Source organism: Xenopus laevis, chromosome 6S (assembly GCF_017654675.1).
Source record: "Xenopus laevis strain J_2021 chromosome 6S, Xenopus_laevis_v10.1, whole genome shotgun sequence".
Lineage (NCBI taxonomy): Eukaryota > Metazoa > Chordata > Amphibia > Anura > Pipidae > Xenopus > Xenopus laevis.
In genome coordinates, this window is record NC_054382.1 from 70071188 (window position 1) to 70359545 (window position 288358).

Here is a 288358-nt window from a genome sequence, read left to right on the forward strand (position 1 = left end):
TAGAATACTGCCTTGGGTTAAGCTGGCAAGGTCCTATTTATTTGATAAAATGTGATTAGATGCTGTGCCCATTTTACACCCAGCTTTGTCTTCTGGTTTCATTAAGGTATGTAATAATGGGGACCAGTGGAATAACTCAAGGTGAAGGGTCAAATTGAGGAGTCCACTTGTCATGGATCTTTCTGTAATTTAGATCTTCATACTTTAAAGGGCCCATTTACTTAGCTTGAGTGAAGGAATAGAAGAAAAAAAACTTCGAATTTCGAATGGTTTTTTTGGCTACTTCGACCATCGAATGGGCTACTTCGTTAGTTTGGATCAAGTACAAGTTACTGTTCAGCCCTGCGAAATATTTTAGCGCTCTATAAATACATGTTAATAATAATAAAATACCTTTCCTACCTTCCTAAGTTTGGCAGTAGCTTCAGTAATGCCTGCAGTGATTCCATGCATACTTAAAGAAACAATAACACCAAAAAATTTAAACATAATGTACTTCCTCCCTGCACTGGTAAATGTTTTGTGTTTGCTTCAGAAAGACTACTGTAGTTTATATAAACAAGCTGTTGTGTAGCCAGGGGGTAGCCATTCATGCTGGAAAAGGAGAAAAGGTACAGGTTACACAGATAGTAATATAATGGCATTTTACCATTTTAATTACTTTGATACAATTTAATTTCTTGGTGTTACTTTAAGCATTGCAGGCATTACTGGAACTTCAGTTCAGATGCAGCTAATCACAGAAATACATTCAGTTAGCTGAGCATATATATATATATATATATATATATATATATATATATATATATATATATATATATATATATATATATATATATATATAAATCACTGCACAGTTCAGTGAAACAGTATGTTACATTGACGCTTTTATGTGCATATTGCATGGATCATAAAGCATGCAGTTTGACTACAGTTGAAAGCATACATACTGGCAGAAGAAGTATGTGTCTGGAGCCCCTCAACCTACCATTAGTTTTGACCCTGGTTAATTTAACCACCTACCTTCACATCAGTATGAATACAATGGTGAGAATATAGCAATTGTTAATCTAAATATATATTAAAACAAAATAGCAGGCTGATCCAGTTAAAATAAGTGACTAAAAAATTACTCAAATATGGCAATACTGCAGGATATCCACATGGAATAATATTGAAGGGAACTGTTGTATAGAAAGGAAATGGTGCAGGCTCGTAGATCACAGAATCCAACAGTTAACAGTATTGTCCTACTGTTTTCATCAGAAAAACACTGAGGATCTTTAAGGATCAGTGATGGGCGAATTTATTCGCCAGGCGCGAATTCGCTGCAAATTTACGCGATTCGCCGCCAGCGAAAAAACGGCTGCCGGCGTCAATAATGAGACGCCGGCGCCGTTTTGTGAATTCGCCCATCACTATTAAGGATATTAGATAATGTGGGGAAAAGGGGAAAGATATGAAAAATTGCTTCCTGTGGAACAAAGGGAAAGCAGAAGATTGAATGAGTTGGGTCATAAAGCTTTGTTGTGTGTCATTCTGTTAAAGCTTGTTCACAATTTTGTTCATGTTACTTACCAAGCAAATTACTTCTGCCCAGTCAGTTATTATGAGGGATGGAAAACGTGGATGCTAGTTGGGTTGCAAACAGGTTCGGACAGAGAATTAAAATAGGCCCTGGCATTTCAGGTACACAGAGGCCCAATCAGCCCACATAGAGGCCCAAACAGCCCCCACCAGCCTACTAAATACTGACTTTCCATGGCACCTTATAGCAGCCCCTCTGGCATTTGCCAGAACCAACAGATTGCCAGTCTGGGCCTGGTTGCATCCATGTAATGGGTGTCAAGTCTTCAGAACAATTTAAGAGTCGCTCTAAATCCACGACTGCATTTCACATACATCTATTCACATAAATATTTGTCCTATGTAATTATTGTTGACCCCTGTTCCGAACCTGGCTGTCATCAGCTGGGATCTCCTAATGTTTGCTGGATACATATGGATATCACTGTTAATTAGAAAAAGGGTTTCTAATAAATACAAATGCTTCATCTTTAATTAAAGAGTCTATTTCCTAAAGGTCGATAAGATATAACTCACGTGGTATTGGCTAATATGTGAGGTAGTTTTATATTGCAGTTATTTAATGCAAATACCATCATTTATTACAGTAAATCCTAGAATTTTTTTTCTTATTTATGCAATTTTTTTCCCATTTTTAAAATTATGTATATAAATTGTTAAAAATGCCTTTGCTTTGTCTCTTTTAAACTGGGTATACATGGGCAGATGCTTACCACAAATCTGGATAATGTTGGACCAAGCTGTTCAATAACGAAGCCTATGTACAGGCCCAATTAACTTAAATTCCATTTGGAATCTGCATCAACATATTATTTTGCCAGATGGATTTAACATGCCCTGCTCAAGTAGTTATTGATCTGCTCATTTGGAAGAGGTTGAATGAATAGATCACCTATATGCACCCAATTTCTCTTTTTATCTAATAGTGGTTTCAAGGATTGTTAACATTTTTATAATTCTATAATATGACAACAAACGTTTATTGAAAAATTTTAATATAAAACAACACAAACATTGGGTAAATCAAATAGAGCTTCTCTTACAAAGGAAATTACACTTATTCTAGATTGTGATAGGCACACTAAATTATTAATTACAACTTTTCTCCAACTCTCTGGAACAGGTTTCTCTCCACTAAATAATACCTTGTGCCTTAAATTTACACAACTATGTGTTTTTTGTTCTAGTAGTTGTTGCAAGCAATTTATTTATAGTGTAATATTGGCAAGCATAAACTGTACTGTAATCATATGTTTACTGTGCATAGTTACTGTAGATGGTTTTATGGAAGGTTAACATCTTTAACAATGCAGGAACCGGCAAAATATGTCAAGATTTTAGGGGTCTACTTATCAAGCTTCAAATATTTGTGGTCGAGTTTTAAAGGGAAAAAATCCAAAGCTGCTAAAAATACTCCAGCTAAAACCTGTCGAAATCATGTAGAAGTCAGTTAAAAATTCAAATTTTTTTTTGCCTTCTAGATTCTTGATAGTTTTGGGTTCTTTGTGCTGGTTTTCGTTCAATAATCCGATAAATTTTATATTTTTGGGTGACAACTCGATAAATTTGTAATTATTTTTAAAAAGTCATACGATTTGAAACTATGCTCAATTTTGTCCAAACTTTTTCTTGCACTGCACATAGAGAAAAATTATTGGTGAATTAAGGGCATTCATGTTTGGGAGTTTGGTCTAGAAGTCGAGTCTTGGTAAATATGCTCCTTAGTGTTAATTTTAGTGTAATGAAAAGTTAACAGAAAAAGTGTACTATATAGTCTCAGTTTAAACACTTTGGCCCTCATATGACTGTAGGATAGCTATTGCAAATGTTTTTTTTTGTGCGCAGTGTATGTAATAAATCTTCTTAATGAAAAGTTGTAACGTCACCTTCAAGCAAGTCTTAAAGGTTCACAATGAGCAATTATGATTCACATTGCAATGACCGCCTAATGAAATTTGTTCTCTTTGTGAATTTTATTAAATTTCCCCCATAGTATTTTCATCTTGAAACCAAATTTTTACTGATATTTGCCATGAAACTCAGCCAAAGGTGTTCGTTTTGTATCATGGCCCTTTAATGAGATGAGAATTTGCCCATATTCTAACAATGAACTCGGATTCATTATTTCATGGACTGGCACTAGAGGATGCAATAGATGAATATCTTTGAACATCTAATTTGCTCCTTAGTCAGATCACAAGGTTTCATACTGTGGTTCTAAAGATATTATAGATAAGTATCATATTATAGATAAGTATCAAACCTGTACCAAGTTGGGTGGGTTGATAATTTGGACACAAAAATAGATTGTTTCACTTCTTGCACTGTAGACTCTTCATCATCATATTACAATTACTCATTTAATTCTGGAGGACTTTCGTATTTTACACCCACACATAGATGACCCCTCCCATATTTCATAAAGGAAAATGTGGTGTGGGGCTTACTGAATAACGCACCCCTGTGCTTGTATCTGGGCCAACTACTGAAATCACTATTTGAATGCAAAGGTCCATTCTTTGTAATTTTGCGCTCTTTAGGAGTGCATAGAATGTAATTAAGCTTTTCACTCCCTTTTATTCCAAATACAACAAATGTATTATACATGCACTTTCAAATTATGAACTAAGGCAAAGTTTTGTTGTTCTCCAGGTGCCAGTCAACATGTAGTTTCCATATGCAAAATGCTGAATTACTAATTTCTAAGTGTAGCAGAAGGTTAGGTTTTAAATTGTAAAAATCTGTGAAAAAAAGTGATTTATGTGATACTGAATATTTCCTTCCATGTCCTATTTGCATGTTCTACCTCTTTACGATTGTACATTCATTTGATTTAATTTGATGGTTTATTTATTCTTAATGTAAATATCACCTATATCTTAATGCTATAAAGATGGTCCTTCAGAATTGAACTTCTCTATCTTTTTTTCTCAAATTAGCGCTTTAAAAAGGCCCCTAAGTCTATTTCACAACATTTTTTACAGTGGTGTAAAGATGTCAGGCTTCATTACTCTGGTGAGCAAACTATGCAGAAATTGAAGAAACTAGGAGCTAGAAATGTATGAAAATTCTCATATGAATATGAAATAGGGGATTTTTATCCCTATCGTAAAGCTGTTGAATATTCCATCTTCCTCTTTTTATTTTTAAAGGTAGCTTCCTGTTGCCCGACCACTGTTCAAAATATTCTTTATTGGTGAAACAATGACTTGGAGTTTTGCAAAATGCAAGACACTAAGCTGTAGTTTATGAGGATTCTGTTCAGCTTGTGTAAATGATTATAAAAGTTACCTAACTTCATTGACCCAAATTAAGGAAAAAAGTCCTAGAAATCCCTCAATTTTGCAATAAGTTCAGTGTATATACTTCTATGAAGTGCTTTGCATAACATGTGTTTCCAGTGTGTCATTTACATATACGGTAAATAAGCTACAGTCCACTCAGTTGGAATAGTGCAAGTGATGTGCAGAAGCTCTCACAAGCTGGAATCTCACTTGCTCACAGCGCTTGTTTCAGTATGTTGTCACTGAATGCAATTTTGTTTGCTATACTATTGCGCAGCTCTGTCTAAATTGTTGGTGCTTTGTTAACAAATGATAATTTAATGAGAAGCACTGATGAGAAAACATGAACCACTGTTTTTAGGATGCTTTTTCACTGTGCATTTTTTCACTTGTATGTAACTAAACATAAAAGGGAGACATTTATCATTACAAAGTTTGAGTTCAAGGCACAAAGTTGCTTCGGAGACATTGTATTATTAATCAAAGCAGCTTTGCTTTTCAATTAAAGAAATCAGGTAGCTAAAGGCAAACTGTAATGGTAAATTGATGGTCAGTACAGCAATCATCCCTTCAGCAACAGCAGGTGTCTTTAAACTCAGCCATATTTTATGACTCTTTGTGTGCTGAGACTACAGATATATAGATGTATTAATTTCTGGCAAATGTTTTTTTCTGAAAGTAATTTTTTTGATTTAGGACTATAAAGATGCTACAGTATAAAGTTAGCTCCAATTAGGGGGAATACTGGGAATTAAGCTCTCCCCTAAAATGCCTTTACTGACATTATAAGTAGTCTTGCGACTGTCACTGCTAATTATTTTTGTGCTGCTATTCTCCTAGTATGTTTGATATTCTATGCAGAGTCGGACTGGGCCAGCGGCACACCAGGAAAAACCTCGGTGGGCCCTGGCTCTTTTGGTCCCCGTGGGCCCAGACCTGCTCCCTGCACTCCCTCTCCAATACCTCCCTCCCTGACTCCCTGTACAATCGCAAATGCTCCTGGGGGAAATGGGGAAATTCAGAGAGGACTTTGTGGCTGGGGGTCAGGGGGATGGTGTGGGTGGCCCCTGAGGCTGCAGTCCCAGTGGGTCCTGGGCACCCCAGTCCGATGCTGGTTCTATGGATCTTCAGGTTGGTGGAGGAATTGCATAATGACAGGTGCAATATCTTAAGAACAAGGAAAAGTAACTGGGGGTACAAATATTGGCATTACAAATTCAATTGATAAATACTTCATTTATGAAAAAAAAGGCACTGGCTTGGAGAAAAAGCCAACAAACGAATTATCAGCGTATCTCCAATCCTTATGATAATAGGCTCTCCTTCCAAAGGTCACACCGAATAGACCTCAAATAACATCAAATGAAAATAGTGAAGGAAGCCATAGACTGCAGAGCTCTGCTGCTTAGTGCTTTATTATACACACTGTGGGGCACATTTACTTAGCTCGAGTGAAGGATTAGAATGAAAAATACTTTGAATTTCAAAGTTTTTTTTTTGGCTACTTCGACCATCGAATTGGCTACTTCGACTACGACTTCGAATCGAACGATTCGAACTAAAAATCGTTTGACTATTCGACCATTCGATAGTCGAAGTACTGTCTCTTTAAAAAATACTTCGACCACCTACTTCGCCACCTAAAACCTACCGAGCACCAATGTTAGCCTATGGGGAAGGTCCCCATAGGCTTTCTAAGTAATTTCTGATCGAAGGAAAATCATTCAATCGTTGGATTAAAATCCTTGAATCATTTGATTCGAAGGATTTAATCGTTCGATTGAACAAAATTCGGTAAATCCTTCGACTTCGCTATTCGAAGTCGAAGGATTTTACTTTGATGGTCGAATATAGAGGGTTAATCAACCCAACCAGTTAATGTGCCCCTGTGTGTATAATAAAGCACTAAGCAGCAGAGCTCTGCAGTCTATGGCTTCCTTCACTATTTTCATTGGAGTAAAAGCCATGCTGCCACCTCAGTTACTTTACTCAGATATCCCTAGCTCAGATTAAATGTGTCTATATGCAGTATTGTAAAATGTAAGACTGACCCTTCTGCCTGTTACTAGCTGCACTGTTTCACTGCCTTTCCTGACCTTCTTGTCTGGATAACAACCTTGATCTGCTTATTGGACTATTTCTCATCAGCCTTTAGTACCAACTCCAACCTACTTGAACCGCTACCCTGCACTAATTATACAAGTCTGGAGTATTTTCAAACTCTAGGTAAGCTCAATAGGCTCTCTTATTTGCCTGCTTCAATATAATTTTCACTAATCGTCCTGGTCCTAAAACCAAAAAGGCTGATGCCTTATGTAGAGCTTTTGAGCCCAATGACTCTTCCATGGAGGAAAAGGGGCCAATTACTTTATCTCCAAATGAAAGATTTTTGACTCTCTGCAGATCCTGCTCACCCACTACTCATCTATATACTGTACCCTCATTGATATTGTCAATATCCCTCCTGCCCTATTGCTTTCCATTTTGCTGCAGACCCATAGTTTTAAACATACCGTCTGCTATCAAATTGGCACTGCAGGAATAAACTGCCTGTGTGAGACTTATGAGCTGCTTACCTAGCTTATGGGAACCTTGTAGGCCAGTCAGAACACATCATAGGTTTCCTTTGTTCCCAGTACTTACTGTAGGTTATCTACTTAGCTTTGCAACTGAAATTGTGTCTGATTATATTCAAATTTTCTCTAAATATTGGTGCTTATTTTGTAAGCCACTCAGCATCAACCTTCATTGTATTTTTGCAAAGTCCTCAGACTAGTGGGACTGTGACGTGAGTTACTAAAACCCTGGAACAGTTTTTGAGTTGCCAAATTTTCCTCTGTCAGCTTAACTGGTCAAAGATTTTTCCTTAGGCATACTAAGGGTTTCTATGTCTGATTGTAGGTGATGTGATAGTAAAAAATAAAATTAGCATTAAAAATGGTATGCAGCATATAGATGTGAGCTTATTGATTGGTCAGTATAAGTATGTGTATATTTGTGCACTGGGTTTTGTTTGGAGGGGTTGAACTTGATGGACTTTTTTCAACTAATCTGCCCAGAAATAATGCCGCTCTAACCGTAACAGGAAGAAATGTAGAAGCAAAAGACAGAACTTTGTTAATTGGCTCATGTGACCTTATGGGGCAGGTTTATTAATGTTCAAATTGTAAATTCAAAACACACAAATTTGAGTTGGGAATAATTTAAACTTGAATTTGAGATTTATCATACCTGAACCCTGGGAACAACTCGAATTTGACTATTTGCCACCTGAAACCTGCCTAGTTCATGTGGAAGTCAAAAGCAGAGGTTCAGTGACCCATTTGAAGATGTTAGTAGCCTTCCTGACAGTCTAATTTTTTTCAGAGAAAAAACTTGACTCGAGTTTAGTTAAATTCAATTCGAGTTTTTGGGGCTGTAATATTTGTTTAAGTTTTAGACTTTCGAGTTTTTTCTTCAATAATACACTATTCAAGTTGATTCAAGGAAGAAAAACTAACATTCGACCTTTGATAAATCTGCCCCTACATGTTGGTTTGTTTGTGTGCAACATGGATTACAGGGGGTGGCCTTTATTTCTTAAAATGGCAATTTTCTATTTAGGTTTTGTTTTATGCAATATGTTTTTATAGAGACCCACGTTACTAGAGTTTTCCTTTAAGACATTTATTGTAACCCATGTTAAAGAAATTACTGTTTTCAGTCAGTGAATTGCTTATAAATGCAGAAAACAGCATTTTAAATGGTTGTCTTTGCCATATTGGTGAGGTAAATGTGTTATACCAGCCTTTGCAATAGTAGAAATAAGCCCAAGAAGACTCTAAGTGATCCCTTGGCATGAATAGTTCCTATTGCATTTAGTTTTTACCTTTGCTGGCTAAAGACATTGGGTAATATTGCTCATCCTTAATATTTCCCTGCCGTAGAAATAATTCTTCTCTAGCTGCCCTCCTCTGATAATGTCAAGGAGTAACAGAAAGAAGCCTGCGCATATTGTATCATAGACCCATATTTGTAAATCCATTGAAATATAACTTATTCTGTGTTGACAGACATATGTGTTTTGACACAAAGAGAGCTTGGGTGCTTTGTATGTTAGACCCCTATTTGTAAATCTGTTAAAACAGAACTTATGTGATTTTTTTTATTTTTATGAAACAAAATTGCTTGCTATAAAACGATCAAAAAGTGTTCTATTATAAACTAAAGCAAGGGAAATTGTTTCATTATCAATATGAAAATAGAAATAACATTGAAATAGTCAAATGTTACTAAAACCCTATTACCTTTATATAATTTCATTTACTTTAATACAGTTTTGATAAGCAAAATACTGTATGTGCATGAGAATACTTAGTAACATAGTAAGTTAGGTTGAAAAAAGACACACGTTCATCAAGTTCAATCTTTTAACTCTATTTTAACCTGCCTAACTGCTAGTTCACACAGAGGAAGGCAAACAATTAAATTTGAAGCCTCTTAAATTTACCTCAGAGTGGAAAAAATTCCTTGCTGACTCAAAAATGGCAATTGTACTAGTCCCTGGATCAACTTGTACTATGAGCTATCTTCCATAACCCTGTATTCCCTCACTTGCTAAAAAGCTAGTTATCTAATGTATCAGCCTGTACAACTGATTCAGGGAGAGAATTCCACATCTTCACAGCTCTCACTGTAAAACATCCCTTACAAATATTTAGGCGAAACCTCTTTATGAATCATATCCTGATTCAGCCACTGACTAGGTTGAGCTGAGCCATCAGTGCAGCTATGAAGTGATTCTGGGAACTCAGACTCCTCAATTGTATACACTGAAGAAAAGAACTGATTTAGCAAATTTGCCTTTTCTGTATCTGTTACAACCATACTGGTACCATTATTTAAAGGAACAACACTTTCGACCTGCATCTTTTTACTATTAGTCTCAGTCGCAATGCACTCCTCATTTCCTTTCTTTGCCTTTGTTTATTTTGCAACATTTATTATAGTGTTTATATTCATTAAATGCAGTTTCTGTCCCAACAGACTTGTCATTTTAAAATGCCTTTTTTCTTCTTTCCTATTAACTTTTTACTTCTATATTAAGTCACATAGGGAGATTATTAGTGATTCTACATTTACAGCAATCCTTAAAGGAAAACTATAACCCCAAACAAATGTAGGTATATAAAAAAGATATTGCATAAAACAGCTCATATGTAAAACCCTGCTTCATGTAAATAAACCATTTTCATAATAATATACTTTTTTAATAGTATGTGTGATTGGATAATCATAAATTGAAAATTGGCATTTTAAAAAATAAGGGCCGCCCCCTGGGATTGTACAATTCACTGTGCACACAAACCATACAAACTATACTTCTTAGGTCACATGAGCCAATTAACAAACAGAATTGTGTCTTTTGCTTCAACAATTCTTCCTGTTACAGTTAGAGCTGCAGTATTTCTGGTCAAGTGATCTCTGAGGCAGCACACAGAACATCACAAAATGGTGGTTCAAGGCAAGAGATGTAAAAGGACAATATTTACTTAAATACATATTCCAGTTTGGTAAGATTCTTAAATATGCCACTTAATTTGATATAAACTATCTGTTGCTTAAGTATTATTTTTGGGGGTATCGTTTTCTTTAAGGGAATAGTTGAGAACAGTAACAATTTAAAATTTTAAATGACAACCATTTCTGTTCTGTGTTTTTAGCTGAAAACATAATACCCCAATCTATGCTTTGAAGGGCAGCTCTCAAAGCCCTAGAATTAGCTCTTCTGAAATTCATGTTTTTTTGTTGCCCCAGTGTGTATATGTTTTTTGCACCAGACATTTGGAGGGTTTACTAAACTCTGAATGCCAAAAACCCAAAAAATTTGTGGGTTTTTTTGGTATAAAATCTGAATTTTTAGTAGAAAAAAAACCCACACATTTTTCAGGATTTAGTATAGAACAAGCATGGAGAAAGTCAGAATCTGAAAATCCGGCATCTCAGACCTCTCAATGATGCATAAATTTAATGGGAGAAGTCCCGAAGATTCATTGATTTACGATGGGTTTCATGCAATAACCTGAAGATTTCTGAGTTTTCAGGCAAAAATCAGAAAAAAATCTTAGTTTTCTTGTGGAAATCAGAAAAATTTGTAGGATTCGTATTTTTCATGATTCTTTCAGCTTTTTTCCTGGAAACAAAATTTTCGGGAACATGTATTAATAAGGCAAAAAAAAAAAACCTGTGCGGATTTGGTCAGAGTTTTCTTCAGAAAATATTGAAATGAATTTGGACTTTGATAAATACCCGCCTTATGTTCACAATTACCCAGGGGTGCAATTACTTGCACATTTGCTTTACATTCTGGGTCATTAGAGATAATTAGTTCCAGAATAGCATTTTTTCTGGTTGGCTCCTCAACAACCTGTGCCATAAAATTGTCATGCAACAAGTTTATAAACTTGTTCTCATTAACTGATGAGGCAGTACTGTTGCTCCAGTCAATAATAAGTAATTAAAATCCCCCATTATCATTACTTTTCCCAAACTAGCAGCCTTTTCTAACTGCATCAGGTGCTTAGCCTCCTCCTCCTCACTTACATTAGGGGATCTATAGCATACTCCTACAATTAATTTGCTGGACTCTTTACAATTGGTGGAGACTTCTGTCCCCTCATTTTCTAACAACACCTCTTCCTTTATAAACTGTAAGCTTTTAAATCCTGCCTAACAAACAGACATACCCCACCTCCCTTTCTATTGCCTCTGTCCCTCCAAAACAAAGTATAGCCACTGATATTAACTGCATAGTCATGTGACTCATTCAGCCATTTTTCAGCCACATCAATCACATCATATTTTCCCTCCAGCACCTCCAGATTTCTCATTTTACCAGTCAGACTCCTTGCATTTGCAAGCATATATTTAGTACTGGTTCCATATTGAACAAATGACATGTGGTCCTCCCTATCTTTAACAGTAACCCTAACCAAATCCCCTCCCCCAGGGGCGTAACTATAGAGGAAGCAGACCCTGCAGCTGCAGGGGGGCCCAGGAGGTATAGGGGCCCCATGAGGCCCACATTTATATACAGTTTCAATAAATATTGGTAAAACAAGTCAACCTCTAAACATTTTGGGGGCCTGAAAAATAATTTGCTGTGGGGCCAAGTAATATGTAGTTACTCCACTGCCTCCCCCATTTTATCTTCCTTCGCCCACTACCTCATCTAACCTGTCATCCACTGAATCCTTTACTGAACCCTCTCTCCCCACATTGTACCAACAATCTATTTAGGATTTCGGTGACTGTAGGGCAATGGGCACCAAGTTTAACAAAATCCATTATTTTTTTTATTAAAGAAGCCAACAGCAATCACAAAAAATGTCAGCTGAGTAAGTTTAGTGTAATAATAATAACAATAAAGCATTAGGTGCAAATATGAGGATACTAGTATAGCTTACACAGGTCCAAAAATGTATGTAGCCTTGTACAATACACAGGAGGAAAGGTCTCCAATAAATGTTTAATCTAATTTCTGTGGGGAACAAGATAAAAAGTAATTGCATATATGTTCTGTTCAAAAATAATTATAGTCACCAACAGTTTAGAGAGGCTATTTTGTAGGAGTGATTGTGGATAGCAAGCATAAAAGAGTATTGACACTACTATGTTATCCTCTGTCTTCATGGCTTTTGTCTATGGGAGCATGCAGCAGCTCAACTAAATTGTTTGTGTGGGTCTTAGAAAGATTTTCATGCTGTGACAGCTGGAAACCTAAGGATATATAAGGGGCCTGGGGATGATATAGAAGCATTTTTTTTCAAAAATATCTGTATCCTTCTGATTTGGACACATACAGGACAACTGATATGTGACTGCACAGAATTCACATGCATTCAGAATGAAGCCTTAACTTGCCAAGGAAAGTGTGTTAAGTAATTTTAACCTCCCTGAATTTCTGATGACATGTGTGGGTAGAGAGGAGTCCCCAGTTTTCTATTCTAGGTAACCCAATATTGATTTAGCAAGGTACCCAACCCCCAACTTCAATTTCATGGTCAATGAATAATACATTAACTAGTTATAAGCAATTAGCAGCAGCGAGAATGAGCTAAATATATATTTTTTATACTATACAATAATCTCCATCTCCTTCACATGAAAAGTTACATCAAAACCCAATCTTACTTAGCAAGGCCGTTTTAACATAACATCAGTTAAAAATCATTTTGCATGACCAATTCTTAAAAAATAGGTAATTATTTATTGAACAAACACTACATTGAACATACAATATTTGCAGTAGGTTATACAGTTCCTTTCTGCTCTAGGAAGTCTTTAAATAAGATACTCAGCCTACTCTTTGCACTCCCAATGGCGTCCTATCCACACTGCATTAAATGCACTATATTGCACCTGTGGAGGTTTTGGCTGTTGGGCTTTCTAAAATATCAAACTATTGGTGTTCTAGCACCTCTTTTTAAAAATTGAATCCACAAGCTGTCTATATTTGATGTGGTTCTTACCCCAACTTCAACTTCACTGCAATCATTATAGATAATCTACTACAATGTGTACAGTATATATAACCGAAATATTTTGGTTATGCAGAATGCCAATTCATATGTCATTCCACAATGTATTTGTGAAGCGTAATGTTAAATATCTGTAAAAAAACATGGTACACAAATCTCCTCTTAGCTTCAGGTGCATACCTGTTTGAAACTTTTTAACCATTTCTCACTTATTGATCAGTGTTTGCTAAATGACCTGTTGGTACATCATTGATTGGTTGAGAATAATGAAAGGGTTTAGGAATTAATGACTTTGTATAGGTTATACCTACACGTAGGGGCCCATTCACTAAGTTCGAGTGAAGGAATAGAGGAAAAATAGTTCGAATTTCGAATGTTTTTTTTGGCTACTTCAACCATCGAATTGGCTACTTCGACCTTCGACTACGACCTTGACTTTGAATCGAACGATTCAAACTAAAAATCTTTCGACTATTCGATAGTCGAAGTACTGTCTCTTTAAAAATTTCTTCGACCCCCTAGTTCGCCACCTAAAACCTACCGAGGCCAATGTTAGCCTATGGGGAAGGTCCCGATAGGCTTGCTAACAATCTTATGATCGAAGGATAATCCTTTGATCGAACGATTATTCCTTCCATCGTTCGATCGAACGAATTGCGCAAAATCCTTCGATATTCAAAGTCGAAGGATTTTAATTAATTAACCCTTGATATTCGACCCTTGATACATCTGCCCCAATGTGTTATGTCTTTCAAGTAAACTGACATAAATCCCAAAACTAAGCCCTTGAACATATTTTAATCAATTGAAGAGAATTCATAAACACTTTAGTAAAGGCCCTCATTATAAAAAAATGTACAAATGAATAGCTGTAATGAATGATATAGACATACTGCATTATAACATTCCCCTGTGGCAAATACCCATGTTTCTCTTTTGAGTTTACATTTTTTCATAAAAATGGTTATATACACTGTTATGTAATTATTTTCACCGCATAGTGTTTCATTTATAATTTGCATTCATTTATCAATTCTTCTCAGTAATATATGCTTTTATTCTTATTTTTTATTCACAATGTTAGCATTCTTACAAGTCACTTCAGCAAAACATTTTCTTGGCAAAATAGCAATCAACTACAATTTTTATCTTTCTGCTTTCAAAAACGAATATATGTGAAATGTTATATACAGTGTTATTAGAAATTTGCATTCCACATAATTAGCTTTTAATGTGCTGTGATATAGCTTTACAGTACATTGAATTCTACAAATGCTTTTCAAAGTTTCAAAAATCACACTCAGAAATCACAAGAGCTCAGCGACTTGGAATAAAGTGTGGGATTATGAAAAGCTCAGTTTAGCTATAAGAGAGTGAATGCTTTTAAAGCAAAATTCTGACTTACAGTATTTTAAAACAGGGATGTTACTTCATATCATGGGCATCCACATATAAGGATAAGGGGGGACACTTTCGGCGTCCACATATAGGAGCAAGGGGGTACACCCCCCAGAATTTTACTTCATAATAAAGGATATTCTCTTGCCATATAAATATATATTTATCATTATTTTTTTCATATTATTTTTTTTATATGAATACATTTTTTAAAATTACCATTTAGAACCTGCAATAAGCTTATAAAAGGCTTACATCTTATGGCCAGCAGGCCTTCAAAATATGGACCATCCCAATGCCTATTCTACTACTCAGAGCAGCAGTCCAGTTTGTGAGACGCTTGCTGCTTCTCAACTGTGTGGGGAATGAGGGAATCAGAAGAGAGAATCAGAGTAGAGAATCATGTCCTGATGGCAGCTTCTTTCCCAAGGCAGATGAGGGTGAATTTATGATGTTTAGCTTAGAGTGTGAATGCCAGTTTGAGGTTGGCTGTGGGTTTTGCCTATAACCATTCTCTCAGTGTACTTGCCACAAAGCAAACCCCAACAGTTTCTTGCCCCACTGCTCCATCGAATCTCCCACCTATCCAAGGCCTCACTCTATTTACTGTCCTATTCACCCTTTTCCTTCTCATTCTGCTGAGTTACCACCACACTCACCCAACACAACTCTCTGTCTTATTCTGTAAATCTGTATGGATGGAAATATCTATAATATTATCCCTCCTGCCACTCTGGGAACAGAGTAGCTTTTCCGCAGACTGAAAAAGACTGTATAAACATAAATTCTATAATAGTGACATTTTGTTGCTGTTGTTACTCTACTTTATTTGTAGCAGAACCCCCATTTTAAATTTTTCAGGGGGCCAGAAAAAAGGGTGAAAAGTCAGGGAAAGTTATTATGCATTATATATTGGTGGGACTACAAAAAATGGTATAACATATGAAAAAATTAGGGTATGTGAAATGAAGGTGTCACTGTATGTATCCAGATGTAAATAGAACTCAAGAGGGAATAACATTCTACAAACTTCTGGCTAGTAATTGTGCTAATAAATAGAAAATACAAAGTGGTGTTCTGGCAAACAAGGAGTTGGTGTCACTAACAGAATGGCAATGCTATACATGTGCAATAGTTACTACTTTATATATTATATATATAGAAAATCTGTTGTTAGGTTTGTGTGGAAACCAAAATATGGGTACAAGTAATTTGTGTAATATGTTTTCTTCCTTGCCCCCCCCCCTGGAATTTTTTCTGCGGACACCCATGCTTCATATGATTATTATCAAGATTGTTTTGTTGAATGTTTCTGGGTGATTTAAATTTGTAATTTGCCACCTTTAGAAGATGATTTTTTTGAGATATAATTCCACTTCTGAAATTTACACATTAGATTTTGTGCCACTATTCAATTACTGTTCTAAAAAGTATAAAAACCATTGACCAGTATATATGTCCAAATTACAGGTATTGGTTAAAATCAACTGAAAAGGCTTTATAACAAGTTTAATTACACAATTTAGAATAGTTGACCCATATGTAAATGGACAGCAACAAAGCAACAGAATCTATATTTTCCAGAGCCTGTATTTCTGTATTTGTCCTTGGGATTGTGGCAATGCAGAACAATACAGAAAGGTAAAATTATGTTTTTCTATATCTGTCTATCATAACAGGCATTTCTACATGATTACCCATCATTGTTGAAAGCCACATTTTTGAAGCAAAGCTTTGCTACTTCTTTCAATACTTCTACAGTCTGGAAGTGTATTTTCTGAGATTTTTGTCGCCACTCATTCAACATTACTCTTGATTTTTATTTCACCCTATTTTTTGTTTCCCATTTTCTCTATTTTCATAATTTATCTGCCTACCAGTGTAATAATCAACACCTGCCCCATGTGTAAGAGTAATTTTATCACTGAAGTTTGGTGTTGGCAACAACAAGACATATTGTATTTACATATGCAGCATTTCCTGGGTTTATTGCTGCCTACTTGAGTGCTTACAACTAGAGTGGTAGCTTTAAAGAAATTGTTTAGTGTAAAAATAAAAACTCTCTTCAGTAACCAATCAGTGTCTTGAGGGGGGCCCAATGGATCAAACCTGTTTGCTTGTGAACCTGACCTGCATGCTGAGGATCAGAAGCAAACTCACTGAACATTTATGTCCCACGTGCAGGGGCAATCCGCCAATGAGGCGAGCTGAGTTGCTCGCCTCAGGCGGCAGCGCCAGCTAGGTTTCCATGGGCAGCACAAAGCCGCTCCTGGTGCCTTTAAGAGCCGAATTTCCATTTTTTAAACAGGAAATTCGGCTTTAATGGGGCGAGAGAGTGCAATTGTGCTCTCCGCACTAGCGTTGCATTACTGGAACCGCCTCAAGCAACAATGTACACAGGAACGGCGCTGCCCACTTGGCCCCCCTGGCTAACTCTGCATTTATTTTGCACATCCTATTTATTTACCCAGTTTTTATTTTTACTGTACTGTTCCTCTAAAATATTTTAAAACTTTTTTGAATTATATGTGTATTTGTCATTGTTTTTTATTTTAGCAATCTTGCCTTGTCAGGGTAATTTATACAGATATGGACCATATTTTCTTTCAACTTATATTATCCGCTTAAGAAAAATGTTGGCATAAAAATAATGCTATTTTACTTGATTACATAACTTATCTCCATGCAGTAGAGACTAAAGGGTAATACAATATGAAAACTGGAATTAGTAAGCTCAGATTCTAATAAGGGCAATTCTGAAAAGTGGTGTAAGTAAGGACAGAGGTTCTCAGGTTCCTTCTAACTACTGTACCCCTTCTAACATAATAATTTAAAAGATCAGTAGCAGGACAGTCTCTACTGATGTCATCTTATGATGTCAGAAGATGGCATCAGTAGAGCATGCCCAGTTGATGCCATTCAGTGCTGATGCTTATAAAAAGATAGAAACCACTTAAAGTATAGTACAAATATATTTTTTTATCAAAGCATGTCAAGCAAAGTTTACAATTTAAATCTTGTATCCTCAAAGGATTTCAAGGTTATTATCAAGAAAAAAATATAATATAAGAAAACATCTGTGACAACTTTTGTTGAAAGAATAAAGATATTGAAATTTAAATTAATTGTGATAGATTTCATTAAGAACAAGCTAATTACTAGAATGGCAGAGAAAGATGAATTATTAGAGATCCTTTAGTACATACAAAAGCTGAAAGTCATGTACCGAACATAGTCCAGAAGTGACATATGATTACAAGCATTATCAATAATGTTGGTGTAGTATTGGTGCTAATCATAGCTCATGGGATCACTAGTTATGGTTTCCAACTGTAACCCATAATGCAACGTAATCTAAGGATTTTTGTGGATAACAAGCTGTGTAATTTGAATATCTAACAAGGCAAATAAACGATTGTATTGTATAAAAGGGCATTTACTCAAGGGATGAAATATAATTTTACCTCTTTATAGGTCCCTGGTAAGGCCTCACCTGGAGTATGCAGTGCAGTTTTGGGCTCCAGTCCTTAAAGGAGAACTAAACCCCTTATTCATAAAAACCCTACCCCCCTACCCTACATAGTCCCCCCTGCTGGCCCCCAGCCTAGGTGTAATTGTCCCTAAGTATTTGCTTACCTCTCTTTGAAGGTTCATTGCAGCAGAGCTCATGGAGGCCATCTTCAGCACCTCTGCAATCTTCAGTAAGTAAGTGCATGTGCAGTTGTAGCAATATTCCGATCCCATAGTAACGGAAATAGCTGAAGGGAAGAAAGAAGACCCAAAGATTACCGAAGCACAGATTGCCCCCAGGATTGATTTAGGGGCAATTACCAGAGTTTACATCTAGGCTGGGGGCCAGCAGGGGGGACTTTGTAGGGGACTTTGTCAGGGGTTTGATTCTCCTTTAAGAAGGATGTTAATAAGATGGAAAGAGTGCAAAGAGGTGCAACTAAACAGATAAAAGGTGTGAGGGATTTAAATTGTCAGGATAGCTAGTCAAGGATGGGACTCTAGAGAAAATATGAGAGCACATGGTTTCTCTTTACAAGTACATTAGAGGACATTATATATACAGATAATGGGAATCTTTTTTCCATAGAAAAGAGCAACACGCAAGACTTCACCACTTTAGACTTGATCAACATGAACTTTCATTTGAAGCAGCATAGGTAGTTCTTCTTGGTGATGACAGTGAGGTTGTGAAATGCCCTGCAGGGTGATGTTTTGTGGCATATTCTATTTTTGCCTTTAAAGTGTGGTTCACTTTTGAAGGAACAGTAACAGCAAAAAAATATATAATATACAAAAAAAAGTGTGTGTGTGTATATATATATATATATATATATATATATATATATATATATATATATATATATATATATATACAGATAACAAGCAAATGTGTAAACATGGGGGAAGCCATTCAAGCACTGGATACACAGTAGATAACAGATAACTTCTAAAGAATCCCATTGTATACTACAGAGCTTATCTGTTATCTACTGTGTATACTGTGCCTTTTCTCCTTTTTCAGCTTTGAATGGCTGCCCCCATGGCTACACAGCAGCTTGTTTATATAAACTACAGTACAGTTCCTGAAGCAAAACACCAGTTTCACCAGTGCAACACAGCAGCACCTTATATTTTCTTTACTAAGATGTTTTTATTTTTTTAAGTTACTGTTCCTTTAAGTTATTTTTTTAGTATGTTATAGAATGGCTAATTCTAAGCAACTTTTCAATTGGTCTTCATTTTTTTTTTTTTTTTTTTTTTTTTTAAGTCTTAGAAATGCCTTCTTCTCTGACTCTTTCCTGCTTTCACTAACCCCATCTAAAAACCAATGCTCTGTTTGGCTATAAATTTATTTTTACTGCTACATTTATTAATTGCCTTTCTATTAAATTCATCTCCTGTTCATAATCCAGTATTTAATTCAAATCAATGCATGATTGTTAGATTAATTTGAATGCTAGTAACCATATTGATGACATTACAAATGGGAAAGCAGCTGAATAAACATCTAAATTACTCCAAACCGAACTGAAAAACAAATTCAAATTGCCTCAAAATAGCACTCTCTATATCATACTAAAAGTTAATTTAAATTGAAGAGCCCCTTAAAGAGAGGCTTGTATGATTTCCTGAGCAAGCATACTATCCAACCCTGTATAAGTATGAGTATATATGTGCATTGGGTTAATTTTAAGGGGTTGAACTAAATAGACTTTGGGTTTTTTTTTCAACCCAACATGTAACTACTGTATGTAACTATGTACCCCCCTAAGTACACAACCATCTTATACAAGAAATGTTTGTAACAGTAGGTAGGAGTAAACATTGTTATTTTTTTCCAATTATTTCCCTGCAGTATTGTAAACATGCTTTGCTTAAAATGTATTTTGTAGCCATTAAAAGGGTGCAACCATACAAATATTTTGATTAGGTATCAAGTGAACGACAAAGATGTGTAAATCAAATATTACAAAGTGTGTCTTTCAAACCTTCAACAAAGGGATAGGGTTAAGTGAACATATCTGCAGGATTTTTATGGGATTTCCCACGAGACTTTCAGAAATGTCTATGTGAAGTGTAATTTGCATAATGAAATCATACATATTTTTAATGTTGTTTGTTCAGTCTGACCTTTACTAAATCTTGACTTTATTAGGGGTTAGAATCCTGTTGCTATCACATGACCTTATTCTGTAGCCTATTCATTTTCCCAGAAAACCTTTCCCTGAATATCTAGCTTCATTCAATCACATGACTAGAATCCCTTATTTCCTCCAGGCTATGCTGAACATGTGAAGATATCTTGCTCTTGATAAGAATTATCATGATTAATCTTTTTTACAGCAATTAGTTGCTCAGTTGTTTTGAAAATGTAGATTTTCTTTTTTGTTGACTAGCTAAGTTTAAATAATGTAGTTTTCTGTTTTATGTGGGCTCTATTTTGCATACTCTGTACATCCTGCACAGTCTCAAGGGGATGAATTGCTGAGAATAAGAATCTTGGAACATTATTAGAGCCTACTAGTCCTTCTTGCTTACTAACTGCATGGGGGCAAACTCAGACTACATTAAGGAATGAGCTGATTTATTTATTTCAGTTCTATATGTATCCCATCCTAAAATTCTACAGCTCGTTTTCCTTTCTAGATTAACATAATAACATCTATATACTGTAGAAAGAAAACAAGTTAAGCTCTGATGCACAATAGTATTACTGTATTTGATACAGGAGGTTCAACAATGTTGAAGCAAGAATGAAACAAAAAAGTGACTGGCTTGGAAAAACTTTATAAAGAATGCCATGCTGCTGTGTTGAAAGAACACAGTGTTCTACAGGTTTCTGTGCAAAAAGTGGACTTCATGGGGAGCTTGTAAGCAACAGCATAAGCAAAAAAAAAAAAAAAAAAGGTTTTCTAGCAAAAGTTAAGAAGTTCTACACTGAGTGATTGAAAAGATCTAAATTAATATATAACATACGGAATAAAATATTCACAGACTGTGTGATTACGATTATGGTCCCACTATGGTACCATTATTATGTGGCAGGAAGAAGAAGCTGATTTTTTGGCTCTTTTCTAACTTCTCTTTCTGCCTGAATCATAGATCAAAATAGGAGATGAACCATTAGCCTGGGGTAATACACTAACCTCCATATGTCATATAAGGCAATAAGTTTGTAGGAGCAGTAGCAGACTTCAGTGGTGGGTCCGCTAGTAATAGCCTCCCCTATGCCTCTCACTTTGAACTCAATAAACAGGTTAGAATAGGAATGAGCCCAGGTAAATAGTAACAGTGTTGCCTAAATAAAAACAAGTTTGTAGACACTTAACTGGTTAGCCAAATTGGAGAATCAGGAAAGGATGAGACAAAGCCATAAACAAAGCCAGACAGAATCAGGATCAGAATCAGCAGTAGTCAAGGGAGAATCCTAAGAGTCAGGAACAGGCCAATAATCAGAACCAAAAAGCTCAGTGTCAATCAAAAGACGATCACCTTGTATTGGATTGAGGGCATTGAAGTCTATTTACATGCTGTGTGAATGCATCAGGATGTGTGCGTGAATGTGTCAAAGCATTGACATGAGTGTGACGAATCAAGCAAGCTGGAAAGCGAGTAAGGACTTGAATTGACGCACATGCACAGACGGCCCTTAGCAGCGGGAGTAATGAGAGAAAGCTGACAAGCAGTAACCCATGGCAGCCTTCAAGATGCTTGTATTTAAACAGGTGAGTAGTAAATTCTACCTGCTGATTGGTTGCTTAGTTGGGCAAACATAGTGCCTTTTATTACACAACCCCTTAAAAATTGTTTCACTGCTGACACCCTTCCTTCAGCCCCTATTTGTTAGGTACTAAAAATAAAATGTGTCTAAGAAACAGATTATCCCTGACCCCTACTTGACCATGGTGGAACCTTTTTTACATTGTTTATAATTTACATGTTTAACAATGTACTTGTTGCCCACGGTATACTAAGTCAGAGCCCCCCTCCTTTTTATTGCAAAATAGCAGGTGCAGATCTCTGGGAATCTTAGTTCTAATAATAAGAGAAGAAAACTCTGGGAATCTTAGTTCTAATAATAAGAGAAGAAAAAAGGTTAGAAGCTGTGCTTAAAATGCAATGGAGGAAATTAAAGGTGTATACAATTACAATGAATATGAAGTTTACAATTTTAAAAAATAATCTGGACACAAATAATTAGTCAAACGTTTTTCACAGAGCACAATAGATAAATTGATACATTGGATAATCCTTTAAAGTAAAGAAAGGATTCAGACTGGAATACCAGCTGCAGTAAATTGTTGCGTATGGCAAAGAAGTGGATAGAAAAGATGTAATTTGCAAATGGAGTTGAGCTTAAATTGATGCAAATGTTGTTCTTACTGAAGCCATTTATTAAAGATAATTGCATCCAAACACACCCTTGCACTTCTGTATAGTTGCATCAAGTGCTATTGTGTCTGTCCTGCTTGATGACGGGGAACCCTGAAGCTGCGACCTGAACTTCCAGGATTCCCACAGTGGGTTGTATTTGCACCAGAATAGGGCACATGATGTCCATGATCATGCACTGGCTACACAATTAGATGGTGAGGAGCTGGAGTGTTTATAATAGGTAAGGATTTTTTAATAGAAAAAAAAATTGGGTTTCATCTTTTATTTGAAAAGGACTTTTAATATACAACTTTTTATATTTAGGTGACAGGCCCCCTATAACTTGATGGTGGTTCCAGGGTACCCACTGCAGGCTGCATCAATAGGCATAGCAAACTTGAGTATCATCAGAGAACATAATTTTAACGCAGAACCCCAAACATCTTTCTGGTTTTAAAATGTCATTTTTGAACTATGTATTCTAGATTGGGCATTATCTATGCTTTATTTTAATGTGAAGATTACATCTAGATTTATTATAGCTCATTGCTTCTTTTATGAGTGGTAACAACCGTTATTGAGCATAAAAAATAATGAGTGGCTAAAAGCAGTTGCATACATTCTGACAAAATGTCACTTTAAAAAAAGCTAAAAAAAAGAGGTACTTTATTGATAAATGTACAAAGTCATAAAACACAGTCACGGAAGTCATATCAAACTGCTCAGAACTGCTCTGGATTCCCCTGTTCGATACAAAGTGGATTTACCCTTATAGGTTCCTTCCATTTGTCTCTAGTAGTTTCAATACAGGATAATATCTTACACAGACCTGTGGATTCAAGAGTTGAGCAGGGATAGGGTCAAAGGATCAGAGTGTGTGTGTAAAAATGCATGTACTTACTTGATTTAAAATCACCAGACTACAGGACTGATGTACATGCTGACTGAAGCATCAGGTGTGATGTGGTGTAAAAAAAAGAGAACAGCCAAAGATAACCAATATACAGCAAGCTGGGGTTTCAAGGGAATGGGGACAAGGAAGGGCCTGTTACATTTCTCTTTTTTTATACACATCTCAATTTTAGAGCTTTTTGGATTTTATTCTTGCAAGTAATTATCCAAAAAACTCAAATTTCTAGAGGTTTTCATATTTTTAGTGCATTGTTCAGAGCTTTTCTTTCGATCGTACTTTTTATATTTTGATTATTAATAACTTTTATGGCATGCGTGGTTTTAGAGAAATAGAATTTAATTATGGTTTCAAAAACCTTTAAAAGCACTATAATTCTCCCTTCAATTAAAGGAAAACTATACCCCCAAAATGAATACTTAAGCAACAGATAGTTTATATCAAATGGAATGACATATTAAAGAATCTTACCAAACTGGAATATATATTTACATAAATATTGCCCTTTTACATCTCTTGCCTTGAACCACCATTTCGTGACTCTATCTGTGCTGCCTCAGAGATCACCTGACCAGAAATACTACAACACTAACTGTAACAGGAAGAAGTGAGGAAGCAAAAGGCAGAACGCTGTCTGTTAATTGGCTCATGTGACCTTACATGTGGTTTGTATGTGTGCACAGTGAATAGTACGATCTCAGGGGTCGGCCCTTATTTTTTAAAATGGCAATTTTCTATTTATGATTACCCAATGGCACATACAACTAAAAAAGTATATTATTATGATAATGGTTCATTTACATGAAGCAGGGTTTTACACATGAGCTGTTTTACTCAGTATCTTTTAATAGAGACCTACTTTGTTTGGGGGGTATAGTTTTCCTTTAATAGGTCTCCTCATGAGTATCAGATAGTGAGTAGGCATTAAAGTCTATCGGCGTCATAATTGTTTTTGACGCATGATGCAATACAAGTCTATGGGCATCATTTCCGCTGCGAAAAATAGGTGAAAAAATTCGCCCATCCCTAATAGTGAGTGTGAAACAACAAATTTTTACCAAGGACAGGGCAGAACTTATACATTAGGCAAAAAATAAATGCAGGTCTGCAGGACAAGGGATGTAAAAGACCAGCAGCCAGATTACACTGGTTTATGTTTAATGATTGACAGAATCCGATGTAGCTGTGATTGGGTGAGAAGGGATGAGTTAAGGCAGGGAAAAGCCAGGCTGGGGGTGGAGAAAGAGAGAGATGTGATGTCAGGGGAAAAAGCAGTTCACTTCCTTATTGTCACGATGAGTGCTCGGCGCTCCCTACCTTCCTCCCGGCGCGGCGGCGGATCCAAGATGGCGGCACCCAGGACTACACGTAGGCGCAAAAGGCGCGGTGACGTCACGCGCTATGGCGCCAAATTCAAACATAAAAGGACACCGGAGACCCGGGTTCGATGCCCGAGTATAGCTCAATATTATATTGTGTTCCTGGGTCTCCCTGCTTGCCTGTTATACCTGTTTTTGATCATCTGCCTGTTTCCTGACCTTGAACCTTGCTGCCTGCCATGAACCCTTGCCTGGACTAGACCTCTCTATTGGATTTCCCTTGAATTGTACTTTGCCTGGACTCACTGGAAAAGGACTTCCTCCTTGATCCTTATTACACCTCCCTGTGGGTGCCGCAGGCCCCCGCTGACACTTATCTTCTGAGTAGGGATGTAGCGAACGTCGGAAAAAAAGTTCGCGAACATATTCGCGAACTTGCGCAAAAATGCGAGCGGTTCGCGAACGGTTCGCGAACCCCATAGACTTCAATGGGAAGGCGAACTTTAACATCTAGAAAAGACATTTCTGGCCAGAAAAATGATTTTAAAGTTGTTTAAAGGGTGCAACGACCTGGACAGTGGCATGCCAGAGGGGGATCAAGGGCAAAAATGTATCTGAAAAATCTGCCTGTGTGTGCTTGGAAGAGATAGTGTAGGGGGAGAGCTGTTAGTGATTTCAGGGACAGATGATAGTAAGCTTGCTGGCTAGTAATCTGCTTGATACTGCTCTGTATTGGAGGGACAGAAGTCTGCAGGGATTTGAGGGACATTTTAGCTTAGGTAGCTTTGCTGGCTAGTAATCTACTGTTCTCTTTAAACAACTGCCATACGTTGACCTTGTAGGCATTGTTTGCCCAGTTTTTTTGGACGCAGCCACTGAAGCACAGTTGCCAGAAAAAATATGCCATATAAATGCTGAAAATAGTAATTTTTCGCCATACGTTGACCTTGTAGACATTGTTTGCCCAGTTTTTTTGGACGCAGCCACTGAAGCACAGTTGCCAGAAAAATTATGCCATATAAATGCTGAAAAATATAAATTTTTTGGTTGCAGCCACTGAAGCACAGAGGCCAGAAAAATTATGCCATATAAATGCAGAAAATATGCATTTTTTTGGTCGCAGCCACTGAAGCACAGTTGCCAGAATAATTATGCCATATAAATGCTGAAAATATAAATTTTTTTGGTTGCAGCCACTGAAGCACAGAGGCCAGAAAAATTATGCCATATAAATGCAGAAAATATGCATTTTTTTGGTCGCAGCCACTGAAGCACAGTTGCCAGAAAAAATATGCCATATAAATGCTGAAAATAGTCATTTTTTGCCATATACGTTGAGTCAACGTATGGCAAAAAATTACTATTTTCAGCATTTATATGGCATATTTTTTCTGGCCTCTGTGCTTCAGTGGCTGCGGCCAAAAAAACTGGGCAAACAATGCCTACAAGGTCAACGTCGTTGACCTTGTAGGCATTGTTTGCCCAGTTTTTTTTGGCCGCAGCCACTGAAGCACAGAGGCCAGAAAAATATGCCATATAAATGCTGAAAATAGTAATTTTTTTGGTCGCAGCCACTGAAGCACAGTTGCCAGAAAAATTATGCCATATAAATGCTGAAAATATAAATTTTTTTGGTTGCAGCCACTGAAGCACAGAGGCCAGAAAATTATGCCATATAAATGCTGAAAATATAAATTTTTTTGGTTGCAGCCACTGAAGCACAGAGGCCAGAAAAATTATGCCATATAAATGCAGAAAATATGCATTTTTTTGGTCGCAGCCACTGAAGCACAGTTGCCAGAAAAATTATGCCATATAAATGCAGAAAATATGCATTTTTTTGGACGCAGCCACTGAAGCACAGTTGCCAGAAAAAATATGCCATATAAATGCTGAAAATAGTCATTTTTTGCCATACGTTGACCTTGTAGACATTGTTTGCCCAGTTTTTTTGGTTGCAGCCACTGAAGCACAGAGGCCAGAAAAAATTAAACCAGTAGGGTTTGCACCCTAGTTTGTAACGGTGGCGGAGGGAGGAGGAGGACGCTAAAGGACAGCTGTGTGTGGAGTCATGAGGCTTGAAGAGAAGGACAGCTGCATAGAAGTCAGAACAAGTCTTCCGGCGTGCAGTAACCCTCCGAGATCCACCCCTCATTCATTTTAATAAAGGTCAGGTAATCGACACTTTTGTGACCTAGGCGAGTTCTCTTCTCAGTTACAATCCCTCCTGCTGCACTGAAGGTCCTTTCTGAGAGCACACTTGAGGCTGGGCAAGACAAGAGGTTCATGGCAAATTGTGACAGCTCTGGCCACAGATCAAGCCTGCGCACCCAGTAGTCCAGGGGTTCATCGCTCCTCAGAGTGTCGATATCTGCAGTTAATGCCAGGTAGTCCGCTACCTGCCGGTCGAGGCGTTCTTTGAGGGTGGATCCAGAAGGGTTGTGGCGCTGCCTTGGACAGAAAAACATTTGCATGTCTGACGTTACAGACTGGCCAAAGGGCTTTGTCCTTGCAGGTGTGCTCGTGGCAGGATTACTGGCACCTCTGCCCCTGGAATGTTGATGAGTTCCTGAAGTGACATCACCCTTAAAAGCATTGTACAACATGTTTTGCAGGCTGGTTTGTAAATGCCGCATCTTTTCGGACTTGTGGTATGTTGGTAACATTTCTGACACTTTATGCTTGTACCGAGGGTCTAGTAGCGTTGCGACCCAGTACAGGTCCTTCTCCTTAAGCCTCTTGATACGGGGGTCCTTCAACAGGCATGACAGCATGAAAGACCCCATTCTCACAAGGTTGGATGCAGAGCTATCCATCTCCGCTTCCTCATTATCAAGGACTGCATCATCCACGGTCTCCTCCCCCCAGCCACGTACAAGACCAGGGGTCCCCAAAAGGTCACCACTAGCCCCCTGGGAAGCCTGCTCCTGTTGGTCCTCCTCCTCCTCCTCCACAAAGCCACCTTCCTCCTCTGACTCCACTTCTGGCACCTCTCCCTGCGTTGCAGCAGGTGCCTGGGTTCGTTCTGGTGATTCCGACCAGAAATCGTGCGCTTCCAGCTCCTCGTCACGCTGGTCTACAGCCTCATCTGTCACTCGTCGCACGGCACGCTCCAGGAAGAAAGCGAAGGGTATTAGGTCGCTGATGGTGCCTTCGGTGCGACTGACCATATTTGTCACCTCTTCAAAAGGTCGCATGAGCCTGCAGGCATCGCGCATAAGCACCCAGTAACGGGGGAAAAAAATCCCCAGCTGTGCAGATCCAGTCCTACCACCCAGTTCAAAAAGGTACTCGTTGACGGCCCTTTGTTGTTGCAGCAGACGTTCCAACATAAGGAGCGTTGAATTCCAGCGAGTCTGGCTGTCAGAAATCAAACGCCTGACTGGCATGTTGTAGCGCTGCTGAATGTCAGCAAGGCGTGCCATGGCTGTGTAGGAACGTCTGAAATGGGCCGACACCTTTCTGGACTGGGTGAGAACGTCCTGGAATCCTGGGTACTTGGAGACAAAACGTTGGACTATTAAATTTAACACATGTGCCATGCAGGGCACATGTGTTAAATTGCCTAGTCTCAACGCTGCCAACAGATTGCTTCCATTGTCACACACCACTTTTCCGATCTGCAGTTGGTGTGGGGTCAGCCACCGATCGGCCTGTGACTGCAGAGATGACAGGAGTACAGATCCGGTATGGTTTTTGCTTTCCAGGCACGTCATCCCCAAGACAGCGTGACAACGGCGTACCTGGCACGTCGAATAGCCTAGGGGGAGCTGGGGGTGCACAGGTGTGGAGGAGGAGAAGGAGGACCCAGCAGCAGAGTAAGAAGAAGAAGAAGACGAGGTAGAGAGCGATGGAGGAGTAGAGGTGGTGGCAGAACCGCGTGCAATCCGTGGCGGTGACACCAACTCCACTGTTGTTGTTGAGCTACCCATTCCCTGCTTCCCAGCCATTACCAAGTTCACCCAGTGGGCAGTGTAGGTGACATACCTGCCCTGACCATGCTTGGAGGACCATGCGTCAGTAGTCATATGGACCTTTGGCCCAACACTAAGTGACAGAGATGCGGTAACTTGGCTCTGCACATGTTGGTACAGGTGTGGTATTCCCTTTTTAGAAAAAAAATTGCGGCTGGGTACCTTCCACTGCGGTGTCCCAATTGCTACAAATTTGCGGAAGGCCTCAGAGTCCACCAGCTGGTATGGTAAAAGCTGGCGGGCTAAGAGTGCAGACAAGCCAGCTGTCAGACGCCGGGCAAGGGGGTGACAGTCAGACATTGGCTTCTTACGCTCAAACATGGCCTTCACAGAAACTTGGCTGGTGGCAGATGACTGGGAATGGGAACAGGTGGTCAAGGTGGAAGGCGGAGTGGAGGGTGGTTCAGACGGGTCAAGGAGAGCAGAGGTAGAGCAGTAAGATGCTGGACCAGAAGGAGTGTGGCTTTTAGTTTGCCTGTTGCCTTTGAGGTGTTGCTCCCAAAGTGCTTTGTGCTTGCCGCTCATGTGCCTTCGCATAGAAGTTGTACCTATGTGGCTGTTGGGCTTACCAAGGCTCAGTTTCTGACTGCACTCATTGCAAATTACAATGCTTTTGTCAGAGGCACACACATTAAAAAAATCCCACACTGCTGACTTTTGGAAGTGTGCGATCTGGCGGTAACAGTAGAAGTTGGCGGAGTTGGCGGTATTGGCGGCAATGGCGGGTGCGTTGGCCGGCTGAACACAGGTGCCGATACATGTTGTTGCCCTGCTGATCCCTGCGGGCTGTCCTCCCTGCTTCTTCTAAGTCTTATTCTCCTACTGCCTCTCTGACTCTCCGTCTCTCCATCTGAACTACCCTCCTCTTGCTCTCTTCTACTAGGCACCCACAAAACATCAATCTCCTCATCATCATTCTCCTCAGATGCATCAATTTCTTCTGACACATCACAGAAGGAAGCAGCAGCGGGGACCTCCTCCTCATCACTCATTATGTCCATCTCTATCGTGTTCTCTGCCAGAATTAAATCTGGTGTAAGGTCCTCATCTCCTTCATCTTCTTCTGGCAATAATGGTTGCGCATTACTCAGTTCAAGAAACTCATTGGAAAATAACTCCTCTGACCCCAGTGAAGAAGGGGCACCGGTGGTGGAGGAAGTGTTACGTGGGGTGGCCATAGCAGTGGAGGATGAGGAGGATGTTGTGGTAAAGTTAGAAACGGTAGAGGATGGGGTGTGCTGTGTAAGCCAGTCAACTACCTCTTCAGCATTTTGGGAGTTCAGGGTCATTGGCTTTTTAAAACTGGGAAATTTGCTAGGGCCACAGGATTGCATAGCAGCACGGCCCCTAGCACGGCCTCTGCGTGGCGGCCTGCCTTTGCCTGGCATTATTTTTAAAAAAACAACAACAACAACAAAAACTCAGTTGGTTTTTCTGGAAACGATAATACACACAGCTAGATGGCGGGTTGAAGAAAACAGTGTGTAAATAATGCCTACAAGGTCAACGTATACACTACTACAGCGGTGGATACGGATTACGTAAAATATATGAATGCTGCTTGAAAAAAAGTAACTCAAGTGGTTTTTCTAGAGACGATAATATTATCAATATTTAGACAAAATGTGAACAAGCTCACACAGCTCGATGGCGGGTTGAAGAAAACACTGTGCAAATAATGCCTACAAGGTCAACGTATACACTACTACAGCGGTGGATACGGATTACGTAAAATATATGAATGCTGCTTGAAAAAAAGTAACTCAAGTGGTTTTTCTAGAGACGATAATATTATCAATATTTAGACAAAATGTGAACAAGCTCACACAGCTCGATGGCGGGTTGAAGAAAACAGTGTGCAAATAATGCCTACAAGGTCAACGTATACACTACTACAGCGGTGGATACGGATTACGTAAAATATATGAATGCTGCTTGAAAAAAAGTAACTCAAGTGGTTTTTCTAGAGACGATAATATTATCAATATTTAGACAAAATGTGAACAAGCTCACACAGCTCGATGGCGGGTTGAAGAAAACAGTGTGCAAATAATGCCTACAAGGTCAACGTATACACTACTACAGCGGTGGATACGGATTACGTAAAATATATGAATGCTGCTTGAAAAAAAGTAACTCAAGTGGTTTTTCTAGAGACGATAATATTATCAATATTTAGACAAAATGTGAACAAGCTCACACAGCTCGATGGCGGGTTGAAGAAAACAGTGTGCAAATAATGCCTACAAGGTCAACGTATACACTACTACAGCGGTGGATACGGATTACGTAAAATATATGAATGCTGCTTGAAAAAAAGTAACTCAAGTGGTTTTTCTAGAGACGATAATATTATCAATATTTAGACAAAATGTGAACAAGCTCACACAGCTCGATGGCGGGTTGAAGAAAACACTGTGCAAATAATGCCTACAAGGCCAACGTATACACTACTACAGCGGTGGATACGGATTACGTAAAATATATGAATGCTGCTTGAAAAAAGTGACTCCGGTGTTTTTTCTGGAGACGGTAATATTATGGATATTTAGACAGAATGGGAACAAGGTCACACAGCTCGATGGCGGGTTGAAGAAAACAGTGTGCAAATAATGCCTACAAGGCCAACGTATACACTACTACAGCGGTGGATACGGATTACGTAAAATATATGAATGCTGCTTGAAAAAAGTGACTCCGGTGTTTTTTCTGGAGACGGTAATATTATGGATATTTAGACAGAATGGGAACAAGGTCACACAGCTCGATGGCGGGTTGAAGAAAACAGTGTGCAAATAATGCCTACAAGGCCAACGTATACACTACTACAGCGGTGGATACGGATTACGTAAAATATATGAATGCTGCTTGAAAAAAGTGACTCCGGTGTTTTTTCTGGAGACGGTAATATTATGGATATTTAGACAGAATGGGAACAAGGTCACACAGCTCGATGGCGGGTTGAAGAAAACAGTGTGCAAATAATGCCTACAAGGCCAACGTATACACTACTACAGCGGTGGATACGGATTACGTAAAATATATTATGGCTGCTTGAAAAAAGTGACTCCGGTGTTTTTTCTGGAGACGGTAATATTATGGATATTTAGACAGAATGTGAACAAGGTCACACAGCTCGATGGCGGGTTGAAGAAAACAGTGTGCAAATAATGCCTACAGGGCAAATAATGCCTAAAAGGTCAACTTATACACTACTACAGCGGTAGTAAAATAAAAAAAAGTAAAATAAAAAAAAATGAATATTAAAAAAAAAAATTAAAGTTGGTGCTGCTGAACTACTAGGAGCAGCAGATTAGCACACCAGTCCCACTCCCCAACACTGCTAGACTAATAGCACTGGGCTCTTATAGTAGTAGTAGTAGTAGTAGTAGTAAAACAACAAAAAAATAAATAAAAGCAGTCCTTACAAGGACTACTGTTATTGCAGCAGTCAGCAGATGAGATCAGAAGCAGGACAGCTGCCCACTGCAGCTACATACAGAGCACTGCAGTAGAAGGTAGATTACTAGCCAGCAAAGCTACCTAAGCTTAAATGTCCCTCAAACCCCTGCAGACTTCTGTCCCTCCAATAACAGAGCAGTATCAAAACGATTACTAGCCAGCAAACTTTCAACTGTCCCTGAAATCACTAACAGGCAGCAGCTCTCTCCCTACACTATCTCTTCAGCACACACAGGCAGAGTGAAAAAACGCTGCAGGGCTTCGGTTTTTATAGGGAAGGGGAGTGGTCCAGGGGAGAGCTTCCTGATTGGCTGCCATGTACCTGCTGGTCTGGGGTGAGAGGGCAAAAAAAAGCGCCAACAATGGCGAACCCAAAATGGCGAACGTCGCGCGACGTTCGCGAACTTCCGGCGAGCGCGAACACCCGATGTTCGCGCGAACAAGTTCGCCGGCGAACAGTTCGCGACATCTCTACTTCTGAGCAGGTAAAAATATGACACCCACCCTCTTTTTGCATATTTTGCAGAAATGTCAAGAGTTTTTTCTTTGTGTTTTTAATTGATCTATTAATAACTGAATGTGGATGTTTACCTGAATGTTATATTGTGGTTTCTGTATCTTTATACAGTATAAATATGAGAGTCAGCATTGTATTAATTCATGTTATTCTAAATGCTTGATCCATGGGAATGTTTCTGATCTCAGGAAGTTCAGGAAGGAATTTTTCCCTCTTGAGGCAAAATTGGCACTGGGTTCTTTGCCTTAGTCTGGATCAAAACAGTGGATATATGATAATGTATTTTAAGGGGCAGATTTATCAAGGGTCGAATTTCGAAGTGATAAATACTTCGAAATTCGACCCTCAAATTGAAATACTTTGAATATCGAAGTTTTTCACCGAATTTGGCCATTGAACGATCGAAGTAAAATCGTTCAATCAAACGATTTTAGCGTACGATCAACCGATTTTACTTCGATGTGTGAAGACTTAGAAAAATGGTCTAGAAGGTCCCCATAGGCTAACATAGCACTTTGGCAGGTTTAATTTGGTGAAGTATTGAAGTCGAAGTTTTTTTAAAGAGATAGAACTTTGATAATCGTAAATTTGAAGTCGTAGCATCCTATTTGATGGTCAAAGTATCCAAAAAATTACTTTGAATTTCGAATTTTTTTACTTCGAATATTCCCTCAAATTCACTTCGACCCTTGATAAATCTGCCCCTAAGCGTTATTTGTCAGCAACTGTAGGACCTTGTCGGAGTACTGCACAGAAAATTTTAGAAGAGGGAGAAAGGAGGGTTGCTGTGGGTTGATTGATACGGACGCTACTACTGCTTGTGCTAGGTGACAGCCTGCTTGGATTTCCTATCATAGAGACACAGTACATTTGGGTTTCCACCTGTCCGCTTTTGAACTGGGCAGTCCAGTTATCAGAAGGGCTGCCTAGGTCAATACAGTCTGCCTGGTTTTCCTTATTTGGAAAATAAGATACCCCTTGATTGACATGACGATCAACTGCTGATTGCCACATCATAGCCCTGCCTCCCTGTGACATCACCACCCCTACCCAGATCGTGGGCAACAGAAAGGTGGCAACCCTACAGTAGATACAGGGCTGCCAGCAGGGCTGCTGAACTTCTCTTATGAGAAGATGCCGCTCCAACTGGTAGCAGATTTGGAGGCCAGCTGGATTTGGGGGCCACCTATCTCTGTAGGTAGAGGCAACCTAATACACAATGCTGAATATAATCACATAGTGCGATCTTCAGTGAGAAGCAGCAGAGCGTAGTAGTTATCTCTTATGGAATTCTGGCTTTAGAATATTGCATTGGGTTGGGCTGACAAGGTTCCATTTATTTGATAAAATATGAATAAATCATGTGGCCATTTTAACCTATTTCTGTCTCCTGATGTATGTTGAGGTATGTAACAATGGAGTTCAGTGGGGTGGCTCGAAGTGAAGGGTCAGTTGAGGAGTCCCCTTATCAGGTATTTTCAGATGTTTTTTAAATGATTTTGCTATGAAATTTCAATACCAACTTAATTAGATAATTTTAATGGAGTTGCTGACACATTTGGCACCCTAAATCCAGAACCAGTGCTAGGCTCCCTGGTCTTGGCTCTTGCTTCTGCCTTTAACAGCCGCCTTTCACCTCGGGAGGAGTCCTCGGCTAATTGGATGCCGCCAGGTCTTAATAAGAGAGGAGCAAAGCTACAGGTTCTGGACGAGCAATGGGGCACGATTGTTTCACCAAGGATACTGGATGGAAGAACACAACTTGGAAGGCAGGCCAGACAACACAGCGTGGAACATGCAGGCCGGGCCAGCACAAGCAGAGTTGGTATAGTCAGACAGGCCGGAATCAGGATTGGAGAGCGTAGAATAGTCAGACAGGTCGGTATCAGGATTGGAGAACCTAGAGTAATCAGTCAGGCAAGGGTCAGATTGGAGAGTTCAGAATAAACAGCCAGGCAAGTGTCAGGATACAGAGTTCAGAATAGTCAGGCAAGGCAAGTTTCAATAACCAGAAGATAAACAGGATTCACGTAGGAATAGCACCAGGAAAAAACTAAAAACTAACAACGGGCAATGTGTTTTATTACAAAGCCCCTTTAAATACTTTGAATTTCGCGCCATTGCGCAATGACATCATCATGCCGGTGCTTAAACCAGGAAGCACAGGCTGAGCGACATAGGAGAACAGGCGCTGAAGGAGATAGGCAGCATGCGGCGGGCGTCCTCGCTGGAGACGAGGCAGACGACCCCGCCGCCCACTAGACCACCTGGGTAACGTATCGTTACCCTGTACAGTTGTACAGTTGCCCATTGAAGCAGAATTTTAACTTGGTAGAATATAACAAGCAGGGCTGGATTTACATAGCAGGCTCCCCTAGGCCCACTGTCGTTCCTCGTCCCTGTCCCCTACCCTTTATTTATGCATGGGGATTGATGCATGGGAAATTTATAAAAAAAACCAATTGTATGTCCTGTGCATCCCCAGTGTTTCTGAACCAATGTGGATGTGGTTGGGCAGCATGCTGCCCCCTAAAATCCTGCCGCCCTAGGCCCGGGCCTTGGTGGCCTCTCTACAAATCCGGGTCTGATTACAAGAACTGCACTGAGCACAAAATGTTGGCCCCAGTGATATAAACAACAGTGATATTTTAATGGAAAAGGAAGAACATTTTAGACTGCCTTCCTGAGTATGCATTTACATTTGTTTAAATTATGCTGTTTTCATTGCAGAATGAACTAGGAAGCACACAACAATTTAATGCTGTGGTTACCCAGAGATTATGCACTTTTGTTTATTGTTTTGTAGCAAGAGGTTTTACTATGTTAAAGGTTATTGTGTACAGCTGCCCTAAACACCATGCAGGCCCATTGTTGGCTCTTAAAATTATACTGAAACTAAAAATGTCAATCTACATTAAAAGTTACCTATAGGTCATGTTGATATTTTTTTCGCTGATAGCTCTGCTTTTGTAATTGTTACGTGAAGTTCCTAAATCAGACTCTTTTGCCAACCTGATTGTCTCTTTTTAACCTGTCAGAGATTATATTGCTAACAGACTACGGCTGGACAAATATAGAAGCCTCCTCATAGAGGAACATGGGGATAAGAAAGGTAATATAAAAGCATCAGCCAAATACTTTTATGGCAAAATTATAAATAGCATTCAAAGACAATGTTATGCGAGATATACTGAAAGGTAATTTTCTGTATTGTCAGTATCTCTTTAAATCACAGGTTAAGTAAATTTGGTTTCAGATACAGTAGTAGATCAGTTAAAAGGTGTAAAAAGAGCACTTGACCTTGAACACTGGTAGATAATACATTATTAGTTTTCCATGAAGAAAGACTACTCATGTGGGACTGATTGTGAAACAACTACACCAAACCAGTTAATAATGTGTTTTTCAGTTAGAGGTAAGAAGAAAGAAACTAAAAAATGCAAGTGTTAATTTATCTTTTACATCTTCAGGTTTAATTGTACATGCAGCAGAGCCAGGATGCAGCAATTGAGAGATAACAATAATGTAGTTCAAAATAAATTGCTTATGCTGGAGCATTTGTAATAGGCATGATAGCCAATTAGAGAAATACCTGGAATAACACTCTAATTCAGAAGCCGAACCCACATCAGAGGCTTCCTAATCAATTTGAAGAAAGCAGACAGTGCTGCTGAAAATAAGCAAGATCACAGCATCTGCTAATGAGTCTCAAAAATGAATGTCACTGTGTAAAAATGCTCATTGTCTGGGAAAAAAAATGTCTGTTCCTGCAATCTGAAGGGTCACTTTAATTTGCATTTGATTGGACAAAAGTCTTTTTCTGTTCCTTATCCCCCTTGGCATATTCCTTACAGTTTCTTTCCTTTTTTTATTGATTTAGCACTATTATATCAAATTTACTCAGTGTTAAAAATATAAGCCTTCAAATGGGAGGCTTTTGTGCTGAAGCAGTCTGTATCCAATTCAGTTATGATTTAATTTGACTCTCCTGCTCCAGTTTTCTGTGTTCAGATTTTCAGCCGTCTGATTTTTCAGGAATGTTTGATAGATGACTGTGTATTGCCTGGATAAGAAAGCTCTATATAAAGAAGCAGGTACTGTGCTCTGTCACATCATTAAGTCATGTTTTGAAATGTAAAAATTTCTGTTCAGCAATTAATTTATATGTGTCTTTTTTTCTAACACAGTTGAAGCAAAGCCAACCAATAATTATTAATAGAATCTGAAAACATCCATAGAATCTATTCCTTTGTGCAACTTGGAGCAGGCCTATAGTCTTTCTGACCTGGACATTTCTGTGGGATTTGTTTAAAGTGCACTGAAAATAAATGTGTGCAATGACATTTTCATTAATGAACCTGCTTTTTTGCCCAGATACTAAGTTATGGATCCAGTAGATATGGATTCTCACAATGCAACATATATTCAGATCAATAAATTACATTAAGGTAAGTGTTATGCATGCAGAATGTGTACAGTAAAGCACAGGCAAATAGTGGATGCACCCCAGTACTCGTTTTGGAGCACTTTACTGCCTCTTTGCTGCAGGAAACCGATATAAGTAAAATGAAAATTGCTGATTAGGCAATTTAAATATTCTGACTTTTAACTGTTTTAATATGGGAATGTGATAAAGTTGTGAACAGAAAAACACTGCAATATTTAATTGAGCATAGCACATTTTTAAGCACTGCATAAGGTTGCTTATTTCTTGGCACAAATATAAAAAAAAATTATTCAAAAGTTGTGTTGTGCATTGACGCAAACAATAACATTTGCAACCTTTTTCCACTGGCAGATGGGTCATAAAAGACCTATATTACGTTTGCGCAAAGAAATCATTTTTTTGCATTGGGCATATATTTCCATTAATGACTTTTACAACATTCCACCAATAGTAATTTATTGAAAAGCTGCATGAAAGTGTGTGGTTTTCACCCTGCAAAATAATATGACTCATTTACTTTGGCAAGTACAGTGAGTAAAGTGCAATTTCAAGTGCATTTGCCAATGCCATGTGTTTTTCCCACAATGCATGCGTAATTTTGGGTGCAATGCAAGCATTTAATCAGACATAACTGTACCATGCCTGACACACTTGTGCTGTGCCTGGTGCAACTGTTGCAGATTTTTCAAAAACAATGCAACCACACATGCACTTCGTCATAAATTGGGTGCACTTGTCGCAAACAATTTCTATGTCTGTCAGGGGTCAGTTGCCATGGTCATTCACATCATTTCCAGAGTTTAAATGTAAGTGACTGGGAACAATTCTTTAGTGGCAAGTGTGCTACCTATTGACACAGAGGGGCACATTTACCATTGGTTGAATATCGAGGGTTAATTAACCCTCGATATTCGACCGTCAAAGTAAAATCCTTCGACATTGAATATCGAAGTCGAAGGATTTACCGCATTTCGAACGATTCGAAGGATTTGAATCCATCGATCGAACGATTTTCCTTCGATCAAAAAAAGCTAGGAAAGCCTATGGGGACCTTCCCAATAGGCTAACATTGGTGCTCGGTAGGTTTTAGGTGGCGAAGTAGGTGGTCAAAGTTTTTTTTTAAGAGACAGTACTTCGACTATCGAATGGTCGAATAGTCGAACGATTTTTAGTTCAAAACGTTCGATTCAAAGTCGAAGTCGTAGTGGAAGGTCGTAGTTTCGCTAGTGTTACTTCGCACCCTTACGCCTTTCGAATTTTCGGTAGCGACGTAACTACGCAAATTCACTAATGCGCGCAGTGTACTGAACGCTACCTTTTACGCTAGACTTCCTTCGCCACCTCAGACCTGGCGAAGCGCAATAGAGTAGATAGGGATTGTTTCAAAAAAAGGCAAAATATTTTCTAAGTCCCAAAACACGCTGGCGTGTTTTCTACATTATGGGTGATAGGCTGAAAAAGATCTAAACATTTTTTGGGGCTCCCCTCCTTCCCCCCTACATTTCCTGACTCATGGCAACTTACCTAGACAGTGGGCACATGTGTAGGGCAAAATAAACATTTTATTTGATGAATTGAAGGTTTTCTAGGCATTTGTAGTGCTGATACGTATTCCTCCATTGAAATTTGAATTTGGCGCCCTATACAAATTAGCCTTCGCTAGCGTAACTTCGCTTTACTTAGCGAATCAACGCTAGCGCAACTTCGCAACCTTACACTACCCCTGTGCGCAACTTCGGATTTTAGTGAATTTGCAAAGCGCTGGCGAAACTACGCCTGGCGAAGTGTGGCGAAGTGCGGCGAAGCGCGGCGAAGATGCGCCTGGCGAAACTACGATTGTTAGTGAATTTGCCCCTATGGGAATTGCAACTCTTTTAATAAATAATATCGTTCAACAATTCAATTTGAAAAATGCTAGCATTAATTGCAATAAAAACTGAATTGGTACACTCCAGTACTCTCAAAAGCAAAATCTTTTCATTTTACCAAAATCAACAGGTAGGCACAAACATCTTCAAAGTCAAAAGTCAAAGTAAACTTTATTGTCATCTCAGCAGTATCCGAATACATAGTGAGACGAGACAACGTGGCTCCAGCTAGTACATATCACAAAAAGGCACTTAGAATACACAATAAACATTTAAAATGTGCAATATATTGGCAGAAATTGTATATATTCATGTGTAAACCTTTAAAATTGTGCAAATAAATTAACAGTTCACAAAGTTAAGTTCACAGTTCAGGTGTGTCTGGAATGTAGAGGGAGGGCAGGCAGTGAGTTGAGGAGTCTGATCGCTTGTGAAAAAAAGCTTTTGCGCAGCCTGGTTGTTCGGGTTTTAATGTTGCGAAATCATCTGCCAGATGGGAGCAGCGTGAACAGTCTGTGTGAGGGGTGTGTGGAGTCCAGTGCAATGCAGTGCTTGTGGAAGATGTCCTGCAGTGATGGAAGAGCCGCTCCAATGATGTTGCCAGCTGCTTTGACAGTCCGCTGTAGACTTTTCCGGTCAGCAGCGCTGGGACTAATGCACCTCATCAGGATGCTCTATGGTGCCCCTGTAGAACACTGTGAGGGTGGAAGGAGGAAGGCTGGCCCATTTCAGTTGTCTTAGGAAGTGAAGATGCTGCTGAGCCTTTTTGGTGATGGTGGCGGTGTTGGTGGTCCAGGTGAGGTCATCAGAGATGTGGAATCCCAGGAATTTGGTGTTCTTTACTGTCTCTATCATATCCATTGATGTTGAGTGGTGTGTGAGCAGGGTGAGTTCTCCTGAAGTCGATGATCCTCTCTTTCATTTTATCCACATTCAGTGACAGGTTGTTCTCACTGCACCAGAACGCCAGCTGCTGCACCTCATCTCTGCATGCCGACTCGTCGTTGTGGCTGATGAGCCCCACCACAGTGGTGTCATCGGCGAACTTGATGATCTGGTTTGAGCTGTGTCTAGCTATGTGTACAACAACGGGCTGAGAACACATCCTTGAGGAGCTCCTGTGCTCAATCTGATGGTGCTGGAAACTTTGTCGCAGATACGAACAGATTGAGGCCTCTCTGACAGAAAGTCCAAGATCCAATTGCACTAAGAGGTGCTTGCTTAGTTTCCCGCTCTGCATTGGTATTGGTATTGAATGCTGAGCTAAAGTCTATAAACAGCATTCTCACATAACTGTCTTTCTTGTCCAGATGAGTTAGTGAGAGGTGGAGAGCAGAAAATATGGCATCCTCAGTTGACCTGTTTGGCCGATGCAAATTGTAGTGGGTCCAGCGAGCGGGGAAGGGTGTTCTTGATGTGTGCCATCACAAGTCTCTCGAAGCATTTCATGATGACCGGGGTTAGTGCAACAGGGCGATAGTCATTCTTTATCCAAGCATAGCCCCAGATTAACAATACCTTTACTAACCGAACAGCAGCTAAGGTCCCTGTTACTGTATATTCAATCTTGAATGTTTTTGAGTCATGGGAGGAAACCAGAGAAAAGTCACACAAGCACAAATAGAACACATCGGGGCACATTTATAAACTCTGTGCAGGGCAGAATGGTTCGCACAATGAACGTATTTGCCTTGCGCATGGTTATATTTATAAAACTGGATAAGAATGTGCAAACAGAATTGCAATTTTTTTTCACACTGCAATTGTCCGTAAAAGCTTTTTTATATATATAGCAAAAATGACCATATTGCGAATATTTATGCACACACTCTGCACTAGAATTAGCCCAAAAATCGGGCTTTTCAGGCAAAAAAAAATAATTTGGTTTTTTTAGGAAAAAGCCCAAGAAAAATTTAGTGATTCGGGGAAAAACCTCCAAAAAATTGTGCAATTCGTGTTTTGGCTCGATTTAATAAAGTTTTTCTAAATCATGCTTTTTTAATAATAAATAAGGTCAAATTGTGGATTCTAGTTCGGTTGGACTTTATTTTAAAAGATCTTAAAAATTCAGATTGTGATAAATAAAATTCTTTATTTAGTAAAGTAATGGATGCGTCAGACCAATTGCTGCACCTAAACTGCTTTATCCAGATAGAACTAGTACTATCACAGTACCAACCAACTTTTTTATTTCAAGAAGTCACTCGAACACTTGGACACAAATAAAAATGATATTCTTTCTTCAAAGAGTCCATCATTGATATCAATTAACATTTAAAGAGAACATAAATGTTCAATGTAAATGCTCCTATTGCGCTCATCTACATTCCAAAGTAAGGTTCTAATAAAGGGGATATATACCTTCTATGGCATTGCTCCACCCAAATATGGCTGAACTACAAATCACTGAATTTTGTATTATATTATCAAAAGTTAAAGCATAAAAGAAATTACAGTGTATTCTAGCTACCATTGTGATGGATGTTTTCAAGCCACACTCACAATAAAAACTATACTTTGCCCTTCACAGCCTGAGGGTCAACAGTTGAAAGAATCTCTTACAAAGAGAATCATCCCTGCTCTGTTTACAACTAACTCAATGCTCTATGTTTTATACAATAATTGTCAACAGCTTTAAATACAATTTTTCTGCATTGAACAGCTGAAAATCACAATATCTGATCTTCTGAAGTTTGATGCCACTGGAATATTGTCAAGCAGATGAAGGTAAATTGTCTGTAACATTGAGAATGCTGCTTACCTGGGCTTCATTGGAACTCTTGTTTGTTTTTTGCTTGCTGATATTGCTTTGAAACCAAACATCAAGACAATAGTAATAGCACCCAGGGCCCTTTGATTCCATTTTAATTTTGTAACCCTTGTGTGTCATATTATTGTATGACACATGTTTGTTAGAAATTGAAGTAAAACGTTGTGTTATTTTCTGGCACTATATAAATACATGATTAAGAGGATACAGAGGATTCTAGTATTCACTAGAATACATACTTCAGTTATAATACTGGTTGTACATTGATACTAATTACCCTATAAAGTATATTAATATTTAACGTCAGGATTTATTGTTTAATGGACAAAGGAATGCTTTTATGTAACTACATTGGATGTATCTGTCTGATTTGAGAGTTATTCTCATGGTACTATGTCCTTTCTTAAGGGAAAAAAAATGAAATAAATAATTCAGAATCAAAGCATTTCCCAGCAGAGCTTTGTTTCCTACTCTCATTTGCCTAATTCATATCGACATAGAGACCTGGTCCTAAATTCCATAGCATTATTTTCTGGCAAGATATCATCAATAAGACGTTGTAACTTTTATGAATATGACATTTTACTCTCACATTAACTATGCTGCTTTGTAGAAAAAATGAGATTTTTAATGCTTGGTGCTGGCTGTAGTCCAGTTAAACTCAATACTGGGCTTTGTCTGATATACAATGATGAAGAATTATATGCCCTGAGCATCCTTGTGCAATATACCAGGCTGAATGAATGACTACCCTCATAATATAATCAGGTGTTATTTAATTTTAGAAAAATGGGTTATTTCCTTAAAGGGCAAATAAAGCCCATTGTGATTAAATCTTTTATTTGTCCTATGCCAAGCCTGCATGTAAAACAGCACTAGGACTCTTATAATTTTTCCACAACTTAACTCCATGCATCTGTACAAATGCTTCCCCTGTGTTATCCTGGTTTTGGAATTGAAGGGCAAGGCAATTGTCTGCAGAGCCCCATGTCTATGAGATACGTTTAAGTACAAAAATTTATAGAGTAATAACATGAGGTCTCATGCTATCTAGAGTAATAGCATGAATCTCAGTCTAAGGATTGTCAATAATTGGAAAAATCAGGTATGGACCAACAGAAAGTGAAAACAGTAGTAGTAATAGTTAATTAAAAAAGTATTTATTAGGACATAAATAGCCTAATGTGTCTTGTGCCTAGTGCCTATAATTGGCCACTTGGCACAAAGCATGTTAGGCTATGTGTGTCCTAATAAATACGTTTTCATATATATATATATATATATATATATATATATATATATATATATATATATATATATATATATATATATATTTATAACTTTCACAACTACAGGTATAGGACCCATTATCCATAATGTTCGGGTCTTGCGGCTTTCAGGATAACGGATCGTTCTGTAATTTGGATCTTCATACCTTTATTCTACTAGAAAATTATGTAAAAATGAAAGAAACCCAATAGGCTGGTTTTGCTTCCAATAAGGATTAATTAGATCAATTAATATTAATTTGGAATACTGTTTTATTATTACAGAGAAAAAGAAAATCATTTTTAAAAATGTGGATTATTTGGATGAAATATAAGAGATGGCTTTTCCTTAATTCTGAGCTTTCTGGATAAAGGGTTTCTGGATAACAGATCCTATACGTGATCTGTACTGTTTTCAATTTCTGTTGGTCTCCAGAATACAGATTTTTCTGCATTTCTGAAATCGAGTACAGACAAGCATATTCATATTATTTTTCGTGAGCACCACAAATATTACACTGAAAGATGTTACTGGGATTAGCTGCTTTATAATATGTGCGGGGGAATATAATAGAAGTCTAATTTAGCTAATGTTTAGAGCCCCATGTGCACATTACCAGGATGATGCTACATCTGTGCACACACAAGAAGGGTCGGACAGGAGTGGATTGGCCTTTCATATACTGGTGTATCTATACCAGGAAAAAACGTGTGTGTCCAATTCTACTTCCCTAAGGTAACCCAAAGCTTGTCTTAAAACCTATTCATGTATGTACCACATACTTAAATACAAAATAATACAATCTAATACAATTATTTTAGAACTAATTTATAAATATTATTATATTATTATTTTATTTCTGTTTCCACACATGTTAAATAGTTGTGCATCATTGGTTTTAATGTGAAGTAACTTAATGTATTCATTAAAGATATTTTAATACCATTGTCCGAAAGGGAAGAACCGGAAGGGAAGAATTTTGTTTTTTGTTAGGTACAAAATGAAAACACTGAAAAAACTCTACGTCAGTGTATTTTCTTATAATGATGAAATCTGCCAAAGATTTTTGGTTTGCCAGCATACTTTAATAAACTTTGTCAAGCAATAATAATGCATTAAGGAAAATAGGGCAAACAATGTTTATAAATTAGGTCTCTGGATTACTAAGTCGTAGGGGCACATTTACTAAGCTCGAGTGAAGGATTCGAAGTAAAAAAACTTCGAATTTCGAAGGTTTTTTTTTGGTACTTCGACTTTGATTCGAACGATTTGAAATAAAAATCGTTCCACTATTCGACCATTTGATAGTCGAAGTACTGTCTCTTTAATAAAAACTTTGACTACCTACTTCGCCACTTTAAACCTATGTATATGGTCAAAGTTATTTAGTTACCTACATTTGTAATTGCAGTTTCACATGCCCCAATACACACATAATTTAATTTAACTTTAGTAAACTAAAAAAGAGAATATGAACCTTGGCCATGAGTATTTTCCATTTTGTCTCTATAACTGCAATGGCACTTGGAAGAGGTGTACAGATTAGCCTCCTTTGAATATTATGCCTTCGTGATCTGATGGCTGGCCTAGGGGAGGAAGATTCTGGTCAGGCAAAAATGTGGGTGCAGGGAACTTATCCACTTGTTTAGAAGCTTGGCCAAAAAGGATTTGACGCATATTGACAACCTTAATAATATGTTGTTGCTGTGATGGAAGGAGTTATTTGCTTGACAAGAATATGGACTGCAGGAATGTCAAGCAAAGTCAAAGTATTTGGTTGATTCAAGATCAAAGTGGTTTGTGTCCTCCTGTATATTATCTTCTTTTACCTAAAGGAAAATAAATCTTTTATGCATAGAACTAGCTGTCTATGGGATGTAACCATTTACTTGTTTACTGTAATGTCACAGAGATACTGAATATACAATAAGTATATTGCGCACACAGTAATGAATGTATGAAAGTAAATGTATGAAAGCACAAATATGTCAATGTTTTTCACTTATCTATGGTTAATTTAGTAACTAGTCGAGACTATGCCCAATAAAGTAATCTTTCAAAAAGTTATATTGCAAGTCAGTAAATATCTTGAAAATACAGTGAAATATTCCTTTAAAATGTGGATATGAATGGATATGAAATGTCAGTTTTACAAAGGAAATAGCAGTCAAACCTAAGGGTATTTCTCTTTCTAAAGCAATGCTATTGATAGCACTTCAAGCAGGGAAGATAATTTGTAAAAATGGCAAAACATGGGCTGTACATAACAAAGCTTGAGCTAGCTGAGGTGTGGGGGTTACTGCAACTACAGTAAATAAGTAATGCAATGCTGCTATAATAACACAGAGAGACAAAGGTAGTTTGCATAATAAATTTTACATTGCTTGAACTAACCTACCGTACATAGGGTATATGAAATATGAAACATAAGTATCCCCTTATGTAATGATAGGTTTACATTAAAGAAAATTGTATCTCTAGAAAAAAACAACTTTGATTTGTTATATATAAACAGTGTTTTACCTAGGATGTGCCCCCCAAATAGCAGCCAGGGATACCGTATCCCTAGCATCTGCAATTCTTTACTTTTATCTTTTCATACTTTTATCTTTTCTGCAAACCCTGGCCTTACTTACTACTTGGTTTTAGGTACAGAGATTTGAAAATGTTATATTTCTTTTCACACATACTTTTTCCACATTCCATCTTTATTTGACTTGAATGTACACAGCAGACAAAGGTTTGAAAGCTGCTGCATATAACATTAGAAGCTGGAAAATCTCAAGGCTACTGGAAGGGAACTGCAAATTCTGCAATAAGCTTGATAGAAGAGACATCAACCGACCCCATGTAACAAGGAAGATAAAAATCTTTTACAAAATGTATTTATTGTTAACATTAAGGGGCAGATTTATCAAGGGTTGAGTTGAAAAATTAAATTTTTAAATTCAAATTTGAGTTGATTTTAGTGTAATTCGACTAGGGAATAGTCCAAATTCGATTTAAATTCGAAATTAAAAAAAATTTGAAATTAGAATTTTGAAATTTTGAAATTTATCATGTACTATTCTTTTAATAATTTGAATTAGACTATTCACCCAGGGGCTCTCCACCAATGAGGCGAGTTGATCCACTCACCTCAGGCGGCAGCGCCCCCTGGTTACCAGGGGCGGCAAAAGTGCCAATATTTTTTTTAATTTTACTTTTTTTTCCCAATAAAGGCGTGGTTCGGCGCTGTATTCACCATCTAAAACCTGCCAGTCATTTGGTGAATTTTTTTTCCAATTTTTTTTGTGTGAAAAAACTCGCATCAAATTTGATTTGAATTTGCAGCCAATAAATTTTGGTATTTTTTTTTTCGAATTTTGAGTTGATGGGAGTTTTTTGAACTCTCATAAACCGGAAATTTGACCCTTGATAATCAAGGGTCGTATTGAAAATTTTAATTTTCAAGTTTTTTATGGTCAAATTCAACGAGGGAGTTGTTCAAATTCAATTTAAATTTTTCAAAAAATGTGAATTCGATTTTCAAGATTTATTATACTCTGGCCCTTTAAGAACTCAAATTCAAATATTTGCTACTTAAAACCTGCCAAATTGCTGTTTAAGTCAATGTGAGATGTTCAGGGTTCAATTTGGAGTTGTTTACAGCCTTCCCGATATTCAAGTTTTTTTTGGAGAAAAAACTCAAATTGAGTTTTTAAAATTCAAATCAAATTCGGTTGAATTTGATTTGAGTTTTCAGGTTGATTCCATTCATCAGAGTTTAAAAAATTCAATCAAATCCAGGGCAGGGTTATTTCCTTCATAACATGAGGTTGGTTCACACCTCTGTGATAGGAATTAGTCAAAGAAACTAGTATTTGGACATTTTAATATTTATGTTCCTCAGAGGACAGTTAAATGGAAGCCATTTGTCACAATAGTGCAGAGGACCTAAGGGACAGCAGACACAGCAGATGCATTGCAACTTTGGAATATAGCAGTTCTATTTAGGTTCTGACTTGCAATGTATTGTAACCTGTATAAAGAGGGCCCTAGCATAGTGATGGAGAAAGGGTTTACTCTCAACCAGTATATGTATAAAAAGAAATTAGGTGCTATTGATTAATAAATGTAGTTCCTTAAGGAACACAAACAAATTAGGTTTTTCATGCCGATTATATGTAGGAAATTGTGAAAGAGTAGTCTCACTACTCAGTAACAACTCATTGAAATGTATTCCCTCAAGTCTCTTAGAGATGAAAGTTGTGTTAATTTGTAGATGTTGTCCCTATTAGTGATGGGCGAATTTATTCGCCAGGCGCGAATTCGCGGCGAATTTGCGCGATTCGCCTCCAGCGAATAAATTCGAGAAACACCCATGAAAATTCGCGGCAAAAATTCGCCGGCGTCAAAAACGAGACGCCGGTGCCGTTTCGCCAACTTTTCGTTGTTTCGCGAAATTCGTGAATTTTTCGGCGAAACTAAACGGCGCAAATTCGCCCATCACTAGTCCCTATACAACAATGTTTCACACAACTTCTTCTTTGTAAATTAAATTACGGTTATTTCTAAACTGATCTATCCTTCTCACAACAAGGGATGTAGCGAACGTCGGAAAAACAAGTTCGCGAACATATTCGCGAACTTGCGTCAAAAATGCGAACGGTTCGCGAACGTCGCGAACCCCATAGACTTCAATGGGAAGGCGAATTTTAAAAGCTAGAAAAGACATTTCTGGCCAGAAAAATGATTTTAAAGTTGTTTAAAGGGTGCAACGACCTGGACAGTGGCATGCCAGAGGGGGATCAAGGGCAAAAATGTATCGGAAAAATACATTGTTGACACAGCGCTGCGTTTTGTGCTGTAAAGGGCAGAAATCACACTACATTTCTAAACCTGTGTAATAAAATGCTTTAAAACGTCCGGCGTCTACATGTAAAGGTTACAGCCTGTTCACACGCAAAGACGAAACGCGGCGCTTACTGCAACGCAAAAAAACGCAAAGAGCTTTAATGAATGATACCGTCAAGTGAGCAAATGATAGTTGTTAATTACTAGTTGAGCTTGTCACCTCCAGGATGTTCGTCCTGTTGGTGGCAATATTTCTGTAGTGGTGTGTTTAGCAGTCACCGTGCTTGTGCGCACGTGCACGGTCAGGCAGAGGTAATTCAATGTACAGTGAAGTGAACCAAAAAACACTGATTCTGCAGTGTGGGCCCAGTTTTGGTCTACTTTATTGATCACCTGCGGTGACCATAAAAGATGCGATTTTGCCACTGTTGCAGAACCCTGAAAAATTAGGCATGTGTACTTTCCTGAAAAATTATGTTTTTTTTGTCGCAGCCACTGAACCAGAAGGCCAGAAACAATATGCCATATAAATGCTGAAAATATTCATTTTTTTTTGTCACAGCCACTGAAGCACAGAGGCCAGAAAAAATATGCCATATAAATGCTGAAAATATTCATTTATTTTTGTCGCAGCCACTGAAGCACAGAGGCCAGAAACAATATGCCATATAAATGCTGAAAATATTCATTTTTTTTTTGTCGCAGCCACTGCAGCACAGAGGCCAGAAAAAATATGCCATACAAATGATGAAAATATTCATTTATTTTTGTCGCAGCCACTGAAGCACAGAGGCCAGAAACAATATGCCATATAAATGCTGAAAATATTCATTTTTTTTTGTCGCAGCCACTGAAGCACAGAGGCCAGAAAAACTCAGGATTTACCTGGATTCAAATTAAACCAGTAGGGTTTGCACCCTAGTTTGTAACGGTGGTGGAGGGAGGAGGACGCTAAAGGACAGCTGTGTGTGGAGTCATGAGGCGTGCAGAGAAGGACAGCTGCATGGGGAGTCAGAAACTCAGAACAAGTCTTCCGGCGTGCAGTAACCCTCCGAGATCCACCCCTCATTCATTTTAATAAAGGTCAGGTAATCCACACTTTTGTGACCTAGGCGAGTTCTCTTCTCAGTTACAATCCCTCCTGCTGCACTGAAGGTCCTTTCTGAGAGGACACTTGAGGCGGGGCAAGACAAGAGGTTCATGGCAAATTGTGACAGCTCTGGCCACAGATCAAGCCTGCGCACCCAGTAGTCCAGGGGTTCATCGCTCCTCAGAGTGTCGATATCTGCAGTTAATGCCAGGTAGTCCGCTACCTGCCGGTTGAGGCGTTCTTTGAGGGTGGATCCAGAAGGGTTCTGGCGCTGCCTTGGACAAAAAAACATTTGCATGTCTGACGTTACAGAGTGGCCAAAGTGCTTTGTCCTTGCAGGTGCGCTCGTGGCAGGATTACTGGCACCTCTGCCCCTGGAATGTTGATGAGTTCCTGAAGTGACATCACCCTTAAAAGCATTGTACAACATGTTTTGCAGGCTGGTTTGTAAATGCAGCATCCTTTCAGACTTGTGGTATGTTGGTAACATTTCTGCCACTTTATGCTTGTACCGAGGGTCTAGTAGAGTCGCGACCCAGTACAGGTCCTTCTCCTTAAGCCTCTTGATACGGGGGTCCTTCAACAGGCATGACAGCATGAAAGACCCCATTCTCACAAGGTTGGATGCAGAGGTATCCATCTCCGCTTCCTCGTTATCAAGGACTGCATCATCCACGGTCTCCTCCCCCCAGCCACGTACAAGACCAGGGGTCCCCAAAAGGTCACCACTAGCCCCCTGTGAAGCCTGCTCCTGTTGGTCCTCCTCCTCCACAAAGCCACCTTCCTCCTCTGACTCCACTTCTGACACCTCTCCCTGCGTTGCAGCAGGTGCCTGGGTTCGTTCTGGTGATTCCGACCAGAAATCGTGCGCTTCCTGCTCCTCGTCACGCTGGTCTACAGCCTCATCTGTCACTCGTCGCACGGCACGCTCCAGGAAGAAAGCAAAGGGTATTAGGTCGCTGATGGTGCCTTCGGTGCGACTGACCATGTTTGTAACCTCTTCAAAAGGGCGCATGAGCCTGCAGGCATCGCGCATAAGCACCCAGTAACGGGGGAAAAAAATCCCCAGCTCTGCAGATCCAGTCCTACCACCCAGTTCAAACAGGTATTCGTTGACGGCTCTTTGTTGTTGCAGCAGACGTTCCAACATGAGGAGCGTTGAATTCCAGCGAGTCTGTCTGTCGCAAATCAAACGCCTGACTGGCATGTTGTACCGCTGCTGAATGTCAGCAAGGCGTGCCATGGCTGTATAGGAACGTCTGAAATGGGCCGACACCTTCCTGGACTGCCTGAGAACGTCCTGGAATCCTGGGTACTTTGAGACAAAACGTTGGACTATTAAATTCAGAACATGTGCCATGCAGGGCACATGTGTTAAATTGCCCAGTCTCAGTGCTGCCAACAGATTGCTTCCATTGTCACACACCACTTTTCCGATCTTCAGTTGGTGTGGGGTCAGCCACCGATCGGCCTGTGACTGCAGAGATGACAGGAGTACAGATCCGGTATGGTTTCTGCTTTCCAGGCACGTCATCCCCAAGACAGCATGACAACGGCGTACCTGGCACGTAGCATAGCCTAGGGGGAGCTGGGGGTGCACAGGTGTGGAGGAGGAGGACCCAGCAGCAGAGGAGGAAGAAGAGGAAGAAGACGAGGTAGAGAGCGAAGGAGGAGTAGAGGTGGTGGCAGAATCGCGTGCAATCCGTGGCGGTGACACCAACTCCACTGTCGTTGTTGAGCCACACATTCCCTGCTTCCCAGCCATTACCAAGTTCACCCAGTGGGCAGTGTAGGTGACATACCTGCCCTGACCATGCTTGGAGGACCATGCGTCAGTAGTCATATGGACCTTTGGCCCAACACTAAGTGACAGAGATGCGGTGACTTGGCTCTGCACATGGTGGTACAGGTGTGGTATTCCCTTTTTTGAAAAAAAATTGCGGCTGGGTACCTTCCACTGCGGTGTCCCAATTGCTACAAATTTGCGGAAGGCCTCAGAGTCCACCAGCTGGTATGGTAAAAGCTGGCGGGCTAAGAGTGCAGACAAGCCAGCTGTCAGACGCCGGGCAAGGGGGTGACTCGCAGACATTGGCTTCTTACGCTCAAACATGGCCCTCACAGAAACTTGGCTGGGGGCAGATGACTGGAAATGGGAACTGGTGGTCAAGGTGGAAGGCGGAGTGGAGGGTGGTTCAGACGGGTCAAGGCCTCAGAGGTAGAGCAGTAAGATGCTGGACCAGAAGGAGGGTGGCTTTTAGTTTGCCTGTTGCCTTTGAGGTGTTGCTCCCAAAGTGCTTTGTGCTTGCCGTTCATGTGCCTTCGCATAGAAGTTGTACCTATGTGGCTGTTGGGCTTCCCAAGACTCAGTTTCTGACTGCACTCATTGCAAATTACAACGCTTTTGTCAGAGGCACACACATTAAAAAATCCCACACTGCTGACCTTTTTGAAGCTGGCAATCTGGCGGTAACAGTAGAAGTTGGCGGCGTTGGCGGCAATGGCGGGTGCGTTGGCCGGCTGACCACAGGTGCCGATACATGTTGTTGCCCTACTGTTCCCTGCGAGCTGTCCTCCCTGCTTCTTCCAAGTCTTATTCTCCTCCTGCCTCTCTGACTCTCCGTCTCTCCATCTGAACTATCCTCCTCTTGCTCTCTTCTACTGGGCAACCACAAAACATCAATCTCCTCATCATCATTCTCCTCAGATGCATCAATTTCTTCTGACAGCTCACAGAAGGAAGCAGCAGCGGGGACCTCCTCATCACTCATTATGTCCATCTCTGTTGTGTTCTCTGCCAGAATTAAATCTGGTGTAACGTCCTCATCTCCTTCATCTTCTTCTGCCAATAATGGTTGCGCATCACTCAGTTCAAGAAACTCATGTGAAAATAACTCCTCTGACTCCAGTGAAGAAGGGGCGCCGGTGGTGGAGGAAGTGTTACGTGGGGTGGCCATAGCAGTGGAGGATGAGGATGTTGTGGTAAAGTTAGAAACGGTAGAGGATGGGGTGTGCTGTGTAAGCCAGTCAACTACCTCTTCAGCATTTTGGGAGTTCAGGGTCATTGCCTTTTTAAAACGGGGCAATTTCCTAGGGCCACAGGATAGCATAGCAGCACGGCCCCTAGTGCCTCTGCGTGGCGGCCTGCCTTTGCCTGGCATTATTTTTAAAACAAAAACAACAACAACAACTCAGGTGCTGTTTCTGGAGACGGTATTATTATTGATATTTAGACAGAATGTGAACAAGCTCACACAGCTAAGTGGCAGTGGTTTGAAGAACACACTGGGCAAATAATGCCTGCAAGGTCAACGTATACACTACAGCAGTGGTGGATACGGAATATATTATTGCTGCTTGAAAAACGTCACTCAGGTGCTGTTTCTGGAGACGGTATTATTATTGATATTTAGACAGAATGTGAACAAGCTCACACAGCTAAGTGGCAGTGGTTTGAAGAACACACTGGGCAAATAATGCCTGCAAGGTCAACGTATACACTACAGCAGTGGTGGATACGGAATATATTATTGCTGCTTGAAAAACGTCACTCAGGTGCTGTTTCTGGAGATGGTATTATTATTGATATTTAGACAGAATGTGAACAAGCTCACACAGCTAAGTGGCAGTGGTTTGAAGAACACACTGGGCAAATAATGCCTGCAAGGTCAACGTATACACTACAGCAGTGGTGGATACGGAATATATTATTGCTTCTTGAAAAACGTCACTCAGGTGCTGTTTCTGGAGACGGTATTATTATTGATATTTAGACAGAATGTGAACAAGCTCACACAGCTAAGTGGCAGTGGTTTGAAGAACACACTGGGCAAATAATGCCTGCAAGGTCAACGTATACACTACAGCAGTGGTGGATACGGAATATATTATTGCTGCTTGAAAAACGTCACTCAGGTGCTGTTTCTGGAGACGGTATTATTATTGATATTTAGACAGAATGTGAACAAGCTTACACAGCTAGATGGCAGTTGTTTGAAAATGAAGAACACACTGGGCAAATAATGCCTACAAGTGCACTACTATTGGTGCACTACTATGAAGAACAGCAAACAGCACTGTACACGTTAAAGAACAGTAAGATAAGTAAAATAAAAAAAAAATTATATGTATATTAAAAAAAAAAAAATTCTCGGGTTGGTGCTGCTGAACTACTAGGAGCAGCACAGTAGCACACCAGTCCCACTCCCCAACACTGCTAGACTAATAGCACTGGGCTCTTATAGTAGCAACTAGCAAAGTAAAAAAACAAAAAGAAAATAAAAGCAGTCCTTGCAAGGACTATTGGGTTATTACAGCAGTCAGCAGATGAGATCAGAAGAGATCAGTGCCCACAGCAGGCAGCTACATACAGAGCACTGCAGTAGAAGGTAGATTACTAGCCAGCAAAGCTACCTAACCTAAAATGTCCCTCAAATCCCTGCAGACTTCTGTCCCTCCAATACAGAGCAGTATCAAGTAGATTACTAGCCAGCAAACTTACTATCAACTGTCCCTCAAATCAGTGAAATCACTAACAGCTCTCTCCCTACACTAGCTCTTCCAAGCACACACAGGCAGAATGAAAAAACGCTGCAGGGCTTCAGTTTATATATGGAAGGGGAGTGGTCCAGGGGGTGTGGGGGTGGTCCAGGAGGGAGAGCTTCCTGATTGGCTGCCATGTATCTGCTGGTCTGGGGTGAGAGGGCAAAAAAAAGTGCCAGGTAAGGCGAACCCAAAATGGCGAACGTCGCGCGACGTTCGCGAACATTCGGCGAGCGCGAACAGTCGATGTTCGCGCGAACAAGTTCGCCGGCGAACAGTCCGCGACATCCCTACTCACAACCTCTTAGGAGTCGCTATAAATGAACTGACTACCACTACCTGTAGCCCATGCAAGGGGTCACTGCTTCTATGGATCAAAACGCGTCACACTACCCCTGGAAAACCTCCCTCCCTTAGGTTACAGACTGGGGACTTCCTCTGTCAAAGGGTCCCCTACAAAATCTTTGCTAACAAGTCCTTTTGGAAACAGATGTCTTTTTGATCTCCCTTGTCTTTCTGGGTGTTTACATTAACATTTATTAGAAAAGCATGTAGGGGAAATAGATTTTGCTGAGAGAGGCAGATTTATTATGCGGTGTGAAAAACAGTGAAATAATTTTCCAGGCATTGCCATGTAAGAAAAGCTGTCAAAATTGTTTTATTTTTTAATGCACTTTTTCTTTGAGCAAAGGTCTATATATAACAAAGGTCTATATATAACAAAGGTCTATATATAACAAAGGTCTATATATAACAAGGTAAAATCTGGTGTTCACATGATGTAAAATAAAACACACCTTGATTCTTCTCTGCTTTTTACACAATTTTTTCGACAAATTTTGTTTTACACAGCATAATAAACAGGCCCCCAAGTGTCCAATACGTGTCTGGTAAACATTGATTTAAAAAATGTAACTACACACCAGCAAATAATTTGCCCCCTAAAGCAATGCATTATTCTGTATTCCAGCAAATCTTTTCTTCAGAAAGATATTTACATTTAAAATTCAACCCAAGCATATAAGCCATGTTCAATTGTTTCCAATGTAATACATTTGAGAAGCATAGAGGCGTTTAAAAAAAATTGCTTTCCTTTGGAATCGAGAAAAAACAGACCTGCTTGATATCTGATTTAAAAATGTGATGTTCATTAAAAAAAAAAATCTTTTTTTTTCTCTATGGGGCATGTTTACAAAAGAATTTTCTCTTCACCTTACTTCTCCAGAGTTTGCCTCACTTCGCCAGGTGCATTTTCACAACATATCACCATATTTACTAAAAATCGTAAGTTCACTTTTTCTCCTGGCGAAAATTCTCTGCGAAAAATTCAACAGTATATTTCCCCATACAAAAATAGTGGGTAAAATTCTCTAGAGAATGTTCACTAGAGAATTTTCAACATGGAGAAAAGTAGCATGGAAAGGGCAATGTTACAAAAGTAGTGGGGACAATTCTCTAGAGAATTTTCACTAGAGATTTTTCAGCATGGAGAAAAGTTGCATGGAAAGGGCAATGTTGCTGCACGTCAAGGAGCAGGCAAGGTAATTTACACTTGGGGGTGCCAAAAGTTAGGCAACCCCAAGTGATTGTATTTACTTTTCTGACACCCTGACATTTTTTTTTTACATATTTCATTCATAATATTCAAGTTGCAGTGTCACAAGAGCATCATTTAGATTAAGGGTTCTTTATATTCAACTATCCAAATATGTGTCTGATATACTTCCACTTTATTATTTTGTTCTAGGAATATTTGGTTTTAGATTTGGACTGGCCTGGTTATTTTTTGTTAAAGTGTCTGACTGAATCATGGACAGCTTTAGTTATAGGTAGTGATGGGCGAATTTGCGCCGTTTCGCTTTGCCGGAAAATGTGCGAATTTCACGCGAAATTCGTGAAACAGCGAAAAAAATTTTGACGCCGGCGCCCATTTTAGACGCCGGCACCCGTTTTTCCGAAATTTTTTTTGACGCCGGCGAATTTTTGCCGCGAATTTGCGCCAAGCGCATAAATTCGCCCATCACTAGTTATAGGATTCCCTTTAAAAAGCATACATGTAGACTGTGTTGCCAATGTCTACTTTTTCTAAGTTTGGATATGGGGAAATGATTTAAATAACCAGCACAGAAAGGGAGAAATAACTAGATTATTGTGTTAACGCTTATTACATGGGCAACTCATCTTGGCAGGAGTGGCCAAATGAAGAATGCTGAAGATTTAGGTTCAAGCATTCTGCTACTAAAAAAATTTGAAAGTTCCTAAACTCTTGCATGGTTTCTTTGTTCAAATACCTCTTTGTTCCCCATAGACGCTACGATTCTTCTTGCCGAATGACTGATTTTAGGGAAGCCCGACCAATCCTTCGAAATTATTGTGCGGTTAGTGGTATTCGAACGATCGTACATCTTACGATTTTACATCTGTCGGTAAATTGATCGGCCAGGTCAAAAAATCTTTGTCGGCCCCAGTGCAATCTATCTATGTTTGCAGTGCCAAGCAGGCAGCTCCCCTTTGTTTTCCTGGCAAATTGGTCTTTTTAGTTGATGGTCAATTCGTACGCTTGTGAGAAGATCGTGGTCTCACGATCAGGATCTGATCTTTTAAAAAAAATCAACATCTATGGCCAGCTTTAGCTTCCTGATGATCTCCCCCCCCCAAACAAATAAAGTAGATAAATGCTTGGCAGGTTTTAGGTGCTGATCTTTTTATTTTTTTTAAAAAAAAATGCTCAGGACAAAAAAGATTGTCAGGAAGAAGAAATATTCAAATGAAGAACCTACACAAAAGGAACTCTCACTTGTTTTTAGTAGCTGAATGCTCAAGCCTGAAGGGCCAAGCATTCTTAAATTGACTCCTTAGACTTTGGAGATGATTTATTATTAAAGGGATACTGTCATGGGAAAAAAATTTTTTTCAAAATGAATCAGTTAATAGTGCTGCTCCAGCAGAATTCTGCACTGAAATCCATTTCTCAAAAGAGCAAACAGATGTTTTTATATTCAATTTTGAAATCTGACATGGGGCTAGACATATTGTCAATTTCCCAGCTGCCCCAAGTCATGTGACTTGTGCTCTGCTAAACTTCAATCACTCTTTACTGCTGTACTGCAAGTTGGAGTGATATCAACCCCCTCCCTTTTTCCCCCCAGCAGCCAAACAAAAGAACAATGGGAAGGTAACCAGATAACAGCTCCCTAACACAAGATAACAGCTGCCTGGTAGATCTAAGAACAACACTCAATAGTAAAAACCCATGTCTCACTGAGACACATTCAGTTACATTGAAAAGGAAAAACAGCAGCCTGCCAGAAAGCATTTCTCTCCTAAAGTGCAGGTACAAGTCACATGACCAGGGGCAGCTGGGAAATTGACAAAATGTCTAGCCCCATGTCAGATTTCAAAATTGAATATAAAAAAATCTGTTTGCTCTTTTGAGAAATGGATTTCAATGCAGAATTCTGCTGGGGTAGCACTATTAATTGATGTGTTTTGAAAAAAACATGTTTTCCGATGACCGGTTCCCTTTAACTGTCCTAATGCACCAAAGGGGACCCCTAACTAATGGTCTCAATGACAGATATCACTTCAAACATTCCCAAAACTACCCTGCCTAAAAAAGTTTCTCTCTATTTTTCTACCTTGAACATCGGTCTTAGACCCATATTGTCACCTCCTGCTCCCCATGTCACATATTTTCCATTCCTAAAGCCCCTGGATTACTTTTGAGAGGCTCACCAGCTCCATGGTCAAAAAGCACTCTACAATGTCCAATGCTCCTCTTAATGGAAAAGGAAAGGTATAATCATAGGGGGTATCAAATGTTAGGCACCCCCCCATTGATTAGAAAATTAGAAACGCTTACCTGAGAGTCTGAACCATTTCTCTGGAGACTTTCCCCTCCAGAAGGGTTCCAACCCCTATTGGTGAGCAAGGAAAGTTCTTGTTCTTTATAGAAATGGCAATCAAACACTTTCAGAAATCAGGCCCAAATATTCAGATCATGCCAGACTTCATTGCTAAAAGGCACATATCAAAGCAGCTCCCTGGCACCTGTTATTGATAGGTCTAGCATTCAATTTTTCTCCCCAATTGAATCACCCTGCAAGCAAAGGTAAAATTCAGCAGCACTGTCTTTTACTTTTTAATTTCTACCTTCCAGCTCCTTACCCTACAATCACTGCTTCTTGTCTCACCCCTTTACTTGGATTCAGTGCTTACTCCTAAGGCCCTTATTAATCTACCTTCTACAGGGCCTGTTCCTTCCATCTTTCCAAAAATATCCTACATTCCTGGCAATAAATTTTTCTTTACCGCTACCCTTATTTCCCCTGCTCACCTCTAACGGTCATACTAGCTGCTGATACACACTGGATCATCCAAAATGCTGTTCTTAGGTGCCGGAGACTGTGTCCAACTGCTTTCTGCATTGCTGCAGTAGATTGCATGGGGCTGTCTGCAGCACTTTAGCTCCGCAACATTCCTCGACTAGATCCTCCTCATTGAATTGTCTGTTTCCCTTTAAGCTTAAGATCAATAACAGCATCCCTTGACTTATCCCTTACCATATCACTTTGCTATTCTCTCCTTCTGACCAAAGCTGTGCCTTGAGCAACTCATTCTGTAGTCCCAGATCCCACTATGTGATCTGTGAGGGAACCTCTTTAAACCCTGGTTGTCTCTACTAGTGACCTTGTGGGGCTTCCAAATGACTCTTGTCTCCAAGAGTCTGAAATTAGAGTTTGAAATTATATATAAGTGTATATATATATATATATATATATATATATATATATATATATATATATATATATATGTCTTAAATATATTGATAATGGGTTGAGTGCAGAGGACCTATTGTAGTTGACTATATGTATTTTGTGGTCACACCCTCATTGCACCCCCGCCTAATGGTTTTAAAAAATAGTGGTGAGCACAACTTTCCCTTGTTTGTTATAATTATACAGGAGCAGTGACCAGCTCCATGTTGTAGCTCCCACCCTTCCCAGCTATAGTCAGGTGATCCCACTGGTGTCTAATAAAAGGGCAGCCAAGTTTGGGAGTTTTACTATGAAAGCAGCTAGTAAGTTGCAGGTAAAACTTAGTCCCTTTGTAAAATGTATAATTAAGCAATTGAATTCTTAATGAATCAGATGAAAATTGAGCATAGGACTGGCCAGATATGGGATGACTTTGACGTAGTTGGCCAGCTTAAATATATTGCAATATATGGACAAACAATCCCTGTGTTGTTTAAAGGGTAAGGCATTTTTTAGTAGCAGTATGCACAAAATGTCTCTGTCAATATATTGATAATGGGTTGAGTGCAGAGGACCTCTTGTAGTTGACTATATGTATTTTGTGGTCACACCCTCATTGCACCTCCGCCTAATGGTTTTAAAAAATAGTGGTGAGCACAACTTTCCCTTGTTTTATATATATATATATATATATATATATATATATATATATATATATATATATATATATATATATATATATATATCGGGCCCGGGCCAAGGTAGTTTGGCAAGGGCTTTAATTGGCACCCCCCCTTCTTGTATGACCATTTCCCACCTAACCACTTACGTTTTTTAAATAAAGAAACCTTACAACTATGCCAGCCAGCAGCCAAAATATTGCCACCAAATTTGTACCTGTGCCAGCACCAGCCACAATATTGCCCCCAAATCTGCACCTGTACCAACCAGAAAACAAAATATAGCCCCCTAAGTCTTTGCCAGGCCAGCAGCAGCAAAAATATTGCCCCAGATCTGTACCTCACAGCTTCAGAAAATGCAGGACCAGTTTTCTTCAATGGGCGCCACACCAATGCACCAGGTCAGCCCACCAATCTGCCCCACTCACTCACAACACGGAGTGACGTCAATGTCACCACGCACCACTTCTGACATTGCATGCGCATCCCTTTTTGCATCGCGTTAAGAAGAACAGAAGAGAGGCACCAATACCAGCAAGTAAGAGGGAGGTGGGTAGCGGAGCAGAACGGAACGCTGCCAGATCAGCACCTTACAAGAAACCAAACAATGCAGGGTTTATAAAGAGCAAAATAAAAGTAAATGGACAAAACAAAAAGAAAAACAAATTCCCTTTAAAAGTGCGCCCCCCCTATGATTGCGCCTAGGTGGGCGCCTACTCTGCCTACCCCTAGTTCCAGCCCTGATATATATATATATTACTAAGGTGTGTATATATATCTATCTATCTATCTATATATATATATATATATATATATATATATATATATATATATATATATATATATATATATATATATATATATATATATATATACGATACTAATGTATTTATGTATTTTAACAGGTTATCTCATATTGAGTAATTTGGGTAACTAATGTCAAATATGTTGACAAGTGAATCTATATTTATGTATTTGGCATCACTCCTAATTAATTTTATAAGAGTAATTAATTATCAGAATGTCATCTGTGTTATGTCAGATGAGACATTTTGAGTATTTCGTTTTATAAAAATTACATTACATTACAAAATTACAAGTGTGGTGGTCATTTTCAATTTTATACATTTTTAACGCTTTTAAAAAGCTATCCTCCTTTCATTCATATTTCTGGGGAGGAGGCAGGCGGCAAATAGCTCTTAGCATTTTTTTATTACATTAACCAGTTGAGCTGACACTCTGGTTCTTAAGATAATTATTTAATGATTATTTAAAAAAAGAGCTTGCAACTAAAGTCTTTAATGACATTTGCAAAGCAGGTCTCAGCTGGCACATGGCTAACATAAATATGTGTATGGCTCAATGACCTTTTCCAGATGTCCTTGTTATCAATGCACAAAACTGGAGTGACATATTTCAGAACCACTATGTTTTCAACATTTTTAATAAGAGAAGCATGAGCTGATATACTCCATAGTTAAAGTACAAGCATAATCCATTCCATTTAGCAACTGCCGTCTAAATTATATTCCAGCCAATTAGTAGGGGATTTACATAGGGCACTTCCACTGGTTGGCCACTGGTTGGCCACTGGTCAAAAGGGACCCAGAGCCAGGGTGGATTAGAGGCAGGGCCTGGGTTTATTGGGGTGGAGCCAGGGAGATCTGTATTAAAACATTATACTGAAAAACTTGGCATAAAGTGCTAACTCATTTAAATATTTGCCTAATGAAAAATATTGCATTGCATTGCAAAAATGTATTTTTCTTTGCTGAGATTTTTGTTTCTGATGTTTTATGGCATTCCTCCTTAAATATGTTTTCTTTTTAGCTTGCTCAGGTGCTTGATTGTGCAAATAGACTTGCAAATAAGTTTAATGCAACAGGTTCCTGTGGCGTCACTGCTGTTTTCATTGTACAGGGAAATATATGATAAAAGCAGCTCTGTGGTCAGTGGCCACTGTTTGATGCGATTAGGCTGTGTCACTAGACTGTACTGTACATTGTTATGCAGACGATGACATGTTCCATAAACAAGAAAAACAGAAGGAGCTAGAAAGAGAGGACACTGCAAAAATTGCCGCAAAAATTAAATATAAGCTTCGGACTGATCACTGATTTGAAAAACAAATATAAGTTTGAATTAGATAGCAGCAGCTAACTGATAAAGATATAGAATATCCTATGGCTAGCCAAAACACACATATCATTTCATGGCCATTTTGCAAGTCTGACAACCATAGCCATCATATTATCTCGATAGCTAGAGAAAGAAAAAAAGGAATCACAGTTTTACAGAGGAGAATCCAGCATATCATAATTGCTCATATCTTAATACATATTCTTCAAGCTATATCATTTACAGTATGAAACTCAATAGGGTTTTAAAGGAGTAATTATGTGAATATTTCATTAAGAGACTTTTGTAGCTTATTTTTAAAGGAACACTGAACCATCCTTATAGTTTTAATTTCTCTTGCCACATAAATAATAAATAACAAATCAATGTATAATAATATTTTTGATCCCTACATTGTTTTTACTGATATTACTTGCAGATTGTGCCTAAGATTACTGATATTTGGATAAGCTTGGATAAGCTTTTCTGGGTGCAAGAGCCCTAAAGTTCACAAAATTGCAAACCTTAGGACACATCCAATGAGAACTTTATACTTTAAGAATACAGCCTGATGTTGCTGGAAAACAGATCGACTTAGTCAGCATGATAGACTGGATTGCAATGTTAATTAATGCATTAAAGCATGCAGGAATGTAGAAATGACTGATTTATCCAAATCTCAGTAATCTTAATCCACCTATATTCATGCAATAGGGAAATGTTTGCTAATTTACTCATTATAAGAACTAGCACAACTAGAAAAGTAAGCATCAGGAGCCCTTAGGCTGGGAACAGACAAGAGACTGACAGGCAGGTTTCAATGTAGAAGAACTGCCACTATTAAGTAAATACAGGTATAGGACCTGTTATCCAGAATGCTTGGGACCTGGGGTTTTCTCCATAATGGATCTTTCTGTAATTTAGATTGTCATACCTAAAAGGGATTCTGTCATAATTTTTTATGATTTTGGTTTTATTTCTAAATTACACTGTTTACACTGTAAATAATTCACTCTACAATATAAAATTTCATTCCTGAACCAGCAAGTTTATATTTTTCAAGTTGTAATATTGGTGTGTAGGCAACCATCTTAAGTGAGTTTGCCTGGTCAAGTACTTTCAGAAAGAGTCAGCACTTTAGGATAGAACTGCTTTCTGGCAGGCTATTGTTTCACCTACTCAGTGTAACAGAGTGTCACAGTGGGACCTGGATTTTACTATTGAGTGCTGTTCTTAAGGTGGCCATAGACGTAAAATTACGATCTCTCTTTTGGAAAAGATCTTTCCAAGAAAAATTGTTTGTTTGAATACACACATGTAGAGCTGAATTGTCAGATATACAGGTAGAAACAATAGAATTCTCCCTGTTTTTGACGATTCAGCACTAACAATGGGCGAGGTTCGGATGCCTTCAACAGCACCCAATCCCTATTTTCCATCCAGCCCGATCGACAAGCCAACCGATATCCAAGTCTTCTGTCGATATTGATCGGCTCATTTCCCACCATATCATACGAAAATTCCTTTCATACAATATTATCTGTGCGTCTATGTCCACCATTAGATCTACCAGGCAGCTGGTATCTTGTGTCAGGGAGCTGCTATCTGGTTACCTTCCCATTGTTCTGTTGATAGGCTGCCGGGAGGGAAAGGGAGGGGGGTGATATCACTACAACTTGCAGTACAGCAGTAAAGAGTGAAGTTTTTCAGAGCACAAGTCACATGACTGGAAGCAGCTGGGAAACTGACAACATGTCTAGCCCATTGTCAGATATAAAAAAATTTGTTTGATCCCACTACAAATTCTTAATACTTATTCAGATGACGAGGGAAGATAGGTGCTAGTTACAGTTTTGATTGAAGGGTCTAAACTAACTTTACTTTCATATTATGCACCTAATACTAATCAACACCAATTTTTTAACAACTATCTGCTATAATGTTAGATAAAGGACAGGGTAGATATGTGGTATGTGGTGATTCTAATGTACCCCTGGGCAGCTATTGGGATAAACAGGTACACCCGACTTATATTTCAACTAAATCCCTACATAACAACAAAATAGCTAATAAAGTCAAAACATGTACTGTATGACTAGGATGGGACTAGTGGATGTCTGGCGAGAGGATCATATGGGAATAAGGAATTACACTCATTATTCCCATCCACACCATCTATATACGAGGATAGACCACATTTGGATTTCTCAGGATCTGGCCGGTCTTCCTCAGCTTTCTAAGATACAGATGACACCTTGGTCTGATCATGATCCAGTAGAGTTAATATTTTCAAAATGGTCTTGTAGCACTTCTAAATGTTGGTGGCATCTAAACGAATCGTTATTAACTATTCCTAAAATAGAGGAAGTAGAATCCTATAATAAAAAATTATTTTGCAGATAACCTAGGCTCTGTTCCCTCTAAAACATTGGTTTGGGAAGCCCATAAACCCGTTATTAGGGGCAAATTAATTCAAATTGGTTTGGGTAGGAAGAAAGCTAGGGAAGCTGAAATACATTGTCTTTAGCCTTTAGCATTTCAGTCCAGAACAGGCATTTGCCCCCCATAAGGATCTCAGATCAAAGATTCAAAGATTTAGGTCAGAACTAGATTTACTTCTTAGGGTTAGTCCACACGAGGAGATTCAGGAGATTACCTCCGTGAGGCAACTTTGGACGACTATTGAAAACGCATTGCAGCGTGTGGTGACTTTTTATTGTAGCCTATGGGAGAACACGCTGAGAAAGTTCTCCCCGAATCTCATCGTGTGAACTAACCCTTACATATAATGTGGAGAAATCCTTTAAATAAAAGTTTTTATACACAAGCTAATAAGCCCACTAAATTAAAAAAGATTAAATTGAAAAAAGATTAAATTACACTCCCATAACCTCAATAAAACAGCCCGCGGGGCAAACATCAATGGTCCTTGACACTATAGTTAGAGAATTTGCCACCTATTATAAGAATCTCTGTGCAGCACCCTTTAACCCCTCAGACATGTTAACAGATATGGGTTATCTGCAATCTATTACAAAACATTTTCTTATGTGTTGATACCACATAAGAAAATGTGGTATCAACACAGTGAAAATGGCTTTGAACTTCCAATTTCATTGGAAAGAACAGTCTCTCCCTATTATAGAAATTAAGCTAACAAGACATCATGAAACTCTATATCAGGTTAATTATACCCCCTTGTACCGTAAATTAAGTAAACGTTTGGAGAATTGGGGAAAATACCATATTTCATGGATTAGCCGCATTTGGGCTATAAAAATGAATTTGCTCCTAAAACTTCTGTATTTTTTCAGAGTATTGACGGTCCCAATCTTACGTCAAGATCTGGTCAAATTAGAAAACAAAATGTTCAAGTTTGTTTGGAATAATAAGTATTCCAGGGGTTAGCAAATCGGTTCTCTATCGCTCCACAGTACAAGGTGGGTTGAGCTTTCCCAATTGTTGGAATTATCATAGAGCCACACAATTATCACATCTTCAAGTATTACATGACGTAAAACTACCCCCAATGTGGGTTGATTTGGAAATTTTTTATACTTCCCCATTTGTAGCATCTTCCTATCTTTGGGTTCCCAAGGGAATGCAAAATAAAAATTGCAGTCAGTGTCTAACCAACTCCCTTAAGATCTGGGATACAGTGGCTTCCAAAAACCACTTGTATACAGCATACTCACCAGCAGCTCCAATATTGGGAAACCCCAAATTCCCTCTGGGAAACTCGCAGTTACAGTTTCAATGGTGGGTAAATAATGGGTTCATTTTGGTATTTTTACTGTTGACACCTAGGGGAGCTTACTCATTGGACACCTTAGTAGACCTCCTCAAATTCACAGAAGGACCAGAGATGGTGATCGAATATATAATTAAATTTTTTCTATATTACATATTAATTTAAAACGAGATCCATTTGTAGCCCTTTTGGGAGCCATTCCAGATTCAATATCGAAGAATCAAGGAAAATTGCTAGTCTTTTTTTGGCTGCGCGTCAAGTGATAGCAAAATCATGGAAATTTTGATTTGGTAAAAATCAAAATGGACTGGTTTTCTGTAATGAGAAATTAACCAGTGCATTAAATGGTCAACATCAAAATTTTCTAAAAGTTTGGCAGCCATTGCTTGAATATCGATATCAGGGGGCCCTCCCGCAAAGCCTTTTGTCCCTATGAGTAAGGGTTTGAAATCCTATCTTGATAATTCTATTATGCAAATGAAAACGAAAGAATTAAACAGAACGAAAGCAATAACTGAGAGAGAGGCATAAGGAGTTTATAAGTTAGATTTTATTTACTTAAATGTAAAACATATCAGTGATATTACATTATTGTACGCAAGTCTGTTTTTATAATTGGAAAGGTTTTACATATGTCTAGACATGGACTTTGATATATGTAACCTGTGTGAACAATGTATAGCATAGTCAGTGTAATGTACATATATTGCATCATAAGGAAAATATGTTGTGAACATAACATGGAAAATAATAAAATGTATTGATTGATTATTGATCTTTTCAGAAATAGATTTTAGTGCAGAATTCTGCTGGAGCAGCACTATTAACTGATGCATTTTGAAACTTTCTTCCCAAAACAGTTTCCCTTTAAGCCTACTAGAAAATCATGTAAACATTAAAATAACCCAATAGGCCGGTTTTGCTACAAAAATTATTAATTCTAAGTTAGTTGGGATCAAGTACAAGCTAATATTTTATTATTACCGAGAAAAGGGAAATCATATTCAAAAATATGGATTATTTAATTATAACCTGTTATCCAAAAAGCTACAGAATGGTGATCACCATTAGACTCCAAATAATCCACATTTTTAAAATGATTTTCTTTGTCTCTGTAATGATAAAACCATATCTTGTACTCGATTCTTACTAAGATATAATTAATCCTCATTGGAACCAAAACCAGCCTCTTGGGCTTATTTAATGTTTACATGATATTCTAGTAGATTTAAGGTAGGAAGATCTAAATTATGGAAATATCCATTATCCAGAAAAACCCAGGTCCTGAACATTCTGGATAAAAGTTCCCATACCTGTATAGGATTGGTTTGTGGCTCATTCTTTGAGTGTCCTTAGAGACATGAAGATGCCGAAGCAATAATAAGTATTTTCAAATGAGCTGCATTGTATGTAAAATCGTTTGCTGATTTTTGCCTGTCTTTGAACTCTGCAGTTCAGTAAGAAAATTATGGTATTGCTAAATATTAGTTTAAAGTACTAATGTGTGTGTGTGTGTGTGTTTGTGTGTCCTCATTAGTAAACATTACTGTAATAAAATAGTATGAGCTTCAGGCAAGAGTCTTGGTCTCCTCTGAATTCATTAAAGGACTCAAGTGAATGTGCCAGTTAAATTAGCAAAGGTAGATGACAGTGTATGATTCTGCTGTCATAGACTGGGACTGGACTGTTGGCAGTAACTATGAAAGGATACTGTAAATTGCAAACCACAAACAAAGGCTAATGGTAAGTCTGAAACTTGCAGGTTAGCTCTGCTCCCTAATTGGTAGCTTTACATGATTACAGATCACACTGCTGCCATGCTAGTCACTTACTGATAAGATACTGCAAATGCTACAGTGCTGTCAGTAGACCCTCTATAGTGAGCTAACCACTGCTGAAAATTAATACTGCGACACTGGTTGTAGATTTAAGATGGAATGCTTACGTGCCTACATTGGGCTATTGCTTTATCAGCCTTTACTGTAGAATACTTAAATTAATTTTCAGTGTTTAGCAACTCTGCTTTGCCTTTGCATAATAGGGGTTCTGAGCAAGGTTGCAAGGAGTTTGCATGCCTGGGTTTCCTCCCAAAATCCAAAATGTATAGGCGGGTTAATTTGCTCCTGATGGAATTGAAACCAGTGTGTGTTGTGTGTCAATGCGATAGGGAACTTAGATTATAAACTCTACTTGGACAGGGACTGATGCGAATAATGAAGAATCTATGTGCTTTGTAAATTTTTCAGCACCATAAAACTAAGGGATAATAATAAATGGATATTTTAGTGTCCAACTATAGATTTACCATATACCATTGCGAGGCTTCTACTGCTGAGTGAACATTGTTCAAAAGTTATTGTCACGTAAGCAAAATTCACATCAATTATGTCACTCATAGAAATAAATACAAATATGCTAAAAAAAAACGCAATTGTCGGTGTGCATTAATCTATCCTGATATGTTTTACAAAAACACATCAAATAATAAAGTGAATGTAAAGCAGGATATATTTTTCATTTAAGACGTAAATCTTTCATGTACATTGTGTTCACTTTGAAGAGATGGCGATCAGAGGCAAAACTGGGCCATGTGAGATAGACTTTAAGCCAAGCAAAACAAAAATGATGCTAATGCATTCAGATATGGAATAGGCAGATTGATCCATATATTTTTGGCATCATTTCTGAGCCTTTGTTTTTAATCCGACCTATTAATATTGTGGGATATGAGCCAATGTAAATTTGATTCAGGCATTTTCAATCACTGTGACAGGTGAAACCTAGTTTTTTTTGTCAGGGTCACAGCCCTTGTAACTTGCTGTGCATGCACAAATTAGGTCAAGCAGTTCTGACAGACCATTCTGCATTGCTATGGGATCATAAATAATCAGTCCAAACTGATAATTAAATTTTCAGATACATTTGTCAGCAGATGTATGGATTAGCAACAGATGAAGAAGAGATGAAGTGAGAGGGACTTCTCTTCTTCTTTTCCTACTTCATCATATTCATGTTATGTGTGCAGACCTAAGGTGGCCAAACTTAAATGTATCCAAAAGATCAGCTGTGGGCCAAGCTGAAGAATATTCTTTGATGTGGCCATGGATGAAGAAAGCCAGACTTTGTTGTTCTTGTCATTCTGGTTGGATCAGATTAAAAAATTTAATTTTCAATTTGGACAGATAAAGTATGGCCCTATAGCAATTGTCAAAACTGCTTGACCTAATTTGTGCATGCATGGCAAGCTTCAGTTCACGGGCAGAAATGCAAATGGTCCTAATGAATGATCTATGATAGTAGGCTCTAGCCGTCGTGCACTCTTTGTGTCTGTGTGGTACAGATATCATCGGTGTAATATAGTCCTTGCAAGTAATGCATACATTTCTGTCTAGCAGAGCTATTAAATATATTTAATGATGTAATGAATATGTATAGACATATTGACAACCCAAACAAGCTCAGTTTACAGACTTGGTCATTTCAAATAGTTTTCCATTTATATTTATGAATGATAACCATACAATGGCTTGTGTGTGTTTTGCTTTCTAATTTAGCCATTGAAAATAACACTTTCTAGGCAACAGGGAGTTCAATATAGTGAGTTTCTGTACATGATAAAATATTGGCTTCTTTGCCAGCCTCACTGGATATTTTTAAGATAATTATCTGTCCGTACAATTGTTATTGATCAAGAGTCACTGAGCCATATAATTCAAAATTCTGCAGAAAAGTACTCTGTTCACAAAGCTTTTGATATCATAATCCTTCACACATGTTGTCACCGAGACGCATTTACTAGAATGCAGGAAAAAAATATTTATTTAAGTTTACCCCCATTGTAGACAAAGTTTAAAGAATAAGATTATAGAAATGAAAAGATCTAACATCAGGCCTTTCTATTGATAAGATAACGTAAATCACTTACACACCATACAGCACTTGCAATACACTTGACTCGAGTTTTAGTCTGGTAGGGTTTTTACAAATACAGACATTTTGCAGGATACATCAGTCTTTTGACTTGGTTTCCAAAAGATAAAAAAGGTTTTATTCAAACCTAGATGTTGAGCAAATTCAAAACATTGAAAATATGAAATAGGTTCCAATGCTATGATTTATACATGCAAGTGAATGTTTTCCTCTTTGAAAAAACTTATATAAAGTGTCTAAAAATCAATATTTAAGACTTCCATAACAGAAGTTGATAGCTTTGCTCAGAAGGATATTCTTAATCCAAGATCTCCAAATCAATAAGGTCATAGCATGGCCGATATAGGGTATAAACTCTAAATAACCAAGTCTCATATGCGGAAAAAGTAAGTTTTGTTATTTTTACTATTTATGTTGTGTTAAGAATGAAGGGATTTGTAATTTTTTTATGCATTTTTTAACCACTTAACAGTCACAGATTTGAGTATAAAATGTTCTGACAAAGAATAAACATTTTGCAGCACTTTAGGTTTGAGGAGCAGTGTACTAGTTTTTAAAATGGCTATTGTGATTCTTTCTGGTTCATTCACTAACATTCAGGTACATACTGTATGATAGGGTTTGTGAATTTAGCTTCTCTACTGTTGAAGCTCAACCCTCCACAGCCACCTTCCTGCATTGTGTGAGGCTTCAAGCAGTCCTGCAGTCCTTCAGAGGTTTTCTGCTTGCCAGACCTTAGCTGTAAAGTACACATAAAAACACAAACACTTTTATAAAAGAAATATGAATAACTATGTGATTGTAATTTTTATTGACTGATATTATTGCATTTTTAACTTTCAAAAATTTTAGCATACAATGCAAAAATTTCCAAATCTTACTCTTTGTGGCCCTATCAAGAATTTGATTTGAACGTCGCAGGCAGACAACATTGATGTAGTAGTGTTCTGCATGTAAATACATTATTTTGTTTTTCCTTTAATACATTTGTTGCACAGTCAGCCTTGCAGAACTGTGAATATGACCACCAATTTCAATGTTTAATATATTCTGCTTTTAGTGATTTTAAAAATATGTATATGAGGCATACAAAGATTCCAAAGACCGCTCATGTATTTTGGAAGTATTTTGGATCTTAGTTGTACCCAAGAATATGTGTGAGATAAGCTTTACTAGGTGCCAGATTTGATCTAACTTTGTAGAAACTCAGTAGAAATCAAAAATGTTATCAAAAATGTATATACAAACAAATATATTGTTATTTTAAAGCGTAGTTTCCTATGAACTTTTGATATTATTGGGGTACATGCCATATAGTTACATACATAGTTGATGTGAAGATGCATATTTTGACACAAGTACATTTTTTTAGTTTTTATTTTGCATTTTCATATAAAACTAATCAATAACATGTACAGAAAGGAAAAAATGTAGAAAATTGTCTTTCGTCAATTTACAAAGGTACCAATACAACCTGTGTGAATTATAGGAGGTGTTATAGGTTGAGGATTTGGGTTGGCATAGGTTGGTCATTTCGCTTTTGACCAAGGCAGATAGTCGGGCCTAAATGAGGTTCACCGCTGTCTCTGACAGAGCATAGCATGGACCGCATATAGCTAGAAATTTGTCTGTCCACCATCTGGCTAGGTACACTGTTTTTTGCAAGGGAAGGACCTTATTTAGACTTTTTCCAGCGGGGCCAATGATGGGGGTCTGGTTTATTTCCATACTAGTAGAATAACTTTTTTGGAATTATAAAGCATTTGCAAGTAAAACAATTTCTAATATGACTCCAGAGTGAGTGGGTCTGTGTGGCCCATCAGGCAGAGCTTTAGTAAGTGTATATGCTGAAGGGCAAATTTAGACGCAAGTACTTTTAATGAAAGAGGTATTATCTGCAACAATCTGTGGAGAAAAGTGTAAACTTTCCACTGAACTCAGTCATAAACAAGACCTTGTGGGTGCTAGGTACCCCTATACAGGTATAGCCTTATATAGGATCCCTTATCTGGAAACCCAATATCCAGAAAGTTCCGAATTACGGAATCTGCTTCTTGCTTCTGATGAAGTGACACTTACGTCACGAAACGTGTCAAGCTGTTTCCCCTGCCCGCTACTTTGCTACTTTTAAGCATTTTACAATAAAGCCGCATATGTTTTAATCTAATGGTTCGCACCTGCACTTTACTTGGATCCGGATGAGCCACACTGCTGCCTCATTTTGGCCGAATTACAGAATGGCTGTCTCCCATAGACTCCATTTTATCCAAATAATCCAAATTTTTAAAAATGGTTTCCTTTTTCTCTGTAATAATAAAACAGTACCTTGTACTTGATCCCAACTAAGATATAATTAATCCTTATTGAAAGCAAAACCAGCCTATTGGGTTTATTTAATGTTTAAATGAATTTCTAGTAGACTTAAGGCATGAAGACCCAAATTACGGAAAGATCCATTATCCGGAAAACCCCAGGTCCCAAGCATTCTGGATAACAGGTCCCATACCAGTACCAGTACAAAATGCCTATGTTTCCCTTGCTTCTGAGAGAGCTACACCTTGAAACTGCAGCCAATGCCACTCAAGCATATTCTTAGGTGGACATGTATTAACAGATGTACGTTTGCCAAAACAAGCTGTTTTGTGTACTTTTTTTTTTTACTTTTTTCCACACAGTCTAGAAAATGTGACATTTTAGGCTCCTTGTTATTTTAAAATAATCATATTTTTCAGTTCTAAGGGGCAAATTCACTAAGATGCGAAGTTGCGCCAGGCGCAACTTCGCCGCACTTCGCCGCACTTCGCCAGGCGTAGTTTCGCCAGCGCTCCGCAAATTCACTAAAATCCGAAGTTGCGCACAGGGGTAGCGTAAGGTTGCGAAGTTGCGCTAGCGTTGATTCGCTATATAAAGCGAAGTTACGCTAGCGAAGGCTAATTTGCATACGGCGCGAAATTCAAATTTCAATGGAGGAACACGTATCTGCACTACAAATGCCTAGAAAACCTTCAAATCAGCAAATAAAAATTCTATTTTGCCCTACTGTCTAGGTAAGTTGCCATGAGTCAGGAAATGTAGGGGGGAGGAAGGGGAGCCCCAAAAATTTTTCGATCTTTTTCAGCCTATCAGCCATCATGTAGAAAACACGCCAGCGTTTTTTTGGGACTTAGAAAAAAAATTGACTTTTTTTTTAAACAATCCCTATCTACTCTATTGCGCTACGCCAGGTCTGAGGTGGCGAAGGAAGTCTAGCATAAAAGGTAGCGTTCAGTACACTGCGCAAGTTAGTGAATTTGCGTAATTTCATCGCTAGCGAAGATTCGCCTGGCGTAAGGTTGCGAAGTAACACTAGCGAAACTACGCCAGCGTTCGTTAGTGAATTTGCGCAGTAGCGAAAATGCCAAACGCTAGCGAATTAACGCTAGCGTTCGGCGCTTCGCGCCTTAGTGAATTTGCCCCTTAGTCTCTGAAAAACTGTTCCTTGACTTGTTTTTTTTATTGCCCATACTAAGATGATGCCTTTGTCACTAATAGGAGTTGCCATTTTGAATTAAATTCAGCACATCTTTCAAGAGGACAAAGGATAGTCACTTTCAAAGATCCTTTTCACAATATATCATGTATATGTAACATTTTATTAATACCTGTATTAATAGTATGTGCCCATCTGTTTTGAGTAATTTTAGCGCAATCATTAGTCTAGATGACGGTGCTGTGGCATGTTGAAGCATTTCCACAGAGACTTCTCTAAACATCAGTGATATTTTCAAACAAGTCTTTTCAGGTGCACTATAGCGAGAAATTTGCCAAGTATATTGGGCTTCAATCATCTGATCTCACTAGTGGGACACCTGAACAAGACAAATATTGTAAAGTGAGATGTACCAGATGTCATAGTATAATGTTATCCAACAGTCCTTAGATTTGAAGTCACTGAGGGACTGAAATATTAAAGTACCTGACCCTAGAATACCACCCAGGCAGGCAATGTCACCCGAGGGAAATAGAAATGCAGCACTATACATTTCCCGCATCAATAGCTACTGCAGCCTAGCAAAGCTTTATGTAGCAGTCTACTACTAACTTCCTTTTCCAATCAATCGTGAGTGAGTAGAAGAGAAAATAAAAAGGGTCAAAGAAGTAACCCAGATTACAAGAGGAAATGTGTTGTCCTACCACTGATCTTAATGATGACTTTTAGTTAATCCTCTTAAAGGAGAAGGAAACCTTCTGGGCGCAAACCCCCTCCCCTGTGTTGCCCCCCTCCCTCCTCCCCCCTGGCCTACCTGTCCCCCTGGGCAAATGCCCCTAACTTGTTACTCACCCCTCTGCGCAGGTCCTGTCCACAGAGTTCACAGTCGCCATCTTCTCCCACGCGCGTCTTCTTCCTGCTTTGACCGGTGTCTTGTGGCGCATGCGCAGTAGGAACAGTTACCGGTACGGATCTACTGCGCATGCGCCGAATGTCACAAAGTGAAATCGGAAAACTTTGTGACATTCGGCGCATGCGCAGTAGATCCGTACCGGTAACTGTTCCTACTGCGCATACGCCAGAAGACGCCGGTCAAAGCAGGAAGAAGACGCGCGTGGGAGAAGATGCTCCTTGGACATGACCTGCGCAGAGGGGTGAGTAACAAGTTAGGGGCATTTGCCCAGGGGGACAGGTAGGCCAGGGGGGAGGAGGGAGGGGGGCAACACAGGGGAGGGGGGAGGGGTTTTGCACCCAGGGGGTTTCCTTCTCCTTTAAGCAGTTTTCACAAATGAAGTGTTTCTGCTCATCTTTATTAAAATAAGTTTTCCATTGACATTAGGTAGAAGAAAAATACTATTTTACAGACATTTATATATGTCAGTATATTTAGCTTTTTTTTGTATTGCAAGTGCTTGGAGAGGAAGTACTTTTCCAATAATCACTAAATCACTCAAGGGAAAAATATCACCACCTGCAAAAGCCTTCCTCAGTTCAAGTATTTACAGTATATTCCACTCTTTTCAGTCCTATAATACAGATGCACAGCTATTTTTTTTCTTGGCTAAATAAATTCACTGAATGATGATCAAGGTCTACACATGGTGGCAAGTTAACCTTCAAGTATGTCACAAAGAAATATTATGGCTAAGTGTTTAGAGGAGGCTTTTGTGCCGTTTTCTTGGCTCCTAGGATGAAATTAGCATTTACGTCTACTTTGTACCCAGTCCTCTAAGTCCTTATCACTTCAGATCCTTCCAAAGAGAAAACTCTCTGGCTAGTATTAAAAAAATAGATATATCTAGGATGATAGCTAGATGTAACCCGACTATAGGATACATGCTATTTCACATATATTGACTGTAATAGAACTGCAAAGGATTACTGATTTAATTTGATGATAAATATGTGTCAGAAGGATAGTATCTTTAAAACAAAAAAACGCTTGCACATATATTAGGCAGTTTTAAAAATCTAAACAGCATGTCATATCTGATGTTCTCTATATCAGTCTCATCAGAACAAAATGCAATTGAGAATTTGGACTGTATTTAATGAAGAAGCACTGCTGCTATAGAACCAAAATATGGAAACAAATTAAATGTGATACTGGAATTGTCATTTTCACATTCCGTTTCACATTTCTGTTGCTGGGGCTGGAAGCTGTGTGAATGGTCACAGTTCAATATTTTCTTGATTTATTTTTACAGCTGACCCCCCTCATTATAAAAAATAATTAACTATTTCATTATGAATAAGGTTTCCAGCTGGTCGATAAGAAAAAGATACTTGATGCCAATGTTATTAAAAGTGAAATAAAAAAAACATAAGAAGGGTGGTATTTTGTTCCCAGAATAGGTGACAACCCAAACTAAGAATGAGGGGGGGGGGAGATATACAGCCTTGCAGACAAATAAAAACTACAAGTTTCTTGGTCGTGCCTTGACCTCATTTTACTAACAGTGTGTCCGTTTCGGCTGATTGGTCCAGACTTCAAATACAAAAAGTCCTTCTTTGACAAGGGGTCTTTAACAAAAACCCTCCTCTCTGTACCCTCCCACTGAATTCACTTGCAAATCAATGTGTGAGTGTGTGTGTATGAGACGTTCCCTCTCTCTCTCAGTCCTTAACCTTTCAGTGCTGAGTGTTGCAGCTCTGGTTACACAGCAGAGGCAGCAGAGTCTGTGTGCATGAGGGAGGTGCGCTCACCCCCCTTCCCTATTATTAATCAGCTAGAAAGCCCCCATGGTTTCCTTTCCCTGCTTGGCAGAGTTAAAAGTGATGCTGTGAAGCGGAGCCCCAGTTAGAATCAAGTAGAAACGCAGTTGGAGGAGGTGTATAACAGATTCTGTTGGGGAAACTGTGACAGCAGCAGCAAAAAGAGGCGCTGACCAGCGTACCGGTCCTCTCTCCCTGCTAGTGCCACCACTTCCAGTCGCCCGGTAAGAAAACTGGCTTTCTTTCTTCTTTTTTCATAGGGCAGAGTTATAAGCTTCCAATGGCAGCTAATTCTTATGCTGCTTTATACTGCTATGTAGAAAGTTAGCAGTAGCTCAGGTTATTGAAGGTCACCTCACTCACTGATGTAACACGCTGAGGGCTTATGCTATAGGATACAGGATCATATGGAATCCAAGCTTATGGCACCTCATCCATTTCCCTGTTTGGCTGTTGTTTTTCCCTGCTGCACAGGTTCTACCTAAAGAGTGTTCTTTTGGAAATGAACCATGAGCCTAGCCCAGGGCACAATATTATCCTATAGACTTATCAGAATCTCTAGCAGTCACCGTCAGTTGGCTTGGACATATGTATATTGTTAGTGCTACAGCCCCTGGATTTACAGTAGCACTTTCCGCAGCACACTATATACATGTGCAGCTGATTTTCCCAATAATGCAAGGTGCAGCCAGTGTACATTGTTGAATAGGGAAATGATTCCTGTGTGCAGTGATACCACTGCTTAGAAAAGTAAAGTCCTGCACTACAAGGGAGCAAATACTAAATCACATCCTTGCCTATGATACTATTCTACATTTAAAGAGTTTGAAGTTCAAAGTGCTTAACAACACATGATTATGCTATGATGTATATTATGAATGCATGAAAACAAACCTCTATATTATTTAAATGTATTGTATTCCATGTATTACTTGACAGAAAGTCAGTTAGTTTCCAGAGAAATCCCTGTTTTACGAACTGTAGAAATGAGAACAGAGTGCAAATTTGATCTTTAACAATGAATGGTGGTATTAAAAATGCAAAAGGCGAGCTTCTGAATGGAGGCAATTACTGGATTTTTTAGATTTGGACCCTTTTTTGCTATACACGTTCATTTCAACTGCAGCTTGACCTCCCTGGGAAGGATAATAGTGTTTTTGCTGTTTGAAAAAAAAAAGGAAGCGGTCCCATAATAGAGTGACAAGCACAAAGAAAGAGCAATTATCCTCGAATTTGGCATGAGGTATCTCTTCCATCTGCTAGAATGCACAATACAAAAAAAGATTCAGCTACAACAGGTACAGCCACACTATCTATAGCTGAGAACATCACAGTCAGCCTTTCATAGCCCACATTAAAGTATTAGCCAGAGAAATGAGAATTTTTACTGCTGGCTGAATTCAGGCAGCACTCAGCTTTATGTAAGAGAATCAGCACTAACACCAGATAATGACATTAATTTGATTTGCACACCTCACTGCATTTACTTTCTCCGTGTGAGTAGAACAAGAAATTATATCTGTGCCAGTTGGGCTGATTTTCTCACATATTTTAGATCCTTTATTTATTCATGTGAAAAGTCAAGCGTAAATGAACATATATTACAGAATAAAAAAAACTTCCACCTGAGCCTTTCTACTGCCTTTGTAAGGCCTCACATTATGAGGATTATATTTTTTTATTGTCGTACGTTTTGGGGTTTTTTTCTTCTAATTCCTCTGGCCCATTTTCTGGTTTAGTAATGTGTAACTTTTGCAAATGTCACTGAGATGTGTGGGCAATTTAAACATTAACTTAAGGGTGACCCCAGAGAGCCTGTCAGTGGATTGAGGCTGAAGGGTTAACCCCTGTTTGCAGGGCATTATTATTGCTCATAGCTTTGGCAGCCAGCATAGTTTCTTATTTCCAGTTTCTGCCATTGTCCTTTGCAGTCATTTAAGACATGGGCATGCTTCCATTCCTCCAGGGAATTCAATGTCCCTTTAGGTTCTTCAGGAAAAGCAATTTGGAGCCATCAGCTCAGTCAAATACATACATGCCGGAGAACAAATTGACATATGCAGTATTTTTTTCCCATATCAGTGTGTGCTAGGAGACAGTATTCATTTACCATTCTGGAACAAGAAAATGCCTAAAGATATGCTATTTGAAAAAAGAAGAAGGATGAGAGCTTGCCAGCGTTTTTGTTTTATGCAGAAAAGGGATCATCAGATAACAGAGTAACTAAAGGAAAGTTGATTAACAGAATATGTTCTCCTGTTTAAAAAGTAGTAATTAAGAACTTAGTTGGAGTTCATTTCTCAGTTAAAGTGACGGTAGTTCCTCCCACCTAGCTGCTGTGGGATTGAACTAATGTTCCAGTTTGATTTCTCTTTGAAGCAAATGTCTATTCCCTTGGGAAATGTGATTTTCCTCTCCCTGCTTTTCGTCTGTTCCCATCAAAGAAGACCCGTTAATTTATTTGACTGCCTTGGATGTGGGTTACTTCTAATTATATCAGGGCAGCATGGGGTTTTTAACAACAGAAAATGTATTTACTCTGTGGCATTATTTTGACTTTAAAATAAAATTTTGCTGAAGCTTTCTACATGTTTTTCACCAGATAAGTTAATCAAATTCTAAATCGTGCGTAGCATTGAGGGGGAGGTGGAATTTCATAGTTTTTGTGGGGAAATATATACCTAATTCCTTCTGTATGTAAGACTTCCAGCAAACAGATGGACAATTGGCTTTATTAAAAATTCATATACAGCAGGGATTTGATTGGCCAGTATAAAATGTAATCTGGATTTGGCAAAACAATGAAGGGTGCACCCTAGACCATGTTTGGCCCCCTACGTCTGTTTTTTTAATTTATCTCATCTCCAATTGGTAATTGATATACTGTGTTAATCCATATTGTGCCTCTGGTATATTATATGCAGTTGGACAGTCAGGGATTTCAGTGTTAATGTTTTGTCATTTACACTCTTCAATTTCCTTGCCCTGTGCCAAAGCAGCCATGCCACTATAAAAGGCATAAGTTCTGCATGCTGAATCAATAGCCCTGCTTATTAGATGAAGGATTTGACTTGCTATTGAACAGCAAGTATACTATCTGCAATGTGTTCCAGCTAAGATAAAAATTGTTTGGGGGGGGAGCTCATTTACTATTCGCTTAGTCATGACACAGTTTTCTTTAGGGGGTACAATACCTTGACCTCTTGGATATGGAGAGTGCAATAACTGAGTTCTATATGCATTAACATCAAACAGAGCAGTGACATATCTTCATTAGAGAACTCATTAATGCAGTTTCTATAGATCTAGTGGGTGTTTTTGAAAGAAAATAAAAGAAGATCCAATACCCTGTAAATGTCATGGGCATTAGCTATATACTGTAGTTCTGTTATATCCATATTACTTGGTTAACTGTTAAATAGGGGAAACAAGTTAGAAGCAGTTAAAGCCCATTGCCATATTGTGTTTGGGGGAAGGGGCGGATTAACAAATCAGTATCTTGAACATGTGTTTTTGTGGTTGCTGATTGGTGAAAGGTATTAAAATGGGTTTTGTTTCCTGGAACATATTTAGAAAGGGGGTTTGTTTCTTTTTTAATGATTATAATACAACTCTGGCCTCGTCATCTGATCTTTTCCAGGTTAGATAGGTACCTGTTAAACTACATAACCATACCATATGATTTAGATGTCTACTAACTAGCAATTCTCTATAGAGACATGTTGTAATCTTGATGTTTCCCTTTTAGTGTTCTGAAAAAAAATCGCATTCTACCAACATGTAATACATTTAGCAAGAATACTTTATCATATCTATTTGTGTTCATTGCAATGAATGACTTTTATATTTCATTTATTAACTAAGAGTAATGTCAAAAGTTGTTGGCAGTTTATATATGTATATATCATTCTCTGGGTCAATGAAAGATTCCGATTTTGCAGGAGTCATTCAAAGGTTTCAAGGTGAAACTAGAGGTGATTGTGTAATGGATCCAATCCTAGCAAATAGCTTTGTTTAAATTCTGCCTTCCTACACAAAACGGCTGCAGAAGCTGATTAATCATGGTGATTGCAGTGGATCATTTTCTTAGCAGTAAAATATTGCAGTGAGGGTAATTCAAAATGTCCTGTTTCTAAAGACTCTATATGACATTGAATAGAAACCAAATTATCTTCCAGAACTGTGTAGGCCTTCACTTTTAATGCAAAAGAACCCAGTGACTGAACAATGCTCTTAAACAGTACTTTAAGGTTTGGGATTAAGAAAGATTGGTAATGAGGGAAATAACATGACATTTGCTGTGTTGCTGAATGAGTAGGACATGTACTTTCATTAGAAAAATGATGATGGTGACTCATAAAGCAGCAACAAACTTTTATATTTTTCTTGAACCACGATTAGGCAGTGCACCACTGTTTAAAATATGAATCCACATGGGCAACAACTTAAAAAGACTGATATATAGCATGTCCCCAATAAGCTCTACCCATTTCTTGAAGATGCCATAATCAGAGTAATATGATAAGAAAGTTTGGTTGATTTTGATGTCATTGGGAGGAATACTTTTCTACTATGAGAGAGGCCTGTCTATATAAACTACTGATTCTTCTTACTCACACATATGCGAGAGGCATTAGAAGACCTAGAAGGAAAATAACCACTGCATTTACTAAACAAATGTTTCACTAAATGTACCAAATCCAACCATTCGGTCTGTAGTTCAATTGACTGTTTTCCTCAAAAGATTGGCCTTCTCATCATTGTGCCTCTAGAGCTTTAAGCCTAGACTTTAGTCAAGCTGATTGTCTACTTTTGTGTTGCCAATCTTACACGAGTCTACAGTATGTGCCGGCTTTCTCTTTTATGGCCCTTAAAATGTGTTCACAACTCAAATTGCTTATTAGAATGGACTGCCAAAAATGTATTCTGTATATCTGTAAGATAAACCATATCATTCTAGTTCTTATTATGTATATGATCACTGCAATTTCAGTGGTGGTATATAAGATAGGTGATGCCTTGGATTTGACTGTGTGAAGAATTGCTGAATAAATATTGAGAAAACCTGTTCTATTGGAAAATCCAATTCAACTAGATCAATTACAAAGACAGTGATGGGCTAATTCAATACATTCACACTGCAAAAAGAACTTGATGATGTATAATCATTGTAAAGTACTGCTCATCTTTAAATAACAGATAATAATAATTTACTATGTTCCTGATGCAAGACTTCTAACAGATTTCTAACCGAATGGTATGACCTCTGCTGTGGATCCTGTGGAAAGATGGCTCTTCATAGTGGGGAAATGTATACAGTGAGCTATATACTGTACATCAGGGGTCCCTAACCTTTTTCCACCTGTGAGCAACATTCAGATGTAAAATGAGTTGAAGAGCAACACAAGCATGAAAAATATTCCTGGGTGGTGCCAAATAAGGGTTGTGATTGACTATTACACTGGACTGACAGCCTACAGGAGCCTCTTTTTGGTAGGACACCTGGTTTTTATACAACCAAAACAAGCCTGGAATTCAAAAATAAGTACCTGCTTTGAGGCCACTGAGAGCAACATCCAAGGGGTTGGGGAGCAACATGTTGCTCATGAGCTATTGGTTGGGGATCACTGCTGTACATTGGACAAGAAAAGCAGTCACAGAGGTGCACAGAGGTTGCAGAGTAGGGATGTAGCGAACTGCCGATTTGGTGTTCGCGAACGCCGTTCGCGAACACCGGCAAAAACTGCGAACGTTTGCGAACAGTTTGCGAACTTCGAACACCCGCTAAAATCGTTCGAATCGAACGATCGAAGGATTTTAATCGTTCGATCGAACGATCGAAGCATTCGATCGAATGCTTTTCATTCGATCGAATGCTTACAATCGTTCGAACGAATGGAAATCGTTCGATTTTTAGCGGTCGAAGGAATTCGAATGGTCGAATGGTCGAACGATTTGTATTCGAATCGAACGCAAACTCAAAATGCGAACGTCGCGCGACGTTCGCGAACATTCGGCGGACGCGAACGGTCGAAGTTCGCGCGAACAAGTTCGCCGGCGAACAGTTCGCTACATCCCTATTGCAGAGTATAGTTGCTTTATGTTTACTCAGCACACGTGAAGGGCTATAGTTCAAGTTAATGAATTTTTTTTATTGTATACCAGCTAATCTAATCAGAGTTTATGAAAGATTGCTAATATGACTAATATTTGAGCAATGAGCTTTATGGTAAATAAGTCTTTAATGATTTAAATGAATCTAGAAATGTGTGCATGTTTTTGCTTGCTTGTGCAGCTCTGTCTTTACCTATCCCATTATGCCTGATATATTTACATTTATTTATTTTTTTATTCTCAACTACAAACAATGTCCAATCTGTATTCCCCAGTAGCTGTTGTCCCCTCTGTGGTGCCGAGATGACCGTTGCCTTGCAACACTGGAACCCTAAGTTTGATTCCAACCAAGGCACACTCTTTGCCTGTATTGGCTTCCCCTGGGTGTTCTAGTTTACTCCTATATGTCAAATACATTAACTCTGATTAAACTGACATAATGTGTATGCAATAGGAACTGTAAGTTCTCAAGAGGGCTAATGTGAATGATAGACAAAGTGCTGTGGTGCTACATAAATAAACAATAGCAATTTACTTGTATTTGAATAAAAGCTATTAGGCCTCTTGGGCATATCTGTAAAAATGTTTAAAGTTAGGAATTTCTAAGTGATTATGTGACCCTCTATCTTGCATTGATAAAAATATGTAGTAATGAAAATGAAATGAAAATGAAATGAAAATGAAATGAAATAAATGAAAAATTGCATTAATACATGACTCTCACAATATACTGCTTACAGCAATATCCAGTTGTCATGATGCTGCTCTGTCTTTGTGAAACTTAGTTGTCAAGAATTGTTCTTTATTTCCATCAGTTTTTTGCATGTGACACACCTAAACTTGTCAGTTGAATGATTTAAAATATGCTGCCCTTCAATCTGCTAATAAATGCCAAGCGTTCACCTACAGCCTGAGATACTGTATGCTATGGCTGTATCTTGTAATCAAAGGCTGTACCTTTTGTCAGCCATCATATTGTTGACACCTTGTGAACCTGGTGCAGTCAGTTCCTTTGATTATATACCAGACATCACAAACAAATCAAACAGCTCAATATCATTATCCATAACATCTCTCTATCATAACCCAAGGCCAAGCTTAACTGCAGAAGCTGTGTAGAGATATGTGTAAATGTGTAATTTATCTAGTAAACACAATATTGTGCTGTTGTTACACATTACCAGTTATAAGTTACCTTCATTTGAAATTGCAATTCTAGATTCTTAAATGCCTGTTTGGAAGCAGCAACACAACTGAGTAAAATGTATTTGAATGATATTAAGGTAATGAATAATATTAATTAAATATTTATTATGGTTCTAGCGTGCAAATAAAGGCAAATCTTTGCACAGCAGGTCTGAGAAGAAATTAAATGTCCACAACTGAATCTATTTATAAACAGATTTATATTCACAGATATACAATTTACTGTAGTTACATGTCAGTTGACAAAGAATCTTGGAAATTGTAGTTCAGAAAGTTTCAGCATGGAGACTAAATTGTTACTCAATTGTCATTCATTGTTACTCTCAGTAATGTTCAACAAATTGATAGGCATCAGTACCTCTTGGGAAAAATTACAGAAGATCAATAAATCATCCACTTGTCCAACCTGAGGCCCATGGGCCAGGCCTTGATGTGGCCCTCCAAGGAATTTTCATGGCCCTCAAATTTGCCATGGACGCCAGATTTATGTGTATGACATCATATTTACAGTATAAAATTCAGTCAGAGTATATTTGGTACTGCTTCTTGATGTATTTTGGATTGTTCAGAGTTTTAACTAAGGCAAGATGGCAGCTCCAATGTGTAAATGCAAACAGGAATAAAATAAATGCATAGGATATGAATGTACTAATACATTCCCACCTAAGGGAAATTAGTTAGTAGATAAATTCTTTCGGGCATTATTTATTTCTGTGACATAGGAAGATCGATCCAATAATTCTTTGGCACAACGTACACAACACATAATATTTTAAGACGGCTATAAATTAAATGGACATTGATGATAGGTTCTGAGAATCTAAGAAAAGTTATGAAATGTGTCGCTGCTACAAAGATGAAATAGATAGATAGATAGATAGATAGACAGACAGACAAGAAAGGTAAAAAAATAGCACTTCTTTATCAAATCCCTTAACATGTCCTTCCACAGCCCAAGGAGATCTACGAGTAGCTGGATTCATTATAGCATTCACTTTCTGCAAGCTACTGGAAAGTGTACATACAATATTAAAAGACATCTGACATCTGACATCTGTCAAGTTGTGGGTGTCTTTACTGTCCATTACAAATGATGGGATATCGAGAGCAAATATACTGTATGGAAATAAAAAGCTACAATACAGAAAAGGATTTCACTTTTAAAGTATCCTCAGCTGACTTGTGGCAAATAAGATGCACTAATATAAAAATATAAACAGGCAAATTAGAACATAAGGAACTTCCTAGGGGTATGCGTTCATGAATTCTTAATGGGTTCTCTGAAATGGACATGCAGTAGCTAGTTGTGCTTAAAAGTATTATTTATATTCATATCATATGTTAAAAAAAAATAAGTATCATACAAATTAGAGGCCTCAAGAAGTTTTAGTGGAATTCCTGCAGTTATCCGTTACAGCACAGGCTTTCTTTGGTACCACTGGACATAATCCCCTTTTAAACCAACAGGCTAAAATAAGCGCCTCATATTACCGTTTCATTTCACTTTAAAACACAAGGACTTGTATGCACACGAGAGCAAGGTCTTCTGCTGGTTTATATCTCAGCAGAGAACTGTCAGGTTAATGAAAAACAGACTAACAGAAAATGTAAAGTATTCCATTTACTGTATAATGTTTTGCCTAGGTGTCAAAGCCTTACAAAATATTTTAATGTGTCTGTTTGGATATAACTCTGGCAGAGAGTGGGGGGCCGCTATAAAACATTAAGGCATGTTTATAATAAGTATGTAGGATCTATGAAAGCAGACCTTGCCTGATAAGAAAGAAGTGCTGATATTTACATACCATAAGACCACCTATGGTTAGGTTTATACACAGCTACAAGCAAGAATTCATTATAGACAGTGTTATGTTTAAACAGGGATAACTTGAATGCATTTTATAAAATGTACAGCATGTTCAACACCTTTTTTCTGCTGCGCTTTAACCATGCACTATTTATAGGTGAGAGAAGAGAGTTGCCAATGCTAATCCAGTACTTGTCTACATATACACTTCAACATACAATTTTATGACAATAGTATGACATAATATCATTACTATCATGTTATCCTGTGTAATGTTATATTAATGATTCATTAATATAACATTACACAGGATAGCACTTTTCCAGAGACATCATGTTCATGTAAAATGTGCAGTCATTCTTTTGCAGATAAAGGCCACGAACACAGAGTCAAGTACAGTTCTATTTGCTTGTTCATCTTGATTTTTGTTGGAAATTCTGCAAGACGTTCTGCTGTGCTAAAAGTATTGTAAATGTAGTCAAGTGAGTTCATGTGAAACAGTTCGATGACTAACCATAAATGCCCAGTTGGTCAGGCTGTAGAAACCAGCCAAGCTGTCAGATCAAATTTGGCAATGTATAGCCAGCCTTAGTAAGTTAATGCTGTGTGATGACGTACAGCAAGGATACGTTTGGTCCTTGTAAAAAACATCTTCTGTATTCATTGTGAAAACCAATGGCGGAGACTTGGAGACCCTCTGACATCACTGATAAGACGTGTCACAAGTATCACTACAGGTAACTTGAACTGTAGAACAACTATTGGCATGCTTGGCCAAAGTTACAAGAAATTGATATAGGAATTACTGCTTAATGTTCAATTTTGCTATTGAAGCCCAGCTTCAAAAGCAAAAATCTGAACGTCATTCAGATAAATGGATGGGGAAGAAAATCATCCTTCTATTCAAATTAAGAACAAAAATGTACAGTATGTCTGATCAAATGCCATCTACTAGAAAATTGCTAAATATTGCAATTCCACAGAACAAACAGCATTTCAAATTATTTGCTACTAATTTTACTGAAGTCTTTAAACTCAAAATATTTAAGTCAACATATTTTAATATATTATAACCATGGATATTATGTACTGACCTTTAGTAGAGAATAAACAATTATAACTTGATTTATCCTGTGCACTGATATATGAGCTTAATCTGTTAAAAGGGAGAAAATCATGGCCCAAACTGAAAATTACTATAGCTGCTAATCCTTCCTCATTAAGGACATCTGCAGACTTCAAAAAATGTAGCTGACAAGATTAAGAGAAAAGTTTTTTTTCTTAAGATGATAAGACCTTTTGATGTTGGCATGAAAATTAGCTCTGTCCTGCTTGGTGGAGTGGAGAAAGTTTTCCTTAACAGCAGGGGATGCCATGTACTCACTAGAGGGATTATACCTAATAAAACTAAAATTAGCATGAAAATAGAAAGGAAAATACAAATGATGCCTCTTATCTGTACTATGCTCTCTGTTTTGTTATCAAAATAAACCACAATCAAACAACAACTTCTTGAATTGAAAAAATGACTCAATTTGCATCTATTGTTTTGCTACAATAAATGTCTACTTAAAGGGATATTTTCATGTCTTAAAGATAAATTCTCTACTTTTGTTCTACTTTAGTTGCATTTGATGACATTTTGGTACAGCCCAAAAGGAAGTAACCCAATAGGCTGTCCCACCGCAGCTATTCAGATATCCTCAAGCTGCAAACACGATTACCTGCTGTGCAAACTCACCCACAGTCTGCATGGAAACCCCATCTGTTCTGTCTCCTTAATTAAGAAAATATACAGTAGCTATGGTATTCTGGGAGTAGGTATACAAATGCAGTGGCAATGCAGTGAACCCTGACACGTGTTGCTATCAAGCATTTAGCAGATATAGATTCCATTTGTAATTTTTTTTTCCCCAGTCATATTTCTTATATAATAAAAACCTGATGTCTCTCCTGTACCATAATAACTCTGCAGTTGTGCATGGGTCACTAGTGTATTACACCATGAGTTTGAAAACACCCGATACATTATAGCATTTAGATAATAAACCTTGCAACACTGTTCAATTTACACAACAAATATGCAAATAACATATAATTATTGGTAGAGAGAGAGGTCTTTGCTCAGTCTGAAAGATATATAATATTAGACAAACATTCTGGATTAGCTGGGTCTTTGGAACATGCAGTCGAACTGGCAATTGCTATAATTTGAAGCAGGGAAATCATATTCATCACTTTAGGGGTTATAATAATCACCCCAGTTTCAGCAAGAACTGCTTGACTTATGACGTATAAAATAACACAGCTTTGTATGTTCTCCATTCAGTTATAATTTCAGCACAAAGGGAAGCAGGCAACAGAAATTCCCCTCTTCAGTTTTCCATAAAATGTTCTATTACCAATAATGTGGGTGTACCAGAAGAGATACAGTGATTACAATGCCATTAATTTGTAGGGATTTTCAGATATTTTAAGTGGCAAAACCCCTTGTTTACTATTACCCTAAGGAACTGACTTGTATGCCAATACCCTTAGAACAATGTCATGTAGAATCATGTTGAAAGCTTTTTACAAAATTTACAAATTGCACACTGACTCTTCCTACTAACGTATTTATTAACTGTAACCGTTTAATATGCAAAAGGTTCCACCGCCAGTGATAAGTAACACATAATCCCTCCGTTACTTTCCATTAACAGCTGCCAGATCCTTTGGATTGAATCAGAGCTACAGTATGAACATGTCAGGGCAGTATTACCTAGATGAAAATTTTACACATGGAGTGATTATAGAAGCTTTGTCTGAATTGTCCATTGTCTCTTGATGTCTACTAGTTTGCTCCTTCAATGCCCCTATTTGCAAAATGCAATTTATTTACCCAGTGCTACCCCTACTATTCCCTATCATGTGTGATCTCTGTAGCTCTCTTCCTATATGCCTGGTGCTTTGGCAATTTTAGCTCTTCAGCTGGTCATATCAGGTCACATTTGTGATTGCGGCTGTTTGTGTAATTTATTGTACAGCTTTACAATGTTGCTCAACAGTAATACAAATCACATGGAGTACTGTCCCATCCTAATATATGTGAGTGTGTTTAGGTGCTTTTTTTTATACTGGCATACACAAATTCAGCAATCAACAGTTTATGCTTGATGAAAAGAAAAGAAAAAGAAGTAAAGTTTTATTTCCTCTGAGTGGCTATGCAGTGCTGCATAAAGACTGGAGTGATTTCCCTATTGGCACTTGGGGAAGGCAGTTGGGTTTATTGTGGCTTGATGATATATTTTATGGGTCTGTGTTCTCTAAGTAGAAAAATCTTTACTTAGTGCAGACTAAATGCCTAAATGCTAGAGTGTTTCATAAGATGAATAGTGATGGGCGAATTTGTGCTGCGAAAACGAAAAAAAAATTGAAGTCAATGGGCGTCTAAATAATTTTGATGCGCGTCAATTTTGACGAGTGTGACAATTTTTATATGCGCGACTATTTGGTCCAAATGCATTAAAGTAATTTTTTATGCGTGCGACTATTTTGACACACGAATTGTCGCTGCAGTTTTGCGAATGAATTCGCAAATTTATTTGCCCATCACTAAAGATGAATCTCCAAATCTTGTAATTTGCTTTCTATTTTCTGCCACTATCTGGACAGACTCCTTATCTAAACTGCAATATATTTAAAACAGCTTGCAATCTTGGCTACTAAAAAAAACAAAAAAGTTAAAAAAAGTAGCTAAGCAAACTCAAAACCATCTGACGCTGTGTCCCAATAGATATACCTTGTGAATTACTTAGATGCTCTGCCAATAACTGTGCATTAATCTTCAAGACAATTCTAAAGCAAGTTAAATTGACTTGACGTGCTGTTAACAATTAGATATTACAGATGGGCTTTGAACAGAGAAACTTTTCTGTAACATGATTGATTAATGAAGTCATAATGAATTAAGAAGCATTGCTTAGCAATGGCATCATTATAGAGGATCTTTATATACCAGACATATTTTTTAGTTAAAAGCACTTTTTGTTTTTTCTTTTATCTATTGTTGTATAGATGAAATGGTAAAACTAAAAATGATTCAGAAACAATAGTATTGTTGAATAAAAAGTATGGACAGGTCACATAACAGTCTCATGGTCAGCTGGGTTTCGGTTAGTATGCATCCAAGACATTGTGTTGACAACCCACTGGGGAACTACCTTGTGCTATTGAACATATGAAAGGGGCAGTATACCTGCTTCTTCAACATGAGTTCAGTGATTAAGCCTTCAAATGAATATACTCTTTGCCTATTGTTTTAATCATAAAAAATAGATCAGAGGAAGGCTGCCAATTGTATGACCACCTGTAAATTCATGCCATTAGAACTGATCTTCTTAAAGTCTTTCAACTTGTGTCCTCCCAGTGAGTTCTATAACAACCCCATATACCTGCAGTGAGAGTGATTATTTCTGAAAAATCCAAAGCTTGTTTACACTGATCCTCAGTGCACACTACATACATTGTGTGAAAGCTACAGTGTTTCCCATTCTGTGCAACAGCAAACAGATATCAGCAGGAAAAAATGTTTTGACCGTCATGGTCATCTCCAAGAGGACTGCAGTGATTACATATCTCTGTCCTTGGTACTTTCAAAAAGGAATTGGATAGCATAGAGAATTTGGTAGGCGTATACAGTATGTATATGAGTTTCCTAACACATACATTCACCATTACTAGACACAAACAAATATATTTTTGAAAAAAAATATTTAACCTATAGATTTCAGGACTAATTTGAAATAATGAATACATTTCCTTTTATAGGAAAATTATACCCCTAAAATCAATACTTAATCCCGGTCTACCAGCAGATCCCCATCATGTTCCTGGTAGATCGTGACCTGGGGCCCCGCGTCGGAACAAGAGACGGCTGGCTGGGCTCAGAGCAGAGGAGGAGGGCGGGCTCAGAACAGAAGAGGAGGGCGGGTTCAGAGTAGAGGAGAAGTGCCAGCTCAGAGGAGAAGGGCAGAAGTGCTGGCTCAGAGAAGAAGGGCAAAAGGGCAGGCTGTGCTGAGGGGAAGGGATATGGAGAGGAATGAAGGGCAGGCACGGGGAAAAAAGGGAAGGAGTGCAGGCTTCAACAAGCATGGAGACACAGAGGGGAAGAAGGGAAGTATTTCAACACACAATGTGGCGATGTACATGGCAGTGGGTATGTGCAATAACTAACGTGTTTTGTGCCTTTACGGCACTTTACCGAAGTGCCGTAAAGGCATGAAACGTGTTAGTTATTGCACATACCAACTGCCATGTACATCGCCTCACTGTGTATTGGAATAAAAGCTGCATCTTTAAACTAACTCATAGAAACTCCCTTTGATGTTTGGGTCAGCGCCGGAATGTGGGTTCAATCTTTTGCATAGACATACCGGACAGAAGTGGCTGGGGTTCATGCGAGTGCTATGACCAACGGAGATACGCTGCACTGCACAAGGGTGAGCTCCGGTGCTTTTACACATCCATAACCATTGTCTAATTAGGGGGTATGGCCACAAAAATAGGCGTGGATTAAAAAATTGCTGCGCATTATCATGGTAGATTACCTACTGGGGGCCAGGTATCGAGAGTTGATCCCAGTGTAACAAAGTCTGGGCAAACCTGACTTAAGCAACAGTTTATATCACATTAAGTTGCCCTTAAAGAATCTTACAAAACTGGAATATATATTTAAGTCAAAATTGCCCTGTACATCTTTTCCCTTGATCCCCTTTATTATAATATTCGGAGATCACCTAGCCAGAAATACTGCAGCACTAACTGTAACAGAAAGAAGTGTAAAAGGAAAAGACAGAACTTTGCTCGTTGTTTGGCTCATGTGACCTAACATGGATGGTTTGTTTGTGTGCACCATGAATTATATGGTCCCAGGGGGTGGACCTTAGTTCTTTATATGGTAATTTTCTATTTATGATTACGCAGTGGCACATACTACTGAAAAATTTAATCATTATGAAAATGGTTTGTTTACATGAAGCAGGGTTCATTGTTCAAGGTATGATTTTCCTTTAAGCATAAAAAAAATTCATCATTGCATCACAATCTTTGTACCTTTCAGTACTCTGCATTAAAGTAACAGTAATACTAAAAAATTAAAGTGTTAAAATGTGTTTCCCTGTACTGGTAAAGCTGGTGTGTTTGCTTCAAAGACATTACTTGAGTTTATACAATCAAGCTGCAGTGTAGCCATGGGGGCAGCCATTAAAGCACAGGATACACAGTTAAGTATTGAAGAATCCCATTGCACTTCGACAGAACGTATTTGTTATCTACTGTGTATCCTGTGCTTCTCCTTTTTCAGCTTTGAATGGCCGCCTCCATGGCCACACAGCAGCTTGTTTATATAAACTATTGTAGAGTTTCTGAAGCAAATACACCAGTTTTACCAGTACAGGTAATATTATGTACTAGCTTGTTTCCAGGATATACCTGCCCCTACAGGGTCCCTTGACACTATCCATTCCCATTGGAAGCAGACTAATACATTCTCTGATTGGTACCCAGACCATCAAAACCCACCATGTGCCATAGGTTTATTGCAGTTAAAGTCAAAGCCCATGGCACCAATCTTAACCTTCTATAAACAATTTTCTGCCACTCAGAGAGAAGTGTTATTGAATCTAATTACAAGTTATAAATCTATAAGTAACCATGAGAATTCAGATGGCATAGGGCATTGTATCACATGATAAAAAATATATGCTAAAAGCTCAATACATTCACAAGTCAAAGAATTCATAAGATTTAACACTGTGAACTACATTCTTCTGTGGAGACCGATTTCTGCAGATCTATGAAAAATGGCTTTAATTACTTACTGCCCCATCCCTTTTGAAATAGATTTTTTAAAAACTTATAGAACAGGGGAGTTTTATGCAAAAACAGCAAATTTTGTCTAAAAGCTGTACAAGATGTTTCTCAATAAAGTAAATGGAAGCATGATGAATAGTGATGGACGAATTTGTTCCGTTTCACTTTGCAGAAAAAATGTGCGAATTTCCTGCAAAATTTGCGAAAAATTTGTGGAACGAGACACTTTGGCACGCATTAAAGTCAATGGCGTGCGTTTAATTGTTGCGGGCTTCAACAGTATTAAACTTTGATGCTGGCGACAATTTGCGCCTGCCGAATAAATTCGCCCATCACTAATATTCGACATTAAAATGAATTAAACGCTGACAGTATTAAATGTCCTACCAAAGAAGATCAAGTAGAGAAAAACAGCAGTAAATTGCCTTGTTGTGGAAGGGTATGAAACTGTCAGTAATATTCCCAACTTCTTTGCACTGAGCATATTATTTCATCATGTTGCTTCTAAATTGCACAATGAATAATCCACCAAGAGGGCATTTATTAACAGCAGTTTTCCTATATTACTCTGTGCCTGATTTATCAGCCTTTTGTTGATATCTTCTGGTGCTTAATACTATAGTTCTGAAATGGTGCTTGGAGCAACTTTTGCAGCTTGAGGCAATGAACTATTAGTTGTGTTTTTAACTGTTGAAGGCTAACTATATTAAAGAAGGATTAAAATATAACGAACCTTTAAATGTATTATTTTTTACACTATGTGCAACTGTGAAAAAAACAAACCTTACTTTTTAGTAGGATTTTCAGTCAAACTGCTGTTGTTAAGATATCACACAATACCTGTTTGTAAAAATAATATGCTTCAATTGCAAATGATTGCTACCACTACTGTGTCACTGCTTCAATATATCATTAAAAGCACAAACTAAGAAGCTTAAACTTTCACAATGCCAAAATGAATTACTTGTCCAGTATATGATAACATTCAATTCCATTTACAAGTGTGAAAACTCCTCTATGGTGTTGGCAATTCATAGCGAAGATGCACTCATTTGTGCCTAGCGATATTTTGCTAGTGATCTTGTGCTTAGGTCAATTTGCATATGGCAGGCAATTTAAAGTTGGGTGGAGGTCTTTATTATAAATGTTGGTGCAAATGCTTGAAGTTACCACTTTTTATTAAAAATGTCCAGGGAACCTTAATAAAGACAAGAGAGTTAATATAATGCCCTACACATGAGCCCACTGTAAAATAAATGTTCCATATGTTAGGAAATTTCTGGAGAAAACTGGTTACCCAAAAAAAGTTTAAACCAGGACTTTTGCAGACAATCCAGCTTAAAAATAGGAAAAGTCACTAGCGTTTTTTGAACTTTAATGCATTTTCAACATAGGCAGAATCCGTACTTTACTGAATTTGCGGAGTAACAACCTTTCTCAAGATCGAAAAGTCACCTGGCGATAGAGTGCAAATGAACGCTAGCGACGGTTAGTGAATAGGCAATGTCTCTGCGTATGGTATTGACGCTGGATGGTCGCTAGCATTAGATACTTCGTCCTTTAGTGAATCTGCCCAATTTTACAGAATGTAAAAGAAAGCAGAGTAATCTCAACACAACGAATCATAACAGTGAGTGGGGGGTTTGAAATGCATTGGTGGGGAATATCCATAGTACTAATTCAACACAATGAGATCTGAAGGATTTTGGGGCACTCAAGGCTATTTAATGTACTACTTTTGAGAATATTCTGAGATACTATGGGGCCGATTCACTAACTTCGAGTGAAGGATTCGAAGTAAAAAAACTGTGTTTTTTTGGCTACTTCGACCATCGAATGGGCTACTTCGACCTTCGACTTCGAATCGAAGGATTCGAACAAAAAATCGTTCGACTATTCGACCATTCGATAGTCGAAGTACTGTCTCTTTAAAAAAAACTTCGACCCCCTACTTCGGCAGATAAAAGCTACCGAAGTCAATGTTAGCCTATGGGGAAGGTCCCCATAGGCTTGCCTAAGTTTTTTTGATCGAAGGATATTCCTTCGATCGTTGGATTTAAATCCTTCGAATCGTTCGATTCGAAGGATTTAATCGTTCGATCGAAGGAATAATCCTTCGATCATACGATCGCAGAATGTGCACTAAATCCTTCGACTTTGATATTCGAAGTCGAAGGATTTCAATTCCTAGTAGAATATCGAGGGTTAATTAACCCTCGATATTCGACCCTTGATGAATCGGCCCCTTAGTGTTGTACTGCTGGTCAGCTTGAGGTGGGGGGTGCTCTGGTATAGTTGCAGCAAATGGTGGTAATGTACATCACTACCAATTAAAAGTTTCCTAAAACAGTGGCAGTAATAAATCATCAATACTAAGGTTTTTAATTGGAAGCTCTCTTTTTTTTCAGATCCCTTTGTACAGAGTTGCAAATTAATAATGATATTAATAAAAACTTACATTATATTGTAAGGGAATAGTTTCAAAGGTGCATTGCACCACAGGGGAAATCTGTGCCCCTAATATGTTAAAATGCACAGCTCTCACGGTAACTAAAGTATGCAACACTATAACCATGTTCCGAGATGCTGCTTACTTGAATTTTATCTATGCTTGTGGAGGCAGCTTTTTAAAAGTCTGCACAATCCATTATTAAATGCATATACATGAGAAATTTCTTTCATATCACATTCCAGTGACTGCAATCTCTTCTGAGAACAAAAACATCTATCTTGGCTGACAAACAGCCCCACGGTACACTGGAGTAACAGCATATAAACATTGGCAAAACTTCATATAAGCAAAAATTCCTTAATGACAGAGAAAGCAAAATTCTTTAGCATGAAAAAATATTTAAAACAAGGTTTTTTAAAAAAAAAAAAAGATAAAACAAGCAGCGTTATACTCCATTCCTTAAAGATTACAAGGGAGTTCATCTTCAGGAATTTTTCCTTTATTCTTGTCAACGACAGATAACAAATATCATGGTAATTTTTCGGCTGTCAGTATAAAATATAAAAATTGTTCTAGAATGAGTGACAATATACTACTCATCATTCAGGCCATGCATAACAAATATGATTATTTCAACAGTATACTCTAGTATTTATTTACACCTTTTTAAAACATACATAAAAGTTTGAGATTATTTTTGCTCCGTGTGTATATAGGGGGGTTGCAATCTATGGTATAAATAAAAATGAATAAAAACACAAACCCAGCATTCATTTGAAGGTTTTTTATTCTTTTGGCAACATTCAAGCATCCTTTGTAAAAGACACAGCCTTTCTCAATGACCATGACAATGAGATTTCATCCTTCTTCTCATGATGGTGGCAACGTAGCAACAACAATAGTCTCCCCTGGACTGGGGCTTCATTAAATAAATAATGGCAGATTCATTTTTTCACTGCCAACCTGTCACTGAACTTGCAAATATACAGAGTCTTGTAATTATGTATTCATTTTAAGATTAGATGTTAAGATAACATTAAAGGAGTGGTTCATCTTTAGGTTAACTTTTAGTTTGTTATATAATGCCGTATTCATAGCAATGTTGCAATTGGCTTTCATTATTGGCTTACAGTCTTTTTATAGATTTTGAAATATTTGCCTCCTCTTCTGTCATTCTTCTTTCCAGCTTCTAATGGGGATGACCCAACAGCTCTGCAAGGCTACAATTTTATTCTAATCATTATTTTTTATTACTTATCTTACTAATAGTGTTGGGCAAATTTGGGGCATTTCGCTTTGCCAAAAAATTCCAAAAAAGTTTCCAGTGAAATTCGGGAAACAGCGAAAAATTCGCGAAACATCGCCGGCGTATAGTTTTAGATGCCGGCTTCCATTTCTGATGCCGCCGTCCATTTTTTGATGCCGGCGCAAATTCGCTGGCAAAAATGCACCGGCGTCCAAAAAGAACAGACGCAACGGTTTTTCAAATTTATTCGCCTGCGGCTAAGCAGGTTCCCTGTTTTACATTTTCTAATCTCTTTCAAACCAGTGCCTGGTTGCTAGGGTAAATAAGACCCTAGCAACAAAATAGCTACTGAGATGCAATATGAAGGACTGCTGAACAAAAAAAGCTAAATAACTGAAAACCATAAAAAATAAAAGTTAAATTAATAGCAAATTGTCTCAGAATCTCAGACTATCAACGAATACATCATATTAAAAGTGTATTTATAGGTGAAGAACCCTTTTAAGGGTCATTTACTTATAGATGCAGTTTGCAAAGTAAAATTTTGGATAGAATTTGCCATGTTGCAATTGCCCTTTGGTCTGGATCAAACTTAACTGGGATGGAATTTGCCTGAGTTGGCATGGTTTCATTTCTGGCACTTGGCATCAAAGGACATCTGCATGTTTTTTTTCTATTAATGGTTCGAAGGTAGTAGTTATGGTTTCCCTGCATGAATAGGTATATTTACATGCTTACAAGACAGGAGGTGTGGCGGATGCACAATGGTGCCAACCACAATTATATTCAACAATATGGTGATGAACACACATATACAGAAATGCAAGGATTGGCTTTGGACACAATTACAATACATGTGCAACAAGCATCTTCTGCAGTAAATGATCATTATTGTTTCCTACATCCAGGCCAACAAGCAGCCTGATCAGATCTGGTGTGGATCCTCTAACTTTCTTATCTGCAAGTGCAAGGGTCAGATTAATAAATGGGTTGATGAATCTACTGATACAGGCTTTGATCCAGATGGCAGAACTCCCAAGGGAGGCATAAAGCAGCTCCAGTATGAACCCTGTTGCTCCACTCTCTTAATTCCCATAGTCTGGTTTTGCCAGTGCACCATTTAAACACTAGGGGTAGATGAAGTGTTCACTTTGGTTATACCACCTATGATCCAAAACTATCATGATGGTCTGTGAACCTGACCCCTATTTACAGTGTGAAGATCTTCAAAAACAGTTTTACATTTTTTCTTTGTTTATATCTGGGGGATAGATTCAAGGATCAGACTAGAGAATCCACAGCAGTTTAAATTGAATTATCACCACTTTCTGGCTGCAATTTATATGAATATGTTAATTCATTTGCATGTTCAATGAGGGATGCCATTGTGTTAGGGACCCACCAGTGAATATAAGCACTCCCCTTATACCTTGGATTTCACAATAGCCAAATGTGCCACCAACAGCTTTTCTAATCATAATTGTTTAGATTCTCAGAAGTCAAACATGACACTTTCATGCCACTAGGTATATTAATATTATATGTGATTACAGGTACACTATTATAACTTTTATTTACCAACAGTTGCATCATTTATTCATCCTGCTTGCACAGTGAGATTAACTTTCTAAAATAGAAAACTTCAAGGCAGCCATTCTGTAGGCTCACATTCCAATGCGAGCCTCAGTTATTGATGCAAATAAATGCAGCATATTTTTCAAACAACACTCTTATGCATAGTTACTAAATCTATCATAAGCGCAGTACTGTGAATATATTTAGCTCGCAAATAAACAACAACTTATGTTGGCATAAGACTTATTTGAGATGCAATAAAAAAAACTAAACATACCATATAGACCATAGCTCATGATTTCTGTCTTCTTTGCAATTGCAAATTAAGTTTTAAAGATCCACATGATGAAGTTCAGATAATCCCTGCTAATGCTAAGTAAAAATCTAATCACACTGTTTTCCCTCATTTATTCTGTGGAAGTATGTATGATGACAGCTTTCGGTTTTGTAAAGCACTGCTCATGCAGAAACCACCAAGAGTTCCACCCAAACAAATGTTAAGTCTTGGCAAGAGAAAAGACTGAAGATCACCAGAAGGCCCTTTGAAATCCTTTGCAATTGTGTGCATCTGTGATTTATCAGAAAGCAGCGAAGTGGAGAAGAAATGGAAGCTGGCTAAGTATATCCCACAGTTAAACAAAAGGCAACATGAAATTGTATTTCGTTGGGACGCCATTTTTTTGAATTGCCTTCATTAATCCCATGATGACAGGACAACCTCTCAACTACTTTTCAGTTCACTTTAGTTGGCCAAAAATAACCAATATAGTGGTCCCAGCACCAAATTAAATAAGACTGTTTTAAGATTAAACCAACCTAGAGAAATATACATCAAAATTTGCACAAACAGGCTTTGATATTGTGGGTCAGAATCTATGAAATGAAGAATTGGTACAGAACACATCAAACAGACACTTGTGTGACTCTTCAAGGCTTTGCAAGCACTGCTGATTTCCGGGGCTGCTTTTGATTATAAATTCAGTATCACTGATGCACATCAGCATCAAAGAGGTGTCCTTTGCTTAAATATTCCCTAAACTCTTCTCTTCTTTCCACCCATTTTTCTGAAAATGCTGATTTAACTTTCTTCACACCTTATCTTCTGCATTAATAATATACTTTATAATTTAGAAGGTATTCAAAAATTGAACACATTTCAAAGAGGAAGCATGGTTGCCTGAGGCAACACAAATCTTGATTGGGCGACCAAACTTTCCAACTCGAAATCCCAACTGTCTTAGCACTCTAGGCGGCATTTTTATTAAAGTTAGTATTAAACAATAGTGCCTAGAGACTGATTAAGAATTTATGTCTTCCTTATGATAGGATAAACTGCAGTCTATCATTTTGATATTTAAACCTTTATTTAAATTTCTCAGAGAACAGGTTATATTCATATGAACTCATTAATGAATCTTGAATAAATTATGAAAGATAAAAAATGAAATTTATTACCACCTTAATTTATTTGTTTTTTTAGGGGAAAAAATGATGTTCCTATGCATTTCTTCTCTTGGCTACTGTATGCAAACATATACATTTCAAGCAACTGCAGACTAAGAAAAGACATTAATGTGAAATTATCTTTTAACTAAGGATCTCTAAGAGATTTGAGTGCCCTTGCTGTACAATTCATATAATTTATTCAAAATATATATATATATTATTTTCCAAGGAGTGTTGTTTCAGCATGATATGTTTGTAAGCTTTGAACGTAATGCTAGAATTTTGGGGCAAGGATTTTGAACTGGTACTTAGACAGACATAAGGAACAATACATTTTTAATTAGATAAATCATTGCAAGACGCACTAAATCATGATAATTACGTTATATCTTATTATAACAATGCACACCCTTTTATGCTTGCATTGGAATGTGACATAGCTCAAGCTGACAGGTCTGTTATATTCTACATGCAAAGCTGATAAAGCAATCTGTCTTGAACCCTGTGGCTATAAAATATGTTTCTTTCTTTGCTTATACAGGATTTACATTTAGCTGCTACTTTTCAATGCCATCAGGACTGCAAGAGATGTTGAGTGAGATTTCATATTGTCAATACAGTGCTGTATATAAATAAATATTTCTGAATGTTAGTGTTTTTCCCCCAAGATCCTGTGAAAGTATTATTGGCTGATGATGCAGTCTCATGGTTGTCTGAGCTACCATTTTTCATAGGCAGGCCAGTCACATAAAGCCTAAATTGTCCATCATTAAAAAAAAATGTTTATAAACCCATACTAATAAAGAAGCAACATATTTTGGCGTGATGTATAATAAATAAGTCTATTCAATAACCATACACAATACATAGAAAAAAACCTGATTACTAATACAAGAGGGAAAGTGGGCCCAGCCCAAATGAGCTTACACTCTATAAGAATCACAACAATAAGGGTTATCTTTTTCCCTTTCAACTTTACAATTTTTTGCAAACGAATGCTTGTACTTTTTTAATGGAGCTATGATTAACTAAAAGTTTACAGGAATTCGAAATATACTCATAGTAGGTGAATATGCTTGCCACAAAATTTGGTTACATACCTTAGGCTTGATACTGACTTGAATAATTGTGCCCATCATCATTGGAAAAGTAGGGACTCCTTTACTGGTAACATGTTTTAGACTTATGCCTTTGTGTTTCTTTTTTATTTAATGTTTAAAATAAAGATTAAGGTTTTGATTGGCCTTGTCACAACAAGGTTCTTTTACTTGCATCTTAAGTCCTGTTGCCCATAAACCAATCATACGATGAAGGGGGGCTGCCCTAGTACAGAAGTTTCTTGCTTGTTCCATATTCCATGTTATTACTAGTGATACATGGCACTAATTTTCCCAGATGTAGTAACCCATGGCAACCAATCAGCAGGTAGCATTTACTGGTGGTCACCTGTTTAAACAAAAAAATATTTCTTATATTTCACAATTATTTCTTATATTTTCTCTAATTATATAAGCTATAAAATGCTATAAAATGTTTTTTTTTTTTGAGTAGTTTGAAATTTTATGTAAATGCCCCTTGTATAGCTGGCTTAGGAAATATGAATTAGACACAGATGATATACTGAGAGTTTATCAAGAACCACAGCTCATTTTCAAGTCAAAGTTTGCTGCTGTTTTTCAAAAGAAAACATCACAAAAAAGAATAAAGCTAATATCAGCAGGATTATTTGCTAGTCCTCCAGGAAATCTAGGCCTGAATGTGCTTGTTTGTGTGTTGTAAGATTTCTAAAATAAATTTGTTTCCATGCTGACCTTAGATTTATCATTATCATAGTCAAACGAAAATAAAGGTTCCTCCCCCCTGTCCTAAGAACATCAAATGCTGTACAGTGTCTGTGAACATTTACTTTAGAAACATATCTTTGTATGCTTCCATTTTTGCCTGTGGCAGCAGCACATTTCACTTCTGTAGCTGAACAACACATGGTATAAGAGTAATAGACTCCACTTATTGTCAGTGCTTCGGGTTTTGTCAGTCTCTGCTCTAGGGAAATGGAACAATCTTGAATATTTGAAATGAATACGTTTGGAATTAAAAATATATAGAATGCATCCACAATTATATTAAAAGGATATGTATTTTGCAGCAATGCAACTAATCATTGTTACAAAAAATGTTGTAACATAAAATGAGTAACGTAAAATGTTGAAGTCTGAGTCAAATTGTTTTTTTTTTTAATTTTTGAAATCTTAAAATTTAAGAGATGTGGTTAATGGCATAGTGGCAGCTAGTTCCCTATGTAACATACAAAGAATGAGTTGGAAAAGGAGTTGTTCAAACCAAATTTTAGAATAATAAATGAACAAAATAAAGCTAAGAGTGGCACATGTCCAATAACCCAGTACTAACTTAGCTGTATATTAATATTAACTATTAATTTTTCAGAAGAAACTGACGTTGTTTTATCTACACAACAGTAATATAAAGGCTCAAGGCAATTAAACTTAGAGGGAATGAGCCAGTTTTTAATTATGTTTCTACAGCTGGAAAGTAATTTGGCAGCTACTGCTTTTTCTTGCATAAAAAGGAAACATTTAAAGTTTAAAATACTTTTTCTTACCTAATGGGTCAGTGACCAATGAAACATTTTTAATAAGTAAATGATTTTCACCCTCTTTATTGGTCAAGGTCAGCCACCACATGGGTAAAGTGGTCAAGCATTGCTGCTTTGCAAAATTGGATTCCTAGATTTGATTCCAGCCAGGACACCATCTGCAAGGAAGTTATCTGCGTGGGATTCCTCCTGCTCACCAAAAATATACAGGAAGGTTATTTGGCTCCTGATAATACTGGCCATATAGGGTGTACCTTTAAGATTCTAATTATATTCCATTGGCATATAATAGATAATCTCTTTACAGCACTGCAGATTAGTGATGGGCAAATTTATTTGGCAGACGCGAATTTGCGGCAAATTTGTTCGATTCGTCGCAGGTGAATAAATTCGCAAAACGGCCCGCGAAAGTTCGATGGCGTCAAAACACAATGTAAAAAATGAGACGCCGGCGACTAGGGATGGGCGAATTTGACCCGTTTTGGTTCACCAAAAATTTTCCGCCAGCGAAATGTCACAGACGCCCATTAAAGTCTATGGGCGTCAAAAAAATTTTGTTGCGAAGCAAAAATTTTTTCACGCGTGTCTTTTGATTTTGACGCATGACGCCATACAACTCTATGGGCATCACTTTTTGGCGAAACAAGGCGACAATTTAAATGCAGTGTTTTTAGGTATACTGGTCTTTTGGATAATACATGTAGTATAAAAGTTAAATCATCCCAGAGTACATGGAGAGGCAGAGTTATTAATTTTCAAACTTGAGCGGTTTAACATTGTATTGCATAGAAAAAAATCATGATTAAACTTGATCGAGTTGCTTGAATCGGAAATTTTTATTGCATTAGGTTGCAGAAAAAAACTCCATTACAACAAAAATTGCATTTTTCCATCATCACAAATGAAAATCAATAAATAAAATAACTTAAAAAAGTACCTCCCATGGACTTTTACAAAAGCTATCTTAGTATTAGCTGTCCAACTCTTCCCTTTGAATTCTGAAGATTTTGTCATTTGATGCAACTTTAAAATTTGGGTTTGGAAAACGCAAACTTGAATAAAATCTAAATATATTATTTTATAAATAAGTTATTTTTAACCTGTATTTATATAGTAGGGACATATTTCACATTACTTTAAATAGGTTATAGATAATTGAAATCATTCCCTGTATTTATTGGAATGTGGCAGGCAACCTAAATACCCAGAGGGAGCCAGAACAAGAATGAAATCAGTTGGCACTCGCACATACAACATGTGCTAAATATGTTTGGTTTATTGACATCTCCACACTACTTTTTGGAAGATCTACCCCCTTTCTCAAATAACCTCAAATGCTGGATTACTCATTGGCCTGTGTTAATAGATGTAGCATACTTACGCCTAAAGAATCCCTCCCAGACAGTTTTTTTACATATTCAATTGGTTGTGTATTTTTTGCCACACAAAAGAAGCTGTATGTTTATGCACTGTGGTATAGTTTATTGTTGCCTTTTAAAAAAGTTTTGTATCAGAGAAAAGGGAAATTACTATGAATAAAATATAATCAAATATAAAAAAAAATTTCCTTACCTTACCTATGAGAAAAACAGTATCCAGCTTAAAAAAAAAAATAAGCAAAAACCCCTATTTTCATAAGCTGTACAGAGAATCTTAAATTTGCTGATCTTCAGATGGCAGTTTTGCTAAATTATACCAGCCAGGTCACGTGTCTTTTAATCACATCTGTTTCTAGCAAATCCTTTCAGTGTCTGAGGGATTTACGACAGGTTGCTAGACTCTTCCTGAAATCAATTAATGAGCAGAACTGTCAACATTAGAAAGCCTGGACATGAAAACCTCATAATGAGTTAAATAAAGGAGCTTTTTCATATATATAAATGAATATTATGGATCTAAATCCTTTGATAAAAAAGCACAAAGTAGCAGATTTTTACTTTGGATTATTAAGCTTTAAACTACTCTGCTGATGTATGTTTACCTCACTTTTTAGATTACTGTAGCAGAAACAATTTTTCTTTGATGGCATGAAAATATTTCACTGCGGTGAGAAAAGAAAGCTTTTTATAGCAACTACCCTAGCTATATTGGCTAAGGATAACACAAGGCATCTGAGTATCATACTTATTTCAATGGACAATTGTCGCAGGAACAGAGTGGCCATTGGTGTGGCAGGTGCAGCACTCCAAGAGCAGTCGCTTTTAGGGATAAATGAAATGTTAAATTGCAAATTGTACAGCAATTTCTACAGAAGCGTGAATACTGCCAACAAATGTTTTGGCATCTGGGGAAATGTTCTCCAGTAATTACTTTTATCTGTAAGTTCTATTTCTTTATTTTGGTTTCATACAATTTTATCAAAGCACAGACAGGAAGTTGTGGCTTAGAGGAATAACAGTAATATATGCTCATACCCTTCAAACTGGCTACTAATGGAGCATTTTCCAACCAATTCTTTTGTTGTCAGGCTACTTAACCATATTAACATACTGGCCAACAACTTTTTTGTACATCCAGTAATATTCTAAACCACAAATGTTCATATTGGGTAGTCCACAGCTCCCAGTAGCCTCGTCATTCAGTTAACATCTAGACATCCTGGAACATTGCTGCTATTGAGAAGCTGAAACTTAAGGCTTGTGCAATTATATGACATTTTTAGCCATATTCATTTTTAGGGCTTAGTTCTCCTTTAAGGGGGGAATCCAGGAGATGTTCATGCACCTTTCACCTAATCACCTCTTTGCAGTAATTAGCTCTGCAGACCTAACACATGGGATAACTGCAAAAAAGGGCATTTTGCACCTGCTTGTGGCACTTTGCACTTTTCCTCATGATTAGCAAATGAGTCCCTTAGTTGTCTTTATTGCCCCAGACTGGCATGTAGCATATTGGGTACAAAAAATATGTTTTTATGTTATGAATGTAGGTCATTTTCTTGCTACTGTTAAAAAGTTCTTACAAGATATCCTAGATTTAAATTTCAGCAAAAATCTTGGCAGGATGTGTTATATATCTGGATATCGACCAAATTTGTTGGAGAATCATTACCTCATCTTTATAAAAAAAAATGTTAAAGCCTTGATTACTCCAACTTCACTTTTTCAGAGTAGGAACCTTTATGCAAAAGCTATAAAGAGCAGCAGCTGAAGCTTCCAGATCTTTTCTTTCCAGCGTGATTATGACAAAAACTAACATTGCTGCGAATTACAACTCTGTAAAATGAAAAATGTCAGTCATTATGTCATTTGCAAAAACAAGAACAAAGGGTAGCTAAAATGAAAACTACAGATCTAATCATGCACAGCCCTAGATGATATTTATCTGGAAGCTTATGTTACATTGAGAATTCACATATACACATATTCACATACATCTATATACATACACTAAGGGGGTTATTTACTAAGCTCCGAATACCCTAAATTCCCCAAAATCCGAAAAATTCGTGATTTTTTTTTATAAAATCTGACCTTTAAAAAAATCACGAATTTTTCAGAATTTATTAAACCCCGAGGGCTAAAACGCCCGAATATAAAAACACGGCATCTCAAACCTGTTAAGATTGCATAAAAGTCAATGAGAACAGTCCCATTGATTTTTGGTTGTGTCGGGGGTGTTGGGCAATTTCACAATGTTTTCGGAGCTTTCAGGTGAAAACTCTGAGATTTCGGGGAAAATTCACAAAAAAAATCGTGATAGTTTGAGCTTTTCCCGCAAAGCAAATTTTCGGGAAAATGTAATAATAAATTAGTGTTAAAAACCCGAGCGGGTTAGATCGGAGTTTGCAGCAGCCGATATTGAGATAAATTCGGTCCTTGATAAATAACCCCCTTAGGTATCATATGTAAACCATTTAAACCCATAAAAAAATAATGACAGTTCAACAATTATCACAATTATGCTAGTTATTTTTCACAAACATTATGAATAAAAAATGGAAGTCACAATGTGCTATTATTGCTATTCATACATTTTTTTGCAAAATCATGAATAGTGATGGGTGAATCTGTCCCAATTTGCGAAACTCCGGAAAAAATTGCAAAATGTCGAAAAATTTGTGAAACGCATTGAAGTCAATGGGAGTCAAAATTATTTTGACTCACAACAATTTTTTTATGCGCAATATTTTTGTCCAAATGTATTAATGTCAATGGCCGTTCAAAAAATGTTGACGTGTAACATTTTTTTTTGCCAGCGAATTTTCCACGGCAAAAACATTCACAGGCGGCGTAATGTGGAAATTCGCCACAAATCCATGCCTGGTGAATAAATTCACCCCTCACTAATCACTAATTGTAATTGATATTCAAATGAGAAGGACCTCCATTTTCCTATGTGGAAGAGTATTTACAATTATTCGTGTATTTCTTCTATAATTCATATCTTCCTCTATCCTCTTTCTCCATCTATCTGCCTCTATGTAAATAAACTAGTACTGGTATGAAACCTGTTATCCAGAATACTCGGGGCCTTGGGTATTCTGGATAATGAATCTTTCTGTAATTTGGGTCTTCATACTTTAAGGGGCAGATTTATCAAGGGTCAAATTTCGAAGTTGAAAAATACTTCGAAATTCGACCATCGAATTTAAATACTTCGAATTTGAATATCGAATTCGAAGTTTCTTGGCAATCGTTCGATTGAATTAAAATCGTTTGATCGAACGATTCGAAGGATTTCATTGATGGTCGAAGTATCCAAAAAATTACTTCAAATTTTTTTACTTCGAAAATTACCTCAAATTCACTTCAACCCTTGATAAATCTGCCCTTAAGTCTATCAGAAAATCATTTAAACATTAAATGAATCCCATAGGCTGGTTTTGCTTCCAATAAGGATTAATTATATCTTAGTCTGGATCAAGCACAAGATACTGCTGTCAATATTAGATAGCCTTTCCTTAATTGGCATCGTTCTGGATATTGGGTTTGAAATGGGTTGTTCACCTTCCAAACACTTTTTTCAGTTCAATTGTTTTCAGATTGTTCCCCAGAAATAATGAACTATCTGAAACCAACTGAACTGAAGTGTTGAAAGGTAACAACCCCTTTAAGGATAATGCATCATATACCTGTATTGTATTATTGTTTGACATTAAAGGACCAGAACACTAGGGGGCACATTTACTTAGCTTGAGTGAAGGAATAGAATAAAAAATACTTCGAAATTCGAAGTATTTTTTTGGCTACTTTGACCATCGAATTGGCTACTTCGACCTTTGGCTACGACTTCGAATCGAATGATTCAAACTAAAAATCGTTCGACTATTCGACCATTCGATAGTCGAAGTACTGTCTCTTTAAAAAAAACTTCGACCCCCTACTTCGCCACCTAAAACCTACCGAGCATCAATGTTAGCCTATGGAGAAGGTCCCCATAGGCTTTCCTATCTTTTTTTGATCAAAGGAAAATTGTTCGATCGATGGATTAAAATCCTTCCAATTGTTCGATTCAAAGGATTTAATCAATCGATCAAACGATTTTTCCTTCGATCGTACGAATGAAGAAAATGCAGTAAATCCTTCGGCTTCGATATTCGAAGTCGAAGGATTTTACTTCGACGGACGCATATCGAGGGTTAATTAACTCTCGATATTCGACCCTAAGTAAATGTGCACCTAGCTGTCATTTAAAACTAAGAATAAATATTGCACATTTTACCTGGGGAATAATTTCAGCATACTAAATAGTGTATCCATGCTGTGTGATTAAGGCTGGTGTTTCTTTGAAAAATGTCATGCTCTGTCATGCTAGGATTAAAGTTTATAAGCACTGTAGGAAATGCAAAACATTTTTTAAAGGCGGTGTCATGCCAAAAACAGAAAGAGCAATGTTGTTTCTTTGATTTTTCATGAATTCTTATTTACTCTTGCATGTGTAACCTGTACCCTTACTCCTTATCCTGCCACATCTATATTTAAGTATAACGTACTGTAGGTAAAACCATCTTTGCTGGCAATTTAAATACTTTTGCTGGTGAAGGAATATCCTAGAATGTTGGCATTATATGAGGCAACAATTACAATAAACAGTTCTGGGCAAATATAATAGTCATAAATAGGAAAATTGCATAAATAAGAACAATGAATCATATTGCACATAAAGTATTTTTGCCATTCATTACCCAACAGTATCAAACATATTTTGTTAAATATTCGATATATTGTTTTTTTTCCAGAAAGTAAAAAGTTGTGTTAATATTCCTGCTAGTGCTAAAAAAATTTTTCGCCATCTATGGTTTCGCCACCACTTTCTGAGTTTCGGCACCAGTGAAACATTCAGTGCAACAGCGACAAAAATTCATCACGTATGAATTTCACGTGTGACAACAATGTCACATGCACAACAAAAATGTCACAGTCACCCATAGACTTTAATGTATTTTGCTTAAAAAAATGTACCACATCAAAAATGTCGCCAATAGACTTGTAGTTCCTCTACATGGGACAGACTCGCTCATCACTAATTCTTACCTTTTAGACTTTATGAATGATTAATCATTGCCTTGGAGACAAGAGCATTAAAAGGTGTAAACCAGCACCCCCCAAAGAATCAATGAACATAGCAGTAAGACCTGGGGCAATAGTTATTGCAGGTGAACTCTGCAGATGTGAAGTGTACAGAAATATTTGTATATATACACAAACCACCACACTGCGCACATATGGGGGCAAATTCACTAAGCGCCGAAGCGCCGAACGCTAGCATTAATTCGCTAGCGTTTGGCATTTTCGTTACTGCGCAAATTCACTAACGAACGCTGGCGTAGTTTCGCTAGTGTTACTTCGCACCCTTACGCCTGGCGAATTTTCGCTAGCGACGTAACTACGCAAATTCACTAACTTGCGCAGTGTAGTAAACGCTACCTTTTACGCTAGACTTCCTTCGCCACCTCAGACCTGGCGAAGCGCAATAGAGTAGATAGGGATTGTTTAAAAAAAAGTCAAAATTTTTTCTAAGTCCCAAAAAACGCTGGCGTGTTTTCTACATTATGGGTGATAGGCTGAAAAAGATCGAAAAATTTTTTGGGGCTCCCCTCCTTCCCCCCTACATTTCCTGACTCATGGCAACTTACCTAGACAGTGGGCACATGTGTAGGGCAAAATAAAATTTTTATTTGGTGATTTGAAGGTTTTCTAGGCATTTGTAGTGCTGATACGTATTCCTCCATTGAAATTTGAATTTGGCACCGTATGCAAATTAGCCTTCGCTAGCGTAACTTCGCTTTACATAGCGAATCAACGCTAGCGCAACTTCGCAACCTTACGCTACCCCTGAGCGCAACTTCGTATTTTAGTGAATTTGCAAAGCGCTGGCGAAACTACGCCTGGCGAAGTGCGGCGAAGCGCGGCGAAGTTGCGCCTGGCGAAACTACGAATGTTAGTGAATTTGCCCCATGGGCTTTTTAAAGGTTCATACATTTTTACACTGTTGGCTTACAAAAAGGGGTCTCAAATTTTTCTGGTCGAGGTTTTAAGTGGACACAAAGCTACTAAAAATCTGAATCCACACAAACAGCTAAATCCTGTTGGAATCAAAATTTTTGGCTTCGTGATATTCGAGGGATTTGGCTGTTAGAAGCTGGTTTCTATGTGAAAACTCAAAAAAATTGAGTGTTTAGGGCGACAATTCAAAAGACTCAAGGTCTGAATTGTCACACGATTTTGCCAAGACTTTTTCAATGTACAATTTTTGTTCTTATTTTTTAGTAAAGTAAAGGGATTTGTGGTTTGGAGTTTGGTTAAAAAAATTAAAATACATAAAGCAGTCCATATGTAAAACACTGCTTCTAAATAAACCTCTAAATAAACCATTTTGATAATATATTTTATAGTAGTTTGTGCCACTGGATAATTATAAATTTGCAATTTCAAGTACTAAGTGCCATGTTATATGCCAATTTCGTTACGATTCTTTAATAGGTCACTTACAGTATATGATATAAATGATCTGTTGGCTTACCGTTCATTCTGACTTTATAGCTTTCCTTTAAATGTTGTTTTTCTCTGATTTTACTAAAATCACAATAAAAATTGCAGAAAGGTATCCACGACTTGTCAGATTTTGGTCAGACATTTGAAATGTGGAAACCATCCTGCAAAACTAGCAGTGTGAAGGAGGCCTTCAGGCTTATTCTCACAAGCAAATTTGTAGCAGCAATTTATTCACAGCAGCAGTGTATTCATATTGACTTCAGCATGATTTCTTGTCTGACCAATTGAAGACTAAAATAGCTCTTGTTCAGTTGAATCACAAGGAACCAGGATGGATTAATGCCTAGCCAAGGGGCCCATAGTGTTGAGCGGACCCATGAGGAGGCACAAACGCACTTCCGATCACGAGTTCCACTGCTGGAGACTGTAGGTTAGGGAGAGAGAAGGGGTTTATTTCTCCCAGACACACAGACTGCTGCCTTCCCAGTGCTGCTCACTGTCTCATGCACTTTGTCTGCGCTCTGCACGGAGGCGGGGGCATGGGTGGGGGCGGGTATAAAGGGTAGCCTAGGGCCTTCATACTATTTATCCTCCACTGCAAGAAACTATAACTTAAACTAACTGTTGCAGTCTCCTGTGTAATCTGTAGAACCAATCTAGAATGGAGAGAATGTGCTTGTTCCCATTAAGAAATCATATGGATTTGGCTTTTTCACAAGATGAAAAGTGACTTGGGGCAGCATTACTGGTTCACCTGCCGGTTCAAAAGAAGTAAAGTTAATATATCAAAATAGTGGCTAATTGCAACATGTATGAGTATTGGACCGGTAGGCAATTTACTGATATCTTCGCTCTCTCTACCCAGTTGCTGGACAGGACACAAAATACGTTTTAGGTTGTCAGTAATACATTTCTAAATCACACTCCCCCTAATCTATAGGCCAATGTGCAATAAATGAAAAAGATCTCCAATACACACAAACCTAAAATTAATTGCTGTATTTTGAAATTGTGACTGGAATATTGTACATTATTATACCCAGCACAAATCTCGCTCAAATCTTCTGACATAAAGGGACTTTTTTCTTGTAAGAATATAATTTCTTGCCTGATTATATAATTTACTCTAAAATCACAATGATAATTATACTTGTTAACATTAATTAAAAGGATTATTAAAAGTAATATATTTCATTTGTACTACATTTTTCTAGCAAGCAATTACTAAATACTATTTTAATTCTTAACTTTGTAATACACTGTAATTACGGTGTCAATAGGCAAAAATATTGAATTGTCACAAAGTTGCTAACAAAGAAATGAACAAAGCTCTTTGGATCTGTATTAAAAATGCGTTCTTGTGTGGAGAATAATGTACCCTCTATTGTAAATTTTATAAGGCATTAAAAGACAAATGAGTTTGAGAACCATATAAGGGTAAAGGCACTGTGCCATAGTCTTTTGTTTGAGTCTTGGTACTCTACGGTGATGTTTAATATGCACTATAATATTTTAAGAGAATGTATCTTGTCTAATAGCGATGGGGGAATGTGACCGGTTCAAAAATTCTAGAAGCAGCGGAAAAATTCGGCAAATTCATTGAAGTCTATGGGCAACAAATGTTTTTGACCTGCAACAATTTTTTTCACCCATTGGTGTCTATGGGCACGGTGAAACATTTTGCTCATCACTGTGGTCTAATACACCCATGTTAGATTATGTTTTCATCATAAAGGGGGTTGCACTACAGCAGGAGTGCCCATACTTTACTAATGCGGGGTCTACTTCTGGAGGCAGATTTATCAAGGGTTAATTTTCGAATTTGAAAAATTTCAAAATTCTAATTCAAAAAGGCCCATTTTCGATCAAATAGGTCAGTTTTCGAATGAATTCAAAACGTACGATTCAATGTTTTTCCCAAATAAACCTTAGATTTTTCAAAGCCCACCAATCGACTCCAAATAGGTTCTAGGAGGTCTCCCAAAGCCTAACACAGCAATTGGGCAGGTTTTAGATGGCAAATGGTCGAAGTCGAATTTTTAAAGAGACAGTAAATGATAAATTTCAAAATTCAAATTTTGAAATTTTTTTCAAATAGCTCGAAATTTGAATTTTCACTTGAGCTTTGATAAATCTGCCCCTTACTCATTATTTCCCATTATAATCTACATCCATAATATCACTGTAAGGATTCTGTTCCATGGAAAATATTACTGAAATATTATATTGATTTATAAGAGAATTTTTATTACTATATTCAAAAAACAACTATTTGTTATGTAACCGTAACAGAATAAATATCTGAATGAAAAGAATTAAACAGAGGGGTAATTTAACTGTTTGTTGACAGTGTCTTGAGATCTGCTGATCACCAGCTAAAGGTCTACTGGTATATGAAGTTAGGGAGGGGTGTGTATATGGATGCTGGGATTTCATTTGGAGGGGTTGAACTTGATGGATTTTTTTTTCAACCCGATTTAACTATGTAACTATGGTAGATCCCAATCTACCTTTTGGGCACCCCTGCACTACAGTAAAGCCTTTTTCTTGCATTTTTTCAATTGTAACATTGAAGGCTCATAAAACATTAGGAACAGCATATTCAATATCAGTGATCCCCAAACAGTAGCTCGTGAGCAACATGTTGCTCTCCAACCCCTTGGATGTTGTTCCCAGTGGCCTATTGGTGCTTATTTTTTAATTCCTGGATTGGAGGCAAGTTTTGGTTTCATAAAAACCAGGTGTACTGCCAAACAGATTGACAATCCACATAGGGTGTTCCAAATGGCCAATCACAGCACTTATTTGGCACCCCAAGGACATTTTTCATATTAGTATTCCTCCCCAACTCATTTTACTTCTGAATGTTGCTCACGGGTTCAAAAGGTTGGGGATCCCTGTTGTATAGTATAAATAATAATAGTGATGTATGCTCACTGGTACTATTGTTGAATTACATTTCATTCAAAATATAATGCTGCTTTTATCTGTATAGCCCCATGCAAGACAGAGAAAAGGGAGAACCATTTTACAAAAATCTCTAGTAAATATTAGTAAACTTCAGTGCACTGTGAAAACACTGTGGAAGGGCTCTTCGCTACAAAATTTCTGATACATCTAGCCATGCTTTGGTGCTTGGTAAAATTAAGCAAGTAAGTAAGCAACCCTCTTTGCTGCTAGTTTAGGTGGAGTATGTTTATCTACTAGGGTGAAATGTAATGCCTTCTCTGGTAGCTTACAGCTACAGCTCCATTTTTCATATACCGTATATACTCGAGTATAAGCCGATCCGAGTATAAGCCGAGGTACCTCATTTTACCTTCGAAAACTGGGAAAACTTATTGACTCTAGTATAAGCCTAGACACAACTACAGCCCTGTCTCCCAGCAGCGCACCTTCCGCCAAAGAGACTCCCCCAGCGATCAACCGGACTTCTTTGCAAAGTTGATGGTGACAGAGAATTGTGCAGAGAGCTGTGTGATATTGCCATCACTGTTAATCTTTCGTATAACCAACAGAGGGTGCTGTGTGATATTGCCATCACTGTTAATCCTTTATACAACCAACAGAGGGCGCTATGTGATATTGCAGTTACTGTTATTCTTTGATACAACCAACAGATGGCGCTGTGTGATATTGCAGTTACTGTTATTCTTTGATATAACCAACAGATGGCGCTGTGTGATATTGCAGTCACTGTTATTCTTTGATACAATCAACAAATGGCGCTGTGTGATATTGCAGTCACTGTTATTCTTTGATACAACCAACAGATGGCGCTGTGTGATATTGCAGTTACTGTTATTCTTTGATATAACCAACAGATGGCACTGTGTGATATTGCAGTCACTGTTAGTCTTTGATACAACCAACAGAGGGCGCACTGTTATTCTTTCATAAAACCAACAGAGGGCATTGTGGGATATTGCAGTCTCTCCCCAAGTGAACTGTTGGTATAGGAATGATTAAAAGTGACTGCAATCTCTGCTACTGCCCGCTGACCCGAGTATAAGCCGAGGTAGACTTTTTCAGCACATTTTGGATGCTGAAAAACTCGGCTTATACGCGAGTATATACGGTAGGTTAGAATGGTCCAGCAGGGTGGTAAAACCAGCAAAATATCTGCTTGTTTGACATGATAGGCAACCAAACTGTTCACACAGTAAGCTAATGGAATGGTCAATGTGATCAATGGGCAAACCAAATTGTATTTGTGTGATTGAATAGTGGAAGAAACATTATGTATAACATTCCTGATTGACATTGCTCTATCAGACTTAATGGGAGATATTTAAAGGGGAACTATCACAAAAATGAAAATGTAATATTAGCTTCAGCATACTGAAATAAGAAACTTTCTAAAAACAATTAATTAAAAATTCTGTACAGTTTCTGAAATAATCAAGTTTATCTTCACTGTTCCTCTCTCAGCATCCGTTTCTCCTTATTCTGTCTTCATTCAGGAGTTGGGTGTCAGATGAATGATCCATTATATCTTATAGGGGGCTCAATTTGCCTAGATAATGATAGAATTTAACATCACCAGAAATCCTGCCTCTCTCTACATGCAGAATTTGTGCAAAAGGCATTTATTTTGTTAGATTTTGTTTGTACTGGAATCAGTTATTTGAGTGAGCTCTGATATATCTGTTAGGAAAGGAAGCCTCCCTATAAGATGTATTGGATCATTCATCTGACACCCAACTGCTGCATGAAGACAGAATGAAGAGATACAGATGCTGAGAGAACAATAGTGAACATAATCTTGATTATTTTACAAACAATGCAGAAAATGTAATTGATTGTATTTATAAAGTTTCAGTTTATTTCAGTATAAGAAAGCTTATATTAAATTTTAATTGTCAAGTTAGTTCCCCTTTAGCTTTAATTCCCAAGGTACATGGCACATATTTTGGGTGGAAAAGTGCTCATAGCCAATGGAAAATATGATAATTGTGCCGTAATCCTAAATGTTTGGGTTTAAGTGTTCTATGGGTTTGGGTGAAAATGATGGTCTTTAGCAGGCTGCAAGTCATTCAATCGATCAAAATAATAACAGATATCACATTTTTGCATTGCAAATATATATTCTGTAGCATTTCCTAAGTATGCTACACTTTTAAAAAGCAATGATATGGGTACACCTGTGCTGTTTCTGTAAATTTAATTACTAAGGTTTAGGAAGCTAGTACTATTTATAGCTGCATTATTTTATCTGTCAACAAATAAATGTCATTGTTTCCAGTGGGGCAACTTTCTGTAGGACACAAACCTTCAGTTTAGTACACAATCACCATGCTCTTAAGTGAACAGTTCACAATTCATGCCATTTTCCTTAGCAAAATTGCTACCTATTGGGTAACATTGCCCTAGAGAGACACCAGTTATCCTAAAAAAAAGGAGGCAAGTTTTAGTGTAGGCTTTGATGTTTTTGTCTAACATGGAAGGTACAGTATATGTATCTGTATACACATACTATTAAAGCACTAATAAAATAGACAAAATCCTGTTTATGTCTATGTGTATACATGTGTACAGTATATACACATGTATAAAACACTTATAGCTGTTTGCTTAATTTAATCATAAATTTAATAGAACAAGTTTTATTGTATGTTTACCACCACTGGGAGAACCAAGCTGAAATATAATTTGATTTAAAAAACACTTCAGTCTCGTGAGTAAAGTGCATTAGATAAAGATTTAAATTGCATTATGCATCATTGCATCCAGCAGGCTAAAAGTACAAAATGACAATACATTTTACCATCCAAAATCTATGAGCAGCCAGCATAGAGCACCATGGGGAAAATCTATGAGAGTTGTGTTTCAACCTTGTTTCCAGACTCCACTGCTAAAAATAAGGTTGCACCTGGGCTTGTATATTGAATTGAATGCTAGTGTTTTGCTTTAAAGCAGATCTTGGGCTACAACACTTTTCTATTTAAATGTTTCATTTGTTTCAAAGGAAGAAGAACATTTTTATCAGGGTATCTGTAGTGCAGCTATCTAAGGTTGTCTACAGATTTGTCTTAAACTCCTAATCCAGTGCCGTTTTAGATTAGCAGGACAAGTGATTAGGTGAAAGCGGGGTATATAGAATTGGCATGTAAAAAGGAAAGTGATTTGATTAATTTGTACGAACCACTGCACACTATTTTCAACAGGCACATAATAACTTTGGGTAAACAATTCTGCCCATAATTTTAATAGTTGACAGAGCAGCACACAATTAGCACATTAGCTTCACTACGTTCACTCCTTTCAGTGGTTTACATTTTAGTCTCCCAATTCCAGTTATATTTAGAAGTGAACATTAATTGTCTGCCAGCTTTTTTTTTTTTTGCTTACCCGTTAGATATTTCCATTTAGAAATGTTTTAGCTTTTAGATTTGTTAAATAAAAGTTAAATCTATGTAAGTGTTATCAGTACATTCTAGAATAAGATTTTTATGTTTTTTTTAAGATTTGCAGAACACTTTAGAAAGAACTAGGTCCTAGGTTGGTTTCTGGCCAGGGCGCTAGTGAATGGGTTTTCATGGCTCTCCTTGTGCCCAAGGAAGATAATTAGACTTATCAAACTGCCTCTTGGCCGTTGAGAGTAGGACTTTCTTCTCCTACCCTAACATGGGATCTTTTTGAGTGTGTTTAACTGCTACCTATATGTAACATAATGCACCTATGTTTTAAACTTTAAAGCCTTTAGGGTCCCTGGCATGTGAACCTGGAGGGAGGGGGGCAACATAATAGCCCTTATTACAATCCACCACTGATTTAAGCAAAGACATTGCTCAAGGCAACTATGTTATCAGTACATTCTAGAATAAGATTTTTATGTTATTTAAGATTTGCAGAACTCTTTAGAAGTACTGGGTCCTTTGCTTCTGGCCAGGGCACTAGTGAATGGGGTTTCATGACTCTCCTTGTGCCTGGGGAAGATAATTAGACTTATTAAACTGCCTCTTGGCAATTGAGAGTATGACTCTCTTCTCCTACCCTAAAATGGTATCTTTTTGAGTGTGTTTGATAATTGCTGCCTATATATATAACATAATAGCCCCTATTACAATACAACACTGATTTAATTGAAGACATTGCTCAAGCCAAATACAACAGCTGTTGAATTCGCTTTAAGAACACTATAATGGGCACCATGATGAGTGATTCAAATAAACTAGAGCAAGATCATGAAGTTTATATATATATATATATATATATATATATATATATATATATATATATATATATATATATATATATATATATATATATACCATTTCTCATTCACACTTATGATGATGTTGATGGTATGATGATAAGAAGCAGCCTGTCATTATTGAAGGCATAATTATAAAGAAAGATTTGAAAGCATGACTTATTATTGGGGCCTAACATACTTCTTCTCTGCTTAGTTGTGTTTATATAGTGAGTGTTACCATATTGCTTTAGTGAGGTAATCCATTGAATACAACACTAACAACATCCTGCAAATAGTTGCAAATAGTACAAGTGCTATTGTTGTGCAATGAATTTGACATAACAATGGCAAGGTAAAAAATTTGGGCATCTTTACTTATACAGTACATAGAAATGTAATAACGCACAAGAAGAATGTTCTGTGCACACAATAATCTATGCCTACATACAATACATTGTAGTCTTTTTAATAAAATACATGAAAGATGAACACTTCTTATGAATAAGGTATGTTTTTCTCTTTAATCTATCTTACTACCTTAATCAACCTTTTCCAGAGCAGGCCTTGCTACAGCAAGGGGTGAAGGGGTGTAAATCTGGCCTTAAGTAGAATAATGATGAGTATTCATATGGAAATTGCAAGAAGGTTTCAGAAGGCAGAGAATGAAGCAATATTCTATTGATGGATTATGTAGAAGGTGTATGAATATCAGCTTACCAAGGTAATACACTTGAATTTTCTAACAAATAAAGTGTATGTGTGTGTGTGTGTGTGTATGTGTTTTTATTCATATAGTACTTGACAGCAAAACACTGTACAGCAGAACAATAAGTGGGGTGCTTGGGACCTGGGGTTTTCCAGATAAAATGACTTTCTGTAATATGATGTAAATACATTAAATCTATTGAAAATAATTTCAGCATGTATTACACTAAATAGGATAGGATTGACTTGCCTTGGATAAGGCTAATTAGATTCTAATTATGATTAGATTAGGTACTATTTTATTATTATGGGCTAAGTCTAATCATTTTCAAAACAAATTTTAAAGAATTAATAATAGAAACTGTATTATTTCTGTAATAATGGAAATAAATGGGGTACAATTAAAAAATAGTGTGTTATATTATTATACTAGCAAAACAAAACACTGTCATGGAGGCTGTTATACAGGGTGCCACTAAATTAATTACACTCTGTAATATACACTTTAATTGCAAGATTTTCCAAACATGAATCTGAAACCATAGCAGCTTCTGAAAATTGAAATGTTTTTATATCTTGGAAGTGACTATTCTTGGCAGATCTTCATTTACATGATGTACATGCTACAAGCCATGAATGGAGTTAAAAGCGACTGTGTATTCATTTATTCTGCAAATAAAGTCCCTGAAGACATTTTGTTCAGTTCTCTGGAGCAGTGCAAGTTCTGTAACCGCAAATCCTAGGATCCAACTTTTATCTAAATATAAATTCCTGTCTTTATTTTGCAGCATACAGTATATTCAGTTTATATAAACCATGCTCTTGTCATGTTAAGCTTTGGAGTCATTCAATAGATTAATTTTAATGAAAATACAAATGTATATACTCTGTTGAGCTGCTGTATTTATTGGAGTTGCATTGCAAATATTCTGGAACATTAACTAATGTGCTTGTGCTGTTTAAAGGTTATCTTGTTCTCAGTGACTCTATGAGCTTACGCCATAGCTTTCAGCATTTGCTGTTTTGTTTATGAACTGTAGCATGATCCTGTGACTTCATATAAATGATATCTAGGTTAGCCATAATGGCTACTAGTCTTTTCAACGACAGCAATGATAATAAACCTAAGTTGGGCATTTTCTGAAAACCATCACAGTTGCATTGCAGAAGAATCTCCATCGACTGAGGTTACCTTTGCAAGGTACTGTATACGTGTATTTATCTATCACACTAGAAGTTACTGGTGTGACGCACAACATAGCCTAATAATGAAAAAGTACATACACTTGGGTTTGTACTTGAATTATATAATAATTTGAAGCTAGGCAGTGCTTTTTTACCTACTGAAAACCATCAAATATAACATTTGATGTAATATTTTGTGTATACGGAATTCCTGTGGTGTATAGTACAATAGATTGTCCACAAAAAGTTTTGTATGAGGGGGGGGGGGGTTTAGACACATGCAGTAAAAGATAATGAATTGTAGGCTGATGTGGTAGGCTTCAACCAAGTTGGTCCTGCATCACTCTATTTGTGGACCAGGGCCAATCCATTTTACCTGATCAAATCCATTCATGACTAACAGGATGCAGCCAATCAGATTTAGAATATAAATAGTCAATATCAGCATTGACCATTGACATATGTGTATAGGGTTGCCCCCTGTCCGGATTTGACCTTGACAGACCGGCTTTCGGGAAGGCTGTCTGGGTCAAAACTGACTGCCTGTTTTTCCTAATTTGGAAAACAGGACTAGATTCACCAAGATTGATGTGGATATTGGCCAATCTGCAATATCATAGCTCTGCCCATTGGGCCGGCCCACTGTGTCATGAAGCAACACCCATAACATCATTTGTCAACCCCCAACCCGGATCTCCCAGCAGGGAGAGGTGGCAACTCTGTATGTGTATCAGTTACCAACAAGTGTTGGACTTTACTGTTCCACAGTTGTAACAAATTAAAAGATTTGCACCCTTGTGAGTTGTATGGTATGATATATTTTTAGCAGCTCTTCACTTTCAACCAGGCAGTGGTTTAAATGAGAGACTGGAACAAGAATATGAGAGGGACAAAACAGAAGAAAAGTAATAAAGTTATTCGACCGCAGGATTGCCAAATTTGTTGAAAAAACATCGAAATCGATATTCGAATTCAAAGTTTTTTAATTAGATGTTCAATTTTCGAAGTTTTTTGTACTGCAAAATTCGACCCTTAGTAAATCTGCCCCTTAATGGTTTTCAGCAGTATAACTTGCCTAAATATTTGTATCCAGCTAACTTTAGGGACTTACTGTAGGTAGTTGGATAACAGACAACTTGCATAGGGGACTATTGGTAGCTCACCTTCTAGAACGTGTGTTAGTATTAAATATATGATCAACTAAACTAGTATGTTTTGACTGTGTTTGTATTAAGTGCCAGTTTACTAGGATGTGTTGACTTTTCACCATTGACATAAGATACCACTGACAGAGAAGGAATGAATGATTTGGGGAAATTGGCATGATTTCAGTATGAGAAAAAACGTTCCAAGAAGTTACTATATTTACAATAAGGCAAAGTATTTAGTATACTAAAGTAGATGCTATACAAGATTTATATAATATATATATATATATATATATAAATGGCCATGAAGCATGATGTAGGCTAGTGGTCTGGAAAGAGTATGAATAACTACTTCCACCTACTACATATTTTAAATATACATTTACATTGTATATATTACTTCCACACATGCACTTATGAGTTTAAATATACAGTTAAAAGTGTACAGGTAAAATTGTCTTTTTAAATAAATAAACTATAAGGCAACTATTTTTTGTATTTATTTGTATTTTGTTATCGTATTGACCCGTGTCTGATCTATTTGTGTATTGTTCTACTGTACATTGCTGTGTGCTCCAGTAGCGATAAATAAAAATATACACAAAAACTCTGAATGCAAAAATCACTAAAATTTGTGATTTTTTTCATAAAATCAGACTTTTAAAAAATCACAAATTTTTCAGAATTTATTAAAGCCTGAGGATGGAAAAGCATGAATCTGAAAATCCGGCATCTCAGACCTGTCGAGGTTGCATATAAGTCAATGGGAGAAGTGCGCTGGGTTTTGTGCAATACCCCGATGTTTTCTGAGTTTTCGGCTGAAAATTCAGAAAAAAACGCGAAATCCGTAAAAATCGGATGAAAAAAACTGAAAAAAACATGAAAATCAGATTTTTTCCCACAAATTACATTTTCGGGAAAATGTAATAACAAATACGCGTAAAAAACCCCAGCGGATTTGATCAGAGTTTATAGCTAAATTCTGACTTTGATAAATAACCCCCATACTGTACATCTAATATTCCCACAACAGTGAAAAATGTGGTTTCCATAATGAGTTCTCGCTACTGGTTTCCTCCACTTAGAGGTAGCATGGATCATGGGGCCCTAGAGACACCTAGAAACATACTACATTTTTTCCCCTTTCCTTGCTCTCTCTCACTCACACACACAAACACACACACGATTTTGTCAGCCATCAATATACTGGTCGGCGATCTGTTATCCAGAATAACAGGAAGGCTGTCTTCCATAGACTCAATTTTATCCAAATAATCCAATTTTATAAAAATTATTTCCTTTTTCTCTGTCATAATAAAACAGTACCTTTTACTTGATCCAAACTAGTATATAATTAATCCTTACTGGAAATTAAAACCAGCCTATTCAGTTAAATAGTGTTTAAATTATTTTCTAGCAGACTTAAGGTATGAAGACCCAAATTACAGAAATATCCCTTATCCAGAAAACCCCGGGTCCTAAGCATTCTGGATAACAGGTCCCATACCTGTACTACAGTTTAGAAAATAATCAAAGCTTGCTTGAAAAAAAGTAAAACGCTTACACAAAAGCAGCAGTCAAAAATATGGATTTTTTTTTTTCAGGCCAGCACCTAAATTAAATGGAAAATCGTACAAGATTCCATTAACTCCTTAAGCAACTTATAATTATTTTTAAAAATGAACTGCTCACATTTTAACGGTTAGCCAAGTAGCAGAATTATGTGCATGTGTAATAAAACACTTTTTCCGAAACACAAATGCAGACTCTACAGTTTGCCTGTCAGAAAAAAAATTATGATCGGACAAGGCCGTTAAAAAAGGCAGGTCATTTGTCTTACTGAGCACACAGTTGTATGCAACCATTTGATTAATTAGAGACACATTAAAAATATTATTTACATAAAGCTGCCAGTGGGATTTTCAACCTTTTTTTTTCTTTTTTTATTTCACTCATCCAAAAATCTATTAATAGACTAAAATCCTAAAATCTGAGATTAGATAGGAAATCTGTAGTACCACTCTTTAACCATACAAGTGACTTTAAAAAAAGGCGAGTAGTGGGAAAAGAAAATAAATAAACAGAAGGCCAAGCTAGAGAGATTATTGTGTGTCTCCAAAACAAATTAGGTTCTTAACAGAAAATCTATTCTGGTGCTGAAAAATAATGCAGGCTGTAGAGATTCTGGCACAGAACTGAGTTTTCTGGTGCTACATGGTTAGAAAATGCAGTATGAAGTATGTAGAGAAATTCAGTGTGCAGAAGGGAAGGCCATGAATGTAATAGCAGTCTGTTTTTTCTTCTTATTTATTTAGTTACAAACACACAAAAACCCCAATATTTATAATCTCATTAAACAGTCAGTACTTATTCAAAATAATACTCGTATGTGAATTTTCCCTGTGCATTGGCTGAAACCTGAGAGATATTTTAGGAAACGGTTGACCTGTACAGTTTTTCTCTGGCTAAAACCTTTGCACTGTGTATAGGCTCTCTAGTGTAAAATATGTCTTGGCTTCCTAATGCTAAAAAATAGCGAACCTGAGAAAGGGTATTAGGTCTGTGTAAATATTTTACATTGCGCTTCATACTTTGATTCCAGTTGACTTGCTTAATGATTTTTTAAATATAGGTCCATGCAGAAACAGTTTCCCAGACCCCAGTGATGTGCTAAAAGGATTTTCTATTCTTCTCACCCGTCATCCTTAATGCAGCCAGGGACCCTTTTGTTTCACTGAAAGTAGATTCTCATTTAATTTCAACCCACTGATTATTTACATAACCATGTGTCATATTTAATCTGTGATACGTGAAATGCCATCTGACAAGTTCTATGGCTGAGACATTAACAAGGAATTTCCGTAAAGTCTGGAGCTCCCTCAAGTGGGCACTTGTTGGCTGCATGTCGCCTTTTACTAGGCATTTGTGAAGTTTATTCGACTTCATAAGTAAAGACAACATTAATCCCTTTATTTTCTATTAATTAGACCATTTATTTCCAGTTAAATTACAGAAAGTCAACTTGGTTCACATTAGATCACGCCAATGCATAACATGCAAGCTGAAAACAAAATCAGAAAACCAGACCTGTATGTTCAAGTTTAACAGGAAAGGGCTTTTACACTGGTAGAGTATATCTTTCAGAAATAAAAATGCGAATGCAAGTTCAGTGAGGGGGGTTAGGAATTGTTCTGAATCTCTATAGGCGCCAAAGACTCCTGATGCATTTTATTGCAAGGCCGACCTCAGCCCAGGGGTTAAGAGTCAATGTGTTCATTCCAGCAATAACGCTCCTTGAATTTAATAGGAATTATGAATTGATGAATTATTTTCAAGAAGAATCATGCTCTAGTTTAAGGACATCCTGTCCATGTTATCAGAGAGTGATTTTGCTGGTTTTGTTCCTGATGGAGCCAGTGGGTACAAGAACTGTCAGTGCTATGCAGTAAAGGCTGGGATAAATTAGTTTTTTTTTTTTAGATTTTCTATGTTAATTAAACAAAGGATTTATCATTTGTGCAATGACTGCTTTTAAATACCATGGATTATGTTAACACTATGATAACTCTTTATTTGTGCATTAATGGCTATTTACATATGTAATACTATTTTGGAATGCAACAAAGCAGTTACATACATGTATCTCTGTTAATTAGATCCTCTGTATAGTGCTAATGGAAAGGGTTTCCATGCTAATTCTCTCACTTGATGTTCTCAATAACGTGGGTCACATTGAGCCTATTGTTAATTATTGCTGTTCAAAGGAGCCCTGTGCATTCGATTTCAGATTAAGCAAACCGGAATATGTTTTGCATCTTTCTGATGAACCTGCCACAAAGTTCCTTGGCAGAATCCTTGGGATTTTGCATTGGGGGAAAACACGTTACAACAACAAATTAGAATGTTTTAGAGTTATTAAAGTATGATGTAATGTTTCGCTGCACTGGTACAATTGGTGTGTTTGCTTTAGAAAGACTACTTTAGTTGATATAAACAAGCTGCTGTGTAGTCATGGGGCAACCATTCAAAGCACAGGTTAAATAGTAGATAACAGAAGCACTCTGTATTATATTACAGAGTTTATCTGTTATCTGCTAATTTGCCTGTGCCTTTTCTCCTTTTAAGCTTGAATGGCTGCCCCCATGGCTACACAGTAGCCTATTTATATAAACTATAGTAGTCTTTCTAAAGCCTTAATTATCAATATCAAAGATTATTAAGTATTTAAATAAAAAAAGTCCAACCAAACCAGAATTCGTGATTGGACCTTATCTATTATTAAAAAAAAGCGCGATTTAATCAGATCGGGGCTAAACTCGATAAATCTGACTCATACATTTTTTGAAAATTACTTGCAACTGTGCATCTATGATGGAGAGAGAGAGCAGTGAGGTTTTTGTTGTAGTCTGTGTTAAAGTTTTTATATACAGTTTTTTATACAATTACAGTTACAATTTTTGCATAAATATGTATATTATATATCTTTCGTACAGTCAAATTTTCTATATTTTTCAAACATATAATCCCAACCCTTAACCTGGTGTTAAGCTTGAAGAGAATGAGTGCCCCAAATGGTGCATAGATCCATGACTATATGAATTAAGCGTGATGCTTTACTAAAGACATGAGCTTCTACAGTGTCTTTATCTGAAACACAGGCTGTGCACCCATTTTGTTCTTTTATTCTTTACTAGAGTAGGGTGAGCACTGTTGTGTTTGGAACAGCACTTCTGATAACATCAAAGAAATGTGATTACTTTAATAATCTAAGTAGCCACACATGTAATGTAATATGGTAAATCTTTCAAAACCATAGTACAGTTTACTATATAAAACCATGCGTGTGACAACAATACCCCTTTGTAGAAAAATATAAAAGAATCTTTTATTCTTTTATTATAGTTCCTTTTCTTATTAAATTGTGATGAATGAACTAATAAGTAGGAAGATTGATTTATTGCTGATACCATCATCATAGGCGGCACACTGCATTTAGGTTCTATATAAGGAAGAAGCAGAAAAAAAACAGAACATGTGAACAAGATTTTTTTTTTTAATATGGGCTATTGCTCCTTTAACAACGTTTTAGGTCAAACCACAACATGTTGTTAATGTAGATAGCTAAATCAGTTAATTAAATGCCCTGATTCACTTACTCATTAGCTTTAGCTCACATATATTAACTTAACATTCAGGCTTGTTTGTTTTCTTCAGCATTTCGTGCATCAGAAAAGACACAGAGAGAAGTTTGTAAACAGAATCAGCAATTTGATTTAGTTCTTTTAGCCGACTCTTATTTAAATATGCCACTGTGCATTTCATACTTCTTTTAGTACTTAAATAAGCATTCTTTACACTTTGAGATATTAAATAAAAAGTCTAATAACCTAAAAAGTCTAACAGCAGCTTCAGAGACACAAGGCTTTCCTATTGTATATGACATTTTGTGCAATTTCAACATGCAGTAGGAATGTATGGAGGATGTCACATAGTACAATTCATGTATAAAACATATTAAGAGGCACAAGGTAAAAAACAAAATGTGTACAAGAGGCTGGTGAAATATAATTTAATTAAAGTAATTGAAAAAATAGTATAATAAAGACAGTGCTTTTCCAAGAGAGAGTATTAAGGCAACACAGTGGGCAATGGTTAGGAATACTGTCTTACAGAGCTAGGGTTTTAGGTTTGATTTCAGCAAGGGAACTATCTGCAAGAAATCTATTGGGTCACCTCAAAAGTAGAATGCAGAGTATGCCAGAGTATCAGCCACTTTGTACACTGTATTCTGTAGAATGGCGTTAAGCACTTGTACCCTGGGGATCTGTAACCCCTTGTATGTTTTCTCTGGGTCTACGTAGGTTTCCTCCCACACTCTATTTAAATTGACCATAATGTGTGTGAATGTAATAGGGGCCTTAGATTGTACAGCACTGTGGAATATAGCAAAATTAGTGATAGCTTTAAACCATTAATACAGTGGTCACATTATAAAGTATTTGAACCATGGCTCTTTTTGCCTGGCATACCTGATATCTCTAAATTAATTCTCCCCAATGTTGAAACAGCTAACTGAGTAATGTGCATCAATTAAGAGGAGGCCAGTGTCATTCACATTAAGTTGGAGCAATAGTCGTCACATACCCACATGCTAATTATAGCTAACTTTTTTTTTAAAGTGTGCCAGCAGGTTCTTTCTTTTTATATTGCAGTGTTCATAGGGTCATGGTGTGGGCAACTTGCGATGTCCCATGCTCACTCTGCATACACATCATTGTTGGACAAACAAAGTGACTTAATTTATCATTGTCAAAACAAGACTGTAAATGAAATGCCAATAAAATATCAGCATTGGATAGCTGATTAGTATTTAACTAAATACCCAATGGTTTTAGCAAAATGAATGCTGTCTGCAATATCAATATGAACTTATTATGAATAATGCGGCATGAGTATTCTAATAGCTGTCTATTTTTTAACATTTAATCGCTGAACTGCAATCTCCAGTATGCCTTGAATTAATAAGACATGGCTTAACAAGAAACATAGAATTATGATTCCAATGAAGCAATCTTGATGGAAGTGGCAAATAAAGTACATATAGATCAGCATTTATTTCATTGGGAAAGAGAGTGTGGCTATGTACAGTATGCATGAATAGAATCTGTTTTATAGACAGAGGATGTTTCCCCACAGTAAATATTCACTATGCTTTCAATGTCACAATAAAAGTTTTCAGTATATGTCCTTTTTAACATTTCTGTTGCAGAGAATCCCATCAAGTCCCTCTTATTGTGTCTGTCTCTGTTCCACCATACCTCTTAAACAGATTTCCCAAGTAAAAAAATGTAAAGAACCAGAGGCATGGTTTATTTTGGGTCAGTTGGCAGTTATGTACTGTTACTAAGTTTTAGGTGCTTTTAAAGGGCTAATTTCTAACTTAATAATGAAAATAAAAGCAGAAAGATGTATCCAAGAGAAAAAAAACTGTTTTTCTTTTAAGCAAAAAGTAAGTTTCAAAAGCATATTTTAATGTGTACAAAAATATAATTTTGCACACATTTGTATTTTGATATGTGTGTGGGAGCTACCAAATTCCCAGAGAGATATTTTTCATAAATGTTCTTTTTATTATGATTACCATTCATTTAGAAAGTGCCAGCATATTCCAGAGTTGTGCACAATGTACAGGGGGAGAATGCAAACAGTATCAGCATAATAAATAATTACAAACAGTGGAACAAGCATACACAAACTAAGGGACAGATATACTAATACTGAAGATAAATTTCACCATTGCTGTTTTTCATAGCAACCAATTGCAAAATGTAGATGACTGTTCAAATCTAATTGCTGATTGGTTGCTATAGGCAACATCCCCAGTGATATTTATCTTCAATTCTTGTAAAGAAGCCCCTTAGACATAATGTCAGAGTGTCCTGTCTGCAAGACCTCCCTCTCTAATGGTTGGGGGACAAGTTATATATAAGAATATGAAATTGCTATGGTGTTGAATAATAGTAAAGAATAATGGAAGGTATATTGTGCTAAACTGAATTAAAAGGGCTGCAATGAGGACTAAGTCTTTAAATAGATTAAGACAAAAGGGAATAAGAATAACGAGCTGTAAGGAAGCATAGGGAAATATTTATATGGGCCTTCATAGAGGTACCCATGTGATGAAGTAATGAGAGATGATGAATAGTAAGATTATGCAGAAAGGGGCATTATTTTGAAATGGTAAGCAGAGTTATATAGAGAAAAAAGGACGTAGATTGTTTTAAAGGTAAGGAATATTATTTCAAATTTGATTCTGTATGACAAGGAACCTATGAAGGTATAGCAGGATGGAAAGGTAAGAGAGAAGCAGCTGCTAAGGAGAATGGATATGACAGCAGTAGTCATTGTAGCTGTAATGGATGGTTGTAAAATGGCAAAAAGGACATAAACAAGAGACTTAGTTGCATATACAGTGAGTTACTGTAAATATGTTTGTAGTGTTACATGGCTAAAAGCAAAATGGCATGGTGAGAGAGAAGTGGGGAACAGAAAAAGATTGCTGTGTAAACAATAACAACTAGGCAACTAGCACGCGGGGTAATAGAATGGGGATTTTGCTTATACATAAGGCAAAGTTGGGTGCAAGTGTTGCAGTTGTTGGGGAAATTATAAGGTGTTTTGTTTTGAAATATTCATTTCAGTGGTAGGAATGGTATGTGACTTTAAGTTACAATACAATGTATGTATATATATATATATATATATATATATATATATATATATATATATATATATATATATATATATATATATATATATATATATATATATATATATATATATATATTCCAAACAATGTTGCCTTAGCAATTCTACATCCCTCAGTGTTTTTTTATGATAACCTAATGAATGCATTTTCCATCTAGGTTTATTGCTGATGAGCATTAAGCCATTCAGGTTTGTTTGTTCCTAATTAAAATGCCTGTTATGAAATTTTCGAATATCCCAGCACTCCAATTATTACTAATGTGCATATGCCAACATGTCAGGGCCAAGATGTTTGTTTTAATAATAACTGAGTTGTCTGAAGCAGCCATGGCTTTATGCTCTAACTAAAGCAGGCCATGATTTTGAAATAAATATATAACAGACACTGCATATGTTTTGGACGTGTAAAAGAGATATTAAATGAAAACCTATTTTGTTGCTTAAGGAGATGCTATCATTTCAAATGAAAAATAAAAATATATTGACACTTGAAACACAGCAAACCACCCCCAACTGCTCTTTACAACAATTGCTTGAAAGCATCAGTCACGTCAGATGATTTGGGGCATTTTGATTTCAATTCTTAAGATAGGAAAATACACATTATTCAAAAAATATGTAAATCTCCTTGTGTGGCATTGCCCTAAGGAAATGTATATTATCATTAATGTGTAATATGTATATTATTATAACACCTTCAAGTCATTGAATTGTAGCTGTCTGTATAGACATAGTGGTACGTCTAAAATACTTATCTTTTTTAACAGGATAGTATTACAAACATATATATATATATATATATATATATATATATATATATATATATATATATATATATATATATATATATATATATATAATATCTTTTATAAATCATAATATTTACCTGTTTCACTTAAATGAAAAGTGTTCTATGTAATAAGAAAAAAATAAACATTGGTATTATTGATATCCACTGTGTATAGTTCAGAACTGCAACCATATAATTAATGTATAAATATTGGGAAACAAGTTCAGAACATGGTATTAGCAATATAAATCTGCAATTTGTGTTCTTGCTTACATAATTGTAAGCTAGGATATCATTGTCATTGGCTGCACATCAGAAACAGTAATCGGTCACCAAATGAGACAGTCTTGAAAAATATCCTCAAATTTATATCAAGATTTTACTTATACACAAGATGTAAATATCTCTATTTAAAAGAATAATAATAAAAATGTATTCACTAATAATGGACTAAGAAAGACGAGCAACCCCCTCTCTAGGGATGAGCATATTGTATTGTTTTAGTCAGAGCAGTGACTTGAAAGCTGTAATTTAGATCAATTTGTGTTGAATGTAAATTGCATGTAAATTGGTGGGAAAATGTGATTAATTTGAAAGTCACAATACTATGGACCATGCAGATTTGCTCATTTCATCATCTAATTGATGATTTTCCAGATAGATTGCCGTGTTTTCTTCCATCAATGTCTGCTGAGTGGTCCCTACACCACTTCCTATTGATGTCAGTGAAAAGCAACCCCTTTGCATTTTGATCACTGCTACTCAATTGCAGCAATCAAGTATGTATGAGCCAGAGCCCTAACCTTCAGAGACATTGGTTTTATAATGGCTGGTTAAATGGGAAAAACTTTGTCCAACAAAAATAATGGGTTTGCATTTGGTTTGCTGTCAGTAACAGACTTCCTAACAAAGAATGCTTATGAATACTAGAAAACTTCCTTTCTTAGTAATCTCCTTAATTGCACCCAGACTGTGCAGAAATTCAGAATGCTTGGACCTTCTCTTGACCATTTTGTGAAAAAATTGTTTTATGAAAGTTTTTCTAACTTAAAATGTTTGACCATTTATTCATATTCTGCAAATAGGGCTAGGTGTAATAAATATGTAATAGGCATAAAGATGTTGAAAAAGAAAATTAATATCTATCTCTGAATGCAAAAATATTACTCAACTCTGACTTGGCTATCAATTTAGGTTAAAATGCATTGGGTTTTATCCCCTGCCATTTCCAAAAATATGACAACATGGAATAATTAAATTAACTCACAGCTTCAATGCCTCCATATCTTGGACAAATAATAAAGAGAAACCAAACTGGGTGGTCTTCTTCCCTATAGGGAAACCTGTAGAAACTGTCAGAGATGATTTGCTATCAATGACAGTCCTTGCTGACCAAAGCAATGTTTGGTGGATATGAATCAGTTTTATGGAATGATCAGTAGGGCCAGCCAAGAGGAGTGTTAATGGTACCCTCACCCCCTGAAAAGGACACAAAGCAAGACATTGTAATTGTGTTCTTTGTTTAAAGTCATTACGACCCAGTGCTTCTAAAGAGCAGTGACTGTATACACATTTATTTTAGACTGCATGCTGCTTTAGTTGAAAAGAAACATAAAGGAACCTATTGCATTAACATACTTCACTGCTTATTATAGCAAGTAGGATAGAAAAAAAAAAAACCTAAGTCTAAATGTTAGGCTAATCATTAGCATATAATTAAAGAGGATTTATCATCCTTGCAGAAAATACAGCTAGGCCTGTTTCTATGGGAAAAGATCTAGCCGTTTAGTTGTCTCAAGCTACATTGTCACATTTGCACATCTCATAAAATGTTTCAGCAAAAAAAATCCCTGGTGGCTAGATGGTATTGAGGATACTTTGAGTTAAGTAGACAGTATCATTATGAACATTATGCACTATTATAAATGAAAATTCTTTAGCATTGGCAGAAGTTGAAATCGTTGCTGTTTGTCATTATGATGGGGAAGTCATTTTTTTCTGCACACCTTTTAATTTTCCATCTGTTTTCTAAATTTCAGCATATGCCGTATTACCTAACTTTATTTGGCATATACAAATATACTATTCTATCTATCTATCTATCTATCTATCTATCTATCTATCTATCATATATCTATATATCTTTGTTGACCCTCTATAGATCATCATATTTGACAGAAATCCCTTTCTTTATAAGGATTTTTACTAGATTGCTTAAACAGGCTATACACAGAAAAAAGCAGTAGAGAGACAATTTCTTTAGATGAGTCTTATAATGTCAAAAGTTATTTTTCTTCCAGCTTTTAAAGCCCCATCACACCTTCACAGCTCATTTAAAAGCAACACTCTCAGCTGTTCTTAACACTAACACTGCAATAAATTAGATTTCCATTTGAAGCTAAGGTGCTGAAATCAATAAATGCCACCATGTGATAATTGTAATTAGTAGCCTCCCATTTCATTTTGATTTGTCTCTGTTTTTATGCGGGAATGCAAACATTTTATGCAGTAAATCAACATTTTGCTGTCGGCAACCTATGTTAGAGCACAAAACACTGATAGATTTTATTTTAAATCTGAGACACAATTTATTTTGAGTGATGCCCTATGGCTCTCAAATGCTCACTTCTCCTTCTAGTTCCAACATACTATTATGTCTTTCCATTTTGGTCTGACTATTTTTAATCCACAGTTGGAGATTTCAAACATTTTAAACATTCCTATTAAGATGAAACCCTATGATAAAAAGCAGTTTAATAAGTAACGATGAAGCGAGAATACGAGACCTGTTAGCTCAGAGGATTATGACATGCATTGCTAATGTAGACTTCATGTCCATGTTACAATACCATTTCCAGTTTTAATAATCCAATCTGCCTTATGATTTTTACTAGGTTGCCTGGATAAAAAGATGGATAAAAAGCTCATATTTTGTCTGCCAGAATACTCATGTCAATAAATATTTGCACAGAAACAGCTTTTTTCTAATTTTGGTTCTGTACATTACCACAATGAATTTAAAAATGAAACAACTCAGATGTAGTTGAACTGTAGACTTTCAGCTTTAATTCAGTGGGTTGAACAAAAAGATAGCATAAAAATGTGAGGAACTAAAGCCTTTTTTAACACAATCACTTCATTCCAGGGGCTCAAAGTAATTGGACCACTGCAGTGACCAGCTCCATGTAGCTCCCACCCTTCCCAGCTATAGTCAGGTGATCCCACCTAGCTACTTTGAAAGCAGCTAGTAAGTTGCAGGTAAAACTTAGCCTTTGTAAAATGTATAATGAAGCAATAGAATTCTTAATGAATCAGATGAAAATTGAGCGTAGGACTGGCCAGATATGGGATGACTTTGATGTAGTTGGCCAGCTTAAATATATTGCAATATATGGACAAACAATCCCTGTTTTTTTTTTAAAGGGTAAGGCATTTTTCAGTAGCAGTATGCACAAAATGTCTCTGTCTTAAATATATTGATAGTGGGTTTAGTGCAGAGGACTCTTGTAATTGTCTATATGTATTTTGTGGTCACAGCCTCATTGCACCCGCACCTAATGGTTTTAAAAATTAGTGGTGAGCACAACTTTTTAATATTCGACCATTCGATAATCGAAGTACTGTCTCTTAAAAAAAAAAACTTTGACTTCAAAACTTCGCCAAATTAAACCTGCCAAATTGCTATGTTAGCCTATGGGGACCTTCTACAAACTTTTCTAAGTCTTCACACATCGAAGTAAAATCCTTAGATTGTACGCTAAAATCGTTCGAATTGTTCGATTTTACTGCAAATTCGGTGAAAAATACTTTGACTTCGATATTCGAAGTTGAAGTATTTCAATTCGATGGTCGAATTTCGAAGTATTTTACACTTCAATATCCGACCCTTGATAAATCTGCCCCATAGTGTGTGTAACATTGTTGGGCACAATGCAAACCTAGAAAATCCTAGAAATAAAATTTGTGTATATTAAGGGGCCCACTTTCTTAGCTCGAGTGAAGGAATAGAGAAAAAAACTTTTATTTATGTTTTTTTTGGCTACTTGACCTTCGAATCGAACGATTCAAACTAAAAATCGTTCGACTATTCGACCATTCGATGTCTCTTTAAGAAAAAACTTCGACCCCCTAGTTCGCCACCTAAAAGCTACCGAAGTCAATGTTAGCCTATAGGGAAGGTCCCCATAGGCTTTCTAAGTATTTTTTGGTCAAAGAAAAATTGTTCGATCGATTGATTAAAATCCTTTGAATCGAACGATTCAAAGGATTTAATCGTTCGATCGAACGATTTTTCCTTCGATCGTTCGATCAAACGAATAGCGCTAAATCCTTCGACTTCGATATTCGAAGTCGAAGGATTTAACTTCGACTGTCGAATATCGAGGGTTAATTAACTCTCGATTTTCGACCCTATGTAAATCTGTCCCATAGTGTAAATCTAATTTTCAGACTTCAAAAAAGACATTCCTCCATTTACAAAGTAGTTCATATAAAAGCGACAGAATGCTGACAGCATAATGCACCAATCTTACAGTTCCTCTAAAATTTCTCATAACTACCACTTTAAGACAGCAACACAGGAGGTAGATTTGATTTCCATCTTTAAGAATAGTTTAATTTTAATAGATTTTGGCAGGATATTAGGGTGACCAATTTAAAGTGATCTGAAGGACTAGACCAATGTTTAAAGGGGCAGTTAATAGGATTCAATACACTCACGGTTTGTAGTCAATACTTAGAAAGCTTCCTGTTGGCGCTGCTCCCAGTCATGTGACTCAGCATGAACATATCAAGGACCAACAAAGAAAAACGAGAGGATGTGCTTCAACATTTGCTGCGGTGTACCCAAGTACCTCTAAAAAAGCTTTAATGTGCAGAGTACAAAAATCAAATGTTTCAGGAGCTGCCTGTTCCTTTCGTCAGTGATAGTGTACGCTATCACTGATGAAGGGGGCAGGCAGCCCCTGAAACGTTTGATTTTTGCACTCCGCATATTAATGTTTAAATGGGAACTCCGGCTTCCAAACCAAAATTTGATAAAGAGGCCCACATAACACAGAAACCCCTAATATACCCATCACAGTTACCTGTTTCTTCAAAAAGTATGAATAAATGCCATTTTATATGATGAAATCCAGATGTTAAACAGCTTTTTGCATCATTTGAAATCCTGGCAGGGAAGGAGGGATTCAACAATGATGTTACAAATTTTAACAACTTCTCCACAGCTTACAGACAGCATGCAGGAACTACATAACCCACAATGCATTTCACTATGATATTCTGTTCCTTATTGAAATCATGTGTGCAGGGAAGTGTGTGGTTTGGAGAATGCAGCTAAGGACAGATAGCTGTTGATACAAAGTAACAGTAGTCAGCCAACTCAGCAAAGTAGTCAGACAGATCAGCAGGAGAGCAGGGGGCTAGGCTTAGGGAATTGTTCCAAACCATTAAAAATCATGAAAAGTCTGCATATTTTTTTAATTGATGTGTATTGTAAAGTTGCTTGAAATTATATTTACTTTTCAAAAAGCTTGAGTTATGTTTTTGTGCAGTTCCCCTTTAATGATTAAGTACCTCTTTAGTTCTAGACTAACCAATGACTCCACTTATTTTAAGTCATCATTTTAGATTTGACAGAGCTTAAAGATTTTGTATAGCTGATTTGTATCATAAAAAAAATCAAACAAAAAACATGTTGTATGCTTTTGCGTCTTTTTCATTTCAGCCAGGCTAGAATTGCTGTACCTTGAAACCAAATATACTAACTATGATAAATTACAAATAATTACAACTATGCAGTGAAAATCCTCTAATGATAGGTTCTATGGAAAATCATTTATGCGTTTCCACTTTCTAGATACAGAACTGTACCAATACACAATATTTTTTTAAATCTCCCATGCACCAATCCCCATTGCTCCAGTCCAGATGATGAAAATTTGCACGAATAAATACATCTGTGATGGTTTCTGTGATACGAACATTTTTGTTTCTAGTCAAGATGATTTTGGAAATCATCATGACCCCCCCATGCTATCTTAAAATACACAGCTCATAAATATAATTATACACCATTAAATATATAAAAAACAAACAAAAGGGATCATAAAAAGCAAGCAAATTTTTGGTGCCCACCAATTCTTAGTGGATCCTGGAAAACTAAGCTGGTCTGCATATTTTAGAGTTGCAAGTTAATTGTCCTGATTCATTCTCAGCTAAATTGCAGGCTTGGCCATGTTCTGTATGGAGCATGAATACTTATGAACCACTGCACACTTACTCATTTTCATCGCTGGGATATTAATATTGATTTTTCATATCCCTGCTATTGTATATTTAGCAGAGTGTTAACTGTACCTGCAATATGAATGGGACAAGTGAATTAACAAGATTTATTAACCTATAAAGTGCTTGAATATATAATTGAGGCAGCATTTCTGGAGATGCGTTATATATAATTATCGAACAATAACTTTATAATAGTAAGAAAATGAGTCCAATAAAGGATTCAGCATGCTTTCTCATATAGACTTGATTGGGAACAGAAAGATCATCATCTTTTGATTAGCTCTCCTTGGCTATAATTAATTGGAGTTATGCTTGTACATTGGATAAGGTGCATATATAGGCATATTAATTATATATATATATATATATATATTATACTGTACATATAGAACTTGTGCATGTGTATAAAAAATAGTAACCATATAAGTGATGAGACTTGGCCAGCCCCAACTTATTTGATTCCACTACAGCTTTCAACCTAGTTGAGAATTGCATCCGCCTCAATTCATTTTATAAATCAATCCAATTCAGTTAAATCTTACTATTTACATCACAATGTTGAATAACTTCAAATATATACAGTATCTAGTAATTTGCATATATCTGGTTCAGATAATATAATCATAGCTTATACAACTCTGTCAACAAGCAAGGTGCTGAGTTAGCGATATATTATAGGGTTTGTTTATAAATGGTCATTAAAATGTTCTAAGAATAGTCAAAATAATAATTACGAAGTGTGCTTTTTCTGCCCTTTTTAATGGAAGAAAAAGGGCAGATGTTCTCTTTGGAACAATAACTACAGTATATGTTTTAGAGCTGGAAATACAACCACTCTGTACTGCAGTACTTCTGTCATAGTCTCTAATTGGTAGCTCCTAATAGGACATTCTGCTGTTCCTGTGGATACAGTAACCCTTGTCTGGTGTCTCATTTTCCAATCGCTTGGGCAGATACTTGACACTCTTTATTTTTGCCGGTATTAAATTGCAAGGTTGTTGCAAATGCTAACATTATTGTGCTCATTATCGTACCCAACATTTGAATGATAACATACCTGAGAAAAGTAAGTAACACTTAACTTTTCTTAACAATGCCTTTCAGTATGTATGTGTTATGTACATATGAGTGTATATACGTCTATGAATGTTACTACATTTATCTAACTATATAAGGCTATTGTCCAAAGTGGTCAAGCATGTAGATTGTGCTGTCTTCTTTTAAGGTGTAATTGTACCTAAGAGAATAGAGCTGCATAATGTAATACTGGTTGTAACAGGGCAGGATGGGAGAAAGGTTGAAAATGCCATAGAAATTCCAGTTGGAGGTAAGGAGACTGTGAAATCTTGAAGCAAAAGAAAATCACACATTTCAAGTTTTGCTGTTTTTTTACCAGTTTAGAATGACCCTCCAGCTGGGTGACAGAAATAAAAAAGACATAATTATTAGTATCACAGACCCTATTCTGTTCAACCTGCGGAGAGAAGCTAATTTTTATTTTATACAATTATAATCTTTGCAGTGATTCAGTTTTGTTTAGTTTTTACTTGTAATTCTGTCATTAGTAATAAATGACATCATGTAGTTATCTATCAGCGCACAGCTGGATTTGGCTTCATTAGCTGAGATTACGTGCGGCGGTGCTATGGCAACATAATATATCAAGGATGCCATTCCTCTACTACATCATTTTTTAAAAAAGTTTTTGCAAGTTTATTAATATTGCAGTTTTAGTGAGCACAACAGACAATGTTTTCTTTCCCTGAAGGGCTAATCAAACTCAATCTATCCTAAATTGCTTTTGAGTAATACCTTTAGGCTCAGTTTTAGCTGATACGGAAGAAGGTAAATGAAGCTAAAGTTATTTTTGCCAATTATTCCTAATGATTTTGCTTTGCTCATGTTTACATTTTGTATTGTTAAGTACATTCTCATTCAACGTTGTGACCAAAGCACCATTTACAATGCTTTTTAATGCGACCAATGGCACACATTAGAGATGCCGTTTCATTTCATTTTGATACTGAGTTTAGCTGGTTGGGTGGCTTTTGCACTTTTTAGAAAGCTGGTGCTGATATTTGATTATACATTTAAGACAAAAAGGTTATATTTCCATCAAATCATTTGCTAATAATAGGACCTCATGGCATGCCATTGTTATAACATAATCATGGATACTGAGAGAGTAAAGTATTTGACTACTATTAAAAAGTGCATTGTTTGTTTTCCCAATCTTCTGGGACCATCTAGTAATCTAGAGTTTTTGACTTGCCAGTCTGTGATACAGGTGAAAAAAATCACTTACTTAAGATACAGCAATTAACCCTTTAAGTGCCAGCAGAATTTCACATTTTGGTTACGCGAAATGCCAGCCGTTTTTGAAACATTTTGTGCTCTCTTACTTTAGGGGCATTTTCTGAGGGGAAACCTATAGTTTACCTAGGAAAACTATACATTGTTTTTTTCGGTAGAAACTGAGCTTTCTAAATCTGCCTGAGTTTTCATGTATTTCCACCTGTGCAAAAAAATTTATAGTGCTAAATACCAAAAAAAAATGAAAAATTACCATTTTTCATCGTATATCAATTTATACCAGAAAAATATTTCATTTTAGGGATGAAAATCCAACTGATTTGGAAAGCCTTATGTCTCTCGAACGTGCCAATACCAGATATGTATAGTTTTAGGGAGATTTAGGATTTCTGTACAGCAAAAACTCCCGGCAGTATATTACCGAATTTTGAAAGCACTAAGGCAGAAAACAGCATGCTTTAGATTCCAAGGCAAAAAATCCTGAAACCGTAGGTTTACCCCAGAAAACCATACATTTTTGAAAAGTACACATTCTGCCGATTACAAAATGGGTAACTATGTCTCTCTACTCCCAACTACCAAACATAAAAGCTTGTCTGAAAATAGCGGTTTTTCAAAAAAAAATTCAAAATTCTGAAAAATCATTTCAAAGGTTTTATTTTGCTGCTCCGCATATCCCAAACTATATTAGGTACCAAGAAAAAGCACCTGAAATATGATTGCCAGGGGTCCACTGAACAGTTTGATACCCATTATGCATAGGTTTACCAAAGTATCTGGCATTTAGAGACACCAATATGAAGTTAGCACATCCAAATTGATCAGGACTTTACTTCAGCTACTGAGAAATCAACACATTGACTGCATTTTTTGTGGGCTAAAAACACAGAAATATATGTTTACCCCCCAAACCCATATATTTTTGGAAAGTACACATTCTACTGAATCTAAAATGGGTACCCATGCCTTTCTGCTCCAAACTACTGAGTCGCAAGGCTTTCCCAAAATTGTCGGTTTTGGTGAAATATCTGAAAATTGCCTCAAACCTTCAACTTCCCAGCACCATATCGCCCATGTATCATTACGTACTAAGAAAAAGCACCCTAAATATGATTGCCAGGGTTCCTCTGAACATTTTGGTGGTCATTGTTCATAAGTTTACCAAAGTATCTGGCATTTAGAGGCCCCAAAATGAAGTTAGCGCATACAAACAGTCCCATGGGTAACTTCAGCTAATGAAAGATCAACACATTGACTGCATTTTTGTGGGGTAAAAACACAGAAATATATGTTTACCCCCCAAAACCCATATATTTTTTGGAAAGTACACATTCTACCGAATCTAAAATGGGTACCCATGCCTTTCTGCTCCAAACTACTGAGTCGCAAGGCTTTCCCAAAATTGTCGGTTTTGGTGAAATATCTGAAAATTGCCTCAAAGCTTCAACTTCCCAGCACCATATCACCCATGTATCGTTACGCACCAAAAAAAAGCACCCTAAATATGATTGCCAGGGTTCCTCCAAACAATTTGGTGGCCATTGTTCATAGGTTTACCAAAGTATCTGGCATTTAGAGGCCTCAAAATGAAGTTAGCGCATACAAATAGTCCTGTGGGTAACTTCATCTAATGAAAAATCAACACATTGACTGCATTTTTGTGGGGTAAAAACACAGAAATATATGTTTACCCCCCAAACCCATATATTTTTGGAAAGTACACATTCTACTGAATCTAAAATGGGTACCCATGCCTTTCTGCTCCAAACTACTGAGTCGCAAGGCTTTCCCAAAGTTGTCGGTTTTGGTGAAATATCTGAAAATTGCCTCAAAGCTTCAACTTCCCAGCACCATATCACCCATGTGTCATTACGTACTAAGAAAAAGCACCCTAAATATGATTGCCAGGGTTCCTCTGAACATTTTGGTGGCCATTGTTCATAAGTTTACCAAAGTGTCTGGCATTTAGAGGCCCCAAAATGAAGTTAGCGCATACAAACAGTCCCGTGGGTAACTTCATCTAATGAAAAATCAACACATTGACTGCATTTTTGTGGGGTAAAAACACAGAAATATATGTTTACCCCCCAAACCCATATATTTTTGGAAAGTACACATTCTACTGAATCTAAAATGGGTACCCATGCCTTTCTGCTCCAAACTACTGAGTCGCAAGGCTTTGCCACAATTGTCGGTTTTGGTGAAATATCTGAAAATTGCCTCAAAGCTTCAACTTCTCAGCACCATATCACCCATGTATCGTTATGCACCAAGAAAAAGCACCCTAAATATGATTGCCAGGGTTCCTCCGAACAGTTTGGTGGCCATTGTTCATAGGTTTACCAAAGTATCTGGCATTTAGAGGCCCCAAAATGAAGTTAGTGCATACAAATAGTCCTGTGGGTAACTTCAGCTAATGAAAGATCAACACATTGACTGCATTTTTGTGGGGTAAAAACACAGAAATATATGTTTACCCCCCAAACCCATACATTTTTGGAAAGTACACATTCTACAGAATCTAAAATGGGTACCCATGCCTTATTGCTCCAAACTACTGAGTCGCCAGGCTTTCCCAAAGTTGTCGGTTTTGGTGAAATATCTGAAAATTGCCTCAAAGCTTCAACTTCCCAGTACCATATCACCCATGTGTCATTACGTACTAAGAAAAAGCACCCTAAATATGATTGCCAGGGTTCCTCTGAACATTTTGGTGGCCATTGTTCATAAGTTTACCAAAGTATCTGGCATTTAGAGGCCCCAAAATGAAGTTAGCGCATACAAACAGTCCCGTGGGTAACTTCAGCTAATGAAAAATCAACACATTGACTGCATTTTTGTGGGGTAAAAACACAGAAATATATGTTTACCCCCCAAAACCCATATATTTTTGGAAAGTACACATTCTACAGAATCTAAAATGGGTACCCATGCCTTTCTGCTCCAAACTACTGAGTCGCAAGGCTTTCCCACAATTGTCGGTTTTGGTGAAATATCTGAAAATTGCCTCAAAGCTTCAACTTCTCAGCACCATATCACCCATGTATCGTTATGCACCAAGAAAAAGCACCCTAAATATGATTGCCAGGGTTCCTCCGAACAGTTTGGTGGCCATTGTTCATAGGTTTACCAAAGTATCTGGCATTTAGAGGCCCCAAAATGAAGTTAGCGCATACAAATAGTCCTGTGGGTAACTTCATCTAATGAAAAATCAACACATTGACTGCATTTTTGTGGGGTAAAAACACAGAAATATATGTTTACCCCCCAAACCCATATATTTTTGGAAAGTACACATTCTACTGAATCTAAAATGGGTACCCATGCCTTTCTGCTCCAAACTACTGAGTCGCAAGGCTTTCCCAAAGTTGTCGGTTTTGGTGAAATATCTGAAAATTGCCTCAAAGCTTCAACTTCCCAGCACCATATCACCCATGTGTCATTACGTACTAAGAAAAAGCACCCTAAATATGATTGCCAGGGTTCCTCTGAACATTTTGGTGGCCATTGTTCATAAGTTTACCAAAGTGTCTGGCATTTAGAGGCCCCAAAATGAAGTTAGCGCATACAAACAGTCCCGTGGGTAACTTCATCTAATGAAAAATCAACACATTGACTGCATTTTTGTGGGGTAAAAACACAGAAATATATGTTTACCCCCCAAACCCATATATTTTTGGAAAGTACACATTCTACTGAATCTAAAATGGGTACCCATGCCTTTCTGCTCCAAACTACTGAGTCGCAAGGCTTTGCCACAATTGTCGGTTTTGGTGAAATATCTGAAAATTGCCTCAAAGCTTCAACTTCTCAGCACCATATCACCCATGTATCGTTATGCACCAAGAAAAAGCACCCTAAATATGATTGCCAGGGTTCCTCCGAACAGTTTGGTGGCCATTGTTCATAGGTTTACCAAAGTATCTGGCATTTAGAGGCCCCAAAATGAAGTTAGTGCATACAAATAGTCCTGTGGGTAACTTCAGCTAATGAAAGATCAACACATTGACTGCATTTTTGTGGGGTAAAAACACAGAAATATATGTTTACCCCCCAAACCCATACATTTTTGGAAAGTACACATTCTACAGAATCTAAAATGGGTACCCATGCCTTATTGCTCCAAACTACTGAGTCGCCAGGCTTTCCCAAAGTTGTCGGTTTTGGTGAAATATCTGAAAATTGCCTCAAAGCTTCAACTTCCCAGTACCATATCACCCATGTGTCATTACGTACTAAGAAAAAGCACCCTAAATATGATTGCCAGGGTTCCTCTGAACATTTTGGTGGCCATTGTTCATAAGTTTACCAAAGTATCTGGCATTTAGAGGCCCCAAAATGAAGTTAGCGCATACAAACAGTCCCGTGGGTAACTTCAGCTAATGAAAAATCAACACATTGACTGCATTTTTGTGGGGTAAAAACACAGAAATATATGTTTACCCCCCAAAACCCATATATTTTTGGAAAGTACACATTCTACAGAATCTAAAATGGGTACCCATGCCTTTCTGCTCCAAACTACTGAGTCGCAAGGCTTTCCCACAATTGTCGGTTTTGGTGAAATATCTGAAAATTGCCTCAAAGCTTCAACTTCTCAGCACCATATCACCCATGTATCGTTATGCACCAAGAAAAAGCACCCTAAATATGATTGCCAGGGTTCCTCCGAACAGTTTGGTGGCCATTGTTCATAGGTTTACCAAAGTATCTGGCATTTAGAGGCCCCAAAATGAAGTTAGCGCATACAAATAGTCCTGTGGGTAACTTCAGCTAATGAAAGATCAACACATTGACTGCATTTTTGTGGGGTAAAAACACAGAAATATATGTTTACCCCCCAAACCCATACATTTTTGGAAAGTACACATTCTACAGAATCTAAAATGGGTACCCATGCCTTATTGCTCCAAACTACCGAGTCGCAAGGCTTTCCCAAAGTTGCCGGTTTTGGTGAAATATCTGAAAATTGCCTCAAAGCTTCAACTTCCCAGCACCATATCACCCATGTGTCATTACGTACTAAGAAAAAGCACCCTAAATATGATTGCCAGGGTTCCTCTGAACATTTTGGTGGCCATTGTTCATAAGTTTACCAAAGTATCTGGCATTTAGAGGCCCCAAAATGAAGTTAGCGCATACAAACAGTCCCGTGGGTAACTTCAGCTAATGAAAAATCAACACATTGACTGCATTTTTGCGGGGTAAAAACACAGAAATATATGTTTACCCCCCAAACCCATATATTTTTGGAAAGTACACATTCTACGGAATCTAAAATGGGTACCCATGCCTTTCTGCTCTAAACTACTGAGTCGCAAGGCTTTGCCAAATTTGGCGGTTTTGGTGAAATATCTGGAAATTGCCTCAAAGCTTCAACTTTCCAGCATCGTATTGTCCATGTATCATTACCAGCATAAAGCATCCTAAATATAAACATAGGGGTCTACTAAACATTTTGATGCCCAATATGCATAGATATACCAAACTATGTGGCGCACAGAGACCCCCAAATGACAATATGTATAGACATTTTCACGGCTGACGCGCTGGCTGCTGCAATATAACCACTCGGTGTGTGTATTATGCGACATTAGACCACCTAACAGTACAGAGACCCCAGAAAACCATATATTTTCAGAAAGTACACATTCTGACGAATCCAATATGGGTAAATAAGTGTTTCTACTGCAAACTGCCAAACTGCAAAGCAATGCTGAACATAACGGTTTTTATCAAATTTCTGAAAATTGTCACAAAGCTTGAATTTTACCCCATTATATGCCCCACATTTCGTAACTTATCAGCATAAAACATCCTAAATATGAACGCCAGGGGTCTACTAAACACTTTGATGCCCAATATGCATAGATAAACCAAACTATGTGGCGCACAGAGACCCCCAAATGACAATAGTGTATATACATTTTCACGGCTGACGCGCGCTGGCTGCTGCAATATGAGCACCTGGTGTGTGTAATATGCGACATTAGACCCCCCTAACAGTACAGAGACCCCAGAAAACCATATATTTTCAGAAAGTACACATTCTGACGAATCCAATATGGGTAAATATGTGTTCCTACTGCAAACTGCCAAACTGCAAAGAAATGCTGAACGTAACGGTTTTTATCAAATTTCTGAAAATCGTCACAAAGCTTGAATTTTACCCCATTATATGCCCCACATTTCGTAACTTATCAGCATAAAACATCCTAAATATGAACGCCAGGGGTCTACTAAACACTTTGATGCCCAATATGCATAGATATACCAAACTATGTGGCGCACAGAGACCCCCAAATGACAATAGTGTATATACATTTTCACGGCTGACGCACTGGCAGCTGCAATATGAGCACCTGGTGTGTGTAATATGCGACATTAGACCCCCCCTAACAGTACAGAGACCCCAGAAAACCATATATTTTCAGAAAGTACACATTCTGACGAATCCAATATGGGTAAATATGTGTTCCTACTGCAAACTGCCAAACTGCAAAGCAATGCTGAACATAACGGTTTTTATCAAATTTCTGAAAATCGTCACAAAGCTTGAATTTTACTCCATTATATGCCACACATTTCGTAACGTATCAGCATAAAACATCCTAAATATGAACGCCAGGGGTCTACTGAACACTTTGATGCCCAATATGCATAGATATACTAAACTATGTGGCGCACAGAGACCCCCAAATGACAATAGTGTATATACATTTTCACGGCTGACGCGCTGGCTGCTGCAATATAAGCACCTGGTGTGTGTATTATGCGACATTAGACCCCCCTAAAAGTACAGAGACCCCAGAAAACCATATATTTTCAGAAAGTACACATTCTGACGAATCCAATATGGTTAAATAAGTGTTTCTACTGCAAACTGCCAGACTGCAAATCAATGCTGAACGTAACCGTTTTTATCAAATTTCTGAAAATCGTCACAAAGCTTGAATTTTACCCCATTATATGCCCCACATTTCGTAACTTATCAGCATAAAACATCCTAAATATGAACGCCAGGGGTCTACTGAACACTTTGATGCCCAATATGCATAGATATACCAAACTATGTGGCGCACAGAGACCCCCAAATGACAATAGTGTATATACATTTTCACGGCTGACGCGCTGGCTGCTGCAATATAAGCACCTGGTGTGTGTATTATGCGACATTAGACCCCCCTAACAGTACAGAGACCCCAGAAAACCATATATTTTCAGAAAGTACACATTCTGACGAATCCAATATGGGTAAATGTGTGTTTCTACTGCAAACTGCCAAACTGCAAAGCAATGCTGAACATAACAGTTTTTATCAAATTTTTGAAAATCGTCAGAAAGATTGAATTTTACCCCATTATATGCCCCACATTTCGTAACGTTTCAGCATAAAACATCCTAAATATGAACGCCAGGGGTCTACTGAACACTTTGATGCCCAATATGCATAGATATACCAAACTATGCGGCGCACAGAGACCACCAAATGACAATAGTGTATATACATTTTCACGGCTGACGCGCTGGCTGCTGCAATATAAGCACCTGGTGTGTGTAATATGCGACATTAGACCACCTAACAGTACAGAGACCCCAGAAAGCCATATATTTTCAGAAAGTACACATTCTGACGAATCCAATATGGATAAATATGTGTTTCTACTGCAAACTGCCAAACTGCAAAGCAATGCTGAACATAACGGTTTTTATCAAATTTCTGAAAATTGTCAGAAAGATTGAATTTGACCCCATTATATGCCCCACATTTCGTAACGTATCAGCATAAAACATCCTAAATATGAACGCCAGAGGTCTACTGAACACTTTGATGCCCAATATGCATAGATATACCAAACTATGTGGCGCACAGAGACCCCCAAATGACAATAGTGTATATACATTTTCACAGCTGACGCGCTGGCTGCTGCAATATAAGCACCTGGTGTGTGTATTATGCGACATTAGACCCCCCTAACAGTACAGAGACCCCAGAAAACCATATATTTTCAGAAAGTACACATTCTGACGAATCCAATATGGGTAAATAAGTGTTTCTACTGCAAACTGCCAAACTGCAAAGCAATGCTGAACATAACGGTTTTTATCAAATTTCTGAAAATTGTCAGAAAGCTTGAATTTTACCCCATTATATGCCCCACATTTCGTAACGTATCAGCATAAAACATCCTAAATATGAACGCCAGAGGTCTACTGAACACTTTGATGCCCAATATGCATAGATATACCAAACTATGTGGCGCACAGAGACCCCCAAATGTATATATAGTAGATAAAATTTACAAGGCAAAACAAAATAAGGCAGTAAAGGGTGAAATGCAAAAAAATCCAATAAAACCACAAAAATCAATGTTTTTTTTCCAGACTAGTGTTATCGGCCGTCAGAATCACAGTTTGAATATTTTAGATGGGCCAAACAGGTTCTACGGCTAGAAACAAGTGAACACAACATATGCAGAGCTGAAAATGCAATAAAATGGCTAAAAATTCAATAAAATGGCTAAAAATGCACCAAAATACCCAAAATTGCAATATAATCACCGAAATAACATACAAAAGGTATTGCACAGTACGGTTAGCGAATACGCTATGCGTAATGGCAATAAAACATTTTTTTTAGCCAAAAAAAGAAACGATGCGATAAGAAAAAAAAAAAAAAAGCCACAATGCCATGTATGTGCGTGTGCGTGTGTACAAATGGTAAATTACATGTTATGTGCGCGTGTGTGCGTGTGCACATGTGTGTAAGTGCAGTGAGTGTAAGTGACCCCCCCAATCCCCAAAAATGTATGTGTAAGTGTGTGTAAGTGTGAATCTAAGTGTGTATTACTGTAATAAGTGTGTGTTGGTGTGTTTGTGTGTGTAATTGTTGCACTAACCTGAAAAAGTCGCTGGAGACTGTTGCAGGCGATCAGGAAGAGCCTCTGGAAGACATCTGCCTCGTGGTTCCTGTCTGTGTGCTGTGGGGGCGGAGATCGTCGATCCGGTGCAGGCTGCAGCAGCAGGACACGTAAGTAACACGTGCCTGCTGCTGTTTTTGGGCCCCTGGGCGATCGCGCCCCAGGGGCCACTCGATCCCCTGCTCTGCTCGTTGCCTAGGGGCAGGGGATCGAGCAGGAACGGAGCGAACGGCTCTAACAGCCGCTCCTCCGCTCCTGAACCAGGAAATGCTGCAGAACGTAGAATCTACGTTCTGTGGCATTTCAAGTACCTTTGCCACAGAACGTAGATTCTACGATCTGTGGCATTTAAAAGGTTAATGTTTTCTTCAATGAGGAGCAAAAGGCCGAAATAGATTTGCTTCTATTAGTTACTTTTATTACGGTGGGTATACTATTCTAAACTAGCAAAGTGGGACACAGGTGGTATGTGTTGACTACATAGGCCTGCATGACATAAGAAGAGGCTCAGGAGAAGCCGTATGGCATACAACACACTTGATATAGCCAATATATGGCTATATGTAGTTTGTATACAGATGTAAAAAAATAGTTTAAAATGTTCCTTTGTGCATTTTTTGGCATATTTACAATACGAGTAGACCTTTCGAAGCTCTTTGGCTGTATTCCCAGTGCAATGTGAGCATCATATGCTCCAGATAGTGTAATGGCCTACTGTAAATCTGCAGAGAAATCTGTGCCACTTCCAAAGTGGTGGAGATTTTTCTGCAGAACAATTGGGGGCTCTGTGCAAAGTACTGGTTATCCCATAATTTCTTCTCTTTAAATTGTAGCTATATTTATTTTAAAGTACTGGTATATGTTCTAGTATACAGAATACTTGAAACCTGGAATATTCATAATAAGGGATATATTCCTGTAATTTGAATCACCATACTTAGTCTGCTAAAAATCAATTAAAGCATTACATAAACCAAAAAAAAAAAAATGTTGCCACCAAAATGGATTCATGCAGCTTAGATACCATCAAGCACATGGGCACTGTTTTATCATTACAGAGAAAAAGGAAGTAATTTAAAAAATTGATAAAGCATTTCTGGATAAGGAATCCCATCCCTGTGTTATTTATATAAACATCCTCTCAGTCTTCTGCTTATGCAATTTATTAAAATAACACACTTAAAAATCATTTCTGAAGAACATTTTCTGTCTTTTCTTGTACAACTAACATGCCTTCATTCATTACTGTTGCTTTAAGATAGAACAATATAAAATGCAATAATTCTGTTAAAATATGGTGAGGGGTATCTCTGACTTAAGGCCAGAAGGTCAGTCAAATAAATTTGTTCTGTCTCTGTGTGTAATTGAATTTATGATAAATATATATATTGTCGGATTACTTTATGACATATTCGATTCTGTAGTATGTTTCTCTTTAGAGTATTGCAAATTGTTTTCTGTTTTCAGAGATTACACAGCTCTGCACTCAGTAATACTAACAGACTATTTCTACTGGAATATCTTTCAGATATCCTATGAGACCCAGAAATGGAACAGAGGCAAGATTGATGCTGAAGAGCTAACCCAATTTGTGAATTAAAAGCGGACTGCAAACTTCTATGTTTTCTCCTCACTCCTGTCTTATTGCACCATGAGAACTTTTAGATGCTTGATATTGCTAACACTGTGGGCTGGCCAACTGCATCACAGCCACACAACCCCATTGCCTATAAGGACTAGCCCTAGCACCCAACCAACAGCTGAGGAAGAACAACTTAAAGAGGGTAATGAACGGAGCCGTTCTAAAAGGAGCTGGATGTGGAATCAGTTTTTTCTTCTTGAGGAGTATACTGGATCTGACTACCAATATGTTGGCAAGGTAACATTTAAATATCTGTGCTTACTTAGGCTATAGTATTTACATGTCTTAATGTGAAACAATGGGTGTGTTATAGTGCTCTTTGCTGAACTGAACACACTATTTAACCCTGCTCTGTTTTACAGCAGACTTTATAGCAATTACATTTATATTATCTTTATGCATTTTAATGGCCTTATGATGAAGGTCCAGTCTAGGTTTCATTTCATTTCATAAGGATCAACAATGTCCAGAACTCCTGTAACTTAATCAAAATTAAGTTAATTATCAGTGTGGTTATTTTATTGACTATGGTCTTTTCTATACAAGATAATGATAGTTGTAGCCAATGAGAGAAATTGAAAACCGTGCCACACCTTTCCCACCACTATGAATATAGCTTACTAACGCAGGCAGGTTTAACCCTTTAAAGGAAAACTATACCGCCCAAACAATGTAGGTCTCTATTAAAAGATACTGAGTAAAACAGCTCATGTGTAAAACCCTGCTTCATGTAAATGAACCATTATCATAATAATATACTTTTTTAGTAGTAAGTGCCATTGGGTAATCATAAATAGAAAATTGCCATTTATAAAATAAGGGCCGCCCCCTGAGATAGTAAGATTCATTGTGCACACATACAAACCACATGTAAGGTCACATGAGCCAATTAACAGACAGAGTTCTGCCTTTTGCTTCCTCACTTCTTCCTGTTACAGTTAGTGTTGTAGTATTTCTGGTCAGGTGATCTCTGAGGCAGCACAGATAGAGTCACAAAATGGTGGCTCAAGGCAAGAGATGTAAAAGGGCAATATTTATATAAATATATATTCCAGTTTGGTAAGATTCTTTAATATGTCATTCAATTTGTTGCTTAAGTATTCATTTGGGGGTATAGTTTTCCTTTAAGTGCCAGCAGAATTGAACATTTTGGTTACGTGGAATGCCAGACTTTTTTGAAACATTTTTCGCTCTCTCACTTTCTGAAGGGAAACTTATAGTTTGCCTAGGAAAACTAAACTTTTTTTTTTTTGGGAGAAACTGAGCTTTCTAAATCTTTCTAAATCATGTATTTCCACCTCTGCAAAAAGATTTATAGCGCTAAATACCAAAAAAAAAAAAAAAAACATTCCTATTTTTCACTATATATGAATAAATACCAGAAAAATATTTAATTTTACGCATGAAAATCCAACTGATTTGGAAAGCCTCATGTCTCTCAAACGTGCCAATACCAGATATGTATATTTTTAGGGAGATTTAGTACACATTCTGTGGATTCCAAAATGGGCAATTATGTCTCTCTACTCCTAAGTACCAAACATCAAAGCTTGTCTGAACTAAGCGTTTTTTTATAAAAATTTAGCAAAATTCTGAAAAATCACTTCAAAGGTTTTATTTTGCTGCTCTGCATATCCCACACTGTATTAGGTACCAAGAAAAAGCACACTGAATATGATTGCCTGGGGTCCACTGAACTGTTTGATGCCCATTGTGCAAGAATTACCAAAGTATCTGGCATTTAGAGACCCCAATATGGATATATAGTAGACAAAATTTCCATGGGCAAAATGAAGTAACAAAGAACAGAGCGAAATGGAATAAAATCACTGAAACCCAACAAAACCACAAAAATCAATGTTTTTTTTTCCACCTAGTGTAATCAGCAGTCAATATCAAAGTATGAATATTTTAGTATGACAAATAGGTTTTACGGACAGAAATAAGCAAACTACACCTACACAAAACTGGAAATGTAATAAAATAGCTAAACATGCAATAAAATGACTAAAAATGCACCAAAATCACAGGAATTGCAGTATAAACACCAAAATAACATACAAAAGGTATTGCACAGTGCAATTTGCGAATACGATATGCAAAATGGCAATAAAACAGTTTTTCAGGCAAAAAAATGACAATGCGATAAAAAAAGACACAACATAGTGTAAGTGTCTATGTGTGTGTACATTTGGCCAATTGCATGTTGTGTGCGTGTGCGAGTGCTGTGAATGTCTGTGACCCCCCTGATCCCCCAAAATCATTTGATTTTTCCTTCGATCTTTCGATTGAGGGAATTTTGGTAAATCCTTTGACTTCGATATATATATCGGTCGAATATCAAGGGTTAATTAACCCTCGATATTTGACCAAAAGTAAATGCGCCCCTATTACTTCGAAATTCGACCCTTGATAAATCTGCTCCTTAGTTGTTTAGGTGAAAGTACACTGTCTCTATTAATGCAGGCCACTGTGGGAACCATGGAGTTACTGCCCCCATCAAAGTGTCAGTAGCACCAGAGTTGCCCTGCATCAGTAGACATGACTGTACTCAATTTGGAACAGGAGGAATGTAAAACTACACAACTGTCCTTACGGAACGCATTTTAGGACATCCTGCGGCGTAATACCCTTCCTTCCTGCGATGTCCTATGCCTTCTGAATGGCGCATTGGGTCCTTTTATCGTCACTCATTGTCCAAACCTGCAGTCACACCTCGGTCCTCTACCCTCCCTTCTCAGCCATCAGTCATGCTAACTACGCCCTCAGCCTTCGGCCCTCAGCCTTCAGCCCTCAGCCGCCCTCTGAGGGCTGAGGGTTGAAGGCTGAGGGCCGAGGGCTGAAGGTTGAGGGCCGAGGGCTGAGGGCTGAAGGCTGATGGCCAAGGGCTGAAGGCTGAGGGCGGAGTTAGCATGACTGACGGCTGAGAATGGAGGCTAGAGGACGGAGGTGTGACTACAGGTTTGGACGATTAGTGGAGGTAAAAGGACCCGATGCGCCATTCAGAAGGCATAGGACATCGCAGGAAGGAAAGGTATTTCGCCGCAAGATGTCCTAAAATGCGTTCTGTATGTCCTGTTTTCTGCAGGATAGCTCACCCCGCAATCCCAGGTTTCTTACTGAAATGTCCCGAGTTTCTCTTTTATCACCTGCACCAACACCAGAAAAAGATACAAAGTTTCTGAAACTTAATTAAAATAAGTATTTTATTTGCAGAGAGCTCAGAACACTGTGCAGCTGCACTATAAAGGGCAATTCCAGCTTAATTAGCAAAACTGTTACAACACAAAATATGGCCCTAAAACTCCCAGAAATGTTTTCAAACTTTCATAACTTGCCAAATTTTGTAAAATGGATAAATTATAATTAGGGGGTGTGGTCACAAAATGGGCATGGTCAAAAAATGTTCACAGTGGCTGACGTTTTTGTCCCTCTTTAAATTTTTCAAAAGTCGGGAGGTATGAAACTATACAGAAGTAGAAGGAGCAGATTTGGATGCAAGTACCATTAAAGAAAGGTGCAGGCTCACACAAAACGGTGGCAAAAGTTGCACTACCACAGCTGCAGTTACAATATTTACCTAGTTAACTGTTTTGCACTTTCTTCTACAATCAAGATAAAAAGGGTATATATGTGACACAAGTACACAAAATATGCAGGCCAACCCCTTTAAACGTGTGCTGGCCTGCGTATTTTTTATACTTACTATCACGTCTGTTATTTGAGTGCTTAATGTACAGAAAATATACAGGTCAACCCGTTTTAAACTTGATTAAAGAAGTAGGTGCAAAAAAGTTACCAATAAAAATTCAAGTCCAGACTTTTACTTTTACATTACATATTCTCAAGCCTAATTTATTCCAGTCAGAACTGATGCTTCTGTGTTATTAATGAAGCCTTTTGCGGAAAAGCTCAACAGTAACTGAACTGACCTTTTAACTGTAAATTTTAATGATGTCCAGTGATTTGTTTCTGTTATTTAGAGAAAACAATCCTACTTTTGCCTGATGATAAACTATGTATCACTGAGCAGTCTATAGTTTATTATAAGGTATTGCAAATTTGCTTTCCCATAAATTTAAGCCCCGAAGAAGCCTGAGCAAAGCACGCCCGTTTTTTTTTCTCCTTTTATTCTATACCTCTAGACGTATACACTGCTCTCCGGTGTAATGGTATATATGGTTTTGTAGGGATGGAGATCAACTATCGTGTGGAGTCGGTGGTATTCTATGCATGAGAAATGGCACTTAAATTGCACCATATTATACATAACCCTAAAGTTTTAGCCTTTCCAGAGGGTTTCTTTAACCCGTGTGCTTTTTCCTCTGTTTATTCTCATTTATTAGCAACTGAGTATGCAGTGCTGGGAACTTTTTATATTTTCCTGTGCTCTTCCTACAATTGGCCTCATGTAATATTGACAGGCAATTTGGACAGTTTCAGGCTTAACTGCTATGATCTGCTGGTTTTGACAGATCATACTCTAGGTCTGAAGCAGTGTAAAATAACTGAGGCAAATCTGGTGTTCACATGACTTAAAATAAAACACACCTTGATAAATTTGCCATTTATTTTACACAGCTTTTTACACCTTTTTTGGCAAATTTAATTTATCACAGCATAATAAATAGGACCCTAAAAGAGGGGGTGGGATTCCCCCCTGGGTAGGATTCCCACCAAAACCTTTGTATCCAGTATCCTCACTTATTGCTACAATAAAACAATGCTTTTAATTACTTTATATTCATGAAAACCATTTAGATCAGCCACTGTGGCTTAAGCATAATTCAACATATTATAGACAATATTATATTATTATAATATCACAAAAATATTTAGGGAGTTTGTTCAATGGTGCCTTATATATATTCTGTTAACAAATGTCTGTCCAGTATTTCTAAAGATAGGCAGGAAAAGGATTACTGGATTATGCCTCATCTAAAATGGTTTATACTTTCCTAAAAAAATAATGGTATAAATATCATTGAAGTGTGTTTCTCTCCTGTCTAGGCAAAGTCCTGAACTCAAAATATGACATCATTTCCAGTGGACTCAAAGTGTGATGGTTTTTTTTGGGAAAAAGCTTTCATAAATAGGCATAGCAAGCAAATTGTTCAAGACAGCACCAAAATGTGTGAAATCCAGTTGACCTCTTGATAAATAGTTTCCTAATATTAAATACTGCAGAGCTTATTTATGATATATTATTTATTAAGTGCAGAGCTAGGATATATTATTTATTAAGTGCAGAACCTTCCCATGGCATATACTGTGAATAGAAATGCTTTACTGGAATTAATTCTGTTAGCTGTACTAGTATTATACAACTTGGGGTTGCACTTACTTTGCTGCAAGAGGCACAAGGGAGTCTTGTAAGACCATTTAGTAAGTATTGGTGTTTTGCCCCTATACGGACTGACATTTGCAGTGCCTGAATCTCCAGTTAAAGTCTATGTAAGTGTACACACATATCCCATCAGCATGCCATGCCTTCCCTTGCAGGTGCCATCTGCAAATATCTGTACATAGTTGATTAAACAGTGAAAAGTGTAGTTTTTAGTATCAGTCCTTCTACGTAAGGAGATGTTTATTATGCTTTGTTTATGTTTATTGCTATGCAGCACTGCTGACACTAGAGGGCACCCTCTATGGTTATGACACTTTCCATGTGGGGCCAGCTATGCAGTTCTGCAGTCTGTTGAATAAAGACTACAACCATAGCCTTCTGTGTGTGTGTGGGGGTCAAGACTCTACAAAAAGCATTTGCACCTGTATCAAAAACATCATTTTGCTTCCGAGGCCACAATTACACTGGAAATTTTAGGAAGAAGGGTTGCATTATGATTAAAAGTATGGCAAATGTCAGCAATTTGTGCACTAACTGTTACAAGATACACATTATTTACTAGTTCATAATCATCTAATTGGTCTTATACTAGCAACAGTTGTTGGATTCTGTTGTGGTGTACACAGCAGTGCCTGCAATTTGTCCCAACAGTTTTTATGAAGAAAAGTCTCATAGAATAAAAAAAACTCGGCCACAATCAGTCAATGATTATAGCAGAAAGAAACATGCAGGCATGAAAATGCTCTGGTCGATTTTCATTGGAAATGGAAAGAAAGCAAAAATCACATTTTGCAATGCAGTAAAAGTCATAGAGACAAAACAGGAAAATTGATGCATGTTACTCTAAGAGCCTCTGGCACTTAATCACAATATACTTGTATTTTTAACTGTCGACTTTTAATTATTTGTTCTATTTTTCTAATTGTTTTTACTACCCTGCAATAACCTGTAGGGAATGCGTAAGTGTTTATGAGACAATACATGTATTTATAGTTAATTTTTGTTTAAATGCATTTGATATAGTTTTTAATGTATGCACCAAATAAAATACACCTGTTGGGAGCTTGTAGCATCTGCTTGGGTTCAGTCAAACCGTATGGAAAATGTTCCCTGATGACTTAGAAGAACGTCTTTATCTCTTGATGAGAAATGTGCACACAAAACTCTCCCAAAAATTAAAAAGAGACGCATAAAGGAAATTTATCAGTTTCCATTAAATTTAATGACCCTCCCAATGAATAATACATTTACAGCTGAACTGAGAATGCTTATTTTACAATTATAAATATTTAGAGGAGGTCTGTTAGCATTTGCAGTGCTGAACTTAAATGAGCATAACATGGCTAAGGGCCATAGAAATAAAGAAACTTCTATCTAGTTTTAACATTTAGAAGTAGACTTTTTCCATTATACTCAGATTTAGAAATAACCTCACCCTTGAACCTAAATGGCGCCTTTCAGCTACTGTAAAAGTAGAAGACGAATTTGAAAGATTTTAGCGTTTAACGGACAAAAGATCTCAGTATCAGATGACACGGCATAAATATAACATTAGCTTAAGGCCGTATACAGTTCAAGACCATCGCTTTTTTTTTTTTTTGAACGTTAGATGGAAATTAGCTTTGTGCAGTCACAGGAGAATAAAATGGCTCAATGTCATATGTGCACATCTAGTGTAAGTTCTCATGGCCATTCTGATTTACAAGGAGATGATACAATTTAAAGTAAAATGAAATACTTTAAACTAAATGTATAAGTCATGGGGCAGCTACATTTTGAACAAAATAAGAATGGCATTGTCATGAACTATGATGATTTATTTACGGTATATTTTCCCAGTAAGTTGCACAGTGCTTACAAAAAGATGTCTTGCAATAATACAGGTATGTGACCTGTTATCCAGAATGCTCAGAACCTGGCTTTTTTTCGGATGAATCTTTCCATAATTTGGATTTTCATAGCTTCAGTCTATTAGAAAACAATGTGAACATTAAAAAAATAAAAACAATAGGCTGGTTTTGCTTCTAGTAAGTACAGTATTAATTATATCTTAGTTTGGATCAAGTACAAGCTATTGTATTACTATTATTATTATTACAGAGAAAAAGGAAATCATTTTAAACCATTTGGATTATTTGGATAAAATGGAGTCTATGGGATACAACCTTTCCATAATTCAGAGCTTTCTAGATAATGGGTTTCTGGATAACGGATCCCATATGTGTGCAATAAAAAAGGGTTACAGAATAAATATAAAATTAGAGGGCCCTCCTACCAAGAGCACATAATGTAACGTGAAGAGAAAAACATATACAGTAAGATTGTTGAAAAAAATGGGGATTTTTATGGTATAAGGGCTCTGGATCAACTCTTGGTTTTTAGAATTAGTTTGGAAGTTTAAAGGGAAGGGGGAGAGGGTTGAGTTAGAGAATTTCAGAGCCAGACAGATGCTCAAGGGTAGTTGCACCTGGAAACAAAATGATTAGAGCAGAAAAGAAGAGAGGCAGAAGCAAAGCATAGAAACATCAAGGAGTGTATTTTGAGTTCAGAGTTAAGATATGGGGAACGGTTTTATTGTTAAGTTCTTTAAACGTGTTCTTATTTTGAATTTTATGTGAGAGGAAATTTGGAGTCATTAAACCTATTTGCATAGGGGCGCACCTTATATGGAGTGGCAGAATTTAGAACAGAGTAATGTTATTAAATGGAGTAGATTGTATTACCTTGATTGAGTAAGTTGCAATATTCAAGGTGGGAAATAATAAGTGTCATGTGTTGTTTTTGAGCTAAGGTAAGGACATTTTCAGGCACAGAAGGAAATGACAAGGTATGGCAAGGAATTGGATGTGGGCCATTAAAGAGAGATAGTTGAGTGAAAGGTGATTATATTACCTTTTAGTTACATCTGAGGAGAACTTTAATGAGATTATCAAAGGATTGCTGATTTGCAACTAACATTTACTGCACTTTTCCATCCATGAATGTTAGTAATTATATATTGCTTTTATTATATATACAGAGTATTTTGTTTTTCCCATTTAGGTTCCAGAAAAACTTTCATCAGTACAGGTATGGGACCTGTTATCCAGAATGCTCGGAACCTGGGGTCTTCTGTATAATGGATCTTTCCATAATGTGGATCTTCATACCTTAACTCTACTAGAAAATCATGTAAAAATTAAATAAACCCAATAGGCTGGTTCTGCTTTCAATAAGGATTAATTATATCTTAGTTTGGATCAAGTACAAGCTGCTGTGTAATTATTACAGAGAAAATGGCAATCCTTCTTAAAAATTTGGATTATTTTTCTATTATAATGGAGTCTATGAGAGATGTTCATTCTGTAATTTGGAGCTTTCTGGATAATGGGTTTCCAGATAACGGATCCCATACCTGTCTCATTGTGATACTTAGCTAAATACTAATATTCCTTTATAGTGACATAAAGGCTTATTTATAAAGACACAGGGAAAGGTTTTTAATCTGCCTTGGCTAGAGATGGATCTTTCATTTAGTATTCTAACTTGTAGTTGCAATTGATTTATACAATTTCATTGAATTGGTTTATTATTTTATGCATCTGCATTTATTGGCTATCTGTTTATATTTTAATAACATCTACTTTTCTCTTTCTTTGTTATCGTTTAGCATGTCCCATGTGTTAATTAAAATGAATCCAGCTATAAGAAGAGATGAGAAATGAATTCTTAGTTACATTTTGATATTGCGTGATATCTGAATTGTATCTTAATGAATACAGAGTGAGCGTGTATTGTACAGTGAAGTGTAGCATTTATATTTACTGGAAATGAAACAGCTCTATTAGCTATCCAGTTAAACTAGTTACAATAACAAAGCCACAAATGGTACGGGGTCATTACTGGAATTTACAATCTTTTCGATTTTTAGCCTGACAGACATATACACATTCACACAAAGCAGTGGAGTGGTGTTTGTCACAACAACATTTGTTTGTGCTAATATTCTTGAACATACTAAAAAAAACATAATAATAATTTTACTGATATATAATTGTAAGTGCAAAACAAATATTAGTTTTTAGAAAATGTAATGATCTTTTTCAAAGTAGATATGTCATCTTACTATGGCTCTGTGGGAACACAAGTAGCAATTTAGCCGCTGCAGTGATGTGGTGCAGCGGCAGGGAGGAAATCAAATCTTACTCTACTTTAAGGATATCAAATATTAGATACTTAAAGTGGGCTGATGACTGTAATTCTGGAATCATTTGAAAGAAACAACGTGTATCCAGTGGGAATTCCATGCCGACGTGTACTTTTTCTCAGAGAAATCCATGCATAGAAAAGGATTGTTCTTTATTTGTTTTAATGAAGTACTTAATGAAATGAAACATAAAATGCAGCCATTTCAACCGTTGCACTAGAGACTATCTCCTCATCCAGCTGAGAGAGGAAGAGAGGAAAAAAAATACATGATTGATCAAATTTTGTATCGTAATAGACTACAGATTAGGGCTACAGTTATTACACAAAATCAGAAGCTCTTTAGAGGTAAAAATGTTAAAACAAGCTCTATAATTTTGTAGCAACTTGATAGCCTACGTAAATGAAATACAATAAGTACAATAAGTACAATTCCAGTGGAGAATTCATGTCTGTGAGTTTCTAATCAAATGTTTAAATTGCTTTTCACTGTCATCACTTAAAGGAAGATGCCTTTGAGGAGTTGGAGAGGGAGTTGGATGGGACAGAAAAAAACCTTTGCTTTACTCCCATATCTACTTTCTTAGGCAACAGAAGGCTGTTTCTGACCACAGAGAATGAATTTTATTTTATCTATGTTATAAGTGATGGGCGAAATTGTTCTGTTTTGCTTTGCCGAAAAATTAGCGAAATGCGAATTTTGACGCCGGTGTCAATTCGCGGGCGTCAAAATTGACACCAGCAACAATTTGACGTGTGCCTATTTTGTCCAATCGCATTAAAGTCAATGGGCATGCGTTAAATTGTCGCTGGCGCCAAAATTGACGTCTGTGTCAAACTTTTTTGATGCAGTGAATTTTCACCAGTAAACAGTTCCGCAAATGTATTCGCCGGCTGCGAAACACATAAATTCACCACAAACTCATGCCTGACAAACAAATTCACCCATCACTAGTTACTGTATAATACATTACTAACATGCTACTTTCAGTGCTAACCTCTGAAACCGTATTTCTAATGGAGCTACAAGCAGGTTTGAATAATTTGCCATTTCATTTCATTGTCTTAATTTTATGCACCCTTTGTACAGTTATTTTTTACCAACACAGTCCTGTGTGGTAAATATGAGTATGTATTATTAACTAAGTTGTAAAATATGGATGTGCATACCTTATTGAACCCATTTACTAACAATTGAATTTAGTTTTTTTCCATGAATTTGTGGTTTTCTTAAAATCTAAGGCAAAACTTCACCAATTAAAAGTTGTAAAAGTCATTGGGAACTTCACTGACCCTATTGGACCGCTTTAAATCAATTTGGACCTTTGAGGTTTTTAGATTTTTTTCTCCACTAGAAATTGTACGAAAAACTAGAATATTTTGAGGTTTTCGAGGTATCCATAATCCACATCGTTCAGCATTTTTTTTTTTCATTTGTACTTTATCTAATCTGAACTTTTAATAAACAGTCTTGGTTTTAGAGTTTGTGAGTTTAGACGTTTTTTTCAAAAACCTCTTAAGCAACTAAAATCTGACCATGGGGTTGGTGAGGAACATGTTACTTGCAGCGTCAGACTGGGCTGGCAGTGACAAAGGGAAAAAACCTGTGGCCCCAGCCCTAGTGGGCCCTGCCAGCCCAGACCCCATCCCAGCCGGCTCTCTAAGCTGCTGATTTCCCTCCCCGATGTGCTACTGTAAAGTTGAATCTACACACGATCAGGAGGGGTAGGGCTAGTGGCAGTGTGCCTCAAGTGGGGTGTGAGGGGGGCCCCTTGGGGGGTGCAGGGGCCCCTTGGACAGCAACCCTGGTGATTACTTGTAAGCCAGTGGTTGGGAACACTGATTCAGATTGATTTCGATTTTTTGTGCCTAAGTGACTTTTGCACAACTAAAACTTGTGACTGTATTTGGGTGTCCTCCTGCAGTATTATCTGAATATCATCTTCATGTTTAGTTTTAATTTATTCACAATGTACCAGATTCACCACAACATATTTGCTTTATAAATACAGAAAATATTTTTTACATCTGTAAACATGTACAGCAATATGCCAAGTTATGATATTCCATTAATAAATGATAAAATGTTGCCTCTCTCACATCAAGACTGAATCAATTGATTACTCATTATTTCTGATGCTTTTTCAGACTATGGGGCTTGACTTTCTAGACGAAATCATCAAATCTTTCCTGACTATTGAGACAGAAAGTCAAAGATAAATTTAGAAAGTCTGGCAGCAAATTCATCTCTGTAGCAAGTATGAGAGGAGGTTTTTGATCTCATCTCAGAAATATGTATACATTTAGATATTTAATAATTGACTGTAAGTTTTAGAAAATGTATAGATAATAAATAACGGCAATTGTAGATGGGAAAAAATGCATTCTAATAATAAAATGAAGTGTTATGCAATTTTGCAGTTACTTTTGTCATATTACAATAACAAATGAAGGAGAGTATTGAAACAGAAACCGAGAATATAGCTTTCAAAGCATGGCAGAATGGCAGAGCCACACTTTCATACAAGGATTCTTACCCAACTAATAATGATGCAGATTGTCTTGGACTTACTATGCTTCTCCTGCTGTCAAGAGTTGGTTGGCTTGTGACTTCCTGTCATCAAACTGGTTTTATTCAGTTTTCACATTGATAAAAGTCTATGAGGGTAGTATTGCAGTATTGTGGGGTGTACAATAGGTCTACACAAATAGAAAGGGTAAAACTAAAGCTGTATGCACAGCCCAGTACCAGCTCCCACAAGTTCATCAGTTTTATTGTCAGCATGGCAACCCATTTTTGGATCCTGTCTCACTTATAGGTTTTAGCAGTTTTAGAAACCATGAAACTAACCTAAGGGCTAAAAAAGCACGGAGCTGTTTTGCTTTCATTTTTGTACAACAGTTTTCCTAATCCACAGGTTATTCCTGATAATATATTACAGGTATGACACCTGTTATCCAGAATGCTCGGGACCTGTGGTTTTCTGGATAACAGATTTTTCCATAATTTGGATCTTAAAGTCTACTAGAAAATCATGTACATTAAATAAACCCAATAGGCCGGTTTTGCCCCAATAAGGATTAATAATATATTAATTTGGATCAAGCACAAGATACTATTTTATTATTACAGAGAAAAAGCAAATCATTTAAAAAAATTGGATTATTTGATTATAATGGAGTCTATAGGAGATGGCCTTTCTGTCATTCTGAGCTTTCTGGATAATGGGTTTCCAGATAACGGATCCCATAGCTGTATAGATAATTGTGTCCTGAGTTACGACTGAGCACATTTGCTTTTGTTCTGCATCAGGACTGCCCTGTTTGTCCGGTCCATATCAGACTATACATTTTTACAGAATGATTGAGAAAAATCTTAAAATATTAGTAAAAATATTAGTAAATGTATGCTGAGTTTTATGGATATTCCCCATAACTGTTAAATACAAAAAATGCCATTATATTTTGTTAAGCTGTGTATAAAGATAAATAGGATTATAACAAAGATAATAATAGCTTTGCTTAAACTGTTACTGGAAATCACAAGGCGTCATTATCCATCAAGGATAGCTTATTAGAAGGATTAAACTGCAGTCTGACTAATTTCCAAGTTACTCATGGATAGCGAAGTGTGTTTTTTTAAACACTTTTTCCAGAATCTTGCATTTAATAACATTCATATTAATACTGATTTTCCTGGATGAAAAAATACTTTGTCTATCAGATTTAGCCTTGAAAATGCCACTCTTCCCTCTATAGTTGTTAAAACCTGCTTTTGGACAGGGCAAATATCCTTCCATTTAATTAGGAAAAGCTCTACAAATGGCAGACCATAATGCTGTCTAATTAATGGGAAAAAGGCTGTTGGTGGGCAGAAAGGATTTGACCATTGTAGCAGAGTTGGTCACAACATATTATGTCCCATCGGCATTTCCAGCAAATATAATTTAAAGTATTTTTTTAAACAGGTATTAAGACCATAGATGTTTTGCTTACCCAAATAGTCTTTATTTGGAGCCATTGATGGTATATGCCATAATCAGTTCAGGTATTGAATCTATAATCTTGAAAATTCATTATTTAATGGATAACATATTCCATACCTGGAATTGATAGCCTTATTCAAAACAATTGTAACAAGATTGTAAGCTCAACAGGTCTCTACTTATCTCGTTCCTACTGCATCTGTTACCAAGTGCCACTTGATCTTTGTTTCTGTTTATGTACTTTTATTTGGCTACCTTCATAATAGAAAAGGAGTGACTCAGTAACTTAATTATTTACACAAAGTACAATACAGTACAATTTTTTTGTATCTTTAATTATATTCATTTAGATATGGTAAAATTATGTTAGGTCCATTTCCCTTATTCTGCTTCTATTACATTACATCATAAATGAAAGATCCTTCCCAAATAAAATAATTCAATAAACAGAGCATGGCAGAATGGTAGAGCCACACTTTCATACAAGGATTCTTACCCAACTAATAATGATGCAGATTGTCTTGGACTTACTATACTTACTCTAGCCCAGCCCTCTGCTAGTCACTAGGGGCAACAGCAAGAGTCAACAGTACCCCTCCCAACTGTATTTTAGGACCCATTTAGGTGTCCATAACATGGAGGGACTGCCTGCACAAAATAATAGGGGTGGCTATTCTACACATCCCTACACTAGTTACAATAACAAAGCCACAAATGGTACGTGGTCATTACTGGAATTTACAATCTTTTCGATTTTTAGCCTGACAGACATATACACATTCACACAAAGCAGTGGAGTGGTGTTTGTCACAACAACATTTGTTTGTGCTAATATTCTTGAACATACTAAAAAAACATAATAATAATTTTACTGATATATAATTGTTAGTGCAAAACAAATATTAGTTTTTAGAAAATGTAATGATCTTTTTCAAAGTAGATATGTCATCTTACTATGGCTTTGTGGGAACACAAGTAGCAATTTAGCCGCTGCAGTGATGTGGTGCAGCGGCAGGGAGGAAATCAAATCTTACTCTACTTTAAGGATATCAAATATTAGATACTTAAAGTGGGCTGATGACTGTAATTCTGGAATCATTTGAAAGAAACAACGTGTATCCAGTGGGAATTCCATGCCGACGTGTACTTTTTCTCAGAGAAAATCCATGCATAGAAAAGGATTGTTCTTTATTTGTTTTAATTTACATTACACAAGCCCAGGAAACCTTAAAAAAATAAAATAGAGTTGTTATAATGCCCTACACATGAGCCCAGTGTATAGTTTATGTGCCATATGTTAGGAAATGTAGGGGGAACCCGGGTACCCAAAAAAACAATTACGGACTTTTGCAGCCTATCACCCTGAAAAAGTGAAAAGACACCAGTGTTTTTTGGGACTTCGAAAATTTTCAACAAAAAAATTGAGTAAGTCCTATACACTCCATTGCACTTCGCCTGGTCTGAGCTGGTCTGGTGGAACAGCTAACAGTCAGTAAATAACTGTCATGTTCGGCACCCTATATCCAGAACCCAAGCTAAGCTCCCTGGTCTCGGCTCTCACTTCTGCCTTTAACCGCCGCCTTTCACTTCAGGAGGAGCCCTCGGCTAATCAGATGCCACCAGGTCTTAACAGAGAGAGGAGCAAAGCTAACGGTTCTGGACGAGCAAAGGGGCACAATCGTCTCACCAGGATACTGGAAGGAAGAACACCACCAGGAACAGGCAGGCCGGGCCAGCACAAGCAGAGAATCCTCAGACAGGCAGAAATCAGGATAGGAGAATGTAGAATAGTCAGTGGACAGGCAAAGGATCAGGTTTGGAGAGATCAGAATAGTCACAGACAGGCAGGATCAGGATTAGAGAGGTCAGAGTAGCTAAACAGGCAGGCAAGGGTCAATACACTAAAGAGCAATAGGATTCACAAGGAATATAACATCCAGGAACAAGCTAATTGAACCTAACAACAGGCAATGTGAAAATTAACAAAGTCCCTTTAAATACTTTTGAATCTCACACCATTGTGCGTGACATCATCACGCTGGCGCATAACCCAGGAATATCGCCAGCGTGTGCAACACAGTGGGACTGGACGCAGGGACAGCAAGACACATGCGGTGGGCATCCCCGCCGGAGACATGGCTGGGGACCCTGCCACCCACTAGACCAACAGGATAAGGTAAATTCCTTACAAAGTTTACTGGACACGCGCTACATGGATTCTGTACTCTTGAGAGTCAGAACACTGAACAAAGAAATGACAGAGTTTATAAATTCTTTACATGGTCACAGAACACAAAAACAAGCTTATAAGAAACTACTCTCAGTATGTTACATTGTAGTTCTGAACTCAAGGACTTAACATTGAGCATCTTAAAACAAGGCTGATGCTCTACAACAATGTCTTCACAATTTAAATCAACCCTAACCCCAACATTTTATGACTATTATCAGTCCTAACCAGTTGTGTAGATAACCATATAACTTCATAAATGCATAAATAGTTTGGGTTATTAATGCTTATGTTTAAAAATATGGCCATTCCCTTATAATATCATTTTGCTTACTTGCTAGTACAGGAGCCCGTGCATAACAGAACCTCCAAACACTCAGTTGAAATAGTTGTTCTGTTGGGGCCACAATCAGTATATGATACAATAGCTAAGACTAGGATTGGTGCATTAATCTGTCAGACCTATTGATTTATGTCTGGCCAGTAAGGAGACTGATGACCTAAGAGATCATGTGCTCTAGTCTTTTGGGACAAAATATCTCCATGAACATAAATATCATATACTATTCTCAAAATGAACCTATAATTGATTTATTTTATTAATTTGTAGAGTAACTATAAGAGAATGTTTTCATTTTAGTGCCCTTTTAGTGGCAAGAAGAGAATGATGTCATTAATATTCTATTTAAATGCAGATCACATATTCACAACATACGGACCTTGGCTGAGTGTTAAAAGTCTAAATATGAAGTAGTTTCAAAGTAAGTGCTGGAAGGTTCATTTCAGTTGTGTTTTTTTTTATTTTTTTTTGCTAAGAACTACAGCAATCATTCAGGTTTCACAGTTCAATAATTTGAAGAGTGGGTATCAAACTACTGTACAGTCATGTTTTATTATTCTTTGCAAGGAAAAATGTATTTGGATGAAAAAAGGAGACACTGTTAGAGTACTAAACATGCTTGAAAGAGAACAAATGTGATCCCAGAAGCTATAAAATGAGTCCTCCTTGCAATTTCCACCCTTGCAAAAAGCAGAGTGAGAAGTGCTGCTAGCAGGCAGAATCAATGGAACAGCATCCCTGTACACAAATTCATAAATTATACTTTATGTTATTGCCACTTGGAATGTTTCCGCCTCAGTTGTGATCTGCTAAATGTAGGGATGTGATTATCTGAAAATAACACTCAGATATTACCCCTTTCTTATTGCAACAAATGAAACATTCGGTTCAACACTGAGGGTCAAAATAAAAATGAATAACTTATCACTACAGTTGGCTTCCGAGACAGATTCAGTCACCCTTAAAGTTTTCTATTCTAGCTATTTCTGAGTTGTGAGAAATGAATAAGAATGACTTGTGGTTGAGTAGATTCAGTATAGGATAAAGGGATTTGCATATATTTGCATATATAACTATCCAAATAATATTTTTACCATCATGCATTTTTTGGTACATTTTGATGCTTCTTCTTAAAATATTTTGGTCATTGTTCTCTTTCAAAAGAATGCCTATATGCACAGTATGGGCCAGAGGATATACTCATTTATGTTGTATATTTGTAAAGTAACCATGTCAGATTTCATTTTGACAGATAATATTAATTGCCCTTTATTGATTAAATGCCATACCCAAAGACATTGTTGTAGTAAATAATTCAAATACTACTTCCCTCTAAAGAATTAAAGTAAATAACTAATTTTTACATTTGCTGCCACTCCAAGATTACCCTGGGTTAGAAGAGCATTACAAACATAAATTGTTACTGTGTTGGCCCCAATAGCATAGCCCATAGTTATATATAAAATGCACTATGATGATGGAAAATGGATGATCTATATAGAACATAGTATGTCTTAGAGAGGTCTGTCAGCTTCAAGCACTTAAAATATCAAGGGGTCATCTGTCAGCAAACCAACAATTCAAGTATACCTACAGTCCTATACACCAAGGAGTTGTAAAAAGGCTGCTGCCTGCTGAGAAGGCATAATGTTTTATTTAATATCTTATCACGGATATCATTTTTTTTTTCTATCTTGGATTGCTTCTGTCCTTGCTCCTGCTGAGTGCTCCCCCAAGGAAGATATTCTCTTAACTGCTGAAGTCATCACAATTTTAAGTATATGATAGATATCAAATGCAGTTTTCCTTTTTCTAAATGTGGATTAAACACACATTTCCGTATTATTGATCTGTGCATCATTTGAAACTGTTAGGTATTGCTTTCTAGACATAGTAGAGGCCCCAACCTTCCCTGTTTTTTCTTATTAATGAATGGATACAAATGAGTTGGTTCATGTCAGGCTTTGTTATCAAATGTACTCATATAAGTGTTATAGGACTTTACAAATTTTGCTTTTTTTTATTTGTTATGAAAATGCTGATGCCCTGATAACAGTTCAATAGACATGATTTTCATATGAGCAGATGGACAATTGAGATGCAGCTTGAGCCGGGCAGAATTTTTGATTGTTTTCTTAAATCAAAGACAAGGTTGTCTGAATGAAAAAACAACATTTTTTAATCTAACAATGGGTTGCCTGAATGATCCCCCCATGCATGTTCTTTGAGCAGAACATGTCAAGAATCCCAAAATTGAAAATTTTAGGAAGCAGCCTTGGCTGTAGACTGACTGGTCCTACCTTGTTTTAATAGTGCAAGTAGTTAGAACCGGAAGGACAGACAGGTGCAATTAAAAAAAAAAGCAACTGCATTTACAATACTTTCAAATTGCTGAACATCTTTTAAAATGGAAATTTGGTTAGAATTCAGTTTACTTTCAAATGTTATAATTGGGCTTACAACCCTTTAAATATATGTTACACATGATTTGTAATATGCTTAATACTGTATATTCGATATAATTCTATTTCTGGGAGTATTCTAATATTGGAAATATACGTTTATCCAGTTTCTAATTTTTTTCTTAATAGAAACTAGTGGCCTAATGAGTGTATTGGCTATGGGAATATGTTTCCCCTAAGGAATTGACCAGTAAAAACCAATAAAGAATGCAAAGTATATTTTTTTATATGTCGGGGGGGGGAATAAACCTCCTCAGCACTGGCATAATGAGGTGTTGCTGTTAAATTATGTGGAGGAATCATTAAGGCAAAGCTCTTATCTTTTAAAATGAATCAATTCCTAATGATAAAATGGGTACTATATGCTGCATCAACATTCTTTTAAACTCATTTGTAATAAGGCCATTATATAGCCATGGCAGCAGTTCTTTGTAATGATGTAGTCAAACGATAGGTATTCGTTTTTAAGGAGCGTAGTTTAAATACATGAAAAAAGGTTTAGAACAAATATTCTCTCATTATCCAATAATTGACATTAACAAGGCAGCCTTTGGAAATTGTTAAAAGACAAAGACGATGTTGCACTTTGCCAACTCACTGATCCATTAAGCCCATTCTTTCACAGACTACAAAGTTCAATGCTTGAGAGCCTGGAAAATAATTCATGAAAGATTATGCTCTGAATTTTACTTGTAATTAGACAATCCTTTTCACAATCAGTGTAATCCCAAGCTATGGAAGGTAGCCTCTTGAATCAAATATAGATGTATATGTGTGTAGGTGCAACTTGCTTTGTAACTGCTTTGATTTTGTTTTGTTTTGTTTTTCTTACTGAAGGTAGTGTTCAAAGTAATAAAACTGAGTGCATTGGGGTTGGTTTATTGACCTCAATTTAAAGTAGAAAACCATGAGTCATTTGCAGAGAATGATTTTAAGTAATGTTGATATGCTATGTCTATAGCCATTATTTTACCAATAAAGTTATCTTTATTACCAATCCCATCAAGCCTCACTTAATCCTCTGTGGCAAATTATAAATGTAGTTGTTTAGTCTTCTCTCAGATCACTATTTGACTGAATGGTTATTTATTCTACAGAGCACAGAGACAGGGACACTAGATTTTATAAATGACTGTAACTTAAAAAGCCGGATACTGATGAGAAACCCAGCAATACACATTGCTCACCAATAACTTAGAATTCTTATGCTTTTACTGTTGTACATTGAAGTATGGAGTTTAGAACAAAAATGTTCTAAAGCTGTCTTAGTATTCTCTTGGCAGGCTGGTAAGATGAGGACTAGTGATGGGCGAATTTGCGCCGTTTCGCTTCGCCGAAAAATTTGCGAAATTCGCAAAACGGCGAAAAATTCGCGAAACGGCGCCGGCGTCTAGTTTTTGACGCCGGCGCCCGTTTTTGACGCCGGCGCCCGTTTTTCCGACGCCGGCGCCCGTTTTTGGCGCCGGCGCCCGTTTTTGACGCCGGCGACTTTTTTTCGAAAAAACAATTTTTTGACGCCGGCGAATTTTTACCGCGAATTTTCGCGGCCGTTTTGCGAATTTATTCGCTCGGCGCGAATCGCGCAAATTCGCTGCGAATTCGCGCATGGCGAATAAATTCGCCCCTTAACTAATGAGGACCTTTCTATTAGAGTAGTAACATTATGTTTCTACAAACAGTATGAGTGAAACAGTATTTCAATACGTTTGTAAGTATTATTATCATCATGTATTAATAAAGCGCCAACCTATCCCGCAGTGCTGTTGTTAATTATCTATTGAACTAAATTAAATACAAATCTGTTCATCAACAGCAATAAAGGGGTTATCTTTTTATAGTAACATGAACATCAGTGCAACCAATTAAACTGGAAAGAGTGTTTTCTACTAGCGAGTGTACTAGAAGGATAGCAAGCTTTACTTGTTTATGAGCTGAGTTTAGATTATGCCCTTTTTGTTCTCAAGTTAGTACAACTTCATACCTGTTTTAGTAAATGAGGGCCATGTTGCTGTTATTTTAAAGTGAAATAGATTCCCATTTACCAAACCAGGTGAAAATTTGTAACCATGACACAATAAACAATTCTATTGCAGTATTTTTTCTCGGAGCAAAGTATTTTTTAACAGTAAATACTATTTACTGCATCAGGACAAATATTCATATATACGGTAACAGTGGTACCCAACCAGTGGATCGTGTGCAACATGTTGCTCACCAACCCTTTGGATATTGCTTCCAGTGCTAATTTTGGAAATTGTGGCTTGGAGGCAAATTTTGGTTGCATAAAAGCAGGTGTACTGCTGAAAAGAGCCTCCTGTAGGCTGCCAGTTTGCATAACGACTACCAATTCACAACCTTTTTTTCAGCTCCCCCAAGAACATTTTCATTGCTTGTGTTGTTCTCCAACTCTGTTTACATTTGAATGTGGCATACAGGTAAAAAAAAGTTGGGGACCCCCAGTCTACGGTAAGTTAGCAAAAGTAGACCCATGAAAAGACTTCCACAAACTCTTGGAAGTTTTATAGAAAATATAGCACTGTGCAAGGTAAGCTTGATATATATGGTATTTGCAAGTATCATACAAAGATCAAAAAATGTTGCCCAAAAGTTTGTCACGGTGCATACCTATGCTATGTGATCAATTTCAATTTCTATTTTGTGATCAATTTCAATTTCTATTTTTCATATCTTTTCAATTATCTAGCATCTAATTAAATATGGCCTCTTTTCAAAGACACCTTTTATACAGGGTAAGCTAAATAGATATAAGACTTAATGGGCCTGTGTTTGGACCTGTGTTTAGTAACAGGTTGTTGCAAATAAAACAACCAGTCATTTATGGAAAATATTTTGGGTATGCAAATCTGCCTTAGATTGCTGAGTGACCAGTGCAGCAGTAGCAGCATACAGTAATAAACCCATAGCATCAGAGAGTATGAAGTCTGAACTTATTGGGCTCATTCATGTTAATAACCATACAATTTGTCTGAAAAGAAAACAGATAAATCTGACTAATTACAAGGTAACTGGAACGCCAGGGACAGGTAAAAAACCAATTGAATCTATTTCTCGTGGTAGTCCTTTCTGGTTTTAAGTAGGGCTAGATTCTAACATAAAGGAGTTACCTTTTATAAAAGAACTGTATTACAATTTTGTAAGTTTTTTATCTGTAATGTTATTACTATGCACTGTTTGTATCTATTTTTATCTTTTTATCCTTTTTCTAGTAACATTTTATGGTTGCATTAATCCTAAAGGAGATTGGAATTATGTTCACTCAATGGGACATTTTTCACTGCTGAGCACAGATCACGTTGCTTTTAGCACTTTTTATCGTTGGACTTTGGCTTGACATTTTTTAAGATAGCCATATGAAGGTGGATTCGGATCACACAGACGATGGGAGGGCTTAAGGGTGGTGCTCTCTATTGTGTATGTTAATTATTTTAATTGTTTCCTTGTTATATGGTGTGCACTTGGTCACGTTGTTATGCTTGAGAAAGGGGCTCGCCCCGAAACGTTGCACGTCCGCACAAATAAATAAGCAAGGGGTCACCCTGCATTGCATTATACCTCGTGTGCCAGTGTATCCTTACCTGAAGTAATTACAAGGTAAGCCAGAAACCAGGGTCGGGCAGTAGATAAGAGTAATGTATATAGAAACCTGATACGAGTCAGACTAAACAGGGGAAGAAACAGGACAAAGGCCCTAGATAGTAATATGGAACAATATGAATCATGGATAAATAGTAATGCCAGGACAAGTTTAGTTATAGCAACCACAGAGCTAATATTAATAATAAGAAGAAGAAGGTGGTTTTTAGAAACACGTTGGTCTTCATTGGTGTGGAATAACATTAATTATGTAAATATGGTCTACAGAAAACTGAAAACATGCTCTGGTTTAATGTGTGTATGTGTATGAACATTCCCACCTGTACAATTAGCATTATTTTTGAACCATTACTCAGATTCATCAGTCACCCAGGCCACTGGCAATAATTATCTGATTTGCCAATTTGACCCATTGATGAATCCAGAGAAAAGAAATTAGAAAGAAAACAATTAAAGTTTTAATTAAGGAATATCTATAGTTTCTGTTATTTCTGGCCACTAAACAAGAATATAAACCGGATTTCGCTTTAGTACTTCCTGTTACTTCCTGATCCCCCAGAACATCAGATAAGTTGTTAAAACTAATAACCAGTCCACTGAGAAGCATATGATAATGAGCTGCTCTTGAGAAGTGAGGGGTTTGTGTGTTTAAAGGTCGTAACTCGGATCAAATTGCCCTGTTTATATCGGAAGGCAAGTTCAATGAAAATAGCCCAACTTTTAAATTAGTATTTTATATTGACAAAAACAGGAAAAAAAATGTTTTCAATTAAAACAATGGGCAGAATGTAACTTCAAAGCAAAAGGTATTTTTTGGTGTGCTCTTTTACATGTATGCAGTTATCCCTTGAGGTACTTCTTCTATTATTTCTAAATGCTAATATTTATCCTCGCTCTATTTCACTAGCTATAAAGGTACCTAATTACTGCCTCGATGCATGACTTTTGCATGCTTTTATCTGAATGTAAATTAATCTTCTATTTTTCAGCCCGGCCCTTCAGTGTCAAAATCTTTTTGCAGGGAATAAAACTAGCACTGGTTCAATAAATTCATCTATCCTAATTTCAACTGAAAATATGGCAATTTTATTTCCTACAAAGTTATTCATTAAAATGGAAAGGGGCTAGATCCAGTACCAATCCCTTTGGTATAAGACCTACAATTTTCATCCAATTTAAATATATTCCATTTATAACAAACCTTTTTCTCTCTGTCGGATTGTGTGCTGCCTAGCTGCAACCATTGTCCTCAAGGTCTAAATGTCCTACTTGCATGCACTGAACAAATATGTGAGATTAGTTCAAAAGCTTTAACAAAGTCTGCAGATGGAAAAACTAACAGAATTGCAATTTTTGTAGCAAACAAAACTATTGGCATGAACAGTGGGCCATTCCCCTGGTAAAACACAAGTGCCTGTAAGTGTGTTAGGGCTGATCAGCTCTTCGGTTTGCACACAGCAAGATATTGACATACATTTTCAACTGCAGTTAGAAGTGATCTGCAACTAGAATACCTAATTCAGTTCCTACTCATATAAGAGTAACCTTAAAATTAACAATTGTATTAGTGTGGCATCTTTGGCCAATCATAAAATAATAAAGATAAAAACATATCTTTTCCGAATCCATATTTATTCTGCTTAACTGACCAGCCAGCCAACCACAGATAGACCTCTTCCTGGCCATACTCTGTGCTCCAAAGCTGGGAACCAGGGCCATTTTAAACAGTTTCAAAATACAAACTTCATATACAACTAGTTGTTTCTGTTCATGGGACTGATGCTATGCATAAGGTAGATTAGGTCATAGGGCTATATTACATGTTAAATGTATGTAATATATATTAGCACTGTAATCAGGCATACACTACATAGTAAAAAGTCACTTAAAAGGTAGGAAACTAGTGCACCTGTAAATGGAGGGAGACACAAGCGCACCAGTTGTAAAATAAACCACTTATATTGTAAGTTTATATATATCATGTGGCATTCTTCAAAAAATTGGGAATTATACTATATACTTAGTAATATTATCCAACTGTCGAAATATTATTCTCTTTCAATAGAGGGATTCCACCTTGTGGGTCCTGGTAGGAATAAAATACACTGGCAGATTTCAAGCTGTTGATTTTTGTCAGATGAAGCGCAGTGAAATCTGTGGGATGACAAGATGAGAAGAAACCCCTGAAACTAGACTTAATTTTATAGTGCGGTTGTTGAAAGAATGTTCCAGAAAAGAGTTTTCACTTCTAAGCCTCTCGCTCCCACCTTCCCAAATAATTCATGTATCCAGTAAGGTGGAGTAATGAACAGCACAGTCTGGATATGTGGCACAACCTGGATCTGTCAGAATTACTTATTAACTTTTTGACCCACGTGTTCTTTTTTCAGCATACAGTATACTGAAAATCTGCACGGTTGATGTGTTCTGAGGACAGTTTTGAAATTCACGGTATAAAATGCTGTGGGGACTTTCTTTTTTTCTTCTTTTTTTTTCCTCTCTTTATTTTCATTCTTTATTTCATTTTTTACTTTCTATTCTTTCTTTCCTTCTTTTATTTAATAGTAAAGATATTCAGTATGAGAACCTAACGCACTTTTTAATTACACAAGAGTTTCCAAAGGTTAATATAGTTAAGTAGGAAAAACAGACAAAGCAGTTCATATTTGCCAAAAAAGTTTTGTTAAAGTATTTTTTTTCAATCCAGTTAAACTATAAAAGCGATCAATGTTTAATTAACCCCAAAAAAAGCGTTTATACATTCAGATACTAATAGTTTGCAACAAAATGTGGCATAGGCAGTTTTGCACTTTTGTAACTGAGATTCAGAAGAAAATGAGATTGGAAGTTGCTGATGCAGAACAATGAAACAAAGATATATATTAGTTTGAAATCCCATCTGTACTGTCCATATATTGATTGTCTCTTTGTTTTAGACTTTATGTAATGATGGTTTCTGCTATTACTGCAAAAAAATAAAAAAGAGACAACTTTTCTTTGCAAACTAGCATGGCAAGGTCTGCCGAGAACTGATTATTCATATACAGAGAGAGAAAGATTGCATGGGGTGGGATACACAAAGACATTCTGCATAGATTTTGTGACAGGGAATATAACCTTTGTTACTTTATTATACACAAAAAGATGGCATCAGCTATACAGCTGAGAATGTAGAAGCAAATTCAAGTGGCAAATGTACAAGAGGTGTTAACCTTCTATTGTGTGAAGCAATGGCAATCAAGATTCTAACACTACAAAAATTGTATGTATGTGTATGTGTATGTATATATATATATATATATATATATATATATATATATATATATATATATATATATATATATATATATATATATATATATATATATACTGTGTATATAGTGCTCTTCGTCAGGAGCAAAAACAAACAAACATCCAGTGGGTGCTGAATGTTTGTTTTTGCTCCTGACGAAGATCCCTGTGGGGGATCAAAACGTTGAGGCTTAATAATAAAACATTTTTTGTTTTTTCACTAAAACCCTGTGAGTGCCGCAATCCTTTTTCACTGCTTATTTTGCATGCTGGCACCCAGGTATTAATTTTGTTAACGGAGTGCACCATTCCTTTGGTTATATATATATATATATATATATATATAGATAGATAGATAGATAGATAGATAGATAGATAGATAGATAGATAGATAGATAACAGTCCATGGGTAGTTAGCAGCGCACACTGGAATTTTTAAAAAAATGAATTTATTTATTAAATTTTAAAAGAGCATAATACATGCATCGACGTTTCGGTCCTGGTCTTGGACCGTTATCAAGATATTTATATATATATATATATACAGTTCCAAAGGTGCACACCCTTTACTCAAGTACATACCTGGGTGCCTGCCAAGAAAGGTAAGTATATATGCGCAGAAAGGCGGTACTCACAGGATTTCAAGTCAAAAAATAAAGAAATATTTATTAATATTTGACTTGAAATCCTGTGAGTGCCACCTTTCTGCACATATATATATATATATATATATATATATATATATATATATATATATATATATATATATATATATATATATATATATATATATATATTATGTGGTGAGGTCACTACTAGGATACCTGGGAAAGTCCAGGACGGAGCTTATTTATGCCCCAGGTTCCTAACAGAGTGGTTCCGGGACTGCTAGTCCAGCCCGGGTGTTTTGAGTTGTCCTGAGGTAACTCAGGTGGTTAATTAAACAGGCAGCTCAAGCCAGAGTGGAGAGTTCCTGGCTGGGGAAAAGACACAGGAAAGCTGCCTGTGTGAGAGGGACTGAAATCACCAAAAGGTTTGGGATTGTATATCTTCCTGTATGTTCTTTGTTTTGGGGAGACAGGCGGTAGGCCTTCTCCTGGTTAGTTAGGAAAACTGACCTGTATTAGTTAGAAGCCCATTAAGTGGCAAGGATTTTTATTTTGAATTGTTTGTTTTGTTTATTATTTTTCTGCAAGAGACAATAAACTGCCAGCAAGAGACTATACTCTCATGAGTTGTGCTTGTGCCGTGGGCTGTGTTACCCCAGGGAAACTGATCCCAGCTACCCAAACTCTTACATATGGTGGAGGATGCGGGCACAAAATAAAGCAACAAAAGGCAGTATAATATTGCAGAGACTGTGAATTAAAGGGGTAGTTATCCCATAAGAACTGTGCAGCATGGAGGAGATTGTGAAACAGTTAATGCTGTCTAATGCCACCCAGCAACAGGCACAGCAGCAAGCGGAAGCCCGCCATAAGGAGCTGGTCCTACAGTTGCAGCAACAGACAATGGTTCAACAACAGGCACAGCAACAGCAGATGATGGCCATGTTTAAAAAGCTGGCAGAAGATGCAGAGGAAGACCGGCAGGTACTGACAGGATTGGTCCAACAGTTGGCACAGAGACCCCAGGAGCCACCTGCAGTAGTACATAGCAATGTACCCAAAATCAATGTAAGCCGCTTCCTCCAAAAGATGACATCAGAGGATGATCCGGAGGCATATCTCACTACATTTGAGCGGACCGCCGAAAGAGAGGGTTGGTTTAAAGAGCAGTGGGCAGGTCTTTTGGCACCCCTGCTAACCGGTGAATTGCAAAAAGCATATTTTGATCTTGACTCTGTTACTGCCAAGGATTATGAGAAACTGAAAAAAGAGATTCTGGCCCGCCTTGGCGTTACCCTGGCGCTTCGTGCCCAACGTGTATACAGCTGGGCTTATCACCCGGAGAAGCCTCCACGCTCCCAGATGTTTGACCTGATCCACCTGGTGAAAAAATGGTTGCAGCCAGAGTCCTTGACTGGACCTGAGATTATTGAGAGGGTGGTACTGGATCGCTACCTGAGGTCCCTTCCTGTTGCCCTGCGCAAATGGGTGACCCATGGAGACCCTAAAACTGCAGATGACCTTGTGGAGTTAGTGGAAAGGTACTTTGCCGCTGAGAACTTTGGCACCCCTCCCGCCTCGTTCCGGGCTCCACACCTGAAAGGGAGGTACACCCTGGCAACGGGTAAGACTGTTCATGGGGACACGGGTGGTGGTAAAAGTAAATCACCCTTAAAGGGAGAGAATTTTGGCAAAAACCCGGGAGGCTGGCAATCTAAAACTGGAAAGTCTGAGACTCTTAGGTTTAATTCTGAGACTGTTAAATGTTTCCGTTGCCATGATTTTGGTCATATTGCAGCAAATTGCCCTTTGCTTGATGATCCCATGCAATGTGATTTTTCTTCCAGGAATAGACGTCAGTCCCTGTTTGCTACGGTTGCCTGCACTGCGGTGCCGGTTCAGGAAAAGCAAATGTGTAAAGTGAGTGTGAATGGGAAACAATTGCTTGCATTGCTAGACTCCGGTAGTCTAGTCACTTTGGTAAAGTTAGACTCCGTAGGCCCTGTTAAGTTCCAGTCAAAAAGGGTTGGTGTGGTTTGTATTCATGGTGACACACGGGAGTATCCTGTGGCAAGCCTAAAGTTTAAAACGGGCCTTGGTACAGTGACTTACTCTGCAGGGGTAGTACCACACCTTCTGCATGATGCAATAATTGGGAGGGATTTTCCCCAGTTTTGGGATCTCTGGAATCAATCAGTTTCTCCCTGCTCTGATGCAGTGGTTGAAGGACCTGTGCCCATAGAAAATTCAGAACTAACAGGTTCAGAGGATTCTCCTCAGGAAACCCCAGCTTTCCCTTTCTCTGTATTAGCAGGAGACTTGGAGGACCCTGAAGATGGTCAAAACCCTAGTGGGGAAACCAGTGAGTCGGGTATTATTGACAGTGTTGTGGATTTCTCTGATTTGAATGTACACAAAGAGAATTTCGGTACAGAACAGTTAAAAGACCCTGACCTTATAAAAGCTAGAGAAAATGTGAAAATAGTTGACGGGGAACCTATTGAGCCAGGGCTCAGGTTATCCTATCCTCACATGGCTTTAAAAGGGGATCTACTGTACCAAGTATCAAAAAAATCAAATGAGGTGATTGAACAATTAGTGGTACCCAAACCATACAGAAGAATGGTGTTGGATCTTGCCCATGGTCATGTAATGGGGGGACATTTGGGTGTGAAAAAAACTACCGAAAGAGTTTTGCAGAGATTCTTTTGGCCTGGTGTATATCAGCAGGTAAAGGATTACAGTGAGTCCTGTCCTGTTTGCCAAATTTCCACTCCAAGGCCACATTTTCGTAGTCCCTTAATCCCATTACCAATTATTGAAATACCCTTTGAGCGAATAGCCATGGATCTGGTGGGCCCTTTGTTAAAATCTGCCCGGGGTCACCAATATATCTTAGTGATCATGGACTATGCCACTCGCTATCCGGAAGCTATTCCTTTGCGCAACACTTCTGCTAAAACCATTTCCAAAGAATTGCTTCATGTGTTCAGTAGGGTTGGTATCCCTAAAGAAATCCTCACCGATCAGGGTACCCCTTTCATGTCCAGAGTAACTAAGGAACTCTGTAAATTGTTTAAAATTTCACAATTGCGAACCTCTGTCTACCACCCTCAGACAGATGGTCTTGTGGAACGTTTTAACAAGACCCTAAAAAGTATGTTGAAAAAGGTAGTGGACAAAGATGGGAAAGATTGGGATTGCCTTTTACCCTATCTTATGTTTGCTATTAGGGAAGTTCCCCAATCCTCTACAGGTTATTCTCCATTTGAGTTACTCTATGGGAGACATCCTAGGGGGCTCTTAGACATAGCTAAGGAAACCTGGGAAGGGGAAGTGACACCCCACAGGAGTGTAATTGAACACATATCACAAATGCAAGACAGAATTGCTTCAATTATGCCCATTGTAAGAGAAAACTTGGCCCAAGCCCAGGCTGCCCAACAAAGGATATACAACCGTAATGCTAAAATACGTGTCTTTTCACCTGGAGACAGAGTACTAGTTTTGGTCCCCACGGTGGAGAGTAAGTTCCTTGCAAAATGGCAGGGACCCTTTGAAATAATTGAGAGAGTTGGGGAGGTAAATTACAAGGTACACCAACCTGGCAAGAGGAAGCCAGAACAAATTTATCATGTTAATTTACTTAAACCCTGGAAAGACAGGGCATCATTAATTGCAGTACCAGCCTATGCTGTTTCTAAGGACACTCACGAGACCCATCTGGTCCCTGAGGTTACCATTGCAGAAACTTTGTCCACCTCCCAAAAACAGGAGGTAAAAGAATTCTTAATGAGGAATAGGGATACTTTCTCGGACCTCCCAGGAAAGACTCCCGTTGTTGAGCATGAGATTGTAACCGAGCCAGGAGTGCGTGTTAAACTCAAACCCTATAGGATTCCCGAAGCTAGACGAAAAGCTGTGGCTGATGAAGTGGCAAAAATGCTTGACTTAGGGGTAATTGAAGAGTCCAATAGTGACTGGTCTAGCCCGATTGTTCTTGTTCCTAAGCCAGATGGTAGCTGGCGGTTCTGTAATGATTTTCACAAGCTTAATTCAGTATCCAAGTTTGACACTTACCCAATGCCTAGGGTAGACGAGCTCATAGACAGGCTGGGTACTGCTCGTTATCTGACAACATTGGATTTAACAAAAGGGTATTGGCAGATACCATTATCGGAACAGGCCAAGGAAAAAACTGCTTTTGTCACTCCAGGCGGTTCTTTCCAGTACAGAGTAATGCCCTTTGGCCTACAAAATGCCCCTGCCACGTTTCAAAGAGCCATGGATAGAATATTAAGACCTCACCAACAGTATGCGGCTGCATATTTAGATGATGTGGTGATACACAGTACAGATTGGGAGTCTCACCTGCACAGAGTTCAGGCTGTGTTGGATTCCCTCCGTAAAGCAGGCCTTACTGCCAACCCTAAGAAATGTGCCATTGGTTTGGAGGAGGCCAAGTATTTAGGTTACACCATTGGCAGAGGTGTGGTAAAACCCCAGGTAAATAAAACAGCAGCCATTCAACAGTGGCCACGCCCTCTTAATAAGAAGCAGGTTCGAGCTTTTCTGGGTATCACTGGCTACTACCGGAGGTTTATTCCTCATTTTGCCACCTTGGCTGCTCCCTTAACAGACTTAACAAAGGGAAAAAACTCTGTCATGGTCAAGTGGTCCCCTGAGGCAGAAAAATCTTTTCAGGCCCTCAAAGATGCATTATGTGCACAACCAGTCTTGTATTCCCCAGATTTTTCAAATGACTTTGTGGTCCAGACAGATGCATCAGATGTGGGATTAGGGGCAGTATTATCCCAGCTTTATAACGGGGAAGAGCATCCAGTGGTGTACTTAAGCAGGAAGCTCAATGACTGTGAGAGGAAGTATGCCACAATTGAAAAGGAGTGTTTGGCCATAAAATGGGCCCTAGATGCCTTAAGGTATTACCTCTTAGGCAGAAAATTTGACCTTATTACTGACCATGCACCTCTAAAATGGATGGCCCAAAAGAAGGAGACCAATAGACGAGTGAATCGTTGGTTCCTCACGCTGCAGGACTACTGTTTCACAGTGAAACATAGGCCCGGGTCAGAAATGGGCAATGTTGATGCCCTGTCCCGGGTTCATTCCTGTTGGGCCTCAGTTGTTCCAACCATTGGGTTGAAACAAGGAGGGGGGGTATGTGGTGAGGTCACTACTAGGATACCTGGGAAAGTCCAGGACGGAGCTTATTTATGCCCCAGGTTCCTAACAGAGTGGTTCCGGGACTGCTAGTCCAGCCCGGGTGTTTTGAGTTGTCCTGAGGTAACTCAGGTGGTTAATTAAACAGGCAGCTCAAGCCAGAGTGGAGAGTTCCTGGCTGGGGAAAAGACACAGGAAAGCTGCCTGTGTGAGAGGGACTGAAATCACCAAAAGGTTTGGGATTGTATATCTTCCTGTATGTTCTTTGTTTTGGGGAGACAGGCGGTAGGCCTTCTCCTGGTTAGTTAGGAAAACTGACCTGTATTAGTTAGAAGCCCATTAAGTGGCAAGGATTTTTATTTTGAATTGTTTGTTTTGTTTATTATTTTTCTGCAAGAGACAATAAACTGCCAGCAAGAGACTATACTCTCATGAGTTGTGCTTGTGCCGTGGGCTGTGTTACCCCAGGGAAACTGATCCCAGCTACCCAAACTCTTACAATATATATACTGTATATATACACAAAAGCCACAAATATATTGTAAATGTTATCCTTATAAATGGTGAGTTCTGATGTCATCAGTTATAAACGGTGAGTTCTGATGTCATTTCTGTCACATGACTCACTGAAATTTGTGTATTATAATAAATAAAGTACCCCCCACTTGCAAAATATGAGGATATTATAAGTTACCTCGAAGTTCTATGACCTGTTTATATGGTCATGAAACTCCTCTGTAACTTATAGTATCCTTATAATTTACAAGAAGGGGTACTTTATTCAATATTTTCATTTGAAAATACCGCACTCACAGGAATTTATCACACTTACCGGACTTACATTTCGGCTGTACAGCAACAGCAACAGTGCCCACTCAAATACTGTGCTGTGGCGGGAAATGCCTTAACGGCAACTCCCACATTGTGACATCATGGGAAACAAAGTGACGTGTGCATAAAAAGACCAAAGTGACTTGTGAAAGAAACTTGTTTTTCAGAGTGGGATAATTCCTTTTTCCTGCTGTTTCATATACACACCATCCACCGTGTATTAGTATTCGTAAATATAAAGAGTTGAAATACACTGGAACATAGGCAGTACTTTTGTCTGCAATCACCCTTTATTATTGCTGAATCACGACATGTTTCGGGAATATATCCCCCATCACTTGAAAAAGGGATATATTCCTGAATATCCTGTCGTGATTCAGCACCAATAAATGGTGATTGCAGACAAAAGTACTGCCTATGTTCCAATCTGTTTCAACTTTATATATTTGTGAAAAGTGACTTGTGCAATTATGAAATGTAATATCATTTAAAAAAATCTTGTGTCCAATTAATCTATAAAAAAAAATCCATCGTACCACCATAATTCTTATTAACTACCAATTCCGCCTTATGGTGGTACAAAGAATTATTTTTATAGATTAATTGGACACATGATTTTTTAAATGATATTACATTTCATAATTGCACAAGTCACTTTTCACAAATATAATTGCACAAGTTACTGTCTTTTTATGCACACATCACTTTGTTTCCCATGATGTCACAATGTGGGAGTTGCCGTCAAGGGATTTGAGTGGACACTGAACAGTTAATTAACACTTTGAAATTATGCCTATACAATTCTGTTGCCATTCATTGTCATTTAGCATTGCCCCCCCCCTGTAATGTTAGATCAGTCAAAGAATTGCTAGGCCATGTTGGCTGATCGCTTATTCTTATTCGTGGTGTCAATCATTGCTCTGTTGTGTGTAGTTGTACCAGTTCTGTCAGAGGTTGAGAGGCTCAAGTTTCATCCAATCTCTGTTAAACTTATATATACAATTACACAGCATGTTCTAGATATATTGAGACTCTTCCCAGCGATACTAATGATTTCAGTAGAATATATACTATATACAAAACCAGGTTCATTTAAATATTCACAAGATATTTTCAGGCTGATCAGTTAACATTATTAATTAGACATTGCTATGACAACAATACAAACAAATATCCACAATACAAACAGATTATGTGACAGCATATATATATATATATATATATATATATATATATATATATATATATATATATATATATATATATATATATATATATATATATATATATATAAAGGTAATACAAGGATCAGCACACTCGTTTGTAGAAAAGCAAAGTGTATTTTATTTCAACACAGCATTGTGGACACAATGCTGTGTTGAAATAAAATACACTTTGCTTTTCTACAAACGAGTGTGCTGATCCTTGTATTACCTGTATCATTAATTTGATCCTGCACCTCAAACTCATACAAGTATCGAGTGCTGATACCCACAGGACGCATATATATATATATAAATATATATATATATATATATATATATATATACAGTAGATAAAACAATTTACCTATATAAAAATCCTGGCTGGGGTCTATAAGTTAAAATTTTACATTTTAAAATAAGGGACCTCTGCTTCTGCGTTCCCCGCTGTGCATAGTTTGATATCATGTCACTTAATCTTCCTTGGGCATAGTAAACTTATACGCATTTCACACTTTGTGCTTTTTCAAGAAGGGAAAAGGCATTTTGTGCTATTGAGAAAACACAACGTGCGAAACGTGTAAAAGTTTGCACTGCTCAAGTCCTGCTGGAAGGTTAGACATTACTGACTGTTAACTGATCACCCTGAAAATATATTGTGAATATTTAAATAAACCTACCTACTTATTTATTAATGTGTAGTATTCTGATTCTAAAGGAGTGCTAACCTGGTACTGTAAATGGCACAGAGGTTGAGAGACTGAAAGATGGATTTTATCCTCTGCTCTGTACTGCCAGCCTGTCTCATTTCTGAGCCTTTTGTGAGAATTTATTCACATTGCGAATTCGCAAAAAGAAAGATGGCCACAGCAGTGCAATATTTTAGCGTTCAGGAAAAAGCATGGGCAATACAAACATTTGTAAATAAATATGTGCTGTGTGAACTTTATAAATGACCCCCAAAGTGTGAAGTAGTCCCATGAATTGATCTCATTATTTATTTATTTATTTTTTTACTGCAGCTTCACTCAGACCAGGATAAAGGTGATGGATCACTAAAATATATTCTCTCTGGCGATGGAGCAGGAGACTTGTTTGTAATCAATGAAAAAACTGGAGACATTCAGGCTACAAAACGACTTGACAGGGAAGAAAAGCCAGTCTATACATTACGCGCACAAGCTGTGAACAAAATCACAGGAATCCCAGTTGAACCTGTATCTGAGTTTGTAATTAAAATCCACGATATTAATGATAATGAACCAAAATTCACTCAAGATCTTTACACTGCAACTGTTCCCGAAATGTCAGAAGTGGGTGAGTAGTACTGAAGATGATTTTCTTGTAGGTGTATGCATAGGCAAAGATTTTGTTTTTATTGAACCAGAACAATGTGCATATGACATGTTGGCCCTGAAACATCCAATACACAAGCTTGTGTTATGGTTATCTGAATTAATTTGAATGCTGGTCCTTCCCCTTTTTATATTACCAATGTTGGAATTGGCATATCAGTGCACATGCTATTTTAAAAGGCCATGTTTGGATGATTTCATTTCAGTCTGGTAAAAAAATATGTTACTATTTCATTTACATGGATCCAATTACTAAGAACAGTACAATAGTGCTTTGTATTTTATATCTACAAGAACTCAACAGTAGTGATGAGCAAATCTGTCCCGTTTCACTTAGCCGAAAAATTTGCGAAACACATTCAAGTCAATGGGCGTTTTTTCTTATGGCAACTTTTTTGTCCAAATGCATAAAAGTCAATGGGTGTTTTTTCTTGTGGCGACTTTTTTGTCCAAATGCATTAAACTCAATGGGCATTTATTCTTATGGGTATTTTTTCTCTCAGCGAATTTCACCATGGCAAATATTCGCAATATGTGGAATTTTGCCACAAATCCATGGCTGGTGAAAAAATTTGCTCATCACTACTCAACAGTTCTCAGAATTATGAGAAGGTAATGATGATAGTTCAACAAAAAGCTAATACAGTTAAATGAAACCTAATCCAAAAATCCGTTATTTAGACAAATACACATACATTTAAAACACTAGTAGGTGAGAACATGAGTGATTACAAATGAAATGGCTGTACATCTCTTTTATATGGAAAATATGGGATGGGTTGTTTAAAATACAAAAATGAATCTGCAATATGACCGTATTGTGACATTTCATGAAAAATTTAAATTGCTCTGTTTGCCTTCAGACAAATTAGGATAGAATTTTTAATGAAATGTTTCTAGATAACAATAAAAACCCATGGTTAGATGTGTTTACTTTTGAACAGTCACGCCAGTGTTTTAATATATCTTTGAACCCAAATGTCCCGCTGTTATCAAATATGATATAAAGTAGGATTTTCAGTAGTGATGAAGAATGATCATAAATGCAAATAAACAGATGATTAAAGTGTTGAAAAATGACTTTGGGTTAATAGATGTGCTATCCAAATGTTGTTGGTCAAGGAGAGATGCAGTAATATGTAGACTTCCTGATTTGGATTTCCCATTTCCTGTTTACCATTGATCTATAATTAAATCTACTGTAACAAATTAATTTTAAAATAGTCTAATGTTAACTTTTAGAACCACTTAAGCCCACCTGAGCAATTTTGCAGCACTTCAAGCAGTGCCCTCTAGACATGCAATGACCCACCTTTTGAGTATTAGGTGTAACTTACCTGGAGTAAACAGAAGGAGGCCTTGAAAAACAAAATAGTTTTACAAGAACATTACTGAAACCATGAATAAACATTTGTGTAACTTTCTCCCAGCTAAAGCTGTAAATGAACCCAGGGTAACAAATAAGCCCCATCCTCTGTTTTGGGAAGTTACTTGCAATTAACTTTCTTATCCATTTCCAGAAGTCTAATGTTATTTTTGTATTAGGTTTGAAGCACACAATTATATGCTTCTTGCTAAAGGAGGAACAGTTCCTCATTTTACCTTTGAAAATCTTTACACCCTGTGAATGACAATATGAGAAAGCCAGTTGTTACCTGTCCTTATATTGACTGCACACAGAGCAATGCCATGCTCCCAGCTTCAATAGTTTGTTAGTTAATAGCAAGTGTGTGTAGCTATTTTGGAATTATACAGTAAGCATGGTATTGCTGATCTAGTCCAATAATCAATGGCAACCAATTACTTTGGTCAATCTAGCACAATTACAATAATTAAAAGTTAAGGCTTAATCATTCATTTCGCATTACTAGACTGGAGCAAATTTTCCCAATTTTCCACAGTCTGCAGCATGTCAGATGAAGCTAGGTATTTATTGTACAGTCTGATTTGACAACTGGAAGGCTGAGATTCTTACTGACTGTAAAATAAAAAAAACCTTGAATTTGCTTTTTGCAGCTTTCAATGTTAGAGAAGGGTTTTTGCTTGCTTGTTTGTTCACTAATAAAAGCTGTGCCACAATGTTTCCTCCGAATGAAATTCTGTCTTTTCTTGTACAAACTGGCATAAAAGATTCACAGGGATTGCTGAAGCTAGACAAGATTCATCTAAATATTTTAAAAAATATTCTACGCAAAAATTTAATGCACAGACTTGTAAAAGTGCCAGAAAAAAGAAACATAACAAATGAAAATAAGAAATGTTGACATACTTGCAGACACAAAATGTAGCTTATAAATATAATAAGGCAATGCAAGTGTTCCGAGGGGCAGTGTTCACACTGCAAATCTCCTCTAATGTTGACAGGTTTTGCAGTGTAAGAACACAATCATAAATGAACAATAGAAAAAGGAAGAAAAAAAAGCTCCACGTATCAGGTCCGTTGATCTTGTAGACTGCAACACAGAGCGAGGAGCAGATAATTAGTTCTCATTAGGGCAGCCTTTGAAGACAGAAATAATAACCCAAGAGTGCATAAGTGTCTGTTCTTCCTTCTTTTATGACTTGGTGGTCACACTAGCATTCTGCAGCCTTTGAACCGTTAAATGTAAACTCCATTTTTTTTTTACTTGCTTGTCTCTTTAGGGAAAATATTAACAAAAATCTGCCAACTTTATTGAAAATATATACGTCTCCAGTGATTATAATAAAGTAAAAAGTTTTTGGTATATTTATTACAAAGAATTCAGTTTTAAACTATGCTTAATTAGAAGTGTGGAAAATATGTAAGTATAATATACAGTATTCCTCTGGCATAAATATAGTATTCAAAAATAAATTTTGATATAATGTGAAAATACATTTTGCAAATATGCAATAAAAGCTTTGCATCCATCCTTGCTATCTGCAAGGATTGTAATAACTTAGGGCCATGGCACACAGGGAGATTTGTCACCCGTGGTTAAATCATCACTACTACGGGCGACAAATCTCCTGAAAAAGACTATCCGTCGCAAGTAAAATCTATTACTCGCTGTAATCTGACTTAATCACAGGAGGTTGCCTCCCTTTTCATTTTCTTGTGGTTAAGCCAGATCGCAATAAGATCAATGGGTTTTACTTGCAGCGATCTTTATGCTATACTAAGGAAAGTCTCTTTTTGGGAGATTTGTCACCCACAGTAGCAAATATTTAACCATGGGCAGCAAATTTCCCTGTGCACCATCACCTTTAGAGATAATAAATCTCATGTAATCTGAAAATAATTAATCAATGATCAAATCTTTGGCTCCGATAAAGTAAGCCTGAAACCATTAAATATACAGGTATAGGACTTATTAAGAATGCTTGGGACCTAGGGTTTTCCGGATAAGAGATCTTTCCATAATTCGGATACTAAAAAATAATTTAAACATTAAATTAAACTCAATAGGATTGTTGATCTTATTTAGGAACAGGCACAAGTGCTGTTTATTATTGTAACGAAAAAGGATTCATTTTTAACATTTAGAACGATTTTAAATATTTATAATGGAATCTACAGTATGTGATTTGACTTTCTCATAATTTGGAACTTTCTGGATAATTGACTCCTGTATAATGGATCACATACCTGCATATTTGTAAATTAATACTGGCTCTTTTTTTATAAAGCAATTAGCATTGTATGATTGTTTTATGGGATAGGGTATTATAACATTTTAACAGTTTGCACAAATAAAATGTACATTACATTTTATGGCTTTGTGGTACATAGTAAATTACCATGTCAGATATGACCGTAAGCCCTATCGTTAGATACAGTATGATCTACAATTTGGAAATGCTAAAATCCTGTGATACAATGGCATTCATATATTATAACTGTGTACAAACTGGCATTACATCTTTCTAATCTTCCTTATAGCTTTTTTTGTGCTTACATACAGGTCTCATGATGAACCTCCTGGTGCACACTAGATATTCTTTGTCTATTTAGCGTGTTGTTGGTCTGAGATACAAGCACAGGAAGACAATGATAAAAGCTGGCTAAGGCCTTAAATCACCTAATTCCTAAAAGAGTCTTTTGGCCAAAGACCATCTGTCTCCTTCATATACAAAAATTATGGCCCATCTGAAACCTTTGAATAGCAAGGTTTCTTGACAACTAGTCCTACGAGCCATGTGAAATAGGTCATATACTGCTTCAGAAACACATAATTTGAAGTGATTTCACCACTTGAATATATGGCTGGGGCCATTTCTTTGGCTTGTAATACTCCAATGACTTCTGCTGTTGGTAGGGCAGGTCTAAAGTCTCATAGATAAAGACATAAGAAAAAGGTCATGGATTTATCATTCATAATTTACCTACTGTAGAAGAAGATAGTCTATATTATTAATAGTATGAATTCATATATTGTACAATGCAAGATTGTATATATCAGACATACAAATTTCATAAACTGATATAGGAGGTAAAAAGGCACTACATAATAGAGCTTACCATCTAAAAGAATATACTAAAAAAAGAATCAAACACAAGCACTTACATCTGTTTAGCAAAAATACTGCCAGAAGTAATGCATGTATCTTAACAGATGCAGTTACAAATACCTTATAACAAACTGTAAAGGTGGCCATACACGGGCCGATAAAAGCTGCCGACAGACCGAGTCGGCAGCTTATTGGCCCGTGTATGGGGCCCTCCGACGGTCATCCCTGATCGATATCTGGCCGCATCTGTTGGTTGATGCGGTCCGGCGATCCGAACACCCATTACCCATCGTTAGGATTCAATCTCTGGGCCCTATGGCCCATGATCAGATCAACCCGATATTGCCCACCTCAAGGTGGGCATATCGGGGAGAGATCCGCTCGTTTGGCGACATCGCCAAACAAGTAGATCTCTCCATGTATGGCCATCTTAAGACCTAGGCCAAATTGATCATACAATTCAGTATTTTTTTAAGGATTAGAATTTTTGAGCCATACAAAAGTGAAACAGTTTTTCTGCACTTGATAAAGGGCTATCCCCCAAAATATGTAGTTTGTCTACACTGCTAATAAAACAATTTAGCACTTTATTCATTACTGCTTGGAAAAGTTTAATGTCCTGTATTTTGATATTGGCTAAATCAGATATCAGAAACAGGCTTTCATTTGGGCCCATGTGAGCTGGTTGGCTGCTGAACTATTAGAAGTGCTTGAGTTGGAAGTTAATGTCAGGTGTGGAAACTGTTATCTAAATGCTTGGGATCTGGGGTTTTCCAGATAAGGGATCTATTATTTGGATCACCATACCTAACGTCTACTGAAAAATAATTTACACTGTAAATAAACCCAACAGGATTGCTTTACATAAAATAAGTATTAATTATATCTTAACTGGGATCAAGTACAATGTATTGTTCCTTTTTTAAAAATGTTCTACGTACATCTACGTGAGATGGACTTTGCATAGTTCAGAGCTTTCTGAATAACAAGTTTCAGATAATAGATCTCATACCTATAGAGGCAGAAATAGGTGTAAAAGTGTCACCACTTAATAGCTTACCAGAAGCTTTACCTGCACACTCTGCTCTCTCTGCCATATTTAGTCTGGTCCTCAAATATATATACAGTATATAGCAGGGATTACTAAAGTTAATCTTTAAACTGTTGCAGAAATACCCCCAGCATTTTTCCAGCAGCTATAGCTATATATTTTACTGTTTATAGAAAATAAGGTTATTTATAACAAGGGCATAGTTTACTATATTATTGTAACACATGTATGTGCTGATGTGTAGGTTTGTTGGAACATAATCCACATAGGAATAGAAAATGTACTGTAAAATGTAAAATATTTTAATAGTATTTTAAAAGTGATTTACTCCATGTGTTCATTATATTTACAAATTATTCATTATAACTAGAATTAAAATAAAAAAACTGTGTAAAATTTGTATAGGTAGTTTGTTTTTTACACCAGTATGAAACATTTTATGCTAAAATGTAAATATACATTAATTAAATGTGTAATAACTCATTTTTCATGTCATTACAGGAACGTTTGTTGTGCAGGTTACAGCAATTGATGCTGATGATCCAACTTATGGAAACAGTGCAAGAGTTGTCTACAGTATTCTGCAGGGACAACCATATTTTTCTGTTGAGTCTGAGACAGGTCAGAAGACCTTAGCTGTGTCTTTGTTCCTATAATTGAAGATGACATGCTAAGTCAAGCTAGGACATACTTGACAAAATATGAAAGAGATTATATTTTCCACCATGCACAAACTGACAAACTCAATCGAGCAAGACATCTGTAAACATGACACCTGTGTTATTAAAATCTAAAAATCAAAGCTGAAATATAATTAGGGCTCTGCTCAAGATAGTTTTCTCTTTGAACAAGAAAAAAGGGTACAAAGTTTTCTAAACAAAGACTAAACAAGGCAGCAGTTGCTTATATTTTTATTTACAATAAGATACTGGGGGTTGTTCTACTTTAACATTAAGGTCCATTTCAGGGCTTTACTACAGAGCATTATGGATTTATATATATTTATAATTTGCGTTTTTTCTTTTTTAACAAGCATGTAATGTATATGACTTTAACTTGATTGACCATAATTCTTCATATGTTCCCAATAGTTATTCCATAACCATTCTTGACTACATGACCCAGACGTAATTTAATATTAATTTTAGGATCTAAATAACTAAATCTGACCACTTTCTGTAAGATTTGTTGATCTCAGATGGTCTCAGAGTAAATTTATTGTATAAATAAATGTAAATGATTCTATATTGGCCATGAAGTGGTAGAAGGCAGTACGTCCTCATGTTCCTTTCGCATGTTTCATAGATGTAATGGACAGATCAATGTGATAGGTAATCTGGTACATTTTGCCCAAGCTAGGTTGGATTCAAATGTAAAGCATCAAGAAGAAATGATTTACTTAACTCTATAACAATTTTCATTTATGGAATTTATAAGATAAACTAGTGACTAGAGGACCAATGTCAAGGGCAAAAGTGCTGCAGAGATAAGGGGGTTCAACTCTAAGGGCCTAAATAATCAGTGCATGGTACAGAACTCACATATGCACAAGGGATCCCTAAAACTAAACACCAGACATAAGGAAGTGTTGGAACCTTTTGGCCCTTGCCCTGTTTTTGTTAATTAGGCCCTTGTGTGTTTCTCTTGAATATCAGCAATATTTATTATTTTCGCAACATAAAAATTTAAAATATATATATATATATATATATATATATATATATATATATATATATATATATATATATATATATATATATATATATATATATATAAAGAAACCAATTCACTATTAAATAAATGTTTAAGTGTAAAAAAAGTCTTGATTTAAATGACTATAAATATTTTACTTTTTGTTCTCATGACAGGTATCATTAAGACAGCGTTACCAGACATGGACAGAGAGAACAGACAACAATATCAAGTAGCTATCCAGGCCAAAGATATGGGAGGTCTATTGGGTGGACTCTCTGGGACCACACTTGTGAATATTACCTTGTCAGATGTCAATGACAACCCACCTCGCTTCTCCAACAGTAAGATGCGTTCATTATTTGTTTTATTTTGATCTAGTGAAGATTGCAAACTAAATTTCAAAGAAATGTCAGTAAATCAACAGGGATAAAAACAGCATTACATGTGGCTCAGTGGAACACTTTGATTTATATCATTGACAGCAAACATTGCCTTGAGTTTACAAGTTGTATATATATTCTATATATATTGATATAACAGATATCCCTTTGCCTGGCCTTTCTTTCATGCCAGAAAAGATCACCCAACAGTTTTTTTAAAAAAAAAGTTCTATGATGAATTTTACAAAGAAATGTAAGCAGTTTTAAATTGCCTGTAACTTTTAGAGATGTTCTTCTTTTTGTTTGGAAGTTTTTACAGCTTCAATTCCTTTATAATTGGTGCACATTCAACACAGCATCTCCCCCTGTTTTCTGCAACAATACACAATCATAAAAAGATTCTAAAAAATCTGAGGACAAAGAAGTAATTTTATTATGGATTACAAATGGAATCAGTGTTTCAAACATCCTAGTTGTAGGGTTAGAATTGCTAGAGATGTGTATACTAAACCACATTTGGGATTATTAGTGAAAGACATATGGTCGTCAGAAATATTGTTTCTTTTTGCCTTTTGAGATTTATTTTCATTTAGGGGCAGATTTATCAAGGGTCGAAGTGAAAAATCGAATGAAAAAAAATTGAAATTTGAATTTTGAGCTATTTTTAGTACTTCCACTAGGGAAAAGTCCAAATTCTATTCAAATTTGAAAAAAATTTGAAATTTGAAATATCAAAATTTATCATGTACTGTCTCTTTAAAAATTCTACGACCATTCGCCATCTAAAACCTGCCGAATTGCTGTTTTAGCCTATGCTGTTTTAGCCTCCTAGAACTTATTTAGAGTCAATTGGTGGACTCCAAGTTTGAAAAAACTTTGTTTTGAATGGAATGCGATATAACTTTGATTTGTATGATTCAAATTGAATAAAAATGGGCTATTCACCTTGATAAATCTGCCCCTAAAAGTTTATTTACCTTATATGTGAGTTTTTTTTTTAACGCAATAGCCATTTTGTAAAGAGTCATATTTCTATGTAATACGTTTCAAGGTGAATTTATTTTCCCAACCTAAGTGTCCAGTTATCCAACTTTTTAAAAGATCAGGATATATTTGGATCAGTGCAATATCATCAAGCAAGTTATAAAAAAAATATTTTAAAACACATCCACATATTGCAGGTGCCTATGAGATCAGAGCACTGGAGTCTTCCCCTGTGGGTTCTTCCATTGGCAAAATTAAAGCTAATGATGCAGATGAGGGTGAAAATGCTGAGACGGAATATCACATCAATGAAGGAGATGAATCAAACATGTTTGATATTATTACAGACAGGGATACACAGGAAGGGGTCATCATTGTAAAAAAGGTAATAGATTTTATTTGAAAATTGCAAACTATGAAAAAATACATGTATAATATATATGCTTGGTTTTAAATTGCTTACCTCTAAAGTAATATTAATAGGACATGAGAATATGAAGAATAGATGTGATATATTGTATGGCAATGGTCTGCAAAGAATTCTCCCCCATGTACACCAAAACCACAATTTGCCTATCAGTAATAACACTGACTTAGGCAAAAAAAAACGTTTAGAGAGATAACTAATATATTCTAAGCAGATATTAATTCTTTGATATCAAAGGTGAGAATATATAACAGCAAGTTTTCTCTCCTTGTCTATGACAGCAGAAGTGTACTTTTTTTTATACATATTTCATTGTTCATGTCAAGATTTGATTTTCTGACATCACAATAAAAATAACTTTGATAAATCTATATATCTTGAAGTATAAAAGTATAATTGCTATTAGGATATTTGCAACAGCATGACATAAATATATATATACTGAAGGCTCTCTTTACAAAATTGTAGAGTAGATAACATGTTAGTGGTTAATAGGCATCCTAGAACTTACCTAAATCTCTGCCATAAAAAGTTGTATTTACATATACACATTAACATTTTTTTATATTAAAAAGGTTTGTATACCAATATCTTGTGAACAACTAAAAGAATCATGTCTGCCTTTGATGAAAACTTATATAGCTCAAACTAAGAGCTGAAATATAAAGCTTCTATAAACCAAATGGCAGAACCAACTGAGATGTTGTCAGACTGACTTATTTTCAGCAAGGCCACTGACGAGAATGCAATCAGCAACAATAAGCAACATTTTACAGAAGCACCAGTCACTCCGGTGACCACCCACTGAGACATAGTAGAAATGTTTACAGAACCAGGTGAAACTGATTGGCAATTAATGATACTGTAGACTGGCTTAGAACATGTTTTAGTAGATAACAAGCATACAGACAATCTACTTTTTAGTTAAAGAACCAATTAAATAAATCTGCTATATTGGTGCCATGAGCATCTTCATTAAAAACTGTCAGTAAAAATCATAGATAGAGAGTTAGATGGAAAGATTTAAACATAAATCAGACATCACACAGTCTAAGAGGACCTTGGAAATAAGAAACAAAATGAACTCATCTAAACTGAACTCAACTAAATATTCTGCATATAAAGGTCAGTGACTGCTAATGAGAGTTTCACATTAATTATTGATTTAACTGATTTTAAATTGTATTCCCTGAGTGTAACTGTAAGTTTGTTACACTGTTCTACCAGAAATACATAAGCTGTTCATGCACCTTTTTGTGAATTAAGTGGCAAGCAGTGATGGGCAAATCTAACCCGTTTCGCTTTGCCTAAAATGCGCGAAAAGGCGAAAAACTCACAAAATGCATTATGGGAGACAATTTTTATTGACACACAACATTCAAGTTTATGGTTGTATTTTTTGCTGCGAAACCTGGTGAAAAGTTTCGCTCATCACTAGTGGCAAATTGCATGAATTGCAATATGAGAGATTATTTTGAGTGCCCAGAGTATTTATTTACCCCATATATTTACTTTTAGTAGGGGTGGGATATGGCTGATATCAGGGTAATTGTGCATCAGGACCAGTTTAAAATGGCAATAGCTTCCAATCTTTCAACCGCAATAAAAAAAATTATGTAATACTTCCCAGAACTGGAATATCTTCATTAATTGGTCCATCATGTTCTACTGACCATATTTATTTTACTTTAACTTTTTCAATGAGTATAATGCTTTAACAGCTATGATATGCTTCCATTCTTTGCAAAGGCCAAACAAAGAGGGTAAGGGTGAGGCATGTGGGGGTCCCAAAATTGGATATTTACCCCAAAACAGTGTATAGTTGTGCTATTTTCTCTGGGTGCAAAAGAGACAAAAACTACTAAAAAATAAGATAAGAATGGTTTGCAAAATGACACTCACAATTCATGCAAAATTCATACACAACTTTTCCTGGAAATAAAAATGTAAAAAAGGGGAACACAACATTGTTAATGCAATTAAGCTGATACTGTATAGTACTTAATACATTACCATATTTAATTTATGTTAGATGGATAAGAAACATTTATCTTTCAATAGTTACGGTATGACTTATGAAGCTAATTAAAGATAACTAAACCTAGGTATTACAACAGCAAGTAACAATGAACTATATGGATCCAAATACATGGATCCAATTACATATGAGAACTTTTCACTGCACGCTCTTTGACTGCAAATATTTTTGTTCTTCTGAGAGATGTTCATTATATTTATTCTAGGTAATTTCCAAGGATAAAACATACTATAAAACATTAAAAGCTCTGTTCTACATTGCGTTGCTTCAGCTAGACTGCATTTTTTTAAGTTCTGCCCACTGAAAATATTTATTTTATTCATTAAACATGGAGTATCATAGTGCATTTCATTTTGTGTTGCTGAGCTCCATAAGGGATACTAGATCTCACTAGTGCCTTAAAATGCCAATATAATGTTGTCAAATATAAGGCTGATTAGTAATTAACACAGATAATTACTACATGACTGCACAGAAACCAGTGCAACTTGCATCAAAATGTAATAATCAGTCTAGTAGCATCATCTTATAATACAGACAAACTTCTTTTTCTGCTTGATAATTTGTGATGACCCCCTGAGCTTAGCTTCTCAACAGCTGTTCAGAGCCCACTGAGCATGTGAGTGTCGCAGACACTTTCCAAGATGGTGACCCCCTGTGACAAATTTGAAGTCCTGGATCATTGCTGCTATTGAGAGGTTGAAACCTTAGGCTGGTACAATAAGTTCAGTATATAAAATATGGCATTTGTGGTCATATTCCTTTTTAGGATTTAGTTCTCCTTTAAAGAAAACAACACCACTGTGATAAAGTGATAAAATGTATTACCCAAAAACTTCAGATACTAATAAATGATGCTATAACTTTTCTTGTCAAATTTTTCCATTTTTAGACAACCTTTTTTTTTACATCTTCAGCTCATTGTGAGACAAATACTCTTAACAATCCCATCTCTTTTAAGCGTTTCATACCTTCTTCATTCTGTTTTTCAATTCAAAACATGTCTTATTGTCACATAGCTATCTGAAGTGTCTGAGGTATTGCCACTGAATATCTTCACACAACAGGTGGGAAGGCACAATAATCCGTTAGATCAATTACATAGATTTTATTTTTATTTTTCTTGTGATTATAATCGAGTACCTAGAACTAGGCTCACAATATACCTAATATATGTAGTGTCAGGGTGATACAATAAACATTTTTGGAGTGTCAAACTAAACAATAACGCTGTCATAAAAAAATGAGAGCTAGCACTCCTGCTGGTATGCATAAACAGAGAGCAGGTGTTCTTGGCTAATACCCTTGAAAAAGCAACTCATTTGCATCGACCAAATAAGAAACAACAGGAAGTCTAGTGTAAAACACAACAAAACTTTTAATTAAATTTAACCATTTTTCAGAATATCAACATTTTCAGTGCTCTGCGGGGCAATTAACCCCAATGATAACCCCAAAGAGCATTAGAGAATATTGTCATCATGGGAATACAGTGTATGCTTAAATTGAATTAGATTAAATAGTGACATTTTAGGCTTTTCATAGTCAGTGTTGATGGTGATAATAAACCATATGGAAGGCTGTTGTCGTTGTTTTCTACCTTGGCGCCTGCTTTATTGAGAATATGATTTTTCCCAACTGCTGCAGAAGGAGCTATTAATATACTTTATACATAGCAATAGAGGAAGGGAACATCCTAGGGCAGGAATTTACAGCTCACCTTGCATACAAAGCTGTTGCTGAATTACAACTTTTTGAATTTCCCAAGAGCCAAAGGCTGCCATTTTATGGAACAGACTCGTAGTAGTTTTGCTAGCTTGCTTACTGCCTTCTAACCATATGAGCTAAAGTTACATCTCATTTATCAGAAAATCTAGCGTATGGGTATGCTGAATTTTCTGATTGAATGCTCTGGATGGAAGCAAGGGTCTATGATACCAGATTGATTGTGTACAAAGGGTGTAATATACCAGTCCAGTTTATTGTTTACATCTCATTTATGAACTATGATTAACAGTCTGCCCCATATCTGGTCACCCATAGTAACCAGTGGGTGGAAATATAACATCTGATTAGCTAGTTCAGGTATTTTGATTACTGCACCTGTTAAAAGCTGCTTACAGTACAGAAAAGGACGAATAACATTTAGGGGGCTATCAAAATCCATTTTTTTCTGATATTTTAAATAAAAAAGTTCGACCAAACTAGAACCCACGATTTACCCTTATTTACTGTATCATTAAAAAAAACAGGAAAAAATTGGATCGAGAAAAAACGCATCTTTTTCTTGATTGCCACGTGAAAACCACAACTTTTTCAGATTATCAAGTGAAAAATCTAGAACTTTTCGGATCTGACGCCCGAAAAGTCTGATTCAGGCCCAACATTTTTGGATTATCGTATGAAAAGCAGCGTAGACCATAACATCTTCAAATTGCAAATAGGACCTTTGCTATTGACTTCTACGAAACCTCGACAGGTTGAAGATGGAATCATTTTTGATTTGGACTTTTTGCATCCTTGGGGTAAAATAAATCTCAATAAAATCAAGATTTTTTTGCAAAAACAAAAATGTTTAAAATTGTTGGCATTCGGACTTTAATAAATAACCCCCTTAGAGTATGTTGTAAGATTTTCTAGGTATTTCTGAGAAACATACAGTAATGGAATTATAATTAGTAATGAGACAAATACAATATGCTAGGTCATACTAACTACTCATCATGGCACACCAACTTTTGCTGAATAATCAATTATTTCTTTAATACGGCTAATTAAATACAACCGTATTAACCATCTCTGTCAAGGTTATACAGAAACCTAAAGGATAAGTTATATTCACTGGGGAGGGGGGTGTCAGACCAGGGTCTAAGGTAAGGAATTATGCATGCACAGTAAAGTTAAAATCATAAAAATTATTTTAAATTTAAATTTTCCAATTTTTTACTCTACCGAACATGACAGTGTTCTGAAACAGCATAGAGGATTGCTGTCGCATCAGTGTTCAGAGGTTACAAAGATTTTTTTTGTGAACAACCACAATTTTTATATTTCAAATGCTTGCATATATTCAAAAAAAACATAGAAACTCAATAGAAAGGTGGTTCAAAGAAAAAAAAACTTGATCACAATTAATATTGCATTGATTTTACAAACTCAACTCAAAGAGCCAGGTTTTAGCTGCCACATTTTAGCATTTATTTAAGCTTAAATTAAAAAAAATAGATTTACATTTTTTTGAAACAATTTTCTTGAATCTTATTTTTTAATAAACAGGCTCCTATACAGTATATTCCCTTGGTGCTATAACCTATAACAACCAGTTAGCAGGTAGCATTTACTGGTCACCTATAATAAATGAAATCTTATAGGCATCGTGGGTTATTGCACATAAGCAAATTTAGTGCTTTTAAATACATATGGCACTTTGCACTATGTCTAGTAACCAATAACAGTTACATAGCTAATATAAGTTTGCAAATCAGAGAAGTTTGAAATCTGGTTGACTGGTTTGCTATAGGTTAGAAGACAGGCCAGCCTTTTGCCATTAATTCTACATACGGTAACCTCCAGTAAATATATGAAATGCACAGATATCTTGTCATTTGTATTATGAGTAGAGATTCTTCTGGTGGAAGAAAATGGGTACATAGTTCTTAAGCATGAATCAAGACCGCATTATTTAAGCCTTACTTCTCCAAAATTTCAAGCTGAAAGAACTGGCCATAAAATAAGTTTTAATTAGCCCTCTAATCAAATTACTGTTTAATTAAACCATTTATTGAGGTCCCATTATCATTACAGCAGGCTTTAAAGGATAAAGAGAACCCATTTTATTTGTTAAATGGATATTCCTTACAACTGCCCCAATAGCAAAACAATGTAAATATTTTCCCTTCTTTGTATATACAGTATGTTTTATTTGTAACTAGAATGTATTATCAGTTATTCTGTAAAGGATTGCATGGTATGATAATCATACAGCTGAATTAAATAGATATTGTCATACAAAATGATGTAGGAAAACAAGAAATCCTCTAAACTGTAGTGAATGTTTATCAAGCTGCTTGATAGCTTGTTTTTTTTTTTCCTTACAACTGTCAGACACATTGGACAGAACTGCATACAAAAAAAACACCCTATCTTGGTAGCCATTCCTTAAAGGAAAACTAAAGCCTAACTAAAAAGTTAGGCTAGAAATGTTGTACATTATGTTTTGGGCATCTGTACCAGCCCAAGGCAACCACAGTCTTTTAGCAGGGAAGTTCTGTGCCTCCAAAATGCCTCTACGGTTCTCCATCTTCTTTTCTGCTGATTCACTGCACATGCTCTGTGCTGCTGTCACTAACTGAGCTTAGGGACCCACTCACAATATACAGTACACAAAGAATAGAAATGTCACAATATAAGGCTGATTAGTAATGAATACAGGTAACTGCTACATGTCAGCACAGAAACCAGTGCAACTAGCAGCAGAATTCAATAATGAGCTTTGTAGCATCAGCTTATATTAAAGGCCAACATCATTTTCTGCTTGATAATTTGCAAAAACCCATAAGCTTAGCATCTCAACAGCTGCTCAGAGCCCACTGAGCATGTGAGTGTCACATACACTTTCCAAGATGGTGACCCCCCCTGTGACAAGTTTGAAGTCCTGGATCATTGCTGCTATTGAGAAGCTGAAACTTTAGGCTGGTGCAATAAATTCAGTATATAAAATTTGGCAGTTTAGCCATATTCATTTTTAGGGTTTAGTTCTTCTTTAAGTGTGGCTTTGCTGGGGGTAGCGAAAGAAGTATGGCTGCTTGCAACTAGGTTTTGCTTGACTTATCATGGACTGACTTCAAGGGGCAGATTTAGAATTTTAAAAAATTCGAAATTCGAAGTAATTTTTGAATAATTCGACCATCAAATAGGCTACTACAATAATCGAAGTACTGTCTCTTTAAAAAAGCTTTGACTTCAATACTTCCCCAACTTAAACCTGCAAAAGTGCTATGTTATCCTATGGGGACCTTCCAGAGCATATTTCTAAGTTTTTTGTATTCGAAGGAAAATCGTACTTTAAAATAATTTGAATCGCACGATTCAAAGTACGATCGGAGTACGAAGTGCAAAAAATCCTACTAATTCGAATTCGAGTTTCGTAGTTTTCAATTCGGTGGTTAAATTTCGAAGTATTTTCCACTTCGAAATTCGACCCTTGATAAATCTGCCCCCAAGTGAACAGTGAGGAAAGAGCATAATTTAATATAAAAAAAAAATAGATGAGAAGAGTTTAGCAAGTAAAATGTCAACATCTGCTAAAAGGTACAAATACTTACGATTTCGTGTAACGAATGGATTCAATTTATATTTCATAGGAGATTTACAGAAGATTTTTGTTTAGTGTTAGTTGTTTGATTGAAGACAATGTAATTGAAATCAAATTGATTGTCCTGAGTCTGTTTACATTATGGTCTAAAAATACCATGTTTTATTTCATTTCTTCTTTTATACAGACTTTGGACTTTGAAAAAAAGAAACTTTACATTTTAAATGTTGAAGCTGTCAATAGTCATATCAACCCACGATTTCTGTACAAGGGGCCTTTCAAAGACTATGCTACAGTCCGAATTATCATACAAGATGTGGACGAGCCACCTGTTTTCAACAAGCCAGCCTATGTATTTGAAGTGAAGGAGGATGCCAAAATAAACACCACTATAGGAACTGTTTTGGCCCAGGATCCTGATGCTGTTAGAAGCCTTGTGAAGTAAGAAACTCAATGAATGTTACCAAATACTACATTACAAATCCTAGAGGCATTTTTCTAAAGATGGATGGGTGAATGTAATAAAAGTCACAAAGAGCAAAACAATTTGCACAAATAAGAATGAAAAACTGCATTTCATATTGTAATATTCTTCCTTAAAGAATTTTGTGCCTTAAGCCACTAAAAGCCACCTCCCACAGGGATTGTTAGTCCATATATTGCAATATATTTAAGTTTGTCAACTATGTCAAAGTCATCCCTGGTCTGGCCAGTCCTACACTCAAGTTTCATCTGTTTCATTAAGAATTAATTCATTATATACTTTACACAGAGACTAAGCTTTACCTGCAACTTGCTTACTTTCAAGGTTAAAAACTCCCAAAATTGGTTGCCCTTTTATTGGACACCACTGGAATCATGAAGTAAAATTACATATGAGCTGTTATATGCTATATAATGATGTGAGGTCCAAATACCTGCGGGACCAGTGGGTCAGTTGGGTTCAGGTCAACCTCGCTGTGCCATTTGCAAGTCACGGGCAGGCGGGTGTGCGGGTTGACGTTACACTGCCAGCTTCTGACTTCCGGTTTCATATGCTCGCCCTGCCATTTCCCTTTTGTGATGTCATCAGTGTTGTAGGCGGAAGAGGGTCCTTAAATGGAGGTTAGTAGAAGTCCGGTGCTGGCAGGTACATGTTGGGAGGGTGCAGTTCGGGTCTAATTTTTTCTTGACCCGCACATCACTAATGCAATACATTTTTATTGTTTGAGGGTATAGCTAGAATAAAATGTGCAATATTGTGTAAAGCTGTTGTAATTTTAATGGGTTAGCTTCATAAAAAGTTAAAAGGTTGTTGGTCTCGTTTTGTGATTACATTAAGGGGCCAATTCATTAACTTTGAATGAAGGAATAGAAGAAAAAATACTTTGAGTGTTTTTTTGGCTACTTCATCATCATTTATTTATATAGTGCTGTCAAGATACACAGTGCTTTACTGTAGTTATAGCAAACAGGGAATAAATGGTGGATAACAAACAAGGATTACAGAATACAATGGGGTTAGAAGGGCCTAGAGATTAGAGTTTACAAACTAAAGGTTAGGGTAGCCCATTTGACCATCGAATTGGCTACTTCGACCTTTCGACTACGACTTCGACTTCGAATAGAAGGATTCGAACTAAAAATCGTTCGACTATTCGACCATTCGATAGTCGAAGTACTGTCTCTTTAAGAAAAAACTTCGACCCCCCTAGTTCACCACCTAAAAGCTACTGAACCCAATGTTAGCCTATGGGGAAGGTCCCCATAGGCTTGGCTAAGTTTTTTTGGTCGAAGGATAATCCTTCGATCGTTGGATTAAAATCCTTCAAATCATTTGATTCGAAGGATTTAATCATTCGATCGAACTATTTTCGCAAAATCCTTCGACTTCGATATTCGAAGTCGAAGGATTTTCATTCCCAGTTGAATATCGAGGGTTAATTAACCCTCGATATTCGACCCTTGATGAATTTGCCCCCTAGTGTTTCTGTAGTTTTGTATCCTGCTACCTACAATGGAAAGCATTATAGATATACACTCCTGACCAAGTGTCTTTTAGAAAACATGGCAGCATAAGTATGCCTTTTTTTCTAAGACTTAACTTGAATTCACTGCACTTCCTGAAAAGGAAGATTCTAAAAACACAGATGAGTGCAATCTTGCTAATCTACTTCTTTATATATTGACAAGCTACATGTGTAGTTTTAATTAGACCAAATAATCTTTAAGGGCTCATACAGTACATAGGATCAGTTTTCCCTGCGCTCTCTTGCGTTCAGTTTTAATGCATTTCACCACAACGGAGTTCAGGAAGAAACACATTCTATTCATTTAAAGGGGCCCGTACTCACAAAGATGCATGTAAGTGCTGAATGTAGGTGGAACACAACATGCTGTGGTCCACCTATGTTCAGCACTCACATGTGCAGCGAGTTTGGTACAATAGAATGCATTTCTTCCTACACTACCCTTCAGCGAAACACATCAAAGGTGAATGCAGGGGAGCATAGGAAAATCCTGAGAAATTAATTGAAATAACCAGCAATATATATATATGTATGTATATATATATATAGTATAGTATGTGTGTGTGTGTGTTTACAAATAAAATGCTTGGTTTGGTAGTTCTGTCAAAAATAAGTATCTATAGACTGTCAGTGCTATTTTTTCTGTGACAAAGCAAATATAATGATAGTCTCTTTGAAATATTCCAGTCAACAACAAAGGATTCAAAGCATACAGTAAGTTAAAGTGGAAGTAATGTTAATATGTTGTTAATGTCATTCACTGTGATGACAAGTAATACTTATGTGCTATAATATCTCAGGACAGTTTTTAGTAAATCTGCAATTTATGCTTCAATCAAACTGGATAATGAGACTACCTACTTTTATTGTTGTTTCAACACTGATCTTTTATGTAGAAAAATGTTTTGACATTGAAAAATGTGGTGATTTTTGATTTGCATTTTTAACAATGTAATGAGATGTCAGACTTTTTCAATAAGTGTGTGATCTCGAAGTCTGCTTTTTTAGAATTGTTAATATTAATTCATGGTATCAGATTTATTTCTACTTCCTATAACATTCTGTCATTATGATCTTACTGTACTGAAGACTTACGTGCCTTCTTTCTAAATGTGCCTTGTAGTACACCTGCATTTGATAAGGCAAAGAACAATCAGATTGAAGGTCCACCTCCTAGGCACAAGACACATCAGACACATTTTTCACTTTTTTGCCCCCTTGCCAACTAATATTTTAAATGGCAATTGCCTGAAAGTGCCAGATGAAGGTGGATGTTATCAGGCTGCAGTTTGTTGACAAATGATGGAGCTTCCAGATACACAGTGACTAAAATAGCTGAAACTAGCCCTGTGTGCAATAGCCTTACACTTGATTTACAGTTTTAATTTACTTTGTTAATTGCACTGCAGATGCAAGATGTAATCATTTTACTGTACTTGCAGGTATTCGGTAGATCGTCACACTGACATGGATAGAATTTTCAATATTGATTCTGGAAATGGATCGATTTATATATCAAAGTCTTTAGATCGGGAAACACAGCTATGGCATAACATTACTGTAATAGCAACAGAAATGAGTAAGTCAACCCTAACTATCACTGCTGTCTGTATATTAATGAATGAAGGCTTCACGTTGAGTGGAGTAAAACACTCTTTAAAACACATCAAACATGTCGAGAAGGACATGGTTATTGCTTATCATAGTAAAGGAAGCCTTGGCCTCATTTGTTAATGGGCCACAATCACCTCAGGCACAGACTAAAACAGATATCCTAGAAGCCTAGCAAAACTGAAAAGTCAATATTTTATTTTTTATTTTAGGAAAGATAAATGGCCTCTGTGTAGAAAAGATAATGTAATTGGTTATACAACTGATGTTTTGGTACAATAATATAATTACTCTGTAACAAAGACAATTGCCTAATTGTATGGTAAGCCAGATTCTGAGTTAAAACTCCCAAATGCAATTTTGTATTTACTGGAAATCACCCGGAGGAAGATTAAAGTAAATGTAATTAGTAACAACTATAATGTGGATTTGAAAAACAGATACAATATCAAACGAGAGTCTGGAAATGGCAGCTGTAGCTTTTAAAGCAAACATTGACACTGTATGAGATATGTGGCCAGTGTATTACTGGCATTGGTGATTATGAAACACAGACATGGATTTTGTTTCAGTTGTTCAAAGTGCACCCAAAGGAATATGAGACTAAAGCAAATGCATTAACATATTTAAAGGACCTTTTCAACATGATAGCACAGGAAACTTGTGAATCATTGAGCAACTTTTTCCATAAACTAGACTAAAACTGTGAATCACCCAAATTTGTAAAAAGTATAATTGAATGAATAAGCTTGCTCATCTTCAGTGCTCAGCATAATGAGTAGGAGTTATAAAGATAGGTGACAATACATGTAAGAGTCTGTATAGTACATATCATAATTTAACCATCTTAGTAGCTGCTTTATGAAGGCTTTAGACCCAGACCCACATGATGTGAATCTGTGAATTAATTTGCTCAACTTCCAACTCTCACAGTATTGTGGTTACATGAGTATATCAAACATTTATAGTGATACATTTAATCACTATATGGATACTGTATATACTCCATCTCTTTGTAAGTACAGTAGCTTTGAAAAATGGTTTGTAAAGACTGAAGACCTAAAACAATATCTAGTAATTTCATAAATGATGTCAAAACAACAGGACGGGTCAAACTGGTTAAAAGATGGTACAGATAATACAAATACAACACAGCAGGCTCAAGAGAAAGGTAATGTAAACTGGTTGGATGATGGGTGCATGTACCAACAGATGTACTCATCAAGCATCATAAATATCCAGATGGATGAACTAATCAAGATTTTACTGGGATTGTGGCCAGCTTTAAGCTAATGTCACTTAGTGTTACTCAACCCACAGTGACAACAGACCAAGGAAAGATGCTCAATGATGATGCCAAAACTATGTATAGAGCAAGGCAACACATTAAAACATATACTTTTGAACCAAACTGACTTGTATCTTTTCAGGAACATTCAGTGAGCAAATAGTCAAAGTTCACTATTTTTACCAATCCCAATGATTCCACCAGGAAGAGAGGTTTGATGTCCATTTTCTGGACCCAACCTGGCAGGAGAAGAGTAACCAATAAGTTGCTTAGCACAGATTTTTTTTTTTTTTACATACTTTCAATAAAAATGCACTTGGTAAATTTTAATGAAATACACTTTTATGGACACGTTCTAAATCAGTTAACATATGTTTTGTTATAAGGAATTAGTAGTACTCCTATGGAAAATGATTTGTGAATATGAATCACGTGTTCATTATGATTGTCTTTACAATTTCCCTTATTTATTGGCCTTAAAGTGCTATTTCATAGGAGAGAGGTTTCCATTCTATGATTCTGTAAAGAACCGTGAATTTCAATTGACCCAACTTATCTTTCTGTGTAAATACTAAAACAATTACATTGTACACAGCTTTTATTTTATCTGCCATGTAAAAAGGTTGCCCTATAGCCCCATTTTAATTTGAATGGCAGGCCCCATGGCTTTACAGAAGACGTTTATTTCTATAAACTGTATAGCAAAATACATAATTTTTAGTGGTGGAGTATAAAAGTACATTATATCTACAGTAAATGAATAAGGAACCCTTCTTTCACTAGTCACTAGTCATTCATTCTTTAAAAAGATTTAAAAGCAATCATATGCTAGTAGGCAGAAACAGAGTGGCAAATGTGACCATTTCTACCATGTAAGGTTTCGGGTCTATGTTTAGTTTAGATCTGCATTTTCTAAATGTTATTCTGTAGCTATTGCTTTTGTCAATCCTTTTATCACTGTAGAAAAACAGTGGTCTCAAATGTGACCTGTTTGCAGTTGGAAATATTCAGCCAGTGAAGTGGAGAAAACTTACATTTTCTCTTCTAGTTAATGAGTTGTAATGTTGACCTCTGGATGGCACTGCTACTGTCCTACTGTTGCCTATTTTATTAGAAGGATAATGTGTTGGTTCTTTTGTGCTAGGGGGTTGGCTTTCTGCTTGACAAGTCTACATAAAATGGTCAATATAAAGCTAGTATGCTTCCAACTGGGATTTTCATTGTCATATCCAAATGGTGCAGAAATGGAAATAACATAACAATGGAGACAATTCCTTAAATCATGCATTTAGCTGCTAGTTTCTCTTATCTGAACGTTTCACCCTAACACAGCAGATACGATTCTCACTTTATATTTTCTTTAATTTCAGACAATCCTAAAGGAATCAGCCGCGTTCCTGTGTTCGTTAAAGTTTTGGATGTAAATGACAATGCACCCGAATTAGCCATGTTGTACGAGATATTTGTATGTGAAAATGCAAAGTCAGAACAGGTGTGTAGCTCTATTTGACTTTCAATTAAATGTCATAAACCATCTGTGGTGTGTTATGTTTGCTATTTCTCTGAAGGGTTTGCTTTACTGCACACCTTGAGAGCACATTGATGTGACATACTGAACAAATGATTGGGCAACCACCTCATTAACTGCAATATCTTTTTCTTTTTTTTAAGTCTGTCTGACTAATCACAAATGTTACAAATTAATGTATCACAGCTTTTTTTTTAAAGCATGAAAATTGAAAATGTTCCATTTGCATTCAAAAGTCCTGCAGCATTTCTAAAAAAAACAATTATTTGAATTTGATCTTTCTATTTATAATAATGCATTTCATTCTATGTTTGTATGGATATATTAACAACAATTACCCCATCCAACCCTTTATGGGGAATAGAACAATGGACAACTATGAAAATAATAATTTTCAGTTCAAGAAAAGTAAACAGGAAACCCATATTATAACCAGCACAAAGACAGACCAAAATCTATAGCAAAATATAATTGAGGGAACACATTGTTTTACCAGACCCAGAGCACAGGCGGATGTGAGGGTATGATTTTTTTGTTGTTGTTTTAAGAACAAAGCGGAATTATGACAAATTGGACATTTTCAGAATAAATGTGTGTTAATTTACTTCTCTATAGCCCAGACATTAAGGGGGTCATCAAAATCTGAATTGTCCTTTTTTTTAAAAAAAAAGTCAGACCAAACTAGAATCCACGATTTTCCTTATTTATCAAAAAAAAATTGAAAAATAGATTGGATTGACACACAGAAACTGATTTTTTTGGATTTGAAAAAAAAGTAAGAATTGTTTGTGAAATGGCGGAAAAGTCTGAAATGTTTGGATTATCATACCAAATAGTGATGGGCGAATTTATTCGCCAGGCGTGAATTAGCGGCGAATTTGCACGATTCACCACCGGCGAATAAATTTGCAAAATGGCCGCGAAAATTCGCTGGTGAAAATTCACCGGCGTCAAAAAAATGGACACCGACGAATTTTTCGGCGAAGCGAAATGGCACAAATCTGCCCATCACTAGAACCAAACCCAGGGCAGACCATAATATCTTCAAATAGGACCTCTGCTATTAACTTCTGCAGGACCTCTAAAGGTTGAAGATGGAGTATTTTCGGATTCTGACTTTTTACAGCCTCAGGGTATAATACATTTTTCCATTAAAAATTCTTGATTTTATAGTAAAAAACTAAAAAACTTTGAGTTTTTAGCATTCAAACTTTAATAAATAACCCCCAAAGTTTAACACTTCACTAGACAAGATGGTAGAGGGGTCTCCTGACCAGGCATTTGATAGTAACAAGCCTCAACCAGTGCTTTTTTCAGTATCCTATTCTGATAGCAGGGGACATTATGCACATATAAATATGAGTAAATGGTAGGTATAAATATAGATAAAAGAGGGATTCAAATAAGTTAAAGCATAAGTAGAAGAAGTAGAAGGTTGGCTGGCATTGTTAAACACAACGTCTATAAAAGCAAGATTCATAGATTTAACTTTTAAGTTTTATTTACATTTATACTTTTCCTAGTGGTCCATGATTATGGATCATGCATGCATTTCTCAGCTGATGTTAACATGGGAAGAGACCTTATTTGCCATATTAAAGGGATACTGTCATGGGAAAAGATGTTTTTTTTTCAAAACACATCAGTTAATAGTGCTGCTCCAGCAGAATTCTGCACTGAAATCTGTTTCTCAAAAGAGTAAAAGATTTTTATTTATTTAATTCTGAAATCTGACATGGGGCTAGACATATTGTCAGTTTCCCAGCTGCCCCCAGTCATGTGACTTGTGCCCTGTTAAACTTTAGTCAATCTGATGTACTGCAAGTTGGAGTGATATCACCCCCTTCCTTTCCCGGCCAGCAGGCTAAGAACAATGGAAAGGTAACCAGATAGCAGCTCCCTAACACAAGATAATAGCTGCCTGGTAGATCTAAGAACATCTCTCAATAGTAAAATCCAGGTCCCACACCGACACATTCAGTTACATTGAGTAGGAGAAGCAACAGCCTGCCAGAAAGCAGTTTCATCCTGGCTTTTTCTGAAAGGACATGAATAGACAAAATGACCTAAGATGGCTGCCTACACACCAATATTACAACTAAAAAAATACACTTGCTGGTTCAGGAATGACATTTTATATTGTAGAGTGAATTATTTGCAGTGTTAGTGTAATTTAGAAATAAAAACTACATCATAAAAATCATGACAGAATCCCTTTAAGCAAATGTTGCATTAGATGCAGAGTATTTTTTTGCTTACATTGTGCTCATATAGAGGAATACAAATTCTTACATAGTGATTGATTATCATTCTGGAATGCTCTGAGAAAGCTTGGAGATTCTTCCATCTGCAATTATGACTGTTAAATTCCATTTTGTGTTAATTCTGATAGGTCCTATCCAGTGCTATCATACTAATCGCCCTCGAGCACTAGAGCATGATACTTGGTGGTTCATTTTAATTAGTTACAAAAAGTAACTATGGGGGTTGACATAGATGCTTGTGGCCTGAAGGCTGAGACAGCTGTAGCTTGGGTAGGACTACAGTTATAGCATCTGTTATACAAAATCCGTTATCCAGAAAACTTCCAATTACGGGAAGGTAACCTCCCATACACTTCATTTTACTCAACTAATTAAAATTTTGCAAAAGTATTTCCTTTTTCACTGTAATAATAAAACAGTAGTTTGTACTTGATCCCAACTACGATATATGTAATCCTTATGAGAGGACAGAGTAATCCTATTGGGTTTAATTAACGGTTTAAACGTTTTTAGTAGAATTTAGATATCTGAATTGCAGAAAGATCCATTATCCTGAAAACCCCAGGTCCCAAGCATTCTGGATAACAGGTCCCATGCCTGTAGAACCTATGAAAAAAAAATCAAGAAATAAAGATAAATGCCATTATTACAATTGTCTTTTTATTAACTTTTTGAGCTCATTAAAATCAGATGCTACAACATGGAAACCTCCTCTGGAATATTTGTATGAATGCTTATGTTTCCTGGGAACCAGGAGTCTGGGCAAAGAAGCCAGTGCCCAAACATGGCAGTATGTGGGGCCTTTATTGTATAATGTTCTCTCCTATCTATGTTAAAATTAAATAATGTGCCAATTAGAAGTGTGAACCAGAAGCATCATGTGATTGAACAACTATTAGTGAAGTGTTTTTTTTCTAGGATTTTAACCAGGTTTTCGAAGATTAACTCATTTGTTTTCAAACTCAATAACAACAACTAAATTCTAACTCCCAAGACTTTAAAGTGATTGTTAGATCCTACATGATATATTTCCTATAAGCTATTGCTTTATGGCAGCACTAGTTCAGATGAAATATGTGTCAACAAGCAAATCATATAACTCTGTTCTCCCAGGCATTCCATTGTTTCACTGCAGTTCAGAATTGTTTAACTTCCATAAGATTTATCGCTATGGTCTGAGTATAAAGATAACGCAGAGAATATAAGATGGAGAAAATGATTTCAAGTAAACTGCTTTCTGCAAGGGCAAAGTCAAAGTTGATATGAACTACTAGTCCCAGTGCTCAAAGAGGATGCTGGAAGCTGAAGTACAGAAGTGATCCAGGGGCACCGAATAGTAATAAAACAGTAGCTTGTACTTGATCCCAACTAAGTTATAATTAATAATTATTGGAAGCAAAACCAGCCTGTTGGGTTTATTTAGGGGCCGATTCATTAACTTCGAGTGAAGGATTCGAAGTAAAAAAACTTCGAATTTCGAAGTGTTTTTTGGGCTACTTCGACCATCGAATGGGCTAGTTCGACCTTCGACTACGACTACGACTAAAAATCGTTCAACTATTCGACCATTCGGTAGTCGAAGTACTGTCTCTTTAAAAAAAACTTCGACCCCCTAGTTCGGCAGATAAAAGCTACCGAAGTCAATGTTAGCCTATGGGGAAGGTCCCCATAGGCTTGCCTAAGTTTTTTTGATCGAAGGATTTTCCTTCGATCGTTGGATTCAAATCCTTCGAATCGTTCGATTAGAAGGATTTAATCGTTCGATCGAAGGAATAATCCTTCGATCGTAAGATCGCAGAATTTGCGCTAAATCCTTCGACTTCGATATTCGAAGTCAAAGGATTTCAATTCCTAGTCGAATATCGAGGGTTAATTAACCCTCGATATTCGACCCTTGATGAATCGGCCCCTTAATGTTTACATGATTTTCTAGTATTCTTAAGATGTGAAGATCCAAATTACAGAAAGACCCGTTATCCGGAAAGCCCCAGGTCCCGAGCATTCTGGATAATAGGTCCCATACCTGTAAAATGTTTGAGATTACATTTATATTGTTAGTCCGGTGCTGCTCATAGAGGTGACACTGCATCCAGCAAGGAAATAAAAGAGTTCTGTAAACAAACTGTAGAAAAGACTGTAAAAACATAAGTACTTGGAATAATTTGACTTATCTGTGATGAAAGTGATTTGCAGCTCTGACTGGGTGTTAATTGTTCTGTATGCCAAGCATGTTGTTTAGTGTTGCAGAGAAACATGATTGTTATTTGCTAGTTGCCACAACTGATTGTGTTTCAGACAGATGGAATATTAATTTAAATGACCTCTAATTAAATTCAGTCACTAGTTAGCAACATTTAATTATGCCATACAGATCTTCAGTAATATACAGTGTATATATATATATATATATATATATATATATATATATATATATATATGTAAGATTGCAATTTTGTGCTGGAGTCTTCTTGTACTGTTGAAATTGTGGGTGTGTGGGTCCCCATATTCTCCTGTAGCACTGGGTTTATCCAAGGTGGAGAGGCTATGTGTGCATGTGAATTTACTTTGGAATTGTACCCCACAGCCAAAAACATACAGGAGGGTTAAATGACTTCAAATAATAGTTTGGCAATGTAAATAGGGACCTTGGATGGATGGATTTGAATGAAGACTAGTCTTTGTGAATTGCTGTATAAATATGTTACATGACACAATTATCAAAACTGCCCCAATAAATAGTATACTGGTGCTAGGATGTTAACGAGTCAGAGTAAATATAAAACCAGCATCTTTTTGGTCTTTTCAGGTAGAAAAAAACTGAATAGTTTTGTATTTCTTAATTAAAAAAGTACAGGCAGAATCCTTTTTAATACAAACTATGTATGTATAAACTGCCCCATTTAAACATTCTGCCATGTTTCTTGTGTTTGTTCCCAAACTAAAATAAAAATAATATGCAAAAGATACTACATTCTAGTTATACCTACTGGTGCTTAAATAAGTACCACCCATCAATAGCTGTTATCACATTTCTGACTGCAACTGCTAACCAACCAAAAAGTATACGTTTAAATGATCTGCTGTCTCCTTGAATTACAGATACAGGGGCCTGTTATACAAAATGCTTGGAATTTGGGTTTTTCTTGATAAAAAATCTTTCCATAATTTAGTATAGTTCACTATACTGTAAGGGGGTTAAATATCAGGGTCCGAATTTATCTTAATATCGGCTGCTACAAACTCCGATCTAAGCCGCTCGGGTTTTTAATGCTTATTTATTATTACATTTACCTGAAAATTACCTTTGCGGGAAAAGCTCAGATTTTCAAGATTTTTTCGTGAATTTTCCACGAAAACTCAAATTTTTTGGAGTTTTCACCCAAAAGCTCCAAAAACGTAGTGAAATTTCCCAAAACCCCCGACACAACCAAAAATCAATGGGACTGTTCCCATTGACTTTTATTCAACCTGGACAGGTTTGAGATGCTGTGTTTTCATATTCAGGCTTTTTAGCCCTCGGGGTTTAATAAATTCCGAAAAAAAAATTTAAAAGCCTATTATAACACAAAAAATAACAAATATTTCGGATTTCGGGTATTTTCGGGTATTCAGAGTTTAGTAAATAACCCCCATAGTCTACTAAAAAAAATTAAACACCAGTAGGATCATTATGCGACCAGAATTGATTCAAGCAGCTTAGTCATCATCAAGTATAAGGTCATTTTTTTTTTATTACAAAGAACAATGAATACTTTTTTTAAAATGTGAATTATTTGTTTAAAATTGAGTCCATGGGAGATGGCCTTACAGTAATTTGGTTCTTGCTGGATAACAGGTTTCTGAAAAATGGATCACATACCTGTATATAATGTAAAGTAGACTGGCCCTGTTCTTTACTGGCAGAAGTACCAGTCTAGCAGTTGCTTGTATGTAATGTAAAGGCCGCAATATGACCCTGTTACCAGGATAGTCAAGTGTCGCACAGAAAATATGATATAAAAATGTATAATGGTGTAAATTTTTTTAATCACATGAAATTGTATGAAAACGAAAATACAGAGGGTTATTTATCAAAATCAGTTTTTTTCAGATATTTTAAAATAAAAAGTCTAACCAAACTAGGATCCACAATTGGACCTTATTTATTGTTTAAAAAAAAAAAAGAGCACAATTTAATCAGATCAGGGACAAACTCAAAACCGAATGAAAACACGAAGATTCTGTGGTTTTTTGGCGTTTTTTCCCAAAAGCCAGAATTTATTCGGATTTTTGTCTGAAAAGTCTGAAATAGTCGGATTTTTGAGGCAATTCCATTACAGACCACAGAAACTTCCAAATAGGATCGGGACTTTTCCCATTAACCTACATACACCCTTGTCAGGTCTGAGATGCCAGAATTTCATATTCAGACTTTTTCCATCCTTGGGGTATAATAAATTTTAAGAAATGAAAAAAAAATTTATTCAACCAAAAATTCGGATTTTATGGTAAAAAAAATTCTTTTTTTGAGTTTTTGGCATTTTTGGGAATAACCTCCTAAATGAAGTAGCAATGATATTTATACCTTCAAATATTACTGATGGGCCCTCTTCATTTTCTTTTAAACTCTGCAGGTGATACACACTATAAGTGCCATTGATAAAGACGATTCTTTCAACGGACTCCAGTTTTCATTTGCCTTAGCCACGCCGGTGGCCAGCAGCCCTAACTTCACAATCAAAGACAACAGAGGTAAATACATGTTTTAACTTCTACTATTAGAAACAAATAGGAAATCTGTATTTTACGCATTCATTTGATTTTTCTTTTACTGTTACTCTACCAGATAACACCGCTAGTATATTAACTCGAAGAAATGGATACAGCCGTCATGAAATGAGTACCTACCTCCTGCCTGTAGTTATTTCTGACTATGGTTACCCCATCCAGAGCAGCACTGGTACACTTACGATTCGTGTCTGTGCCTGTGACCGCAAGGGAAATATGCAGTCCTGCACAGCTGAAGCATTAATCCATCCCACTGGCTTGAGCACAGGAGCACTAATTGCTATTCTTCTTTGCATCATTATATTGCTAGGTAAGAAATTAAAGCATGTTAAGAGAAGAATTGTGGCCAATTTGCTGCTGAAAATAGAAAGGCTGCTCACAGGAAGATTAAAAAAACACTGAAGGACATTCTGTTTAAGACAGATATCTTTACTTTACTTCAAATGCAGACGTCTAGAAAAAATATTTAAGGGAAACGTTGTAAAGGTTTAATTTTTGCTTATTATAAAGGAAAAGCATTACTTATTTTATAATAAGGGTTTACATTTAGTTCATATGTATAAAGGCGTGTAGTATATGTTGTTTGCTAATATGACATCACTTTGACCCACATAATGTCATCTTGGCATATTGTTGGTTTGTTCATCAGGTTAGACCATTATATCCTGTGATCAAAAAACTTGCAAAATCTCTCCAAAGGGCATATTTATCACTGCTATACAAGAAAGTAGAGAGCTGCAGACTGTGGAGCACATTACTTTTTGATAAATAAAAACTCATGGTTCATGTATCACACGCTATCAAGATACAAGGGTACATTAGGACCAAAGTCCTCTTTTTAACCCTCATTGCACCTACTGTATGCCAGGTGTAAATCCTTGTGTTTCCTGAATAGAGATTGCAAGCTCTTTTGAGCAGGGCCCTCTTAACTTCTGGTATTGGTTGCTTTGTAAGCAATTCTAGATGTCCAGTGTATTAATCCATTTATTGTACAGCACTGCAGAATATGATGTCGCTTTATAAGTACATGTTAATAGGTATGCACCAAATAACAGATTCAGCTTGGATTCTGACAAATCAGAGGCTTTTTTTTAGCAGAATTAGGAATCTGAAATATATGCAATGGTAAAAATTTGCCCTTTAGAGAGATTTTGCAAGTTTCATCTGCATATTCCAGCCGCACACTAGGAATTTTCACTACCACCAAGGGTTTTGGATTTAATTTGGTATTCCGTCAAATCCAAACCCCAGGATTCGGGGATTTGGACAGACCCCCAAAAAGCTGGGTTTAGTGCATCCCTACATATTACTATTATTATTATTATTAATAATAATAATAATAATAATTACAAACAGAAATGGTTTACACCTGTCTCTGTATGCAGCTCTATTTGAGCATGACAGAGCTACTGCTTTCAGGAAAGTAAAACCATGGGTGGGACAATGGTGTATTTTTCCATTCTGTAGAGATTCACTAGCATGCCCAATCTCTCCAAAATATATGGCACAGTACATGGTCCCGAGATTCAACAAACCCCCAATAGTCATTTACAAGTTAAGCAATGGGCCAACACAACAGAGCACAGCTGACACTGGCTATAATTTGACTCTCTGAATAATATAACAGAAGTCAGCTGATAACATAATTATGAAGAGGCATAGAAGGCATTTTTGGAAATTGAGTGCTGGCTGGAGCGGGGCTTACTTCTTGCTTATTTTTATGAAAGTCAGTACCAAAATAGCAGAAACCAACAGGCAAATACTGCTTTCAATTGTAGCAATATAAACAAATATATTTAAAACCAATAACAATGTATAATTAGTCAGTCCTTTGTAACTATATTTTAAAATGAGATTTTTGAGCCCGCATTCCCTTTAGAAACAAAGGCCCCTGTGAGTACTGCACTTTGTGATGTACACTGGGATGGTAGAACAGTGCCAAGCGCAGTTGCTCTTCACCATACGAATTAGTGTGCATAATCTTTGCATCTGTCATTGGTAAATGAGCCCTATCGTGTTTCACTTAAAAGTATCAATGGTATTTAATACATATGTGGATTCATACTGAAAAATAGGAAAGACGTATATTAAATACGGCATATCATAATGACACACAGTTACACTGGTCAACTATGTCACCATAATCCAAGTAGCAATTTTTTTTCATCCCTCTGGATGATTAATTTCTACTTCCTTCAAATAGATATTTAAATAATGAGTTAAAAATCATGCTTGAGAAATGATGCAGAATAAAAAAAAAAAATGACGATTTTATAGTAGATTCATAAAAATCCTTGGCTAAATAAGTATCTTTCTTACATTTTCTTATGCTGGGTTAATTTTATACATTGATTTCCTCTCCTTTTAATTTCCTTGAGGATGCCTAAAAAAAATCTTCTCATGTTACGTGGCATTCCTATAGGTTTCTGCTGAATGTATTTACAGAGTACACTTTCTCTGTATGCCATAGCACACACTTGGCTTTTTTGTCTCTTGGCTTGAAAATATTTCATCTTCTTGGACCATATAAGAGAGACTTTGAATGAAGCATTCTAATTTCATGCATGAACAGATTTAATTTTGGTTTTCTAAAAGAAACAGTTGAAATATATATAGTTATGATCTGTCAGTGCCAACGGATTCCTACCCATGCTCTTTGAAGTTATAATATTACCAATATTACTAAGTTTAAGGAGAACTAAACACCCCCATACCAAAAGCTCCCCTAAACTTCCTGGCATTGCCCCCCCTCTCCCTCCCTGCGATGACCATTAGTAAAAAAATAAAAACCTTTAAAAAATCTGACCCTTAAACGCAGAGATGCACAGAGAAGCGCAGCGGAGCTCCCGGTCACCATCTTCCATCGCTTCGTATAGTCTTTGGGTCTCAACACCAACTGACACATGCGCAGTTGAAGCTAATTCCTGACTTAGCCAAACTGCAAATACTCCCGCAGGCTTTGTGGCGGCGTAGAGACCTGAAGACAATATGAATTGACTGAAGATGGCGACTGGGAACTCTGCTGCACTTCTTTGTATTTGAGGATCAGTTTTTTTCAAGGGTTTTTTTTTTTTAATAATGCACATCACTGGGAGGGGGCAATGCCAAAAAGTTTAGTGGGGCTTTTGGTACAGGGGGGTTTAGTTACCCTTTAACAGCTACAGGTTTGTCACAAACCCTAGAGGTCAGCTATTCTGTCCCATCTTGTCCTCATGACCAGTCTACCGCACTTTTTGACTATATAACTATTGACTATATTTGTCACTACTACTTGATTGTCTGGTCCTATCCCACTGCCTCATTATGCAAAGTTCACCCAAACACCCCATCAATCACTCCAGGTATTTATATTAACATATGTCTTATTCCCTCTTCCTGATTTTGCATTAAAACCCTTCTAATACATAGAATAACACATATAATACTATACCCACGTGTTTTAAAGTATAGGAGGTGTGTACATTTAAAATTTTTCCTTGAAACATACAAAAATAAGAGTTTGAGTCCTGGCAAGATATTTACAGAACTTCCAGCAGCTGTCAACAGGAATTCCTGATTGCCCTACTCCAAAAGGCCCTTCTTTAAGCTACAACATGTTCCTTCCAGGAGCTACTGTACACTGGGTCACATAACCCACCGATTGCCTACTGAAGCCTAAATATACCATTTTCCCCTATAGTACTGACTATTTTTCTATCTGGCAATTTTTGATAGACAGACCCTCTCTTTTCCTTTGACATTCAAGGTGAGAATTGAATAAAGAAAGAATGAAGTAGGCAGGTCTGATGAATATAATAGCAGCATTTAGAGGAATGCCAAAGTGAAAATGAATAGTTGCTATACTTTTTCTGCATTTTCAAGGTTGCATTTCTAGTTAATATGACATATGAAAGAAAAAGTTTAAATTTAGAAGCTTCATAAATTTATCTTCCAAGGTTATGTACTGTACTTATGTTAGAAGGATGGAAGAGCAATTGATTTCCTGAAGATTAAAAAACCATAACAGCTTTATAATTATTTTTGTCTTAAGAACTGGTAACCTACAGTAAATGGATTTCTAAACAAAACATAATGCAGTTACAGTTAGACCTCTTTAGTGGAAGCTTTGCTGTTTTGATAAAATGATTATAGCTTTTGAACACAAACTTCCCCTCATGTTATTTTTCCTTAGAATTAGCATGTTGGCATTTCATTTGCTGGTCATGGCATGTTTTCCTGTTATCCCTCACTCTTTTTTCTTTTGCATTTTGAGAATTAAATCAGGTGTGGAACACATTAATATTAAAGCATCAAAGCAAAGGCACAATTGTTCACCATGACATGTTTCTTTATGCTTCAGCTGGTGATTTGACAGCGTGCATATATTGATTTTATTTATATATTTTATTTTATTATATATGATTTTATGAAGCAGTATTTACATCACATTTCTTTTTCCTCCTCTGGTGTTTTAAGAGACACCCTGTCATACTCAGTTGTGATTTTTCTAAAACTGAAAATACAAATGGCGTATATTAGAATTATGACATGCTTCTTGTTGATATAAGGCTTTAGCATTTATTTCTCTAGCTGTTGTAGATAGTAAACTATCTGCACACATCTCTTGGATCCTTGGGTCTCTTATTACGATAATTGGAGCAGCAATTCCTCCCTGGGTGTACTAACTTGTAATTATATTAGTGTGTGTGCCAGTGATGGCTGAAGAAAAAAGCAAAGCAATAGGGACAGTCTTGGGCAAACTGTATCTGAGGGCAGTGGCTTTCTGCCAACGCTGCTAATATTTTAATTAAAAAAAAAACTAATTTCTCAGTTGAATTAAAAGCATAGTTGAAAAGCAGAAAACAAAGAAAATACATAAACAAAAAGGAAGATGTATTTTGCATTACTAAGTACTATCTTTGTTATAAGCAAAAGAGATTAGGCATTCTTCTCTGATAATAATAAAAACAGGAGATTTGCACAAGCTGTCAGTCACTTATGCATAACAGCGGAACAATGAACCATTGTCCAGATGACATTCTTACTAATTATTGCACCAGTAATAAGAACATAGATAAATGCAAATTGGAGTATACGGGGCTTTCAAAGTGATTTGACTAAATAATTAGCATTGTTTAGGCTTTCAATGGAGGAGAAAGGCTACTTGAATTCCAATCATAATGCAAATGACTGCAGAGATAATGTCAAGCACAACCTATAAAGCTGGGGTACAAAATGTTACTGGTTTTCAGGAACCTATTCAGACTGTACCTGCCAAAGCACAGGTTTGAAGGTCAAGTAAACCCACCGACTCACTTCCCTGTGACCAATAAGGGGTTCTAGTTAGGGGAAGCAATAGCTATATTTATTAGAAAAAAATATGTATGGGGCTCATCCCACAACTATCAACTGGAATAGTAGTTAAAAGAGCAAATTGCTTTATATGATATATGTAAGATATATTTCAATGACAAATACAGGTATTTGATCTATATGGAATGCTTGGAACTTGTAATTTGGATCTCAATACCCTCAGTCTACTAAAACATCTAAATTAACCCAATAGGATTCTTTTGCCAGCAGTAAGGATTCATGCAGCTTAGTTACAATCGTGTAGAAGGTATGGCTTTATTATTGCTTTATTGTTAATCTAATGATTAGAATTATTTGTTTAAAGGAAAAACTATACCCCCAGAATGAACTTAAACAACAGATAGTTTATATCATATGAAGCAGCGTAGTAAATAATTTTTCCAAACTGAAATATAGATATCAGTGATATTACTTAAAGGGTAATATTACCCTTTAACATCTACCTTGAGCCCCTATTTTATGATATGCTCTGTGCCCCATCAGAGATCAGCTGACCAGAAATAATGCAGCTCTAACTGGAAGAAGTTTGGGAGTAAACAGAACTCTGTCCATTAATTGGCTAATATGACCTAATATGTATGTGTGCCCTTGGCTTTCTAGTGCGCACCATGAATTGCAAAATCCCAGGGGTCAGCCCTTAGTTCTTAAAATGGCAATTTTCTATTTAAGATAATACAATGAAACATACTACCAAAAAAGGTATATTTGATGACAATGATTTATTTAGATGAAGCAGGGTTTTACATATGAGCTGTTTTATGCAATATTTTCATAGAGACCTACATTGTTCAGGGGTATAGTTTCCCTTTAAAATGGACTGTGTTGGGGATGGTCTTGCTGTAATTCAGAGCTTTCTGGATAATGGATTTCTGGGTGTTAAATGGTCACTAAAAGTAGTGGTAAGACACCAATATAATTCATACTTCCTCTACTCTATATAAAACCCAATACAATACAATACAAAAGTATAATAATTACTGTTCAAAAAATATTCATATTAAGTCTTAAATGAAGTATGTATGTATAGTGTTAGTGCAATTTGGGTTGGTGTTAGTAAGTTAAGTTAGTTCAGTAACACTTAATTAAAGAGCTTAAATGTAAATCTGTGAATCTGTTCATAAGAAAATGATGTGTAAGACATCATTGTGCCACGCAGTCATTAGATAATTGTATTTAGACCTGCTCTTATGGACAAACTTTGCCTTAAATTAAACAGAATACATTATGCAACTTATTGATCTTCTGACTGTAATTATTAATTATCATTCAGCTCAGATTGTCAAACATTGATTAGTTACAAATGGAAATCAATCTTCCTACAGCAGATCTGTAACACACAACAGAAGAAGAATAGAAAGCTCAGAACAAAATAAACTGCTTGAAAATGTACTTCCACTATCTTTGACAAAGGGGAAAAGCTTTCAAATACAATCAGCATTATGCCTGTGGAAATCTAATGGCCTAGAAAAAGGCTGAAAAGCCATAAGAACATATTGAATAATGGGTCACATAACAATTAGGAGAGCTATAGGCCTTTGAATCCAGTGCTTTGTACATGATGCATTGGCTTGGCCACTCTTTTTTAAAATCCTTAATGTTGAAGGGAGGCAGAACAATGTTCACATTAAGCAGATGGAATGTAAACTTAATTTAGAGCCACAAAGTCACGATGTATAATGAAGTGTATGAATGTATCATACGCTTATCGTGTTGTATTAAAATAAGGCTTGTCAGTAGTGGGTCTACTCAGTCTAGCAGCAACACAGACATAGCTGGAAAGAAAGATTATTTAGGGATCACTGGAATGACCCATTCAGTTAGCTTTCTGAGTAGAAATGTGAAACTGCATTTACTAAATGGAATGTATACAAGTTTTATTTAGCAAACACCAGAGGGAAAAGTAATGGCTACTTTTAAAAAAGTTTATGAATAATTGATTGCTAGCCTTAAAGGGAGAACAACTAGTTTTAAGAGAAGTATTCCTATATAAACTGTATGGGTCCTTATGTGTAGAAAATACACTTCTGTGTGTCTAAAATAGTAGTCTACAGCGCTGCGAAATATGCACTATATAAATAAATGTTAATAATAATAATAGTCAGATTAACACGAATATGACAATGAAGAATTTAATTCATCCAGGTCATGGTATATCTAGTATAAGTAATTCAAAAACAACCAGACTTGCTGAGTAACCAATCAATCAATCAATAATAAAAAGCCGAGTAATCAATCAATTGTAAAAAGCCGAGTCCTACTGCGACACATTCAGTTACATTGAGCAGGAGAAACTGGCAGAAAGCAGTTCCATCCTAAAGTGCTGGCTCTTTTTGAAAGCAAAATGACCTGAGATGGCTGCCTACACTTGCTGGTTCAGGAATTCCATTTTTTGCAGAGTGAATTATTTGCAGTATAAACAGTGTAATTTAGCAATAAAAACTACACCATAAAAATCTTGACAGAATCCCTTTAATTTCCAAAACATTCCAAATACTACTGTTCTCTGCTGACACAGGGGTGTGTTTTTCCCGATATCTGCTGTCCTATCTATTTCCATTCAGTCATGGTATTTTAGCTCTCTTGTGGTAATGTCACAGCAAGGCCAGATTTACTCACCAATTGTATATTCTGGGAGTACTCGTGGCTATCCAAACAGATGCAAGACTCTTAAATAGGGATGTAGCGAACTGTTCGCCGGCGAACTAGTTCGCGCGAACTTCGACTGTTCGCGTCCGCCGCAAGTTCGCGAACGTCGCGCGACGTTCGCCAATAGGCGTTCGCGTCAAAATCGTTCGACCATTCGACCATTCGATCGCTAAAATCGAACGATTTTCGTTCGATTCGAACGAAAATCCTTCGATCGAACGATTAAAATCCTTCGATCGTTCGAATCGAACGATTTTCGGATGTTCGAAGTTCGCGAACAGTTCACGAACTGTTCGCATTTTTTGCCGGTGTTCGCGAACGGCGTTCGCGGACTCATACTCGGCGGTTCGCTACATCCCTACTCTTAAAGGGGGATAACATAGTTAATGGCTTTAGGTTTGCTACTTGTCTACCAATCAGGAGGTGGAATTTACTGCTTAGCTGTTTGATTGGTTACTAGATGTGGGTGGTCAAACCAAAGATTTTTTTTATATTTCTCTGAAAGTACCTAGAACCGCATAAAACACTTAGGGGCTGATGTAACAGTAATCTGTATAGGACAATTGCTTCCAGTCAATCTATAATGATCACTGAAATGTATTAAGGCAAAAATCAGTTCCTAATGAATTTAAACGATCTGTTATTAATTGATGGAATTGTACAAATAGCCTTGGGAAGGGCTTACTGGAAAGGGAAATCCAATCAGTATTGATATTCCTCAAATCCATTTACAAAAAATTCTAATTTTTCAGTCCCTATAGCCTTCTGTGGGATTTCCAGAACCAGTTACTTATTTGACTGGCTTTGAATGCTAAATACTGATATTTCTGAATATTTTTCAAACCAATTCAATTCAAAACAAAATGCCCATTGTATCTTTTCCAAAATCTAATGTGTACATTTTAGTAAATGAGATAGCCTTGCATATTTTTGTTTCGTATGATTATTTTTTAAAAAAAAGTATAACAAAGTCTTAGCTATTTCTGGTGGTGGGGGTTGTCCAGTTTTAAAGGTGATCAGTAAAATATTGCTGAAATATTGTCTTCTGCTTTTTTCATCTCCCTGGGGCTGTAGTGTTGTAAAGCAATAGAATCTTTCAGACAGAGATTCACTAGTTTTATTTGCTTCTTCTGGTTTTTGTTCTGGTTCATTCTATAGAGACCTAGAATTCCTCATTTGAAAAGAGAACAGTCATCCATGAAAGTAGAAGGAATATATATCCCAAATTCAAGCCAGAAATTAGATGCTTTTCATACAGAAATATAGATTACTTTTTTGCAAACTACTATCTTTAAATACATGTTGCATAATTTTGCTAAAATAATCTTCTTTTTGTACATGATTGCACTATGTGCTGAATCCACGTAATCATGTCTGTGGATGATTTCCCAAAATTAGCTCACTGGGAACTTCTCCAAGAAAATATACGTATGTTCATTGGCCTCATCAGTGCAGCTATATATAAATGTGATGCTGCCATACTTTCTCTCCTTATTTGTATTGATGTACAGCAAAGGTTATTTATTCATATACTGTGTATCAGCAAGTTATGTCATGCTTTACAATAGTTTTAGTGTATGTCTGACAAAAAGAGGCAGGATTATATATATATATATATATATATATACACACACACATACACAGAGTCTGAACAGCAGAGCACTCACCCCTAGAAAAAGGCAAAGAAGCCCAGGTGCTGCTGCAAAAAGTAATATCAGCATAAAGAACACGTTGCACTCATGGGACTTAACAATGTTTCAGTCCTGCACAGAAGACCTTTATCAAGACATAATTAGTGATGGGCGAATCTGTCCCGTTTTGATTTCCCGAATAATTTGCGAAACAGCGACAATTTACGAAACGCATTGAACCCAAAGGGCACAACTATTATGTCCAAATGCATTACAGTCAATGGGCGTCCAAATAATTTTGAGGCACGTCAATTTTGATGCATAATCATTTTTTTCGTTCACGAATTTCCAGCTCGGAAAAACTCGCTGCGAATCAATGGCTGGGGAATTTATTTGTCCATTACTATTTGCTATGTGTTGATAAAGGTCCTCTGTGCAGGACCTAAACGTCGACTCCTTTAAAGCTTTGCAAATAAATTAAGTCCCATTAGTGCTCCGTATTCTTTATGCTCATATATATATATATATATATATATATATATATATATATATATATATTATATATATATATATATATATATATATATATTATATATATATATATATTATATATATATATATATATATATATATATATATACTGTATATAGGTATGAGACTTATTATCCAGAATGCTCTGACACCAGGGTTTTTGGATCTTTATACCTACTAGAATATCTTGTAAATGTTAAATAAGCTAAATAGGCTGATTCTGCTTCCTGTAAGGATTAATTAAAAAGGAAATCATTTTGAAATGTGTTTGTAAGACTTATTTTAGTAGTCAATATTTTTCCAAACTACAAAATGGTCAACTATGCCTATGTCCATTTGCCATTCATACTTTGATTATATACAGGGGTCGATTAATGCCCAGGCTACCCTAGGGTATAGGCTAGTGTCCTAGTGTGATCAGGGACCTAGTTCTATTTTCTTTTATTTTAATATGTATTTTTATTTGCACTGCTGGGTCCAGTCGCATGCACCTGCTGGGAGAAGAAGGCAGGCAAAGCATGTGTATGTTTGTGGGTGCCCATATGCATGCAGATCCAGCTACATTACTAGTGCAAGTCAAACCTGACAGAGCGTAGAGAGCTCTGGGAACACACGTGCCTGGTTCTGCACACATCAGGACCCAGCAGTAGCCTAGAAGGGGGCCCTGTGTGTTTGTATCCTAGGGTCCCCATTGTGTCATTAATCCACCACTGATTATATTTATGTGACTTGTTATCCAGAATGCATGGGACCTGGGGTTTTCTGGATACAGAGTATTTTTATAAGTATCTTAGTTGGCATCAAGTACAAGGTACTGTTTTAATATTACAGAGAAAAAGGAAATCATTTTTAAAGAATTGGATTATTTGGATAAAATGGGAGATGGCGTTTCCATAATTTGGAGCTTGTTGGATAACAGGTTTCTGGATAATGAATCCCATAAATGTAATAAAAACTCTGTGTTCTGAATACTTTCTACTTAGCTTTGTTTTTAGCATCTTTGTGCACTTAACATTACCAAATAATTTTAAATATTAATTAAACAATTTTCTGGGCAATGTTAAGTTTATGAAAAACTCCCTTTGTGAACACTTTTGCATAAGGTTGTAAAATAGATTAGTGTGCACCCAATATCCCCAGGAGATCATAGAACATATACTGTACTCGAGAATGTTACTGATTTTCTTCTTACAATGTTTATCCTAGATAGCAGATTTGCAACCTGCCATGGCAATGTGGTCTTTATTGTTGTGCAGCAATGAAGTGTAAAAGTGATTATTATAACATAACGTACCATTGTTTCCCCCTCCAGTGACAGTGGTGCTATTTGCAGCCTTAAGACGGCAAAGAAAGAAAGAGCCACTTATTGTTTCCAAAGAGGACATCAGAGACAATATTGTGAGCTACAACGATGAAGGTGGCGGAGAGGAGGATACACAGGCCTTTGATATTGGTACACTAAGGAATCCAGAAGCCATAGAGGACAGCAAATTGCGCAGAGATATTGTGCCAGAAACACTCTTTTTTCCACGTCGAACTCAAGCAGCGAGAGATAACACAGATGTCAGAGATTTCATAAATCAAAGGTTAAAAGATAATGATATGGATCCAACTGCACCTCCGTATGACTCGTTAGCAACGTATGCCTATGAAGGAAATGGTTCAGTAGCAGAGTCTTTAAGCTCATTGGAATCAGTCACAACTGATGGAGATCAAGACTATGATTACCTCAGTGACTGGGGACCTCGGTTTAAAAAACTTGCAGATATGTATGGTGGTGCAGACAGTGACAAAGACTCATAATATATTGCTTTTTTGATTTTTCAAAGTCAAAGGAACAAAACAGCATATAAAAATGAGGAGTATCTATACCTATGGCTCTCGAATCTGCTCAACCATTTGTTTAATATTTGAAAAAAAAGTGCAGATTTCATGTCAGAAACTTTTTATAGTAAATTTATGAGCTTCCAAGAGGCATTTTTTCTGTTGTTGCTTTGCTTTTTTTATATTACCACATTTTATCCTACCCTTTTTATCTAATCAGTCTTATAGACGCTGTAGGGAAAGGGGATCTGAATGGGAGCAATATTTGTACACAGTCTACTCTCATGAAATATTCCATTTGTTTTATTTCCTTTGTGCCCAAATGATGCTCTTACCTGCTAAATGTAGTTTTATAATTATTATTATTATTGTTATTATTATTATTATGGTGAGGAAATGTTCAAATCTGAAACTCATGGTTTAAGTTGAATGCCATTAAATCACTTGAAGGGACAATGCTTTCAGGTTAAATCTGTAAACTTCAGTTTTTGGTAATCTTGTATATGAATTTGCTGTAAAACAAAACAAAAAAAGGAACATAGAAGAGAAGAAGATATTCAGTGCCTGAAAACTATAATGAGATTCTCAAACCATCATTTTGGTATATTCATTGTTGAAGGTGATGGGCTGGATATAATGAAAGGACCGCCCAGGCTGTCGCTTATACAAATGTTGAAGTAGAATTTTGTTTTTAATGTGCGTGGAAAGACAATATTTACTGTCCAGTGGAAAACTTTGTGAATTACAAAATAGGTTGATATTGCATCTGTTCAGACCATCACTGAGAATGAAAAACAGCCATTTGTATCAGAATTATTTTTAACATTGCAATCACGCTGTCAAAGTGTCACTGTAAACAAGACCAGAATGACATGGACAAATGGATGAGGACTCAATATTAGTGACACAGTAGGACACCAATATGTGCAAGTAATTCTCACACATGCCAAAATATGACTGCATTTTCTGTAACATTGAAGTGAGCGCCGATTAACTCTTACATTTTAACTAGGGGTACAACAATTTCTATTATCATGAAGATGACCAGACATCTTGTCTACTGATCAGTGTTACTATCAGCCATTTGCTATGATTTCAGTGTAAATCTTTCTTGTTTTATTTAAATAATTATAAAACCATTGTTTTGATATTTGTTGTGTGTTTTATTTATAAGTGAGTAAATAGAAATTGTTGATAAGGTAACATACATTTATCTATATATATATATATATATATATATATATATATATATATATATATATATATATATATATATATATATATATATATACACATATATATATAGAGAATCTGCATCAAGCAACAGCACTCCTAGGAAATTTAACAGCACAGCAAAAGTTTGAAGCAAAAGTGGAGGTTTAATAAATCCTATGTTTCAGATCGGCACCCTAAATCCAGAACCCAAGCTGGTCTCGGCTCTTACTTCCACCTATAACCGCCGCCTTTCACCTCGGGAGGAGCCCTCGGCTAATTGGATGCCGCCAGGTCTTATGTGAGAGAGGAACAAAGCTTACGGTTCTGGACGAGCAAAGGGGCACGACAGGAATGTAAGAACACCTCAGGAGGGCAGGCCAGACAACACAGCATGGAACAGGCAGGCCGGGCCAGCACAAGCAGAGTAGAATAGTCAGACATGCCGGAATAAGGATTGGAGAGCGTAGAATAGTAGGTGGACAGGCAAAGGTCATATTGGAGAGTTCCGAGTTAAACAGGCAGGCTATGGTCAGGATTGAAGATATCAGAGTAGTCAGGCAGGCATTGGTCAAGATTCGAGAGATCAGAGGAATCAAGAAGGCAGGCAAGGTCAAACACAGAAGATAAATCAAGATTCACGAGGAATAACACCCAGGAACTTTGCTAATAGCACCTAACAATGGGCAGTGCTTTGAAAACCGAATTCCCCTTTTATACTTTTGAATTTCGCGCCAATGCGAGATGACGTCATCACGCTAGCGCATAAATCCGGAATGCGCTGGCGCGCGCCATAGGGGAGCCATCACCAGAAGGGAACAGACGCATGCATCGGGTGTCCCCGCCGGAGGCATGGCGGCCGCCCCTGCATGCCCAGAAGGAAGGGTACCTTCCGCTTACCAGGGTAAGCAGGTTTGTTCATTACATCTTGGTTTTTTTTTGTTTCCCTGACGAACGTTCCGGTTAGGAACCGAAACGTGGGATTTATTAAACATCCACTTTTGCTTCAAACTTTTGCTGTGCTGTTAAATTTCCTAGGAGTGCCATCGCTTGATGCAGATTCTATTATACTATTGGACTGGCACCCAGGCTATATTTGGACATGTATATATACATATACATATATACATATATACATATATATATATATATATATATTTATACAAAGGAAGTGGAGCGCACATCCATAAGAAAATAACAAAAACCTGGGTGCTAGTCCATAATATATAGATCCATATGCAAAGGTTGACAGCACTCCAAGGCTATTCACAACTCAGCAATAGTCTCAAGCAGGTGAAGGTTTATTTAAGATCCTAGGATCTTAAATAAACCTTCACCTGCTTGAGACTATTGCCGAGTTGTGAATATATAAAAGAAAGCTGTGATAACACACACTCCGGTTTTATTCTTCCAATATTTATTCAGCACAAATGGTGCATAATTCACGTTAAACATCAACGTTTCGGTTCATGGTCTAGAACCTCAAGATGCACTACCATATTAAAACTTTAACAATAAAGTTATAAAATATGAAAGTGTTAAAATCCCACCTTGTTGGTACATCATTACCCTTCCTGTTAACGAACATGCTGATAAACTAATAGTAACCAATGCTATGGGCGTGACAGCGGAGAATGTCTCTGAAGACAGTAACGGTTTACAGCCACATGAGAAAGGGTAATTTTGTCATGTTCCTCTGGTGTGCTAAATGCAGGGAGGGAGTCAACAGCCGTATCCATCACACCCCTGGGTAAGTGTTTTTAATAACGATGCTATTCTAAGCTTTAGAAGGATCGCACTGTCACCTGTCACCACGATTGGGTCATCGGGGCACTTGTATTACTCACGCTTAATGTATAGATGGAGCATTTGAGCAATATATCAGTATACACTGGGGGTCATTTATCAACCTGGGCAAATTTGCCCACGGGCAGTAACTCATGGCAACCAATCAGATTGCTGAATTCATTGTTCTACTTGCAGCTGAATTCATTGTTCTACTCAACAGCTGGAGCCTGAAGACGGCTCCAGCTGTTGAGCCGAAACGTTGATCAAATAAAACCTTTTGGTTTTTTTTCATATAAAGACCTGTTTGGTGTGGTTTTCTTTTTGATTATATATATATATATATATATATATTAAGCAACAAAAATAGTCTGCACTCTTAGGTCTTGTGAAGTGAAAAAAATGTGTTTGTTCAACGTTTCGGCTCCTATACACGAGCTAAATGACCTATACACAGACTTCCTGAGGACGGCTCGTGTATAGGAGCCGAAACGTTGAATAAACACATTTTTTTCTCTTCACAAGACCTAAGAGTGCGGACTATACAAGGTAACTGGACACCGTTCTCACATGTACATTCAGTCAAGTATAATTCCAATATTTCCAGGTAATGATTATGTGATTATCAGTGTTACTGCCATGTTTGCTGCTGAACAGTTTTTTTTTACCCTTGATGCCATGATGAACATGTTCTCTGTCAAAAAATAGTAGACCTCTGATATATACCTTTTATATACTTTTTCCTAGCACTTCATTTGTTGATGCCATAAATTTTATTCTGATGTTTAAGAAATTCTTCACAACATGCACTAAACATAGATTTTATATGTACCAAATGACGGCAGCGCTCTGAAGGTCTTTTAATACCCATTCTATACAATAAGGTCATCATTGCATTCCTGAATTAGATGTGCAATTTGCTTTCACTGGCATTTCTATTCCAGCGACACAGAATGTACAATGAGCAAGTCTTCCTGAAGTCTCTATGAACATCTCACTGGGTAATTACAATATTACTGCTGGAAGTAATGTTACCTGGAACAGCTTGCTTGTGTCAGTTAATAAGTCTTTTTTTTATTAAAGATCAAATCCTCAAATCATAGCAGATAAAGTTGCATTTATATTCAAGGGAAGTGGAAAAGAAAAGCAATAGAGTGCAATGTGGCTTTTCATTACATATATCTTTTTATAAACTTGTGAGACTGAAACCTTAGAATCTATATATGCATAACATTTACATTATAATACACTTGTACACTATCTATACTTTCAGCTAGGGCAGGACTGTCCAACTAGAGGCCCACGGGCCGCATGCCCCCTTGTGTGGCCCCCCCCCCCCACATGAAAGTCTGCCTGTTGTGTCTGCTTACCATGTGTAAATTTTAAACGGTATCACTACAGAGATGATCTGGTCCCTGCATTGTTTAAGACTCAAATTCAGATTGTAATCCCCTGTATTGTTCACACCTGTAACATCTCTATTGTTTACACCCCTAAAGCCCTGTTCATACCTGAGACCCAGACTGAAACTGTCCACATAGTTCATCTGACTCATACAAACTGCTGGAGGGGAACCAGCACTGTGTCATGATGTCTTAATATGACTTTTTTTCAAATATGAGTAAGAAGTGATATCCCTGCAGTGAGCACCAACCATTTGGTTTTTTGGTATGCTACCACCATTAATGTGGACATGCTCTTAAAAGTTCTTGTGGTAACATGGGTATAGTTTATGTGGTTTAAAACAGGGAGTGGACAACTCTGGCTTCCATTGTCGGCTTTCCACTATGTAGGCTAGAAAATGCCAGCCCTCGAGAAGACAGAAGTTGGACAGCACTGAGAGTATTCATTTATATTCAATATACAAACAATCCTGTTAATACTATTAAAGTACAAAGAAAGGCAAAAAAAATAAAATCCCATTTTTACTTTCTTTAATGAAAAAGAAACCTATCTCCAATATACTTTAATTAAAAAATATGTACCATTTTTATAAGAAACCTGACTGTATGACAATCATACTTATGATCAGCAGGGGGAGCCCCCGTCTTACTTACCAGCCATGCAGAATTCAAGCAGCTTTGTTTATGATGATCCCTAAGCAGCCCAGGCCACACTGAGCATGTGCAGGGTCAGGGTCAGGCAAAGATGTTTAACAAGTTACAAGATGAAAGCCCCCTGTGGCCAACTTTGAAAGCATAAATCATTTGTTTGATTAGGCTTTGTGGTGCAGTAAGTTCATGTTTATGTTTAGTATACAAAATACAGCATTTCAAGCCTTATTCTATTTTAGACTGTCCTTGTCATTTAATACTATATAATAGTAATGTTATTTAAAGGAATATGTTATCACTAATGTCTGAAGGAAATGTCCAGTATAAAGGGAGGTTTTTCCACATATTTTTAGAGAAGTAGTTAGTAGTTTAGTGTTTTCTTAAGCAAATAAGTCACTAAAATAATTGTGCATGTGTAACCAATATTAGATGGTTTCACAAACCATTTGCCAAATATTGTACAGAGTTCTAATTTCCAAAATTTGAGAAAATCTCAAATTTGCAATACCTGGAAAAAAGTGTCACCTTCAATTTTTCAGTTCCAATTAGGTTCAATCAAGCACCACCAAAAAGTGCTGGACTTTAACCTTTTTAAAACCAAAACCTGTATTTGGTGCAACTCTAGTTCCATTATTATTTAACTGGTCATCATCGGTCTCACACGTCATCATCTAGACTTTTCAGCTTGCGTCACATTGCCCTTTCATTAATGTATTTATGCTAGAACTATGGGAAAATATTCGGCAAACAGGTTTATTAAACATCTACTAACTTCAATGTAGTGGATTTTTCTATAAAAAAAAAAGCAACACTTTAAAGCTCTGCAATAATCAGTTAAAGGAGAAGGAAAGGTTAAAACTAAGTAAGCCTTATCAGAAAGGTCCATCTAAATATACCAGTAAACCCCCAAAGTAGTGCTGCTCTGAGTCCCCTGTCAAAAGAAAGATTGCATTTCTTTCCTTCTATTGTGTACTCATGGGCTTCTGTATCAGACTTCCTGCCTTCAGCTTAAACCTCATTGCCCTGGGCAAGAGCATGCTCAGTTTGCTCCTCTTCCCTCCCCCCTCCCTTCTCTACTGTAATCTGAGCCCAGAGCAGAGAGAGACTTAGGCAGGAAGTGATGTCACACCACATTAATACTGCAGCTCCTATCCTAAACAAACAGAGAGTTTCTAGAGCTTTTTACTCAGGTATGGTAAAACATTCTACAGAATAAATATAGCATTCTAGCTTGCACTATTGCAGCTAATCTATTGGCAATAAAATCCCTCTGTAGCTTTCCTTCTCCTTTAAAGTTAATCTCCAAAAAGTAGCCTCCCCTAACACACCTGTCAGGAGTCACCCAATGCATTTCTCAGATTCTTAGAGGATTACATAGTTCTGTCTGGTTGTTCATAAGATATGTATACTGTTTCGTGGGTGTTCATGGATTCTCTAGCAACCCCTACACTGGGGGCTATTTAACATGTTGTGTAAAAAGCTGACTAAAACATTACTGGTGATTTTGCTCATAGCAACCAATCTCTCCACTTTTTACACAGCATGATAAATAGACCCCAAATTGTCTCAAGCCCCAAAATGGCTCTTCTCCCTACATACATAACAATCAAATAGAACTGTACTTTACAGTTGCCCTGTTGTGAAAACTCTTCATACAGCCTCCAGGTCCTCTTGCAGCTTCACACACTGCTACATTTTGGAATATGCTGCAGGAGTAATAGCAAGCTAAACAGTACTGGGTACAGAATGGTCCTTTCATATCTCACTACACATGCAAATAAGTATATTTTTTTATTATTTGGTGTAATGCTTCTCGTTAATTCACATAGCTAATTTTTGAAGATATGCAGGCAGTAAAGTACAATTCTCCTCAAAATTAAATTCATTAACAATTTACAATTTTGTATGTTTGTAATTCAAAACAAAAATACAAGAATGAAGGGAGAAAAGATCAGGGTCTCCATCAATGACTGTTCTACCTTGAACAGCTCTTTTGTGAACAGTAATACTTTAAATTCTTTTATATGACCTTATAACAATTCAGAAGGGGTTTAAAGCAGGCAAGATCAATATAAGAAGGACATTTAAAAGCACTTATATTCTAATGTTAATACTGTAATAAACAGATTAGACCCTAGTTCCAATGCATAACAGAACCTTGAAAATATTGCTGTCATACCTTTATTATATATAAAGTATATGTGTGTGTGTGTGTTTGTGTGTGTATGTGTGTGTGTGCTATTCCTCATTTTCATTCCCCTATACTGTTTCTTATTACAAGATGACATTGAAGGCAAAAATAATATAATGACCCAGGCAGTAAATATATGCAGATGGGAAAAATTAGTACAGGGAAACTAAATGGCGTATAACAATTATCTGTTTTCATGTTTTCGTGTATTTAGGACACTTTGAAAGCAGGGTTGTTGAAAGCTTAAAAAGGAGCTGCAGACAGCTACTGATTAAGTTGACTGAGTAGCTTTTAAGCAGTGAAAGCTTCTGTTTTTAACTAAATAGATCCTTTCTTTGAAATCACTGAATATTTACTATGGCTTACCAATAGCAATAATAAATACAAATAAAAACAGAGTAACGATCCATTAAATATTAAATGCTAGGTATAAAATGAGCTAAGAGGAAGGAGGTCACTGCACTGTAGAGCTTACAATCTTAGTGGGTGGGTAACTTACAGGCACAAAGAGAATGAAGCTAATTGCTGCAGTTTACAAGTTTGCCCTTATAGGTAGTCAATGAGTATATCTCTGGAAAGACTGAGGAAGGATTCTCTCCAGAGGAATTCAGGGATGGCACTCCAAATCTAAGGAGCAGGAAGGTTTATGATGAGAAGGAGCAGTGGAAGTGGTGGGGTGACCAAGCTTTTGCTCTAAAGAATCCGAGGAGTTGTCCAGGAATGTACAGATACATGAGAAGTGATATAGTGGGGTACAGAGGGATGAAGGGCTTTTATAGTTATGATGGTTGACAGTTGTATCTTCGCTAGATAGGAAGCCAAGACAAGAATTTCAGCAGGGGAGGGTCCTGTACTCTGTCTGAGAGAAGGAGAATTCTGGCAGTGGTATTTAATACAGACTGTAATGAGGAGGTCAGTTATTAGCAAGTTGCAGTAGTATAGATGAGATTGGATGAGCATATGCATGAGCATTTTAGCTGTGGCTTGTCAAAAAAAAGATTTTGGCAATATTTCATAAAAAGCAGTGACATGTTTTGACAGTGGTGTTAATACGGTCAAAAAAGGAGAGGAGAGGAGACTATGCCCAGACACAGCGCTGAGTTTACAGGGTTATAGAGTATGCCATTAGTAGAAATAGTTAAGCAGGGATTAGGACCAGGTTTAGAATAGTAAGAATACACTCAGGTACATTAAACACAAATTTACAGTAATTGTTGATAACCAGTTTTAAGCAACAAGCAATATAAGGCTGGTATATTGCTATCTGTTTTTGAAGGGCAAAAAATAAAACATTGCCTAGCAGTAGACAAATCTGATTTATATTATTTATCAATAAACTATGCAATAATTCATTCATATACAATAATTCATTCATGAAGAGGAACTTCAGTTCCAGAGTGCATGGAAACGTATCCTAAAAAAACAGAGTATAACCGATTTTTACCCCTGTTTTGGTGCAATATTATACACCTGAAAACATTAGGATATTCATTCAACTTGCACATAATGCTAAAATAAGGGCACAACTATCATTGTCTGAATTGTTTGTCCATTGGTATAAATGGCAGTGGGAACCCCAAGACCATGAGTGCAATTGTGCATGCATTTGTAGATAAGCCCTTACATTAAGTCTTTCTGCTACGCAATCTAATTATGAGCATTTGCATTTATTAAAAAACACCTTAGACCTCATTTACAAATGCAAGTGCAAATAATTAGAATGTAAATACATAAAAATATTGTTCACATGCTCTTAATAACTTGAAGGTAGTGCCAATGTACCCCTTTAGTCTGATATGATTACTTAAATGAATGTAGCTAGGTACCCCTGGCCTTACCACAAGTCTGGACTTATATAATTACAATGTTACCCAAGCAAGTAATATCATTATTAATCCAACTCATTGTAGCATCAGAAGCAGCACCATTCCTGTTGTTAAACACTGGCCACAACTTCTCAAAACACAGACCCTAATTTGTGCCCCAATCTAAGCAATGTGTGCAAGTTGATAGCACTTACTGGGTATCCTAGATTTCTGGGGAAAATGCTGCATTGTAGGTACATACACAGTGATTTTGGGAATTAGAGACATACAAAAAATATTTTGAATTCAGAATTCAAAATCAGAATTGCATTTACCACAACATGTTTTTGGCATATGTACCTGAAACACTCATTCCAATGTTGTTGCTACCATGATTATTTTTTTCCAATGTCATACTATCCTATTCACATTTAACTATTATTTCAATGTTATTAACTAATAATTATATTGCTTTTTCAAATAATTGCTTTTTCAAAAAAGACAGCTATATCCCTCTCATCAAGCATTGTTAATCCCATACATACACTGCTTACCCTCATTGTTGAATTCACATCACTAGAGAAAATCTCAGGTGCATTTTTTTAACTTGGTGCCTGGTCCCTTTTGTTCATTCTCTAATTTCACTGCTTTTTCTACTGAAGTCTGCACTAATTACTACAGTAAAAAGAAAAATATGAATTTTAATTACAAAGACACACATATTCATTCTGGCATATTCATTCAAAGTCAATTCCCTCCAACCTAATGTTATTGTTTGCTTTTCATCCACAATCAACTCAAAATCATCTCCACCTCCTCTCCAGAGGAGAGGCTGTCACCGATGATTGTTTCTAGTGAGTTTGACACATTTCGTTCCAGCTGGATCAAGTCCTTAAAAGGGCTGCTAACCTTGATATATCTTGCCTGTCAACAATTGTCCTCGATCCTCTGAATGATTGTTTTTTCCAAACAATTTTCTAATTTCTTCAACTGCCATGATCTTTTTCAACCCTTTATAACCTGGCCTTCATTCATTTGCCAAACTCAATTGATACAGATTTTTGCTCAGCCTTCCAAAGAGCTGTGTGGTTTTCCCCAGAGATAGGAGTCAAGGAACAAAGCATTTAAAATGAAGCAAGGTTTGGAATTATTAAGAGATCATCATAGAACTATGACTGTAGAATTGCAGAATAGTTTCTGGAGTAACAGGAAATTTAAGAGGAGTGTGAATAAGTGAAAACTATAGAGAAAATGTTGATCTGATAAGATGCAATTCTCCTGGAATAATAATTCTACTACACTAGACAAAACAGGATAATGTTTAGTATATTGCATTGTCTTGTGCTATTGGAATATAGCTCTGAAGTAGTGCTGGTTTATCAATGCATGAAACAGGAAAACTTGTGTAGGGAAGTAGTGCAAAATCCCCCTGCAGTAGTTTCCTGTAAGGGACCTGGCACAAAGCCTGTGTCTGTGTTCTGCAAGAAGTTACAAAGCAGCTGGGAAGCAGCAGAGTCTGGCAGAGAGCAGCCTGGCAGAGAGAACCAAGTGGTGGACACAGAGAGAGAGAGAGAGAGAGAGAGAGAGAGAGAGAGAGAGAGAGAGAGAGAGAGAGGGAGAGACAGAGAGAGAGAGAGAGAGAGAGAGAGAGAGAGGGAGAGACAGAGAGAGAGAGAGAGAGAGAGACAGAGACAGAGACAGAGACAGATAGAGAGGAACTGTTGGTGGGCCCAGAGAGCTGGAAGGCCCCAACAAAAGCAGACATTCACATTAGGATGTCTGCTTTTGGTGGTACAGTATCTGGCATAGGGACACCAGATACTGTGCAGGAGTGACAGAGAGTGTGAAAGAAATACAGATTGGAGAAACCAGCATCAGCAGGGGAGTTCCATCTGAATATCCAAAGGGTCTGGAAGTCGGACTGTTGGGCTGCAAGTGCTGGACTCACCTGAAGGATCTGTGTGCATCATCTAAAGAGATTTTCGAAGTGAGTATCCAGTTTAAAGTAACATTATCATAAAGGAGTGCTTTAAGAGTACAGAGACTGTATACATTAAAGGACTTTGCCTTCTCTTAGTTAAGCAGATAGTTAGTGCAAGCAAGTTAGATATTGAGACCATATTTCCTCCAGGTTAGGAGTGCTGTATGTACTACGTGGCCATTTAATTCAGATAAACAGTTATTTTGTTCGCTAAATACTGTGTGTATTGTTACAGTGTTCCTAGTGGGGTCACCCGTAGGTGCTTTTACGGATCCCACTAGGTGGAGGCACTGCGCTAGTAAGTACCAGGTATCCAGTCTCTCCCAATACCACTGCAGAGTCGCTCAGGATTGTCCCATGCCATCAGGTAAGCACCACACGTGGAGTGTATGACCGACAGAAGGGGTGTTGAAAAGGTTACACTTGTTTTGTACAGACACAGCCTCTTCAAATCACTATGTTTGCCTAAATAAAGTCAGAGAGTCAAACTGTTTGATTCGTATCGGTGTGGAAGAGAGTTACTGAAGTCTCAGTGCAGTGACCTGGAGGAGACACAAAGTGACGCCATACAGACTGGTGAACCCCACCAAGATTATTCTTTGTTATTTCTTTGCTATTGGGATATGCTCAGAATATTATATTTTGTATATGACATGTTTTTAGAACTTATATTCATATTATACAATTCTTGATGTGTCAACCAGCTACTTTCGTGTATGAGTAAAAGACAAATTCTACAGCAATATAATACAGAGTTATAAAGGGTATTGTACACAACATCTGAGTCTTCCTACAAGATTTATCATTCAGCAGCTGTTGCCCTATTATCTAAGGAAATACTAATGCAACATAAAAAAAAAAAATGAATGTGTTATGCTGCCACAATCATATGCACTGTTTGGGGATACCTAAAATAAGAACAAGAACATTTCCTGTGGCAGAAGTGTCAAGGGAAGACTCTTGCAACTTTATCATTTATATAAAGGCTTAGTTTCCATAAGAACCAGAATTCTCTGGATGATATCTTGAGCAGAATGTGATAATAAGAGCTATTACTCAGTATTTGTATTTATTTTTAACACACTGACAGAAATAATTAATGGAAATTACACAAATTAAAAGCACCAGTTTTACAAAGCTCACACATTATCTGGCACCTAACGTGTCTGCTTATAGTGCATTCCTGAGAATACTGAGTGTTTTGCTCTTCTTTGTTTAATCCTCAGTAACCACTGTGGTCACCAGCAAGTTACTACAAAAACATTTTAATGATTAGTCTGTAGGCCCTAATTATTAATGCGTGAATTAAAGTAAATAAAATACAGCTCAGTTTGCCACATTAAACAGTATTAATATACACAAATGTATAAAGCCCTGTAAAGATATGTTGTATAAAGGGCTGCCCCCTGGGACCATATGATTCTTGCACACAAACTAACAAAGGGCACACATACATGTTAGGTCACATGAGCCAATTACTGGGCTAAATTCTGTCTTTTACTCCCACACTTCTTCCTGTTACAGTTAGAGCTGCAGTATTTCTGGTCAGGTGATCTCTGAGGAAACACAGAGAATATATAAAATGGAGGCTCAAGGGAAACATGTAAAATACATGTTCCAGTTTGGTAAGAATCTTTAATAAGCCACTCAATGTACTACAAACTATATATCTGTTGGCTAAGTATTCACTCTAGTGGTATCATTTTCCTTTAATGCCTTCACTTATTTGATTTTGAAGGGAAAAGTCGTCGGAATAGAAATTTAAGACACATAAAATGGATTTAATTAACTCTTAACTCTTTCAGTCCCAGACAAATTTAGCAAAATGTGTAAACATTCTGTACTCCTAGGGGAACTTTCAAATTACATAGAATTTTTTTCAGCACAACCGAAGATTTCCTAATCTGCTCTATGTTTTTGCACAGAGGTCCAGACGTCACTTCTCCTTGTGGGTCAGCCATGGAACTTTTGATTTAAGATTTTTTTATTTAACATTAGAAGCAGTGACAATTAGAGAGGGGCAAGCAGCAGTCAAAACATCCCAAGTGTTATTAGATGGGGTCAATACTTTAACATATTAGTATTTTAATCTATTTTTATAATCCATGATGAAGTGTAAAGATGAAGGTGTGTTAAAAGAGATGAAATGAAGTGAATGGAGTACAGGTGATGGATGGTGGACAGTAAGATTATAACAGTCAGCTGGACATACCATACTATTAAATAGACCAGATGTAATTTGCCAGAATGCTTGATCCAACTATATAATCATGTTTTTTCTGAGATGTATGAGCTGGTTTCTTTGGAAACAGAAGCAAGAATGTTAAAGTAAAATATGCACTTATTTTAATGAATAATTTAGTTTCTGCTACAATAAATTCAAAGTGTAAATTGTTTCTCAGGTAGCAGATGTAAAATCTATAAACAGATACACAGTTTCCTTTATTGTTCTGCAGGACACAATCATAAAGGTACTTGAACGTGATTCATCATCTGACACTTAAATCCAAGGACCATGAATGTGCATGGCCCAGCATGCAGAGTTCCTATTGATACAACTTTCCTTGTCAAGCAATACAAAGGCTCAGGGAGTATTCTTAAAGAAAAGATATTAGTAAAATCAATACCTTCCTTTGAGATTGGAACAGAAGACACACACAGAGCTGACATAGAAATTGAATGAAATAAATGTCATTGCACTCAGGGTTGGTGTCAACCACGTGTAAGGTTTAAGGGCATCTTACAGTAATTTAGCAAGACAAACAAGGCTTTCCTCACTGAGCGAAGAAGAAAGGTTGCTGCTTTTGTATGACAGCCATATGGTAGTTCTTTATATGCTGCCATAGGGGAAACCACATGATGAACATGCAGAAACCGTCATGGGCACAGTTATGGACAGGACTGCTACATATATAATGTTATTATCATTGAAAATCAGTTGGTTCCAGATTCAGAATTTAAGGATGCCGCCACTGAGGTTTATGGACCAGTTGTAGTTTAGTTTAGTAGGTTCCCTGGTGCAATTTATTGCTTTTAAATTACTGCCTGCCTCTGACTTTTCTGATTTTTTTGCCTGTCTTGAAGTAGGTCTCTAACTCTGATTCAAGTTAACCCTTTGGGGACTATTTCAAGAATTGACCTGTTCCCCAATTTCCTTGTTTTCCCTGGAAATTAGGCCCTTCTTGGGACATTTTCATAAAAGAGTTTTAAAGAGAGCAAGACAAAGAGAGCAAAGAGATACCTAAAATTGTATATTTCCTGCTTCAAGAGTAGGGGGCATTTACAAAACTCATGCTATATGCATATCCTATAAACTACCAAGGGGGGTGCAGCCCTCTTAAAAATAATAAGACCCTAGATGAGCAACTTGTTGCAACTATTGCTGATGAGCTTGACTGCTGAAGGCATACCGTTGCTTTCTGTGTGAGAGAGGGAACACGGGATGCCAAAAACTCAATAAAAACAAGGTTTTTTTTCACTATAAAATCTGAAATTTTTTCAGACCTATCAAGGTTGTATATAAGCCAATGGGAGAGGTCCCTAGCCTACTGTATTTGGAAGTTTCCGTGGTTTGTGCTTGAATTAGCCTAAAAATCCAACTATTTTGGACTTTTTGGCAAAAATCTGAAAAATTCTGGCTTTTTCGAGGTAAAAGACAGAAAAAATCGAGTAATTCTGGAAAAAACACACATTTTTGGTTTGTCCCTAATCCAATTACCAATAAAAATCTGATACATTTGATAAAGATTTTGATAAATAAGGCCCTTAGTGTAGGAGGGTAAAAGATTTGCTCACCTTTACTTCAGACAGTCCCTATAAGCTGGGTCTTGTTTTACAGTTGAGAGTTGTTTCCCATTATAGGTCTAAGGGTGTCCCTAGTAGTTCTGTAGTTAACCAGGGGTGTCAGTTTTCCCTAGTCTATAAAAAGGGGAAGTCACCAAATGCATCTCTTTGAACCCCAGATGCTAGAGGGGGTGGCTGATGTCAGGAGAGCCTGAGGTGGAGGAAGACCTCAATAAAAGATAGTGTTAAGAAAGTTTTGTATTAGCTAGTAGGCGGCAGCAGCCTTCAAAAAGCCGCTGGCTAGTACTCACCCATTACAGATTGGTTTAATATGGCTCATCAATGTAATGCAAGAATTTCTGATCAGCATGTCACCACCAGGAATCACTGTGCTTCAGTGGTTGGCAATGTTTCTGGGATCCTAAATTCCAGCCAGTGCAAGGAGTTTGTACATTTTACTGAGGCTGTGTGGTTTTCTCCCCCATTCCAACAACATACTGATGGTGAATTGACTCTTGACACATAGACCCTAGTGTGTTAGTGTGTGTTCTAGTGACATTTGACTGTGAGCACAATTGGTTCAGGGACTGATGTAGAGAGCTGTAGACATGTAGAGATCTATTTTAGTGCTATATAAGTGAAGTATAATAAGCACCAGAAAAGAAAATTCACATCCATAGCATTTTGAGTGAGAAGAACCTCTTCTCATTTGCATACAAAGCAGAAGGAAACCTGGGAAGGAAACCTTTTTGGCATACAAATATGGGGGCAGATTTACTAAAAGGCGAAGTGGCTAATGCTAGTGACTTTTTGGCAGAAATCACATCCGCAGGAACAACGCCAATTCAATAACAGGCGCAGACAACAATTCACTAGCGAAAGAGACCACCGCTAGCGTTCGTTCACACTCTTTTCGCTCTGGTGAATGGTCGTTGCCCTGCAAATTCACAAAATTGCAGATTTTACTGAATGTTACCTCTTTCACCAGACTTTCCTTTGCCACCCCAGACCAGGAGAACTGTTGAAACGAAGCTACAGTACATTTTCCTCAATCTGATGTCAGTGACATCGTATCCTGTACCACATAAAGTCATAAAAAGTGTAAAAAAAAACACAGGCGACTTTTCTATTTTTAAAGCAGGATTGCCTTCAAAAGTCTGAACTATTAAAGATTTTTTTAACACAGTAGAGGGGCATGCCACATATATTTTAGGGTGGGCTCATGTCTAGGGCTAGGGCATTAGAGGAGCTTTTATGTCTTTATTAAAGGTGAAGGAAAGCTATGGAGGCATTTTATTATTAGTTATTATATTATTATTTTTATATAATAGATTAGTTGCAATAGTGCAAGCAAGAATGCTATTTATTCTGTAGAATGTTTTACCATACCTGAGTAAAAGGTTCTAGAAGCTCTCTGTTTGTTTAGGATAGCAGCTGCAGTATTAGCTTGGTCTGACATCACTTTCTGCCTGAGTCTCTCCCTGCTCACTTATAGCTCTGGGCTCAGATTACAGCAGAGAAGTTAAGGGGGGGGAGCAGCGAACTGAGCATGCTCACGCACAGGGCAAGGAGGTTCATGCTGAAGGCAGGAAGTCTGATACAGAAGCCCACGTGCACACAATAGAAGGAAAGAAATGCTGTTTTTCTTTTGACAGAGGACTCCGAGCAGAACTAATTTGAGGGTTTACTGATGTATTTAGGTGGACCTTTCTGATAAGGCTTACTTAGTTTTAGCCTTTCCTTCTCCTTCTTCCTTGGACATTTGTAATAAAAAGTGGCCACTTCTAGCATTTACACCAACATCTCTAAAAAAGATCTGTATGCACCTCCTCTACTCAAAGTGACCTAAGCGTAAGATTGCTAGTAGGCACAAAAGAAAGCAAGCGGGTCTTAGCCATGAAATGCTCGCACTGAAGAAGTATGGCTAGCGAAAAGTTGCCAGCCAACCAGTATGCAACCTCACATTTTAGTGAATTAGTGCGTCTGCAAAGTGGTGTGAAGCAGTCGCTGGCGACAATTTACTCTTTAGTGAATCTGCCCCATGGAGAGGGTCATCTCGTTTGAAATGTTTATTGCGGCACTTCATATGCTCATTAGAAAATGTTCTGCTACACTGATGAACTCCAATAAGGTTAAAACTGTAGTAGGGATCTATCTCATCAGTAATTGCCCTGGTTGTGCTCTTTAAAATCCAAGGACAGCAAGAGTCCTCTCACTTGAAATGCTTTTCATGTATTTCCTTCTAGCAAACAACAGAAATCCTGGATTACTTTATAGTAGGGATTCTGGATATTCTGTCAGGATCAGAACCAGTGCCCCACAAGACTAAACAAGACCAATCAATCAAATTAACATTTACTATACTGCTACATGGAGATATCTGTGGCTGACGTAAACATAAGATTGAAAGAGATGAGAACACCTAGCTAGGTAGGTCTAAAGCAGTTAATTTTTAATTTTATATATATATATATATATATATATATATATATATATATATATATATACATATTATATGTGAAAGACTTAGAAAACCACAAATTATAAAACCATAAGATTGCATAATGGCGCCATTACACTAAGCACTTGCACCAAGCTTTATGCCAAATAAAAAGCATGGCAATTTGCTTCCTAATTTGCAAACTGAATCTCTTTGAATAACTGGCCCCATAAATCTTCTGCATTAATGTAGTAAATTTATGGGCAAGATGGAGTAATTAGAGAAGCATATTGTCTTTCCATTTGCATTATATGAATTTTTTGGTCTCATTCCCCACAATTATTGCTAATCTATTGAGAACTTATATGCAAAAATAGTTATCTAGAAATGGAAAATTCAGTACGAAGCCCGGCATTATTAAAGAATAAACACATCAATATCAACGGGGTTACTCCTGCAAAATATACTCAGTTAATAAAATGTTAAAGCCAAACTGATTTTCTAGTGGGAGGCTTCCTATTGTGATAAGGCACCACACATGCACTCACTGGTAGCCAGTGCCTTGTTACTTACCTCACATCTCACATGGCCTCTTATAGGTTCTCCATTGGTCATATTTTGTAGTTAATGGTTCTACCTTTTATAAGTATGATCTTTAGGGACAGAAAATAAATCTTTCACTGGTCTTACAAGCCTCAATATGCAGCTCTTCTTAAATAACCCATTTCCCCTTGCCTGCTGGTTCTGAGTATGCTGCTTGGTACATACAGGACTTTTTTACACTCTGTATGTTGGCAGGTCTAATTTGGAGTACTTTTTTATTCATACTTTAAAAAATCACGAAAAAAATGTTAGTTTTTTTTCTCCAAAAATATGGTGTTTTTCCCTTTTAAAAGTCCAACCAGAAAAAAATCTGACTGACTGATAAATAAACCCAAACAAATCTAGCCAGTTCCAGCTAACAGAGAAAGCATGGTTTATTCTTGAAAGCAGATTTGTGAAAAATATAAATAAGCTTAAAAAAAAAAGCGCCAACGGCCCAGTAACTGCTGTGCTCAGGAGGAAACAGTAGTGGTCAAAACGGCACCACTGCCCATAGAGATCTATGGGAATGTTTGAAGAAAGTTTGGGGACTAGGAACATTTTTTTTACAATGTCAGCAAACAACAGTACAGAATATATATTCTCACCAATATTATTCTTATTGCTAACGTTAGGCTGTTGCCGAACAAGTTCTGTTGATAAATAGGGGCATGCTTCCATTTTTACCTGTTACACCTGGGCAAGCTTTGTAACTTTTATTATGCTATATTCTAGTTCTGCTGTATATGCCAGTCTAGTGTTTCTTGTGTTCTTCACCAAATTGGTGGAAGAATGTCCAAAAAAAAGGAAAAAATATATTCCAAAAAATATATGTTTTCTTGTAGAACAGCGCCTAAAGCAAACGGAGAGAACAAAGAAGCAGGAACATAATATGGTGTAGTATTTTCAATTTGTTAGAACACCCTGTGATGGAAAAATAAAAATTAAAAATAAAAATCAAGAAATGTTTTGATAGTGTGGATTTCCCTTTAAAAAGACCTTCTCTTTCCATCCCAAAGTGTGTGCAAACGAGATTGGTGTTTTCTAGGTCCTCTGAGGAAGCCGATTGGTCGGTGAAACGCGTCAGGCTAAAGTGACGTCACAGGCAGGACACGGATAGAACACCACGAGGGAGAGAGACGCCAGGACAACCTCCTCCTTTGTACTACAGCTGGTGATACCGCCGAAAGACTTTCCTATATGTGACAAAACCATTCAAGCAAATGTGTGATGCGTAATTTTTAATGTTTTAAAAAAGATTTTTTTAATAAAAAGTTATTGTACTATGCAGTTTTTGTATTCTTACCTGGGAGCCTAACGGTGGCTGGCAGAGGAGAGGAGAATACGGGAAGCCAAACTACATGTGATATAACTGCCACTATCTTGTAAGTAGGCAATTTTACTAGAACTTGGTGAAGGACCTAGAAAACACCAATCTCGTTTGCACACACTTTGGGAAATATTTTTTGGAATATATTTTTTCCTTTTTTTTTGGACATTTTTACACAGTTGAGAGACTGAAAGAGAACTGCAGGAGGGAGATACTCTAAAGGGCTAACTATTTCTTTATTGCTGTATATTGTTTTATATTGGTGGAAGAAGCCTGGCATTGGAAGTCTTGGGGGCAAAGTGGGCGTCGCTAGTGGAAATTTGCCAAAATGGCACTTCACAGGGACATTGCCAATTTGCTAACAGGCGTAGAGGAAAATTTGCTAGAGAATGAGCTCAGTGAACAAACAAAGTTTTGCGCCCTTTCGCAAGGCAAATTTACACTCAGTGTGTGAATTCTCCACTACCTTACCATTTTCACTACTATATCTGCCGAACTGCTTAGTTGAAGGCACATCCTCCACAATCTTATGTCTGTGACATCATATCCTGTATGCTGGAAAGTCATAAAAAAAGACACTTTTAAAGTGGGAGAATGTTTAAAAATTGTTACTGGTATTTTTTTTTTTTTAACCATGTCACATTTGTTTTAGGGTGGGCTCATGTCTAGGACAATAGAGGATTAATTTTGTCTTAATTTTGCTTCCTTGAACATTTTTAATAATGTGTCCACTTCAAGCATTTGCACCAACATCACCAATAAAGACATATATATGACCTATATATGTACCCGCCCTATTCAAATTGAACTAAGCATAAGTGTGTTCACAAAGTTTCGCTAGGCAGAAATGAAAGCTAACGAAAGTTTACTATGAAATGCGAATGTTCATCTGCCGAGAAGTAACTTTGCATATTGATGAATAAGTGTATGCGCTGCAAATTAAAGTCTGACGAAGTTGCGTGAAACGTGGTGAAGCGTTCCAAGGCGAAAATTTGCACCTAATAAATCTGTGCCTTGGAGAGGTATGGCAGAGGACTGTAGTTGCAGTAGGGAGTAGAATTCCATTGTAGGTGTTTTAGTAGCATTTACTAATGATATTGGTGGACTGTTGTCATCAAAACTGCTAGTACTTAATGGTCTTATAGCAGTTTCCATCAAGCATTTGTATTCTCTCACCACTGCATTATGTGTTAGGGATCATATATAGATCATACATGAAATTATAGTGTGCCTGTGTGAATAACAAAGTCAGCCAAGCTTCCACTTCACTGCAGAAACCATAATGGCTCTGAAAGCCTGCAGACTAACGTGCCTTCACCAATAATGCTATTTCCTCTTTTTTTTCAGGAGAATGACATGAAATTGTTTTTCTTTTTAAAAGAGAAAAGATAACAGTGATGTGTGAAACAGGTTAATCTATACGCTGGTTATTGATTCAGGGAGAGATATCATTTCCATTTACTGGAGACAGGAAGACATTTGTTTTTATCTATTGAAACAGAATTGGCATGTGAGCTGTTTTTTTTTCTCTCTCCTTTCTTTAGCTCTGTCAATAAATAAATAAATAAATGATGAAATGCAGAAAGAGAGATGCAGGTGCATGGCACATCTCTGTATGCCATTGCTGTAACCAACCCCAGCTGTGCAAGCTTTATACATCACAGCAAGACCACAAAGGCCCCAGCGTGGGCTACCTACCTCTCTGCGGTGAGCGAGGAAAACTTAAGCACAATATTGACAGACGTAAGACTAGACAGCACTGTTGTTGCTGATTCTGGCTGAGAAGTAATTCTTAGAACTCCCATGTATTGGGACATTGCTTCACGTTGACAATTATTAATGAGTATGGGACTAAAAACAGTCACAGCCTAAAGGGAAAATAGTCCCTCTTTACTTTTGCTTCAAATTTTGAAACTTTTTAAATGTTACAGAAAATAGGCCCCATTTATCCTCATATTTATACACTTATAAGGGTAGGACATGCCACACAGTTTAGCTAGGTAACATGCATCTCAACTAGTGTGCAATTAAGTTTTGGGTTGGTAAATTGCAGTGGTACTATTTTTCTTAGTCACTGGAAATGACATAAATTCCAATATTGCATTGTACATGGCTCGACAAACATTAATAGTGAGTGATCCATTAGATATTAATTAGCTACGTATGTAGGTGCCATTGGCATAGGGGAAATAATACCTACTTAAGGCAGGTGCTAAGTCTAGTGCTCCCTTGGGCCAATGTTCTTAGTATTATGCACCTTGCATGCAATTTGTCATGAACCATCACATCGGGCTATATTCAGTTTGTTTGGAGTGTGGTTGTAGAAAGTAATGCAGTTGAGCATTTCTACTAGCTGGGAACATCCTATTTCAGCAACCATGAAAGGCAATACAAAGCCTTTATTGCTTTAAAAAAAAAATAATTTGTAGGGTGCATGCTAGAACAGTTTCAGTACCATAGAATCAATTGCCTTCAGTAGTAAAGTGTCCTATGCCTGCGTGTATAATTTTATTGGCTGATATAATATTTCTTCCATTGTCATACATATAATTCTGGGGAGCAGGTGACTAAATTGAGAACTAAACTGGCTGACTTCAGACAGAGGAAATGAAGTGCAGTACTTGGGCCATGATTTATTTCAATGAATCAAAACTCACCATTTCCTAAGAATATGAATTTGCATTCTATCAGGAACATCACCAAAAAAAAACAGCCTACTCAATTGTGTTCTCTCAGACTGAGGGGTAAGTGTAGGATTTCTTTGAGTTAAATTCCAAATGTAAACTATAATGAATAAATATCACTAGTCATATGTGTCACTTATTTTAAACTATGATTATGATTGCTTCTTGATTACATATATTTAAGTTAATATCACACTGGGAATGTGATCACATTTGGATGGAACATAGGGCAGCCATGGGTATTGTTCTCCTACCAGAGAAACCACTCAGTCAACATGATATTAGTGTGATACAGGTATGGGACCTGTTGTCCAGAATGCTTGGTGTTTTCCGGAAAAGGGTCCTTTCCATAATTTAGATCTCCTTACCTTAAGCCTGCTAAAAACGAATTTAAACATTAAAAAAACACCTTTGTATAGACAACTGCAAATCTCCACTGGTAAAATTTGCATAATTACACAAAGTTGTCTTTCATGGTAATTTCATGCAGTTTTGTGAATTATGCAAGTAATACAGAATGTTCTCTGTAATCTGCAACTTATATTACATCCAATGCTATGGTATTCTCAGTCATTTTGTTGCCGGTTGTTTGCAAAACACATTGAAGTCAATGGGCATCACAATAATTTTGACGCAAGCAACAATTTTTATGACTATTTGGTCCAAATGCATTAAATTCAATGGGCATCCGAAAATGTTTATGCGCGTGCCAATTTTGACACGCGCCAACTGATGATGCGGCGGATTTTTAAAATAATAAAAAGTAAGAATAACCATTAAATTGTCGCCTCACAGAGCAATAGTTTTTTGGCTGCTGGGGTCAGTGACCCCCCCCCCCCTTTTGAAAGCTGGAATGAGGTAAAAGAAGAAGGCAAATTACAGGTATGGGACCTGGGGTTTTCCAGATAACGAATCTTTCTATAATTAGGATCTTTATACCTTAAAGGACAAGGAGTCTAAAATAGAATGAGGATAAATGCTGTATTTTGTATACTAAACATAAGCATGAACTTACTGCACCACAAAGCCTAATCAAACAAATGATTTATGCTTTCAAAGTTGGCCACAGGGGGCTTTCACCATGTAACTTTGATAAACATCTTTGCTTGACCTTGACCCTGCACATGCTCAGTGTGGTCTGGGCTGCTTAGGGATCGTCACAAACAGAGCTGCTTGAATTCTGCATGGCTGGTAAGTAAGACGGGGGCTCCCCCTGCTGTTCATAAGTATGATTGTTTCGCTGCTCAGCAGTTAGGGACCATCTGATAATTCCTATGCACAGCAGTAAATGAAGGGAGACTTTTACTGCATACAGTCAGGTTTCTTATAAAAATGGTACATATTTTTTAATTAAAGTATATTAGAGATAGGTTTCTTTTTCATTAAAGAAAGTGAAAATGGGATTTTATTTTTTTGCCTTTCTTTGTCCTTTAAATCTAATAGAAAATTATATAAACATTAAATAACCCCAATAGGCTCATTCTGCTTCCAATAAGGATTAATTATATCTTAGTTGGGATAAAGTACAAGCTACTGTTTTATTATTACGGAGAAAAAGGAAAAGAGTTTTAAAAATGTTGATTATTTTATTACAATGAAGTCTATGGGAGAGATCATTTCCGTAAGTTGGAACTTTCTGGATAATGGGTTTCCAGATAATGGATCCCATACCTGTATTATAAAAAAAAATAAAGATTAAATGCAAAGTTGCTAGCATTAGGACATACAAAAGCTAATTTAAAGGTGAACCTGCCCTTTAAAGAGAATGCATATATTTTCCTTCAACCTTAGAAATTTCAGCTAGTTCTATTCTGTAAAATAGATGAAAGATTTAAACTATAAGAAAAGATTGGGTTCAATGTTGTGGTTTATTTCTCTGGATAAAAGTTGCTTAACAGGGGACATTATCCAGAATACTTGGAATCTGGTATTTTCAATAATTTGGATTTCCATACCATGTCTAGTTAATCATCAATTAAAAATCCATTAATAATGGATTCATAATAAAGGTATTGACGTAATTTAGTTTTTTTTTCAATCCAAACTACCTATGTAATTATGTAACTACTGTAATTTTAAGAAAACTGAATACTTTTAGTTAAAGAAAATTGCTAAACATTTCAACAATTCATTTTTTTGTGCTAAAACAAGTAAATTCTAATTATGCTTAGACAAATTTCTAAGCATACAAAACTAAAAACCTGGGAGGTCTAGGAATATCAGACATAGAATTATATTACCAAGATATTATCCTCACCAAGATTCTGGAATACACCAAGTTAGACTCAGTGATACCATGGAGGACAATGTAAAACATCTAAGCGGATAATTCACCAGCTTCCTTAATATGGTCAAGGGAACAAAGTATACCAAATCACATTTTAGAACATCCATTGATTAACAATAAGGAGGGTTTGGCATTAGTTAAATAAGAAAACTCTCACTGGCACCTAACTCATCTCCACTTACTCCTATGCAAAATAATATTGAGTACTTATCTGGCATTGAAGATAAGGCATATGACACAGCTTTTGGGCTCCAGAATCTTCAACTGAGGCATCTTCAGGGAACTGAAAAAAAACAGATACTGGAGTTCCTACAAAACAAAGATAAATGGTCAGCTGGGGACAATTGGAGATATCGTATATACTCGAGTATAAGCCGAGGCCATCTTCCTGGTCGTGTGTGAGGACATCATCACGTGTCACACGTCTGCACACAACGTCACTGCACGCGGCTGTGCTGTTTGCACCTCTGAGTGGACGTGGACTGAGCGAGCAACAGTCCCCTACTGCTTAACGAACGCTGCACCGCGATCTTCGGTTCTAGATGCGAATCTGACCTAACCCTGAGGATAACTATGTGACTACAGGTATCTTTTATTCCTCTACTATCCTGCCAATGGGAATGTTTTTACATTTTTATGTCTTATATATTTGGCAGACAGTGAGAAATGCAGACAGTGAAACACTAACCAGCCATAACAGGCAGGATTGTTGTATTTTTTCTTTTATTGCAAATCTTTCACTTACTTGGTAAATTAAATAATGAATTATATTAATAATAATCTATCTGCTGACTAAAATAAATAATAATATGAGCCAATTCAGTCAAACAGACTCAGGTAAAGTAAATGTGATAATATTTTGTCTAATAGATCAGCCTTAATTTGGACAAAATTGTTAAAAGGAACTGTGGTGGCTCTATAACTTACAAATAAAGATAATTGAGTGTGTGTTTTTTGTTTTCAGTATATTGAGCTAGTATTGAACAGTTAACATGTTAAAATGTGCTTACCAATTAAATGAAGAGCAAAGTCATTTATAAATGGTAGATTAGGGGGTAGAGGACATGAGTAGTTCGTAAGCTTCAATCAATTCCTTGATTGGGTGTTAATAGAAACCGGATATATTAAAAGAAATTACTTACTATACTCTCATCTTTCATGCGCCCTGTGCCAGAAAGCAATCTCATTCTAACAAGACAATGTCCCAATAACATTTTCTAAAGCACTCCAGACATGTACAGTATATTATGAACTATTTTAAAAATGTATATTATAATTCTATTTTCCCTATCAAACCTTTCAAGTTTAGAGAGGATGAGAATGCAACAAAAATATAGAAATTATCTTCCAAGTTCTACAGAATAAGCAATTACAGTTTTAAAAATACTAAAAGCAACAATTCATTAGGCAATATACAAAAGTCCAAAAGACAAACACAAAAAAGTAAAAATAATTGCAGAGTAGTATGTTCCTGAGTTACTTGTTCATTAGTAGCAGTCCTGAAGTTCTCTGTTCCTGAGTTACTGTTTAGTTGCACATTGTATAAAGATGTAGTATAAGGATTAGCTTATGATAGACTGACAGAAGCCGATGTGCCGAGCAAATATTTGGTTTAATAAAGAAAAAACATACTCATACCTCTGCAGGTGGTTGAAAATGGGGCAGATAGTAAAAACAAGTAATTGAAAAAGGCAGAGGGTGGGCAGAAGCTAAACATAAACCAGGACACAGGTCGAAGGTCAGGACAGGCAGAAACCACTCAGAGTCAGTTTGCAGGCCAAGGTCAAAACTGGGAGATCAGATACCAGAGGGAACAGGATAGGAACAGAGTTACCGGATCAGGAACACTGTCACAAATCAGTAGATCAAAATGGCACAAGGCAGGTTGGCCAATGATCCAGTAATTGTGATAATGTGAAGCTGGCTTAAACAGCCCTTTAACAAGAAATTGTCCACAGCTCGATAGCGGATGTAGATCCTGGAAAATGGTCACAGAAAGCATTCAGTCAGACTGCTCCCACATTGCCTCCTGTGGCTCAAGCAGGAAGAGCAGTGTCAGAAATACAACAGGTCCATAGTGTGAAAAGAGGGAGTTCCTGACAATCGTTCCCCCCCCACAACCCAGAGAACTACTAAATCTAGTAGCTGAGAAGGCAGGTCTAGAGGTAGTGTTGTCCTCAGGCCCAGAGGCCAGGGCAGAATGGTCTCTGAAGGCAGGAGCATGCAGGACTGCTGGCACAGGAGCTGGAACAAGCAGGATTGCTGGCACGGAGGCAGTAGCTGAAAACTGAAGTGCTAGCATGGAGGCAGGAGCTGAAGACTAGATTGCTGGCAGAGGAGCTGCAGACTAGTGTGCAGGCTTGGGAACAGGTAAAGGCAGCATATGGGAGCAGGCACAGACAGCTTTCAAGGAGCCGGCACAAGAGCCAGCTTTTGAGGAGTCTGCACGAGAGCAGCCAGAGGCAGCTTTCAGGAAGCAGATAGAGAAAGAGGCTGCTGGAGGTTCAGCAGGGACCAAGTCATGGGAATGTTGGCATGGAACCAATCTCATTGGAGAGCTGCACAAGAAATATCTGCTGCAGGGGACCCGGCCCTGGAACAGGCACTGGGAGCTAGGCAGCCGACCCTGGAGCAGGCACTGGCGGCAGGCTGGCCCTGATCATAAAACCCATCATAACTAACCAATACAGAGAGATTCTTCATTAAAGCATATGCAGACCAACAAAGCTTAATATAGAAGAGTACATCTTTCTTCCCTATATTTTCATAACACACAAAAACTACAGATACAGATTTTGCATTCAGCCCACAGTTGGAAAGCCCAGCAGGCTAGGATAGGGTGCACCAGCACCATACTGAGAAGGACACAACTTGTAGAACTTTTCTCCATCTGGTGTAGATACTCTTGTCTTGTTGTGTTATTGCTGCATTCTTTGTGTGGTACGTACCCCATCAGCACCTCCATAACAAGGCATTATGTGGGCAAAAGCAAAAAGCACATGGGGTACAAAAGACTTACAGGCCAAAAAGTGTTCACTGGATGATATAAATATGAAATTGTTGATTGTTGCTTGTTCTAGGTTTCCAAAAGTGGCCCAATGATTACAGCAATTCATAATAGTGAAATCATTTTTTTAATAAATATGAGCAAAATCAAAAATTCTGTTATTTTTACCTTCTGTTTTAAAGTTTAAATTTATAAAATAAAATCAGAGCAATTTACTTGTTAAATTGAAAGATAAAGTGGATATGCATCTTCAGCTTAATCTGAATTTGTATTTTGGGCACAGTACCCTTCCTTCATCTATCGTTACAGCTCCTAGGGAAAAAAATCACCTGATTAAAAGTCTTAACGTCAAGGCACATCAAAAGCACTTTTAAGACAGCATAAATTTCTTCCAAATCTCTTTTATAATGGCATTGATTGAATTAATTGAAGCGTGAGCAGTGCAGTCTAATTGAAAGCAATTGCTGTAAATCCCCAATATTGAGCAGTTATGCAGTTCCTGTAAGATACCAGAGTGAAATAGAATCTAATATGTAAACATCAAGCTATTCATTTCAACATACAAACAAAATACGTGCATTTCAAAAATATAATCTAAGTGTAGCTCATGAATATGTATTGAAGAACAAAATTTAATTTGTAAGTGCTTGTAAAGATGAAGCTCTTTAAAGCCCAGCAAGTGTTTATTGTGTCAGTTTTTAATTGCTTTCTAAAGTATGTTTCGAAAAAATGGTCTCATAATAAATGCTATGTGCTATTAAAACTCCACCAAGCTAAATGAATCAGACTTTTTTTCTGTTGTAATGTGCCACTGTAAAACCCCTAAAATAATGTATTTCTATATTGATTTTGTTTAATTAAAATACTTTCGAACATAAATTGAAACTGATGCCATCAGAACTGCTGTCCTAGCAGGAGAGCATTAGCTGCACAGTTATTTTCCATGTCACAATAGTGTACACTGGGGAGAAAATGCAAATTTATTAGTTCAAGGAAAATTAGCAGTCTAAGAGAAAAATAAAAAAAAAATTAAAATGGTTCCTAAATTTAGTCTAGCTGGGATATTATGGCAGTGGAAACAAATATGCTATTGTCCTTTATTTTCAAACTGTAGGATGCTATTAGTGGTTTCGGAAGATGTTCTTTTGTTTTGGGAAATTATCATTGCATTGGATAAAAAGCTATTATTCAAAAAAAATTAAATGTACATTCAGGGTTTATTTATTAAAGTCTAAATCCAAAAAACTCGAAAAATTCTAGTTTTTTTTAACTATAAAATCTGAATTTTTAGTGGATTTATTATACCCCGAGGATGGGAAAAATTGTATATAAATCAATGGGAGAGTTCCCTATCTGCACTGGGTTTAGCTTGAAAATCTGACTATTTCTGACTTTTGGCAAAAAATTTGAAAATTTTGGGCATTTTGGGGAAAAGCCCAACAAAAATTGTGTGAATCAGGAAAAAAAATTGTACTATTTGGATTTTCACTCGGTTTTTGTGTTTGTCCGCGATCGGAATTAAATTGTGATTTTTACAAAATAGATAAGGTCCGTTTGGGGATTCTAGTTTGGTCAGACTTTTTTCAGAAAAATAATCAGAAAAATTCAGACTTTGATTAATAAGGCCCCCCAAGTTACCTATAGGTCATGTTTATTGGTTTTGCTGAGAGGTCTGCAAATACAATGTTATGATAGATGTAACAAAAGGTTTACATTTTGGTGTCAGGAGCTTTAAAAAGTAGAATGTTTGGAAATATTGTAATATAATGGAAGATGTTCAGAATAGTCCACATGTAGCTGCCTAGCAACCACATGCATTATCTGGAATGGCAGCCAGACACCAGGTGGAACCCCTAGAGAGGAAGGCTGGGAGATGTATATATAGTTAAAGAGGTGATGACTAAGATCCAGGAGCCTTTTAGTGCATTCGCTAGGCTCATCTGCATTTTCATAACACTTGCGGTTTGAGGAACTACTTGGATATAACATCTGATCTGACAGATGTGTTTACATTTACTCTATTTTTCTATCAAGGTTCAGTAAGATAAATTGGCACTGGTTATTCTGCATATAGAACTTTATATATTTACATATTAATGTTTATTTATAAGAATAGAAGAAGACATGATTGCTCTGATGAGGTAACCTTATCCAGACACTCTGAACCTCTGACCTTAACAAAACACTGACTTCTGTTGTGGGTTATTCTTGGCTTATGAAGATATCACTTCTGAACAAAGCATCTCTCAAACGTGGAATTAATGTTGTATGTTCACTCAGCAAAATAGAGAAGGTTTTCTATCCAGCAATTGGCCAGAACAATGTCCCTTTAGCAACATTGCAGAAGAGAGATTTCACTGTCATTGAGGAGCAATCAAGTGACAGCACAAAACCAGTAACATTGTGATACAGCAAGTGCAAGGAACAGATAGGTCATAGAAAAGCAAAAACTAAACTTTACATAATGCACAAGCATCTGTTAGAAGAATAGAGCCTATGCCCGGGTGAGGGAGACAACAGTTGTGTGTTATAATATAGGTCCATATGGTCAAGTAGCCTGGGAAAAGGCTGGGCTATATTACTTCAGTTAATTGATCTCTCCCCAGTTACATGAGAGTTCTGATTAAATCAAGTTGGTGGGCATACCAAAACGGTACTATCCCAGATTGTTTAAAAAACTGGTAGGAAAGGACACCAGCATTGTATATGTTTTTGTATTGATAATGATAATAAAAGTGATTAATAAATGCAATTTAAAGGGTGTAATATGTTGCTGAAGAATGCTTTTAGAGTAGGTTTGCCATCTTTGCCAGTGGTAGAAACTGGACATAGGGACAGGGGCAGTAATGTAAGGGGCAATAATGTTGAAGATATGGCATTTGGGGTGGAATTGTGTTATTTCAGGGTAGATCAGTTATGAATGGGCCAGGGCTGAGTCAATGCGGCGATCCCACTGGTGGACTTGGGGCTGGATTTTTGCCTGGATAGACAATGCTAACCGGACAACCCCAATAAAAAAGTTTGGAGTTTTTGTAGCTGCATCCAGCAACAGACTAATATATTCCTCACAAGTGATGAGTGAAATTTTTCACCAGGTTTCAGTGCATAGACTCCAATGGGTGAAAAAAAATTGTCTCGATCCAAAACAAATTGACTTCAGTGCAGCATTTGGCAAAGCAAAACAGGTCAGATTTCACCATCAGTATTCTTCACATCTTTTTTTTAAAAATCTATAAGAGCAGTGTTGCGCAATTAAATATTTAGAAATCCCCTTAGTAATACAGTAGGTGAAGAAAGGGTCAAATAAGTGGTTCTTGAACATTAAATGGGTTTATTAACAAGTAGCAACAGGTACTCCCTTGAGTAAAACACAAGGTAAGACAATAATAAATGGTTAATGTATATAGGAACACAACAAATACAGCAGATCAGTCTCCCCAACAGTGCAAGCCTCTGCAAGATTCAAATACAGTCCCTCTCCAGCTAAGTGTCCCTCAACTTTAGGCAAGGTACTGCGTCCCTGTCTAACTGACTTTACTAAGAGGCTACTTCCCTTAGGGAACAAATCTGCCTCATGTTCCACAGCACATTCACTCCCGGCCCCAGGTCAATTCCAAAAAGAAAGAGTCATGTACTCCCCCATAATAAATGATGATTATTATGATACTTTCTCATTAGAGGACAGCTGATGACTAGAGGCATTTCCATTGTGATTCACTGCTCTGTATTCTCCACATATTTTAGTAAAACAATGCAATCCATTTACAGTATAAGCACTGGTGTTGGTCTTTGCTAAATGTCATTCAAATTTCATCACTAGAACAAGCAGTATGGCATATGTGAGTCATGTAAATACAAATATGAGGATGGAACGTTTTGTGCAAACAATAAGCTAAGCCCTTATCATATCTATCTCAGTGAAAAATAATGGAAGATGTTGGCCAGTTATAAACAGGGTATGCTTTAATTTTAAGCTTGCAGTAAATTTACAGCCTTCCAAGATGTTGCAAAGAACAAATAATTAATCTTGCACTTGAAAACAGAAAAGCTTATCTATTCCCCTTTTGTTTTATGGAAGTTTATTAAAGCACTTTGTTACTGCTTACTAACAGGTTGCTGACTGGTAAAAGCAACTGAAGCAAACAAATCAACAGAAAAAAAACTATAAGTATTTTTTATTAACTGTTATTTTAAAACAAGGTTTGCATATTTAAGTACTGTGGGTTTACTTTTTAAAGTTTTTTTTTTTTTCTATCTCGGGTGCTAAATAGCAAAGTTTAGTGTGCTATTGTGCTTACAGCAAGTTTGCCACAAACTGCTTTACTCAATTTAAGGTGGGTGGAAACCCCTGGACTCCAGTGGAGCTTGCTCTTGTGGATACTATAGCTGGTCTTAAGGGAAGTTAAATGAGTGCTTTGTAAGTGGAATTATAAACACAGGAGTCAAGTGAGTGCTCTGTAAGAGGAGTTGCAAACACAGGAGTTTTATACTAAAGAAGGGTCAAACCACGTCATAAGTTTGTTCTAAACTCTAATTTTTTTATTCTTGTTTTTTGATTTATGAGTCTGCCATATCTATGCAAATTTGAACAAGAGCTCCAAATTGCTTATCTCAGTAGTGGTTGTGAGCAAAATAACACAAGGTTTGTGTTAGAGGACTAGAGCAAACAATTTCAACACTGTGGTCAATTGACAATCTTGAGGCAGAGTCTCTTGGTCACTGAGCAGGTCCTAGCGGGGTCACATAGTTTGGGTGAAGAAGAGTAGCAGCAGGATGCTAAAGCAGAATGAAAAAAAATCTAGTGGGGGCAAAAAAGAAAAGAGAGGCTGCTCAAGCGTTTATGTATCCCAACAGATTCCCCAGATAGTGTGAAGATGATTGGAGCAGAAATTCTGAAAAAGTTTTAGTCTGTCTACACAAATGAGGAACCAGTTAATGAAGGTTTCCTTCTTAATAGTCCGAATTTTAGTAATACAACTAATGATTAATGGTTGATACATGAGGAAATTCAAAAGAGACTTAACACTGACTAACTCAGTTAGTGTTAGACCTTTGATAAACAAAGGTCCAGGCAAGATGGTATTCATCCCAGGGTACTTAGTGAGCTTAGCTCTGCCAAACCTCTTTACTTAATTTTTCAAGATTCGCTGAGGTCTGGCATGGTGGTTCAAAGAGACTGATGAATTGCCAATGTGGTGCCGCTATTAAAAAATGGATCCCGTTCTCAGCCTCAAAACTATAGGCCGGTTAGTCTGATGTCAGTGGTAGGAAGGCATTTCAAATGGGTATTAAGGGATGAGATATCTGACTTCATTGCAAATAATAATACTGTGAGTTTGTGTGAGCAGGGACCTTGATTTTGGAATGACAGTGGATAAAGCATTTGATAAAGTGTGACACAGAAGGTTACTGGTTAAATTAAGGAATGTTGGCCTAGAACATAGTATATAGTATACTACCTGGATAGAGAACTGGTCAAAAGATAGATTATATAGACTGGTGGTAAATGGAACATTTTCTAATTGGACCAGTGTTGTTAGTGGAGCATCACAGGGCTCTGTACTTGGTTCTTTGCTTTTAAACATGTTTATTGATGACCTGGAGAAGGGCATTGCAAGTACTGTTTCTATTTTTGCAGGTGATACTAAATTGTGTAGAACTATAGGTTCCATGCAGGATGCTGCCACTTTGTAGAGTGATTTGTCTAAGTTGTAAAACTGGGCAGCAAACTGGAAAATGAGGCTCAATGTTGATAAATGCAAGGCTATGTACTTTGGTAAAAATAATATAAATGGAAGTTATAGACTAAATGGCAGTGTGTTGGGAATTTCCTTAACCTAGAAAGATCTAGGGGGTTTTGTAGATAACAAGTTGTCTAATTCTGGGAAGTGTCATTCTGTGGCTACTAAAGCAAATAAAGTATGGTTTTGCATAAAAAGGGCATTAACTCAAGGGATGAAAACATAATTTTGCTTCTTTATATGTCCCTGGTAAGGCCTCACCTGGAGTATGCAGTTCAGTTTTGGGCTCCAGTCCTTAAAGGAATTGTTCAGTGTAAAAATAAAAACTGGTTAAACAGGTGGGCTGTGCAAAGTAAAAAAGAAATTCAATATAGTTAGTTAGTCAAATGTGTAATTTATAAAGGCTGGAGTGACTGGATGTCTAACATAATAGCCAGAACACTACTTCCTGCTTTGCAGCTCTCTTGGTTTCCACTCATTGGTTACCAGGCAGTAACCAATCAGTGACTTGGGGAGACATTGGTCTAAACTGTTTGCTTTTGAATATGAGCTGCATGCTAAGGCTCACTTGCAAACTCACTGAACAGTTTAGTGCCAGGTGCCCCTCTTTAACACTGACTAACTCAGTGTTAGACCTTTAATGTTTGGTGGTTATGAATCCCTTGTTAAGCACTCTGATAAGTGTAAGTACCTTATAATGACAAACCTTTAATTTCTAGGTGTTCACACAATGAGAGAAGAGTCCTTGGGACATCTGAAGAGAACAGTGGAAGACCCAGGAAAGTACACCTGTAGACTGGCAATATTCACAGCAGAGAAGCGTGATCTTAATCTGCAGGTAATTGATGCAGAGGTCCCTTTCAGAGGTAAGTTTGCACAGAATGAGGATGATAGGAGGACCAACCAACCCAGCTGGCAATGGCTTACCAGACCAAGGTAAGTGAGCGTTTACCACTGGGGGCACACAGAGAAGACCTGACAGGGATACTGGTGTAGACAAGTCTGCGGGAGTATCAGCTCAGTCTCTTGCAGAGAATACAAGCACGACCAACCCAGGGACAACAATTCAGTCTATGGTAGGATTGACTTGCAGGGTAACTGTAAGGAAATTCTTGAGTTAATACTTGAAACGCATGATATGTGAAATGTAGCTTCTTTACCAATAACATGTCCTTGTGATAATTGTAGTTTCTTTTACAATAACAAGTCTTTGTGATAATTTGAAATAGTGCATATGTACGCAGCTAACTGTCCCCTGAATAAATGACGTAAACGTGGGGCCAGATCAGCTATAGAAAGATTGTAACATTTTACAGTATCTATAAAAAGCCAGATACTTTCTGTATTAGCTGGTCAACCTGCAGCTTACTTCTGTATTGCTTGTCCCCTCGCAGCGAGAATAAAACGTATCACATTCCTCTGAACCCTGAATGGTCATTGGCAGATTTTTCTAACAACTTGGTCCTTCGAACCAGAAACCAACAGCTGTCTTCTTAAATGGGAAACGTGACTGTGGTCACTGCAGAGGGTTAATCCTATACTCTCTGTGGACTGAATCGAAAGACCTCCGAGAGCTGTCATAAAGAGAGGCCAGTCGCACTCGTTTGGTGGAACAGTGACGGTTTCTAAAGAACACAGCAACCAGGGTCACTGGAATCTGGTAACGTATATGTTTTCTTTTTGTTGTTGTTGTTACTAGTTGTCTACATAAAGGTCCCATCACTAGACTGTTGATATTAAGGTGTTAAGTGGCAGAATTGCCCGCCTTTGATAAAGAGACAGGGAGTGATAGTGGGTCCGGTCACCTAGACTGTTGCTACATAAAGGTCCCGTCACTAGACTGTTGATATTAAGGTGTTAAGTGGCATATTCGCCTGCCTTTGATAAAGAGACAGGAGTGATAGTGGGTCCGGTCACCTAGACTGTTGATATTAAGGTGTTAAGTGGCAGAATCGCCCGCCTTTGATAAAGAAACAGAGTGACAAGCGGACGAGTCCATAGTCTGTGTGAGAAGACTACAGGAATAACTAACTCCGTGTGCACGTTAAAGATAAAGAGTACTCCAGGGACCGCTGAATTTGTGTATGAAAGTGTGTTAAAGAGAGTGTTTGGGAGTCAAAGAGGGAATGGTCAACCCCTCAGACAGGCCGTAAAGGGCGATACACTGACCAGTGAATGTTTTCAGCAAACGGACTACCTTGCTCCTCAGGTTTTACTTGGCTGAGCTCCAAGCTGTGAGGCCATATCCGTGAGTACTGCTTCACTAGGCGTTTGACTGCACAAAATTGTTTGTCAATTTTTTGTCATCTATACCTACTAACCATGGGAAATAAATGCTGTAAAAGCATCAATGATCTAACTGAGGACGCTCAGTTCATGCGTGATCAGAATCCAAATAATATCAGGTTCTTAAAAGGTAGAAAGAGATTATAATTTTGACCCTATATTAGACAAGGAACAGTATAGATTGCTTGTTGGAGTGGTACTGACGATAAAAAATGTACATTAAAAGTTACCTATAGGTCATGTTGATCTTTTTTTTTTTTCTTTGCTGGGAGGTTTGTTTTTGTAAGTAATTGTTAGATGAAGTTTCTAAACCTGACTGTTTTGCCAACCTGACTGTTTTGTCAGCCTGTCAGTTAGAGATTCTAATGCTAACGGACTCCTGCTGCACAAATATGGCAGCCACCTCATACAGGAGCATTGGGCATCAGACAGGTAATGTAAAAGCATTGTGCAAATACGTTATGGTTAAGTTATAAGTTTCTTTCAAATGCAATATTATGAGGAATGTAATAGGAGGGAAAATAAAGAAAGGAATGCCAAGAAAGGCAAGGTACAAGAACAACTATATGTCAGGTAATAAGATAATGAAGGGATTGTGGATTGATATTATAGTAAACTGAAGGAAGTCTTTGACACATATAGTGGTGTGCCTATACCAGATCAGAGCATTGTAAATGATAGTCCTTATGAGCTACAACTAAAAATGCATTCCTATGAGGATGTCTGCCCCAGATTAGCAGTTTTGTGAGTCATCATATGGTAGACCAACGGGTAGCCAGTTTGCAAGCAGTCCTTGAGTATGCCAGACATGCTGAAAGACATCTCCAAAAGACAAAACAAAAAAATGAGGGTTAAGCTATGTGTTTTAGTAGAGGAAGATGTGTATGTGGTAAAGCAGAATAGAGGACGAGATAGGCAGAGAGAATGGGGGGTTTCAGACCCTGTCGAAATGACAAGCAAGAAAGGGAAATACTGTAAGTGGAAGACGAAGGAGAAATTAGTGTTTTAGTTGTGGGAAACCGGATCCTATTGCTAGGAAGTGCGGAGCAAAAATAGATAAGGAGGACAACAGAAGTCCTCCTCGTGAGGCATGACTAGGTGAGAGTACACCCTCCCCTGTTCATAATCTGGAGAACCATGAAAATGAGGAAATTCTTAATCTAGGATACATAGAATGTAGTCTCTTATGTGAGTCTAAACCACAACTCACCCTTGGGGTTTGAGGAGAAAATCCTTTACCTTCCTATGTGACACCAGGGCATGTAGATTCCTTATACACCCCCCTGATGTGCCAACTATCCAAAGAACTGAGGAATTTATTTTTCTAAGAATAGCAGGGGGACAATTAGATAAAGTATACTTGTCCCCACTATTAGCCATAACTGACCCTGACATTCAACAGACTGTTCTTAATCAGTTCATTCTCTCTTCCCATTGTCCGGTCAACTTACTGGGAAGGGACATGTTGGTGAGATCAGGAAAGTGCCTTAGAACCACCCGGATGGTTAATTGCATTTTGGCGACCATCCGCTTAATAGAATAGCAGCCAACCCAAATCAAATACGGATCAAACCTCTTACGCAATCACAAAAAAATGAGGAAGCTAGAAAGCTAGAGGGAGAGATAAAGCTAAGGGGTTAAGTCAGAAAATTGAGAACAGTGAGAAACAACACCAAAAGGAAAAACACCTTAGAGACAATTTATCTTTCAGTGCTGAAAATAGCAGCTCTGATACTGAGGAACAAGCAGTTCCCAGCTCCTCAGCCAAGTTCTACCCCTTCTGTAAAATACAAACTAGAGAAGAGGGGGAGAAGTGGGTGCTGCTGCTTCAACACGTCACATTACACACACAAAGTACATTCCATGGGCAGCATCAGATGTTAGAAACATTTTTCAAGACGTTCCACATCCCCGCACCAATCCACACAAATTTGTACAGGAACTCATGTTTGTCCAACCCATTGGACTGATGTTAGTTGTACTCAAACATGTGTGCGGTCCAGGGGCTTACCAACATTTGGTCAAAATGAATTGGGACACTAATCCTGCTGACCCAGCCCAAGTAGGGGTCCACTTACGTGCTCTGGAAGGTACCAAAGGCACCATTTTTCCAGAAGTTTATTGGGAAACAGTTTTCAAATTTAACCAAGATGCTCAAGAGTCTGTTGTCCAGTATGCAACCAGATTTAAAGAGAGGGTCATTGCATGTGGTGGACCTGCTGCCCTAACAGATGAGGAAAACCTGATGGGAGTTGTTGCATGGTTTAGGACAGTGATCCCCAACCAGTAGCTCGTGAGCAACATGTTGCTCCCCAAACCCTTGGGTGTTGCTCTCAGTGGCCTCAAAGCAGGAGCTTATTTTTGAATTCCAGGCTTGGAGGCAAGATTTGGTTGTATAAAAACCAGATGTAATGGTAAACAGAGTCTCCTGTAGGCTGCTAGTCCACATATGGGCTACCAATAGCCAATCATAGTGCTTATTTGGCTCCATCCAGGAACATTTTTTATGCTTGTGTTGCTCCCCAACTCTTTTTACATCCGAATGTTGCTCACGGGTGAAAAAGGTTGGGGATCCCTGGTTTAGGACCTACAGGCAGTAAATCAGGCCGTTTTCCAAGACTGACCCAGTCTCATTAGGAAATGCCAAAGCTGATGCAGCTGCTAAAGCACATTCACATTCAAGCTTTAACTGTATCAGCAGACACAAACTTTTTAGATCAAGGGTTACTCAAAGACATGCAAAATAATGTCAGTGAAGCAGAACGCCACAAATGGGTTTCTAAAGGGGCCCAACTTAAACAGGGCATATATTATTGCCCCAAAAGGAAAACCAATCCTTCGTACTACACTATTTTGCTATGCTGCAATTTTGAGTCATGTGCAAAGCCATGTCTCAACAGGAGGGATGGTAAATAACATACTCATTTTAGATTTTAGATCTGCATGGATTTTATCAAACTCAATAAATGGGAGAACAAGAAATATTGCCTTGTAATTATAGATGCTTTTTCCAGATCATCGAGGAAGAGGCAGACCAAAGTTTGGTGGAAAACGTGCAGAATGTTAAATAAACAAGAGCTTACTCCAAATTCTCTTCCAGATACCGTAGAGCCCACCCCTATAGAACTTGTGAAGCCTGGAGACTACATTATCAGGTAAAATCCCAGAAAGAGTGTCCTGGGTACTCTCCAGTCATTGTAAACCAGTAAAACTAGGGCAAGTGGCTAGGGAACCCAAATAGTCCTTTGGATACAGTCTGACTACAAAGGGGTTTCTCTCCAATAGGGAGGGGGTCATCTCAATGTCAGTGAAGAACCATGGGAATATTTGGGAGCAGCAGCAGAAGTAGGGAAAGAGTAGAACAATATGATACCTGGACACCATTCTCAAGGTGGGGTTGTGCAGGCATGTTAGCACTAATAATGTTTTTCATCTTATTCCCTTGGCTTTTCTTCCCCTTATTTCATAATGCCACCAACCACAATAATACACCTGTTGGGGAGCATCCCTCATTCCCAAGAAATAGGACTCCCCAGAGTGTAGGTACAACAGGCAGACAGGATTGGGGACCACCTCCCAAGGATTATTCATATCCACCATGGAGCAAACCTTTAGACATTACCATTATCGAAGGAACCACTACCACAGTTGAATTTGATGCCTGTGAATTCAGTGTGATTCCTTAGAGACCGCTAAGTCCTTTGCCTGGGAACAGGTCTCCGGACTGAGAATTAAAATAGGCCCTGGCATTTCAGGTACACAGAGGCCCAAACAGCCCCCACCAGCCCACTCGATACTGACTTTCTATGGGACCTTATAGCAGCCCCTCTGGCATTTGCCAGAACCCACAGATTGCCAGTCCGGACCTGCCTGGAAAAATAAGTATATGTGCATCATTGCACACCCCAACCCCAGACTAAAGCCCTGCCCAGATTGGTCCACAGTCTGGTGGAGTACAGATCCCCAAGGGTGGGAGATAGCACCATGGGTAGGAGACAAAGAAATTCATGCAGCAGCAGATTTCCATTATAAAGAAATCCCCATCTGCTTACTGCACGATCAAGTCATGTAACCCACTGCTCCTAACCATTAAAAATGCACATCCAAGCCTCCCCCTCTTAGTCAAGGAAAGGGACCTCCAAGCACTCTATAAATTGTTTAGAATTTTTATATGGAATGGGAAGAAAGCACGATTTAGCATAAATAAACTTCAACAACACACCTTAAACGGAGGTCTCAATTTTCCCAATATAAAACAGTACAACTTGGCAGCTACAATTAGGCACTTAAAAGACTGGATACATAACTCGAACATCTATACCAACACAGACCAGGAACAACATTGTATCCCCCACACGAATCTATTATATATCCTACACATGCACAAAGCGGAACTTCCAAATGACGTCACGGACAACCCCTTATTATACTCTACATGGCAAACATGGAAGGAATTGAGAAAACAAAATAACCTAAATAGTAACCACTCACTGCACTTGCCCTATATATTAAATCCTGACTTCCAAAGTGGGCGGGCACTAGCAGTATATCAAGGTTGGAGGCTAGAGGGGGTGATGACGATCCGCCAACTGACTGAGGTTAGTACTCATAAACCGTCGACGCTTATACAATTTCAAACCAAATTTCCCTTCGCTCGGCACAACATATTTGCCTTCCTACAAGCTCAGATGTATACCAGTAGGACCATTAGACTCTTAACAGACAAAGATTGGGATAATTCTTTAGACAAACTTCTCTTAAGAACCAACTCTACTAGAGGTGCTATCTCACAAAACTATAAACAATTATGGTATACCTTACCCTCAAGTGTCTACAGGGAAATGTTTCTCAACCTGTTGCACAGAACTTATCTGACTCCAGAAATACTTTTCAAAATGAGTAGGAGGGAGAGCAGTGATTGCCCTAAATGTGGACAAACCAGGGCCAACCTCATACATTGTCTGTGGGCTTGTCCATTTATACGAAGGTTCTGGAACTAGGTACGAGACTATGCAAAGAGACATTTGGTAAATTATATCCCACTGTCAGCAGCCTGGGCACTTTGGGGCATAGCTCCGAATATCCATACCAAAATCACGCGGGGTGCGAAAAGGCTTCTACTGATTATTACGGCAGTGGCAAAGAAAACAATATTGCAAGTCTGGATATCTACTACCCCCTCCTACTATCAAACTCATTCTGGAAAAACTAGTCAGAGTCTTTTACATGGACTGGGTAGAAACATCTCTCAACAAAAACACAATAGTTCAAAGATTTTTTGATACTTGGGAGACGTTTATTGAGGTTATCACACGAACAGTAAAGGTGAAGTTACATGAATGCTTTCAATATACAGAATGGTATACCACAAGAACTGTGAGGGGAGACCCTCCTATTAACTTGTAACTGAAAGTGTACGACGTATAGATTAGACCTCCGGCACCGCAGCATTGTAGACAAAATGAGACCTGAAAATAGACAAAGAGAAAGTGAACTGATTATCACTACTATATTGGTTATAAAACCAAAAGGTTAATGTGTTATATATGTTAATAAGTTTTACACAAATTGAAAAGACCGTTCATATGACTGTATAACCTGCATTTACGTCTACATCTCATTATATATCTATCGTGATGGCAACTCGGAATGTACAAAATAGAAATTGCCAGTAACAACTATATATGTACTATATGATCTATCTGTCAATGCCTTATCGCACTGTTATTATGTACTTCTGCATTGTAAACCTTCTTGAAATGTACAGAACAAGTGTAAATTCTTTGAGATTGTAATATCACACCGGACTATTGCTCGAATAAAAATGTTTTTATAAAAAAAAAAAAATGCACATCCCAGAGACCAAAACTTTTTGGTCTCGGGATTACCTTCACAGGAACAGACCCCATGGGATTAATTAATGTAACCATAGATAGGGCAAAGGCCATAAAGAGAGATTCCACAAACCCATTCCTCAAAGAAAACATCTCTATCTCTGGTTTTCTGAGCCCAGGCTCTGAATGTAGGGTGACTTACTTACTTACCCAATCTCACCCTTGAAAAAAACTTTTGGAATAGAGACAGGTGTCCCCGAAAGGAACAAATGGTTAAAATCTGTCCCAGTGAGTGGGAGCTGCTGTTTAGTACAACGGATATTGCCTTTCTATGCTTTTCCCATAACCTCTATTCCGCAGGTACCAAGATTTGGAAATGATTCACCGCTCCAAATGAGAAGTAGCTGGAGCCACTGCTTTTTTACCTAAAGGGCCTTTCGACAATCATGTATACATTGATGATATAGGAGTACCCTGAGGAGTCCCAGATGAATATAAGGCCAGAAATAAAATCACCGCTGGTTTTGAATCCTTCCTCGCCTGGTGGGCAACTATAAACAAGAACGTCGAGTGGATCAACTACAACCAACAGAGATTTGTCAACTTTACCCATGATAGATTCAAAGGTGTAGCAAGTCAACTAGATGCCACCTCCTTGGTTGCCTGGCAAAACCTTGGACATGCTTCTTGTCGAGAGAGATGGCGTGTGCAAAATCTTCGGTGACATGTGTTGCACCTTCATCCCAAATAACACGGCCCCTGATGGGAATATCACTAAGGCCTTGGAAGGACTCACTATGTTATCTAATGAACTGGCGGAAAACTCTAGGATATCCAACCCTTTCACCGACTTTCTTCAGATTTGGTTCGGGAAATGGAGCGGACTTGTATCCAGCGTGTTAATTTCAACTGCCATACTTGCAGCTATTTTGGTAACCTGTGGGTGCTGTATTCGTGGCTTATTGCAACGTCTTATTGATACTACTTTTACTAAAATCATGTATACTGCAGCTTCACTCCACTCTTATGACTATGTGGATAATTATGACACAGATATATGACGCGAAGGATGAAAAGCTATGCTAGTCCTAATCACTGATGTTTTTCTGTCACACATAATGCATTCACAAGTATAAAAAGGGTGGAAATGTAAGGAAATTCTTGAGTTAAAGGAAAACTATACCCCTAAAATGAACACTTAAGCAACAGATAGTTCATATCATATTAAGTGGCATATTAAAGAATCTTACCAAACTGGAATATATATTTAAGTAAATCTTGCCCTTTTACATCTCTTGCCTTGAACCACCATTTCGTGATGGTCTGTGTGCTGCCTCAGAGATCACCTGACCAGAAATACTTCAACTCTAACTGTAACAGGAAGAAGTGTTGAAGCAAAAGACACAACTCTGTCTGTTAATTGGCTCATGTGACCTAACATGTATGGTTTGTTGGTATGTTTGTGAATACAGTGAATGGTACGATCCCAGGGGGCGGCCCTAATTTTTTAAAATGGCAATTTTCTATTCATGATTACCCAATTGCACATACTACTAGAAAAGTATATTATTATGAAAATGGTTTATTTACATGAAGCAGGATTTTACATATGAGCTGTTTTATGCAATATCTTTTTATAGAGACCTACATTGTTTGAGGGGTATAGTTTTCCTTTAATACTTGAAACGCATGATATGTGAAATGTAGCTTCTTTACCAATAACATGTCCTTGTGATAATTGTAGTTTCTTTTACAATAACAAGTCTTTGTGATAATTTGAAACAGTGCATATGTACGCAGCTAACTGTCCCCTGAATAAATGACGTAAACGTGGGGCCAGATCAGCTGCAGAAAGATTGTAACATTTTACAGTATCTATAAAAAGCCAGATACTTTCTGTATTAGCTGGTCAACCTGCAGCTTACTTCTGTATTGCTTGTCCCCTCGCAGCGAGAATAAAACTTATCACACTCCTCTGAACCCTGAATGGTCATTGGCAGATTTTTCTAACAGTAACACAGGTCAGCAAAGGGTGTTAGCACAGTCTTTAGGCAGAATAGTGTTGCAGGATATACAGTGTGACAAGGGTTGTTAGCACAGTCTTTTAAGCAGGAATGGTGTTGCACAAATACAAACAGTTAGCAGGATGAGTGTTACAGATAGCAAGGATGAAACAGTTTTTTAGCAGGAATAGTGTAGCATGACATACAGTTCAGCAAGGTTTAATAGCACAAGCTGTTAGCAGGATGAGTGTTGCAGTTCAGCAAGGATTATAACACAGTCTTTTAGCAGGAATCGTGTAGCATGACATACAGTCCCGCAAGGGTTAATAGCACAAACTGTTAGCAGGATGAGTGTTGCAGTTCTGCAAGGATAATAACACAGTCTTTAAGCAGGTCTAACACCAGTGCTTACTATTGAACTAGGCAGCAACAACAATCAATCAACATCAGAGAACTCACAATGAACAGGAGAAATCTGAGTTGTTACCAAGGTCCAAGCAAGTGAGCCAACAAGGAATAGAAGGAACTGAAGTCTGAGAACACAACACGCTGAGTCAAGCCTTGAAATCCTTCCATCCAAGTGAGGTACCGAAGGGGAAGAACATTTGTCAAAGTCCAAAACTGAGATCAGAGGCAAAGATTAGTGGTGCAATGCTTCCGGGAACGCTGAGTATAACTGTTCACCGCCCTGTTCATGTGCATCTCTTAAAAAGGCCAGGAGGGTGGCCCACAAACTATGGAACTGAGTAGCAGTGCCTAACAGTTAGAGAGCTGAAAACCAGGAAATTGGGTTCTGTGATGTTACTGTAGATACCCACTCACTCCAACTTTTATAGCAGTGTACAAAATAGCCAGAACATTATTTCCACCATAACATCTCTTTAACCTCTTAGTCAGACAAGACATGAGGGGTGCACATGGGATATAACTCTTCAGTTTAGTTTGATTTTGATCCTGACCTGCATGCTCAGGATCATTGAATGGTCATTCCGAAAGGTAGACAAACCTCATGTAATGTATATGTAATAAAAGTTACTAAAATTGCCCAGGTACTGTAACCAATAGCAACCAATAGCAAACCAAGAAGTTTTGCTGCGAAAAGTACGTCCATAGACTCTAATGTGTGAAAGAAAACAGGTTAGATTCGCCCATCACTAGTTACTACACCTGGCCAAACATAAAGCCTTTTATTACACAACACCATTACATTTAAATAAAACTGTATTTTCAGCTGAGCATTGAGTCCATATAGAAGCCATGGGTTCTTCAAATAAGTGTGTCATCGAAATAAATGATAATGAATCAGTAGGGAGAATTCTATAGATCTGCGAAAGCAGTGGCTCCAGCTACCTTGTTTGTAAAGCTAAGGTACATGTCCCTTAGAACAAGGCCATTAATCAAACTTGACAGGATCAATGAAGAAAGGGATTAGAACAAACTGGAAGGTTGGTACCTGGAAAATCCATAGCTTATTTGATGGCTAATTTTTAGAATGAGTTTATTACTATGTGAATTCCATTTATTATTGAACAATATTTTTTAAACTTTTTATTCAGTTACTGTATATTTACAGAAAACTGGCATGAGGAATTTTGCTAAAATCCCAGAGACTCAACCTTGGCTTGTAACACCAGCGCTTCCACAGCACAGCAGAAGGAAATATTTCTACACAGGTCTATATTGGGAAACCTTGATCTCTTGGTTTCTGAAGTATACAGTATAATCCATGTGATATTTATTTGGACAGTTGATATGCGCAGTAGAAACTCCCTCAAGGTTTTTACCTGAAACATAATAGATACTAAATTATATTTTGGTGGTGATGAAAAAAAGAATTCTATTATAACAGAGATAATGTTAACACACAGCTTTGTGTAGTTGCCACAAGCCACAAATGAGTGTCAGTGAAGACACACAATTTTATTTGTTGCAGGTTGTTAACCCAAGCAATACATTTGGAGGGGTGATGTGTTACCAATGGCAATTTTTAGGGCATGACTATTGCTGGATATTGACATCAACACAATCGCCTGCACATGATGCAGCCTGTCACAATGATCCTTCAATAAAACAGGAGCAGAATGAGCTTCCTCATCCATCACCAATTTCTAAATGGTGAACTTGTCCTGTATCCGGCATGAGGCAGCTACAGTAAGCACTAAACTACTTGCCAGATTTTGATCAGAGTTTGTAGGTAAGACTTTATCTGACCCACAAAATCTTGTCATGCAAATACACTCAACAGAATGAGATTTTGTGTGATTCTATAAAATCTGATCCCCACTACTGTAATGTAAAGTCGGATCAGAGTTGGTGTATTTTGTTCCTGCATCTACTGAGGGATGTGAAATTTTTAGAAATCTCAATTTTTTGAGCAAATCAGACACCCTTTTCCCAGTACAACATAAATACTTTACGTTTCAAATAGCCAAAGACTAGGTGACCTTTAGGAATCCAAAACTAGAACTTCTAGGGTTTTTATTCTTGCCATATGTTCCCAATGTCTATCTATTCCTAGTGAAGGTCTTTTTGTTACACTGAACAATAACTGTCATGACAAATCAATATCTAATCACAAGACTGATGTATTTTACACATAAACAGAAATGCACTGTTATTCAGTTGTGGAGTATCTTCTATTGCTATGAAGTTTATCTTCTAGCAACTTTCCTATTTGCTTGAATAAAGGGCTGGTATGTCAAATGTATTGCCACATCTTGCTCAGTCCTATTAATTGCTTAATTACTGATGTTCTGCTAGATAACTAGGACAAGTCTGGTGTCTTTAAACTTGTCTTAATTAATCATCTGCCAGTCCCATGTGACCCCCTTGCTCTACATCAGGGCACTCATGTAAGGGAAGATGGTAGGGGTGAGTATGGCATGAGAGCTATGGCAGATTTAACAATTTCAAGTCCAGACAATGTCAAGTTGGACAGTAATTGGATTAGAAACTCACAGCAGACATTGGACATCTCATCCAGACATCACTGCTCGTCATTAGTTCCGTAAATAAGACAAGCCTGATTATACCATTTATCTGTGTTTAAATGGATTGCCTTCTTTTTTTCTCTCTCCTCCATTCTTTTCCATATATCCACTGCATTCAAACATCCAACAAACGATCCTGAAATTCTAATCTTCTCTTGCCTGCTCTCCCAATCTAAGCACACTCTTTTGCATTTACTCGATTAATCCCACACCACCCATCAAACAATATAATGCTCACTGTTTCAACTCTAGGTCACACCTTGTGTCACTTTCCTTATTGCTGTTACTTGCAGCTGGGGACATCTCCCCAAACCCTGGTCCCATACTTACCCATGGCTATTTCCACACACAGGCACTTAACAATGTATTTTCCAATCTGTAAGACATTACACACGTTTAATCCTCTAAACCTTATTATCACCCTCTCTGCCCTTCTCATGTGCCCTCTGGAATGCTCGATCAATGTACAATGAACTCACAGCAGTTCATTATCTCTTTATATTCAAATCTCTTCACCTTCTAGCTATCAATGTAACATGGCTCTCTCCCACTGACACTGCTTCACCTGCTGCCCTCTCCTATGGAGGTTTCTCACTTACTCATACCCCTAGACCAGGAGATCATCACGGTATTGGGGTGGCTTTTTTTCTCTCCCACAAATGTAGGTTTCAAATGTTAACCCCACCAATGTAATTTTCCTTCACTTCTTTTGAAGTCCACAGCATATGCTTGTTTTCTCCAATCTCAGTTATATATTGCCCCCCTAGTCCCTGCTCTACTTTCATGGATCCCGTTGCTGCTTTGCTTCCACACTTTCTCCCCAGCGAGACACCTGCTCTCATTTTAGGTGATTTCAATATTCCAATGGACAACTCTGCTTTTCCTGCCACCTCTAAACTCCTCTTGCTTACAATTTAATTTGGTCTCTCTCAGTGGAGCGACTCTTCTACTCACAAAGAGAGTCATGCATTTGATCTTATATTCTGCCACTCGTGCCACCCTTCCAACCTTACAAACTCTCCCTCCCCCAATCTGAGCATCTCCTATTTTCCTTTAAGATAACACTTTCATCACAACTAGTGATGGGCAAATTTGTCCTGTTTCTTGACATCAATTTTGACGTGCACTTATTTTGTACAATTGCATTAAATTCAATTGGCATGCATTAAATTGACACCAGCGTCAAATATTCTTTGATGCCGGCGAATGTTTGTGGCAGTTTTGAAAATGTATTCGCTGCCAGCGAAGTGCGGATATTTGCTGCAAATTCGCGCCTGGTGAATACATTCGCCCATCACTAATCACAACCATCTCTCTCTACCTTCATGTACAGAAACCTTAACACATACTGTATGTTCCACAACAATTATCAACAGTAGCTACACAGCCAATCTTTCCTGTCTGAATATGGCAGCTTCTATCTACAACAATGCTCTTTCAACAGCTCTTGACTCCTTGCTCCTTCTACCACCCATCACAGTCACCAGCTAAAACAAAACTGGCACACTAGTTTAACTCAATACTTTAGATGTAGTAAATCAGCTGAACAACAGTGGAGAAGGTAACAAACTGATCCTGACTTCATCCCCTTCAAGTTCACACAGCTCAAAATCAGTAGCTAGTAACAGTACTTCTCTTCTTTAATCTCCTCTCTATAAGCCGCATCAAGTGTTTGCCACATTTAACTCACTGCTCAAGATTTTGCTCATTTCTTTAAAGAAAAAATTTATATCATTAGACTGGGCATACCATTTGACAACATTCTCAGATTATCTTGCAGTCCATTCAAATCCACTTTGAACTCCTACACACCCACAGCACTAGATGAAGTTAGCAAACTTCTAGCCTGCTCAAACCCCACAGCGTGCTCCCTTGACCCCATACACTCTCACCTCCTTTATCCAATCTCTGATACACCCTCTCATGCATGTACCCACCTATGTGGTCATGGTCTCCTTTGAGATTCTGTTGCAGAGACAATTTTATAAGGGAGTAACTAAAACTAGGGATGCACCAAATACAGGATTCGATTCGGGATTCATCCTCTTTCAGCAGGATTCAGCCGAATCCTTCTGCCCGGCCGAACCGAATCCTATTTTGCATATACAAATTATGGGTGGTGAAAAAAATCACAAGGAAGTAAAAAATGTTTTCCCCTTCCCACCCCTAATTTGCATATACAAATTAGGGTTCTGATTCAGTTCGGTATTTGGCCGAATCTTTCATGAAGGATTTGGGGGTTCGGCTGAATCCAAAAAAGTGGATTCGGTGCATCCATAATTAAAACACCAAATTTTTAAGACTTTGACAGTACTTTGGCAGTATAAAGGCATCTCTGCAACATATTAAGTAGGAAATGCTTTTCACAGGGTTAAACATGGAACAAAAATATACATGTCAGCACATTCCACTTGTAAGCAAGGAACGTTGTTGCAAAGCAAAACCTTTTAGGTTCAATAGAAGTGTTGGTGTTGAGGTGGGTAAGAAAAGACGTTCTTTTATGGTATTCATCCCAGGCTACTTAGCGAGCTTAGCTCTGTCATTGCCAAACCTCTTTACTCACTTTTCATTTGACCGCATAGGCACGCTGCCTAGGAGTTACTTTAGACTCACATCTGTCTTTCTTACCACACATCCAAACACTAGCAAAATCTTGTCAGCTATACAATGTTGCCTGATAAAGACTGTATCTCAGTTCAGACACAACAAAAACGCTAATCCAGTCTCTCATTATCTCCCGTCTTGATTACTGCAACCTACTCCTTGCAGGTATTACAACGTCACCTTTCACAAGTCCAGTCTGTTCTAAATGCTGCAGTAAGACTCAGTCATCTTACCACTCACCATCAGCTGCTCCCCTATGCATATCCCTTTACTCATTCCCAATCTCATCTAGAATCAAATTCAAACTACTCACACTTACATTCAAAGCCCTTAACAATAATCTCTGATCTCAAAATACACTCAATCTTCATGCAATCTTCTTTCTCATCTACAAGACTCTCTGCCTCGAACTGTCAGACTTTCTCATTCTTTCCAAACTTTCAAACACTCCCTAAAGACCCACCTGTTTAGAGAAGCTAATGCAATATACCTTAATTAATCAATCATTGCTGTATCAAAAATCACAAATTTTTTTCTGAAATCCTTATGTCTCAATTGTACCCTAACCTTTAGTGTATAAACTGTTACGAGTAGGTCCCCTCTAATCCTATTGTACTCTGTAAACCCTTGTTTGTTATTCACCATTTGTTCCCTGTTTGTTATAAACTAATATAAAGCACCGCATAACTTGTTGGCGCTATATAAATAAATGATGAAGAATGATGATGATGACTGTACTTTAACAGAAATGCACCAAGTGAGATATTATATACTATTATATATTACTATATTCACAAATATTCATGACTTTGCAAATCATTACAGGTTATATTTATAACCCTAGTAATATGGGATACTAACTGCAGTTTCGACTTACAGACATATATGATGGGATTCCGACACTACTATTGCTAACCCTATGGACCCTTTTCTTTCACTGTATTATAGTATATGTTGATATGCACATTTCTTTAATTAAGGTCTAGAGTATTAGAACTAATATAGGAGGGCCCCTTCTTTTACTTAACAGCACCATTTGGTTTTTAAGTGTTTTTATATGTTATGTGATTCATTGGCACTGTTGTCAATAAACATTGCCTTTTTATTCATATATATGTTGATACAAATATTTGATTAGTATTAAGCCGGTTCAAAATTATAAATCCCCTTTGTACATAATTTTGGGTTTGATGTGCCCTTGTGGCTGTGGAGATACTCTTTTGGTAATTTCCGGCTCATATATTATTGAACTGTTGCTCAGTTTACGAATTGAATTTTGAAAAAGTAAGATATGTTACTTCTATGAAATTTTTATGACAGTTTTGGGATAATATGCATGCTTTACTTTCTACCTTTTACCCCTAGTAAATACAGCTAATGAATAAACATGGAATGCAAAAACACAAAATTCCACAGATGTGCACTTGATACAATTATAATTTGGTTATGAAATTATAGTTGATGTAAAAAAAAATCTTACATGACTGTACATAAGTTGAAACCAGCATATAATCAAAAACAACTATGTGGAATTTATGATTTATTGTAATATAAAATATGGTTCAAAGTACTGGTCCCAAAAGATAAAACCTAGATCAGCACTGCACATATGTGACCTATAGTGTTTTTTTACATGTGAAGTTAGCACCTGTGAAAAGGGAAGATTGTATCATACTTACCGTGATCTTCCTTTCCTGGACAACTCCATGTCATACTTACCGGGATAGCCCCGCCCCAGTGCTCCCATCAGAAGGACCCTCCTCAAAGCTTTAAAAGCCCAACCCCACCCCCCAGTCCGGTGTCTCGTAATAAGCTTCTAGAAACTACCGAAAAAGGGATGGGAAAACTTGACATGGAGTTGTCCAGGAAAGGAAGATCACGGTAAGTATGATACAATCTTCCCTTTTCCTGGACAACTCCATGTCATACTTACCATACAAGCTAATATCCCAATGGGAGGGAATTTGTTCCACATAAGGAAGTGGCAGAGTATAGTCTATACCAGATAAAAACTCAGAAGAATGAAACCCCCAAAGGTGGACCAAAATCACCTTGTGGAAACCTGTGAACTCTATTTTCAGAGGAAATGGACTGGGAGAGAATAAAAGGAGTACTCCTTAAAGGAACCCACACCAAAGTAATGATACCGAGTGTGAAACCAGCATGACAATTCCATTTAAAAAGAGAGAATTATCTTTAATTAAAGAGAAGCGGATAGGAACCCAGAGTAACACTTCTACATAGTCTTACTCCTACTACATACCAGCACGTTAAATCCAACCGCATAACATCCACAAGAGCACTCTTGGAAATGGCTCAAAAGCATGGTACCTGCAAAAGAGGATTTAGTAGGGGGAAGGAAACATACCATCACTAGTATTCTACATGACCCCGCTCTGTATGACACTACCGGTACATGGCATTACCTAGTGTAGTTCCCCGTCTCTTTAATACTAAGGAACCTTTATTTATTCTAGACCATAACCAATACACCTCTCAATGAGAGGTCCGTAGAATGACTTATGGAGAAGGAGTGCTGTCAATGTGGGAATACCTTACCTGCCCTGTGAGGTATCTAGAAGCATTCTGCAGTCTGTACAGATTGAAATGGTTTTAATCTTTAGCTCATGATCCAACACCAAACAAGACTGGATAGTATTAAAGATCAGCGTGCCCTGGAGTAGACCAGAAATGCCTGCAGATATGCATAACCTTGCTATGATACAGTCCTCGAGCCTTCACGGATGTGACCTGTACATAGCTGGAGTTATTGTACCCCATAGATTTGTTCTATAAACAATCTGTATGGCATGCTCCCATGAGTTTACCATATAGGAAGAAATTTGAATGACTCAAGGAAGTATTACAACCAACAATACTGCTAGAGATTGGTTATTCTCAAATCCCTGGAAATGGACAGTTCATGAGACCATCCTTAAGTGTTCAAGATTAAAATTAATCTAGGTATGGAGATATAATTATTTACCTTTTAATCTGCAATGGAACTCCATACTAGCATGTCCAAGCCTGTTGGTAAGAGATGCAATAACCAGGACCTTGCCTAAGGCCGATACTGCAGCCTCGGTCTAAAAGGATAAAGTGAATAAGACCCTTTTTATAGCTTGATGTTAAGCCCTATGATACTTACCTCAACTAGCCAGGCCAGTCTATGGAGGTGTAAAAGGCTAAACCCAGAGTAACATAGACCTTTAGAAAACCCAGCATGCCAAGATTGCCTGCTTCCTGTCCACCATAAGGATAACATTACAGAAATAGCCTGTTATAATGAACCTGTGGATCAAAACTTTTAGCTATAACTGAATTGATGGAGAATACCTAATTTTACAGCCAGCATTATATGGTACCCATTAATATAATATGTTCCATGAGTATATAGTCCGAGAGCTGACCCCTATTGTATTTGAGACAAACTAAATAGGTCTGTACTATAAAATACCTCATTGCAAGGCTCTAAAACCCTGTGGCAGTAGTGAATACAGTATATGTGAATTAACCAAAAATTTGCACTGACTGATGTACCCACTGTCTTCCAGACTGAGACCAGATAAGTTGCACCCCTGTAACCAAGAAAGAGATCCTGATGAATATCATACCAGTTTTATAAATAGACCTTGATTTATCATTGGAATATACAGAACATTTATCTTGCCTGATCTCCAGCTGTGGCGATATTAGAAGCCTTGCTAAATGTATATATGACTGTATACATGTCTTCATCCATTTATCCAAAAGCAGGATACCGTACTTATCTTATTTTCTTAATAAGCAGGAATAAGTCCAGTCGTAGAACATAGATTCTAATTAGTGAGATCCTTAAGACTGATAACTATTCCAACAGCCTATAGTTATGAATGTAAGCAAAAATATGGACCACGTCGACTTCAAAAGTTGTGGTCTACAAGTCCATGTTATAATACAGCAATTGTATAATACCTACCTGCTGTTTGACTATTGCATAACACCCATATGCAGTATAGTCGTATACCTTTAAACCAGAATTGGCCACTACTCTCACACCATCTTTGTAACGGTGCATAATCCTTTATATTACATAGCATTTGTATGAATCAGAATGGGCCTTAGCCAATCCATTTAGACAAGATATATGTCTACATCAGTTACCACCTTTACTGTATCTGTAACCCATATACTGATTGGGCATACTTACCGGGACACAGTCCCCTAAGCCCTTATGGACTGCTGTAAATAAGGGTATAATACTTATCTGCAACACAGCTGACGCACTTAATTAAGTTCCTAATACCTATATCTGACTTGGCTAGCGCCTTTAAGTCAGTCTTGGCTGCTGTTATCAGTAAGCATATGTTACCCTATTGGCTTACTTGCAAGAGTAATGCATGCTTATAACCTAAATCAAAGTTATTTGAAACAGACATGACCCAGGGATAATGGAGCCTTAGCTTGTGTTACCATGCTTACATACAAACCTGAAGGCTATATAGGCACCCTCCGGAAATGCCTAGAACCTTACCACACCCATTACTCATCAGTTTAACATTTACCTTCAGTTTGGTTGTTCTATTGATTGGTGTCCAAACCAGAGAGATGTATAGCATGTACATTTACTTTTGGTTATAACCTTAGTAAGCACCAAAGCCACTGAAATGTTTAAGCATATACATATAGTAAGGTTATAGTAGTAACCAGTGGCTGGCCCAATTAATGTATGACATGTGCATAAATATGTGGTTATTACAGCCAGCTCCCAAACCACTGATGTTACCCCATCTACATTCAGTTTGGTGTAATATTAAAAAGTGCCTATACCAAAAAATGTATAACATGTACATTCATATTTGGTTATTAAAACCAGCTCTAGAACCACTGAAAAGTTTCCACATATACAGTCAGTTTGGTTACTACATAATGAAGTGACAGGCCCAGAAATGTATAACATATGCATTTGTATTTGGTTATTGAAGCTAGCTCTAGAATCACTGAAATGTTTCACATATACAGTCAGTTTGGTTACTACATTATGCAGTGACAGACACAGAAATGCATAACATATGCATTTGTATTTGGTTATTGAAGCCAGCTCTAGAATCACTGAAATGTTTCACATATACAGTCAGTTTGGTTACTACATTATGCAGTGACAGACACAGAAATGCATAACATATGCATTTGTATTTGGTTATTGAAGCCAGCTCTAGAATCACTGAAATGTTTCACATATACAGTCAGTTGGTTACTGCCTTATGCAGTGACAGACACAGAAATGTTTAATATATGCATTTATATTTGGTTATTCAAGCCAGCTCTAGAATCACTGAAATGTTTCCACGTATACAGTCCGTTTGGTTACTGCCTTATGCAGTGACCGGCCCATAAATGTATAACATTTGTATTTGGTTATTAAAATCAGTACTAAAATCACTGAAATGTTCCCACATATACAGTCAGTTTGATTACTAGAAAATGCAGTGATAGGCCCATAAATGTAAAACAAATGCCTTTGTATTTGATTATTCAAGCCAGCTCTGGAATCACTGAAATGTTTCCACATATACAGTCAGTTTGGTTACTGCCTTATGCAGTGACAGGCCCATAAATGTATAACATATGCATTTGTATTTGGTTATTAAAGCCAGCTCTAGAATCACTGAAATGTTAGTAGACACCGGACTGGGGGGTGGGCTTGGGCTTTTAAAGCTTTGAGGAGGGTCCTTCTGATGGGAGCACTGGGGCGGGGCTATCCCGGTAAGTATGACATGGAGTTGTCCAGGAAATAGGGATGCACGGAAAAGATTTTTTTGGGGTTTAATTGAATAATAATGTAAAGAACAATCCCTCTGCTGGGTTTGAAGCAGGAACTATATTTATTGCAGCCTGTTGCCTTACCGCTTCACTATTCAGGCAGATTAGAGGTATAGGCTTGCTCTGTTCTGAGGTTCCTATGGCTATAATAATTACGCCATACCTCCCAACATTTTGGAAGTAAAAAGAGGGACAAAAAATTTTTTTCCGCACGTAGCGCAGCAAATTTTTTGACCACACCCCTTTCTGTGGCCACACCCCCTAATTACCATGTTCGTTTTACAAAAATTGGCAGGTTATGAAAGTTTGAAAATATTTCTCCTTATCTAAACTGTGTTTTTCGTCTCAAAATTATTACAAAGTATTTTATTTGCACCTTAGCTGTTCTGGGCTCTCTGCTAAAAGCCAATTAAGTGAGAAACTTTGTTTCTTTTTCTGGCTGTTCAGTGCAGAGAAAAGAGGGACTTTCCAGTACAAATGAGGGACTGCGGGTTGAGCTGTCAAAAGAGGGACTGTCCCTCCGAAAAAGGGACAGTTGGGAGGTATGATTACGCTGTTAATTATTACTCAGCTCCTCTGCATTAACTGGCAGGTGCTGCCTATCCCTAATTAGCTCCCAGCAGAGGGCCCTTATTTAAAACATGAACTGACTTCTCTCCTTGCCAGTTCATAGGTCTCCATACCTGCTGGACACCGAGTCTACGTTACTGATTTCCAAGTTCCAGTCCAATCCTGTTTCTGAACTCTCTCCCGTGCAGTTCATGTTCCTGTTTCCCAAAGCTCCCCTGTTCTTCTTTCCCTTGTTGGCTAGTGTATGCATATCCCTGGACTTTTGTTTACCTTGAGCTGCTGAGCCAGTAAGTTGTTCATTTCATTATCCTGCCTATTTCAGTACTATGGAACTCATTTACATTATGTTGGCTAAATAAACTCTCTTACTGAAATCATCCTTCTAGTATCCTTGCCAGTTTACTCCCTCCTAGTTTATACTTTAAAAAAATTAACCCAGTGGCCCTTCTCGTCATTCCAATGTGGGGTTTGGGCTACTGGGTCATGACAGAAACCTCAACCATAGATTCTGCCAAATACCAAACCCTATTTTGCCATTTCAGTGCTTTAGTTTGTCCAGATACTTCAGATACATCCAAATCCGAATCCTGCAAAAAAATGTTGGGATTTGGCAGAATTTCAAATCTAATCCATCTTTTGGTAAAAAATCCATCTTTTTACTATTTCAAAATATTATGCTCACAAAGCAAAATGTATTGACAACCACACATATATGTATTGATCTTCATGCCCAGAGAGTGATTCACTATATACTATATGGTTTAGCAACATTTGATGGCTACATTCACAGGACCTGTTTGGATCACTATTTATATGTGTCTCTATCCTGGTTGGTCAATGATCTCATAAATATACACTGCAGTAAAAAAAACTTTTACTGTTGAGTGATCAGCTCTGACCTTGCCATAATTCCAATAGGGCTTATAAAGCATCTAGCTATCTATATTTTTATCTTAAATAAATAAAATATTTAAAAATACATGATTCCAGAAGCAGAACCCGGGTACTGTGAGAGAGACACTTAAGGAGTGTAGATAATATTGGTGATTATGTAAATATAATAATATATATATGCGTGTCTATATATATATATATATATATATATATATATATATTATATATATATATATATATAATCAGGACAAATGGACCCGCACTCCAAGTTATTTTGTGAAAATAGTGTTTTGTTTTATTCACAGATGCATATCCAACGCTTCGGTCCCCATTGGGACCTTTCAGTCCAAATGGGGACCGACTTTCATCAAAATCTCCTATATGGACTTTATATATATATATATATATATATATATATATATATATATATATATATATATATATATATATATATATATATATATATACATACTTGCCAAAAACACCTAAAAGTTAAAAGTCCTTAACACACACCGTAACTGAGTCAATACCTGGGTGCTATCTTTACTGGCAAAATTATCCAAATGGCAAAGGAAAAAGATGCACACCAGGATTTGTATACAAAAAGTTAAAATTCCATATTTATTGGTTTACATTAAAAAATCGGCCAACGTTTCGGTCTGCTGCTAAGACCTTTATCAAGACCATATATATATATATATATATATATATATATATATATATATATATATATATATATATATATATATATATATATATATATAATATATATATATATATATATATATATATATATCTATATATATATCTTTACATTAATCAATTCTATTGCATGGTTAAAAGAATCATATTCAATGTATTTGTACTCCTCCACATGCCTGTAAACTACTGCATTTTTACAGCAAAGGAATAGCTAATATATTTCTTGTTTGTTGATATGTAATTAGTGATGTCTGTGAGGCTCTGCAGTGTGAGGTTTAACTGTATATTTTTATGGAAAATATAATTTATGGAAGTTCAAATTCAAATTAACTGGTAGCATGTTGTAGAATGTAGTATTGTCAGATAATGTCCGCTTAGTTCTCAATTTTTTTGGAATTTAAATTGCCAGTTGATAGATATGGCCAGAGTCTACCGCATTTATAAAGAAAATCTTCTGACAAGAAAACAGAAATTCAGCTCATAAAGTTATTGGGTGCCTATTTGCTATCCCTGGTAAGGTTCCGCCTAAGACTAGATCATGGCCAGAATTGCTCTAGCAACTAAGCAACCCAGTGGAATCAGAAAGCAAGGTGGATAGTTTAGATCCTCAACAGCAGAAATTTCAGGGCAGACAATAAAGAGACAGAATATAAAGGTGAATCATTCAAAAAATGCACTAAATAAATATTAAAGTATTCTTGAAAACCTGCTTAGAATAGGTCATTAAATAATAAATAAGTTAATTTAAAGGTGAACATTCTCTTTAGCTTATTTCACATTTCAGAGAATTCTCATTCATTTTGAGTCATATTTGCTGTTTCTTTGTTAACGGAGCTAAGCTAAAGAGGTGTAATCTGTTGCCATGCTGTGACCTGCATGATGTGATTATGAACTCAATGGGGAGAAATTGTTGCATCCAATTAAAGTGTTCTGCTTGTTAACAAAGTCGGCCTGTATTGCATAACATGGCAAAAATAAATGTACTTTTTAAAGTGCTCCTTTCAGAGACTCATCTTAAAGGACAAGAAAGGCAAAAAAACAAAATCGAATTTTTTCCTTTTTTAATGAAAAAGAAACCTATCTCCAATATACTTTAATTAAAAAATGTGTACCGTTTTTATAAGAAACCTGACTGTATGCAGTGAAATTCTCCCTTCATTTACTGCTGTGGATAGGAATTGTCAGATGGTCCCTAACTGCTGAGCAGGGAAACAATCATACTTATGAACAGCAGGGGGAGCCCCCGCCTTACTTACCAGCCATGCAGAATTCAAGCAGCTTTGTATATGACGATCCCTAAGCAGCCCAGACCACACTGAGCATGTGCAGGGTCAGGGTCAGGCAAAGATGTTTAACAAAGTTACAAGATGACAGCCCCCTGTGGCCAACTTTGAAAGCATAAATCATTTGTTTGATTAGGCTTTGTGGTGCAGTAAGTTCATGTTTATATTTAGAATACAAAATACAGCATTTCTAGCCTTATTCTATTTTAGACTTTCCTTGTCCTTTAATGATATAATGATATCTGCCCAATATTAAGGGACAAGCTGTTTATTTTTTAATATTACAATTGCATTGCTGCTCCCATGTTGGAGCTGTGGCAGATGTCTAGGTCTCCGTAATGCAGGAATCTTGGAAAAATACCACCCTGCTTGGTAAACAAATATGAGCAAGGAAATTCAAAATACATTTTGAATTTAAATACATTAATCCCAGGTCATAATGTGTCTAGTTGCATTTATAAGGGGGAATCTATTTCACTGTATATGTGGAAAAGGCTTGGCATATTATCAATATACCTTGGTAAGGAACATGAGGCACAAGAAGATCCTTTCTCTTTTTTTACACATATATTTATATTCCAGCCCTGAGAGGACTTAACCCCTTCTGTTTGCTCACCCTTGGCTCTTCAACATATATCACAACCTGAATTAAAAACCCAAGAAGATTCTCTGCTGTCATTAATATCTTTGCTACACTGTAGTCATTATGCTGTTATCAAACATTGTTTCCTTGACAATCTTACACACATTTAAATCAGGAGGCTAGGGTCATTATAAGTGATTGGAGCCTGATTAAATGTAATTTATTCTTCCAGTAATGATCACATAAAAATAAAAGGAGGTTGGACAGAGCAGGTCTCTTAGCCACAGCTGGAAAAATAGCATTAATCAGTATTGCATTAAGAATCTAGCTCAGATTGTGTTGGACTACAGGGTCACTGGATATGAATGACTTGCAAATTTTTTATCCTGCAATGCTGCTTTAAGGATCCATCCCTATGGATGTTGGCCTACATGATTGATATGGTGGAGAATGCAGGAGTTGTTGCTCAGCAACATTTTGGTGGGCACAGTGCTACTATGAATGGTTCATGTCCCCCCTAGGATTCCACCCATACCTGGCCCCAACATTAAATTAATACACAAAAAGTATCTAAGTCTTTAATTCCCTCAGCTTTCACTCAATTTATTTAATTACTGGTTTACACCTATTAGAAAAATAGCTGTATACTAAAAATGTTTTAAGCAGTATCATATAATAAATAGGGACATGCAGTGTCTACACTGCACATTAGCTTGGATGTGTGTGCAGGAGCTTCCACTACAAAGATAAAAGAGAACATTCTTTGCAGATTTTCCCCATGATCCTTAGTTAAATAGCATTAAGCAATTTAATAGTCACACTTTAAAATCTAGATGGATGTTTTTACTTGTTTGTTATAAATATGACCTCTCATCTAACAATTCATTTGATGCTGTTAGCATTGGCTCAGTCATGAAATTCAAGGCAATTAATGTGACCAATTATATTTCTGCTATGAAAAGGCTGACCTTGACCACAGAAAGTAATATTCTTACAACATCCTCATAGCTTTCTTAATGACTTGTACATAAAAATGCACTCATAAGTGAGACATGCCATTTCATGACATTAAATAGATGATATGACTAATTTATTTGTTCCACATTAGCTTGGGTCATGGAATATGACTTTAACATGATGATAGGGTTCCTGGAGATATTTCTTGTGTTGTTTAAAGCCAGAAAGCACAAGTACAGTAGCATTGTGGCCAGAAGAGCTTCAGGCAAATCTTGTTTTAAGTGATATTATTCTTCCATTCCCGCCTTTCTTTCTCCCTCTTTCTTCACCCCAACTATACACCTTGGGCATTTAAGCATATTCCTAACAAAGTGAAAGACTCATTGAATACCATATTTGACTTTCAACAGCTCTTCAATCTGTACTGGATACTATGACAGTTAAATGTGTAATGGTCTGATCACATCACATTTTCTATTGTTGCAAGGATAAAAATAAAGATACTTGCATGTTGTATTGTTGCATAGAGAAGCCCCTAATGTGTCCATTTAGTATTTACTTCAAAATGAGAACAATTTTACCCAACTAATGCATTTTACCAATTTGTTCTTCCGTGGCTCATTCCAATTGTCTGTGAGAATTTGCACTCTAGGGCAAATAAAAATCATTTATTTCCTATAACTATACACTAGAAAACTGTCTCTCTATTAAATCATCACATCAACTTGTAAGAATATTACAGATATTGTAATATTTTGTAAAAAAAAAAAAAAACAAATACTTTTTTATTATATCCAGCAGACCCAAAGCCACAGAAGAAGAAATACAGATAGAAATTCGGCTGGATCATTTTAGCTGTTTAAGAAAATCTCAGCAATGCCTGGAATCAACTGTCAGCGCACTGAGAAAATGAAGGACAATGCCTCCTTCACTGTAAGTATATTTTTAAGTCATTATTTACCAATGATATGGATGTATTTATATAGAGCCAACATATTTACGCAGTAGTTGATTCCAGGCATTGCTAAGATTTTATTAGAAAGTTAAAAACATTAAGTACTTTTTAGATATTTTCAAGATATTTTGGGTTCATGTTTTCCATTGGAATCAAATATCTGATTTGGTCTACTTTAATTTGTAATAAGAATGTTGGATACTACAACAGAAAGCCTCCCATAGTTCCAGAAATTCCAAGACAGTAAATTGAATTTTAACCATTAAATTCACCATAACTGACCTTCAGGTTGGGCTCTACCTTCTACTGTTTTGCGCACCATAGGGAAGCAGTCCATAACTTGGAACCTATTTCTCCATTACAGGTAACAATTCAAATAACCCTAAAACCTTTGGGAAATATACTTGTATTTGAGAAAGTTACTGTTGGTTAGGTACAACTTATCATTGATTTTCCAATTGCCAAATCAAATGTAATGATCTTACTCAAGTTTAAAATGGCATTTTATTTCAATAATATCAGCAAATTTGACAATTAAACCACAATTGTTATGTCAGTTTCAAGTAACTTAGAGGATTATTTATTGAGCTCCGAATTTTTCTGTTCAGACTTTTAAAGGGGAAAATACAATTTTTTCCACAGATTTTTTTTCTTAATTTATCAAAGTCCAATGGTGTTTAAAAGTCCATATATAAAAGTACTCCAACTCAATACTCCAGTCAATAGCAGATGTTCCGTTGATATCCTGATCTGCACTGGGTTTCATTCAATAATTTATTTTGTTTTTTCGGCATCAAATATGAAAAACGAAGGTTTCAAATCCAAAAAAGTCACCGTTTTTGGCAACAAATCAGAAAAATTAATATGATTAGGATTTTTTTCACAATTTTATTCAGTTTTTTCCCACACAACAAATTTTCAGAAAAATGTATCGACAAATAGGGGGGAAAAGTCTGTGTGGATTTGGTCAGAGTAGTTTTCACAATCAAAAATATAAATTGGTTTTAACATCATAGGATGTTATCATGCAACAGAAAAATCTATTTAAGAGTTTTGAGTTCACTGCCCTCTGGAAGTAAGAATTCAACTACTGTACAGTATATTCACATGCCATTGTTTGAGTGCCAGTGGACTGCACATGCTCAGCTTGCCCTTGGATGCTGCTGAGAAGATAAAGGGGTTAACAGAAAAAAACTGTTTTTTGTTTTTTTTAAGGAAAATGGTTACAGATCCTTCAGGGCTGATTATTAATCACTTCTGAAGCAGACCACAAGGTTTAGACATTTACTGAGAATTGCATATTGCATACATACACTGTATATTGTAAACCAGACCATCAGCTCCAGTAATTGTCAGCAGGCTGCGAATTAACAGAAAACCTGATAGGAAGCTCCTGGAAACATCTTCATAGGCACAAATCTTTACTGATTATAATGGGCTCTGCTGGCATTGGGCTGGTATAGAACCCAAAATATAAGGAGTAGCATGCCTAGCCTATTTTATGTAGTGCTTAAATTCTCCTTTAAGGGGCAGATTTATCAAGGGTCGAAGTGAATTCGAGGGAATTTTCCAAGTAAAAAGTAATTTTTGTATACTTCGACCATCAAATAGGATACTACGACTTCGAATTTACTTTGATTCGAAGTAAAAATAGTTTGAATATTCGACCATTCGATAATCGAAGTACTGTCTCTTTAAAAAAAACTTTGACTTCAATACTTCGCCAAATTAAACCTGCCGAAGTGCTATGTTAGCCTATGGGGACCTTCTACAAGCATTTTCGAATGGACGATTTTACTTTGATCGTTTGATGCCCAAATTCGGTGAAGAATACTTCGACTTCGATATTCAAAGTCGAAGTATTTCAATTCGATGGTCGAATTTCGAAGTATTTTTTACTTTTCAATTCGATGGTCGAATTTCGAAGTATTTTTTACTTCGAAATTCGATCCTTGATAAATCTGCCCCTATGTGTAATAATTAAGCATATGGAAATGAATACATAATCTTAAACTCTTATAAAGTAATTAAAGGTTATTAAAACATTCATATATATCAACCTCCCTATTTAGTTAATTGTGTATGAAGCACAAAATGCTTGTTCATAAAAGAGATAGTGGCAACTGAGCAGATCAATTATGTTCTTAAAAACGGAGCAAGAAAAATGTAAGGTATATGTCAGAAAAGGGCTCTTAAGATTATGGGTACTTCAATGAATGGAGCAAGTAAGAAAGACTATTTGTAAAGGAATCTGAGCATATGAACTAGAAAAATAACTACCCGTATGACCATTTGTTTATTAAGGCAGATTACTATTTAGGTAATACACAATTTGAATGCACATAATAGGGATTCACTAAATCTTTTTGGAAGGATTCGACCATATGCTGAACCAAATCTGATGCATATGCAAATTAGGGAACCAAACGGGGAAAGAAAATCTGCACACACCAATGCATGGAAGATAAAATTGATCCCCTTCGTATTCATTCGTATTTGGGTAGAACTTCCTTGTCAAATCAACACCCGCTGACAAAATGCACACGACAATTCAGAAGGATGTCGCACACGTCAATATATAATTGGACTGAATGAAAAGTCGGAGGTAACAACAATACGGTCCGACTGTCGGATGAAGACGCTGCTTTCTGCGTCCACATCCGACAGTCGTGTCTCGACGGATGTAATGTAGTTTTTACTTGAGACTTTTCATTCAGTCCAATTAGAATCTTGACGCCTGTGTCTCCATCTGACTTGTCGCATGCGTCTTGTCGGCAGGCGTCGTTCCGACAAAAGGTTTGGTAGGTTTGGATTCATTTTACTGTAACACAGATAAGGTATCCCATGAGACTTGGTTATTGTATTATTAGCATTTTTAATGTTTTATGCTTTGGATATTTGCAGTGGAGCCATGTTATTTAACACCTTTGTGAATTCCCACGTCTGTTGCCTATAATTAAATGCTAATTTAGGACATAAAAAGTGTTAGGCTGTTGCCTTTTCTGTTTTAATATATTTTGGAAAGCCTGTCCCTAAATGTACTTTATATGTGGAAACACCAAATTCACTTAATACTTCTTCCCCTCTAATTGTTCTTCCTCTCTATTATTCTGAACACAACTGTACATATCAAAGGTTGAATTTCAAATCCATGTGAATTTTTTAAAATTCAAATATACTCACAATTCGACTGGGAAAAAAATTTGAATGACTAATGTTCGATCCAAAAATTTGTTTTGTATTCGGTTAGTATTCGGTTCATACAAATCTAATTTTTCTCCCGAAAAAAAAGGAAGGCGGACCTCTGCTATTGACTTGCACATGAACTCGAATTAGGACTGTTTCTATGGTCGTATGATAAATCTCACATTTAAATTTACATTCAATAAGGGGGATTAAAATTCGAATGTATGAATTTTTAAACTCAAAAATTCGAATTCAAACTGACTATTCAGACCTTGATAAATCTGCCCCATAGAGTTCACCCTCCAGAGACTTATCAGAAGATTTCTACTGAATGTTGGGACATTGTTGGTGGGATTTTCATTCATTCAGCCACAAGAGTATTCTGGGGTTATGTTATAGAACTGGAATGCAAACAACCCGTATAATGCCTTTTATTACCTTATGTGGCTTTGGGAGGTTGGACAGTGATGCTGGAGATCAGGCTGGAGATCAGGCTGAACTTGCAGATAGAATTCCAGATCATCCCACAGGTGTTTGCTTGGGTTAGGGGAATAACACATGGGGAGATTTGTTGCCTGGGTTAAAAATTCATAACTGCCAGCCTCTTTGCTGAGATCAGAAAAAACTTTCCCCAAACTGTTGCCACAATGTAGGAAGCAATATATTGTTGAACATATCATCATACACTGTAGCTTTAAGGTTTGCATTAACTGGAACCAGGGGCTGTAGCCCTTTATTCCTCCATCACCAAACTTTACTATAGTCATTTTACTTTCAGGAAGGCAACGTTCTCCCAACATCTGCCAAATCCAGACTTTTCCCTCAGACTGCCAGATGATGAAATGCCATTTATCACTCACATTTCTATTGCAGTCCAATGGTGGCGACCCTTACACCACTCCAGTGTCGGACTGGCCCACCGGGACACCGAAAGAAATCCCGGTGGGCCCCAGTCCTTGTGGGCCTCTGCAACTACTAGTTCACTTGCTACACTATTTTTCATTTTTTTTTGTTAGTACTTGGATTGTGCGCTCTGGCTTTGAGCGCTCCGGTTTTGTGCAGTCGCCCAGTTTTATGGGCCACGCTGGACCTAGTGGGCCCCGCTGCCACTGCTCCACCTGGGCTGGCACCTGTAAGCTAACCTGTGCTGTTCTTCTTCCGGTCTCCCTGCTGTGACCAGGATCGATTGTGCAGCTTTCTTTCAGTTTTGCCTGATGATGTCACTCCCGCCAGGCAGGAATCAGTGAGCAGCGTGTCAGTGAGGGAGCGGCTGTATACAGAAGTGCTAGTGTGGTGGTTCCTTGCTGTCTATGTGTGTGCTGAATTGATCTCCTGGATATTCTGCTGCCTTCTTGACTTCTCTACTGCCAGTTCATTCCAGATGAATTTGATCTGGCTGGATTCTACTGTTATGAGCAAACGATCTGGGGGGGATTACATGGAATATGTGGCCCTTAATTACCCCCATTACCCATATAATCCTGAGTGCCATCACCAATTTCTTTAACTTTACATTTAACCCCGGACATCTTTTAATTTCTATGTGCTGCCCCACTTTTTTTTTTATTTCCAGTT

The 288358-nt window shown here is 37.2% G+C and overlaps 1 protein-coding gene and 1 long non-coding RNA gene across 2 annotated transcripts in view; both read left to right on the forward strand.

The window, feature by feature from the left end:
• The first annotated feature begins 74972 nt into the window (after nt 1–74972).
• Nucleotides 74973–224400, forward strand: cdh6.S (cadherin 6 S homeolog). Its single transcript, XM_018269492.2, has 12 exons — nt 74973–75320; nt 146693–147043; nt 181107–181401; nt 187465–187584; nt 188832–188999; nt 190220–190407; nt 197989–198242; nt 201253–201389; nt 204080–204201; nt 211115–211232; nt 211327–211578; nt 222741–224400. The coding sequence occupies exons 2-12, from the start codon at nt 146816–146818 to the stop codon at nt 223229–223231; spliced, it is 2373 nt and encodes a 790-aa protein (XP_018124981.1). The 5' UTR covers nt 74973–75320; nt 146693–146815; the 3' UTR covers nt 223232–224400.
• A 53827-nt stretch (nt 224401–278227) lies between these two features.
• LOC108720101 overlaps nt 278228–288358 on the forward strand; it is a 10300-nt gene continuing 169 nt past the window's right edge. The window contains exons 1-3 of the long non-coding RNA XR_001936321.2: nt 278228–278510; nt 283441–283575; nt 287562–288358. The exon at nt 287562–288358 is cut by the window's right edge and continues 169 nt beyond it. This is a non-coding gene — a long non-coding RNA (uncharacterized LOC108720101). The remainder of the gene's footprint in view (nt 278511–283440; nt 283576–287561) is intronic.

Coding starts and splice junctions, on each gene's coding strand:
- cdh6.S (XM_018269492.2), top strand. CDS start 146,816: ATGAGAACTTTTAGATGCTTGATATTGCTAACACTGTGGGCTGGCCAA. Junction 198,243..201,252: donor GCTGTTAGAAGCCTTGTGAA/GTAAGAAACTCA, acceptor CTGTACTTGCAG/GTATTCGGTAGATCGTCACA. Junction 211,579..222,740: donor TTGCATCATTATATTGCTAG/GTAAGAAATTAA, acceptor TTCCCCCTCCAG/TGACAGTGGTGCTATTTGCA.